The sequence below is a fragment of the Primulina tabacum genome, chromosome 9 (assembly GCF_025594145.1).
Source record: "Primulina tabacum isolate GXHZ01 chromosome 9, ASM2559414v2, whole genome shotgun sequence".
NCBI lineage: Eukaryota > Viridiplantae > Streptophyta > Magnoliopsida > Lamiales > Gesneriaceae > Primulina > Primulina tabacum.
Genome location: NC_134558.1, coordinates 38,995,688 through 39,245,660, shown reverse-complemented (window position 1 = coordinate 39,245,660; position 249,973 = coordinate 38,995,688). Strand labels below are relative to the sequence as shown.

The window sequence follows — 249,973 nt, the reverse complement described above, 5'->3', positions numbered from 1 at the left end:
ATTAATCATTTTTTTAAGTATAAATATCATTCATAATGCCCAAATACTTTTCTAGCATGTTAGATTCTAGCAATTAGGTTTACTTTATAAATTTTTTTTTTTAAAAAAAAACAAGAAAACAACCAAATATTGCTTTTAGTAAATGTAGAAATGGAGATTAATTGCTATAAGATTTGAAAATGAAGATTTTCAAGATTTGAAGTAATCATTTTGAATTTAATGAGTTCCACATTTCCAGCTAAAAAATAAAATAATGATGTGATGGGAAAGCAGGTGAGGTGGGAGAGTAGATTGTGTTCCACAATAAATATTTGTTATCATTACATTCTCCTAAATACATTAATTACAAAACCATAAATTCTCCTTGGTTTGGTCGAAGTTTCCCAATTCTCGGTAACAACCTCTTCACAATTTAAAAACCATCATATTAGAGACCGTTTTGCAAAGATTAGCCTAACAAAACTTGGATTATCGGGGTTATTATATTTTTAGTAGGTCTCTTGTTACATAGTCTTAGGATATTTATTCGTGAGACGAATCAATTCTGTTCATATTTATAATAAAAAACTAATTTTTTATCGTATTTCACTCAAATAAAATATCCGTCGTGAGACTGTTGCATGTGAATTTTATATTAAAAAATATCCCTTCCATTACATATATCTTTTCAAATGAATATAAATTTTATAACTGAGATGATTTCATTGCTCCAAATCCTTCAACTTTAATGCTCTAAATCTGGAATTCAAGTTGACGAAACCACAGGACAGCGGAGACTGCCTTGGCGAACTTCGAAGCGAGACTCCATTAGTCAATGCTGATGTCGTGCAACTATTAACTGTAATCATGCCCATCTAATATATACACAAGATAAAAGGCGTGTAAATTTATTTTTTTTTATGATAAAGAAAATTTATAGTAGTTGTTTTTCAGTAAACACTAGCTCAAATTTTGGATTAATAAAATAGTTTACAAATCAAGTTGGTTAATTAAAACACAATGAACAAATATTGTGTAACATGCTCGTCTAATAAAATATCGATAAAAAATCAAATTCGTGATTGGTCATATTATTCACAAACTTGGGCATTCTTGAAGGTCGTTTAACCATTTTTTTTTTATATAATAATTATTTCAAAATTTTATGTTCATATTAAAAAAACAAATAATTTTAATTTTATTTATTTATTTCAACTACTTTTGAAAAAAAATAAGTCTATTGTGAGACGGTCTCATGAATCTTTATCTGTAAGACGAATCAACCATACTGATATTCACAATAAATAAAAGTAATAATCTTAGCAAAAAAAGTAATAATTTTTCATTGATGACCTAAATAAGATATTTGTCTCACAAAATACGACCTGTGAAACTGGCTCGCACAAGTTTTTGTCCATTTTGAAAATAATATTATTTAAAAAATTTCATGTTAATGTTTTATTCATTTTACTATTACTTAAATTCTACAATTATAATTATATAGTTTGGAATTCCGAGTTTACTTTTCGCTGATCCGATCGTGTATTTTCTAAATATGCTTTATCATCTTGAATATTAATGTTTTTAAATATATCTTTTTAGGGTTTATATAAAGTAAAGACAATTTTCTGAACAAAAATGTACTTAAAATAGGATACACGAAATATTAAATGTTAGAAAAGCAATAATTTTTTTCTGAACAAAAATGCACTTACAGTAGGGATTGATTACATCTTACATATAAGGACACTATCCCTATGATAGAATCAATGACTCAAATTTAGCCACACATACATGAGGTCCACTTATTTTTTTAAAATCATATATACATGTGAATCTTGTCCATGTCCCACATGTAGCATCGAAGCGACCTAAAATAGGATACACGAAATAATATTAAATGTTGGAAAAACGATAATATTTTTTGTAAAAATATTTAATAGTAATTAATAGAAACGAGAAGGCGCATGCAGGAGTCTCATGATGAGGTCCTGTCCAAATGCTATTCCCTACAATCTTGATTTCCCGACGAATCTTGATTCCCTTCTCGTTCTACGTCATTCGACTCATTCCCCTCAAAATCTCACTATTTTCGTATCAAAAGTATTTTTTTCCCATAGGGGATCAAAGTTTAATAAACTATTTGTAACAGGAATATAATTGTTTCTAAATCTGAATAGTCTCGAAGGAAAAATAAGCAGGCCAGTGAAAATAGGGACCACCGGACCAGCATTACGATTCGTGGTCCGAACACAAAGCATAATATATTTTCCTTTTCCTCAATCTCTTTACCAACAGGCAGCAACTTTTCCAGATTATGTTTACATCACCCAAGGTCCATTTTCACCAGGTTTTATGCATGTAAGTATATGTGTGATGTATACACACATATTTCTTTATGTGTAGTCATATAAATGCCTGTTGAAATTTGAGAAACAATGGAAAAGAAACAAAGCATGCGAGAATGAAATCTCATTTTCTGGAAAATAGTTCTCGTAAGTAAGTTTACACAAGTGGGTTCCTATTTATATGTACCCAAGACTAACAACTAACTAATAAGCTAAAACATGCTTTTATGGTTTCAACACTCCCCCTCAAGCTTGGAATAGATGAATCATTCCAAGCTTGAATAATAAATAGTTATGCTGATTTTTTCCCAATGCCTTGGTAAAAATATCTGCTGGTTGTTCTTGTTTTCCAACATATGAAGTGCGAATGACATTATCTTTCAACTTCTCCCTAACCAGATGACAATCTATCTCAATATGCTTCGTTCGTTCATGATATAAAGGATTGACCGCTATGTGTAATGCAGCCATGTTATCACAATGCAAAGTTGCTGGTCCATCCAAGCACACCCCCATATATGCCAAGAGTCCAGTAATCCACACCACCTCACACGTAGTGTTTGTCATAGCACGATATTCCGCTTCGGCTGAAGATCTCGATACAGTTCCCTGCTTCTTAGTTTTCCATGAAATTATAGACTCCCCAAGTTTTATGCAATATCCTGTGACTGATCTTCTACTCATGGGGCAAGAAGCCCAGTCTGAATCACAAAACGCAGACAAGGTAAATGTACTCTGTGCATATAGGAGAATTCCACTTCCTGCTGTTCCTTTCAAATATTTCAAAACACGAAGAGCTGCCTCCATGTGTGAAGCTTTCGGAACTTGCATAAATTGGCTTAAAACCTGTACAGAATATCATATATCCGGGCGTGTAATTGTGAGGTATAGAAGTGTTCCAATTAATTTCTATACACACTCGGATCATCAAGAAGTGGATCATTCATTTCCTGCTTTTCAGCCGTATCATCATACTCTTTTGTTGTTAATTTCAGATTTTGTTCCATTGCAGTATCAAAAACTTTTGCTCCAGATATCCCTGCCTCTGAAATCAATTCCAGTGTATACTTTCTTTGGTTTAAACATATCCCACGTTTGGAACGAGCAACTTCAATTCCCAAAAAATATTTCAAGGATCCCAAGTCTTTGATCTTGATAACAGTGTGCAAATATTCTTTGACTTTTGATATGGAATCTTCATGATTTCCTGTTATCACAATATCATCCACATATACCAAAAAAACTGTGATAAAATCATGTTCCTTCTTTACAAAGAGAGAATGATCATGTTTAGATTGATTAAACCCTGCTTGTTTCATGATATAAGCAAATTTTAAGTTTCATTGCCTTGATGCTTGTTTTAACCCATATAAGGACTTAACCAAACGACACACCATGTTCCTAAACTCCCCCTTGCGGTTAAGGCCCTTGGGTAAACACATATATATCTCTTCATCAAGATCACCTTGTAAAAAGGCATTAGTGACATCCATTTGATGTAAATTCCAGCCATGAATTGCAGCTAGACTTAACAAACAACGGACTGTGACAATCTTAGCCACCAGAGAAAAAGTATCGAGGTAATCAACGCCGTAGAGTTGAGTGTATCCCTTGGCTACAAGGCGAGCCTTAAATCTGTTTACACTACCATCGGCATTATACTTGATTTTGTAAACCCATTTATTACCAATTGGCGACTTCCCACTTGGCAAATCCACAATATCCCAGGTATGGTTTGCCTTTAACGCAGACAACTCTAAATCCATCGCATCTCTCCAACGTGGATCAGTCACTGCCTCTTGGTAAGTAGCTGGTTCTTTGAGGAAGGAAATACCAGCGAGAAAGGCTTGATAAGGATAGGATAGTTTGGAGTAGTTAAGGAAGTTACTGATTGGATGAAGCGATTTAGAGTTGTGAGTAGTGGTGGAACAAACATAATCGTGAGTCCAAATGGGTGGTTTGTAAGAACGAGAGGATTTTCTAATGGGTTGAGAGGAAGATGAAGAAGAGGGAAAATTCAAGATATGTGGTTCAGCTGAGACTGAAACAGTAGGTACCAGGGGCTGTGATGGGTAATCATCAAAAGAACCAGAGGATTCATCCAGAGGGAACATATGCAGCTGTGAAGAAGAGTTGGTGAAAGGAAACAAGGATTCCGTAAACACTACATCTCGAGCAACAAAAAAACGTTTAGTCAAAAGATTTTGAAGCTTATAGCCCTTTTGTGTGTGAGAATAACCTAGGAAAAGACAAGGATCAGCCCTGGCAGCAAATTTATCAGCTCTAGGAAGATTGCTTGCATAGCAAAGACATCCAAACACCTTAAAATGTGTGTACGAAGGCGATTTATGGTATAGCATTTCAAATGGGGTTTTATTCAACAATAAAGGAGTTGGCAAACGGTTGATAAGATAGACGGCTGTAAGGACACAATCTCCCCAATATTTATGTGGAAGAGATGCTTGAAACTTCAAACAACGAGCAACCTCAAGAATATGTCTATGTTTTCTTTCTACAATGCCATTTTGTTGAGGAGTATATGGACAAGAACTTTGGTGAATTATCCCAAAAGAGGCAAGGAAATCAGTACATTCTTTTTGGAAAAATTCTGTACCATTGTCACTACGGATCTTTTTGATGACAGTAGAAAATTGGTTATGGATCAAGTGAATATAATTTTGGAGTGTAGAAGGGGACATCAAGCCTTGAGTGCAACAAATACACCCAAGTGGCTCTAGTATAGTCATCAACTATGGTCAAAAAATACATTTCACCATTATATGTTGGGGTATTGAAGGGTCCCCAAACATCCACATGGACCAACTGGAAAGCAAAACTGGAAGAGGAAGAACGCTTAGAAGGAAATGACAGACGTGTTTGCTTAGATTGGGGACAAACATGACAATGCTGTAAATTAGAAGCATTTTGTAAAAAAGGAATCATTTGCATTCGCACTTGAGAAATATGGCCAAGACGTTGATGCCAAAGACTACCACAATCAGTACTGTTATTCTTATGATTGAAAGCAGAAAACAAAGTCTTACAAGAATGGGAAATAACAGAACTAGAAAACTGACTCTCCTTATTGTTTCGGTGCTCGAGTTTGAAGCTGGAGAGATATAATCGATACAGCCCATTCTTTTCTCTACCAATCCCCAATATTGTCCCATCCAACAGGTCCTGAAATACACAGAAATGAGGATAAAATGTGACACAAGAGTGATGGTATTGTGCGAATTTCGAAATGGACAGCAAATTGAAATTGAAGTCCGGGACGAACAAGACATTGTGCAGAGTTATGGAATTTGTGAGTGGTACCGAACCAATGTTCGTGAATTTGGTTGTCTTACCATTTGGCAATTGAAATGATCCAGTCAAGGAAGCAATAAAATTAGACTTAAACTGCATTACAGACTTACCAACCATATGATCATTCGCTCCGGAATCAAGTATCCATTCAACTTGTGATAAATTCGAAGAAAGTGAATGAGTATCTGCCATATTAGCTACTGGTACACTTGATTCTTGATTTATGTGATCCTTTTCAAGCATCCTCAGAGTGGCAGCATACTGTTCAGGAGAAAAAAATTGTGCACCAGAGGAATGTTTCTTCTCAGTTTCATCAACCTCAGCCTCATGATGCGCTGCCACATTGTTGGCATTGCTCAATGTCCTGCCTCTATCACCACTCTTGTCATTCCAATCCCTCTGATTCCTCTGATTTTTGGTATTCGAGCCTTTGAACAAGCGATGGCTGAGGAGGATATCCAACTAATTTTATAGCAGTATGCCTTAATGTGTCCAGGCATATTGCAGTGATCACATTTAATATTTGTCTTCTTGCGATCTTGAGTAGGAAAAGAATGCAGACGAGGAAATCTCAGGTGGAGCAAAACCTGTACTTAAAACATTCTGAGTAGACTCCTCTTGAGAAATAATAGCAAAAGCCTGGCCAACACTAGGTAAAGGACTTGTCATTAAAAGCTGACTACGAATAGCAGCATAGCTATCGTTTAACCCCAATAAGAACTGAAGTAATTTTTGCAGTTGATCAATTTCAGCATATTTCTTCGCCGAATCACATGAACATATCGGTAAAATCACCAACGACGCAAACTCATCCCACAACTGTTTGAGCTTCGAGTAATACACAGAAATTGAACTACTTCCTTGAACAAGTTTTTCGATTTCACGATGCAATGCAAATATTCTAGATCCATTCACCCTATCAAATCTCTCCCTCAGATCTTCCCAATTAGTATAAGCATCAGTGGAATAAACAATACCTGCAAAGATCTCTTTGGAAACCGCATTCATGATCCACGAGAGAACAATCGCGTTGCATCTCTCCCATTGCATCAACTGACCAGATTCATTCTCAGGTCTTTTGCAACTTCCATCGACAAATACCAGCTTGTTTTTAGCTCGCAATGCTATGATAATTGCTCGACTCCATATTCCGTAGTTCTCTGTTCCAATTAGGTGCTCCGTAATCAGATGAACTCCCGTAGTATCGGAAGGGGAAATGTAGAGTGGATCAAACACATCAATTGTGGTTGTCGAAGAATTTACAGACGTCATTGCAGAGAAATCGAATCAAAATTGTGATCAATCGAGAAAAAAAACTCAATTATCAACACTTGAGCCTAGCTCTGATACCATGTTGAAATTTGAGAAACAATGGAAAAGTAACAGAGCATGCGAGAATGAAATCTCATTTTCTGAAATATAGTTCTTGTAAGTAAATTTACACAAGTGAGTTTTTATTTATATGTACCCAAGACCAACAACTAACTAATAAGCTAAAATACGCTTTTATGCTTTCAATAAATGCATGTGTCGTATTTCTTGGGGTGAACTAAAGCTTTTGATTTTTGAGAAAGTGGAAAAAGAATCTTGGGAGAAGGGAGACGGAGATGTTATCCGTGGTTGGTTCCCTTTTGTTTGGATCCTAAATGTGAGGCTCAAAGCTCCGATCTTGGATGAATTTCTTGGATGGGTGCTAAATTGTTTGTTATGACGAAGACAATTTGGTGGGATTGGAGGCATATTTAATGGAAACAAAAATGATGTAAATTTTTTGGGTGAATTTCTAGGTTGGGCGTTGAGGTTTTTCCTGTTGTTGCTGTGCCATGGTTATTGATTTGTAGTAGATTCAGCTTACTGGTTTTTCAGTTGTTCAGATATTTTTCTGTTATTTAAAGTCTATTTTATTTTCAAGAAGGCGTTTTTTTTATATATTAGCCCCTAAGTTTTGAACTTTTGGGATTAGATTTGAAGATTTGGAAGGTTAGAGGGTGTGTTGCATTGTTTGTTCTAGTTTCTCGGATTAAGTTAAAGTTGTGTCGTGAAAGATGGCTATGTCTCGTAAAGACGGTAACAAGATGTCTAGAGCAGTGTCATCGGCTTCAGCCGGGAGCATAGACAATGGAAAATATGTCCGCTACACACCTGAGCAGGTTGAAGTCCTGGAGAAGTTGTATCATGAGTGTCCAAAGCCGAGTTCAATGCGCCGGCAGCAGCTTATTAGAGAATTCCCCATTTTATCCAATATCGAGACGAAGCAAATCAAGGTCTGGTTCCAGAACAGAAGGTAGTTTTCTGATTATCAATTCTGCTAGCATAGCGTTCTTAGATTGAAATTTGTAGTTCAGAGTTTAGTCATTGGTGCTTTTGATACTGTTGGTTTTTACCTATGATTTTTTTATGTATGGTTCTGATTCAAGATCCATTCGATTGTTATACTCGAACCCATGATTTCTATCGAGGATTGATCACAATCTTAAGGAAGTTGCTCTATATTTGAAGATTTTTCGTGTTATGGCGCCTGTCCTTATGATTAAATAATGAACGACTTAATTAAAATTGTGATGAATTCTACTGGTTGGAAGTTTATATATGGTTTTCCTGAAATGCAGATGTAGAGATAAGCAAAGGAAAGAGTCCTCAAGGCTTCAATCGGTGAATAGGAAGCTCACAGCCATGAATAGGCTCTTGATGGAGGAGAATGATAGGCTGCAGAAACAAGTGTCCCAATTGGTGTATGAAAATAGTTATTTTCGCCAACATACCCCCAGCGTCAGATTCTTGTCTCTATTTGTTTCACTATTGTAATTTATGGATTACATGGCTTCATTCGGTGAAATTGTGAATGAATTTGAAGAGGTTTATGAAGATAAAAATCAGGTTTGATTGTATTCCTATAGCAGGATGTACTTATGACGAAAGGCACCAGCTGTGAATCGGTGGTATCGAGTAGTCAACAACATCAGTTGGCGCCTCAGCATCCACCAAGGGATGCAACAAGTCCTGCAGGGTGAGTATTTGCAGGAGCAGAACTAACAAGAGTGAGCGGTGTAGTTCCTGAAATGTGAAAAAAAAAAGAGAGCTGTTTATGTTTTTTGCCACCCTTTCAATACATATGGTGTCCACCACTGGGTAGAGTTATGGCTGTTAGGTCATTTTCTTGATGTAATGGGAGCATATTTGTTGTTCCACCATGTGAATCAATTTGTTTTGTGTGTATGGGGGAAGCTTATGGAATTTTGTTTGGTTATTTTCCAGGCTTTTGTCCATTGCAGAAGTGACTTTAACAGAGTTTATTTCGAAGGCCACTGGAACTGCTGTTGAGTGGGTTCAGATGCCTGGAATGAAGGTAACATGTATATTCAATTTGTTAAATTTAAGTGTTCGCACGTGTTCTGATAATTCTTGGGTAAATTACGTAATACACTGATATGCATTATTATTACAAATGACATATTCACTTACGATTATTTATCTGTACATGTCAGAAGATATATAATGTTTCTTCATGCTCTTCTAAGTATGATCAGTGAGATTAATTTCTAGTTTTGATAGAAGAATATTACAAAACAATGGCCTCAGTCAAGATTCTTGCGATAGTGGGGGCAAACATTTTTTACATGATAATAGAAATGTGTGGACTTTTTGCTTCTTTTGTTTTTTTTTTTTTTTTTGCTATTTGAACTCTATGTAACCCTTTTCCCCTATTGAATTGTCCTAAATTTTGAGTAGCCTGGTCCGGATTCCATTGGAATCATCTCTATTTCTCATGGTTGCACTGGCGTGGCAGCAAGAGCTTGTGGCCTGGTTGGTCTAGAGCCCAACAGGGTTAGTTTCCTTCATTCTTTCTCTAGCCTTGTGATTTTTCTCGGGTTTTTGTGGTTGAAATTAATCGCGAGGTCTAGTTTAGGTTGTGGAAATGCTGAAGGATCGACCTTCATGGTTTCGCGATTGCCGTACTGTGGATGTGCTCAATGTGCTGCCTACTGCGAGTGGTGGGACCATAGAAATTTTATACATGCAGGTTGGTGTATATTAATATTAGCACACAAAGTTTTTGGTTATAATTTGTAAATACACTAATGGGATCATGAAATATAGCTGTATGCGCCAACGACTCTGGCGCCAGGTCGTGATTTTTGGTTGTTGCGGTATACCTCAGTCTTGGATGATGGCAGCCTAGTGGTAAGCAACCCTTCTTCAGCCCATAATTTAGTGGTTTTTCATTTTCCAAGTTTTCTATAGGTTTTGGAGCAATTTCAGGTCTGTGAAAGATCACTTAGCGATACTCAGAATGGATCAAGCATGCCACCTGTGCGGAACTTTGTGAGAGCAGAAATGTTGCCTAGTGGTTACCTTATTAGACCTTGCGAGGGTGGAGGGTCAATTATCCACATTGTAGACCACATGAACTTGGAGGTACTTTTGTGTGTCATTTACAACTTTGTATGGCCTTGTGGTCGACTTGTTGATTTTGCATTCTTAGAAGTAGATTTCCATTTTATTTTTGAAATGAGTATAAATGAGTGTCTAATGTTGTGATGAACAAAGCTGTATATATTTTTTAATTTATTGACAATGGGACCAACTGTTCCAATTAATGAACTGATAGTTGGAGAAATTGTTTTATACTGCACATACTTTTTTTAATATATTTTTTGTTGCCTAGGCATCCGGTGTTCCTGAGGTTCTGCGCCCACTTTATGAATCTTCAACTATGCTTGCTCAAAAGACCACGATGGCTGTAAGGGACTCAAGCTATTTTCTTGAATGCTCTATAACTCTTGAATCACAAAATAGATTGCCTCTAGTATTTTCTTTCGATTTTAATGTGTTTTGCCTTTGCTCTCTTCTTATCACCCAATACAGGCTCTTTGCCAGCTTAGGCAAATATCTCAAGATATTTCACAGGCCAGCTTAACCAACTGGGGCAGACGGCCACCAGCTCTACGTGCACTTAGCCATCAGCTCAGCAGGTTGGTTACCATTTTCCGCCCTTTTAGTTTCATCGTTAGTACTATTTGTCATTCCTTATATCAAATATGTGCAATCATTTACAGGGGATTCAATGAAGCTCTTAATGGATTCAGTGATGAGGGCTGGGCATCTATAGGCAATGATGGTGTGGATGATGTTACTATTCTTGTCAACTCCAATCCTGAAAAATTGGTGGGCTCAAATGGATGTACATCCATTTGTGATGCTGTCTTATGTGCCAAAGCATCTATGCTTTTACAGGTCTTTTCGCCACATGTTTGTTTCTATTTGGTTTTTTCTTCTTCTCAATTTCTGATCTCATTCAATCCATCCTTTTCTACGTGCAGAATGTGCCTCCTGCCTTACTATTAAGATTTTTACGAGAGCACAGATCTGAATGGGCTGACAACAACATTGATGCTTATGCAGCCACTGCCGTCAAAACCGGTCCTTTTACTTATTTAGGTCAGCCTCGAGTTGGTAATTTTGGGGGTCATGTTATCCTCCCTTTGTCTCAAACCATTGAGCATGAAGAGGCAAGTGTATTGAATTTCTTGGTAGTGTAACATGGTGTTGGCCTTCCGCACACTGTGTTGCGACTTACACACATTTCGCACACTGTGTTGCGACTTACACACATTTCCCATTTTGTAATAGCTGCTGGAAGTAATTAAGCTCGAAGGTGTTGGTTATTCTTCCGATGTTGCAATGATGCCGAGAGATGTGTTCCTCTTGCAGGTAATCGTTTCCTTCCCTGTTTGTTATATTTCTCAGCAAAGTGCAGAGTATTTTTCATGTTTTCTTTTAACATTCCGAGTGTTAAGTTACCAACTATCTTCATGCAATTATTTTCTGTGATCAAGAGGTTATCAATGCATTTGATTTTGGAATATGGCAGCTCTGTAGCGGGACAGATGAGAATGCTGTTGGCACATGCTCTGAACTCATATTTGCCCCTATTGATCCATCTTTTGCTGACAATGCTCCTCTTCTGCCCTCTGGTTTCCGTATCATTCCACTTGATTCTGGAAAGGTTAATGTTCTCAGTCAATTTTTTTCCCTTTTCTCGAGCAGAAATATGTCTAAGAGGACTAAATGCCTAGTGTACGCACAATGATTCTGATTATAGTCATATCGTTTGATCATAAAAGTCGTATTGTTGTAAGTTCCCACTTGATGGATCCTTGATAAACTCTTTCCAATTCTAAGTAGGAGTTGTCCAGCCCAAATCGCACCCTGGATCTGGCATCCGTTCTTGAGACTGGTGCAGCAGGCAACAAGCCCTCAAAAGACCTTGCTCTTAGCAGTGGGGCTTCTAGATCTGTTGTCTCTATTGCATTTGAATTTGCATTCGAAAGTCACATGCAAGATAGTGTTACTTCAATGGCCCGACAGTATTTACGTAGCATTATATCATCTGTTCAAAGGGTTGCATTCGCTCTCTCACCATCACCTCTAGGTTCTCATGCTGATCTTCGACCACTGCTTGGAACTCCTGAAGCACATACTCTTGCTCTTTGGATCGCCCGAAGTTACAGGTCTTCTAGATAGTGCTTGAATGCCATATTTCTATGAATGCCATATTTCTAAAGATTTATGTATGAATTTTATGAGCAAAGCAACTTTACTTTTATATATGAATTTAACTGTTAGCAGTTCCAAATGGTGGAGTGACCTGTTAACTTAAACTCTTCCACTTGATAAACTAGTATTTTGGATTTTGGATCTACTCTCATGCTTAAGTGATAACAATGACGCATTAGATATATTCATAAGTAAGCCTTTTTGGTAATCTTAGGAGCTCCAATGTTTCAAGTGTGGCAGTAACGAAGAAATGTGAAAACTTGAACATTATGAAAATGCAATCCACACAAGGAATGCTTTTTTATAGATGGAGAATTTACTCCAATAGAAGTGTTGTTAAAAACCAATGCGCATTTTAAAACAAAAGTGAGATTTGAACGCTGAAGTCCTTGTAGAAATGAACATTTTAGAAGTGGAAAATGTGGAATTCTACCCTTCAGTTTTAGATTTTACATAAAACTTAATTTTAAAAAACCATTTTTACTATTATATTTGTAGCTATAAATTAGAACTACTAGTTTTTTTTAATGGAAAAGTACTTTAAAGCCCACCCTACTTAAAGTGTTATTTAAGTTGTGGCTTTTGTATCCAAAGCGGTTGTAATTGCTATTAACGGAGCAAATGTATGTATTCAATTATGTTATATGTTTATTATAACAGTTTTAACTTGCTCATTTCATTATCTTTGTAGAAACTATATGGGTACTGAGCTGCTCAAATTTAACGGTGAAGGCAACAACTTGGTTCTCAAAGATCTTTGGCATTACTCAGATGCCATTATGTGCTGCTCAGTGAAGGTAACTTTCTCTACATGCCCTTTTTTATATCCCGTCTTATAATATATATAAAGAGAATAATATAGCATGTGTTCTGATTGATCTTATTTAAGCATGGAACTTCAAAACTTTTGCAGGCATTGCCGGTTTTTACTTTTTCGAACCAAGCCGGTCTTGACATGCTTGAGACGACATTTCTTGCGCTTCAAGACATACCTTTGGAAAAGATATTTGATGATCATGGAAGGAAAAATCTTTGCTTTCAGTTTCCGCAGATAATGAATCAGGTTAGAGAATTTCGATACCTCGAACTAAAATTAATGTGTTAAGTAAAAGAACAAATGAGAAATTTATCCGAGGTTATGTTGAAAAGCAAACCGTTGAATTTTAGATAGACTTTCCAAGATTACACAGTACTCAATATGAAATCACGGGCACTAACATGCATGGACAAAACATGTAACGAGACACAAGATTACGTGGCTCGATCAAATTGATCTACATCAACGGGAAGAAGAGTACGTGTTTATCCCATCTCGTTGACAGTACAATTCCAGAATACAGATTTCCAACAACTCCCAATTCACGATTCCTCTTCTACCTAAACTCTGTCTCTATTGTTTTCTCTCCAAATACCCCGAGAATTCCCCCGAACAAATGACCCCGAATAAGAAACCCTTATTCTGTTCAAAAAGATCTCTGCCTCCTATTGTTTTCTCACCATATAAGTCTTCCAGAATTTCTTGATTCTCTCGTGAATTGCTTTTTAGCTGTTATAACCACTTTTCGTTAACTTGAGCTGCCCCATTAACTTGAATCGTTGTGAACTCTCGCCACTTTTGAGCCGCACCAACTCTGACTGTCTCTCTAGTCCGAGTTGTTTTCATCGTCTTGGGTTCCTTTGGGCATGAGTTTCTCAACAACTCTAGCTGCCCGTCCAAAGTCTGACCGCTTGCCAAACTCTAGCCCTCTTGTGATGTTTCAACGGCTTGACAGCGATAGTTTTGTGCTGTTCTGGTCAGTTAATTTCCAAGTCATTTTACATAATGAATAGATTCATCGTAGCTCGTGTTAGTTATCATTGTCTAATGGAATCATTTGATTGATGATCAACTCCCGAAACCTTATACTTAAAGAATGCTGCCTGAAGTGCTCTATGATAAATATTAAACTCGTAGCATGCCAGGTATTTAGTTATGTGGGTGAATTTTGTGTGTTTTGAGATATATAAAACCTGTTAAGTTGAGTAATTCTTATTTCGAATCCTGTGCACTTTGACCACGCTAGCACACAACTCATATATGCTTTCTTGCAATCCAATGTAATGATTTTTTCCAAGTGCCGATCAGATCTAAGAAAAATTTAACAGCGTTGATCGCCTGTTGCTTCCTTTTCTCTCCAGTCTAAAGATAATGACGTGAAGCTGTGATCTAAGCAGCTAGCTAGAATAATGATGCACCAATGAAATCAGACAGAATAATATGTTTTTGATCGACTGTGCTCATAAAACCCTGAATTATCAATGCATCGTGCTTTTTCCCCCTATGCAAGCTATATATTTTTGGTGATCTGACAGAATTTGGCCTTGCAAACTTTGAAGCTGATGTTCCTTTCTCTGGCAACTGTATTGAACAGGGTGTTGCATCTCTTCAAGGTGGCATCTGTGTGTCGAGCATGGGCAGGCCGATCTCTTATGAGAGAGCGGTGGCTTGGAAGGTCTTGAATGAAGATGATAATGTCCATTGCCTCTGCTTCATGTTCGTCAACTGGTCTTTTGTTTGATTTTACTGTGTCCATCACTGAAATAGTTCTAACGACTCAATTGTCCTCCGTTTGTGCTGGCACTAAAACTCCTATGTTAGATCATGCTTCTGATGACAGTTGTGGTAACTAATTAATGTTGTTTTTGGGATGTGGTTTATTATGTTTTCTACCTGTAACCAACCCCTATCCACTTCGGGTTACACTGCTTTTTATCAGTAAATAAAGATATATTACTTGATCAAAAAAGCTACAAAGTACACTTGGCATACAAGGTAAATATAGCCTTTGTAATCTAAATACATGAATCGCAAAGTATATATTATAAAAAAAATATCGTAAACGAAGTGGCTTTTCCTGCGTTTTGGCCTAACAAAAAGCTAAATGACTAATTGAGTTTTTGTTTATAAAAATAATAATCAAAGTTTGGCTTAAATTTTTTATTTAGCAATTAAAATATATAATTGTGGCCTTTATTTTTAGTACATAATTAACAGTTGTAAATGCAAGTCATGTTGGCTTTAGACTCTTTTATAGGCGAATGGAGCCAGTGAACTTTAACAGGCTTGAGTTGCCATGCTAATGTTATTAACACAAGTGGTGTACAGCTAGGCTAAGCAGCGGGTAAAAAGTCTGGTGCATTTGTTTTCATTCAGTTTTGGAAAAATCTTTCCCTCAGAACAAGATTTTCGATCACTTTTAGTTCTTTAAAATTTTATACTTATAAAATATTTAATCAATTAATATCCCATTTCAGAGCTGGAAGGTGGACGGTCTTAACATATATTAGTGTGAATATTTGTCAAATCTGTCCAAAACCTCCGCTGCTAAGTAAAGCTTTAGGCACGAAATTTCTGAGTTACTCGTGCCAACGGCTCTAAAGCCTAAAGCGAAAGCGACATTAGTTATTTCAGTACAAGATTTATAAATATTATTCGATAAAAGATTTATAAATATTATTTATAAAATGAAAGAAACTGATGAAAATTATAATATGAATTAAATTATAAAACTTAAAAGGTCATTTTAGTCAAAGTACCACCATAAGTGCTCTCACCTCTATCTAAGAGGCAGAGCCCCCTTTAAATACCCCCGCTCATAAGTCACCAAACTTCGTCAAATCAAAACAATCTTCTTTCAACGATCTCTTCCTCCCCACGAATTAACACACACATCCCCAAAAAAAAATCCCACAAAAACATTATAAAAAGATACCCAAAAAAATACGGGAAAAGATATGGAGCCGAATCTACCAATTATAGCCAAGAAATTCTGGAGCAGAGTCCGAGTCCTATATTTCATGCTACGTAAAGGCATATCAAAGGGCAAATTGTTTTCAGATCTCAACATGATGATTCAACGTGGCAAGATTGCCGGAAAAGCCGCCATACACAACCTCATGTTCCACCACCACCTTGCTGCCGCCTCCTACTCCGGCCGCCGCTCTCACGACGCCGGAGGCCAACTCGAGTACGAGTTCAGCTGCAGTAACAGCCCAGCTTACCCTATATTCCACCTCCCAAGCTTTCATATCAAAAAGCGGAAACACTCACACGCGCCGCCACCCATCGATGGAGATTTACTGGCAGCGGCTCTGGAGATGATCAACAGCGCGGCGGCGTCACCGGCTTTGCCTGGATTTGGGCCGAGCCCGATGGTAAGGAAACTGAGGATAACTGACTCTCCATTTCCACTGAGCGATGATAGGATTGATGGAGATAATCGCGTGGATGAAGCTGCAGAAGAGTTTATTATGAAGTTTTATAAAGATTTGAAGAGACAAAATGCATGAATAATAAATTAATCTTGAAATAAACATTGTTGGCTTTGAATTAATATTTTTCTAAACAAATCGTGAAGATAATTGTTTTGGAGGTGTCGCCAAAATTTCATGCACGTTTGCATGTACCAATAATTAATAAAAAAGAAGAAAGAAAGTGTATTTCTATTTGTTTCGGTCTCTTTTATTGACACCGATCATTATATTTTTATTTGTGATTATTTTTATCTTAATTTTTTTTATGGTGAATATTTCATCTGACCAGCCTTATATAATTATACTAATGTATTAAAGAATCCCCGATATTTAGAAATTCTAAGTTTTTTACTGTCTGAAATAATTTTGGTAAAATCATTTCAAAAATATTCAAGTACTTCTTCAAATGAATTTATGTTTTTTCTAAAAAAATTATACTTTCCGTCGACCATCATTATACAATAAATTTTTTTTGAGAAAGAAAAGATAACGACTTTTAAGTTTCTCTTTGTTTCTCATTTTATTTTGGCAAAATTTTGTATGAGACGTTCTCATGGATCGTATTTTATGATACTGATCTCTTTTTTGGGTCTTTCATGAAAAAATATTACTTTTTATGCTAAGGGTATTACTTTTTATTGTGAATATCGGTAGGGTTGACATGTCTCACATATAAAGATTCGTGAGATCGTCTCACAAAAGAACTACTCGTGTATTTTTGGGTGACATTTTGATATGAAATAAAATGTGTATAATATCTGTGCGTTTTCAAAGAGTTGATTAGCTCCTAATATCTTGGTGGAAATTTTTTGTCTCTGTACAATTCCTTGGAATTATTACAAAATATATATAACAGAATTAAGTACTTGGTTTGTTTACTTAATTCTATGGACAACAGACAATTATTACTTGGTTTATTTAATTAATTATATGGACATCGCCAGCCATATATGATTATTTAATTTCAGGTAAATTACGGGTACCCACATATATCATAATTAATTAATGTTAATTTTTCTTAAGTTTCAACTCGATCGTAATTTTGGGACTTTCGTCCATAATCAAACTTATTTTAATATTTTTTAGATATTTCTCGTGACTGCATAAGGATAGTATATTGGTGGATTAATTTGAATTCAGTGGAATTAATATTCAAATCCATCACGTGTGTTTAACAATAAACACAAACCTAACTTATTAATCAGATTCATGATTAAGTCATATTTTTGCATTTAAAATTACTATGTATTAAAAAAAAAGATTATTTCAAATTTACGTTGCTTTAAATTTTATTTAATCTTTCAATTTCTTGGTTCCGTTTCAGATCAATTTGAAGAATAAGCTGCATATATAATCAATCTATTTCGAGATTTCTTGTGGACATGAACTAATTCTTCGAAAAAGCTGAATCTTATTTAAGGGTTAAACTTTTTTTTGGCAGAAATTGCACCAAGAAAAAAAGAAAGAAAGGTCAAAAGTATAGGTAAATTGGCATGGTGAAAAGGTGGGAAATCAGAAATTTATTGGACGTTCGTTGCTTTTCATTCTTTATTAGACCCCATTAGGCTGTCATTTCTTTGTTATATTTCCGTTATCATTTGCAACTTTTGAGAGAGCAACATTTGCATTTCGTTTAATTAATTAATTCGATCGATTTAATTAACTTAACTGTGTTTGCATATGATCGATCTTGTGAATGGGAGCTGAATATGGGAAAAATCGATATAGCTTTTACCTAAAGTAATAATTAAAAAAAAAAAAGAATTTTACATGTATTTGTAAAGTAAATCCTTTCATTCATAACTATATGTTTGCATATATATATTTTTTTCATGATTATTATGTAATGTTTCGAAGTCATTAATATAATCTCTAATTAAATAAGGTTGTGATGAATTTAAGTATGTAATGGATTAAGAAAAGCATGCATATATTATTGTTCATTTATATATAGAGTAATTGTAGTAATAACATCATGTCATTTGAATCATTTGATATGATTAATTTGTGCCCTACACCAGAAAAGCATAGAAATAGAATTATCTGCATCGTCTCAGTGAATTTTGGTTTTTATTTTATTTATTTACATCGAATGTTGATATTTGAGTAATTTTTTTCTAATTAAATAATTTTTTGTTTTGAGTTCTTATATTATTGTGTCTTTTGATAAAATTTAATATTATTATAGTCCTAGACCTGCTTTCTCGCCCAAGCCTCATAGCATTCATATTCCAAGCACTGAGTATTTGTTGCTTCAGAAATTTGACATGGGCTGATATTCCTCGACGTCGCAAGATCGATTATCGTGTGAAACATATTTCTCATTGAAATATTTTGGGATATGCTCTGGGGTTGATTTTTGTTATCTTCTTACTCGGATCCCTGTTTATTCGTGCATATTCTTCGATTTACTTTCTCGTCTAAGTTAAGGAGTTTCAGACTCATATAAAAGGTTAGCACTATCGTTAAACCTTTTTTAAAGTGGAATTTGATCGGCATTTATATAATTATATATGTGTGTGCTTATAATGGCCAACAAATTTACAACTTTGATTATTAAATAAAAAGACATCAAACCTGGGGAAAAAGGTAATTAAAGTGGGGAAAGTGACACCCAAAAAAAGTGGGGAAAGTGTGGTGTGGGGTTTAGTGGTCAATTATTGAACTCTGAGAATTAACAAATCAAACTCTCCTCATATATATATATATATATATATATATATATGAATTGTGCACGATATATTTCTGATATTTAATTAGTATCATGCATATTCTAATTAATTTGTGGAGGCGCAATTTAAACACAATATTAAGAGTCGTGAGAGAAAAATATATATTAAAACTTGGTATAATCTTTTAAATATATTAAATTCTTGATGAATTTTATTGATGAGCTTATACATTGCCGCTCGAAATATATTGTTTCACTTGGTATTTCAAATTGTGTTATATTTTATTAAAAATTTATTTTCGATTTATCTATTTTTTTAAAAAAAATATCTCAAGCACGATTATTGTTTATTATTATTTTTTTAAAAAAGTTGAATCAAATGTTTGTGATTTATTGTAATTTGTTTATGTGCAATGTTTGATGCATTTAATTTTTAATAATTCGTGTGAACGAAACTTATTTGAATATAGTATGATTTGGAGCATCAAGTAGAGCAGAAAATTTCATTCCCTAAATGTGTGTGTATATATTATAGATTAGATTGTAATCTTGTATACATGCAACAATAAAATTAGTTGATATTCTGTACCTGAACAAACTTGGCTTATGAATCATGGAGTTTGTAGAGCTAATTGATTAAATCGATCTAAAAAAAAAAAAATTGGCACGTTAATAATAATTATTATAAAGTTGAGCCCTTTATTCCAATATTAGTTCCTCGTCAGATTCAATTTGGACACCTTTAATATGTGTTGTGGATTAAGCACCAATCAATCTTGGGCGATCTCTGGATTTAAATTTTATAATTTGGTTAGTTTCTGCTCGACTAAAAGTAGAAAAATTGGGTGATGGTTTTGTAACTTATCAGACATCAAGATATCAAATTTAGAACAAAATCTTATTTCCGATGCCCAATTAACATCGAGTACTGTATTGATACAATAATTCATGGTAATACCGATAGTTTATCTATCTTTTATTTTTTTTAAAAAAAATCATGTACTGAATAAAAAGTATATTTATTAATATTATATTATTCATCTTAAAAAAAAATCACTAAACATTCATTGATATATAAAATTTATGACATATTCCTAAGCTCTAGATAACCCATTAAGAAATTACTTATGATCGACTCAAGCTCGAGTCTTTCATATTCCTTCGTTAGAATAGATAAACTTTTCGTATTGGTTCGCCTTAAATCTGTGCTATGATTTATGAATCTATATTCAGTTGAAGATTTAATACACATCGGAATCATATAAATTCAAATCATTCTCTAATTTATATGATTCCGATATTTTTTTAAAGATTCAAATCCTCATGGTATAATGTTAAAGATTTAATACATATCGGAATCATATAAAGTTCGGCTGCTATGGCTATTGTAGTTATTATAGCTAGCAAAAGTCCGAACGTGTTGTCCAATTAGACCACAGATCGAAACAATGGGCCCAACTTAGTGTCTTGAAATTACTTCAATTTGGGCCAGGGTCCAACCCGTTTACCCACTACGGAACTCGACCTAGTAACACTGAATTAAGTGAAGTGAAATTTAAATATATTCACTTGGTAGTCCCTACTTTGAATTTGACTTTTGTATTGTAAAGAAGTCGTGAGTTTTGATAGAATGATGTCTAAATATTTTTCAAGCTATATTCGTGTAATAGATTGATTCAATCCATATATACGATGATGAAAAATAATATTTTTTCATGAATCGGGTCGTAGATTCATTTGACAATTAACATTAACATGTAAAAATATAGTAGTATTTGTGTTTTTCAAGCTTCAACTCATGTTTGTCTATGTTGTTTTTATTTCAATATTTATTTTACAAGCTTTCTTTTTATTCAAATTGTTTATACTCCATGTCAAATACTGATTAGAGGATTAAATACATTTTAATTAAAATATTAAAATCTCGCAAGTACAAAAATAGAAGAAAATAAGTGGAAACCAAGTATAGGAAAAAGATAAAGAAGAATGAAATTATTTTTTTTAGAAACAACAAAAAACTTTATACTTTACGAAATTCAGGTATATTGAGATCAACTGAATAACCCGAATATTTAAATATAAATTTATTTTTAAGAGATCTATTTAGAGATGTACTTTAAAAACTTTTTTAGTAATTAACATGTGCAAAAAATTGAAGTACGTATCTTGACAAGATTTTTGTAAAAACTTACGATTTTTTTTTTTAAATTTTATCCAAATATATTTTTTAAAGAATAATTAAGAGGTATTTTTTGAAATTCTAAAATAAAATACATTTTCTTAAGTTTTTTAATTATAAAAATATTTTTTTATGGAATAGTTTTCAAAATGTATATTTATTCCTACAACAAATTTTAAACGTTTTATAATTTTTTTTGTAAAAAAAATTTACACTTTTATATACAAGTCAAACTTTGAAAAATTATAATTGGGTCGGGTGGGTTTGAATTGACGGTGGCCTAATTCTCATTTAAGTAAACCAAAACTCGATGCAAAAAAATTTTCAAATCATATTTAGGGGTGGGAAAAAAATACCGAAAAATTATCGAAAAAATCAATATATCGAAAATTTCGGTACGGTATCATATCGTACCTAAATTTTTGATATCGGTATCAGGTACGAAATTATTTTTTTTCGGTATTTCGGTATATACCGACATTTTTTTTCGGTATATCGACAAAATTTTCGGTGTCGGTACGGTATCCGGTATGAATTTTTTTCATATCGAAAATTCGATATATCGAATGTTCGGTATACCGAATTTCCGGTATCGGTATGAAACTTTTCATACTGATATTTACGGTACGATATACGGTACCGTAGTTCGGTACGGTATACTGTACCGTACCCACCCCTAGTCATATTTCGATTCATAGACCTGAAAAACATCATAACTCCGATTTCACGAATTCTTTTCAAGTTGATGGATAAACTTTATTTTTGACATCCGATCAAAAAATCTCAAACAAATTAGGCCGAACACACATTTTCAATTTCAAACGAAACAAATTTGTCGTGCATATCATTGCCCCTTTTCTTCCTCTAAAAACATGGATGCTAAAACCCTTTTCGTCTTTCTAACTCAACCTCCTCAAGATTAGGGATGGGCAATCGGTTCGTGTTACCCGATCCGAATCCGATCAGGTGCCTTTTTTTTCGAGTAAATCGGGTAATTAGTTGTATTCGAGTAGAAAATGTCTACACGAACTACCTGATCGGATACCCAAAAACCCAAATTATTATTTTTTTATAAAAAAAAAATCTTAGACTTGGTATTGAATTATATATAAAGATAGTATGTCAAATTTTTTTTTAAATCGTAAATCACCTTGTAAGCCTATCAAACATAGATGACAAATACCTAATGCCTCCGCTACTAACTATAACCGAATTAAAATACCGATCAAATAGACAAAACCCACAAAAATAAATGTAGTTTAAGTGGGACTGAAAAAGTATATATATGTCTCTATTTAGTCTGTTTGATGCCTTGATTTAAATAATTTTTTCTAAAAACAATTTGTTAATTATTACTAACTATTTTAAATAGTTTCAAATATAGATTTTTCTTTTTTAATTTGATTTGAAAATTAGATAATATTATTTTGATAATTATATTTTTTCTTAATAAATTTTTTTAATCATAAAACGAGAAAACCTAAGTTCTAAAAAAGTGGATAGCTACCCGAATTCGACCTAAACCCGACACTATCGGGTAATTACTAGATACGGAATCGGATAATAAAAATACTATGCGAAAATAATAAGATATCCAACCCAAACTACCCAAAACTCCAAAAACCCGACCTGTGACCAACTTTTTTTTTTATTGCAACTCACGCGAAGAGAGGAGATCGAACCCGAAAAACCGACTAATCCAGCAAAAGAGCGAGACCATTGGGCTAGAACTGCTGGTCTCGACCATCCTTTCTCATAACCATGGAAGTTCTAAAAATCTCCATCTCCCATCCACAACGTTCGTTACACGGCAATCGACGGTGGAAAACACCGTTACATATTTATTTTTTATCGAGAAAATATACGTACACATATACATACAGAATCCGGGCCCCTTCTCCGAGAGCAAAATCGTGTGTTTTTTTTCCTCTCTCTAAAATCGACGAAATTCGATCGCTTCTTCTTTCTACAGATCCCTAATTATTTTCATCACTATCGGGAAAATCAAGGCGATCGGTGAGTTTTTTCAGCTCAATCACTCTGCAAAGATTGTTCGATCATCACTTGTTACTGCTATCGAATCACTATTCTTGGTTAGTGTTTTTACCTATTTTTATGCATTTTTTGATTGATTGCATCACTCTTATTGGTTTTCAACACCGATTTTAGTTTGCAAACACAGTGATTCTGAATTTCTGATGTGTCTGGATAACGTGTCAATGCGTATGTATTTATGTATTCCTTTATCTTGATAAATTTATGGGAATTTTTAGGGAAAAAGGTATGAGAATTGGAGGATGAACGATGCCGGTGCTGCGTAGTGGAGTGCGCAGAGGCCGGAGAGGGAAGCAGCAACAGCAGCAGCCACCACACAACGACATTAATCAGAATCCAAACAAAGATATCGTCCCGGTTGTTGAGGAAAACGCGGCTATTGCGACAAGAACAAGGAGAAGAAGAGCAGAAGCAGCTGCAGCCGTAGCGGTTGCTGAGCCCGTAGATGACAAGGTAGTTGCAGCTGTAGCAGCTGTTGAGGTTAGGGAGGTTGAGGAGCAGGGAGAAAGGGTTTTGGAACAAGCAGAAAGGATAGAGGAGGTTGGGGAAAAGCCGATGGATGATTACGGAAGTGGCGGGAAGAGCCCTGACAAAGGGAATGCCGGCGATGACGAGTTAGCCGCAACACCTATCCCAGAAAGGGTGAGACTTTATATACATATATATTAAAAATTATGTTTTTATGATTTTTTTTCTGTATCAATTGGTATTAAGTTTTGTTGCATGGCTGGGAATGAAAGATTAAAATGTTTTCTGATTTCATGATATATTGGTAAGCTTGTATCTGAAGGTTGAAGCTTTTGCATCTTGATTGTGGAAAGTGGGATCTCAGATTGTGTTTGTGAACGTATTTGAGTTTAGATTTTGTGTTTGGACGTATAAGCATGTTCTCTTGGAAGCAATAATTTTAAAGAAAACCTTGTAGTTTATGACAGGCATTAAATCTCTTGTTCTGTCAGCTCAGATTATTGTATCATATTGCTCGTGTGAGATGTCCTGTTGAAGAATAACTTTGTCCTCGTTTACCTCTCAGGGATGGGATTTTTTTTGGAACAGTTGTCTGATGCAGTTAGATTTACACGACTTTTGAGTGTCTTCTTGGCATCTTTTCCTTTTAAGGATTACTCCCTTTCCACTTGTCCATTGTCCTTATAAGTAAACCATGATCACCCAAGCGATGAATTTTCCTCATTTAATTAATTTTTTTTACTCAAACCAATCTGGTATACTTGGATTTCGTGTGAATTGTAAAGCGAAGAAAAATATCCACTTGTCCTAATTGAGGAATTTGGTTCTTAGTGTTATTGTTTTGTTATTTTTTTTCTGGCTGTTAAATGCATGCTTATGATTGTGCTTTATGTTTAGTTTGTAAGTGAGTTATGCTGTTATCTTGAAGTTGTGAATGTCCTAGCCATTTTATCGCATACAGTCCTTAGGAGTTATATTTTTCTGGTCTTGTAGGGCCATCAAGATTTTAAAAAAATATATACTCAAGAGTTTTTAGTTAGACTATTTATCGAAGAATTGAGTGTGTAAAAGGTGTTTTATTGTATGCAGTTGAAGTTTACAAGCGAAATAGCAGCGGAGTCTAATCAACCTTGATTTGCATTCTCGAGCGCTTATTGTGATATAAGATACCCGATTTTGTAAATTAATATAACTCTAACGTTGTGTGCTACAGGTTCAGGTTGGTGGTTCACCAATGTACAGAACTGAGAGGAAGCTTGGCAAGGGAGGTTTTGGACAAGTATATGTCGGGCGCCGTGTCTCTGGCGGTTCCATCAGTGAAAGAATGGGCCCTGGGGCTACAGAAGTATGTATTCTGTTTTGACCAAAGTCAAACATTTTTATGATCTTCCTTTTTATATTTACATATTTGTGCTTGAATTTACCAGGTGGCTCTGAAATTTGAACATCGTAATAGTAAAGGGTGTAATTACGGCCCTCCTTACGAATGGCAAGTGTACAAGTAAGTAATCTGCTGTGATGCTTTGAGTGCTAGTTATTGATGCTCTGTATGTTTTACTTTTAAAATATCTTGTGCTCAGTACTCTGGGTGGAAGTCACGGTGTTCCAAGAGTGCACTTCAAGGGCCGACAAGCTGACTATTATGTGATGGTATGTTGGTCATTGATTTTATCCAGTCTGCTTTGTTATTATAATTTTCTGCTCTCCCTTTTTGATTTCTGAATTTCAGTTGATCACTTGGAGATTTCATTTGCAGGTCATGGATATGCTTGGACCAAGTTTGTGGGATGTGTGGAATAATAACTCCCACACGTTCGTAGATCATCTCTAAGATACTAAGTTTCTGTCAATGATTGGTACTTTCCCATGCTTGATTAACCTTTCATATTGTCAAATTCAGGATGTCTGTTGAAATGGTCGCATGCATTGCTATAGAAGCACTATCTATATTGGAGAAAATGCACTCGAGAGGGTGAGATTTCTTCCAAGCTTTGTGGAAGTGTTTTTACCAAATGTTTCTATGTTTCCCTGGACTCTACTCATGCGGGTGAATCTCTGCGTGTGATTTGTTCAAAGCTTTATGGAAGTGTTTTTACTACTTTGTTTCTATGTCTCCCTTGACTCTATTCATTCGTGCGAATCTCCATGTGAACCAATTTCTTTTCCTGATTTCATAATGAAAGCAGGAGCAGAAACTCATTGGGCAAGTCTGATATTTCAAGTTTAAATTAATAAGAACAACACAAAAAATTCCTTTTGCTTTACAGTGTTATTGGCCTTTATCGGATATCAGTTGGAGATATTTAGTCTCTATTTAATTTTTTATATGTAGATGCTAGTGCAATTGATGTCTTTTAATGGAGATTTGATTGTAGCTGTTAGTTTGATGCTTAATACTTTTTGGGATTCAAAGGAAAAGAAAAAAGAATGACAAACATAACTGGGTGAAGCTTTTCATGTGTGAATAAGTTAAGGGTTTTGACCTATATGTTATTCCCGGTGAATTTCTTACATCTGTGAACCACTAGATGAGATGAAGTTGCTTTGTTGGTGCTATAAGAATACTTTATTTGACGGTTCTTTCTTTTGATCGTATAGAATTGAGGAATACATTTGATGACTTGCCTAATATTTAAACAATTACAGGTATGTCCATGGTGATGTGAAGCCTGAGAACTTTTTGCTTGGTCCTCCAGGGACCACTGATGAGAAAAAATTGTACCTGGTTGATCTTGGTTTAGGTACTGTATATTTATGTCTTGGTTCATCAATTCATATACTTTAGCAACATATTTTTGAGAAATCATTCTATTTCTTTTTGCACAATCAGCTACTAGGTGGAGAGATGGAAATACCGGTGTGCACGTTGATTATGACCAACGGCCCGATGTTTTTAGGTATGTCTGAGGTTTATTTAGAAAAATTACATGTTTTCATTTTATGTTTTCTGTTTATTACCATTCACACCCATGTCACAATGAAGGCTTGGCTGATGTTAATGATATTATTAATATTATTATTATTATTTGTTGTAGCAGTAATTTTTTTTTTCATTTCTATCATAATGTGCTGTTGCTGAAGTTTGTGTTTTTCTGGTCATCAGGGGAACCGTTCGATATGCAAGTGTTCATGCTCATTTAGGTAGAACTGGCAGCAGGAGAGATGATTTAGAATCTCTTGCATATACGCTTATTTTCCTTTTGCGTGGGCGTTTACCTTGGCAGGGATTTCAGGTATGTCTGTGAAATAACTATGCTAATGTTCTCCATGTGCATTTTTTTTAACATGTCAATATATGTTTATTTTGTTTGTGCTTCCTATCCTTCTCCCTTTCACTTCTTTTCTCTTTCTGAAATGATTCTGCTTTTCCATAGGGTGAGAACAAAGGGTTTCTAGTCTGCAAGAAAAAGATGGCGACTTCACCCGAGGCGCTTTGCTGCTTCTGTCCACAGCCATTTAAGTTGTTTGTGGATCATGTAGTAAATTTAAAGTTTGACGAGGAACCCAATTATGCTAAATATATCTCCCTTTTTGATGGGATTGTGGGACCAAATCCAGAAATTAGGCCAATCAACACTGAGGGTGCACAGAAGGTGATCATTATTTATTTTCCCCCACAAATTCTACTTGTGAAACTTTTTCCTGTCCCACAATTTGGCTGCACGGCTAATTTATATTTTGCACTCGTAGCTTATCTGTCAGGTTGGTCACAAGAGAGGACGTCTGACTTTTGAAGATGAGGAAGATGAACAACCTAAAAAGAAAGTTCGCATGGGGATGCCTGCTACGCAGTGGATTAGCATTTACAACGCTCGTAGGCCCATGAAGCAGAGGTAGTTACCACTGATTTCATTGCATTTGGTTTCCTATTAAATTATTTGACGAGCTTTGGAATAATTGTCTATTAAATGGCCATGTTCCATGGGAACTCCGTACCATATTACTTTACCTGCTGTTTGCAACCCCCACCCCACCCCTCAGTGTGCGAATTGGATTTTTTGGATTTTGCTTTCACCTCAATAATTCCAATCCACAATTTCTTTGGTTTATATTACAGATATCATTATAATGTCATGGACTCGAGGCTTGCCCAGCACATCGAAAAGGGTACCGAAGATGGCCTATTCATCAGTTGCGTGGCATCTTGTCTTAATCTGTGGGCTCTAATAATGGATGCAGGCACTGGCTTCAGTGCTCAAGTTTATGAGCTCTCACCATTTTTCCTCCACAAGGTACCTTATTGATGATGAGAATCGAGTAGTTACCTTTTGTCTTTTCTTTAGACTTGGAGCACATACGAGAGTTACTGATTTCAAGCAAATTTTTGACTGCTTGCAGGAATGGATATTGGAACAGTGGGAGAAAAATTTTTACATCACTGCAGTTGCTGGAGCTACAAACGGTAGTTCATTGGTAGTAATGTCTAAAGGTACGCTTATTATTGTATGTTAATTTGTTGTGGACGTCGTTGATTTGTTTGACTGATATTACTATGTCCAAGTCAGGAACTCAGTACTTACAACAGTCTTACAAAGTTAGCGATTCATTTCCGTTTAAATGGATAAACAAAAAGTGGAAGGAAGGTTTTTATGTCACATCCATGGCCACATCTGGAAATAGATGGGCAGTTGTCATGTCTCGGGGTGCTGGATTTTCAGATCAGGTGTTTGTTATTCACCATATTACCTATTTTAATTTATTAAATCATCAATTACGTACATTCTAGGCTTACTGTAATTATTTATGCAGGTGGTGGAGCTAGATTTTCTTTATCCAAGTGAGGGCATCCATCGCCGATGGGACAATGGTTACCGCATAACTGCTACAGCAGCAACTTCTGATCAGACTGCACTTGTTTTGAGCATGCCAAGAAGAAAACCAGTGGATGAAACACAAGAGACGCTTCGTACATCTGCTTTTCCCAGCACACATGTCAAGGTTTATTTCATCTGTTTCATACAAGTGCATCTTTCTACTGGGGTCTTTTACTGCACGACTCCTTGACACTTAACAGATCATTTTTGTTTCTTTATTACAGGAGAAATGGGCCAAAAACTTGTACATTGCATCCGTTTGCTATGGCCGTACAGTTTCGTAGTCAATCTCTATGTTATAAAAGATGTTGCTGCATTGGTTCAAAACTGCTATTTATACTGGAAAGAACCTGGATACCTGCTCAAGCGTCTAGGTTCTATTATAAACTTAACGTTGCTGCGACCTCTATCAGTTGTAGTGGTAGCCTAGTAGCTAGTAGTTCGTGCAAGGTAATTTACCGATGGCTCATTTGCGTGCGAAACCGAAGATTGATTGTCTTCACTCGTTGCCATAAAATGTGTATAGTTCCATTTAGGATAAATTTTCTTTTAGTTGTACGAGTTAACACGGTGTTATCTGACCTAATGCATACACAAGATTGAACCTCTAATATTTATTTCATGTCTTAATACTTGTTTCTGTACCTTTATGCGAAATTTATTTATTAACGTGTCTCCAAACACGACTCCTTTTGAATTATTAGGCAGAGGGAACCCAACAATTCTTGTTGGAAAACATGGGAATCTTTTTTTCTTTTGGGTGAAAATACCGTATGATCAATTTTCCGAATGTTTTAGGCTCTATTTTAAGGGAATGGCGGCTGCATTGTACCAAAAGAACATGAAATTTCATTAATATTCGTATGTCATCAAGTTACTATTTTCCCATTTTCAACATGAATTTAATGCACTAATTAAACAACTTATTGGTAATTATTACTGCTTAAAATATTATATTATTGTATCATAATTTTAGAATAACTCGTACACAATTAAAAATCAAATATATATGGAGTGGCCTTATTTTATATGTAGTACATTCACATTTATGGCACGGCGCAAAATATAATTTTTAAATCTCTGTTTTTTTTAAGGAATTTTTAAATCAATGTTGCTGAGGAGGAATATTTGTCTATGTTGGATTGTTTAATGTGAGAAAATCCACATTCTACCTACGTTGGAAATTCAAAATTGAAAGCTGCTATTTATTCGATTATTCTATTATTTGGAGTTGGTTTTCTGGTGATTGCTCAATGCTAACTTGAACTAATAATCGATAAATCCCATTTTCAAAAAATAATCGATAAATCACTACGATAAGACTGAAGAATCTAATCACGCATCTTGTCTGATTCCCATGATCCATCTGTAATTTTCTTGTTGGTATATTATCTGTGAATACATGAGAAGTTTTGATGAATTATGTTATGGTGGGTTGTCTGCTAAAATAACTAACATATCCTCGATTATACCGTGTTACAAATGAAACTTGAACCTAACTCAACTCTAAAAGCTAGCTCAAGAGGAGATGACTGTCCAAGTCCATATATACAAGTCCCAGAGATTTTATCTAACCGATGTGGGACATCTAACACACCTCACTCACGCCTAGAAATGATATCTAGAGCGTGAAGTTTACAAATGACCTAATTATGAAGCAGAACGAATGTCTCAAATATGGGCAATTTAACACATAACGGTAAAACCTGAGCTTTGATACCATGTTAAGATTGAAAATTGGATCTAACTTAATCCCAATAGCTAGTTCAAGAGGAGATGATTGTCCAAGTCTATATATGCAACTCACAGTAGATTTTATCTAATTGACTGTTGAAAAACTAACCTTCCAAATTCCAAAGAACAATCTTTAAAATATTCCACCATGAGTTTATTACAGCGCAATCCAACCATACGGATACCAACACAAATAAAACAAGAAAAAAATAATGAATTTCAAATTTCTAACTATTATTATTTATAATTTAAAATTTGCCTGGATTTTTTTTGGTATTAAAACTTGATGTTTATTTCCTCAATCTAGATGCATATAATATAAAATCACATGCAAATTCTAGTTTCTTGAATATTGATGATGAATCTGATATAAATGCGAACTCCAAAGGACAAGTAGGAGAGAGGAAGAAAGGAAACCGGTGCCGCACATACCATAAGAAGGAATCCATTGTCGCCAATTTTTTCCTTCCTTTTCCCCTCTCTTCTCTCGCCGGCTTTCTCGTTACGTTGTCTCAAGAACACAGCACGTCGGAAGAAAAGACTCCACCTTTTATGCTATCTGCCACCATGTTTTCATTAAATGGAAGCAGTTTTCTGGTAATCAAAACCATTTTCTAGGAAAATATCTGTAACTGTCTCGAATCAATCATATGGATTTGTAATTATTTGTTTAATGTAGTTCCCGTTTCATTATCCTGAAATTTTTGGTCCTTCTGTTACAGTTGTTTGAAGTTTTCTTTGTCTTTATATGTTTTTTTTATCTGATCCCGGATTCGAAAAAAGCAGAACAACCCATTGCATGGATTTTGATCGAGGAAGTACCCATAAAGAAAAAAACAATCTTTTTTTCCCCCAGGAAATCCGTGTGCAGCTAACTGATATATTTTTATTTGATTGAAGGCCCTTTTTATAAGTATTTTTTATTTCTCGAATCTAGTTATTATTGGTGTATCTTGTGCAGAATAATTCGATTTCCGGGTTGTACCTGAGCTCGACAAAGTCTACACATCGAAGGGCTGCGGCAACTCCGGTACTGGTAGCTGCCGTTAGCTCAAATGGCAGACCAGGTGATCGAAACGTCACCATTTTGATGGAAAATACGCTGAAGGAAATGAGGGAAACTGCTCCCTCGTCGCCAACACCATCACCAGTGAGTGAAGAAGAATTTAATTCCACCGTCGGTGGCGGTGTTGAGGACGTGTACGGTGTGGATAGCCTTTAATGTTAGACGTTATACTCCAACTTTCATCATCAAGATCGTCATTATAGACAAGTCTATAACCATCCAGTGAGTTTTCATTGATCACCAAAAATTTCTGAGTGATGCATGATATCTGTCACAAGTTAAATTTTGGACTTTTTTCCTCTGTTTAATTCCTACCATTTGTGTCTTCCCCTGTTTTCATCGTCAACATCTCAAAAATGAACAAGCCGGCATCTTCTATAAATCTCGCACCTACACATTGGGTGCAACAACTGTAAGGGCAGTGGCCGAGGCAGAGGATAGCCGATAGGTGCGACCATCCCACCTTCTCTTTAATTTTGGAAATGAATTGATATAGAATAAGTAGAGTAAAATACAGTCCAGTAGAGTAAAATACAGTCCTGCTAAACTTTTATCATTTCAGTTTCACCCTTTCTAAGTCAATTTTTGGATTCCATACTGTGTGAGGGGTCGTTTTAATTTGGTAAAAGGGTACACAGGTTTCTATATTGAGGCCAAACTCCAAGGGCTGCCGTCTTTGCATTTTAATCTGTAAAGCATGCTCTGTACCCGACTGGATGCCTAAAGTTTTCTTGTTTTCTTTTGCTTGAAGGTTTGGCCACCCGCCTACCGCAGCCAGAAAACCTCGTTGCATATGCAGAAAGCTGTATGTACAGCCCCAACTACCGTAAATACCGCTAAATCATCACAAGATAATAATGATAATATATGGCTTTACTTGTCATTTTCGTGTCATTCATCATTTTTCCAATGTTTTCCAATTGTTGTCTTGGATGCCGACATACTCGGGGTAAATGCATCTGCAAGTTACATGTAACCGTAGAATGTGTTGTAGCAGCGGATTGGAACGAAATAAAACGTGAAAGTTGTCGTTTTAAAATAGTGTTAAATTTCGTTTGGTTTTTGTATGTATCTGATGTTGTAGAGGTCATACCGCTATTCAATTAAGGCCAAAAACATCAAAAGGAAGATGAAATCGATTGTTTAAGAGAGTAAGCTTGAAACTTGCGAATTTTGTAAATACAAAATTGATTCATGTTGACACCAGATTCTGACCCAACAATTGTTCAAGTTAACGATTTGAATTTTAATTTCCTGCATTTTTTTTATAAACCCGTCTGTTAAAAGATTTATTTATTTATGAATAAATGACGAGGAGAGTGGTGAAGTGTACACACGATAATGCGCAGAAATCATACTTAGAATTGCTTCCACCACTGCCATTGTTTCCATCCTACGAATTTTTTTATGCAGTAGATACACAGATCCAAACAGTTCTTTGAAAATTAAAATACGTAATCGATGCTTACATAAAACTAAAACAAACAAAACTAACATGGAAAACTAATGTGAGGATGGATAAATTTTTTATTTTGGGGCGGATATCTACTTTTGGGCGTAAAAATAAATAAATAAAAAGAAGCCAATAATTTCGAATATTTTTTCATCTAAGTTGGGTGACTAGTTCACTTTCCCCGATATGAGCCACCCCGATGTTAGAACGAGAAATGTATGCCTGAACCTTTCTCACGGCTGCTGTGTTTTAAAGAAATGAAGAGTTCTTCATTCATTATACTGAGGCCCTGTAAATCAGAAGACGGATGTCGACAAATGGTGGATCTCGTTGAAAAGATGGGAAAAACTAAGAAATAACATACCAAGCGCTTCGACATCTGACAGCTTCTTGACGAATTATTCGCTTGGGATCGTCCAGTGCTTTTGATATCGATTGCAAAACCTAAACATTGATGGTTCCATCAAGAACTGTTATTATCGATATAAAATTCAGAGGCATCACGGTAAGAAACGAACTTGTGATGATAAAGTTGCTGCTGATGCTATTACCATAATAATATTTTCGATATCATTGATAGGATTAGGGTGTTTCAGACAAGAACTTGAAACTACGAAAACAAAGTCTGGGAAAGGGGGTTCCATCATTGACGATTTTGTTCAAAAGAAATCTAGAAGTACCTACCATAAAAGGAAATGCAGATGGTCTCGACGAAAGTGGGGACAATACGACTTTTTGCATGGAACTAACCAGAGACAACAATTATATGTAACGAATATTGTACCTGAGTTTTCAATGGATAAATTCTCGTGTGGGGAAGTTCAGACATAGCAACAAGGCACTGTATGGCTGTCTCTCGAATGGCCTGAAAATCTCAAGAAATGTTTACATACGGTTGATACAACAAACCTCTGGAGAGTAAACAAATACTTTTTACATTTCGCCATGTACAAAATAAACAAACCGTCGGGAAAAAAAGCCAAATAATGAGATATAATAATAACAAAAAAGTTTTCAAATTCAATGAAATTATAAGTACTTATGTCGTTATAATGATGCATAATGTCAAATGCCATATTCGTTAATAAGATTTTTTAAGAGAGATTCATCATACCATGGATTGTGAATACGCTGTAAGATCAATAAGTTGATTGATTATTCTTGGTGCATTTCCAATGACAGCTTCTTCTCCTGCAGCACAAAGTTGAGAAATTGACGAGCCACTGTGGTTAAAAATTAACTCTCATCCAGTTCAAATTAATTTGATAAACCAAATAGTCAATCAACAACCTCCACCACCTTTAAACCGTGGTCAAACCTCAGAAGAAAAACCATGTCCCGACTAGTGCGCCATTTTTTAAATGGGAACAACATTTTCTGAAGTCTATCTAGAAAGCTTTATCCATATATGCATAAAAAGATTTTTCAATATCAGTTTTTGGGATGGAACCATGCACAGATAAAATATCGGAAAAGGAACCTCACAAGTCTAACAACTCGGGTTTGCTCTTGGATTGATGAATTTGATTCAGTGAAGGATTTGAGAGATTGAATTTTAAATGACTCACATTTTGAGTGTATTTGAAATTCAACTTTATTATTATCGAAATTGCATAACTTGATACGCAGAGGGTTTGAAATTCACTTCAATTTTGTTCGCCTAGAGTTAAGGAATTTGAAATTCATCAATCCAAGCACCACCTCATATAAAATTATAAGAACAATAATATTGTTCTAGAAAAACGTGAATACCAGATCTAATAAACCTTCAATTTTATCTCACCATTTCTGTCTGTCAATAATCCAGATACAACTAGTAACACGTTGTAGATAATATCCTTATCCAGAACATCCATGCTCAAGATGGCCAAGCAATCCAATAATATAGGAATCAGCTGCATGAGAAACCGAAAAGGGTTACATAACAAAGAATAAATGTAAGTAGAATACATGAATATTTGACAAGATGCACACAGATATTGTGCTGACCTTTTTGGCTTCACTGAGAATAGCCGTCAGGGGAGCATCTGACACAACATGTGCAAAGGCTCGATATAGCATTGATCTGGAGAGGAAAAATTGATTTAGGACAAGATCAATGCAAAAATATATACAAGGAAAGCATCTATTTGACCAATATATAGGCTTTGAAGATCATATTAAGCATCTTATAAGATGCTCTAGCATAGAAAAAGTTTCGTGATGAAAGATGTGGAACAGCGGTAGTCCATAAAAGACAGCGATACACTAATATCTAATTGACCATGCAATTTTCAAAACTATGAATAACATTTAGGAACTGTGTGTACAAACCTAACAGATGATGACTCAGATTTTACAACCAAGGACGATAATATGGGTATCACGGAACTGAAAAACCGCTGCTTGTAGAGAGGTCGTATGACTGCATGATATCTTCGATTCAAACATTCTTCGGAATCACTCATGATAATATGAAATGAATCTGCTGCACACTTCATCAGCTGAGGAACATATTCCTCATCACAAACTTCAGTCCATTCCTGCAACTGGTTTGAATCCCCAATGTTGCCATCCAACATCAATAAACCTAACAAAGTCATTGTTATATCTTTTACCTTCACATGGCCCCTCATAAGTAACGCTTTACCAATCCATGCTAACCCAATCACAACATTACTTTTAGCTGACTGAATCCTTAAAGTATCTAGTTTCAAACCACTTAAATCAATTTCATGTCCATCATTTCCAGACATACTACCATTGCTGGAAGTCCTGAAGAAACTACCAAATATCATGTCCAAGACCTCTTCCAGGCTGATGCTTCTAAACGAATTTATTCCTGTAATTTTTGAAGGTAGTTTATTAACTAAAGCACTCAAAGCATGAGCTGATGAAACATGGCCATTGAGGATGGCTGAGATAAATAGCTGCACCATCATTTTTCCATTTGGTATGCATGCCTGAGGACGGAGGGCTATAACAACTGAAGCAAATAAGGAAATGAGCCATTCATATCTATAGGTGGAAGAGCCAAAATTGTGATTTTGCTGGAGTCCTTTCAATTTTGAGGAACAATTGTCAGATTGGAATCCCATTGACTCAAAACAGTTGCTTTCAAGGAGTAGTTCATAAGATTTGTTTATAATCATCTCCTGGCCTTCCACTGTACAGCTCCCAACAGCCTTCTTCATTGCAGTCATGGTTGCACCAAGAAGATTCTGATACCAGATCTCACGATTAGCAATAGTCAAAAAGAAACAAACAAGGTATGCGAAAAAGTTGGTCATTTAATTATTCAAATCAAATGTCTCACACTTGCATTGTCTGGAGGTCTGGGGTTGATACACCTACTATTTTCGATGTTGGCCCAGATACCGAGCGCAAACTTAATTGGAATTTCCTCAGAATCCCCGGTTTCAAGAAACCTGTAGTCATGTCAAGAACTAAGTTCATGAATACTGGAAAATCATAAGAATACTCTATCAATCCAAAAAAATCAGCACATCTAAGAAAATAAATCAAATGGAATCTGCGGAATAATACAAATTGCGTAGATCTAATTGCCTACCACATAGAATCGACATCATTCAAAATTCATCGGGGAATAATTTCAAGATAGCGAAGGTTGTACAGTACAGCTAAAACATTGATTTAGATTTTAGAAAAGTTTTCACTGCCATCATATGGGAATGTCTCTTCACACGGCTCAACGAATTTGACATTCTGAGAAGCATTTATTTATCTTGGTTTGCTTGTTGGTAGGCAGGACTAACATTGGCAATGAATATGCCACTTTCCGGCAACAAACTAGATTATGAAGGTTAGGAAGCTCGTTGTCTGGGCTGGGAGGAAAGGGGTAAGAGAAAAGTGTTAGGGTAAGAGAAAAGTGTTAGGACTGATAGATAGCAAACCGAGTTCCTGCCTCTAGACCACATTAAAATTGTCAAGCCTAAGGTAGTTATTATTCATCTTTCGATGTTTTATATTTTTTAAATACTCCGTAACATAACTTGAAATCGAGTATCATTTTGATTACCAAAGAAACAACAATTCTGATCTTAAACCGGGCTCCCTTTTTAAAAGTTTTTACCATGACAAACATTACTGAATTCACCACCAGTTTCCCCTACCTATTCTTACCTACATGGTGACTTCTCCTAGAAGATTCATAAGCAATAGCATACAAGTGTGAGTGTGAAGGAACATGTCCTCCATTTTCCTACCCCTCCTCACAAAAAGTCATTTCAACCATGTCCTATCACTTCAGAGACCTAGGCAGGTAAACAGATGACATGTTGCACATTTAGATAAATGGACAGGAAGTCCAAATTCAGTCCCAGGATTTCTAAACTGAAACGATACGAATCAATCAACTTTTAACATAGAGCGAAAAAACACTCATCAAAAGTAGACGAACTAATGGGTCCAACACCCATCTCTGACCGAACTCCAAAATGACTTCTATCTATTGCATAAGATTGCCAACATCAATCACGAACTCACACTGTAATTGTAATAGGTATAACTAAAGACAGTTTCGATACTTGGTAAGACTAGGATGGCATTTAGCCAGTTGAAAGATAATTGCTTGATCTAGAAAAGATTGTAAAATAAAGGACCGAAAATATTTACAGAACCATGACCGAATAAATGATTGTAGATATTGCAATAAACTCTGCATACCATGGAAGCACCTTATTAGAATAAGTATCAAGAAGCTCGGTCGCCAACTTATCGGACTCAAGATTTCCAAGTTCCTGTACAGTTACATGTACTAACTTGAATCAGTAGATACCAAGCTAGAAAAAATAAAATGGAGACAAAAAAATTATAAAACAGTATAAGGGGAAAAAAAAAAGCAGAAAATAGAAAGAAAGAACAATTACAAAATTGACTACAATAATACAAGGATCTATGTGATCTCTAAAAAAGTGAGTGGCAAAACACAATGCATTGCGACTAGTAAGATGAAGTTACATCATATAAAAACTTCTGTTTTGTGTTGAATAGGATATACAAATAGCATACATACATAAGCTGCAGAAAAATGGACAGCTATGGCCTCATCCAACCCTTGAACAATTCTGACCATAAATTCTTTCCTTGTTGCTCCTATGTCATAGGCTGCTTGCAATTTAAGTGATGAAGAAGAAGTTATATCACCAGAAGATATCAGGAAAACAATCTTCTCGACAACAGTACTCTTATAGGATGAAGCTCTCCCAGAGTCTGGACAATTATCAATAAACAAGCCAATCTCCACCAGTGCCTTCAAAGCTGAAGTCCACGAGAATGTCTTATTGATCTCAGAAGTGACAATTGATACCAACATCAACAAACTACAGTCATACAAGTGCTTGGATACTGGAACAAAGCTTTCCGGAAAAGTGGACAGAGTTTGCAAACCCTTCACTGCAGTCATGGGAGTTAAACATGCAATGAAAAACTAGTTTAGCATAAATAATATTTACTTTTTAACCCAACGACACACTTTAAGCACTTCTAGACTAAAATGATCAGCTAATGGATAGTAACATAATTATCCACCATTATAATTCATAAGGCAGTTCGGAACAAGGATTTTCCTTCAAGATAAGTGCACCAAAGAAAATAAAGTAATGGAGGAATTTACTGGAGGAATTCCACAGATAGTTAAAATGCTCAATCAATATATATTTTATGTTATTTGTTTATTGAGATGCTCTTTTTAACAATTTAATGCTTCTTTTCATCATACACATCTATGCATACATATGTCTTAGCGAACCTTACATACAAAATCAAAGTATGCTTACACTTCAACAAACTTCATGCAAGAAGATACATATTTAACAACATTCTCCAAATTTGACATGCCAAGTAAAAGGGCAAACAAATCCAGTAAATATGACACAGTTAGCTTCAGCATCACCACTCGTGTTTGTCATTTGGAAAAATAGATGACAGAACTCACAGAACAGGACTAACCGCAAAGATATACAAAGGCATTATGTCCACTGTCAACAATATTTGATCCTAAGAAAGAAATGAATCCCTTCATTAGTGGCCCAGAGAATCTGTGAAGCATTGCACACCATGTCTGATTGGCAAAATCAGAAACCAAGGTGAAATTATCGAAGAATGCTGTCAGACATCTGCATGCACCTAGAAAATCAATACAGAGATAGAGAGCTCCAAAATTAAGTTTGAAAACAGAACAATCATCGTCTAAGTAGCTCTTTTGAGATGGTTTAGCCGGGGAAATCCCTAAAGCATTCATGAGGAGAGGAAAATAACTCTCGAAGACCTTATTGCACGATGCAGCCGAGGATTTAGCACAAACTGACAGAATATGACCAGCTGCATGTAATTTCTGCCTGAGAAGTAAAGAAATGTCACCGAAATCCGTAGACTCAATCAGGGAATTCACAAATATGTTGATGTCTTTATCACTCAGAACCAAGTTAGTAAATATAATGTCTTGCTGCATAACCTCTTGCAGTAGTACAAAAGCCTGCGTCATCATATCATTGTCCAGAAATCCCATTCCACCCGTCAATTCAGACTCCGCGGAAACAGTAGATTGAGGTGAAATAAATGTAGCTTCTTTTACAGAAGACCAAAGAGCTTGAGCATATTTGACCATTCTGTCTGATCCATATTGTGTTGTGCAATAGCTTATATACCTAAATGACTCCACCTGCAGGTGAAGATATAATTCTTCCAATGTCCGGAATAAAGTGAATCCCTTCATTGTTGGACAGATGAGAAAAAGGACTTGGGTTAAAAAAACACCAACCTTAGCTGATGGCAGAGATGAAGACAATTTCTCTAACAGCAAGGGCATAGAGAATGGTTCAAAAAGGGGTGTAGAAGCAAATGCCAGCTGAAAGACATTATAAAGATATCAACTCTTAAGTTGACAAAAAGGTTCAAGCTTTATGACTGTCCGAGGACAGAGAAAAAAGCACACACGTAATTTCTTTATTTTTCTGCGGATGTCTATATGATATTTGACAAAGCATCAGTTTCAAAATACTCTGATCAAATAAGAGAGATAAAAACACTGCTCAGGTTGATTAGGTTGAGATGATTCATCAATATACACAAAGATATGAAAATGCTTGCCTTTTTCATGCAAGCTGAAAGGATGAGCACAAGTATTCCGCAAGAGCTTTCCTCCCTCTCATACTCCAAAGAAAGGAGGGAGAGCCATAAAATTAATTAGTATTTATCTACACAAAATCTCTTCCCAAATTTCTCCTAGAGAAATAAAGTCAGGCTTAATTTCTAATATGTGGCCTATAAAAAACAATTGAGATTCAATTATTCAGCGGAATCTGAGCACCGGTATAGTGCTAATATCCATTCTTATCTTAAATTAGATAAAGGAAAATGAAAATATAATTGGCTGGGTTGTTCAAACATATTCCTCGGAAAATGGAATTGTCATCGACTATAACATTTCCTATTTATCAGCAAATGCATAAAAGTAAGTCTATTCTGATATCAAAATGTCAGAGAGTCGTCGTCATTCATCAACACATCAGAAGCTACTAGAAAGAGTTCCTTAAAAAGTTTTCTGATGTAATATTACAGAATCAAGCCCAAAGACAACTTTTTTCGGATATCAGCTCATATGTTTTTTGCACTGGTAACATGATGCAAGATGCAAATTACATACCAATAATGCCCTTGAAAGCTCCTCTCTCTTATTATCATCATCCTCACCTTTCCGCTGCAGTATAAAATTGTGGACCAAATTAGTGGAATTCAGAAATAGTAAGTATTTAAAGGAAAAACACATGTTTCCTAGTTGTGCAAATACCAACCCAGAGTGGTGCATAATGAAAACAGGTTGAATCAACCAAGATTGAACAGTCCTAGACCAGTCATAAACAATTTCACACACATATTATGGTACTTGTCTTCTAAGTTCAAGAAAGTATCTTGACTATACCTGTCTCAAATCACCTAATACCCTGAACTACTGAAATTAATGTCACTCACACATTCCTTAGGTTGCCACTCACTCATCTCAGAAGTTATCTTAACTGGAGCATCCGGCTACCAGCGCTCATTTATTGAACCAAAGCAATCTTTTCAATTAGAAATATGGATAGTCCTCCACAGTTTAACTTTCATTTAGGTAGTGAAGTGAGTAGAGTTGCTTATTATGATTTAACATCGGACACACTTTCATCAGAAAAGAAAGGTAAGAAAGAACTAAAGTGGAGTAAAGAAATCTCACATGTGTAAAATGGATGGGAAAGTAACTTCCCAAAATTTCGAACAAATCCTGTGCAAATTTTGATAGAGGGCCAGATGGATCGGGATATAGTTTGGCGAGACTTTCAATTATATGAAACACGAGCACTAAGCAATCAGGATCTTTTTCCTCATCAATAGCTTCACAGATTCCGTAAAGAAGCACATCTCCCTAAAATACATAGGGGATTAATGCAGACATTAAAAGCTTTTTCAATATCACTTCAAATTTCAGACAACACATTTTGATAATATCTTTTGTTGAATTTTTCTAAAGCTTTTTCAATATCAGGAAAAAAATAACCAGGGATGTTTTTAAAAAAATTCAACAAAAGATATTATCAACATGTGTTGTCTGAAATTTGAAGTTTAGCAGAAGCAGATACCACAAATATGATGGAAAAATTAATCATAAAAATAATACATTACAAGGAACGTAACAAACACGTCCAAGCATGTCAATCAGGGCTTGCAGGTTGAAAACATCGTACTGACGTCTGATTGCACATGAATACATAATTGTCACATCCTCCAACATAGCAGGTCAGTTATGGAGATGAGTCCAAGAATAGTGCAATGAAAGTCAATTGGAAGCTATTAACAATCTTGCAAGTTTTTAGGAGCATGTACGTAGGTTTTTAAATTAATGAAAACAGAAAACCATGAAGGGGGCAATTCCAAGTTACCAAAAACTTTAACACTACTTTTGTCCCATCTTTGAATCCTCATAAAAACTCTCGTTAACGCACTGAAAACATTGTGAGGTCAATCAATTGCAATTTTGCAAAAAAAAAAAAAAGCAATGTCCAATTATTTCACTTTTTTATTACGGTCATTCAGACAAAAGGCCACAAATATATATCTCGGTTAGTCTGCCATGTTTCTTGAGTAAATACTATTATCGATTATAAACACTAAATGATTCCAAATTGGAAAACTATGTGAACGAAAGACAACCTTCATATGAGATGGAGAAAAGTAAGATCGGTCCTTACCAAATCCCTAATTGCACAAGCATAATGATCTAATATACATTCCATAAGTCGGAAGCTTAGCTGCAAAATTTTCATACATTAGAGAATAATTATCACCATATGATTAACACTAGATACAAAGTTTGTCAATCGATCAATCCATGATTTACCTTCCTGTCATGCTGTCCCAATGCCTGCACCTGCAGATTCTGGAGATAAGAGAGAGCCACAGCCTTTGCTTCACTATCAGTTACCATACCAACTTCCTTTTTTCTCCCCAACAATGCCAAGCAACCAACAATTGCTCCACGCGATGCTTTCCAATCTGCCTGATATGAATGAAATATCATCTGTCTTTAAATTGACACAATTGAAGCTCCAGTGCTCCAATTATAAACACATAACAAGTCAACCAAAAAATATATATAATCCATTTCTGTAACGTGAGAAGACAAATATATTGCCTGCAATGGTCTCACTTAAAGCACTTTCACAAAGCCTAACATTAAAGGATGAATGCATTTCGTTAGAAAATTTGGAACTTACGATAATGCTGTTTTATTGCTTAAATCTTGTTTACAGATTCATCTCAAACTGAGGCCTGATTCTAGCAGCTAACATCATGTTAAGCTGGTTAAATCACCATCATGACGCACAAGTCCTTAAATTAACTAAAGTAAAGGATACTCTATACATATATGCACAACTTCAAGAATTTAACATAAGCCAGTCAAGAAGAGCATTGATCATGAAAAAAAAGTACTAATTTTATAATGACTGTGATTCAAGTTATCCAAATTGCTTTCAGCTCGTGTAACATTCAGCTAAATCAGAAATCCTTCCAGCAGTAATGCATATATCATGCCCCTCACATGCCTCATTCTTACACTGTACCTAGTTTTCACTCTGGAAGACACATAATCCACATGTTGCAGTGCCGTAGTTTGCCTAATAGCTTAACATTCACACAAAACACTTTCACGAGCAACAGATCATCACCCAACATCTATTGCGAGATTGATGAATGACTAACACCCCCAAGCACACACAGTTTCTGAGGTAGACGATTGAGGTGATTAAAAAATTGATGCCAGTATGAAATGAAACAACGGATCAACTAGATGATGAAATTAGAGCAAACTATCCAGAAAAGTTAAACAATATGGAACACAAATTAAACACGTTCAAACTGTAAAATAGAGCAGAAAGACCAGTTTCTTCTATACCATTGTGTACTCACCAATCTTTCAGAGAAGAATCCTATTAGACTATGTATTGAAGTATCAGTCAGGGGCTTCGATGTTAGTTTTGCCAAAACTTCAGCCAGGAGGAGAATTCCTGAATCATAGCATGATAAGCATCAGTCTTCAGATACAATATAATCCGAGGGAACCACGCAATGACATTTACAAAATATTGTGTGCCACATGCAAAGTAAAGGATGAAGGCAGCTGTAGTCCAGGCCTTGAATGTTTTACATCATTTCACCGCACCTAGAATGCTGGCAACTTTATTTTTCTTAATCGGAAGATTATCACTCAGACTCTTCTCTACTGTAAGCATAAAAGACATATTTTCATAGGCCAGGTAAAACTACTTGGATACCTTCGCAGCACTAAAAAATTACTGAAATGTACAAGCAGTAGAAATTTATGAAGCAAACGATGTAGGGTACAAAGCCAGAAAATTATCGCAAACATAAACCCTCATCATGATGAATTAACATTGACTTTATCGAAAATAAAATCTTGATTTTACCATAAACACGTCACATTGATGATAGTATGAAAATATAATTACCACGAGAACGGATAATATGGTCTGTAGTAGTCAAATACATCTCCATCTCCCTGACCTGAACATGTGTAACGACAATGTATACTCACCAAAAATTTTAAACAAAATCTATTACAAAAGGAAAAAAAATTATACTTCAAAATTAACTATATTAAAAAAATCAAGGAAAGTCTTACAAGTGTTTCTATGTTCAACGTATCATTTTTCAGCAGCGTAGCAATTGCATTGACACTTGCTTCCTGTAATTCAAATTAGCATCGTAAACACACAAATTCTCAGCTTACGATTTGAATATAGAAGCAATCTAAAAATATTAGCATAAACTAAACATTTGAATGATATACAAAAAATTCCTCTTTAATTGTAATTAATTCTAAATCGCTAAACCCCGATGGATTACTGTGTCTACTAAACACTGGTGATATTGAGCAAAAATAACAGAATAAGGGCATTCAATATGGTATAGAAATAAACGAGAAGTCAAATGCTTGCAATGGATTTAGAAAGAATGGTTCTTTCTAAGAACTACTGTTAGTAGAGTGCTGAGTTCACTAGAAATTGGAAAAATATGTAAACATTTAACTAAGAAAACAGAGTTCGGGCATTCCTTTATTCAGACTAATTGTATCAGATTACCGAGTTTGCTAAAAATTGGAAAATTCACAGACATTGAACAAAATAACACCATGGTAAGGACCTTTGATATTTTATTTTCATAAACCAAAGATTAAATGTTTACAGTGACATGAGGGGAAAAATTAATCTTTTTTAGAATTATTGAAACTGGTAAACTTCATAAATACTGAGAAAAAGCAACAACGTAATAGCTTTCAAGTTAGTGCAAACAGACATACAAAAAGGTGATTGCTTTACAACATATTCAGCAAAAGAAATTCTTTATGACGATCCCTGTAATTAGATTACTGTGTTCACCAAAAATTGGTAGAATTTTCTAAACACTGCGCAAAGAACAGAGTAGTTGCTCAAACAACAGAACATAGATACAAAAAAACACACACATACACACAAAAACTTGTCCCATACATTCAGGAAAAAAAGAGAGGAACAGATTCTTTTTTATGATTACTGGCGATACTCAAATAATTGAAGGAGAAGCAGTGTACCTGTTGAAGCGAAGTCGCGGAGGAGTTGACGTACAACTCGATATGCTTAACACACTCGGTTGAACCACCCATTGCGCGCGACTGTGCTGTGGCACGAAAGCAAACCTCGGCGTTTTAAGGGGTTTAGGAGTTTGCAGCGAATTTCATGGATTAACTAATAACAATGTTACTTGCCGGATTTTTTTATTATTATTTCTTAACAAAAATTCCGGTTTATTTATCCTAAAATATCGTCTTCCAATCTTAATATTTAATTAAAATTGAGGCTTTTGTGATAATTAGTTTTTAAATGATTTGATGAAGTTTAATTAAAATTAATAAAAGATGCACATGTAATAATACTAAACAATTAACACGAAATTATTTTCAATTTAGATGAGTTGTTCGATTTAAAAGTGAAGTTTTGTTTAGATTTTTTTACTACGTAAAATGTGAAGTAACTTGAGGAAATTTTTAGTATGATAAAAAGAATAATTATAGAATTAAATATTTTGGTGTAGGTAGTTAGTCTAAGGATCTCACATTTAATAATATAGTACAGATAGAATAGATTATAATTATATCATCATTATATAATTTTATTGTATATTTTTTTCCCTAAAATAGTCGTTTTAAAAGTATTGAACTCTATCTTTATTTAATTGATTCAATCATCTTTTATCAAATATTTTTAAATATTCTATTATTTTTAATAAAAAATTTAAAAATCATTAATTTAAAAATAACAAAAATTATCATATATACCGGTGCGTGCTAGTGTATTTTTATTTTTAAAAAAAATTTGAAGGCTTTATAAATATTTTTTTTATTACATAAGATTAGTTTTTTTGTTATCACCTAACATTAAACTCAAATCTCTCTTCCAATATGTTGTTGTATCACAAATAGATGACCACTTTATTTGAAATTTTTTTAAATACATATTTCATTTGAATTTTAATAATCTTCGTAAACAAAACAATATATGTTGATTTCGAGTTTATTTTCACACACAAATAAATTATTATCTTTTTTACTTTTTTATACAAATATTAAATTTTTTTATTATTGAAAACACTTAGAAGTAAGGTCAAGTTCATTTTTATCAAATAAAAACTATTTAAATCAGGAAAAGCCTATCTTAAATTGCTGTGATCTCTTCTACCATCCAGAAAACCAACGTGATTTTATGTAGTATTTGCGAAAACTTTAAAAAAAATGATTATATACCTTTTTTTTTACAAATTTCTCCAAGAAACAGATGGATGAACGTGTACACCAGTTCCCTGCACAGACCATTATCATATTTCATTAATTTTCATTTACGTAACATTTTTTACATCCCTCGTCCGTATATAAACTTATAAATAAATGCAAAAACATTTGGAACATATAACATTTCAAACCATGTTAATCAATGAATCAACTGGAAAAAAAGAGTTTGCCGAACAATAAGCGTATTTGGTTGATCTCATATTAGCAGGCACCGTGGGGCTATAAACACAAACTATACATAACAAAAAAAAATTCAACAAAAACAAAAAGCTCGGAATCAGCCATCTTGATCGTTGGACTTGAAAACCAGCAGTAGTTTATCTTCCAAGAACGAGGCCGCTAAATATTTGGCTATTTCCTGCGAGAGTTGCTTCCCATTCGACAGAGGTCAGCAGGATCTGTGAAAGTGATATCACCAGTTGCTTCATGTCCGGTCTTAAAATGGGGTCCTCGTCCACACATTGCTTCGCTAGCATAGCCATCTGTAACGTAAATATACACAAGAACAAGAAGTGATCAGCTCGATTATGTTTCTTGGTTCGTCAGGACGGTTAGAAAACGAGCTTTGGTTTTTGTTTTTTGGTTTGTTGTATACTTTACAATGTGCGTTTGCTATATGTGGGTCGATCTTGGATTTCAATAAAGAAAATAACGCTGGGTAATAGGTTTTGCTTTGTCTTTTCACTATTCTCGACAAAATCTTCAACAAACGCTCATCTTCAAATCAGGGGGAAAAATTACTTCAACTATAGAGGGTGGGACTAACATTTATATAAGCTCTAGTTTGGCTTCTGAAATCACATTACCTTGAAAAGACAATCATGCGGATACAAATCCATCAAATGAGGATCAATGTGATCTTTGAAGCTTGACATACTCATGGAGTCAGGTGAATTCCTCAGAGCGGCCACTACCTGAAACTTCACAGCATTAGAGGGTTGTGGCAAGAATCAACCTTCCATAGAAGGCCAGTTCGTTCTAATAATTTGAAAATTGGAGAAATAGAGAAAACAATACGTTGTGATTATCCAAAGATTGCAGCAAAATATAAACTGATTCATCATAAAGAATTTCTCGTGTGTATCATCCAAGGAGGCGATGCCAGAACTTACAATCGATACCAATGACCGTCTTTCGGAACTTCTTGTCATAGCCTCCTTTCCGGATATCAATTCAAAAAGCACCACACCAAAGGCATATACGTCACTTTTGCTTGTAGCATGGCCATCCCTCAAGTATCTGAAGAATCCATAATTTTTAATCAAATAGAAAATTATTCAGGGGAAACAGAACAAGTATTTTTGGACTAAAACATATATTTTTACTAGAAAGTACAGTTAACACCTACTCTGGAGCAAGATAACCGTAAGTTCCTACAACCCTCGTAACCGACTCTTCATCGTCGTGAGTTTTCATCACAAGTTTCGCCAAACCAAAATCTGAAATCTACACAAATTTATATTGATTACATGAGATAAATCTATCACGTTAGTTGAACAAATAAATAAGTTAGATTAGCAAACCTTTGCTCTGAAGCTGCCGTCGAGTAGAATGTTGCTTGTTTTGATATCTCGATGCACATAATGTGGTTTTGTGTGCTCGTGTATGTACTCTAGGCCCCTAGCAGCATCAAGTGCTATTTGAACCCTTGTGACCCAAGATATCGATGTATGACCTATTTAGATCATGGAGACAGAATCCAATGCAAGTTATTAGAGCTAATGCTATGATGACTAAAACAAATGAATTATTTTTGAATTAATCGTGCTTAAATATTTATGGCAATTAATGCAAATTGAGATTCAGTGGCGAAGATCTCAAGGTAAATATAGGTGGGTGAAACTCAAAATGCAGATTTTCAAAATAGAACGGTTCCCTCTGATACTGAGGGCTAGAGTGAGCTAACCTTTAGTCTGAGGATCATGCAAGTGATTTCTGAGAGAACCCTTTTGAGCATACTCATATACAAGAAAGAGTTCATCAACACTAGCTGCATAACCGATCAATTCTACCTTTGAAAAAATCAAAACAAAAAATAATCAGTATTATATAATCTCACAACCAAGAGCATGAGCTACAGGACATGAAATGCAAAATAAAAACATTACCAAATTTGAATGATGGACTTTGCACAGAACTTTCATCTCTGCCACAAATTCCTTAGTTTTTGTAGCAGTCATTCTTTTGATAGCAACTTCCTAGATTTTACTCCACAAAATCACATTATTATAACTTAATTGACACATGATAGCAAGCAGCAAATTCAAAACTTTTAAACCTGGTTTCGAAGAAGGACATAATACACCGAGCCATATGTTCCATGTCCCAAAAGATTAGACTCGGAAAACCCGTCTGTCGAAGACAGAATTTCCTCATAAGTGAAAACTATAGGCTTATCAACGTCAAATACACCGGTCCCTATCACTGCAGCAAGTACAATTAAGAATATGATATTATGAATTTCCCTAAGCAATATTTTGAATGTTAAGGACCTTGTAACGAGAGGGAAAACCAGAAGCAGGTTTTAGCAAATTTTGAGAAATGTGGTCCAAACGTATTGCACTCCTTTTTCAGGAAATATTTCGAATTTATTAGAACTCGAGAGGTCACTCGAGAAAATAATATTAGCAGCAGACAGTTGAAAAAAAATTAGCAAAAAAATCATCTAAAATCCTTGGTTCATTGTAGAAAAGTGGGTAACAAAGTGTATCGCTTCGGTTTTGTAGCCAACTGTATCATTCCAACAAAAAATTCCGACAAACCATAGGAACTCAGAAATAAACAAAAATCATACTCATCACATGATACTTTAAAAGAAATTAATATCTTTCTAGATTCATAATACTAGAGAGGTCAATAACATTTGATATTTAAACCTGTAGGAATATTTATTTGTTGGTTGCTAGATTCCCCAATATGATGTTTCGAATTCCCAGAGTTGCCACAGATGGACCTGCCTGAAGCACAGCAGAAACTCGAGTTTTGGAGAACGTGAAATTTGTGAGAATTCTTCCCTTCAGAATCTTTTGGATGGCTTCCTCGGGATCCACCAGAATAGACAGATGATTTCAAGCAAACAAAAAGAAGTACCACAACAACGACCAGAACCAATCCAACAGCCAGACTTCCAATGATCCACCAATAAGGTATGTGAGACTTGTGATCCATCTGATCTCCAACTGGTAAAACATGTACACAGAGTAAAAAGTTTTCGTTATCAAATTTGGAATGAATATGATTTGTCAGGTAATAATAACATAACCAGAACATTATTTTTCAGTTAATTATAATGGGAGCGGAAGTAAAACATATACATTCAGTGCTTTTCGAAGAAAGCAACAACTGGAATTTTTTTGAGTATACGCATAAAAGAGAATGCTGAAACACATAATACCTGCAAAGTTATCAACAGATGGAGCTGGACCAGGAACTGGTACATCATCATTTACGAGATAAAGCTCTCCTGGAGCTGAAAGTCAGGGGCAAAGGGAAAAATAAAGTAAAAGGGAATGATGGAGAATATGAGACATGTAGTAAATGTTATGACCAAAAAAAATGCCTGAAACATCTATATCTGTTGGGGAACTGGATTGTAACATCACATTAAAAATCTATCAAGCAAAAACCTGCTTTAGCCACATTAATTATCACAATAATTATTGCAACAGAAGTTATTAAGTCTCATCACTCAAAAATAATGTTATTCTATTTTGAGATATCATCTGATCCACGAATGCTGACCAGAAACTCAATGCTTCATTGGTTCCCTACGTCATGTCTTGCCCCGACTTTAACATGTGCCATGAAGAACCATTAAGTAAGATAACTTTTTAGTAGGCTGAAATAGCAAGCCTGTATTACAATTCATACCTGAAATTCTATCTCAGAGACAGGACTCTGATTGCTGTATATTCCATTCAATTAGTCAAATTACTCATTTCATATAACCATTGTTCTTTGCTTCATTTTATACATTCCATTGTGTTCAGTGAGATAAGGAAACATTCCAGGTGCTTTATCTTAATTAATACATTTTGATGGCACACTACAAGCAGAACGCTCCCTAATAACAAATTTTCAACAATCCAAATGCGTTTTTCTTCCATCTGCACAGCATAATCCCGACTTTTCACTGAGTTTCTTTGACAGAATCAAATCTACTTAGTTAGCATATTAGACTATGTACGTAATGAAAATTCTATAATATTCCAAACATTTCATGTTCAATCTATCCCAAATCTTTGTACTATCCTTATACTGAAAGATCATCAATATCCTAACCAACAATAAAGCCAAAAAATTGGATCTAAAGTGACCTCAAAGGGTCAATCCTAATATTCCATTAAAAGATAAGTCAAGGAAAAAACATAACTGAACACTAATCAAGAACCCAAAGTCCAACGGAAAATCTTAACATTCCGTCACAACAAAATTTAACAAGAAAATACATCAAATTCAAATTCAAACCCCCCAAAAGGGGAAGGAAAAAAAAAACCGTACCTGAATTCAGTGGTATATAATAAAGTTCCCCAATGGTCACATTATCAGGATTAGCAATCCCATTTACAGCCTCTATACCATCCATACTAACCCCAAATCTGCTAGACAAGGACTCCACACTATCCCCATCTTCCATCACATAACTCATCAAATAATTCCACAGCCCACTGGAGCAACCACACAAGAGCTTAAGTGACACCACTGCACCTTTTCTAGCTGCTCTAGTGAAATTTGAAGGAAAATAAGCCAACCCGTTGTAAGCCTCCACAACCAATTTATAGACAGATCCATTATTCTCCCTCACGGTAAAAGTAGTATTTGTCAAGTAAGTCTTCACTCCTGAGGCGCAAGAACAGTTCTTTTTTATGAAAATGTAATTCCTGCCATTCCCTTCAAACGTAATGTCCTCTCGTAAAACATCGAACATGCTTTGAATCACAGGAAGTGTTTGCTCTGGCGTGGGCTTGAAGGCTAGAAAAGAGGTGCATAGGCGTTTAGTGTCTGTACAGTTGAGTGGAGTTGCTGCCGCTGATGTAATGAGTTTTTGAAACAAAAGTTTAAGCAGAAAAAATACCAGGATTTGAGCTCTTTCTTGAGCCATAGCTGCAATAATTCAATGTCGATAACCAACAAGCTCAGAAAAATGAATCTTTGATGGGAATTTATAACTATATACCCGAAATTCAGACTTCCGTGATTTTTCTGCCAATAATTCAAATGAAAATATGTAGCTAAAACAAAGAGATTGTGTAGAAAACTCTCAAGTGAGATTTAGCAAGAGATAGTGGGCTGCGAATCTGGAGATTCTTGATTTGGTTTTTATACTTACTTTTCCTCAGGGAAAAAAGGAGATAGAGTTACTGACTGGCAAGTGAACAGAACAGTGCAAAAGGGGAAGAAAGTCATTGCCACTTGATAGAGACCGGTACAAGTCACACAGCATCTTCTTTATCGTTAATCTTTTTTCAACATTTTGTAATCCACAAGTAACCTTGATATTGCTAATAAAGGGAGGTTGATGTAATAAATTTAGTGTTTGACTTGAGAAGTCACGATTCCACTCAACTGGAATTCTGCGGCCAATTTGATAGAATTTGACCCTGGTCGGGCTGCGTGGATAGCAGAGCCGGGCAGGTGAGAACTGAGAACTTGCATTTTCTTCCATTTACCTGAGGTAATATTTATTTGATTCTACTTTACTCTACATTTCAATTTCTAAATGAATATTCTCCAAATTATCGAGGATATATTTTTGTGTTACTCGATAAATATATAAACTTTAAAATATAGTAAGTACTCCACATGTTACAATCTCTTTTAATCCATATACATTACTTGATTTAAAATTATATATTTGTATTCGATGATTTATAGTTTATTTGTTATCAAGTTCAGTTTGATACGATATTCGAGCTCAATACTCGATTTTTTATCTGAGATAATTAGTGAGCATTCTTTAAAGGCATTGGTTTTCTATGCAAGACCCATGTGGATCACAGGGGCGCTCGCTTTGCCTCTTTTGCTTAAATCATTGGATTACAATTTCCAGCCGTTGGCAACGCACATTTTTTGGATATTATGTGTACACTATGTCTATGTGGTGACAACTAGCGTGAAATTAATTAGATAAATACGGTAAAAATGGCATTGAGTGGAATTGTGAGATTCGCTACTTGAAAATAATTTACGTGGAAATAATGAGTTTTAAATGAAATAATCGATCATTCGATAAATTACATTCGGTCGTTTTCGGTTCGGTCCAATGGAAATGAAAAAAAAAATAAAATCAGAACTATATTAAAAGCAGGAAAGCCATTGTATTATCATTTAATATTTTTTTATTTTATTTTTTTGTGATTTATGGATTGTTTAATTAATTTATGGGGTGCGAATCGTTAGATGAGATGCTTGGATATATACTATTTATTTTTCGCCAAGAAAACGAAAGCACGATTTGCGAAAGAAGAAATAAAAGGGAACATGACATGACAGTTGGAATTCGGCCCCACATTTTGGATATTTTTTACATTATTAAATTTTGTGATATTGATTGTCCGTTCTACTCAATTCATTAAAAAAAAATTATATCAAAAATACTATATTTTATTATAAATATTGTAAATATCGATCGGATTAACATGTTTCACGGATAAAAATATGTGAGATCGACGTTTAAGTTTGCCCCTGAAAAAGATACATTTTATTTTTACAAAATAAAGATATGGTTTTATTAGATTATAATAATATTTTTATTTATATGTTATTTTATCTTCCATTATTTTAATTTTAAAAATATATACATTTTATAATGTAATTTTGAAAATTAGGGAAAAATTAAATACTGAAGGTTGTTATTTTTATAGAGGTATTTTAGGATGAATACATAAAAATTGAAAACACGATAACAAACAAAGGTCGTGATTATTATGTGGTGTTCAAATATAGTACTCTTTTAACATTTTTAATGCGATCAGAGATAAAAATTATTTGTTCTATATTTTTATTAGTCCAAATATATAGAACAAGGATGGAGAAATATTTTGATATTTTAAAACTTGACAAAAACTTGTGTGATACAGTCTCACGAGTCGTATTTTGTAAGACAATATTTTATTTGGGTCATCCATGAAAAAATATTACTTTTTATGCTAAGAGTGTTATTTTTTATCGTGAATATCGGTAGGATTGAACCGTCTCACAGATAAAGATTCGTGAGACCGTCTCACAAGAGACCTACTCTTAAAACTTTGAAAAAGTTCTACAATTTGACATGGCAATTGTAAATGGATTACAGATTTACTAAAATAAATTTGTATGACCATTTTTATTTAATGAAATGAGAAACACTTTCTTTATTCTATTCATTTTAATTATTTAATCAAGTTTATATTTATTAAATTTTGGCTATTTTTAAACTCTCTTTTTTTTTTTTAGGAGAAAAAAATTTGGTGGAATCTTAAGAGGCTAAATGCCAAATTTCCTTGTAATATAATAAAGATAAATATTATTTATTAACAGTGGTCGATTACACATGTGATTAATAAAGTAATATAATGTTTATGTAGTAAAAATTAAAAGCTTAATACACAACACAACTTAAAAAAAAAAAAAAAAAGATAATCCATAGAAATTAATATACTGTTAAAAAGGAGAAATATGATAGATAACTTTCGTCAAACTTCATTTTTTTAAAAATAAATATTCCAGATGTATTTGAGTATATTGATCGACAGGGTATGCCAAAATCCATATGGTTGGATTAGATAAGGATACGATCAATCAAAATCCCTCAAATGGTAATACAAAAATCTACGTATAATATATTTCATTCTAAAATATTAAGGACAGCTGTTTCTTTTTGAAAAATTAATTAATTAATTCAATTTAAATGAGCAAAAATGAAGGAGAATACTAAAAAGTTGTATACGTCTAAATGACATTTTTGGCGTCTAGATATTAAAATTATAAAAAATTTTAATGCCATTACACATTTAATGGTGTTGAACTTTCAGACAACCTTTCATGTACGGTCATATGGTTTAGGGTAAATCTATTCTAATACACGAGTAAACACTGCATATTCAATTGATTTTCTGAATTTCAAAATAAAAATATTAAAAAGTTACCATATGATCAATAAAACATATCAGGGATGAAAATATTTCAGTGTTACATTAATATCATGATCAATTAATTCTATTTGAATTAACGGGCAGACGAATAACATCGAATGTTTATTCATATTTTAACATTGGAGTTCGAACTGGTAAACACATAATTTATTACCAACTCCTGCTGCAAAGGAAGGCCAGAGTAAAAACTCTCCCTCAAAATGGATATGTATAAAATAAAAACTAAAATTCTTCTTTTAAGTTTATTATCCTTATGTTAGTTTGGGGGTAATAATGATTCCACATCCCCAATGGAAGATTGAAGGCTATACTTCCAAATACATGAAGTTCAGCATGCATCTCATCACACTTTACTGGATTCTTGAACAGAACGAATGGAGAAATAATCAGAAATGGTAGCATTTTAAGAAGATGCTTCTTCAAGATAAAGCGAGTGGGACGCGGCAAGAAGAGCAGCACCGATACCCGAACCATCATTCGAGTGCTCTACCACGATGCTTGATGCAGTCTCCTCTCCAAGCAATTCATGTAGAGTGTTTTCTAAGCACTTTCGATATTCGGTGTAGTGCTCATATAGTCCACCATCCATGGCTATGACTGTTTTTTCGCCTCCTTCTCGTGGAGTATCCCGCCCCATTTTCTTCAAGACGCCTAATATCCCAGCAGCAGCGAGACGTGCCCCACGTGTGGCAATGATGTTGCAGAGTTCCACCACGACCTTTCTGGTTTTCAAGGAAGTATTGGATATCTGAGGTGGGATGATAAATTCCGACATTAAAATGTGCAAATGATTTGACGACCATCAAAGTTTAGTTTAGCGTCTAAACTGATATAAATCTTTGAACATGGTGAAAAAACGATACAGAAAGAACATAATTATCAATTAGATATAAACCTAAAGAATCATGCATCATATTCATAAATGTAGCAGCAAATAATGGGATATAAATAAAACGAATCCTATCTATTTCATGTTCTCCCACATCTACCAAGCCAGTAGCACTATATTAATCATACTCAGTTTTATTTTCCATAAATCCAGATCCCACAACATTATGTTGTCAAATTAATTAAGTTGACAGGGCAAGAATGGAAAGAACGGTGAATTTGTATTCAGCGGGATAAATACAGCACAAGTGCTAAATTAGCTTGGACATCATGGTTTTAATAATTGATATCTTGGTTTCTTAAAAATTTGTATTCAGCGGGGTAAATTCAGCACAACTGCTAAATTATCTTGGGCATCATGGTTTTGAGAATTAAACTCTTAACATAAATGAACTGATCTCTGGGGTTCAGATAGAAAAACGTACTTTTAAGAGTTGTTTGCTATTTTTTATTTAGCGTAAAAGATAATGGGCCGACCAGTTAAGTTTCAGCACAAAAAAAATATACACCTCTAACATATCCTTCAGTTTGTTGCCAACCACTTTCAGATCAGAGGACGTGTCCTGATGCATTGCTGACATTTCAGGCGTCCTGTAAAATATTAAGCACTAAGATCAACTATTTAAAAAGAAAGAAGACAAGGGCAATTGCTCTAGTGGTTTAAACAAGCCAGCGAGTTCATCAGTGTTCCTTCCATTTGGCTAACTATTCAATTTGAGCTTCCAAATTTAAATAAATACAAAAAAAAGTGATGATATTCTACTTTTCAGCTTACTCGCACAATTTTAGAAATGTTTACTGAAGATCTGCACAAAAATGATCTTGACTACATGTGTGCCTCATTTGTATTCTTTCTAATTGCCTATAAGTTTTCATTTAAACAAAGACATAATCCAAAGCCTGATATGAGTACAGTTAAGTTATCCAACATTTACCATACAAAACAAAAGGTTAGAAAATGGACGGACCAAGAAATGGACACGTGGGGCACTCAAAGGAGGCACGGGTAGGGTGACGATATCATGTAGTTGGGAGTAAACTAGTACTTTTAGAAAGAAAAAAAACATTTTCATTTTCCTAGCTTTTGATGGAGCGGACGGCCACCTTGCCCTCCAATAAGTCAAATCCATGGTTAGGAACAATGATGTTCACTCCATGAAATGAAGTCCATTTGATATTTGTTATACTTTCGAATTTATCAACTCAATACCATGAATTTACACGCGAAGAAAATGTCGGAATACCTTAGAATGAAAGGGATTTTAAGTTTGGGAGGAACTTCGTCACCAAAGAAGGCCGCCTCCTCACTCATCCTGAGTAGGACTCTACGTAAAATTTCTCCCAGGTACATGCCAGATATCAGCTTCTCAAATATCTGTAACAATAGTAAAAATATAATCTGATGGAGATAGAACATATTTTCATACTGGGAAACAACGTCACAGATAATGAGCCAATACATAGAGTCTTGGGTTTTTTCAAATGTGATGTTTGGTAGGAATTTTACTTTAAAAACATTAAATAAGCCGAGAAAATATGCTTCATTTCTCTTTTAAAAAATCAAAGATATGTTTGTCTATGTATCCAAATATAAAAGTAATCATGCTTCTTGTCCCGATTAAAAACTGTGTTTTAATCGCCATGATTTTGTATCCAAACTCGCCCATGATAGATCCTATACTCATATAAGAGTCAAATAGATAAACAGACATAAGGAACAAATTTGAATTACAGATAATGTGGTATATGTCAATGTGCATATGTTTATCACCTGCTCGCTAGGATTCAAACTTTCTGCGTCCAATGCAATGTCAAACTCGCTCAGTGGAAGATGTGACGATCTGAAGTTACCCCACTCCATATTTATAACCTAATTTGCAAAAGATTCAGCACTCCGATAATCCGTTCGACGTCTGGCAACAAAATTTATAGCATAAATTAAAACTTTAGAATGTGCGAACCATTTCTCCAGATTTAGGCAGTGGACCGTGCCACTTTGGTATTGCTTGAGCACGTTCCACATAAGCTGCATTAGTTCCTGTACCCAATATCACAGCAACGGCAACATCCTTGTTGGTGTACCTTCCACCAGCTAATGTTCCGATGGTATCGTTAACCTAAGATAGAATAGTCATCAAGACATGCATTTTAAACATGATTTTTGTTTCTTAATAGAGATTGAACTAAAAAAACGATGAAAATTTTTTACCAGTGCTGCAACTCGCATTTCAACACCCTTTCTTTGTAAGGCTTTTGTCAGTTCAGCTACCACATCTTGGCCAACCTGTAAGTAACATTAATAGAGTTACAAGAAACAAAACGACACACTTTGATAAGTCCAATGTCAGCCATTCTAATGTATCGCACACAAGAACCATGAAAACACATTAGGCTGAAAATTCAGATGAGAAATTTTCATTAGAAAAAGCCAAATTTTCATGATTTACGCACTAAGGAACTCGAGTATTTTCCACTCTAAAGAAATGTGAGTAAGTTAGAGTTTGGCAATAAAAGTAAGTGCTTTGAAAAAGAACATGACAAATGATTACATGCAAATTTACATTATTACATCTAAAAGCCTCTCGATCTCAACAATAACAAAGCAGCACATTTTAAATGTATTGCTGAGCATACTGCCTTTCTTTATATTCAAACTTGTATCGCTCCACATCTTTCCAAAAAAAATGCAACAACAAGACAAAAAATGAACACCAAATTAAGGATCTCTATTTTTTATAAAAATTCCTAAAGGACATCAAATAGTGTGAAATCTTACCCTCGTATAGAAAAACATAATAGAGACTGACATGTGATTACAGATAAATATACTATATCAAGTATCATGTAATACTAAAGATATGCAAGTTAATGAAAAAACTTGGAGGTAAAAATACTTTATCTGCTGCAATTAATGAACTATTGTATATGAGACAAGAACATGAGAAAAAGGAATTACGGCGTCATCGATAGAGAAGCCCTTTGTCCACCTAATAAGGCTTCCAGAATTTATTGAATTTTGCATCACGGGGAATGAGAAAGTGAAACCTAGTTCCCTTTGCCTACCGGGAGGTTGTTGAAACATTTGTTCTTCTTCAGCAACAAAACTCGCAAGTTTTTCAGCAATATAATCAAAAAGTGCCTGAAACCATATGTATTTAGTACTCAGTGTTTGTACGTCAACCTCATAAAGTAAGGCAATATTTTTTCCAATAAGAAATGAAATAATAAGGCAATATTATTGCCATAAAAATAGCTTACATCTGAGCTCCCACACATCAAAGCTGGGGGAATTGATGCCTCTGCAAATTCTTGATGAACAATACCTTCGTCTTTGCCTCCCAATTGGACTCGCAAGACACGGAAGTTCGTTCCACCAAGGTCAAGCGCATAAAAGACTCCATCCTCATCACTGAGACAGTAAATAGTGAGATAGGCGGATTTTTAGCCAATTGTTCAAGAACAAAGATAAATAACAAGAAAAAGAACAAAACTGAAAGTACTTTTGGATGCTTATTAAACATCCATATATTTTCCACAACAGGAGCATATGTAAATATCATTGCAAGATGGAATTCCATGATAGCTCGTGGAAATAAATTCACACAAAATATTCATTTTTCTTTTTCCTTCCGCACAATTAAACAAACTGATTCGAGACACTTCCCTAACTACAATGGACACATAAATTGACTCAAATTCAAGAGAAAACCAATAATTCATCTGAAAGAGCGTCCAAATTAATTTTGAGGTGTGAAAGTTATCATTTTTAGACAAACTCCACGACTTTCATGAAAGTTTCAATTCCGAGCAATGCAATTAAACCCAATCCAATACGGATGTAGAGATTTATGGATTTTGACGGAGAACATGTGTTTTCGGAAAAGTTCTCTAAAAATAGTTTATTATTTGTTTTCATTTGAGGCAATTGCACAACTCGCCCCCCACTGATCCAACAAATAAACATGATTGATCATAAACGAAGTTCCACTAAGAAATACAAAAAGAGAATAGATTGGATCAGAGTCATACCCAGTGGGAAGGTTATCAACATAGCTAATAAGCATCTTAAGCTTGCTCCCTCCTTCAGATGCCAATCCGGCGTGCATCTCCACCGTCATAGCATCCGCCACCTGTTTCAGCTTCACCTCCGGCGTCCCACACTTCTCCTCGAATTCCTTAACAATATCTATCGCCCGACCCCACCTCCCAGAACTTTTCATCCTCTGCCGCACCACCAAAGCCGCCACCGCGACAACCGCAGCAGCACCGATCACCGCCGCACCAACCGCCACTTTACCCATTCCTTCCTTCATCTTTCACCTCACAGAAGCTAAAAATTGGATCTTTATTCGTTTTTCCACGTTTTTCTGTCGGAAAAAATGTATATCACGAATGAGGCGTTGAATGGTCGAAAAAAGGGGAGAGAATCGAAGACGAGAAAAAAAAAAAATTTCGTTCAAATCAGTGCAGGAACAAATTTTAACTGATAAAACGGAGCGAGAGAGAATTTTTCGAGATCTCCTCTGTAAATTCGAGAGTAGAACAAATTCTGGTGACAAGATTTCAGTCGCCATTTTTATAATCTTTGCTCCGTTCCACGTGTTATGATCCAAATGACTTTATAATAACATCAATGATATGTGTTAACCATTGACCAACTATTTTGATCCATTGATTTTAATTATGTCCGTATTTTATTTAAATAAATTGTTAAATTCCAATTTCCAAATTTTGATAATAATAAAATAAAATATTTTTATATCATCAGTATCGTCTCGAAATTCCAAATAGTTAATTTCACCCACTTTTGATAATAATAAAATAAAAGGGCATTTTATCACCCCAAATATTAATTATTGTTTTATTCTAAAAAAAATAAATCAGATATTAAAAAAATTTATAGCATTGTTTATATTGAATTTGAGATGTAAATTAATGTTACAAATAAATTACTCAAATACGTTTAAAAAAATATGAATATCAATTTGGAGTAGACTTTATTTTCCACAAGATATTATTGACTTTCACTAAATTGGGAGACAAAGTTGAAAGTACGTGTGGTCCTGCTCATATTATATTCATAAGAAAATTGACAATCGAGGAACAAAAGAATATTAAAACAAGAAGATTGTTGTAATAATCATAAAGATATCATAATCACAATAACAAGATACATGATATAATCTGCAAAGTCTTTTTTATATTATGTCATCTTTACAAATTAAAGATATCTGATATCAAGACGATAAATTAACATACGTGGATAACTAAATAATGTATTATTTTTTAAAAAAAATCGAATTTTGGATGAAACTGAGATATATATCAAACTGTGGATTTGTTTATTTAGATAAGATGAAGGAAATTTATCAGGTTAATAAACATTGATTATTCAGGAGACGAATTTTTGATGATACAATTATTTATAATAAGAGTGAGTCTCATGTGAGACCGTTTACGGATCCTAATATGTGAGACGTGTCAACCTTATCGATATTCACAATAAAAAGTAATACTCTTAGCATAAAAAGTAATACTTCTTCATGGATGATCCAAATAAGAGATCCGTCTCACAAATACGATCCTTGAGACCGTTTCACACAAGTTTTTGTCTTATAATAATAATTAAAAGTCTTATGATTCAAATCAAATCGGTTGATAAGATTTATTTAGATAAGATGAAGGATAATTAATAGCAAACATTAATTATTACTAATAAAATAAAGTGGGTATCTTGTGAAACGATCTCACGAATCTTTATCTGTGAGACGGGTCAACCCTGCCGATATTCACAATAAAAAGTAATATTTTTCATAGATGACACAAATAAGATATCCGTCTCACAAAATACGACCCGTGAGACCGTCTCATATAAGTTTTTGCCAATAAAATACTCACACATGTTGTATATGTTATTATTATTTTTAATATGATCAAATAATATTAAATAATTAACACGAAATTATTAGGTTAATAAACATTAAGTATTGGGCAAAAATTGTATGATCTCACGGGTCGTATTTTGTGATAAGAATCTCTTATTTGGGTCATCTACGAAAAATATTATTTTTTATGCTAAGAGTATTACTTTTTATTATAAATATCGATAGGATAGACCCATCTCACATATAAAGATTCGTGAGATCGTCTCACAAGAGACCTTCGAGGAGACGAACTTTTGATGATACAATGATTTATAATAATTAAAAGTCTTATGATTCAAATCAAATCGGTTGATAAGATTAATTTAGATAAGATGAAGGCTAATTAATAGATTAACAAACATTAACTATTATTAACAAAATATGCACACGCATTGTATATGTTGTTATTATTATCTTTAATTTGATCAAATAATATTAAACAATTAACAATAAATTATTTTCAATATAGGAGAGTTGTTCGATTTAAAATGAAAGTTTTGTTTAGATTTTTTTGTAGGTAAAATATGGAATAACTTGAAGAAGGTTTTCAGTAAAGTAATAAAGTTAATTATAGAATTAAATATTTTGATATCTTTCACGATAGTTATCCTATGAATCTCACGATTGATAATATAATATAGATGTTTATATAGTTTAGTTCAACCTAACTATCATGTGCATTTTTTTTCTCAAAATAGGTTTATTTAACCAAGTTATTTAAAAAACATGGATCACATACGTTTGAACCAATCATGACAATGCCTCACTATAGTACCTAATCAACATTCAAACATGTGGTTGTGTCGTCGTGTGCATTTGTCGCCACAACTAAAATCCATTAATATAACGAGTAAAAGTTTTAATTTATTTCTTAAATACAATTTATATAAATAAATAAATATCCACAAATATATCACAAACATATCTTATGATGTTCAAAAGATCATGATGAGACAGTTGGTTTTGTATATATTGTTTTTTTTTTTTTATGTTATAAATTGACGTAATCTTATGTTAAAACCGCATCGATGCCACATTATTTGTCATGTCGAAAAATACAAAATTTGCAATAGAAACAACAAACAGGAAAACAAAGATGATTATGGCTAAAATTTTACTATATAAAAAACCAAAATCGCAAAAAGGAAAAGATATAAATTTAAAATGCAATTTTCCTTCTTCGAAGTATATGACTTTTGCAATTAATATAACAATTGGTGTTGACAACAAAAATTTACTTACATGTAACATTCAGATTTGTACCATATTTTATTAGTGTATTAAATTTAATTTGAAAGTTCGGTAAGAATGAAATCTGAGTGTTGTACAGAAGACACTTTATTCCATAATCTTGTGTGAATCTGAAAGTGATCGAAAGACTTTCATTAGCGAAGAAAACTATGACAATTTGCAGACAACCTATCATAGAAAATTTGTACATAAATATATAATATAACGTACATGTAAATATACCACTTTCAATTGTGAATTTCCTTATATGTCCTTGTCCATTTAAGTTGGTCAATTAAATTATTAGATTATCTTAAAGGATTTTTTTTGTAATTCATTGTCCATCTTAAATAAATATGTACATTGATACACATTTCTCTTTATTTCTTAAATTTTATGCCAAAAAAATTATTTTTTTACATTTCCTTGTTCATTTAAGTTAGCAAATTAAATTAATATATCTTTTTAAGGGTTTTTTTTTTGATTTATTGTCCATCTTAGATAGATTTGGACATTAATTCACATTTTTCTTTATTTTCTAAATTTTATGAAAAAAAATTATTTATTTACATTTCTTAGTCAATTTTTGTGATTCATTGTCCATTGTCTATGTGTACTCAATTTAAGTTACACTTCAATTGTGAATTTCCTTATATGTCCTTGTTAATTTAAATTGGCCAATTAAATTATTATGTTATCTTAAGGTTTTTTTTATAATTCATTGTCCATCTTAAATGAATTTGGACATTAATACACATTCCTCTTTATTTCTTAAATTTTATGCCAAAAAATTTATTTTTTTACATTTCCTTATTCATTTAAGTTAGCAAATTAAATTAATATATCTTTTTAAGGGCTTTTTGTGATTCATTGTCCATCTTACATAGATTTGGACATTAGTTCACATTCTTCTTTATTTTCTAAACTTTATGTAAAAAAATTATTTATTTACATTTCTTAGTTAATTTTTGTGATTCATTGTCCATTGTCTATGTGTACTCTATTTAAGTAAATTTTACGTTTGATTTTGGTAAAATTCACTATTCTGTTAATTTTATTTTTATTGTTTTCTCCATTTTGAATGATATTTGAATGAAAAATATTTTTGTTGATTTATCATTTAAGAGAGCTGTATTATGTCGTGGATTGAAAAATGTCATATAAATAAATAAATATATATGATTTATTGTCATGATGTATTTTTATGTATTGTGTTTTGATATATTTAGATTGATAAATACTTATAAACATGATGTTATTCAAACGACTTTAAACATTATCTAATTCTCGTGATTATATTTTTCATTATTAGTCACCTACGTGCATCGCACGTGTACATTCCTAGTATATATATATATAATACCCCATGGATGGCCCCGCTACCCCTGGCCCATCCCAAGCCCAAATGAAAGACAAGCCCATCAAGGGCCCTAGTATTCTCCTATAAATACCAGGTTTGATTGTTCATTTGGATGGATTCAGTATATTGTTTTCAGCAGCACCCTTAGCTGCTCCCCCCATATATCCTCAGTCACTGACTTGAGCTTCGGAGGGGCTACGCCACGACACCCTCCTGGCCCCCTTCTAACGGTCTTCTTCGTGATTTCAGGCCCAGGACACTTTCAAAACCCTGCGTCTGTACTAGTGACGTTTGCAGGAATCGGACCCTAAATTTCCGTGAGTATCACTCAGCGCCGTCTGTGGGAACATTTGAGTTGAGACGTAGAGATGGTAGGAAAGAGAGGGAGTAGAAGAGCTACCTCAGCATCATCGCGTCCTCAAAGAGGACCCGAACAGTCTCATGCTGAGGCAAGGCAGGGTAGAGTGGAAGGGCTGTGACAGTAGGGGCGAGGGGCGATACTCTGTATGTGGAGCAGAGGAAAAACGCTCAACTCACACCTTGCAAACCAAGGACAACACAATTAATCGAACTTCGAACCTGCGATTCAGTTCGACTCGGGAGGGGAAGACTGGTGATATCCCATGGATGGGCCCGCTACCCCTGGCCCATCCCAAGCCCAAATGAAAGACAAGCCCATTAAGGGCCCATGTATTCTTCTATAAATACCAGGTTTGATTGTCCATTTGGATGGATTCAGTATATTGTTTTCAGCAGCACCCTTAGCTGCTCCCCCCATATATCCTCAGTCACTGACTTGAGCGTCGGAGGGGCTACGTCAGGACACCCTCCTGGCCCCCTTCTAACGGTCTTCTTCGTGATTTCAGGCCCATGACACTTTCAAAACCCTGCGTCTGTACTAGTGACGCTTGTAGGAATCGGACCCTAAATTTCCCGTGAGTATCAATATATATATATAGATCTATACATCTATACAATATTATTAATGCTCAGCACCTTATAAAAACTGTCAACATGGACACCAACTTATTTATTCCCTTTTTTGCCCCTCATTGTCTTTGTACAACCAACTCAAATATGATCCGATCCCTTTCAGCCCATAACCCCTAATCCGGCCCACTTCATTTGTACATGTGTTGGATTTTAGATTGGTTTCGAACAGATTATACTAGCAACCAAAACCTATGACTTTTGCTCCCAACTCCTTTATCGAGATAACATAATTAACTTGGTTTGAAAATATATTAATAAAGTACATATATGCTTTGAATATATATATTTTATTATTTTTTCGGCACGTTACATGGCACAACTGGACATGTGTAATGCATATAATTATATATATTTTATTAGCGGACATTATAATACGGTTTCAAAAAAAATATTATTTTTATGAAAAAAACATATATATTTTAAAATAAAGAATTGAGTTTGACATATTTATTTAAGTTTTGGAATTCACTGCCTCTCATGATTCAAATACAAAATATTTTGGTTTGATGATGACTAAGTCCCATGAATGTTTAATATATTATTAGCTCTATATATTCATGACACACGCAACGCGTGTGCCTCGGTGGCTAGTATTAAATATGTGTAGTATCATATTGACATTAATTAAGCGCAGCAATATTTTTAAATACAACCATGCATATATAAATAAATAAATTAATTAATAGATAAACAAGTATGCGTGTATATATATATTGATACAGTGCACATATAATGTTACCTGAATTAGGTGGACAATCGGAAAAGTAAATTTCAAGGGTTCTCACCTTCGTCAGAAACAAAAATAGAGGCTGAGATGTGTTTCAAATGAAACAATACAACTCAATTGAATTGACGAAAATAATGTAAATTTGAAAATATTATTAACGCTGAAAGTACAATTTTGAATTCACGTGCGATGCTTAAATAGACCACCAATCCAATCCCAATCCCAATCCCAATCCCAATCCAAATAGGATACCAAGGGTCCTGATAGGATAGTAACAGAATCTTTTTATGACTCAAATATTTATGCTAATGCCAAGTAGGACACCCAGAGTGTGTTTGGAATCAAAGAAAACAAACGAGATTTGGGGATATTTGGAATTATAAATATCGTTTTAAGTGTTTGGAATCACGTGATTTATCTGTGACACATGTCAATCCTACCGATATTCACAATAAAAAGTAATACTCTTAGCAGAAAAAGTAATATTTTTTTATGGATTACCCAAAGATACGACCCGTGAGACCGTCTCACACAAATTTTTGCCAAAAAAATTGGCATTTGTCAGGATTTGATAAGATTTTGTTTAATTAAGTGAATTCTCAGACAATTGACCAGATTTTATTAGATTCGAGATACAGATAAAATAAAATTTATTTTTAAGATTAATTTTTGTTTGTGTACCTCATACATTTTTTTTCAAATTTAATCAAAAAGTATATTCATGAAATCATGTACAATAAATTTACTCACTTTATTGTATATTTTGAGAAATTTGTGTGATAATCAAATAAAATATTTTATAAACAAAAAATTCCATAATTTATTAAAAATCTTATTTTTGATATTAAAAATTTAATCCATCAAAATTTGGTCAAAAAATCATCGTGGGCTCTATTTTTTTATTCTTAAACAAATTATTTAATAACAACATGATTTTTTCTTGTTATTTTTTAAAAAATAATTTTTTTTTTGTGTCATGATGAAAAATATATGAATATTTATATAAATATTAAAAAAATAAGTGATATCAATTTTTGTATCTCAAATAATATTATTTTTAAATATCAAATTCAATTTTCAAATAACATTTTAATTTTTACGTCAAACATCAAAATGAAATTATAATTTCACATGTTTAAAATACAATTTAAAATCCCATTTTTGTTCATACAAATATAGTGAAAGCTCTCATAAATAAATAGTAAGTCTAAGACAGTTTTACATGTCTTTATCCGCGAGACCTGTCAATATTATCTATACAAACAACGAAAAATAATATTTTGACATAAAAATAATAATTTTTTCATAGGTCAGATCAGGTTGATAATTCTTATATCAAAATTAACCCGTGAAACCATGAGAGTTTTTGTGCTAAATAGAATTAAAAAAATAATAATCCTAATAAATTATTAATCTTGTCCTGCATCATAGGTGTGGCTCTCTTGTCTCATATTAATTAAAAATGATTTATAAAGACTTACAATATACTCATATATCAACTTGAATTGATCATTTTTGTAAAACAATAACTGATTTGAAGTAATTTTTTTTAGTGACCTATTGTACAGTTATGCAAACGCGAGTCTGAACATGTGGAATGATAATATGCATAAGAGATACTTGACAGAAACTTCCGACACTTAAGTTAGCGATCACTACAATAAATATATTTTAGAGTAAAAATATAATATACATTGAAAATGAAGATAAATAATTTACTCATAAAAGTTTCATGATGGACGCAGGGCATTAATATATGTGAGCCCATTATTCAATGACTTATTGGGTTCACTCATTTTCTTAATTATATATATTAATTATAATTTTATTTGATTAATCTTTCTAAAAAAGGAGTATTATCCATCATGTATATATTGTAATATTTTTTAAACACGATATATATAAAACCGTAGAGATACCATGTTCTAGTGGCAGTAATATTTAAATTTGGTTCCCATCAAATGCCGATGCATTCACTATGATCTTCCCCACATATTTTTGAAACTATCAGTGGTTCGATTTTTATAATAATATTGCAGATTTTAAGATAAATCACAAAATAAAGTTGGCTTATATTCTTGTACTATATGTGAAAATTTAATTGTCATCGAATAAAATAGACAAAAACTTGTGTGAGACGATCTCACTGTTGTATTTAGTGAGACTGATATCTTATTTGGGTCATCCATGAACAAATATTACTTTTATTAGTTTTTATTGTGAATATCTGTAGGATTGATCTGTCTCACAGATAAAGATTTGTGAGACCGTCTCACAAGAGATTTACTCAATAAAATATATATAAGCTCTTGAATGGTGTTTTGAAAATGAATATGGAAGAAGCCGATAAAATTTGTATCCACGTGTGAACATTAACGCTTAATCTGACATTACGTAGACATTAAAATAACGGTAAATTTCCAAAAAATACCTCTGCCAATGTTTCAATTAAAATTCAGTACCTAACCATAATTTTTTAGAAATCAGTACCTGACAGATCTATATATTTAGTTTTAACTACCCATAAAGCAAACTTTACATTTTTACCCTTTATTATTTAAATAAATATATTATTTTATCCACAAAAATTATATTATTTTTCTCCATTTAAAATATAATTTTAACAAAATATTGTTTCTCAATTATCATGGAATAAAAGTAAATACTTATTTTGACATACAAAGTACCTATTATGGGGTTTCAGATACTTGATTTCGCTCTTTGAATACTTCAAATATATAAGTAAATACTTTCGAACATTCACCATAAATTCAGTCATTGTTGGTCTTTTCATGAAAAATGCATTAGGATGACTTATTCATGTCATTTTATTTTATTTTTAAAAAAAACATAGGTCATCACTCATCATGAAATAAGATTAAGTAGATTTGACCAACAAAATGCTTATTTTGGAGTTCCAAATGCTTGATTTTATTCTTTGAATACTCCAAATGTGTAAGAAAATACTGGATCTTTCGAGCTATCACAATAAATTCAATAATTGTTGGTATTTTCATTAAAAATACATTAAGATGACTTATTCATGTCATTTAATTTTTGAAAAAACACAGTTTCTCAATCATTGTTGAATTAGGAAAATTACTTATTTTGATCGATAAAATACCTATTTTCGGGTTCCAAATATTTGTTTTGGCTATTTGAATACTTCAAATTTGTAAGAAAATACTTAAGTTTCAAGTAATATTAAGTGACTTTTGATTGTGTCATTTGTGAAGTTAAAATATGATACTTAAATTGGTACAAAGAGTATCTAATTAGAGTATATAAATACATGATTTTACCTCGTAAATACTCATATCCAATTATTTGAGGATGCCAAAATATAATTTGAAGTTAATATTAAGTGACACCGATGCTGATATTCGTGAAGCAAAAATGTGATACATAAATTAATACAAATAATACATAATTCGAGTTAAAAAACACTTGATTTTACCTTTTAAATATTCAAATTCGATTTAGTATGTCAAAATATATAATTTGAAGATAATATTGAATATTTTTTGATGATGAGATTTTTGAATAAAAAACATGCTACCTAAATTAGTACAAATAGTACCTAATTTGATTTCATATATACTTGATTTTACCCTTTTAAGACTCAATTTTGATTATTTTGGGATATAAAAAAATATAGTTTCAAGTAATAATAAAATGTGATACCTAAATTAGCACAAAAATTATCTAATTCGAGTCTACCAATATTTTATTTTACTCCTTAAATGAGAAATATTTTAATTTGAATTTGCAAATACTTGATTTCGTAAATGAGATACTCACAATATGTATTAAAATACTGGATATTCAAATAAGCAATGAAAGTTCATCAAGTGGTGGTATTTTTATGGAAGATACATTTAGATGACATATTCCTATCATTTAATAATTAAAATAAATAAATTCTCAACTAACATGAAAATTTTAAAGTACTTAGTTTTACTTGAGAAGTACCTAATTTGAGTTTGCAAATACTTGATTTTGTAAATGAGATATCCACAATATGTATTAAAATACTGGATATTCGAATAAGCAACGTAAGTTCATCAAGTGTTGATATTTTTATGGAAGAAACATTTAGATTAAATATTCATCTCATTTAATAACTAAAAAAAAAAAAACAAATTCTCAACTAAGCATGAAAATTTTAAAGTACTTATTTTTACTTGAGCATTACCTAATTTGAGTTTGCAAATACTTGATTTTGTAAATGAGATACCCACAATATGTATTAAAATACTAGATATTCGAATAAGCAACGTAACTTCACCAAGTATTGACATTTCCATGGAATAAGCATTTGGATGACATATTCATATCATTTAATATTTTTTCTGTAAAAGAAAAAACAAATTTCCAACTAAGCATAAAAATTTTAAAGTATTTGTTTTTATTTGTGAAGTACCTAATTTGATATTGCAAATATTTAATTTGTTACATGAGATACTCATAATATGTAATAGAATACCGGATATTCGAATATGCATCGTAAGCTCACCAAGTATTTATCTTTCCTTGGAAGATGCATTTGGCTGACATATTCATCTCATTTAATATTTTTTTGTAAAAAAAAAAAAAACAAACTAACTAACAAATTCTCAACTAAGTTTTGAAATTTTAAAATACTTATTTTTACTTGAGAAGTATCTAATATGATACCTAAATCAATACAAATAATGCCTAATACAAGTCCACAAATACTTGATTTTACCATTTAAATACTCAAATTCGATTATTTGATGGTGTCAATATTGAGCTTTGAAGATGATAAGTAAGTCTGAGTGCTCAAATCGACGTTCGTATATAGGAGAATGTAAACGTTGTTTCGGTAACCTATAAACATCGTTGATCTTGTGTATTTATAAAAGTCTTGAATCCAACGTCTGTAAATAAAACGGCTTCTTTGACTTCTGATAGGATCGGCTTTATTACCTAAAAAGATTCATGCAAAAAGCTTCAGAGCAATCAGTCTTGTTTCATACCACATTTGTAAAACGTATTAAATGACTTTGTTTAGCATTAATGATGCGTTTAATACTCGTACTTGGTAAAATAACGACAACATTTAATATATGACCGATAGGTTCTGATTTAGCAAAAGTCAAGTTCTGCTTCTGTTTTTCTAAGCTGATAAGTACACGAAGAGTACTGTTTTGTTAAGGCGATACGAGAACTTTTGTTTTCATACTATCTTCTGGTTTACTAACGAGATATACTGGTTTTGACTATCATCATCATAATTAAATTAAGTCTATCAAAGAATTTGTTTTTTCCTTTTATAAAAAAATATTAAATGAGATGAATATGTCATCCAAATGCATCCTCCATAGAAAGACCAACACTTGGTGAACTTACGTTGCATATTCGAATATCCAGTATTCTATTACATATTGTGAGTATCTCATGTACCAAATCAAGTATTTGCAATATGAAATTATATACTTCTCAAGTAAAACTAAGTACTTTAAAATTTTCATGCTTATTTGGGAATTTGTTTGTTTGGTTTTTTTTTTACAAAAAATATATTAAATGGGATAAATATGTCATCCAAACGAATCTTTCATAGAAAGCCAACACTTGATGAACTTACGTTGCATATTCGAATATCCAGTATTTTATTACATATTATAAGTATCACATGTATCAAATCGAGTATTTGCAAACTCAAATTAAGTACTTCTCATTCAAATGCATATTCCATGGAAATACCAACACCCAGAGAATTTATGTTGCCTATTCGAATATCCAATATTTAATACATATTGTGATGATCTCATTTACGAAATCAAGTATTTCCAATTCAAATTAGGTATTTCTCAAGTAAAATTAAGTGCTTTAAATTTTCATGCTTATTGGGAATTTTTTTTTTTTTACAAAAAATATATTAAATGAGATGAATATGTCATTTAAATGCATCTTCCATGAAAAGCCAACACTTGGTGAACTTACGTTGCATATTTGAATATTCAGTATTCTATTACATATTATGAGTATCTTCTATATCAAATCAAGTATTTACATACTCAAATTAGGTATTTATCATCCAAATGCATATTCCATAGAAATACCAACACTTGGACTTTTGGAGAACTTACGTTGCCTATTCGAATATCCAATATTTTAATACATATTGTGAGTATCTCATTTACGACATCAAATATTTGCCAACTCAAATTAGGTACTTCTCAAGTAAAACTAAGTACTTTAAAATTTTCATGTTTATTTGAGAAATTTTTTTTTACAAAAAAATATTAATTGAGATGAATATGTCATCCAAATGCATTTTCCATTGAAATACCAATACTTGGTGAATTTATGTTGTTTATTCGAATATCCAGTATTTTAATACATATTGTAAGTATATCATTCACGAAATCAAGTATTTGCAAACTCAAAATAGGTATTTCTCAAGTAAAACTAAGTACTTTAAAATTTACATGCTTAGTTTGGAATTTGATATTTTTTACAAAAAAATATTAAATGAGATGAATATGTCATCCAAATACACCTTTCATTAAAAGACAAACAATGACTGAATTTATGGTGATCGTTCGAAGATCCAGTATTTTCTTACACATTTGGAGTATTTAAAAAGCCAAATCAAGTATCTGAAACTTCAAAATAGATACTTTATATGTCAAAATAAGTACTTAATCTTATTTCATGATGAGTGAAGAACTATATTTTTTTAAAAATAAAATGACATGAATAATTCATCATAATGAATTTTTAATGAAAAACCAATAATAATTGAATTTAAGGTGATTTTTCAAAAATATAGCATTTTTTTACACATTTGGAATATTCAAATAACACAATCAAGTATCTGAAACTCCATAATAGGTACTAATACTTTGGTAGATGTAAAACACACAATTAATTTTGTGGGTAAAATTATATCTTTATTTAAATAATAAAAGGGCAAAAATATAAATTTATTTTTCAGAGAGTTAAAACTAATTTATAGTGTGTGTCAGATACTGATTTGTAAAAAAAATCATCTAGGTACTGAATCTTAAGTAAATATAGACAGATATATTTTTTTCAAATTTACCCTTGAAATAAGGCTGTTCATTTATTTTAAATTTTTTTTAAAAAAGAGGCTGTTCATGCACAACGGCTAAGAAATTTTTAGATGCAAAAAATGGAAAAAAGAATGAAAAAAGAAAATCAGCACCACCAACCCAGCAAGTTGATTCCCCCTCTCTCTCTTCCCCTTTGCTGCAAATCTGTCTCGTTATACGAGGAAGCAAATTCTTGTTTCATCTATATCTCAAAGCTCCAAAATTTCCATTGAAGAAATAAATTGTCAGAAAATAGACGACGTTGTTGTTTTTTTTTTAAATAGACATTATTTTCCTCAAATGGGATTTTTTTTATTGTTGTTTTTTCATTTTTCGATTGCCAAATGATGACACAGGATATTTCATTGTGATCCTATTCGTATTTTCGGCTTCTTGTACAATCTGGAATGATTCGAGCTGGTGAATTAGCATCTTGTGTAATTTGGAATGATTCGAGCTGACGAATTAGCATCTTGTGGAAAAGATTGAGCATCGAGGCATTGTTGTTAATTTGAAAATGGTGGCGAGAGGGAAAAGGGAGATCCCCTTACGACCTGTGGCTTTGAACTTTGGGGTGGCTTTGGCTATTTCTCTTGGTGTGATTCTTTATACTTATTTCAAAACAAAAAGAATGAAACCCCCTAAACCAAAACCTTCACAAATATCTCCAGGTTAGATTCCCCCGCCCCCTTTTATTGTTTTGCTTATGATCACGTTTTTCTGTTGTTTTTATTTGATTTTTAATGATGCATAATTTCCTTGTATAGATTGTGGTACCAGAAATGATTCAAGAAGAGAATACGTCGTGCTCAGAGACGATATTCATGCTATGCAGGTAATACCATACTCGTGCACGTTTGCAGATCCAAGAATTTGTGTATTTGAGCAGAGCTGACATAGTTATTGAGCATTGGTGAAATTATTTATTTTATTTAATAGGACGACTTCCCTACTCGTCTTCGTGCCAGCTAGTCTGACTTCATTGTATCAGTATTAGGAACTCGTTTAAACATGTAGTGGACAGTGTCGAAATTTACAATACTTTTTTTTTTGTTCAGGATTTGTCTCCTTCAAAAGTTTCTTCTCCAAATTCATTCAGTAATGCCTCTCCTAGTAGCCGAAATAGTGGAGAAAGAGATGGTTATCTATTACCGGAGTTTAATGAGCTCGTCAAAGAATGCAACATGACTGTCACAAGGGATAATACTTCTCCTAGAAAGAGTGGGGAATCACTAGTATCGAATGTAGAGTCGCCTAGGGAATGCAGGAGTGCCGAACATGAAGATCAGATAAGAGAGATTAGGGGCCTTCGGAGTAAAGTTAAAATTCTCGAGGAACGGGAGAGGATTCTCGAGATTCAACTACTCGAATATTATGGCCTCAAAGAGCAAGAAACTGCTGTTATGGAGCTTCAGAATCAGATAAGATTAAATGATATGGAGGCGAAAATTTATGATCTTAAGATTGAGTCGTTGCGTTCAGATAAGAGAAGATTAGAGGCTCAAGTGGCAGATTATGCAAGAGTCGTGACAGAACTTGAAGCTGCAAAAGCCAAGGTAAAGATCCTTCGGAGGAAACTTAGGTCCGATGCTGAACAGAACAGGGAACAGATCTTGATTCTTCAAGAAAGGGTCATGAAGCTGCAGGACCATGAAAAGAAGGCTGTTGAAACCGATCGTGATGTTGAATTACAGATACATAAACATAAGGAGTTGGAGACAGCATTGGAAGAAACGAAGAAGGCGTATCAAGATTTGAAGATAGAAAATTCCGAATTGGCTGAGAAGTTGGAATATGTGCAAATGCTTGCAACATCTGCATTAGACAATGAAGAGGTAATCATTTGTTGTTGAAACCAATAGTTATCCTGTGGCTGTTTGTGTGGCACACCAATCAAAACATAGTATTTGAGCAGCTGAATAGTAAAATACTAAAATGATTTGTAGCAAAGCAAAAGAACATGCTTTCTCAAAAAACAAAAAAGGCATGCCCATATGACAGCTGTACAGTGTAACATATACCCTCAGCTTCAGCATTTGGTACAATGCCAATACGTTCGATCATTGATTTTGTTATTTTATTTTTTAATCTAGAGTAATGGTTGCATAAGTATGGGTTTTATTATACATCAGGTGCAAGTTATTAAAGAAGAGAGCGGGCGTTTAAGACAGCAAAACGAAGATTTAACAAAGGAAATAGGCCAACTACAAGCTGATCGATGCACAGATGTTGAAGAGCTCGTCTATCTCAGATGGATAAACGCTTGCTTACGCCACGAACTGAGAAATTTTCAACCTGGCCATGGTAAAACGCTTGCCCGGGATCTCAGCAAGACGTTAAGCCCCAAATCAGAAGAGAAAGCTAAGCAGCTCATACTTGAATATGCAAATAAAGAAAGCTCCATGGACAAAGGACCGAATACTATGGATTTTGATTCTGACCAGTGGTCATCTTCACAGGCATCATATCTTACGGATTCGGGAGAGCCGGACGATTCATCCATTGATACTTTGTCGACTAAAAAAACAAACCCACCAAGCAAAACGAGGATTTTTGCCAAATTAATGAGGCTATTGCGAGGAAAGGACAGTAGTCGTCATCAGGCTCCACTCAAAAGAACCGTATCTGTGGATGACACTTCAGGTAGATATTCTAGCGATACTCAACCAGAAATTCAAGCCGATTCGGCTACTGATGGCATTATGACAAACTTTATAACTTCGTCTGGTGAATCATCTAGACGTTCTTTCTATCTCCAAAGATCCTATTCACGAGGACAAAAGAGCATAACTCGGGAAAGCAGCAGCTGTTCTCGAAGAAACAGCGATGCTAGTTCCTTAAGTATTTTCAGAAGAATTGATTCAGTATCGGAAGATGTGAATGATTCATCTTCAAGTAACCACCAGCCTACACAAGATGCTCAAACTGCTGAGAAATCTGAACTGATCAAATATGCTGAAGCCCTGAAGAACTCTAGGACAAAATCTTCCTTTCGCAGGAGATCCTCCTCATTCAGTTCTTTGATTTCTTATACATAATTTTCTTTTTCTTGTTTTTACAACAATCTTCTAGAAATTGATACGGGGCTCATAGCATTGTTGAAAAGGCTCGTTATACACATCAGAGGTTCTTTATATGGTTATTGTATCTAGTTAAGTACGTTGAGATTTATAATGTACATATTTTACCCGGAAATTAAATGAAAGAAAAGGTTGGCTATTATCCCATATCGTCTCAATGTTTACTCATTTTTATGCCTTAAACACTAAAAGTCAAGATGAAACAACCAAGCTGGAGCAGAAAGAATCGGCCTCCTCGGCTCCTCCACTAAAATATCAAAATATATACTGTCAGATGTATTATGTATTTATGCATGAATTCATTTTTCTTCGAGATGCAACGTTCTTTGGGCAAAAGTGAGATCTTGACATATTTACTGCCAGAAGGAAAGTGCTTTGAGTTTAATTGATCCAAATTTTAAGCTGGTTAACTTCTTGAGTTATTATTTTATTGTGACTTGATCACTAATCAAGGGGTGTGACCTTAATTAGAACTGCCGAGATAAAAAATACAGATAGAGTGATAGACCATAGAAAGTATTGTGACCATCCGTTTCTCAATATGTAACCCTTCCTTTCAGGTAAACCTCTTCTTGATGAAAATGTTCCCTCCACCGATGAAATCTGATGTTCTATTTTTCATGTTTATTTTTCCAAATGTTTGTCTAAAATTTTCACCAAAAATTTCATCATTTATATTCTTGACGTAAATTCAATCTTTTTCACGAACAATTTTTGATCTCTTCATGCCCGCTTCTATGTTTTTCATGTACAGTACTATTCATTCATCCAGCCATTGATGAGGATTTTGATTGGTCGATTCTTGATGAGATTCCGAAAAGCTATCTTTCCATGTGGAATTCAAAGAAAAATCAAATTCCCCTTTCTCCAAATCATGGAATTTATTATTTTCTGTTGATAATTTATCACATATACGTCCCATTTTGGCTACAAGAGAATAAAAAAAACCAAGAATGGCGTACGTCGTGAGGCCAAATTCTTTGTCCTCGTCGCAAGCACCCTATGCTCAAAGATTAACAAACGATCCTGTAACGTATAAAACTGCACAAAGTACTGTAACGTGCACGTATCAGGCACACATAGCCGGTTTCTGGCGAAACGTGGCCGTTCTATGGAGCAAGAATCTGATGAATCACTCGATAACCATATCTATCGATAGCGTGGAGCGTGATCACAACTACGAGTGCAAGATCGATCTAAAACCTTGGCATTTTTGGGCCAAGAAAGGGTACAAAACATTTGAAGTCGATGGCAATGAGATTGAAGCATATTGGGATTTAAGATCAGCAAAATTTTCAGGCGGTCCAGAGCCCTGCAGTGATTTCTACGTGGCCTTAGTTTCCGAGGAAGAAGTTGTGTTACTACTAGGAGATTACAAGAAAAAGGCTTACAAAAGGACAAAGTCCAGACCAGCCCTTGTTGATGCCATGTTGTTTTTCAAGAAAGAACATGTCTTTGGCAAGAAATCCTTCTCCACCAGAGCAAGATTCGACCACAAGAAACGTGAGCACGACATAGTCGTGGAGAGCTCGACTTCTTCCGGGCTCAGAGACCCCGAAATGTGGATTAGTATTGATGGGATTGTGCTTGTACACATCAAGAATCTTCAGTGGAAGTTTCGGGGGAATCAGACTGTGGTGGTGAATAAGCAGCCGGTTCAAGTGTTTTGGGACGTCCATTCGTGGTTGTTTTGTGCACCGGGGTCAAGTTACGGGTTGATCATATTCAAGCCCGGTGCACCGGAGGCAGAGAGTGATGCAGAGGAGAACAGTTGGTGTGATGATGCTAGTGATTGTAGTGCAAATAGCAGGTATTATTCAACACAGAGTTACTCAAAGGCATCGCACTTCTGCCTTTTTCTTTATGCTTGGAAGATCGAGTGAGTAATTAAATTATCAATATCACATAGCATGATGTAGACAGGAGAAAAGGTAGCTCAATATTGCAGTTGATGTTCTTGGAAGAGGATCTATACTTCTATGTATGTCGACAAAAATGATGCATGTACATACCACGTTGTTTATTTTAAAGAATTTTTTGGATATTTCCTCTCTTTTGACAATCAAGATAACAAATGATTCGTGGGATAAAATTTTACAGACTAAAACTTTAACTTTACATTATCTAGTTTAATTACAATATATGTTTTTTTCCCCATCGAAAATTCAAGATTATCGAGTAAAAGAGTGTTGTGAACGGAGCAAAGTATATTCGTACAGAAGAGTGAATAATATCAAGTAATGCAGTCTATATGATTTGAAACTTGTTTTCGAATTTGTGCATTATCTTGTTCAAGCGAAACATATAGATTTTGTTGGAAGATTATATTTCAATGCTCTTTCCACACAAGCACAACCTAACATCTTGTTGGCATTGAAAATCATTGAGCAAAATAGGAAGCCAAACCATTTGAAAAAGGTTATTTTAGACACTCGTCACCTATTATTATACACTTTCTTAATTTCAAGTTTCAATCTAATTTTTTTTTTAAAAAAACATTGTTTTGAATGTTAAAATCACCACAAAACAATGTAAATCGAGAAAAATCAATTAGAAAATAAATATGTTTTAAAACATAAAGATTTCACATATTTTAAATTAATGAGATGTTATAGATGTTTTACAATCGTTGTATCAATGATTATCACTAATCCAAACATATAGACTATATTATTATTATTTTGAAATGATATAGACTATATTATTGACCATACATAAAAGATATTTGGATCAATGACAGACTTGATGAGAAGAACCTCGAACTAGATTGTACTCAACCTAAATTTTGGTCCTCAGTAAATGGAAACTGTTAATTTGCTTGCCCTTTTCACAGACTTGGCTTATAGCTACTGTACGAGTTCTCTTGTTACTAACCATGCAAGCTCACTAAGCACACACACGAAAGTAAATTGCACGAGAAAATGATTTACGTGGTTCGGCCTTGGCTGACCTACATTCACGGGAAGAAAGAAGACAATCTCTTTTATTGAATCACATGAGAGTAATTACAAATACAACGACTATGAATATCACTCAAGAATCTTTCTATCAAGCCTCAGCTCCTTGATCTCTTCTTTTTGACGTGTTTTTGCTCTCATGAATTCTTCTGTGTATTTCTTGTGTATTTTTCTTTCAGCCGAGAGTTCTTTAATAGGCCACGAGCTGACATGATGTGTTTTTTTTCCTTCTCCACAGCTTATTCAACTCCCTTAAGTAACGGCTCCTAATTCCCTTGACTAACTGAACATATCCGGTTGGCCAAGTCTACTGTTTTAAACTCCCATTTGACTTATCTTGCACCATTCCTTTGAGAGACACCCCAACCATCTCTCAACAGAAACAATTCAATTCATCCATGTGGGAAAACGCAGAATTCTTTCATTTCACAGTCTTAGAAACGGTAATTAGTGGAGTTAAATTGGTATGTGTTTAAAAATTATTTTCCCAAAAATACAACTCTAAAAATATATATTCATACACATAATATTTATATTTAACACTGACAATTATTTCACGACTATACACAAAGGTGCATATAAATCAGTAATTTATTGCATAATACTAATTTCAAGAAAATCTCACTTCCTTAACAGGCCTCTCACTCTCAGTTTGAAGGCAGAGGGTTTCTTTCTTTGTTGCCGAAGGCACGTCACTATTGCACACACACACGAGCGTGTACATGTGCATACACTTGATTTTTCTACCATTTCTTGTGCTCTTTTTGCTCCAAAATCCAGTGGTTAGCTTGTAAAATAGCCACCGCTTAAAGAAACGTGGAGAACGCACTGTGGAAGTCCTTTGTAATGGTACGGTTGTTGAGTTTTACTTCAAGCGGAAATGAGGAAAAGAAACTGAAAATGGAATATCTTTTGCAGAATTTTTTGTAGCTGATCTCATTCTGATTCTCTTGTTGATACATCATGCGTTAGAGGTATGTTTTATTTATTTTTATTTGGTTGTGTGATCTGACTCTTTTTGGTTTGGTTTTTAGGTTCTTGCATCTTTGGGCGTTGTGTTTTCATTTTAATTTTGTTGTATCCTATTCTCTTTGTCGGTGCTTTTTTATTAGTGTGGATGAAAATTTGCATTCTGGCGCAGGAGGGTTGATGAATCTTCCTGGAAGATTTCTGTGGGTGACCAAAATGCTAACTTGAAATAAATTATGTGAAAACTATTTCTGTTTTCTTTCTTTTGGATTGCTGGGTTTTGAATCAAAAATCCCTTTTGGTTGTGGTGTGGAAATGGGTGGTCCTGGCATTGGCCCCAGCGAGGGCATTGACCCATCAGTTGGTGGGTTGGTTTGGGTTAGACGGAGGAATGGGTCGTGGTGGCCTGGCCGAATTCTAGGTCCGGATGAGGTACCTGAGAATTCTTTGTCGATGCCAAGACTGGGGACCCCTGTAAAACTTCTTGGGAGGGAGGATGCAAGTGTGTAAGTATTATTTTGGTTATTTCTTTAATTTGCATGATTACGTTTCTAACTCTAGCAGGTTACAGAACTGAAATGTTGCGACATATTAATCTATATCACAGATAATCATGATGTTTAGACAGTTTGTGGGCTTGAGCCATTTTATCTGTTTACGACGATTGTTCATGTGGAAAAGTGGGGCAACGGTCCTTATATAAATTTTGAACTTTCAGTTTGTCATTTTGGAACGTTGTGACTTTAGTGTTTTCCTGGTCTTCTCAATCACCGGTGCTGAGAATCTCAATGTGTCGCTATTCAGTTTTTTTTTCTCAATCTTTTCATTGTGGAGGTGAGAATCTGCATCTACTTATAATAGATCATGCCAACTGTTGCAAGATGTTGCTCTGAAATCATAAAAACAAGCTAAGTGTTGTGAATAAACTTAAAACTCAACAGCTGTTTTCGATTTCTGATTTATTTTCCGAATCAGGTTTGATTTTATATTTGGTGTGTAGATGTTGTCTTTGTGCGTCAAAATTGTTTTTTATTCCCACAGAATTGATGCTGCTGCATCTTCTGTCGTTCTTTATTTACCACCCATTAAAATTTCATAATTATTCCAGTTTTGATGATAAAAAAGTGAGCTAGATTATAAAGGGTATAGTTTTTTTTTGCCCTGGCCCTTGTTTGAGTACTATTTATTTGTCACTTGAATGCTCATAATTGGTTCTTCAACACCTTAAGTTGGTGATATTCTCTGTTGCATATCCTATTATAGTTCAGCTGAATTGAATAATGACTGTAGTAAGCACATTTGGTTTTACAGTATTGTTCTATGAGTTTAAGTATTTAAGAAAATATAAATTTCTTGTCTATGGTTGACCATGAAAACTATGCTGCCTTGAGTAAATCTTCATCAATTGTTGGAACTCTTGAAAAATCGGATCCATGAAGTGGAAAAAAGGCCTGGATAAAATAGTGTTATAAGAAGCAACTACGAGTACTTTATAGCTATTTGAGAAAATACTCGAATTTGAAATGGATGATTGAAACATCCTTAACTTACCTCAATCTTACTCTTTTTTTCTCTCATCTGGGTGACCTGGTTGTCAGTATAAGTTGTTCCAATGCAAAGGTTCTTTCAGTAATGATTGGATACCTAATATTGTGTTTCGCTTATTCTTCACTTTTAAGCTGAATTTCTAATTTCTCCTCCCCAAAAAATTTGGCGTTATTTTTCTTGTGATATGATTTATTTGATCAAATTATTGTGGATGCTCTTTCAGGGACTGGTATAATCTTGAGAGATCAAAAAGAGTTAAAGCTTTTCGCTGTGGGGAGTATGATGATTGCATCGAGAAAGCTAAGGCTGTTGCATCTCATCCGTCTAAGAAAGAAGCCAAATATGCTCGAAGAGAAGATGCCATCATTCACGCTCTTGAGCTTGAAAGTGCTCGTTTTGGAAAAGAGCATCCACACTTCTCTGACAGACCAGATACATGTGGGGAGCATCCTTGTGTTGATGAATCACCTTCTTCATTTCATTCTAATCGGGAAAGCAATGATTCTATTGATGGAAATTTGAGTAGTTGTGATGTGTTAGATTCGAGTTGTTCGACTGAAGAAAGTGAAGATTCCATCCAAGAGGAATCCCAGACTGGTTTATCAGTTGTGAAATCAGATCTTGTTGATGTAGCTAAGGAAGGAGCTAGGTGGTGGAGAACTCCAAATGATTCGGATGATGATGGAACAGAAGGTGCAAGACGTATGAAAGGACTTGAGGACCTAGGATTAGGCGTAGCGTCATCTTTGAAAAGGAAAAGATCTCTGGTAGATCATGTTCATGAATTCTTGAAGAAAAAAAATCGCCGTCGTGCTTTGACAAAAGTTTTAGACAGTACTCCAAGGTTGCCTGTCCGTGTTTATGCATCATGCTCTCCAAATGAATCATGCTTTCTGGGAGCATTGGACTGTAGGGTTTCAGGATTAGAATCTTATGAATTGAAGAAAAACCACTCATTAGTTATTAATAAATCAGGCAGTATGACAGTTTCATGTGAGAATGGAATATCATTAAACACGTCTAAGCATGTTAACAATACTTCAGTTAGATGCAAACTGAAGGAGAACGAAGCTGGCGGTGTAACCCTGGAGAATGATTCTCTGGAAGGATTGTTTCATGTGCCCCTTGTCACTCAAGGTTAGCTTGATGCATATATGACTGGATAAAGGTTGTTGCAAGTGTTACCTATTATTTTCATTATGTTTATACATCTTAATTTCGGTGTTCCACTGTTTGAAATTACAGTAGAAATTGCTTAGTGCTTTGGCAAATGTTATTGTCAAATTTGGATATTACAATGTTATGTTCTTTGCTGCTCGTATTCTTTTTCGAGAATGTTTGTATCATTAATATGTTTTGTTTAATATACTTGTGTAAATTTTACTATCTCAGGCGTCTCCAAAATTGTTTCTGCGGACTCACAGAAGGCAAGGATTGGTGCGGCAGCAGAATCTAGCCAAAGTCGTCATGTAGAAACACCATCTTTGGGGGACGAAGAGCACAATGAATCTGTTTCTACCAGCACAGGTGCTGCTTATATTCATTATATCAGCCAGAGCATAGATAAAGGTGCCTCTGAATGGCAGTTGAAAGGGAAGAGAAACTCTAGGTCAAGGAAAATGGATGCAGATATTGAGGCTGTTGCGGGTGTTGACGGTGACTGCTTTTTAGTTGGTTCTAATACAAAAGCAGATTTTAACCGTCTCTGTGGCACTTTCATGTCAGAAAGCTACAGTTGTAATTCAAATAACATGCCTCCAGCAGAAACACAAGTCGAAATCTCTCATAGGTGGAGTTGGAGCACTCGGAAAGATTCTCGTGCCTGGGGATCAACTCCTAAGCTGATGGTTCCTCAAAGGTCACTTCCCTATCGTCAGTCGCGTTTCATGCTTAACCCAAAGTACGACACCCCAGAGTTTTCTCTTAGACACCATATTTCCAGTTCTGGCTTGTACGACGTGCCTGTAGAGGCAAAAGGTAGCTACCGGCCTCAGTGTGTTCCTTATATTTCTCTCATGAGCAGGCTAAATGGCCGGCCTGTTATAGGCCATCCGCTTGCAATCGAGAAGCTAAGTGGTGGTATGTATGATGATCTAATTAGGATGGTCAAATGTCGCAGCAGCAGCTGGGAGTTCGACACATCTGATTATCGTGATGTAGATATGGTTTATGGGAAGAGGCCACGTGGAATAGCCATGAGTAAACGTAACCATTTACAGGCTCGCAGCTCACCAACGAAATCTCCAAGATCGAGGCAAAATGCGCTCTTGTCAAAGAAGATTAGAAAGTTGTCTTCCCTGACCAGTTCTCGGAGAGGCAAAGAGAAGAGACAACCAGTAGTTGAAAAAATGAAGGGCCCTTGTATAGCTTGTATCCCTTTGAACGTAGTTTTCAGTAGAATCATGACGGGCATGAATAGCTCGACTTGATCAGTGGCTTGGCCGATTGCAACGGAGGATATATGAATTATGATGGTTGTGTTGGCAGATTTGTGCCCATCTTTTGGCTATGACATTTTCAGCATTCTTGATGCACAGAATGCTAATTTTATACATACTGACCTGCCTTTGCATGAAATTGAAACTGGGGGAACTGACATTTTATTTGTCGGTGAGAACCAGATTGAGATGAGTGCGGGGACAGACTTGAATCTTAACATTACATATGTATATATAGTAAAATTTAGTTGCCAAGTCAAGGATTTTTAGAAATATTCACTGTTGAATCCAGTATGTAGTTTTTTCACTCTCTTTGAAAGATTTTTAAATCTCGAATGTGTGCTGATCAGATTAATGTTCCAGAATAAACTTGAACCTTGAACCAGCTATGTTCGATGATTCGAAATGTTTGGCTACTACATGACTAAATATCCGTGAGACGGTGATATCATAGATGTATATATAAAGATGGATGTGTTCGAAAACATGCAAAGAAAGAATTAAGAATGAAAAAATTCAAGAGTTATTTAGATGTAGTTTCGATAGAGGATAAGATTAGAGAATGACAGTCTAATATGATTTGGTTATGTGAAGAGGAGATAAACACTGTTCTAATCCGACATATTTTAGATTGACAGATTATTGAAATAAATAAGAAGAGTAGATCATTAAAACTTGGATAGAGGTTGTTAAAGATGATATATTAGATATTGGTTTAAGATATGTGTTAAAATTGTTTGGTTTTAAGATTAATATTCATGTAATCGATCTCGGAACTAGCGAGAATATTGATTTGAACCTTGGATTTCAATTTTCATTAATTTCAAACATTTTAAAATGGGATATAAATTGAATTTAAATTTAATATTTTCAAAATTCTTGATTTCTAATATTTTAGTCCAAACATGCTTCTGTTGATTAAAATAAAATAAAATTCTAATTTGTGATTGGACAAAAAGAAGACTCAATATATAGCAAAGATATAAATTGAGGAAGAACTATCACGAAAGAAGCCTTAACCACTTTTTCTCCAAGTCCTTAAAAAAAATCCGATTGATCATTCAAACCAACTCCTCTCTCTAGAATTTTCCCAGTCTGAATCCGAAAATCGCCATGGGTAACACGGAGAAGCTGATGCAGCAGATCATGGATCTGAAATTCACCTCGAAAAGTCTCCAACGCCAGGCCCGAAAGTGTGAAAAGGAGGAAAAAACCGAGAAATTGAAGGTCAAAAAGGCGATCGAGAAAGGCAACATTGATGGCGCTCGTATCTACGCCGAGAATTCGATACGCAAGCGTAACGAGCAGATGAATTATCTCCGCCTTGCCTCGCGCCTAGACGCTGTCGTCTCACGCCTGGACACACAAGCTAAGATGCAAACCATAAGTAAATCCATGGGCAGTATCGTGAAATCGCTGGAATCGTCCCTTTCGACAGGGAATTTACAGAAAATGTCTGAGACCATGGATCAATTCGAGCGACAGTTTGTGAACATGGAAGTGCAGGCGGAGTTTATGGAGAGCTCTATGTCGGGGAGCACGTCTCTCTCTACACCTGAAACCGAGGTCAATAGCTTGATGCAACAAGTGGCTGATGATTATGGCCTTGAAGTGTCTGTTGGCCTGCCTCAGCCTGCAGCCCACGCCGTGGCTGTGAAGAATAGTGAAAAGGCGGATGAAGATGATCTCTCCAGGCGTTTGGCTGATCTCAAGGCACGCGGGTGAAATTCTGGTATATTCAGGCATGCTTTATGCTGAAGCTTGATATTTTCAAATACTATCATTGTGTGGTGTAGTACTAAGTTCTGAACTTCTGCAAAAACTTGGAATTTTTGTATAAATTCGACTCCATTAATGGGGATTGTGTTTACTATGTGCCTTAGGGTTTATTATGTTGCTTATCTAATTATATTCCTTATGAATCTATATATTTTGATTGTCTATTGCTAGTATAGAGTTGGGCATGTCCATTGAGGAATGTCTAGAATGAAAAGATTTCACCTTTCATCCCAACTGACCCATAGCCTACGATGTATGGAGCTGTTCTTTTGTTCGTTTTCCACCTTGACTTCTAGTATTGAATTGTTGAGTGTGGATTACAGTTAAATTATGATCATGGATCTATGTCGATTTTGATGTCCACTTCTAGAAGGTTTCTTTGAGTTCTCTTGTTTCATTGAAGACTGAAGTATTTTTATGTTTTATTGAGATGTGATTTAGAATCAACAGGACAGCTACAGTGATTTGGTAATGGGATGCTTTTTTTCGTCGGTTACTAATTTAGCTTCTGTGAATGAAATTTTACCTCTTACTCTGATTCCACCTATCATATTGGGTTTTACCCGAGATGACCTCAAACACCCGATGTCCATTGTAGAGATTTCTTTTGTGTAGAGTAAATTTTGATTGTTGGACACCTCTAAAGTGAATGAATTTGACCAAGGCACTTCACTTTTATCAGCATTCCAAGTCATTTTTGGATGTTTTCATGCTCATTCAAGAACATTTAATAGTTTAGTTAATTCGACTTAACATTTTCCGTTTTTTAATAGCTCTATGCATACTCTTTTCACTATCGATCAAATGTCGTGCTCTCATCACTTTGTGAGATTCTGTTTTTTTATGAGAAGAAATTGAAGCATAATTTCCCACAATGTCTCCTTTCTGAATAAAAATGTTCTTTTACTAATGTTTAGAACAGTTTATACATTAAAATCTCACCTTTTTTTAATAATAAATGTATATTACTTGGATGAGGGGATTTTTACCTCACCGGGCTAATCCAGACATCCTCTAAATTTTCCTTATTTCATCAAAACAAGAACTGGATTTCTCCGATTGTCGTTGCTAATATCTGCGTAATTTTTTTTGAAAACAATAAAAGGTACTTTTTATATAAATAAAGTCTCAACGGTTCCCAGAATTGTTCTTTTGCACGCAAATCTCGTGCGAGTGATTTTTATGTTGTTTCAAGTGCTTCACAGATGAAAGAAATTTAAGAATTACCCTTGGATCCTTGTATAATACGCCAACTCGTTCCCTGCTTCAGTTCCGAGTATCCTTTAATACGTCTGGTATTATTTATTATTAAGATACGAGTGGGGCTTGGATTTAAGGGTGAATAAAGATCTGAATTTGGTCAGCACAATCAAAATTTGCAAGTATGATGTCATGTTTATGACAATTTTGAAACAGCGATTGTTCCCTTGCTATTATTGTTCAAGAAATAGAGACGACTCAAAATTTTACAGATTCGAGTTAAGCTAAATCATAAAAATTCATTGTAAATGAACGGTCAAAACTTGAACATTCACAAATCACATATAAACTTTGAAAATGTACACATTTGAAATCTCCTATTGCGAGACTGTACAACCGAAAAAGAAAAATCAAAATTGTGGCAATGCACGCTGCTAAGCAACAATGGACACTCAGGAAAATAAATTTAAAATTCAAAGGTAATTCCGCCTGACGAGAACCACAAGAATGTCTTTTTTACGCAAAAAGGATACTGTACAGTTATATATTACATATGTGATGGATCTAAACTTCGTCCAGATACGTGTATTTGGCAAGCAACTGGTATAGTAGATGAATAGTGAAGTACAACTCTTCAGTGGATTGGTTCTATGAGATCCATAATGAAGCCCACATGGGACCAGCAGATCTTACCATGTAACAATATTGTCACACTGATGTAAATGCAGCGATGCATGAGTTGTGAAGAAATCAGTTTCTAGTATACGAGGCAGCAAAGTCTTTAATTCTCTGCTTCAAATGCTGCTCAAAAATGTGTTCATGGACTCGCATTAGTGAGAAATAAGAGAGTGGCAGATAAAAGTTACGTTGACATTAGGAAAGACCAAGAGGAATAGTCACCCTCAATTCTTCATGAAGCACGATGAAAATTTTCTTGAATTGTTTATGTTTCTGCAATATCACATGTTAAACCGATCATATAAAAAATGAATGAAATGGTAAAACATCAATAAAACAGCAAGCTTTATTCGGCAAAAGCACGCCTATGAATAAGTGACAACTAAACGAAAATAACACTAAAGTACCTCTCCACACTGATGAAATGATGACCGTATCTGTTCCAAGATGTCTTGGTATCTCTTATTATCCCTTCCTCGGTAAGTTTCAAGCTCATTTCCAAGGTTACTGAACTCATCTCTAATTACATCAGCAACGCAAATTAGATTACTGATTTGACGGGCTTATAATGCCACAATTTTATCTAAACGACAATCAAACTGCACAAATATTAGAAAGTGAATTAACCAAGGTCGACATTACCTGTATGACTCCAAGATATTGTTTAAGGAGCAGTAGCTCTCGTACTTATCTTGAAATTCCTTCACGTATTTTTTATACCTAAAGATGGAATGGCTTATAATTAATTGAGAACCACAAAATCAAGTTGTTTTGAAACATGAAAATAGAGCTTATCAAAGCATTTGTTAATCAAATACATTGTGTTAATAAACTTACTGAGAGAGATCCTTTATTGGACTCTTCAATTCGGGTTCCTCCTTCTCGTACTTTGCATATGAACAACTTTTCTCATCTGAGAAAGATTCTGTCCTCTTCTGAATGCCATTGTTGCTCCCCCCTAAAAATGTGTCTTTTTGTCTATAATTTGAACTACCTATCATATTGGGCTCCTGTTTTTTAAACTCATTCTTCGTCTGGGAAACAACTGTTCGTTTGAGGCCATGCTGCTGATCTGTCGCATTAACAGGAACTTTTTTGTAACCATTAGCTTCCGAGTTTATCCTCTGAGTTTCAGGTTCTGCATTTCTACTTCTACTTATTTCAGGAATTTTACTATGATTAGGGACAAACTCAGTAGGACCTGCTGGTGACTGATGCTGCTGTGGCAGACGTCTAGTTTCTCTGAGTTGATGTTTTGAAGGATCATTGACATTATTTTCTGGAGGCTTTGGCTTTGATGATCCATCTGGAATTCCAGATATCACAGTTTCAGAATTCTGCGGGGAAAGTTTTCTTGAGCCTGGAGTGATCTTTTTAGAGGGGCCCCTATTTGAATCTGAGTTCCAGTAATCTGAATCAGCTGATTTTTTTTCTAATTGTCTATGTTTACCCTTCTTTTCAAATTGCTTCTTTGGCCCTGGTATTTCGTCAGGTAAGGGCTCACGAAACTCACCAACCTCCAATTCTGAAAGCTCTCTTCGAAGTTTATTGTCCCGACCATTCATTACCAGAGACCTGTCCACAGTATTGGTGTTGTTATCTTTGGGAGAGTAACTCGTTTGTGTTTTACAATGTAGTCCAGCATCCGTTGCCTTCACCATAATCTTTGGTTTTCTGGAAATTGATTCTGCTGGGATCGTCTCTTTGTCACCGGTATCACCATCTTCATGTAGTGTCTCCATATTTATTGGATTCTGCATCCAAAGTCTTCCGCTGGTTTGAAGGCCTCTTTCGGACTCCTCAACACCACAACCAGGTCTCTTTCCATTAGAATGGACCTCAGCCCCTCCAACAACATCAGAGGATCTTTGACCTGGCACCCGAGATTCAGAAAAAGACCCAGATTGTATTCCTTGGTTAAAGCCTACTTGAAGGTTAGGGTCCCAATTACCATGACTTGCATCTCTGACAGACATTTGATTGATAGGTGCCTCGAGGGAGCTTTTTAGAAGTTCATCAGGAGATGAATTTTGAGGACTCTCGCCGAAAAGAGAGGTCATGGTCCCAGAAAATGGTTGACTCAAATTCGTGTCTTTCAACCTCTTACTACTGTAAGCCCTATCAACAAAATGACATTCATTAGACTGCCTTTTAGATTTGCCTTTAGACGATCTTGCGTAACTATCAGGCTCCCCATGCTTGAAGCCATCTTTAACCACACTGTCATTGCCTTGGTTCTCATAGTACTTATAATGATATGGCGATGATGGTTTCTTATCTTCACCTTCTTCATTAGAAAACAAATAACTACATGTAGCCCTTTCAGTTTCGAGGTCATCTTCAGGATTGTCATTCTCAATCTCAGCTACATCAGAAACCCAATCATCTTGCTTTTCATAATGTCCTATATCAAGAAGTTCAATGTCTAGAGGCCTCGACCGAGCAGGAGATTTTGAGAGAGGCTCGGACTCGGGTTCTTTGGCATCATCACTTGTCATGATATCTACATCTTCATCAGGTGCCTGTTTGCTGCTGGAAGATACGTCACTTTCACTATCACTGCTACTCCCACTGTGACTTCCCACAGGACTTCTTTTTTCTCTGCTATTACTTTCACTATCACTTCCACTATCACTGCTATTACTTTCACCATCACTGTCACTTCCACAGTCGCTAGAGCTAACAGCCCGCCCTTCATTATCATCTGAAACTTTCTTGCCATTAGAATGATCAGGTGAATTGAGAGGGATGTCAATTTTATCTTCTGTGTCTGGTGCATTTCCACACATAGAGTTCAATTGAGCCTGTTCCTCCAATTCATTAATGGGAGTTCGCAAGGAAAATTTAGGATCTAAATCAGGAAGTCGGCCAAAGTTATTAGTTGCAGGTGAATGATTTCCAACGATTTCTGGGGAACTGAGGAAAAACACATTAGATTCTGATAGAAAGCACGGTCCACCGATACAGACTACAGAACAAGATGTAGTCATTTAGATGGAGTAAACAAGGCAAAAAATAAAGCCTTCACACAAAGTTAATGTGAATAACATTAATGCAAGTGCATGCTAAAAGCGCAGACTTCCCAAAAAGTCAATTTGTGTCTTTCTTCCTGGCTCTTATTCCTTATTTCACGTTTTTCCATCTCGTTGCCTGAATACTCTTTTGATTTGTACTTGTGTTGAGGATCAAATAAAAAAAACTTAGATCAACTTTCCATAGGAAACTATTATCACAATGACAAGGCAGAAAAAGTTAAAATTTATACTCGATCTTGATGCTAGTGATGCTCGTGTAATCTAGATCAGCTGTCATTCCAGTTTCTCACTGAAGTACGTACAGCAACAAACTCTAGGATTTTCATTTTTTCCTCTTTCCAGCATATGGATCTTTTAACTACTGTCTAACTCGTTACAAATCCCAAGAAGTGATTAAGTATCAAAATAAAGAGAAGAAGGCAGGGAAGAGTAGGTGGAGGAAAAACCTCACCGCACAAGGACTACATCGTATGAGGAAGGTTATTTAATCACATCCCAAGCACCTCAAGCCTACAATTCTAATTCCACAATGAAAATGTACCAAACTGAATAAGTTCTCACATGCATACCTAAGCTATTATCCTGCATATATCAATATGTTTCACGAGTTACAAGAATAAAAAAGAACCCTAAATAAATAAGCACAAGAATTCAGTTCAGAGAGAAGCCTGATAGAACCAGGTATACCTTCCACTTTCAGAAGAAGTCTTCTTGAAGTTTTCTGTGACTCCAGGTTTCAAGTAATATCTTCCAGGAGCTTTAAAATTTGCAATCTGCCAGTAAACACTGAATAAGCATAATCTGCTCAAGACTCACGCAAACAATTTTTAAAAAAAATCGATGCGTACTTGCTTCAGAATTGGCTGGATTTTCCGTGCAGAGTTGGGCATAGCTTCTCCAATAGCTTTCTCCAATGCCTGATGAAGAAAATATTCAACAGCATTATTCTACCAACAAAAGTTTCACAAAAAGTAAATTTAGTACAGTTTGAAAATGAAAAACATTCCCAGTGCCCCTACAATTAGCACCCCCCTCCCCGTTTTTCATGCCATATGCCCTAACCTTTAGACTCATTCCGTCTGCATTATGCTCCATTAGAAGAGAAACAATGAAACTTCTCAAATCAAAATGTTTAGCATCCACATTCTGATTTTGAACTGGTTTATTGAGGACAGTATTATTTGCCATCCTACTAGACATTTCTTTGTCTAAACTGGTAGCTTTACTTGATGCTTGAGAGGGTGTAGCATCAGACACAATGGCATTTCCCTTCGTGGGATTGCTGCTTCCAGATGTGTGAGCTGGAGCACCATATTGCTCTATATGAGAAGATAATGATGAACCAGTGGAGGGTTTATTCTTTGATGGATTTGGTGCCGACAAACTGGATTTATAGACAGATTTAGGAGGTCCGCCTGCTATTGTGATGGTCAAGTCAAGCAAAAAAACCAACGGAGAAAATTAGTATTTAGCAAAAAGTCAAGCCCCAAGTCGTTTCAGGAATCTAAAATCATTTCGTCTAATATGAAAATGGAAACAAACTAATTCTGGCAAAAAAAGAATGCGTCAAAGTCATTATTCCACTCACCAGGATAGGCTTCAAGTTTTGACTTTTTGAACGGAGGCTCTTTCCTTTTAAAAGGCATTCTCCATGAATTAGCTGAAAATAAAATTAGGGCGGATTTGGTTTAAAGGTGCATTTGGATATGAAAAACTTATGGAGCGAAACTGCTTTTGCCAAAAAAGTTGTGTTTAGAAAGAGTTATAATGATCATGATAATAGCATGCCCCGCACACATAATGTTACTAGTAAAACGAGGAAATTTCTTAGAACTGAGTTTCTTTACAACTCTTAACTGTATGTATCATGAAAATGCATGAAAATGAGGTTGCAAAACAGGGTGAAGATGCAGAAGTTGCAAAAGCGAGGACATAGAGGTGGGGCTAAAGTGTAAACTGCTGGAAGGGTCTGGTTTTTAGGTAACTTTAGTCCACCTGGTTTATTTTCGGGAAGCATTGATATAAAGATAACTCGCCCGATTAATAATCGATTTCAACAGGTTGGGTTCAGTTTAGCTGGGTTTTTTTTGGGTTATTTTTAAATAAAAAACTATATAAAATAATAGGAAGTTTTTTAATAAAAATAGTAACAGATAAGTAATTTCTTTAACATATATACAAAAAATATTAAAAATGTAAAGAGAACATATTTTAAAAAATAAAATATATACATTTTTAAAATTTACTATGGAGTAACAGGGATGGATCGGTTATCCGAAGAGAAACTCGCGCAACTACAAATATTGTTTTATCGGACCACAGTCCACTGCTTCGGACCGGATTTTCAGGTTTGAGTTCATCAGTTGACAGCTCCCTACTTCCTGGGTATCAAAATTCCTTTGTCATCAATGATTGCCGCTCATAAAGCATCACATATGTCAAATTCCATTGAAATAAAGACGCTAGAGACAGATATGTGTTGGGTTGATAGGTGTATGATATGTAAATGCAGTGCCCCTTCTACAAAGCATCACATATGTAATCATCTTGTTTGAATTGAAAAACTGGAGATACATTTTTTTTTAACAAATGGGGCAAAGAAATTCTTATTTGAGTGAAGGGCTTGAACTTTGGAAATTGACATATCCAAATAAGCAAATACAGCATGCATAAAGGCTCCACCAATCGATATAAATTAGCTTATGAGACTTATGTGAATGCAACTTAACCACCTTCAAAGTTGGTAGGCACAAAATTTCTGACAAAATTATAACTATGGCTGATTCAATATGCCATTTCTTATTTGAATTAAATAAAAATCTAATTCGGTTTTAGCACTTGCACATATAACAAATTATCTGCCAAGAAATTGAAGGGCAGCTAAAAAGAGAAGACATAAAAATTACGATGCTTACATTCAGCTGCAGCTAGTGCCTTCATTTGATTCTTCATACTTGAATTCTGATGGTCTAAGACTATGGATCTGTTATCAAGAAATAGAAAGGACTTGATGAAAAACTTAAAAGATATTAACTGAACTTAATATCATTATTGTCTCCTGAACTCTGTTAGATTCTTCTAATATCATCATGAATGCTTGACGTTATCATCTGATCCAAACTAGTTACTCCGCTTATTCAATTTCTTCAGTAAAACAATATGCAGAAAAAATGTCTCCCATATAAAAGAAGAACCAATATGGTGAAGAACTGGGAAAATATTAAGGATTAGTTTATGTATAGGGAGTCATACCCCCATAATACTTAATGTGTAACATGGGTAACACAGTCTTAATAAAAATATTCATCTCTCAAATCAAACAAAACATCACCATGAATACAAGTGAATTGATTATACAATGTCAATGAGAGATGAAATCAAAAGTTTAGATGCGTACAAGCAAGGTTCTAAAATGCGTGAAGTATGATGGAGCGCCACGATCAGGCTTTAGGCTTTATAAGCTTAAGCAGGCTTAGAACGAGATTAAACCTTACAAAACGTTTTTAAATTTTAAATATAATTTTAATTATATAAAGTAATTAATAGATTAAATAATAAATAAAATACAAATTTTAAGAATAAAAACATAAATTTTCAAGTTATCAAACACAAGTCTCAAAATCATAAATTGCATAGAGTGTTGATCGCCATTGAGTCAAGTATTATCCCTTTGTCGCATAGAAAGGAAGGCTTCGAGACAAAATTTATTTTGGTGTATTTAAGGGTTTTTTAGTTTACATTTTTTTTATTATTACTTTTTAGAACGCTTAATACAAGTACGCTACGCTAGAATGAGAGACTATCATAATTTGAGGGAATTAACAAATGTGAACATGCTAACATACATTTAAAAAATCTACCTCATACACCTTGCAGTAAAAGAGAAAGAAGAACCACATAAGAATGATAAAAGGAAATATATATTGTTTTCGGCTTTCACGTTGATTATTCACGTATAAGAATTATATCTATCCGGGAAATTATGCCATATTTTTCTTACACCATTATTAATTTATTGCTAAATAACACATACTGTATTCTGGACGTCAGTTCAATGCATCTGGTGATATGGATGATACCAGAATCCAGACAGGCTTCTCAAAATTTACAACTTAAAAATACAAACATGCAATATATGCATAGCACAATAGTTCAAGAAAAGGAGTCATACTTTCGCTGTTTATTCTTACGCTCAGCTTCTTCAGATCGCATTTTGACATGCTTTTTAGTTGATTCATCCAATACACGCTGCACATTCAGCTTACGCCAAGCGCCTCCTGATTCTATTAGCAAGCCATTTCCATCTTCGCCATTTTTACGTTCTTCGTATATGTCGCAAAGTTCCCCCATTTCCTTCGACCATGTAAAATTGAAGTTCTTATCACCGACAGTGATAACCTGGTTACAGAATAAGGATGAGTTTAAATGTCTACTCTCATTTGAAAATGCTACAAGAAAAATAAAAACATAAAACAAACCTCCAATTCATACAAGAAATCTTTAAGTAGAACAGGGCATCTCGATTTGAGAAAGCAAAGGGGTTGTCGAGTATAATAATGAAGTTGATGTTCCACAATACAAGAAGCAAAGTGAGAGAAGGTGGATGAAAGGCAGCCAAGGATATGATTCTTGAGAAACTAGCAGATAGGAAATACTTAGAAATTACTAAGATGCAAATTAGTGATTTTACTCTGGCATGTCATTCGAGGGAAGTATTGAAACTGAAAGGTGCAGACCAAATTTATTGTGCTAATAACAGCAAGACAAGGTAAAGGACCAAAGGCTATTATGTCATCATATCACCAGCAATGATACATTACAAAAATAAACATGGCATTGCTGAAAGTAGAGTCTTCTCAGTTATCAGCATAACACTTAATATATATGAAAATAAAGAAAATTATTTAGACACTTCATAACATAAGACAATAGACAAAAAAATCCCGAAAATCATCAGCAGATTAAAAAATGACCGTAAGAGTCATCTAGAAGCATAGTTTCCTACACCATGAGAAAAAATTATCGGTTTATCTTTATGGAAAAAAAACTATCATCAACTCCATGGACTGAGCAAAACAAATCTGACAATTTTATTGGAATACTAACGAGTTTGATACCCTGGCTCCAATTGAACTTTATGAGGAACTAGACAAGTAAAGAAAAAAAGAAGGTGAGTGATTGAAGGAAAAAGACCAGCATTCGCAAGACAATAATTCAGGGTGCCAGCATATGCTTGTCTTGACCTAGGGCTTTAGGCAGCCTTGAATTGTCTTGATTTCTGAACTCAAGACTAACAAATAATGACCTGGGGCTTGAGCTTTAGACAACCTTGAATTGTCTCGAAGTTCATAACTCACACGAAAATTATGAAATCATTTCAGTGTCATATAATGTTGCAAGACTGGGATATATATCCATCATAAAAGCCACAAATTCTAGAAGGCATGTTCAACTACTTTTTCTTATCCGAATCGGTTCAGTTTAGTGCCCGTTTTCCCACAAATTCACACTTGACTTTTCCTGTTCTCCCTACTCTTCCCACCAGGAGCATTCAAATTTTCTGAATTCATAGCCACTCAAGTGTATCACCAACGCTTTGACATTAATAATAAAATAATAAAAAAGATGTCTCTGTATCCAAACCAAATCAAACGCGGTCTATGTACACTGGGACTTATAATTTCTATCCGCAACATTAAAACCCAATCTAGACACAAAGATGTAACTATACCAAATTTTGAGTCGAACACCTAATCGAGGATAAAGAACCCTGAATGTGATAAGAGTATTAATCTGACCATAACAAAGAGTCGATACACAGCTCAAGACTCAAGTTCCCCTGATAAAATAAACAAGAAGCAGTAAAACTCAAAGCTTCTATAGAATTGAACATCCATACTCACATTTCCATCGGAATTGTTCGCATTGTAATCAAACTTGATACGCGCTGTTCCCCCCGTCGCCTCCACGCGATTGATCTCCTCGACAAGGTCAGGCACAAGCCTCAATGCCATCGCGAAGTTCAGATGATTCCTCGTGAGGAGGCTGAATGTCTCCTCCGCTTGCCGAGAAGATGTAGGGCCAGAGGCGGACTCCCCTCCGCCATCGCGGCCTCTGGTGACGGCGGCTGCGCCGACTCCCGAAGAAAGGCGTCCGCACGATGTGGCGGCGGAGTCACGGTTGATTGGAGGGGCGTGAATGTTCCGCTTACCGCCGCCGCGGGCAAGCTTTCCAGAACCGCCGTACATTGAATTCCGGAATCCCGGAGGGATTTTTAACAATGACTGGGAACAGAAGTCGAAGAAATCACTATATGCGTTTAATTTTTTTCTCCCAGCAACTATGATTTTTAATTTTTTTTTTTTTTTTGGGTTAATTTTTTAAATTAGTTTGATTTTTATTATAAAACAAAAAAAATAGGTTCTTTGTGAGACAGTCCCACGAATCTTAATATTTGAGACGGGTCAATCCTATCGATATTCATAATAAAAGTAACACTCTTAGCATAAAAAATAATATTTTTTCATGGATGACCCAAATAAGATATTCGTCTCACAAGATTCGATCCGTGAGACCGTCTCACACAAATTTTTGCAAACAAAAAAATATTATAATTGTGAGATTTTACTTTGATGAATACAAATAAAAGATTCTGGCTTGATATATTTGGAAAATTATTCCGAAAACAGGAGATTAAACGTTTCTTGAAGTACCATTTTATCGAATTTTCCTTTTTTCTGTTTTAATCTATTATTATTATTATTATCATTATCGACAAAGGAATAGGATTTATTTATAAAAATTAAAATATGGCATCAGATTGGATTGGATATTTCAGGTCATTATAGGATAGCCCACGCGGACCCAACAACAGTAATATTCGGCCCATTCAGTATATGGGGCCCCAAAAGGGCACACACAAATGGTCTAGTGAAACCCTCGTTAAACTATGGACTATTAGAGGTCCGTTTGATGGAGGGTATTTTTGGTATATACATGAAAGAAAAGTGCTTATTCATTCACTCACTTTCTTAGTTTTTAAATATATGATGCAATTGAAATTTTCGGGTAGAAAAGCATGCAGGGTATTTTGTGATAATGCATCTTATATATATAACAATTAAAATCCATTTAGATTTTTCCCACGAATCCGTAGCCCAAGTCTTTTATTTTGCGCATGCGTGTGCGTGTTTTTTTTAAAAAAATATATGATTAATCTATGAGTATTTTTGATCTATGAATATTGTTAAAACAAATTATTTTATTTTTTTGAACTCGTTTGATAAAACAAATTACAATATTAGTTATTTATACAAAACTAAACATTGTAAATATATTATATATTTTACTGAATTATATAAATCAATGTGCTCTAGGGTCAATTTTCCCACCTCGACAATGACCACTGTCGAAACTTTGGATTCCAAAGTCAATAGGCTTGTAATTTTGGTCAGCGGATTAGGTGGGAAATGTAAAGAAGTCAACCCACCATAAATTCATCCAAAAACTGGTTGGCGAGGTAAGAATGCTGACATTGTTTGGAGTGAGTAATAACAGTAGAGTAAGTATTTTCATGAGACGATATCATGAATTTTTATCTGTGAATCAGGTTAACCCTACCGATATTCACAATAAAAAATAATACTTTTAACATAAAAAGTAATACTTTTTCATGGATGAACTAAATGAAATATCTATCTCACAAAATACGATCAATGAGACTGTCTCACGCAAATTTTTGTCTAATAATCTAGATTCTTGTTTTAATATGGTTTTTTACTTGAATTCTTTAATAATTAAATTTAAATGTTATATTTATAACATAATATTGAATTATATTCGATCTATGTATATACAAGCATACACATAATATGCAGAAAATTTAAAGTATGAACAAATTCTAACATAGAGCTATTGATATTGAATTTGAGACGAGATATCATGAACACTGAAAATATGAATCATTTAAATATTATGCAATGGTGTGTCTGGATAACCCCACATTTTTAAAGACCATGTATGCATTTATTTATAGATGTTTTTAATCAGATTTGAAAAATCTTAATAATATATATCTGAAAAATAGAAAAAAAAATATCAATATATTTATCATTTTAATCTAAATAATATTCTTGATTTATTTCTTTTAAAAATGAGACGTAACGTTAGATATTTTAAAATTTTCAACCCAATTTATATATTATCTAAATGTAAACTGGATTTATTTTAATTGATTAGAAATGGCATGCCCACAAGTGGTTACTTAAGTGGTCCATTAACCGTGGGCTGAGAGCTATTTTGCGGGTTTTTTCTGGACCATGTGTGAAGAGAGGGATCGATTGAATATAATCATACATTAAAAAATAATAATTAAATAGTCTATCTGTCAAAATATATAATATTGTTTTTATTTCATACGAATTAAGAAAAAAAATTCGAAAAATAAAAGTTACAAATAAATTTCATATTTTACCCTTAATTAATTGATTCAAAAAATTGTCAATAAGTTTCCAACTAAAACACATTAGCAAAATAAAGAAGAGTAGTTTTTGTGAGATAATTTTACGGATCTTTGTCGATATTTTACAACTATAAAGTAATACTTTTGACATAAAAGTAACATTTTTTCATTGATAACCTAAATAGAATATTAATATCATAAAATTAACTCTTGAGACCGTCTCAGAAAATAATAAAAGTAAAAAGTGAACTATATGGTGATCGAGGACAATCGATAGAATAATACTACAAAAAACACATCCATTTAGAGCACGCGATTCTCGCATTGAAGTCAACTGTTTAAACCATAATGTCAAATGGAGGATTTGGACCACCTGAACACCCCTACATCAAAGTTACCCAATCTCATTAATATAATAATCATGAAATTTGACCATTTAATTTTAAAAAATTTGAACGTTACCGACCAATACCAGGCCAAGGGGGAATCATACACAAAGGTAAAGATTACACGTTGTATAAAATATTTTAGACAGTGGAGAAAAGTTGGAGTCTGTCTCGTCCTTTCAGGAACAAAAATGAGTTTAGTTATACTTAAATCCACATACTATGATTTTCCATATCTCCCGAGTTCCAAACTTCCAACCCATTCCACACAAATCACTAATAGATATATATCTCACAATCCTCAAGCCAGCCTAACAAACATGAGATTTTCATCACTGGCTCGATCCGTATCTCGATGTTCGTCAAGAGGCAACTCCAATCAATGTTCAAATCCCCTGGCGTACTAATGGATCAAATCCGGAACAAGAAATTATATATGCTGTCTTTTAACTTACATGTTATTTTTTTTTTAGATTATGTTATAAATCAATTTGCAGTTTGAAGTCAACTAATTTTTAATTTTTGTATCTAGAGTAATTCGTGACGTAGAAAAATAATGCTGTCAAATCAAAAAATGACGATATGTGATATATGTGGAACGTCAGTATCGAAGAATAATAAAATTCAAGAAAAAATGCAAATTAACTTACTATGCTGAAATATATGTCCCACCAATTAATTAGGTAAAAACCACTAGTTTCCCTACGTGGAGCCTCTGTTATTTTGCGTTGACATTAATAGATGAAACTTTACTGCTTGATGGAGTATATTCATCCAATGTAGTGTTCAGCAAGCGATACATTCATTCCCTGTGTTGCAACTCGATTTCATCACGTCATGGAAATTAAATTAACTTCTCAGATATATTGGTCAACTTTGGCATGCCAAACACTTCTGTTAAATATAGTAAATATTTTGTAAAGTCAATGTATATTGTTAGCCGTCTAATTAGCCTCCTATACTCTAGCCTAAAATCAGTCGATGTATATTGTTAGTTTCCTCTTTTTTATCAAGCCAGGTCCATGCTCACTCTTGGGGAATCGGGCTTAGCTAAGGAGGCGGCAATGGCGTCCGATTCTGCCATGGTCGTTGCTCCACATGAGGACGATGGCTCCTCCTTTGTTCCTTCTCATTCGGGACAGGGGAGGGTGCAGCAACATTCTGGCCGCAAACAACAACAGAATGGCCGGAAAAATTCAGGCGTCCGCGGCAATGGTGATCGTTTCGGCAAGGCTGGCCCGCCAGGACGGCCACCACAACAGCGTCCATTCTGGGGGTGGGGTCCGTTTCCTAACTTGGGTTGGTCTCAGTGGGCTCCTCCCCCTGCCCTATGCCTACCCAAGGATGGGCTCGCCCACCTACTGCCACCTTTGGGCCTGGGGTGTTGGGCACACGCCCCCAGCAGCAAGCATATCAGGCTTTCACTGCTCCTGTGGCTCATTCTTTCAATGGTTAGACTGGTTCATATGTGCCTACAGACATTGCATCGGCTATGCACTCCATGACTCTAAATCCACCAGATCCTACTTGGTATATGGACACCGGCGCTACATCACATATGACCTCGTCAAATGGTTATCTCTCGTCTTATTTTCATTTGAGCAATCATAATTCTGGTATTATTGTCGGAAATGGTCATTCAATTCCTATTAGTGGCTATGGTCATACCTGTTTGTCCTCTCCTAATCCTCCATTGTCCTTACAAAATGTTCTTCATGCTCCCAAAATAATCAAAAATCTAATTTCTGTTAGAAATTCACCACTGATAATTCTGTTTCGGTTGAATTTGATCCATTCGGTTTTTCTGTGAAGGATTTTCAGACGGGGATGCCTCTACTGAGGTGTGATAGTCAGGGTGACATATATCCTCTCAAATCTATCCACAATCAAACTACTCCATCAACCTTTGCAGCCATCTCTTCCTCACTTTGGCATGATCCGACTGGGTCATCCGGGAGCTCCTGTGTTAGATGCTCTTAGGATCAATAAAAGCATTGATTGTATTCGAAACACTAATTCTAGTATTTGTCGTTGTTGTGTGTTCGGAAAACATATTAAGTTACCTTTTGCTTCTTCTACTTCGATTACTTCTTTACCTTTTGATATTATTCATAGTGATATTTACCTATTCTGAGTTCTGCAGGGCATAGATATTACGTGTTATTTTTGGATGATTTTTCTAATTTTTTGTGGACTTTTCCGTTGGGTCAAAAATCAAAGGTTTATGAGAAGTTTTTGATTTTTAGGGCTCATATTGTTAGACAATTTGAACGTAATATTAAAACTATGCAATGTGATAATGGGAGGGAATTTGACAATGGACTTTTTTGGGATTTCTGTAAGAAAAATGGTATGTCATTCCGTCTTTCTTGTCCTCACACCTCTCCTCAAAATGGGAAGGCCGAACGGAAAATTCGGTCTATCAATAATATCAATCGTACTCTTCTCTCTCATGCCTCCCTTCCCCCTTCCTTTTGGCATCATGCATTACAAATGGCAACATATCTTCTTAATATTCTTCCGAGCAAACTTTTGGGTAATAAGTCCCCTCTTCAAATCTTATATCAAAGGGTTCCCTTATATTCTCATCTTCGGGTTTTTGGGTGTCTATGTTATCCTCTTATTCCTTCCACTAAAATCCATAAATTGCAGCCTCGATCTACTCCTTGTGTCTTTTTGGGTTTTCCACCTAATCATCGTGGTTATAAATGCTATGATTTGTCATCTCGTCTAATTATCATTAGTCGCCATGTCATTTTTGATGAGAATGTCTTTCCCTATGCATCACTGCATTCCCCTTCGTCACATACATATGATTTTTTGGATAGTGGTCTCTTTTCTTATGTCTTAGATCACCTTCAACAATCTGCGGCTCCTCTTCCAGCAGCTCCCCCCTCCCGAACCACTCCTCCTTCCGCATCTCCCATCTCTCCTACTACAATCCCTACTCCCCCTTCTGCCTCACGCACGGCCCGACCCTCACCAGGCCCAGTCATTGCTCCTCCTCCCAATACTCCTCTTCCTAAGCCCACTGGTCACTTGAAGTAAGCATGGTATTCACAAACCCAACCCAAAATACCAAGCATTACACAACACGGTTTCGCAGTCCCTTTTGCCTCGAAATCCAATAGCGGCACTTCGTGACCCAAATTGGAAAATGGCCATGGATGATGAATATCATGCTCTTATGAAAAATAAGACGTGGGATTTGGTGCCCCGACCTCCTGGTGTTAATGTTATTCGGTCTATGTGGATTTGTACTCATAAATTTAAATCTAACGGTGATTTTGAGAGGCATAAAGCCCGTCTTGTAGGTGATGGGAAAACTCAACAAGTTGGCATTGATTGTGGGGAAACTTTTAGTCCGATTGTCAAACCGGCAACTATTCGCACTGTTCTCAGTCTTTCTCTTTCTAAGGCATGGCCAATCCATCAATTGGATGTCAAGAATGCCTTCCTTCATGGTGAGCTTCAAGAAACAGTATATATGCATCAACCAGTGGGATATAGGGATCGTACCCATCCAGACTATGTTTGCCTCCTGCGTAAGTCTTTGTATGGGCTTAAGCAAGCTCCCAGAGCTTGGTATAAGCGCTTTGCTGATTTTGTTATGTCTATCGGTTTCACTAATAGTCGATGTGACAGCTCATTATTCATTTACAGCAAAGGGTCAGAAATGGCTTATATTTTATTATGTGTTGATGACATTATTCTTACTGCTTCGTCTCATGCTCTCCAGGTTCTTTATTATGGATCTTCTTAGTTCTGAATTTGCTATGAAGGATCTTGGTCCATTGAATTACTTTTTGGGTATTGCGGTGACTCGACATAAAGGTGGTATGTTCCTTTCTCAACGCACATATGCCGAAGATATAATTGAACGTGCCGGAATGATCTCTTGTAAATCATCGGCTACTCCAGTTGACACCAAATCAAAGGTTAGTGCTACATCTAGTGCTCCCTTTGATGATCCTTCTCTGTATCGGAGTCTTGCAGGGGCTCTACAATACCTTACCTTCACGAGGCCGGATATCTCATATGTCGTCCAACAGATTTGTCTACATATGCATGATCCAAGGATGGACCATATGTCTGCTCTCAAACGGATTATTAGATATGTTCAGGGTACATTAAATCATGGCCTACATTTGTATCCATCATCTTTTTCCTCTCTAGTATCCTACACGGATGCGGATTGGGGTGGCTGCCCTGATACGAGGAGATCTACATCTTGTTATTGTGTAATTTTAGGGGACAACTTGGTCTCTTGGTCGTCAAAGCGTCAACCCACATTATCTCGTTCTAGTGCCGAGGCCGAGTATCGTGGGGAAGCGAATGTGGTTTCTGAGTCATGCTGGCTTCGAAACCTTCTCTTAGAGTTGCATTGTCCGGTTAAGAAAGCTACTTTGGTGTATTGTGACAATGTCAGTGCTATTTATTTGTCGGGTAATCCAGTTCAACATCAACGTACAAAGCATATAGAAATGGATATCCATTTTGTCCGAGAGAAGGTTGCACGAGGAGAAGTCTGCGTTCTCCATGTCCCCTCCCGTTATCAAATAGCAGATATTTTCACTAAGGGTTTGCCACATGTGTTATTTGAAGATTTTCGGGATAGTCTCAGCGTTCGTAAACCTCCCGTTTCAAATGCGGGGGAGTGTTAAATATAGTAAATATTTTGTAAAGTCAATGTATATTGTTAGCCGTCTAATTAGCCTCCTATACTCTAGCCTAAAATCAGTCAATGTATATTGTTAGTTTCCTGTTTTGTAGCCTAGGATAATGCTACAATCTTGAGGATATATTCTGATGATTGAGAATGAGAAAGCAACGAAGAAAACATTCTTTCAACTTCATCAACATATTTTCAAAACAAAATCATTTATATTTTAATATTGCTAAATTTACATTCCTCATATGTATTTTGCATCAACAACTTCGAAAATACGGGGAAAATAAGTTTCTTGAAAAGAAAATTGGAAGAAAAAACGAAGGTTAAATATAGAACTTAACAAAAGATCATGCAAGCCATAATCCGTTGCGACCATTAACCAAGAAACTACCATTACCATTCTTACTATCATTCCCACTTTCCATCCCAAATCGATGTTTCATATTATGACCCGGACCCGGATCTCCAAAATGGTCCTTGAACTGCAAGCTTGACTCATTGGTTCCATCAAGAAAATTACCAAATTGCCTACCCATTGGCATTGGGAACAGGGAGCTGAAACCCCCACTCAACTCCATCGAGTTAGCAAACTGCCCCACGCAGTTATCCCCCTCGAGACGCAATAGCTCTTTAATTTCTGATGCATCGTGTATTTTGCTGTTATTAGATGCTGATGTTGCAGCATGGGCGTTTGCTCTGATGGTTGTGTGAGGCGGCAGCGGAGGAGGAGCTACGCTTGGTGTTCTTCCTGGAGCCGCCGCCGACAGGGATGTTCCTTAACGCGCCGCCTTTAGTCCAGTACCTTTTACAGCTCTTGCAAAAGTGGCGTGGCTGAGAGAGATTATAGTTATTGTAGTAGCAAAACTTCGTGTTTGCGGAATCACACCTTGGACACTTCAAGTGTTCTTGATCTGGGAATTGTGGCTGCGGCTGTATCATTGATCTGATCTGAGAATACAGTGATGGGTCTTGCATTCTCTGGATAAAAAAAGGTCGGTTTTTGGATGATTTCTTGATGGGGGTCAGTTTTAATTCGATATTAAGTTCGGGAAATGATTAAAAGATTGAGTCTTGGGATTGAATTCGAAGTGGGTTTGCTTAAAGAGGGAGAAAAATGGTGTGAAAATAGGATTCTCGGAAGAAGGATGGTAGAAGGAACGTACAGAACACTGAACAGAGAACAATGAAAGAATAAAAGTCGGATTCAAATTCTTGTATATATCAGTGAAACCAGGAGATTGGTTTAGTTTTCATCAAACTATTTCTATAAATGAAGAATTTTTTTTTTTAAATGGCAAAGGCACTTCCATTCGTTGATTTTAATGTGAATTATTATTTCTGCAACTTCCACGTCACATAGTCTGTCAGAGTTTATGGATTATCGTTGACAGTGCCAAGTCATTCTCGAAGCTGGCGGACAGCTTATTTATGACTCGGAGTATTAACCATGCAGATGCCCTCACACATGCACGGTCAAATGTTTCGACTAATAAATAAGCTATCCTTCAGTTGGTGTCATTGAAACAACTCCAAATTCTGTGGCGCAGAACTGTAGATGTGTCACATGTTTATTTTTAAATTTCTTAAATGATTTAGTTTAATTTAATTATTTTATATTTAAAATAAATATTAGATTAAATTTCTTTAAAATTTTGAAAGCTTAATTATAAAAATTTTAGTACTTTGATTCGAAATTAATTAAGTATAAAAATATATATTTTAAAAACAACCAAAATAAATTACTAATGCTTTAAAAATAATATAAATTACTAATGACAAATAATAAATATTACGAAAGAAGAAGCTAACAAACAAGCAAATTACGAAACATAAAAATAAAAATTAAGAAAATTTTGTCTATAGATAAAATAATTATTTTTTTATACGAAATAATTAATTCATATTTTAATATATAAATTAAAATATTTAATTAATTATAAAACTATAAATAGTTATTAGGAAATAGAAATATTAATATTGAAATAAAAAGAATATTACGATAATATTATGTTATGGTACAAAACATAGTGCAATTGGTTGGAGATTATTTTGTACACTTTTCAAATTGAGTTTGATTTCGGCAAATATTTTAGAGATGTATTTAAAATGATATTTGTTTTAGGGCAAATATTTGTGTGAGGCGTTATCACGAGTCGTATTTTGTGAGACGGTTATCTTATTTGGTATGCTAAGGATATTACTTTTTATAATATATTTGAAATTCATTTTAATTTTATACGTCCAAACAAAATCAAAAATATATTTGAAATTTATTCTCCTACGCAACCTAAATTTAAACGTGTTTATAAGGTTACATCAGGAGCAATAATCGCGAGCCGATTTTCATATTAAAAACGGGTCCATGTAAGCGAGGACGGCTTATATTTTTCATATTTGATGATTACTTGTATAATGAGTTGATTGAAATATGATTAATAAATAATAAACTAATATTGGCTACAGATATTTTTTACATTCGTTTATAGATTACATAAATAATTGCTCAACATTTTGTTCTTTGGTTACTTTCCCTAAGCTTCTCTCGATTAACGTTATAGATTTAGATATTATGCAGAGGAAACTCTTGAAGCAATGAAAGATTGATGAATTTTGACGAGAATTTTTTATGATGAATAAATATAACTCACTTATTTTATGTAATTTAAATTTGCATAATAATTATCCAATTATTTAGCGAGCCAAGCCAAAGGGCTGAAATAGTATGCCTTTTGTTCATCACCAAATATACCTTATTATATTTAATATTAGATATTGCAGAAAAAAACGTATATAATTAACTATCTCGATCTTATCCACGGATTAATTATTGTAATATCACGCCTCGTTAAAAAATTATGTAAAAACAAAAAAATTAACCTTACTTAACCTTCACAAAGTGGCCTCAAAAATTAACAGCAAAGGTTGCCGAGAAATTTTTTTGTACAAATTACGGAACCCAATGTCAGATATTTCAAGAAAGGAAATTTGATGAGAATTTTAAAAAAGAAAAAAACAATAAGTAAAATCATACTCTATAAATAAAAAAATAGTAGCAAAAGCATTAGGCTACTATTTAAAGGTCATGAACTTGAACCTCTCAAAAGTTAGAAATACCTCTGTTCCATAAGTTAAAAATGCTACATCTTTACCTAAAAAATAAATGAAGAAGAGAAATACTAGGGACAATACAAGACAGCCTTTAGTTTTAGTTTTGTTCATAGATGAATTAAATCCGTTGTTTCCCAACTTCTACCCCGACATAGAAAGAACTGAACAGTGTCTTTCCTCTCCAGGAAAGACAAAAATTGAAGGAAACATAGAGGGTGAAGCAGAAAGGGTGTAAACTGACGGAGGGTCGTTTCCGTACAAAGACAATTGTTCCTTCGCAAAGCTATTTGAGGCACATATGCTACAGCAACGGATGGAACATATACAGGTATGAGAGGGCAAAGCTTGATTTGCTGAATGAATCGTTCTTGAACGGGGACCCAAAATGGTGCACGGTTTTCTGAAAATGGAGTTTTTATGCATAGTACATGTACAGGCTATTCGCAGCAGCACAGGCTATTGAGTTTTCTGATGGGTGCCATGCAAGGTGAAGCAGCTTTGTAGTGAAATCAAACGAATTTCCATTGGAGTCAACTCCAGGACTTTCTGAGCCTGTAATTTAGAACTCGAAAAAGTGCGTTAAATTTCACAAAGAAAATTAAGATAATAAGATGGTAAGGGAAATAAAAATACCTCGTCTAACAACTCGAGTAATGCTGCTGCTCAGTGATCTGGCAGGTCTTGAAGGGGTTTGAATCTGCCTTCTGAAAATGCGATCGAGTGGTTTGTGTTAAACAAATAAGAAGCAAGATTGTACGGATATGGCGTAACTTAAGTTTTACCAACTTGACAAATCTAGACTTGATAGAAGTACCTCATTGGGTTTTTGCTAGCTTCTAAAGTGGTTGCTTCAGTGCTGTCCGCACTACAACCAAACAGGCGGAACAGATTGCTGAAATCAAGACAAGAATATTGTCAGATGGACAAAGAAGAAAGCAACATTAATATTACCAACCATACATAATATACCTGTAAGAACCAGTTGCCACCCGAAGACCGTCGCCGCTGAGGCAACATTCAAATTTATCGAAAATAGAATCATTTTCATACAAGTCGCACAGCTGGAAATTATCAAAATAATATTTTAATCAGCTCAGTGACACGTGTTTTAAGAAATAAAATAGCACCACCAGGTCAAATTGGCTGTCTTTCGGTTTACCTTGGGTCTTAAATATTCATGAACCTGGAAAGTTGCTACTGGGCCAGAATCCATATTGATATCCCACAGCTGAAACCGAATAACATGAATACTCAGCAATTATCAAAACTGACACTGACAAAGACGTCTGAATACCTTTTACGATCCTGATCCAATGAAGCTGAAAGTACGGATCTTCTTCCCAGGATAGAAATTTTCAACAGCAAAATAGTGGAACAAATTAATAGGGCCTCGTTTGAAACTTTAAAACGTTTTTAATGTTTTATAAGTGGAAAAAACTTGAAAATGTCTTTGAATTTTTAAAAAAGTGTTATCCAAATATAAGTACTTGTTCAAACAGTGTCTAGAATATTATGACATAGATCGTTTCCCACCTTCATGGTCATGATGGAGTTGGGGAACAATCTTTGAAAGTTTTGGTAAACCAAAATGAGAACAGTCAATTTCAAACACTCACTGTAATTTCATGCTATTAAATCATAACTACTCGTTTCTCTAACACCTGGATACTAAAGTCAGAGAAATTGTTCATTGCCTCAGACCGCATGTTTCACTGACCACATGATGCCTAGGTACCTCACTACATCCAATGTGATTCAGTTGAACCAACCCAGACAAAATATACAACTCAGAATAAGAAACATTGAACTTTTTGACCAAATGGAGAACTAACAATATGCTTGTCAAGTTGTAGACAGTATAGTATCACAGGATAGAACCTTTAGGGTCATGTAATCACGACTAAGTATATGTCTTCCATCCTTGGCAAACTTAATATCTGATATTGAAGCAATGATCTCAGTGAAAAATGACCTCGATCCAGGCGCCTCCTGCTCCTCAAATCTGTTTACGAACGTATCTTTAATAGTTCATTAATTATGGAGCATTTGCAAGAAAAGTATATCAAAATTCAAAATTATGAACAATTGTTGAGGCAAACGAAAGAAAAGAGAGACGGAAAAACAACTGAGAATTTAATTTATCAGGAAAAAAGCACTTACGAGTATAAAACTAATTAACTTACAGTTTAGAATGTGAATCACACAAAGCTGATTGCCGCAGATCAATAAGACGAATGGATCCTTTTGAACTACTATATGCTAACATATTACAATGAGTAGGATGGAATTCTGCTGATGTTATCACCTCTGCAATAAGGCAGACATCAGTCAATACAACTAGTTCTGCATTGACATCATGTTGATTTGATCTGTTTATTTGCCACATTATTCTTTTTTGTTCATTCATGAATTTAGAAGGTAAAGGTAAGATATTTTCAAATCATTAATAAAGTTTAATGCCTTCACAAGCGATGACATATCACATTCAGAATTTGAAAGAATAAAAAACATGTGCTTTATTCAACTGATCGAGATTTGGAACAATCCTGATGAAAAGTAGAAAATAATGGTAACAGACAAAATCTATTGAAAACCATAAAACAAACAGTTCACCAGTTAGGTCCTCCATATTTGCTGGCTTCACATCAACAATATTGAAGCTTTGACTGCTTATTTCCAAGTTCCAGAGATTGATTCTAAGATCATCAGCTGATATAAATGTTTCACAATCACTGAAAAGCATTGCAACAAAATTAATCAGAATGTTTGAACTCAAGTCACTGAAACAAAGAGAAAGGGTGCCGTGGAAGATGTGAAATTTTAGAAGGTGGAGTTTCGGAAGCATATATAGTTCACGTGGTAGTTTTGGGGCATACTATGCATTCGAACATAAAAAGACAATGATTCATACAGTATAGCTACGTGAAGAGAAGTTTTCTAACAACTCATTTTAATCAAAAGGTATACCTGATTTATGAGCTTCTGTGATATTCATTAATAGATAAATGCTAGAATAGCCGATTTGTCAAGCAGTGTGAGCCACAATTTTAAGTACTAATGGGAAATCATCCTCAGAATAGATCCTCCAATTAAAGAGGTCACTTGAATTATATTTTTAGGGGAAAATAAGGCAATAACAGAGTTTCTTGTTGTTTAATATTCTGCAAGGGTCAGTCCGCAGTGTTCTTGATAATGCTTCCAAAATTAAAGAGGCCACTTGAATTATATATTTAGGGGGAAATAAGGCAATAACAAAGTTTATCATTGTTTAATATTCTGCAAGGGCCAGTCCGCAGGGTCCTCGATAATGCTTCCCCATTTCGCAGCCATAAATGAGGAATTTGAATCACCAAAAATAAATCTCCAGGTATGGCTTCAATTTGCGAGTTCTCCCAACTCTTGACAAGGATGAAAGAAAAGCAGGAACAAGAATTCACAGAAATACATCCACACAGCAAGATAATTTTTTTTTATTTTTCACCTGTTATTTGAGATCGAATTGATATGGTAGTCATGGGCATGAGCATAAACTCTCCTACATCTTGCAACGAGACTGCTCTCAGCACTTGTAATCTAAAATTAACACGACATAATTACCAGGGAATGAGTAACACAATAAATTCAAATGGATGGCCATCACGTGAAAAGTGTGTTCCCAATTCCTCAAGTAAAACTTCAGCTCAGTCAAGAACAACTACCATAGGTAATCTCAGTGAATGGATGCTGTCAGAAGGCAAGGACAGTCCGTCATTTCTTGGAAAGTTGTAATATCGATCTGAATAGCTCCCATTAGAAAGATGCTGCTTATGACTAGAAGAATCACTAGAACTTGCAGCACAGCAAACTTTAGAAGGATCAACATTCAATTCAGAAATTTTCTTAACTTTCTTTTCTCGAACCTGCCCAAATCAAACAGAAACATTTGAATCCTTAAAAGTAATATAGTCAGAAATGTAGGGAGGGAATAAAGTGAGTAATACAAAACTGAAGAATCAAAGGATCGTTGTTTTTAAGGAATAATATGCATAACTAGCTTACTTTAGATTCGAGAAGGAAAGAAAAAAATCAGTCCAGGGATGCTAGGAAAAAATCAAGGACACTGTTTTGGCAGGTACATTAAAGACACACACACACACATTAAGAAATAAGCAAATTATATGTTCAGAACAAATACTATACTCAGTTGAGATACACATATGGCGGGAGTCTCAATTAAAGTTGTACATAAAGATAACTAAGAATGATTAAATTGGAATATTTCTCTTTGTTTCCAAACAAAATTACCAAAAAAGGGGATTCATTCCAGATCTCACCTTCCAAAACTTAATGGTTTTGTCATTAGTGGACAAAAGAAAGACGGCTCCATTAGCTGTTTGGCACCAGCGTATCTTATTGATCTTCTCCTCGATTTCCAAACTCTTCAGATAATCAAACTGCAGAAACGGGTATGTGTATGCATCACAATTCAATCGTAGTTACAACTAAAGGACGTGCTTAAAATGCAATTTAACTGGGAATCTCACAGGTATGGTATATGAGAAACAGGGGAAAAATAAAGCTTTTATACAGACCTCTGGTTCATGGCTCTGAAATTCAGTTTTGTAACGAAACTCTGGATGTCGACTTATTGGGTAGTCCATCTTCTCTAAATCTTTTCGATTTCTTCCATGCTGCAAATGTAGAAGAAAATATTTTAAAAACGAATGTAAAAGACACCAAATCACCGACAAAATAAAATCCTTTTTGACATGTGGATTGTAACCTCCTTGGTATCGGTCCTTTCAAATAAAACCACCCTTCCACCGCGGTCACCAGTAGCAAGGTGGTTGCCAGTTTTGTCAAACTCAATTGCAGATATTATATCGACTGTATATTAGAAGGAAGAACCAACGATAAACATTTAGTTCGAGAAACAGCTTAAAATGTGTGCCAAATATGATATTAAAAAAAATCAAGAGGATGAAGAGTTAAATATAATGACACAATAAGTTAAGCAATCTATCATTTCTGAATACACTATTTCATGCATGGACAATTAGCATCAAGTTCAAACTAGAACGATAGCATTTCCGAAGCCACTTAATGCATGTCAGAACCAAGAAGCTGCTAGACTTTGAAGAAGGATAACATCTGCAGAATCATCATCATAATGACTGTCATTCCCCACAAGTATACTGTCCATGGGACAGAAACGAATCGGATGATCTGTTCCACCTCTCAATAACCAAGCCAAATCAAGTATATTGTTAAGGATTTACCATTTCTCCTGATTCATATAGAATGGATTTAGTATATAGCCTTAACCCACTCCAAGATTAATTAAATTATCAACAATCGTATGAGTCGGTATTTTAGGATAACCAGCAGAGTATATTATGCTTATGGAGATTTGATACATACGTAATAAAAAGTACGATAGTTTATTATAATAACTAGAATGTACCTATCACATTGACAGTGTAAATAAGAAACCATGGAAATAGTTACTCAAAACACATTTAATAAATGCAATAATAGGCAAAAATGTGGCAATTTTCAATTTTAATGTGGAATGGGAAAATTTTGACTTTCGTTAAGCCTATTTTTACCCACTTAGATGATACCGAACATGACAAGTTTGAATAGAGCCACATACACAAACCAACATTCGTAAAGTCCTACATCATTAAACCAATGGATTGTCGCATTTTGGAGGCCTAGTATCATCTCATGACACGTCTCGCCACACTCGATTTCCTATGACCCAAAAAGGGGAAAAGGAATGAGCAGACAGCTCTTTTCCAATTTTGTTGCATGAATCTCCTGATAGTTCGCCATCAGTTAAAAAGTTTTGGATAAACGACATTAATGCCCACTACCAAGACAACAACTGGCAGCACAGAATTCATGCTTGCAGAAACGTTCAATGAAAACTTTATCACTGCGTGCAGAGGGTAAAAATGCCAACCCTCGGTTTGCCTCAATATAAAGTTGATGACTGCAGTTCAAACCATGAAAGGAGGTGGATTTGTCTTCAAACTCGGATTAAAGAAAACAAGATCAACACGAAGTAGAATAGCAACTCTAAGAGATTCAACGCCCGACTGATTAACATTCTTCAGACACATGATTAAGTTCATGCAGTAATATACTCCAGAATCAAACTAAGCACTAAACTAATTAAGTTCGCCACCGAACCATCTTCCCTGAAACAACTGATTAAAAACAGTCACATGCAGATCACTCGCTGAAACTCCCCACCGAAACTCATACAATTACAATTAATAATTTGCGCAAAACCAATTAATTCCCACTCGACCCACAATCCAAAAACAGATCAAATTACTGGAACCCAAAAATCTACGACAAGATCCGAACCGTAGCATGAATTAATCATACTCATTGATCAATTTTACCTTCTTGCACTTCTTCGCCAGCCGTCCTCTCCCCAAATACCTGAGAAAATTTCCATTCCAGCGGCGCTGGTGGACCCGCCGTAGCTGCCGCTGCCTCTCCACCATCACCACCGTTCATTCTCCTCACAAATCGATTAATCGAATTACCAAAAGCAATAAAAAAATTGGACCATATACAAAATCAACTAGATTCCCACCGCCTTATTTCACTACATAAAAAATTCAGAAACAAGAACACAATGGCAAAACTCGATCGGGTGGGGCTTAGGTTTCGGGGTTGGAGGTTCCGTCAGAATAAGATCGGTGCATCGGCTTCTTCACTGAAGGGTGCTGAATTCAGATTTAACAATTGAGGGCGTGCAATATTAACAACATCGATTAGTACAAATTATTTAGGATTCAGATTTTCTCTCTCCGTATATAGATATAATGATGATGTGTGTATGTATGGTATAGCCAGGGAGTTTGGGGAAGAATCGGGAATTTTGTATGAAACTCTCATTTTTTGGAAAAGATTATTTTGTGTTTTTTTAGTAAATAATTTCGCTCTTAATAATCGTAGTACATAATTGTACTTTATTATTATAGTAAAATTTTTAAATAAATATATATTTTTAAAAAAAATTAATCATTAATATACTGAAAACAAAAACGCTTAGGCTCCGTTTGGTACGTGTGATGGGATAAGTAAATGATTAGTAATTAGAGTTATTAAAAAATGAGATATATGGATTAATAGTATGGTGGGATAAATAACATGCTGTTTGGTGTGATTTTAAAATGATGAATTAATTTTGTAAATTTTATCGCAATGACCAAAATGCCTCGAGTGTTAATTAAATATATATTCTTAAAATAATTGGATAGATAATTAAATATTTATAATTATACTTTTATATTTTTTAAAATTAATTTAAATATATTTATTAGAAATATATTTGAAAATATTACGGTAATCATTAAACAAAATAAATTAGAATTTAATAAATATTTATTTTCATAATTAACAAAATTAGAAATTTATAAAAATTTAATTTAAGATAGATTTGCATTAAAATTTATTTTCTTTAAGATGATTGAAAATAATAAAAATATATGAAATTAATTTATGGGTAATTTGTAGAAAACTACACCTGTCCAATGATTTTTTTAAGATTCAGTACACATAAGTTTTTTTTTGTATTTTAATATCTGACAAAAGACAAACTTAGTTTTTACCACATGTTTCATGTATTTTTACCTTTTTACCCTTTTTACTTAATAAAAAATTATATAAATCCCTTTTTTTGTTAGCCATCTTCTCTTTCCACTCACCATTCCCGATGCATTTGGACCACATATACATTGAATTAAAATATTTTTTTATTTTAAAAAAACAATTCACAACTAAGCATTGAACTTTTTGAAATATTTAATTTTACTTGCGAAATACTTAATTTCAATTTTAAAATACTTGATTTAGTAAATGACATACTCATAATGTGTATTAAAATATTTGATATTCGAATATGCAACGCAAGTTCACCAAGTGCTCGTATTTCCTTCCAAGATCCATTTGGATGACATGTTCATTTCATTTAATTATTTTTTTATTTTAAAAAACAAAACAAATTCGCAACTAAGCATCGAACTTTTTCAAGTACTTAGTTTTACTTGCGAAATACCTAATTGCAGTTTTAAAATACTTGATTTGGTAAATGAGATACTCAGAATGAGTATTAAAATATTGGATATTCGAATATGCAACGCAAGTTCACCAAGTGCTCGTATTTCCATCCAAAATCTATTTAGATAACTTGTTCATTTCATTTAATTATTTTTTTATTTTAAAAAAAAACAAATTCGCAACTAAGCATTGAAATTTTTTCAGTACCTAGTTTTACTTGCGAAATACCTAATTTCAGTTTTAAAATACTTGATTTGGTAAATGAGATACTCATAAAAGTTAATAAAATACTGGATATTCGAGTAGGCAACGTAAGTTCACCAAATGCTCGCATTTTCATCCAAGATGCATTTGGATGACATGTTCATTTCATTTAATTATTTTTTTATTGTTAAAAAACAAATTCGTAACTAAACATTGAACTTTTTCAAGCACTTACTTTTATTTGCAAAATACCTAATTTAAATTTTAAAATACTTGATTTAGTAAATGAAATACTCAGAATGAGTATTAAAATACTGGATATTCGAATATGCAACATAAGTTCACCAAGTGCTCGCATTTACATCCAAGATGCATTTGGATGACATGTTCATTTCATTTAATTATTTTCTTTATTTAAAAAAAAACAAATTCGCAACTAAGTATAGAACATTTTGAAGTACTTACTTTTACTTGCGAAATATCTAATTTCAATTTTAAAATACTTGATTTGATAAATGAGATACTTAGAATGAGTATTAAAATACTGGATATTAGAATATGTAACGTAAGTTCACCAAGTGCTCGCATTTCTATCTAAGATACATTTGGATGACATGTTAATTTCATTTAATTGTTTTTTTATTGTTAAAAAAACAAATTCTCAACTAAACATTGAACTTTTTCAAGTACTTAGTTTTACTTGCGAAAGACCTAATTTCAGTTTTAAAATCTTTGATTTGATAAATGAGATACTCATAATAAGTATTAAAATATTGGATATTTGAATATGCAACGTAAGTTTACCAAGTGCTCGTGTTTCCATCCAAGATGCATTTGGATGACATGTTCAAGGACTTTTTAGCAGCCACAAAGCATTGAAAGAGAAAAAAGGCTTGGAGCGAAGATTTGAAGATTTTCGGACAATGTTTTTCGAGCGAATAACCCGTGATAGGAACGAGTAGCATAATACGTGGATTTACAATTTACATAGAAATATGAAGTCGGATACACGTCGATAGTCATAGTTCAGTAGGTCGAAAGCTAGGGGATTTAATAAAACGACATGCAATTCACCCTTGACAAATAATTAAAGAGATTTAATTACTTCACTGAGTTGAATTAGTTTGGCATAGCTTGAGAGGGCATGTTCAATTGGATATGAAATCTCGTCGAAAGCATAGATCATTGTCGAACGAATTAAGTAGATTAATGAGGGGTAGGTGAACCGAGATTCTCAACAAATTCATTTCTCATTGAACTTTAATCAATCATTCTATCTTATTTATTTCATCATTCAATCCTTGAACCATTTCATTGAGTTTTTATTTAACAAATAAAGGGGTAGTCTTTTCTTTCATAGTTGACCAGACTTTCAAATTTTCGAAAACAAGAACCATTCAACAGAAGAATATTTATCCTCTATTTTGTTTTATTAATTAATTCATCCAACTCATAGGTTTGAATTAGTTCATGGGATTATTTCGTTTCCGACACATAAAAGTTTGTTACTAGATCAATTTTGATATCTTATGTCAGATCAAGCGCTTACACCAAGTGAAAAACTATAATTGTTAGATATAACATAATTTTATTTACTTATACTTGTGGCAGCGCATAATGCACATACTTGGATGTTGTCGGATCGGTCCGTTAGGTTCATGAGTCCGAGAAAGTACATATCTATATATTAGTGTTGTTTCATATCTCATAAAGATCAATCTTAGTCTTTCTCTGCCGCATGATCTGTCCCCAACATAGAATGCATTATCCGTTAAAATTTGACGTCACTCTTTTACCGCCACCTAGTCAAAAAGTTCGATGCTTAATTGTAAATTTAAAAATAAAAAATATTTAAATGAAATGTACATGTCATCCAAATGCATCTTGGATGAAAATGCGAGCATTTGGTGAACTTACGTTGCCTACTCGAATATCCAGTATTTTATTAACTTTTATGAGTATCTCATTTACCAAATCAAGTATTTTAAAACTGAAATTAGGTATTTCGCAAGTAAAACTAGGTACTGAAAAAATTTCAATGCTTAGTTGCGAATTTGTTTTTTTTTAAAATAAAAAAATAATTAAATGAAATGAACAAGTTATCTAAATAGATTTTGGATGGAAATACGAGCACTTGGTGAACTTGCGTTGCATATTCGAATATCCAGTATTTTAATACTCATTCTGAGTATGTCATTTACTAAATCAAGTATTTTAAAATTGAAATTAAGTATTTCGCAAGTAAAATTAAATATTTCAAAAAGTTCAATGCTTAGTTGTGAATTGTTTTTTTTAAATAAAAAAATATTTTAATTCAATGTATATGTGGTCCAAATGCATCGGGAATGGTGAGTGGAAAGAGAAGATGGCTAACAAAAAAAGGGATTTATATAATTTTTTATTAAGTAAAAAGGGTAAAAAGGTAAAAATACATGAAACATGTGGTAAAAACTAAGTTTGTCTTTTGTCAGATATTAAAATACAAAAAAAAACTTATATGTACTGAATCTTAAAAAAATCATTGGCAGGTGTAGTTTTCTACAAATTACCGTTAATTTATAAAAAAATATAATAAAATTTTAAATATTATATTAATTTATTATTATCATTATTCAAAAATTATACATTATCACACCTTTGAGGAGGGATATTTAATAACACAAATAACATAAATAGTGAGGGCTTTCAATCATAATCAAGAGCCTCCGTGCTAAATTAAAAATAAACAAACATGAGATAAATGATGATTATTTAATAATCATTCCCTTATCATGACTACCAAATATAACTTATAGGACAAATATAACATTTGTTTGGGAGGTTTTTTTTTTTCTTTTTTTAAATAGAGAAGGATAAGAAATGATTACCATAGACATTACATTGCTAAAATATGAACTTTAAGGTTGCAAAAATTTGGAGATATCAGTACATTTTTCCTTACCTCATCGAGAGTAAATTTTTTCCTAGCCTCGTATCATACAGACACACAAACAAACAAATAAGCATTGATCTGGAAAACCAAAGACCTTATTTTACGAGATTGTTACATGTTTTGTTGATCCCAGCTTTTTTTTTCCTTTTGTTATAATTCGTTCGAAAATATATTTTAAAAAAAACTTATATGTGGTATAAATAATTGATGTAATCAAAATAATACTTCACCTTAAGTGGGGGAAGTCAAGAGGATGTGAGAGTGCCGGATCCACCTGTGCAGATATTACTTATATAAACATTTAGAAAAACAATAAATCGTCACATGTGTCACGAACAAAATGTTGGAGACATCGAATGAGATGTATTATCTTGGCTACGTCAATAATAATTTCCATTATTTGGTGAGAATGAAGGTTGGTTGTAGCAAATGATTTAAATATTTGTAATTTTCAAGAGATATGTATGTGATTGTCAATTGTAAGATTGACATATATTTCAGGAGATGTGTATGTAATTTTCAATGTAAGTCGAGTTTTTTTTTTTATATATAATTATGATAACCTCATGAGAGAAGTAAATGTAATCAATCCTATAATTTCTTAAAATTTGAATTTTTTCTGTTTCTGTATATATATATATATAAAATAAATTTATGTACATTTTCATATCAACCTATGTCATTGACAAAATCTCTGGTATGACATGGACTTGACTCGCTTCTGAACTAACAAAGCTCAATTGTCATCGGCCCGACAAATGAGTGGTTAGCGAAAGGATACGCCCAACTAAACAACATTTGGACCAGTGAGATAGATAGCCCGGCCTGGCTCAGATTCAGACAAAAAATTTGCTTTCAATTTCAGCACACGTCTTTGAAATTTTGAACAAATTTGAGCATGCGATAGGACATTTGGATAAAGTGTGGAGGTCCTGAGGATGATGAGCATGATCAATTTTTACGGGAATAATGTACAAGGAATGTAGGGCAGCTCATGTGTACAAAATAAATGTTGATAGATAGGAACTATATGAGCTCTCCCTTCCAATTTCAAAAACTCTAATAAGATACCGAAGTTAAAATGTACCGTGAAAAAATCCGAAAATCGAAATTTTCACTAAAATATGCATATAACCAACTTTTTAAAATTTCACTTAAACTCGTGTGAGACCGTCTTATGATTCAATTTTATGATGCACATGTTTGACATAACCCATAAAATGTATTATTTTATTTCTAAAGTATTATTTTCATTGCAAAAATATCATGTTTTTAGTTGTGTTATGAAATATATTGTGCAATATATAGTTGATTTGATTGAAAATGATTATTTATATGTAAAATATATTACTTTTCATCGCATGTGTAGATCGAGACGACTCGTCTCACGGATATAGATTCGTAAGATCGTTGTGTGCGAGACCTGTTATTTAAGTTATATAATTGACGAGATATTTCATAGGTAGAGTTGTCAAAATGGATCAGACTCTCAGAGCTTGCAATTTTCTAGTCTGCCCAAACGGCATGTTACCATGTCAAATGGTGGGTTGTCGTGGTATCGCTCATAACCCACCAAATATAACTAAAAATTGGTGGGTTGCGGATAAGTTTGTTTTGACGATCCTACTCATGGACTGTGATAGAATAAAAACTGAAAATAATCAACTTTAACCTTAAAATTTTGTCCTCATTACATATTCAACAATCGACATACCCAATTATATAACATTTAATTTGACAAAAAAAGATAAAATATAAACAAATTAAATCGACAAAACCAGTATACGTCGTCGCGTCTATGGCATCGAATAAATTTATCCTGACACTTCAAAGTCCACTCTTCTCACCTATAAATCTTAGTAATCCCGCCTAGAACATAAATTTCCAAAAAAACACAAAAAAAAAAAAAAAAATTTCCAAGCATATTAATAAAAGTTGACCAATTCCCGTTGCTTCGTGGACCCCCACTTGTGCGCAATTATGCTAGAGTCCTAGTTTCCAACGCATAGGGACCCCTCGCTCGAAGTCAAACAATAAAATCTTTCAAAAATCTAGTTTAATGTTAAAAAAAATTTAATTTTCGACATCTTCCAATTTTTCGAAATTGGAACACATTTCTGTGAATTTAAATAGCAATACTCTAAATTTTTTTTTATAAAAAAAATTAGATATAAAAATGGAATGTTTTCTTCATCGGCTGGTTGGTAGATGATCTACTGTTGGACCACTGAAAATATGGGCCCGAGCTTTCTAGGGATCAACCAAGGCCCAGCTGCATTCAATAATGATATCCGGCCAATTTAGAGCAGGTATTTTTGTTATCAAGTGATTTACATCAATAATGAGTTCAAAACTCAATTTTGTTATTTTATAATATTTTTAATACAGTTGCCAACAAAAACAGGGTAACAAAGTAATTCAATTATGTGTTGATTGGGAAAATCGAATTTATGATTAGTGATCAAAAGTTCACGTGCTTCGTTAGCTCGAAAAAGTTATAAAGACCATTTTAATTATTTCATTATTATTATTTGAAACTGTTAAAAGTGATATAATTTTATTTTCCTATATCCATAAAACTTAAAGATTTAATTATTTTTGCCCACGTTTGTTTTAATCAAAATTTAGATATTATCCAACATATTATTTAATAGCATTGATTGAATATTAGTTTATTTATCAGCGTTTAAGTAATAAAGAATATTTATCCAACACATTCTTTGGTATGGTACTTAGGGAGATAGGATCCGGTGCAAGTGTCGGGAAGACTGACGGCGTTAGATCCACCGTTCAGTCGCCGTCGGATCGGAGGGCAAAATTGATTGCGGTAACGTGGAAGCTAAGTTAGGGGAAGGTGGCTGACAGACGGAAGCGTTAACTCGCTTCGGTAATCGGTAAGTGGAACCAACGTAGACTTTGAGACTCAAATAGCTTAAATACCCGACTTAAAATTAGTACAGTACGGAAAAAAACAGTCTTAAATACAATAATCCACCAACAGCATAATATTGGAGGTATTTTATTTTCTAATTTCCGTCAATTATTTAATTAAAAAATTGATTTTCTCATATATATGTATATATATATATATCAAATACACGTGAAGATATTATTTTCTTAATTAAATAGTTGATGGGTATTTAATAACTATTTTTTTATTATATTAATTTATTTAGCTCCGAGTGTATTTTAGTAACGTGTAGTTGTAGGGGTGGGTTGGTGCGTAGTACGCACCAACACCGAGCAGTCATCCTCGCGCTCATTAAATGTCTGTTTTCAAATTTAAATTCATCCTTCGGTTCTCATCTTAATTTAGATTTTTTAAAATATTATAAATAATTATTTTTATTTTAAAATTTCTGCTAAAATTTTCATATTTAGGTATAAACTTTGTAATTTCTCAAAAAAAAATATATATTTATTCTAAGAAAACTGAACTGAATTCTCCACAAGAGCAAGCATCACTTCACTTCACTTCCATTGAGAAACAATTAAGTATGGGATTGCACTAAAATGTCGTAAAATTAAAAGTTATACGGTGATCAAGAATTATATGTACAACATTTCTAAGTTGGGAAAATAGATTTGACCAAGGCAATGATAAAAGGATACGTTGCGCTATTGTCTTTATTAGGGAATCATAATTTTTTTCAAAAAAACTTAAATTTCACAAAACTTTCCAAACACACTGAAAAGCCATGATTTCAATTCATTTCCAAAACAGTGAAGATTTAGTGTCTTTCTACAACAACGTGGACATGAATATATAATTATCTCATCTCATTTATTTGAGCTGGTAGATTTCTTGTGAGACGATCTCATAAATCTTTATTTGTCAGACGAGTCAGTCATACTGATATTCACAATAAAAAGTAATACTCTTAGCATAAAAAGTAACATTTTTCATGGATGACCCAAATAAGAGATCCGGCTCGCAAAATACGACCCGTGAGACCGTCTCATACAAGTTTTTGCCCATGTTATTTAGGTACAAATTAAAGAAATTATTGGAAAAAGCTAGTTTTAATAATCAAATTTTCATTTTACTCTTATTGTAAAAACTTGTGAGAAGTAACTAATGTTTTTAACAAATAGAAGTAGATAAGAAAATAATACTAAATATAAATATCTGATAATATATTCGAGACGAATAAAAAAGAAACATAACATTTATATTTGAGACGAATTTTACATGTTTATGCTCGTACGGACATTTCCAAAAGATACTAAATTCTACTCACGTTCTTGGTGCAGCTCTGTTTAATAATAGGATGGATATTTGATTTGTAACATCAACGATTCAATGAATGTTATTGCTTAACGTAGGATTCGAGCTGCCCACAATTAATTCGGTGAACATAAATGGCTACCTCGCCTTGGCCGACAGGGTTTTTATGAATCGTCCTAAACGAATGTATTGAAAAATCTACTTAGTACAAGTTTTAAGACAAAAATTTATGTGAAATAATATTTGGGTTATCAATGAAAAAATATTATTTTTTATTGTGAATATCGGTAGTGTTGACCCGTCTCACAGATAAAAATTCGTGATACCATCTCACAAAAAACTTATTCAAGTTTGAATGAGCATACATTGCATTTATTTTTATTTATATCTATGTACTTGAAATTATATAGTCAAGAATACAAACAATATCAGACAAATAAATTATTTTGGACAAATCTTGTATGAACTTACGTCGAAAGATATTGATCTACCATATCCTACCATTCATTCAAGCTATAAAGGTAGAGGTGTAGTTAGGTGACATATCTCGGGGGCGACCTCTGGTGTCAGTAAAACAATAGAGGTGAAGGGAGACAAGAATTGAATGATATTCAGAAATCAGCCCACATTTTCATTGGCGGAGATTTTGTGAAATATATATATTTTTTTGTGGTTGTATGTTTCCATATAAACGTTATACATAATTAATTAACGGTACAGAAGTCAGTGCATCAGTTGTATTGTTCTTACACAAATCTCTGTATTTTCTTCTTTCAAGAATGATCATATATGTGGTGTATGTAAAAAGCTAGTACTGAAAGATCTTTTAATTTTTTTTTTCATTTTTTATGGTACGTGATCTGGGTTGATGTTTTTGTATTTCAATTTCACGAATTTGGATTGTTCACTGTTCAGCTCAGGACATGAACGGTGGTGTGTTTGCAGAATGCTGTATCTCTCACTGTTCACACACGCGCGCGCGCCCTCATACCAAATTTATATTTTACTTCAAAAATTTACTTGTAGTATTTGTGCAGTACAAGAGAATGTTTTCGATTTCTTGGGTTTTTGAGCTACTCTGGACGTTTATGTTCAATTTCATCAATCTTTAAATTGTCAATGTCCGATCCGATTTGAAAGCTCATATCAGAACATGTATGAAAAATCGTATTCACGCACTCTCTCTTTCACAAAAGCATTCCACAAACAAAATGAGACTCTTTATAAAATTATTATTATTATCATAATCGGCCCTTCTCTTTAGTTTGTAGACTGTAGTTGTCGTTTTGGTTTAGCTGTTATGGTCAATTACTCGAAAGCTACAGAATCCCATCGGCCTGGGCCAAAATTCATTTGAATCTTGTTATGTGAATATAGAGTTTTTATGTGATTGGCTGATTGATTTGGTTAGTTTTTTTTTGGTTTTGTTTCTGCAGGAGTGGTCATTTTGGGTTTGTAAAAGAAGATTTAATAGCCGGGGAGTCGTATATCTGACTGCACGAAGCTCAATTCCTCATGTCAATTTATTCAGCTTTATGATGATTTCTGGTTTTGTGAGCATCTTGATGTGAAAGCCAAAAGCAAAAGTACTGGTTTAGAAAGCTGAGGTTTTGAGGAGTTTGAGTTTCATTTTTCCTGGTATTGCCGAATTTGTAATAGTAGAAGAAAAGGAAAACGAAAGTGGCTGACCTTGAATCCAAAGAACAACTAATTTTTCCCTGCGATGCCTTCGCCTTTTTCACTACCTGCCCCATTTTCACTTATCTGGTTTTAGAGCAGGTTGCTAAAAAGAAAGTCCACGCGAATAGCTGACATGGTGCCGTCCCTACTATCTGCATATAAGCAGAGTGTTACTTAATTTCTGTTCTTCGACTGGCAAAGAAGAAAAAGGAGAGCAAACCTCATTGAGGAAACAATGATTCTTGGTTTACAGATTGGCACTTGGCAGCAGAGGTGTCTCGTTGAAACTTACTGATAACTTTTTAAACCTTCAGAAAAAGAAAAGGAGAGCAGAACTGGGATAATTTTCTTTTGGGACAATGAGTAGAGATTTGAACAAAAGGGTTAAGCAACAAGACAAGGGTTGTGATGTTGCTGAAAAGGTTGTGGTTGCTGTTAAGGCATCCAAGGAGTTCCCTAAGAGTGCTCTGGTTTGGGCTCTGACCCACGTTGTTAAACCTGGAGACTGCGTTGTACTTCTTGTTGTCGCTAATTCACAGAACTCTGGTGAGAATATTCAAATATTTGATTTCATTTGTTATTTTCTTGTTGGATTTCGGTGTTGGTTCAATTTGTGATCCTGCTTTTGTTGAGAGATGAAATCAATTCGAGAATCAAATTGACGGGCCGGAGACTCCGCTAGTTTATGTCGATATTAATGATTATTCTCTAACCTAAATCAGGGAGAAAACTATGGGGCTTCCCTAGACTGACCGGAGACTGTGCTAGTGTCCACCGGAGGTCACAGTCTGCTACAAGTGTGGACCGCAAATCTGATATGACTATATCAGATTCTTGCTCTCAGATGATTCTTCAGCTGCAAGATGTATACGACCCAAATGAAGTGAGCGAGTATTCTTATTTGTTAAATTTTGAATTTTGCCATTTACCATTGCGATGATATATGTTTCTGTTAATAATAATTCAGATCAGTGTGAAGATAAATATTGTCCCGGGGACGCCATGTGGAGCCGTTGCTGCTGATGCAAAAAGAAATCATGCGAAGTGGGTGGTCTTGGACAAGTAAGAACGCTCCTTTGTGCCTATTGATGCGTCTAAATCATTATCCTGCGACGTATTGTGACTTTATATTCTGAATATCGTGCAGAGATCTCAAACATGAAGAAAAACGCTGCATGGAAGAGTTACAATGCAACATTGTGGTTATGAAACGGTCCCAACCGAAGATTCTTAGATTGAATTTAGTCGGATCACCAGAAAAGAAAACAGAGTTGAGTACTAATCCTGACAAGGACCAGTCATCCAAGAAAAAAGAAAATACCAATGATCCTCTGGTTTTGACTCGTGGTTCTCTTGTTACCCCCTCGAGTAGTCCTGAGACATTCACCGCAACAGAAGTAGGGACTTCTTCAGTTTCAAGCTCTGATCCCGGAACTTCGCCATTCTTCATTACCGCAGTAAAGGGTGGCCTCAAGAAAGAGGGCATATTAGATTCAAAACAAGATCGTGATAGTGGTGATTCGGGTTCAGAAACCGAGACAGAATATTTGTCGTCCTCCTCGAGTTTGAAGTTTCAACCATCTTTGGAACATCTTGGTGAAAACTCGAGACGAACTCATAATCGTTCTTTAAGTTCTGGAACCAGTATCCTTCTAGAAAAGTTTACTAAACTAGATGACCAAGTCAGGTTTGGATCACCAAGGTATCTGTCAAATCAAGATCTCAGTAGCAGTTTGAGGGAAGTAATTTCCACATTGAAGACCACTCCCCCTGGACCCCCTCCTTTCTTGTGTTCTATTTGTCAGCACAAGGCTCCTGTATTTGGTAAACCTCCGAGGTGGTTCACATATGCTGAGCTGGAGCTTGCCACCGGAGGTTTTTCACGAGCTAACTTTTTGGCAGAAGGCGGGTTCGGATCTGTCTACCTAGGAGTCCTTCCCGATGGCCAGGCTATTGCAGTTAAGCAACACAAAATGGCAAGTTCTCAAGGGGATCAAGAATTTTGCTCAGAAGTTGAAGTGCTCAGCTGTGCTCAGCACCGCAATGTTGTTATGTTAATTGGTTTCTGCATGGAAGGCAGCAGAAGATTGCTGGTATATGAGTACATCTGCAATGGATCACTGGATTCGTATCTTTACGGTATGCTTTCAAGAACACTCTTTCTTAACTGACTCTCGACGCCCTTCCATATTCATGTGGCCTGATTACACTTTATGTAATTGCTCTGGGGCACTTTCAGGACGTCATCCAGATACATTAACGTGGTCTGCACGTCAGAAAATTGCAGTCGGAGCTGCCCGAGGTTTACGATATCTCCATGAAGAATGCAGAGTTGGTTGCATTGTGCATCGTGACATGCGACCCAATAATATTCTTATTACTCATGATTTCGAACCCTTGGTACTAGTCTTCTTAGATCAAAACTCAAACTCTTTACTTTGCTTCGGACTTCCCCAAATTTTCAAAATGTTTCAGTAGTTATTATTACAGTCATAAATATCTAAATCTTTATTTTTCTGGAAGGTGGGAGATTTTGGTCTAGCAAGGTGGCAGCCTGATGGAGAAACAGGAGTTGAAACTAGGGTAATAGGAACATTTGGGTAAATATTCTTGCGCACTTGTTTTTTGGAATAAGGCGACGCTTTGCAATTCAAAATTCATGAGTGCATTGTGTTTATAGGTACTTGGCACCCGAGTATGCTCAAAGTGGTCAAATCACTGAGAAAGCAGATGTCTACTCATTTGGTGTGGTATTAATGGAGCTAGCGACTGGACGTAAAGCAATCGATATAAACAGGCCCAAGGGTCAGCAATGTCTTACAGAATGGGTATGTCTCTTCTCGTAGAGGCATTATATTTACAGCGGTGAGGAAAGTAGAATAACTGATGTGATTTTTTTATGGCAACTGATATATTAAAGGCACGCCCACTATTGGAAGCATATGCTATCGATGAACTCATAGATCCACGCTTAGGCAGCCAGTATTTGGAGAACGAGGTTTACTGTATGCTGCATGCTGCATCTTTGTGCTTAAGTCGGGATCCTCTGGAAAGACCTCGCATGTCGCAGGTACTAGAATCTGGTTGAACCACCAAATATTAAAGCACACACTAAACCCATGAAAATGACAATGAGATATCAAGTTATATAGTTGCTGATGATAATTAATATTTTTGGTTTTCAATCGTTTAAACTTGGTTTCAAAAACTTACAAAACCATCTACCCTTCTTCTCCAAATAGGTGCTCAGGATACTTGAGGGCGAAGTCATGGGTTCGACCCAAAGGTCCGTTAGTGGGAAGATGTGGTCTGATCACCGGATACAAAACGAACAGCATATCGACCTTACTGTGAACAAGACTACCCAGCATTTGGATTCGAAGCTTTCTATCAACTCAAGATCGAAATTTCACTGACCCGAGCGGCTAAGAATGACAGAAATTCATGTCTGTGTCAAGCACTCGAGCACTAGGAAACTTTGTTTTGGGTATTAGGTGAATGGGTGTGACTACATTATTAATGTTAATATATAATGATGATATATATCTATACTTTATTTATTACCTAAGTTATAAAGAATATATATCCGTTCAAACAATAAAAATGGAGTAATACAATTTACAAATATAAAATAAAAATTAAATAATATTTATTGAAACAATTAGAGCTAAAAAAGTAATTGACGAAATTAAATAAAATATATTAAGTCTTGCATAAAAATTCTAGTAGAATGGAGAATGAAGTGTATGAAAAGTTAATCAAGATTAGATAACCAAATGCTTCAATTTGGGGATAATTTTGAAAACAAAATATGCAGTGGCTCCTTACCACAATCTCATCGAAAAAATCGTAATTCTATATATCGTTGGTAGATCATCATACAATTTTGATTTTTTAAATTTCATTAATCAAATTGATTAGAACATTATTCTCATAAAACTAACATACGAGAAGATATGATATGAGTTTTTGTGTTTATTTATTTATACAATAAAATATGGATATGAGCTAGTATGCTGGTGCATAGAGAGCAACTATCAGATATATATTCGGTGTGATTACTTATTTTTCCTATAAAACGTAGTTTTATAAATTTATTTGAGCCAAACATTAATTTTTATGATCAGAACTATTTACCTATAAAAATATTTATCATTATCAATTTTTTTAAAAAATTAATTACAATGCTGGTTCAATTTTTTTTATGTGGGCCATTTTGTATCCTATCCACTTGACTAAGAAATACAAATCCGAGGGTAATAATTCACAAAATTAAAATTATTATTATTTTTTATTTCTTTTCTAATATCTTTAATAAATGACAAAAACACTGTGTGAAACGAACTTTTTTATTTGAATTATTCATGAAAAAATATTATTATTTATTACTGAAGTCATGTGTACGACAAACGAGGACCTTTAGCAGGTGTAAAGTATAATTTATATCATAAATTTTGTATTTCATAGTTAGAGTGTAGAATGTAATCAGGCAGTCGTATCTTCTCCCCTTCTCACTCTATACGTATAGGCCGCCCATATATATCTTCATGCATTAAATAAATCCCTAATTCAATGAACCAAAGAAAACCGGGCTAGCCCAAGTAAATACAACTCAGATGGCGGAGGGAGTTTATCCATCTGCAAAACCAGCAGCAAACGGCGCCGCCGCTACCGCCAGCACAATCAACAGCACTGCAGCCCCTGCATTCCCGGCGAGTAAAGCTCAGCTCTATAATGTCACACGCCCAGCCTACCGTCCTCAGCCTCCTCCACGCCGGAGCAAACGTAGCATATGCTGCGCTTGCTGCCTCTGGACCACAGTCTGCATCCTAATCTTGATACTCCTTGCCGGAATCGCTGGCGTCGTATTCTACGTGATGTACCGTCCCCCACCGACCCTCTTTCTCCGTCACATCTCTCCAGCTCTCCAAATTTAATCTCACCGACACAACCGTGACGTCCGCCTTCAACTTCACCCTCGTCGCTCGTAACACTAACAAGAAGATCATCTTCTTCTACGATCCGATCGCGGTGGAAATACTCTCCGACGATATTTCCATCGGTTCTGGATCTTTCCCGGCTTTCATTCACGGAACCCAAAACACGACGACTCTAAGAGCAGTCGTTGCGAGTTCGGCAGCTCCGATCCCCGACGGCATTGACATCTTGACTTTGAAATCCAGCTTGAAGAACAAGAACCTTGCCCTGAAAATTCAACTAGATTCAAAAGTGAAGGTAAAAGTCGGGAAATCGAAAACGAAAAAGCTGAAAATCAGGGTCGTTTGCGACGGAATCAAGGTTGCTCCTCCTACAGGCAATTCTACCGCCGCCGCGACGACTTCGAAAGTGAAATGCAAAGTGGATCCGAGAGTCAAGATCATCAAGTGGACGGTCTGATTGAAATTCAATGCGAAAGGTGTTATGATTTTCTTTCCTTTTTTTGAAAATTTTCTTGCTATGGATTTTATTTTATTCATTTTTAATTTGGTATATGATATGATTGCCATTAGGAGAAATTAGGATTTTATTTTTAATATGCAATGCATATATTCTGATTAGTGATTTTAGTAAGATTAATTTGAAATTGATCTTTCCATATTGTAATATATATTTGAAATTTGTGCCATTTGATAATATAGTTTACCGTAGAGAGAATAAAGTCTGTATTACTCTGATTAAAATTTATTTATTATTGTAAAAAACACAAAAAAAAAAAAAAACAATATGAACTCTTATAATCAATATTATATTATCAATAAATTTAAATAATAATATTGAAGTTTATAATTTAATTGTATAATATGAATTAAATTATATATAATATGAATTAATATAAGAAAATTATTTAAATTGTAAAATACGAATACAAATTTAAATATAATAAGAATACAACTTCAAACATTTGAATTACAGTATACATACCACAAATGACAAATTAAAGCATTTCGTGGTACGAAATGAGCATATTTGTATTAAATTATATTATTTATAAATCAGTAAATCAAATTATTTCTTAATTATTAATAATTAACATAAATCAATAAATAAATATTTAAAAAATAAATTATTATTTTTTTTAGTTTTTATGTTTAGATATCTCATTATTAAAATAATAAAATAAATATTTTATTAGTATATAAATAATAATTATATTTAAAAATGAATAATAAAATTAATACATATAATAATAATAATAACAATTTTCTTTAAAAAAAAAATGCTTCTGCACCAAGTTGGCTGAGGCTACCTCTTACGCCAAATTTGGCGCAGAGATGGAGACTGCGCTATTTTGGTCTCATTAGAGTAAATCTTTGCTTCTTTTGGTGCAAAAATTGGAGATGCTCTAATTGATAACAAATTCAATCAACTCTTGGATGAAATAGGTGAGTGATATTTTATTTATACTCATTAGTCTTATATATGTTATTAAATATAAATATGCAAATAAATAATATATATGAGATCGGTTGTGTGTATTTGGGACCCGCCAATATTTAAATAATCAAAAATTTAATTGCAAAATTCAGCGTGACGTTGGAAAAAAATAAAATTTTAAAATGGCGGGACATGTGAACCTCCTCCCAATTGTCAGAGATTATTAGAATTTTTTTTTTTTTTTTAAAATGGTTGAATCATAGATTGGATGGGGACAAGTGATGCGACAAGAATAATGGACGAAAACTTAATTATATAAATATTCCCTAAATAATTGATCGGTCACCTCAATTCATTCATACAACAATAGTTTTAAAATACAATAAATTATAATTTTTTAGATAAAAAATCTTACAAATTTCCAACTTGTCCAGGTCCAAGCAACATGTGAAATTGCAAAGACTTTCGAGAAACATGGGAAACGGAACAACACTTAAAAAATGACAATAATAATTTAATCAACTATGGTAGCCATAAAGCCACCAGAACTAAGTCATGGACCTGATGCTTAACACATAGCGCAGGGATAGGTATTTTGTTTCAAGAGCATAAGCTTCCTTGCAAGTAAATAGGAAGCTGGATTTATTTCAATAGCCGATAATTCACATACAAAAAAGGCATCACAAATGAAATGTCAAAAGCAACAGAGATCAGATCGAGAATATGAAGAAACAGGTCATTGTAACGCCGAACCTAAGCTTTTCACCTCATTCTAATTTCTCACTAAAGGGAATTTTGCTCATAGCAGCTGGTGCGATGTTGGACTTGGAGCATCTCCCTTGTACAAAATAGCACCCTGATTAGTGTAGGATTGGAAATGATATTTAGTGATATGATATTTCAATATAAACATTTGAAGGGATCTGATATTATTTTTTATTATATAGTTGAAATACTTTATAAATTTTGTTATTTTCAAATTAACGATTTTTTCGTTTTGATTTATTTAGTACTTGTATAATCGTTATACAATTTGGTAGAGGTATTTTTAGGAATTTAAAATTGTGAAGTATAGCACTGATAATATAGATTCATAAATTATACATAAAGGTGTCTTATTTAGTGGATTTTTTTTAAAAAAAAAATTATTAATTTTAAACTATCGAGGATCTTCTTGTTTCGTAGAGATGAAAAGGAGGTTTAGGTATTGCATTTATCAAAATTAACTAAAATGAATTACTAATTGGATCTTGTAATTTTTTTTAGTCATTTAATTTGTTAAAATTTTATTTTTATTCAATACTTTAGATTTTTTTATTTGTTCTTTAAAAGCCACTAAATCCACTGAATATGACTTATTAACCTCTGTGTTATCGTGTTTGACTCATGTAACCAGAATAAAATCAATATTACGTACGTAAAATTCATCTAAAAAAAGAAAAAAGAAATCAAGATAAATACTCTTAGTTTTCGTTATTAGAGTTAATTAAGATAACAGTGATGTTGAATAATACGATAAATTTAATAGTTTCAATTAAAAAAATTAAAATCCAAAAGAGATCTTCCCGATAACCTAATGTCGCACGAAAATTTAAATTTTGGAGTCCATAAATTTACAACGCGACTTTAGTTCGTGTTGACAATTTTGGACTATTGGGGAGAAGAGAGGGGGGGATCGAATTTTAGGATAGCAAGAATTTGCGTAGCACACGCTTCATTCCAACCGTGTACTTCCTCAAAATCTCACTAGCTCCCTTGTATTTTATCTCAGCCATTTTCAACCTCAATGCTGGTTTTGTTTTAATCCCGTGGAAAATGGATTCTGGTGGCGGTATTGTGCTGGAAAATTCAAATTCAGACCCTCGGGTTGATATGGAATTTGATACTCACGAGGGAGCTTATGAATACTATAAAGAATATGCAAAATCAGTTGGCTTTGGTGCTGCCAGGTTGAGTAGTCATCGCTCAAGAGCGTCTAAAGAATTTATCGATTCTTGCATTAGATATGGGAATAAACAACAATCTGATGAAGCTATTAATCCAAGGCCCTCACCGAAGATAGGCTGTGAAGCTAGTATGCACGTGAAGCGGAAGCCGAGTGGGAAGTGGTATATTCATAGTTTTGTTAAAGAGCATAACCACGAGCTTTTACCTGATCAAGCACATTTCTTTAAAAGCCATAGGAATACAGATTCTGTTATTGTAGATTCTAAAGCTAGGAAGAAAAAAGTGGTGGCTTCCACGTCGAAACAGTTTGGCGCTTACCAGTTTTCCGGGACTTCTTTAGAGAATTTGATTCGGAATCAGCATGATAGGGGCAGATGTTTGAGTTTAGAAGAAGCTAGGTGTCTCTCAGGCTGTACTTGAGTTTTGTGCGCAAATGCACAAGGAGAACCCAAAATTTCTTTATTCATTTGACTTCAACGAAGAGCATCGGCTGAGAAATGTGTTTTGGGTTGATGCCAAAGGAGTGGAAGATTTCACAAATTTTGGGGATGTTGTATCATTTGACACAACATGTTATGCGAGCAACTACAAGATTCCATTGGCTATTTTTGTAGGGGTGAACAATCATAATTGAGCCCACGTTTCTAGGATGTGCATTGATGGCCGATGGGACAGTGTGTGTACACATAAGTTTGGTTGATGAAAATGTGGTGTTTGGCGATGGGGGGACGAGGTCCTGAGATTATACTCACTGACCAAAGCGAGACAATCAAAGCTGAGCAGTACCTATGGTATTTCCTGAGACTCGGTTTTTTTTCCATGTGTGGAATGTACTAGAAAAGATTCCTAGACAGCTAGATTATCTCAGCCTCTGGCATGATACTTTCTTGCTAAAGCTCGAGAAATGCATATACAGATCTTGGAGTGAAGAACAATCTGAGAAGAGATGGTGGAAGCTACTTGACAGATTCAATCTTCTCCAGTCATTGTATGTTGACCGAAAACTCTGTGTGCCTATCTTTATAAAGGACGTTTCTTTTGCTGGGTTATCTGTAGCTTCAAGATCTGAAAGCTTGAATGCTTTCTTTGATAGATATATTCAAGGGGAAACTTATTTGAGGGATCTAATAGGAAGATATATATCTATTCTTGAAGACAGGTACGAAGAGGAGGCCGAGACGAACTTTGATGTATGGCACGAATCACCATTTGAGAAACAAATGTTACTTGTTTATAATCAATCATGAAATATTCAAGAAGTTCCAAATTGAGGTTCTTGGAGCAGCAGCAGTATGCCATCTTAAGAAAGAAAGGGAAGATGGTTCTACCGCTGCATATGGTGTGAAAGACTTTGGAAATAATCGAGAATTTTTTGTGGTGCGGAACGAACTAAATTCAGACATATACTGTCTTGTCATTCATTTGAATACAAAGGTTACTTTGTAGACATGCTAATGTAGATTGGTTGGAGAATTATATTTTGTGTTTGATGCATATAATACACTATTTTATTACCATTCTTTGAACCAAAATTGAATTTTGGGTTGGAGATGAACAATTAGTTACATCATATTTGTGATGAATATGTGATCATATATAATACAATACAATAGTCAATAAGGGTGCAAACGAATTGACTTGAGTGGAATATTAGAGAAAAACGAAGTTTGAATTAAGTTCAAATCAAGTATATTGAGTTCGAGTTAATTTTATTTTATTTATCTCGAGTTCGATTAGAAATGAAGATCGAATCCAACTCGAAATGTTCCGAACATATTTGTGAACTATTTTAATTATTGCTTTGATGAATTTTAAAAAATTGGTGAGTACGCGACAGATCATATCTTTTACATATAATTTAATTTGAGTAAGTATAAGAAAATTAAAATTGAGGGTGATCGATGGCCTCAAACAACCATCTAATAAACTAGCCTGTCACATACAATTTGAATGACGTCCTCCGAACACGCACAAAGACGAGTCATTTGCCAAAGTTGCAAGACTAATTTGTATCAAAACATCACCATTTTTTTTTTAATTCAACTTCTGAAAATCACATCGTCTCTAAAAAAAGATTAAAATGTGTGGAAAATAATAACGTGGACTTACATATTCAATTAAACGTGTTTATGAATTGCTATATTAAAAGATATTATCCAACTAATTTATATAGTTAAGTTATATATTTTATCAGGTTTGAAGTATCAAATTTAAATCTTTATATTATTTCACATAAATACATGTTTTCTTTGTAGAATAAATATTTTATCAGATAGTCTCAAATATCTATTTTTATAAGATAATCAACCTATACTTGAAATGAAAGTAATAGCTTTTAACATGAAATATAATATTTTTAATAATTGGGTCAGGCTCGAGTCTGTCGATGAAATTAACTCATGAGACGAACTCATATGAGTACTTTTGTTATTATTATCTACATTAGAAATAAATGAGATTTATAATTCTCCGATTCATGTGTAACTTTTGAATTTTATTGACATCGCATCATCATAAATTTTTTAAAAGATGCGAATCGATATCGAAAATTTCAAAGTTCATGAATCATAATATTAACAAACATATATTTTATCAAATTATATTAATCAAGATGAATTTCAATCAATAAAAAATAATATTTTTTATATAATTTTTTTTAGTCCCACTGGCATAATAATGGCACGTGGTCATGGCTCCAGTAAAGCAAAAGGCTAGTATTCGTAACTCCTTTTTAACCGTTCCCTATCCATTTTCAGACCCTCGTTTTCCGCACCCCCTCCCCCTCTCTCTTTTCAGTTTTCATTTGAATTTCAATTACATATCGTAACCTACCCCATTCTTCTCCATAAAATAATCATACTTCCCATCAATTCTCCATTTATTCACAATAGAGTTGAAATGAGCAAACAGCTGCCACTTGATTTAGTGTCCAATCTTCAGGACGTGCTCTCCAACCGGAAAAAAATCGGTGGGAACGATGATGAGAATGAATCGTCGGAGCCCAGTAACCGTGACGATGATTCGGCTCATCCTTCTTCTTCTGGTAATGGATACGATGGTGATGTTGATGATGAGTCGAAGCCTGTCATATTGGTCACCAACAGCGATGGTGTCGAATCCCCGGGTCTTCGCTCTTTGGTGGATTCCCTTGTCCGCGTGGGATTGTACAGTGTTTATGTTTGCGCTCCGCAGTCGTAATTAACCTTTCTTCTTTTGAGATTTTGACATGTTTCTATTTATTTTAGTTGTTGGGCCAACTGCTGATTTTCTGGTGGTGATGGGTTTCCAGGGACAAATCTACGTCAGGGCATGCCTTGTCATCGAAGGAGACAGTCGAGGTGGTGTCGGTTGAAGTTAACGGTGCCGTTGCTTATGAGATTTCTGGTACAACCGTGTCTTTCTGTTTGATATTTGCAGTTAATATATAGGTTTGATTTTAGGTGGATGGACCCAGCAGAGGTAGCGTCGTAGTGGTCCATCTACAATGGAAAAAAATTCAAACATATCCTGAAATGGTTAATGTGTTCGATGTAAAGGTCCTACTTGAGCTCTATATAAAATATAAACAGATTAATGTGGAGTAAATTCTGTGCTCTGTGCAACTTTCAGGGACTCCTGCGGATTGTGTATCATTAGCGCTATCTGGTGCACTATTTTCATGGTCTAAGCCTCTGTTGGTATGTGTTACATGCTTTGTGTATTGAAATCTTGTTATTTTTAGTGCTGTTCTGATGTTCTTTACATTGATTCATATTTAGCTGATAAGTGGCATTAACAAAGGTTCCAGCTGTGGTCACCACGTGTACGTTGTTGTAATTTATGCTGCCTATGGTTTTTTTAGTTGATGAGTTTAATCTTGGACTTTGAATTGATTTTTGGAAGCACTAATCTGTAAGGATGATTCGACTACATTTAGGTTTCATTCTGGTGTTGTTGCTGGAGCTACAGAGGCGATAATAAATGATGTGCCGTCCATTTCAATATCCCTGAACTGGTATGTTGATAGACCTTTCCTCTACTTCTCTACTATGTTATATGAGTATGATGTATCTGATAAGTTGGCTATGAGATTTATGGCAGGAAAAAGGATGTGAGTAAAGAAAATGACTTCATGGATGCAGTCACTGTGTGCTTACCGATAATAAATGCAGCAATACGAGACATAGAGAAGGGGGTTTTTGTTAAAGGTTTCTCATTGAGCTTGGAAATTCCAACATCGCCCCTGGAAAACAAGGTCCATTTCTATGATATCATTCAGTGCAGTGTTCTCTATTGGTGGAGCCTTTTTTTTTGTGTGATGCATTTATTATGTTTTTGAAGATAGAAGTGAAAGCTAACTAGATAACTATCGATGCAAATATTGTGTAGTCCAAATTTTTTTTTTAAGTTCGAAATATTCCGAAATAGACCGGCTCGAGTTTAAATCCACTCATGTTTTCTTATTTGAGTTCAAGATCACAATTTTTAACTGACTCAAAGCTTGCAAAATGAATAGTTTTAGGTTTGAGTTTGTTTTTCATTAAGGTTTAATTTGAGCTTAGTCGTTTAGTTAGATCATCTGATGAGGACAATTCTTTTCACAGGGATTCAAGGTTACAAAGAGAAGTCTTTGGAGGTCTACTTTTAGCTGGAAAGCCATTTCAGCCACCAAGAGTCAGGCTGCTTCACGCTTCATAGGCGGTGCACCAGGTCTTGGCATGCAGTTTGCACAGCTCGGTCGTGATGCTTCTGCTGCCGTAAGTATCTTTTTCAGGGGAGTTTTTCACCATATATACACACCTCACATTAAGTGTCTTTGTTTTCAAGGGTGCTGCTCGCCGTCTGACCACCCAAAAAAAGGATATTGAGGTTGTTGAATCAGTTGGTGCTGCAGGGAAATCTGATTTTAAAAGGACAGTGAAACATTTCCGGCTAGAGGTATTTCTTACATTTTTCTTTTGGTTTCCAGTGTAACATGAAGCTTCTTGCTCTTTGGTGGTTCAGTGGGGGTTGCTTATGTAATTCTGACCTTATCAGAATAAAGAGGATTGTGAATCCGTATGTAAGGCATGATTTCCATAATAAATCATCGAATTTGACAACAAGAAACCCGAGGGCAAACTTGAATCAAAGGCCCAACTATTTTAAGACTGTTTCATTATCGTGTTGTTTTTTTCCCGGTCTCATCAGGTGTGTGCTCATGAATCTAAGTGTGACAAGAATTTCAGAATTAAAAAACAATTGGTTCTTGATCTAATTTTATGAGATTGGTATTATTCTTCATTACGTCTCGAATGTCTGCTAACGAGAACATTTGTTCAGTGCTTACTATTATAACTCTCTGGTTATAGTTCACCAATTATTTTCATTGTATATTTGGTAATATCTTCAGATGCATGACGAGCAGCTGCAAGAAGAAAGCGAGGATATGGATTTTAAAGCACTTGAAAATGGTTTTGTAAGTATAGCATAGTACATCCTTGGTATTACGCACATATTTCTTACATGCATGGACTTGTTTTGGATTCTGTGATGACATTTGAGTTGTACGGCTCCTAATGGTGTGTGATCAATCCTTGCATCTTGGAATAGGTTGTGATGACTCCATTTACTGTTTCGACGCATTTAGATTCAGAGACTCTAACGAGTGCTTCAGACTGGATATCTTCATCTCTTCAAGCTGCACAATAAGAAAAACCTTTGAATTTAAGTCATACACGTGATTCTGTACATCTGAAAATTTGGCGTCTCAGTGAGCCCGATTGGTGAGTTCTTGTTTATTTATATTTCCAATTCTGCAGCTACTTCAGATTCTCGATCTTTCATTGTTTGACTGAAGCAAATGCTGCTACCCGTGTTACTTTGTGTTCGTGAGATATAGCAAAATTTTAGATATCTTGTATGGAGTTATATGCTAGAGACGCGTCTTTATTTCCTTGAAAAGTTGGATGCTTTCTGAGATTTTTTTTTTTGTGTGAAATTTTTTAGGCTTCTGGCTTGCTTTCACTGATTGTAGAATGCTTGTACTGGAACAATGCCATCGATAAGTAGCCTATAAAAAATTGTTAAAAGTGCAAGTTTTGGATTCGAGTTGACCAAGCTCCATTTCTTTATATTTTTTCCCTACGAGAATTTTTGAATCACGGTCGGAATAAAACAATACAAATATGTCATTGATGAAATGATTAAGAGATGCATAATAAGTGCGATAAAATAGAGATAAATCTATCTATCTATACATATTATAAAAGTGTGAATCAAGGTCAAAGTTTTTCTATTGTGTATTGTCAACTTTGTCCTTAGTTTGTACACACAGTAAAAATTTAGTGAGGATGTTTTTGTCAAATCAGTTATTATGATAAGGACAAAATTGTCAAAATACATTTTTGTTAGATAATGATCAAGTTGTCAAAAAAGTTGAAACTTTAAAATTCTTTGATTTTTATTTTCTTATAGATGAATTGAACAAACTTTTTTCACAAAAAATATTAATTTGAAAAGATTGAAATACCAAAATATATTGGTTTTATTTGTTTATAGATGAAGTGAAAAAGAATTTTTTCACAAAAAACTTAATTTGTAGATTTTTTCACAAAAAAGTTAAATTGTAGAAGATTAAAATAACAAAATTCTTTTGTTTTATTTTCTTGTAAATAAAGTGAAAATATTTTTTCCACAAAAACTTAGTTTATATAACGGTATGATGTTAAATATATTTTATTTTACGTTCATTAAGATTAATTATTTTAAAATGAAGAATTAAACTAATGAAGCCAAATAATTAAACTAATTTTGTTTTTGTTTTAACAAGATTGGTGTCATGAGGAAGGTTCGATATTTAATTACATTTACAAAATGATACAATAATTATCAGATATAAATATAGATAACCTTAATAAATATTTCATTGATATTTATTTTATCTATATTTCTTTGTCAAAAAGAAAGTCAACTAATATTGTTCAAAGCCTTGGTTTATTATGAAATTTTAACGATATAAGATTGAATAATATATTTGTATTAATTTTAACTATATTTTCCTCTTTTTAAAGGCTAGAAACTATAACAATTATTTTATGAGAGATTCTTGCAATTAACGAATGATTGTTTTTATAAGAGATATATATTGACAAATCAGTTATAGTTTTTGTAACATTAAAAGATATATCTTTGAATGTAAATTTTTAAAATTATGATAAATAAATTTTTATAAAATTTATTCATTAGCAATACTCACTACTTCTCCATAGACAAAGTCAAAGTTATTTGGTTTTTATTTATTTGTAGATGAAGTTAACAAATGTTTTTCACAAAAATATTTGTTTGAATGTGATTTATTTTATTTTGTAGATTTATAATCTTTTGAATGATTTTTTATATGCAAGAAGTTTATCTTCAATTTGGTTTATTTCATCCTAGCCATTGCCCCCATGATAGGATGGATGACCAAGATTTGCCCATGCATATATAGGACCCACTTTTTTTTTTGAAATTGTATGTGTGGCAAGATCTTACCCGTTGAAATGAAGTGAGGGTAGTGCCCACATAGGTAGGATCTCATTATGACTTTAATTTGGTGAGGAAATTTTTGTAAATCAATTATTATGATGATGTCAATCTACGTAGCAAGGATCAAATTGCCAAGAAGATTGAAACTCCAAAATTCTTTGATTTTTATTTTCTTGTAGATGAATTGAACATATTTTTTTCCGCAAAATATTAATTTGAGAATATTGCAATACAAAAAATCATGGGTTTTATTTGTTTATAGATGAAGCGAAAATAATTTTTTCCCAAAAAAATTAGTTTGTACAATATTGAAATACCAAAATTCTTTTATTTTATTTGATTGTAAATATAGTGAATTTTTTTCCACAAAAAAACATAATTTGTGTAAGGACGTGATATTAAATATCCTCTATTTTGCATTAATCGAGAATAATAAATTTAAAACGACGAATTAAAATAATGAAGCCAAATAATTAAATCATGTGGGTTGGTGTTATGAAGAAGGTTCGACGGTTAATTACATTTTACAAAAATGATACAAAACATTATTGGATATAGAAGAAAGATTATCTTATAAATATTTCGTGAGTATTTATTCTATCTATTTTTCTTTATGAAAAAATCCAACTAATATTTTTCAAAGCCTTAGTTTATTATTAAAATTTAACAATATATGATTGAATACATACAGTTTTATTAATTTTGACTATTTTTCGTTTTTGTAAAGATCAGAAACTATAATAATTACTTATTCGATGATCTTGCAATTGACGAAGATGTATTTTTATAAAGGATGGATATAAACCAATTATAGATTTATGTAATCTGAAATGACATATCTTTGAAGGTAAATTTTTAAAATTATTATGAATAAATCTTTACAAAAATTAGTCATTATTGCTCAATATTTCTCCTTGTGAGTTATGATTGATAATAAGAAATGTCAAATTTATTTGTTTTTATTTGCTTGTAGATGAAGTGAACATATATTTTTCACAAAATATTAAATTGAATATGATTTGTTTTATTTTGTAAACCTATAATCTTTTGAATGAGTTATATATGCAAGAAGTTTCTCAGAAAAAAAATTAATATATACAAATTTAATACTTCCAATAATATAATATGAAATATAAAAAAATATATGTTATCGTAATTTTGAATTTTTGTATTTAAATAACATATTGCATAAATATGTTATATCATTAAGAGTTGAACACTTTTTGATAAATATAATAAAATATTAATTAAATCATATTTTGTCAGTTGTCTAGAAGATAGAGTAACCAAAATTCATTGATTTTATTTGCTTGTAGATTAAGTTAAAATATTTACAAAAAATAAATATAATTTGTAGAATACCGAAATAACAAAATTCTTTGGTTTTATTTGCTTGATGAAACAAACTTTTTTTTTTCTACAAAACACTTAATTTGTGTGGGGATTTGTAGAGGCATCAAATAGAGAAGAATATACATTTCTTCTCATAAGATTTGCTAATGAAAATGGCAAGAATATTGATTTTTCACAGAGAAGAAAAAACTGATTACAAAAAAAATCGTGAAAGTTGAAAATATAAAAGAAGAAAACATTTGACGCAATAATTTAATTTAAGGTTTAGAATATATTATCTATATTATATTTTTATTTTTCATAAATCAATAACACGTTGTAAAATAAGTGGTCAACGTTATATATTATACTTTATTCTTCTATCAAATTTAATTTTAATAACTATTGTGATATCAATTTTATATTATGTTTTCTCCAATGTCTAATTTATACAAAATTATAATATTTATTACTACTATGTTTTTCAACAATTATTAATTTATTTAGATTGCGCTTGGATAAATTGATTTCAAATTTATGGATTAGAATTATAATTTTATTGTTAACAATGAAATAATATATCAAATATTGAATATACATATTATTATTTATATAAAGTAGAATAAATTTCAAATAACATTATTATTGGGTGAACTTGAAAAATATCATAATTAACATGAAATACTACTATATAAACATGAAATGAGTGGATTTGAAGTTTATGATGTTACTTCTCTAAATGACAAAAATACATTTGAATGTATTGAAATCCATGGATTTGAAATCCTTCCATTCAAGAATAACCTTAGATTTATAACACATAAAATTTTTAAACAAATATCTTTTGAACTCATTTTATAATAAATGTAGTACAAATTATATTACATTGAATTTCCTACGGATAATGCTAACGATAAAACCAATATATCGTACTGCGATATTTACAACAATTATATAGTGAGATTTTGTTATTATCTAATGAGATTTTATATTTAATTTATCATGAGATTTTGATAAATGAAATTTATGTATTGATTTTTTTGAATTATAATAATTATTGTACAAATTTGGTTGCACATGTAGCATTACTCATTTTCTATCGACTAATATAGCATAATCATTAATATATAATTTTTTGTAAATTAATCTCTTTTGATCTCACTTCTTTAACAACAATTATTGATAATAGAAATGTATTTTCACGTGTGTCGCACGTGTCTTTACCTAGTACATATAAAAGTGTGTATAATTGACATTGTTTTCCGATTGTGCATCGACAAAAATACCCTTCATGCAAATTTGAACAAAATAAAACTTATTATTATTGTAATATAAAGATAAAAATAATAGGACATAAATGCCTCATCATTACTAATAATTAATTGACTTTTGCAAACTTGAACAAAATAAAACTTATTATTATTGTAATATAAAGATAAAAATAATAGGACGTAAATGCCTCATCATTACTAATAATTAATTGACTTTAGATTCTAATTGTAATGTATCTATATACCTACAAAATCTATATCTATCTACATCTATATACCTATAAAAGTATAAATGATGAGCAAAGTTTTTACATTGTGATTTTACTACATTGCTAAAAAATTATACATTGTTTGTATTAATTGCATGGGCATTGGTGGAAAATCTATATAAAATTTAGGGATAAATTTGGGATATTGAATTTGTAATGTATTGATTATTTATTTAATTGATGCATTTATTTTTTTGAACTCATTAAACACATGAGGATCATAGTGTTTTATTTTTTAATAGAAAATTGTAAAATAAGAAATTTTGAAAATAATATTACATAAAAATTGAATAGATATTTGATAATAAAAAATACATTAAAAAAATAATATTTTCTTCGTACATATCTCTTACAAAAAATATTAAAAGAATAGATTTTTTAATAAAAAAATATATTTTTCATTAGAAATATTAAAAGAATATATATTTAACTATTATATTTATAAAAGCGTAAAAAAAATAACAAAGTTTTTTATTGTAAATTTTATATTATTTCTATGAATTGTGTGTTGGTAGATTAATTGCATGAAAATTTTCTACACAATCATTAAATACATGAGTATCATAATAGTGTTTATATTTTTTAATAGAAAATTGTAACATAAGAAACTTTGAAAATAATGTTACATAAAATTTGAATAGATATTTGATAATAAAAATATATTAGAGAAATAACATTTTCTTGCTACATAATTATCAGAAAAAATATTAAAATAATATATTTTTAACTTTAAAAAATCTTTAAAAATATCAAAATAATATATATTTAACTATTATATTTATAAAAGTGTAAAACTAATAACAAAGTTTTTCATTGTAAATTTTCTACTATCCCCTTAAATTGTGTGTTGTTAGATTAATTGTATGAAAATTTTCTACACAATTTATGATAAATCTATTCATTAAAAATGAATATATGTTTGATAATAAAAATATATTTTTTATCTATATACCTACAAAAGTGTAGATAATTAGCCATGTTTTTCAATTGTCAAAAGATAAAAATGACCTCCTATATCAATACAAATCCAAAGATTCAATAAAGATATATTTGTAAATTTCTAATTGTTGTAAGTGTAAAAATGAAATATCAAAATTTTTTATTTATTCTACTTAATATATAATTAGTTAGTAGCCTAATTATTCCACATAATATATAATTAAATAATTAATAGTCTAACAAATGATAATGAATTATCACTACAATATACATTGATTGTAATAATTTATATCACTTTAAGAATAAAATGTAATTCCTATATTAATTTTCTCAAATAATCCATCTTTACACTAACTTTAAATATTTATCATTTTAATTTTCTTTCTACATGTTATTTTATGATTTTAATGCAATTTTGTAATTATATTTTAGTGTAGTTTCTAATTAAGTAATAAATTATAGCATCACAAGAAGATATAAGAAAAAAATAATTATATATGCAATAGTACAAAAGGTAAAAAAGTTATGTGGGAGGTTAAATAATATTTAAATTGAATATTATATGTTATATTTTATTATCGGTATTATTATTTCATTTCATAATATTTTGATGAGTTAATCACAAATATTTTAAATTGATAATTATTTTTTCTTAGTGTGCTTCACTTATACTCTTAGCATAAAAGTTAATAATTTTTCATGTATGACTCAAATAAGAAATTTGACCCACGAAATTGATCTATGACACCGTCTCACAAGAGTTTTTGTGGTTGATGTAATGAGAATCACCAGTTGTGCAAATAATATATACAAATTAGATTTTAAATGAGAGGAAGAAAATGATCTATCATTAATTTTCTATATTTTATGTTAAAATTCTAAATTTCTTTCTTTGTGATGCCTTTAAATTTCTATAGAGGAATAGATAATTTTATCTATTTACAATTGTAAAACAATTAAGTTATGACAATTATATCACTTAAATTAATATGATATAATAAATTTTAAAATATGAAAAAAAAGTTAGACCATTATAAATATGACATCATAATCATTCATCTGACATCTCTAAAATATTTCTTATTATCATGAGTCGCAATTTGACCATCCCAATTAGTAATTAATAAGAATTGATTATCCATTGTTATTACTATCTCATTATTATTTATTATCTCATGCCTCACCATTTTGTGATGTTAATTTTTACTGTTTTAATTTAACAAAAAAAGAGGAAAAAGTTGAAGAAGTTAGGCACGATATAAATCTAATTTATTGATAATCTTCTAATAATAATCAATTGAATTGGAAAATATTATTATACTTAGGTAATTATAATTTATTCTAATTCAAATTTATTAACTTTTTAATGTCCAATATATATATAATTCATTAGTAGTGTACATGATTTTACTTTTCAAACGATAATAAGAAACATATTAAAATATAAATATATAGTGAAAACGAATTCAAATTTTCTGTTAACAGCTTCGAACCTTAGCAAATGTAATTCTAAAAAATGAGAGGATAATGAATATGATGATACATGATACTGAAGATTAATTTAGAGTTGTGATATTTTTTTCTCTTTTCTGAGATAGAATATTGATATTTCAATTATTAATTTAAGTAAATGAATCTCCATTTAATAAAATTGTTGGAAATGAAGTTTTCTTAGTTCACTGCTTTAAGCAAATATATATAGGGTAGGTATAGAAGGGGTTAGTGATGACAACTTTCCCTACGGGTTTGGGACCCTGCGAAAAAAACCCAAAACGGGGATGAGATCCCCGATTTTTTGGGTTGAGGTTCGGGATCAGGTATTTTTTAAAATCTCCGAAGTAGTTCGGGACGGATATGAGCTTACTATCCCATCTCTGAACTCGCACTGCCCTGCCCTATTGTCATTTTTAGAAGGGGTGAATGGAGTATTTATTTATTTTATTTTTAATTCTTGTGTTTAAATATATTAATTTTTTTTCTCAAAATACAATTTGTGTCCATAGATTTTCTGTAGCTAATGTAATGTTTTATTATTTTTTTATATAATTTATTGATTAACAAAATGTAGGTTTGCGAAAGATTTCGAATTTACGATATTGGTTATAGTTTAGAATATAACTTAAAATGAAAAATTGTTGTCACATGTTCTTAATTATTTCAAAATTATAACTTAATATTTTAACTCCTGCTGTCCTATGCCGGCAGAGAACATGCTTTGCCGACTTATTATCTACTCTCTTTTCCATGTGGAGTGCCAGTTTGGTAATGAAGTCGTTGACATCGAAATTTTATATTATTTATTTGATTGCGATATTTATTATTTGTTAGTATGTAATATTGTTAATATTTTGTTTCAAATATCAAGTATTAGTGTTAAAAAAAATTGACAGGTTGGACTGCAAATCACTTCAAGATGGAGCTGGTTGAAGTTTTCTCGACCAGTCGAATTTGCGGTCAGTCCTGTCTAGTCCCGTTTGATGGCGGGCCGCAATGGAATGAGCCACCCCGTTTGATAGCTCTGGCTGACGAGATACTATAATCCTTAGCGTCACATTGAAAAAAAATTTAAAAAATTATCTAAAAACAAAAATAATTTATTAAAATTGAAATTTGACAAAAACAAAGTATATACAAATTAGAAAACGACAAACATATTTAAAAAAAATAAAATAAAATTGACTTGACCTCAACAAATATAATTGTTTTTTCACAACCATGTCTCATTCTTCGTATTATTATTGGATTGGATAGTGAAACATATGAATCCGCTGCCGGCCCACCTCATGGTTGACTAGACCAAGTCCAACTTTGTTGACAGTAAAGACGGCAATTACAATATTATCTTCATCAACAAAAATTATTTTCGCTTCATCTATAAACAAATAAAACCCATGATTTTTTGTATTGCAATATTCTCAAATTAATATTTTGCGGAAAAAAATATGTTCAATTCATCTACAAGAAAATAAAAATCAAAGAATTTTGGAGTTTCAATCTTCTTGGCAATTTGATCCTTGCTACGTAGATTGATAATCTTGACATCATCATAATAATTGATTTACAAAAATTTCCTCACCAAATTAAAGTCATAATGAGATCCTACCTATGTGGGCACTACCCTCACTTCATTTCAACGGGTAAGATCTTGCCACACATACAATTTCAAAAAAAAAAGTGGGTCCTATATATGCATGGGCAAATCTTGGCCATCCATCCTATCATGGGGGCAATGGCTAGGATGAAATAAACCAAATTGAATATAAACTTCTTGCATATAAAAAATCATTCAAAAGATTATAAATCTACAAAATAAAATAAATCACATTTAAACAAATATTTTTGTGAAAAACATTTGTTAACTTCATCTACAAATAAATAAAAACCAAATAACTTTGACTTTGTCTATGGAGAAGTAGTGAGTATTGCTAATGAATAAATTTTATAAAAATTTATTTATCATAATTTTAAAAATTTACATTCAAAGATATATCTTTTAATGTTACAAAAACTATAACTGATTTGTCAATATATATCTCTTATAAAAATAATCATTCGTTAATTGCAAGAATCTCTGATAAAATAATTGTTATAGTTTCTAGCCTTTAAAAAGAGGAAAATATAGTTAACATTAATACAAATATATTATTCAATCTTATATCGTTAAAATTTCATAATAAACCAAGGCTTTGAACAATATTAGTTGACTTTCTTTTTGACAAAGAAATATAGATAAAATAAATATCAATGAAATATTTATTAGGGTTATCTATATTTATATCTGATAATTATTGTATCATTTTGTAAATGTAATTAAATATCGAACCTTGCTCATGACACCAATCTTGTTAAAACAAAAACAAAATTAGTTTAATTATTTGGCTTCATTAGTTTAATTCTTCATTTTAAAATAATTAATCTTAATGAACGTAAAATAAAATATATTTAACATCATACCGTTATATAAACTAAGTTTTTGTGAAAAAAATATTTTCACTTTATTTACAAAAAAATAAAACAAAAGAATTTTGTTATTTTAATCTTCTACAAATTAACTTTTTTGTGAAAAAATCTACAAATTAAGTTTTTGGTGAAAATTTTTTTTCACTTCATCTATAAGCAAATAAAACCAATATATTTTGGTATTTCAATCTTTTCAAATTAATATTTTTTGTGAAAAAAGTTTGTTCAATTCATCTACAAGAAAATAAAAATCAAAGAATTTTAACTTGATCATTATCTAACAAAAATGTAGTTTGACAATTTTGTCCTTATCATAATAACTGATTTGACAAAAACATCCTCACTAAATTTTTACTGTGTGTACAAACTAAGGACAAAGTTGACAATACACAATAGAAAAACTTTGACCTTGATTCACACTTTTATAATATGTATAGATAGATAGATTTATCTCTATTTTATCGCACTTATTATGCATCTCTTAATCATTTCATCAATGACATATTGTATTGTTTTATTCCGACCGTGATTCAAAAATTCTCGTAGGGAAAAAATATAAAGAAATGGAGCTTGGTCAACTCGAATCCAAAACTTGCACTTTTAACAATTTTTTATAGGCTACTTATCGATGGCATTGTTCCAGTACAAGCATTCTACAATCAGTGAAAGCAAGCCAGAAGCCTAAAAAATTTCACACAAAAAAAAAATCTCAGAAAGCATCCAACTTTTCAAGGAAATAAAGACGCGTCTCTAGCATATAACTCCATACAAGATATCTAAAATTTTGCTATATCTCACGAACACAAAGTAACACGGGTAGCAGCATTTGCTTCAGTCAAACAATGAAAGATCGAGAATCTGAAGTAGCTGCAGAATTGGAAATATAAATAAACAAGAACTCACCAATCGGGCTCACTGAGACGCCAAATTTTCAGATGTACAGAATCACGTGTATGACTTAAATTCAAAGGTTTTTCTTATTGTGCAGCTTGAAGAGATGAAGATATCCAGTCTGAAGACGCCAAATTTTCAGATGTACAGAATCACGTGTATGACTTAAATTCAAAGGTTTTTCTTATTGTGCAGCTTGTAATTGCCGTCTTTACTGTCAACAAAGTTGGACTTGGTCTAGTCAACCATGAGGTGGGCCGGCAGCGGATTCATATGTTTCACTATCCAATCCAATAATAATACGAAGAATGAGACATGGTTGTGAAAAAACAATTATATTTGTTGAGGTCAAGTCAATTTTATTTTATTTTTTTTAAATATGTTTGTCGTTTTCTAATTTGTATATACTTTGTTTTTGTCAAATTTCAATTTTAATAAATTATTTTTGTTTTTAGATAATTTTTTAAATTTTTTTTCAATGTGACGCTAAGGATTATAGTATCTCGTCAGCCAGAGCTATCAAACGGGGTGGCTCATTCCATTGCGGCCCGCCATCAAACGGGACTAGACAGGACTGACCGCAAATTCGACTGGTCGAGAAAACTTCAACCAGCTCCATCTTGAAGTGATTTGCAGTCCAACCTGTCAATTTTTTTTAACACTAATACTTGATATTTGAAACAAAATATTAACAATATTACATACTAACAAATAATAAATATCGCAATCAAATAATAATATAAAATTTCGATGTCAACGACTTCATTACCAAACTGGCACTCCACATGGAAAAGAGAGTAGATAATAAGTCGGCAAAGGCAAAGCATGTTCTCTGCCGGCATAGGACAGCAGGAGTTAAAATATTAAGTTATAATTTTGGAATTAAGAACATGTGACAACAATTTTTCATTTTAAGTTATATTCTAAACTATAACCAATATCGTAAATTCGAAATCTTTCGCAAACCTACATTTTGTTAATCAATAAATTATATAAAAAAATAATAAAACATTACATTAGCTACAGAAAATCTATGGACACAAATTGTATTTTGAGAAAAAAAATTAATATATTTAAACACAAGAATTAAAAATAAAATAAATAAATACTCCATTCACCCCTTCTAAAAATGACAATAGGGCAGGGCAGTGCGAGTTCAGAGATGGGATAGTAAGCTCATATCCGTCCCGAATTACTTCGGATATTTTAAAAAATACCTGATCCCGAACCTCAACCAAAAAATCGGGGATCTCATCCCCGTTTTGGGTTTTTTTCGCAGGGTCCCAAACCCGTAGGGAAAGTTGTCATCACTAACCCCTTCTATACCTACCCTATATATATTTGCTTAAAGCAGTGAACTAAGAAAACTTCATTTCCAACAATTTTATTAAATGGAGATTCATTTACTTAAATTAATAATTGAAATATCAATATTCTATCTCAGAAAAGAGAAAAAAATATCACAACTCTAAATTAATCTTCAGTATCATGTATCATCATATTCATTATCCTCTCATTTTTTTAGAATTACATTTGCTAAGGTTCGAAGCTGTTAACAGAAAATTTGAATTCGTTTTCACTATATATTTATATTTTAATATGTTTCTTATTATCGTTTGAAAAGTAAAATCATGTACACTACTAATGAATTATATATATATTGGACATTAAAAAGTTAATAAATTTGAATTAGAATAAATTATAATTACCTAAGTATAATAATATTTTCCAATTCAATTGATTATTATTAGAAGATTATCAATAAATTAGATTTATATCGTGCCTAACTTCTTCAACTTTTTCCTCTTTTTTTGTTAAATTAAAACAGTAAAAATTAACATCACAAAATGGTGAGGCATGAGATAATAAATAATAATGAGATAGTAATAACAATGGATAATCAATTCTTATTAATTACTAATTGGGATGGTCAAATTGCGACTCATGATAATAAGAAATATTTTAGAGATGTCAGATGAATGATTATAATGTCATATTTATAATGGTCTAACTTTTTTTTCATATTTTAAAATTTATTATATCATATTAATTTAAGTGATATAATTGTCATAACTTAATTGTTTTACAATTGTAAATAGATAAAATTATATATTCCTCTATACAAATTTAAAGGCATCACAAAGAAAGAAATTTAGAATTTTAACATAAAATATAGAAAATTAATGATAGATTATTTTCTTCCTCTCATTTAAAATCTAATTTGTATATATTATTTGCACAACTGGTGATTCTCATTACATCAACCACAAAAACTCTTGTGAGACGGTGTCATAGATCAATTTCGTGGGTCAAATTTCTTATTTGAGTCATCCATGAAAAATTATTAATTTTTATGCTAAGAGTATAAGTGAAGCACACTAAGAAAAAATAATTATCAATTTAAAATATTTGTGATTAACTCATCAAAATATTATGAAATGAAATAATAATACCGATAATAAAATATAACATATAATATTCAATTTAAATATTATTTAACCTCCCACGTAACTTTTTTACCTTTTGTACTATTGCATATATAATTATTTTTTTCTTATATCTTCTTGTGATGCTATAATTTATTACTTAATTAGAAACTACACTAAAATATAATTACAAAATTGCATTAAAATCATAAAATAACATGTAGAAAGAAAATTAAAATGATAAATATTTAAAGTTAGTGTAAAGATGGATTATTTGAGAAAATTAATATAGGAATTACATTTTATTCTTAAAGTGATATAAATTATTACAATCAATGTATATTGTAGTGATAATTCATTATCATTTGTTAGACTATTAATTATTTAATTATATATTATGTGGAATAATTAGGCTACTAACTAATTATATATTAAGTAGAATAAATAAAAATTTTGATATTTCATTTTTACACTTACAACAATTAGAAATTTACAAATATATCTTTATTGAATCTTTGGATTTGTATTGATAAGGAGGTCATTTTTATCTTTTGACAATTGAAAAACATGGCTAATTATCTACACTTTGTAGGTATATAGATAAATATATTTTATTATCAAACATATATTCATTTTTAATGAATAGATTTATCATAAATTGTGTAGAAAATTTTCATACAATTAATCTAACAACACACAATTTAAGGGGATAGTAGAAAATTTACAATGAAAAACTTTGTTATTAGTTTTACACTTTTATAAATATAATAGTTAAATATATATTATTTGATATTTTTAAAGATTTTTTTAAAATTAAAAATATATTATTTTAATATTTTTTTTGATAATTATGTAGCAAGAAAATGTTATTTCTCTAATATATTTTTATTATCAAATATCTATTCAATTTTTATGTAACATTATTTTCAAAGTTTCTTATGTTACAATTTTCTATTAAAAAATAAAAACACTATTATGATCCTCATGTATTTAATGATTGTGTAGAAAATTTTCATGCAATTAATCTAACAACACACAATTCATAGAAATACTAGAAAATTTACAATAAAAAACTTTGTTATTTTTTTTACGCTTTTATAAATATAATAGTTAAATATATATTCTTTTAATATTTCTAATGAAAAATATATTTTTTTATTAAAAAATCTATTCTTTTAATATTTTTTGTAAGAGATATGTACGAAGAAAATATTATTTTTTTAATGTATTTTTTATTATCAAATATCTATTCAATTTTTATGTAATATTATTTTCAAAATTTCTTATTTTACAATTTTCTATTAAAAAATAAAACACTATGATCCTCATGTGTTTAATGAGTTCAAAAAAATAAATGCATCAATTAAATAAATAATTAATACATTACAAATTCAATATCCCAAATTTATCCCTAAATTTTATATAGATTTTCCATCAATGCCCATGCAATTAATACAAACAATGTATAATTTTTTAGCAATGTAGTAAAATCACAATGTAAAAACTTTGCTCATTATTTATACTTTTATAGGTATATAGATTTATAGGTATATAGATGTAGATAGATATAGATTTTGTAGGTATATAGATACATTACAATTAGGCTCTAAAGTCAATTAATTATTAGTAATGATGAGGCATTTACGTACTATTATTTTTATCTTTATATTATAATAATAATAAGTTTTATTTTGTTCAAGTTTGCAAAAGTCAATTAATTATTAGTAATGATGAGGCATTTATGTCCTATTATTTTTATCTTTATATTACAATAATAATAAGTTTTATTTTGTTCAAGTTTGCATGAAGGGTATTTTTGTCAATGCACAATCGGAAAACAATGTCAATTATACACACTTTTATATGTACTAGGTAAAGACACGTGCGACGCACGTGAAAATACATTTCTATTATCAATAATTGTTGTTAAAGAAATGAGATCAAAAGAGATTAATTTACAAAAAATTATATATTAATGATTATGCTATATTAGTCGATAGAAAATGAGTAATGCTACATGTGCAACCAAATTTGTACAATAATTATTATAATTCAAAAAAATCAATATATAAATTTCATTTATCAAAATCTCATGATAAATTAAATATAAAATCTCATTAGATAATAACAAAATCTCACTATATAATTGTTGTAAATATCGCAGTACGATATATTGGTTGTATCTTTAGCATTATCCGTAGGAAATTCAATGTAATATAATTTGTACTACATGTATTATAAAATGAGTGCAAAAGATATTTGTTTAAAAATTTTATGTGTTATAAATCTAAGGTTATTCTTGAATGGAAGGATTTCAAATCCATGGATTTCAATACATTCAAATGTATTTTTGTCATTTAGAGAAGTAACATCATAAACTTCAAATCCACTCATTTCATGTTTATATAGTAGTATTTCATGTTAATTATGATATTTTTCAAGTCCACCCAATAATAATGTTATTTGAAATTTATTCTACTTTATATAAATAATAATATGTAAATAAGTAATGTGTATATTCAATATTTGATATATTATTTCATTGTTAACAATAAAATTATAATTCTAATCCATAAATTTGAAATCAATTTATCCAAGCGCAATCTAAATAAATTAATAATTGTTGAAAAACATAGTAGTAATAAATATTATAATTTTGTATAAATTAGACATTGGAGAAAACATAATATAAAATTGATATCACAATAGTTATTAAAATTAAATTTGAGTGAAGAATAAAGTATAATACATAACGTTGACCACTTATTTTACAACGTGTTATTGATTTATGAAAAATAAAAATATAATATAGATAATATATTCTAAACCTTAAATTAAATTATTGCGTCAAATGTTTCTTCTTTTATATTTTCAACTTTCACGATTTTTTTTGTCATCAGTTTTTTCTTCTCTGTGAAAAATCAATATTCTTGCCATTTTCATTAGCAAATCTTATGAGAAGAAATGTATATTCTTCTCTATTTGATGCCTCTACAAATCCCCACACAAATTAAGTGTTTTGTAGAAAAAAAAAAGTTTGTTTCATCAAGCAAATAAAACAAAGAATTTTGTTATTTCGTTATTCTACAAATTATATTTATTTTTATTAAATATTTTAACTTAATCTACAAGCAAATAAAATCAATGAATTTTGGTTACTCTATCTTCTAGACAACTGACAAAATATGATTTAATTAATATTTTATTATATTTATCAAAAAGTGTTCTCTTAATGATATAACATATTTATGCAATATGTTATTTAAATACAAAAATTCAAAATTACGATAACATATATTTTTTTATATTTCATACTATATTATTGGAAGTATTAAATTTGTATATATTAATTTTTTTTTCTGAGAAACTTCTTGCATATATAACTCATTCAAAAGATTATAGGTTTACAAAATAAAACAAATCATATTCAATTTAATATTTTGTGAAAAATATATGTTCACTTCATCTACAAGCAAATAAAAACAAATAAATTTGACCTTTCTTATTATCAATCATAACCCACAAGGAGAAATATTGAGCAATAATGACTAATTTTTGTAAAGATTTATTCATAATAATTTTAAAAATTTACCTTCAAAGATATGTCATTTCAGATTACATAAATCTATAATTGGTTTATATCCATCCTTTATAAAAATACATCTTCGTCAATTGCAAGATCATCGAATAAGTAATTATTATAGTTTCTGATCTTTACAAAAACGAAAAATAGTCAAAATTAATAAAACTGTATGTATTCAATCATATATTGTTAAATTTTAATAATAAACTAAGGCTTTGAAAAATATTAGTTGGATTTTTTCATAAAGAAAAATAGATAGAATAAATACTCACGAAATATTTATAAGATAATCTTTCTTCTATATCCAATAATGTTTTGTATCATTTTTGTAAAATGTAATTAACCGTCGAACCTTCTTCATAACACCAACCCACATGATTTAATTATTTGGCTTCATTATTTTAATTCGTCGTTTTAAATTTATTATTCTCGATTAATGCAAAATAGAGGATATTTAATATCATGTCCTTACACAAATTATGTTTTTTGTGGAAAAAAATTCATTATATTTACAATCAAATAAAACAAAAGAATTTTGGTATTTCAATATTGTACAAACTAATTTTTTTGGGAAAAAATTATTTTCGCTTCATCTATAAACAAATAAAACCCATGATTTTTTGCATTTCAATATTCTCAAATTAATATTTTGCGGAAAAAAATATGTTCAATTCATCTACAAGAAATAAAAATCAAAGAATTTTGGAGTTTCAATCTTCTTGGCAATTTGATCCTTGCTACGTAGATTGATAATCTTGACATCATCATAATAATTGATTTACAAAAATTTCCTCACCAAATTAAAGTCATAATGAGATCCTACCTATGTGGGCACTACCCTCACTTCATTTCAACGGGTAAGATCTTGCCACACATACAATTTCAAAAAAAAAAGTGGGTCCTATATATGCATGGGCAAATCTTGGCCATCCATCCTATCATGGGGGCAATGGCTAGGATGAAATAAACCAAATTGAAGATAAACTTCTTGCATATAAAAAATCATTCAAAAGATTATAAATCTACAAATAAAATAAACCACATTCAAACAAATATTTTGTGAAAAACATTTGTTAACTTCATCTACAAATAAATAAAAACCAAATAACTTTGACTTTGTCTATGGAGAAGTAGTGAATATTGCTAATGAATAAATTTTATAAAAATTTATTTATCATAATTTTAAAAATTTACATTCAAAGATATATCTTTTAATGTTACAAAAACTATAACTGATTTGTCAATATATATCTCTTATAAAAATAATCATTCGTTAATTGCAAGAATCTCTCATAAAATAATTGTTATAGTTTCTAGCCTTTAAAAAGAGGAAAATATAGTTAAAATTAATACAAATATATTATTCAATCTTATATCGTTAAAATTTCATAATAAACCAAGGCTTTGAACAATATTAGTTGACTTTCTTTTTGACAAAGAAATATAGATAAAATAAATATCAATGAAATATTTATTAGGATTATCTATATTTATATCTGATAATTATTGTATCATTTTGTAAATGTAATTAAATATCGAACCTTGCTCATGACACCAACCTTGTTAAAACAAAAACAAAATTAGTTTAATTATTTGGCTTCATTAGTTTAATTCTTCATTTTAAAATAATTAATCTTAATGAACGTAAAACAAAATATATTTAACATCATATCGTTATATAAACTAAGTTTTTGTGGAAAAATATTTTCACTTTATTTACAAGAAAATAAAACAAAAGAATTTTGTTATTTAATCTTCTACAAATTAACTTTTTTGTGAAAAAATCTACAAATTAAGTTTTTTGTGAAAATTTTTTTTCACTTCATCTATAAGCAAATAAAACCAATATATTTTGGTATTTCAATCTTTTCAAATTAATATTTTTTGTGAAAAAAGTTTGTTCAATTCATCTACAAGAAAATAAAAATCAAAGAATTTTAAAGTTTCAGCTTTTTTGGCAACTTGATCATTATCTAACAAAAATGTAGTTTGACAATTTTGTCCTTATCATAATAACTGATTTGACAAAAACATCCTCACTAAATTTTTACTGTGTGTACAAACTAAGGACAAAGTTGACAATACACAATAGAAAAACTTTGACCTTGATTCACACTTTTATAATATGTATAGATAAAAGTATCCTTAAATTCTCAATTTTTTATTAACAGAATCGATTATACTCATGATACATGCATAGAGACATTAATAATAGAGTAGATTTTTTATGAGACGGTCTCACGAATCTTTATCTGTGAGACGGATCAATCCTACCGATATTCACAATAAAAAGTAATATTTTTTCATTGATAACTCAAATAAGAGATCCGTCACACAAAATACAACCTGCAAAACCGTCTAACATAACTTTTTGCCTTGATAATATATTCAAAGAAGGTTAATTGAAATTGAAATTGGATACACTAGTTAATCATTTAATTGAATGTAGTAAAATTGTAGTGTCATTAATGGGAAATGACTCAATTCATAAATTTTTCCTTGCAAAACACTCCATGCAAGTAATTAGATTTCATAATATATTAATTTTAGAATTAAAGAAACAATTAACAATATATTCATGATTTTTTTTAAGGATTCATAATAGTATCAACGATTTTGTTGTCACTAAATTAATAAAATAATAATTTTTTTTGAAGAAATGTGATTTTATTTATTCGTGGAAATAGATTTCTAACATTTTCATGAGTACGGACTTCGTACTGAATTCGGAGAATTGACCCGCGAAACACTGCATTGTTCGGGACTACCACTGGAATAAAACAATAATAAATACCCGATATTGCCCAAATTCAATCTCTCCCCTCTGATCCATCAACTTTCCAACATTCTTCTTCATCTCCCATCCATTGCGATCTCCGCAACTTTTTCCAGCTTGATTGATTTCCATTTTGTCGACATACATGTCTTCTATTTGAAGTTATTAATAGAAGTAAATAGTGTGAATGTTCTGTACCTGTGTTTACATGGATGTTGTGTCCTTTTCAGCACGGGCACGTGAATTGTTGAGAAAGAATGTGGAGTTTTGTTTTATTCGTCTTATGGTGTTGTTTCTCGAATGTTCTTGTGATGCACCGGAACAATTTTAGCTTGCATTGTGGCTATGTAATTGCTGGCTTTCTTTATTCTTTTTAACGATGTTATCGAGATTGTGATGCATTTATGTTTCACTGGCTTGATCGTCTTCAATGTTTGAGAAAGCACTGAGTTTCTTCTTCTTGCCAGAATATGCTTCTACTCCTTTTTGTGGATACTTCTTTTATCTTGAATTTATGGTTTCTTGAGATGGTTTATGCTTTATTGGTGCATCAAATTTGATTTTGTATCTGGGGTTGGTGGGATGAAGATTTTTTCGGTTTATCTTGGTCAAAATTGATATGAATATGTTAAATGTTCCGAAATCATACCCTCTTGTCGGTTATTGTAGTGGAAGAATCTTTGGGTTTTGAGCATAAAGATTCCACCACTGACCTGTAATTGATAGTTGTGACATTAGAGTGAATGTTATTATTGTTGCAGCCCATTCTTATTGGTCTTCTGGTCTGCGTTTACAGGCGGTACATGTCTTTCTTTGTTTTTGAGAATAAAGGTGATACATTTCTACCATATCTCAAGTATGGGTTTTAAGGGAAAGGAAATCTGCATTTGGGGATGTCAATTTATTACTGAAGTATAATGGTCACATGAGAAAGCCTTCACTTGTACCGTGAAGGCGAGTTTCAGGGTTTCCTTTTTTTTAACTCTCAGTTTGTGGTGAATTTTGTGTTGAAAGCAGAGTTGTTTGAAAAATGGCTCGGGGCAGGATAAGGGCAAAGATCCGTAGGAGCAGTCTATACACTTTTGCTTGCTACCACTCACATCCTTCCGAGGCAGAAGGACCACATGACATTGAAGGACCTGGTTACTCTCGAATGGTTTATTGTAACCAGCCTCATATGCACGTGGACAAACCTCTTAGATACTGCTCAAATTATATTTCTACCACCAAGTATAACGTCCTTACTTTTCTCCCGAAGGCCATATTCGAACAGTTCAGACGTGTTGCCAACTTGTACTTCCTCTTGGCAGCAGTTTTGTCAATTACTCCTATATCACCTTTCTCTGCCGTGAGTATGATCGCACCGTTGGGCTTTGTGGTTGGATTGAGTATGGCTAAAGAAGCTCTTGAAGACTGGCGAAGGTTCATACAGGACATGAAGGTCAATTTGCGTAGAGCCAGTGTCCATAAAAAAGACGGCACATTTGGTCAAAAACCATGGATGAAAATTCAGGTCGGAAATGTAGTGAAAGTGGAAAAGGATCAGTTCTTCCCTGCGGATTTACTTCTCTTATCTTCCAGTTATGAAGATGGTATTTGCTATGTCGAAACTATGAACTTAGACGGGGAGACAAATTTGAAGGTAAAACGATCCTTGGAGGCGACTTTATCTCTTGATGATGATTCAACCTTTAAAGATTTCAGTGCGACCATAAAATGTGAGGATCCCAATCCAAATCTTTACGCTTTTGTTGGTAATTTTGAGTATAATCGCGATGTGTATCCTCTTGATCCGAGCCAGATTCTCCTGAGAGATTCGAAGCTTAGGAACACGGCCTATGTTTATGGGGTTGTGATATTCACCGGACATGATAGCAAAGTTATGCAAAATGCTACTAAATCACCTTCCAAAAGGAGCAGGGTTGAAAAACAAATGGACAAAATAATTTATATCCTTTTCACCCTCCTGGTGTTCATCTCATTCATAAGCTCTTTGGGTTTTATCGTGAAAACTGAATATGATTTGCCAACGTGGTGGTATTTACAGGTCCCTGATGATAGTGGTTATTTTGATCCGCATAAGCCATTGGTGTCGGGGTTTTATCATCTGGTCACTGCTCTTATTTTATATGGATACTTAATACCAATTTCCCTCTATGTGTCAATTGAGGTTGTAAAAGTACTTCAAGCATTGTTCATAAACAAGGATCTTCATATGTATGATGAAGAGACTGGAACTCCTGCTCAAGCACGGACATCAAACTTAAATGAGGAGTTAGGACAGGTTGATACTATCCTCTCCGATAAAACAGGCACCTTGACATGCAATCAAATGAACTTTCTAAAATGCTCCATCGCGGGTATTGCATATGGCACATGTTCCAGCGACGTAGAGCTTGCTGCTGCAAAACAGATGGCCCTGGATGAAGATCGGCAGAGTAAAGCTGGTACACCTCCGTCATGGGGGAAAAGTCGGCAAGGATCTGGGGAATCAGAAATTGAGCTGGAGACCGTCATTACGTCAAAAGATAAAGATAACCATAATAAACCTGCATTTAAGGGGTTTAACTTCGAGGATAGCCGCCTCATGAATGGGAATTGGTTCAAAGAACCTAGTGCAGATGCCATACTATTATTTTTCAGGATACTATCACTTTGTCACACTGCAATTCCAGAACAGGATGAAGAGACCGGTGTCTTCACCTATGAAGCAGAATCGCCAGACGAAGGCTCATTTCTTGTTGCTGCCAGAGAATTTGGTTTTGAGTTTTGTAGAAGAACACAGTCAAGCATATTTGTCAGCGAGAGATATCCTTCCTTTCACGAGCCTGTTGAAAGGTGAGACCATGAATAAATACTTGCCATTTCTGCTGTTAATTTTTATTTTTTTTTACCTCGGAGCTAAAATCTTACACATGTTTTCTTTCTTATTCAGGGAATTCAAAGTTCTTAATTTGTTGGATTTCACTAGCAAAAGGAAAAGAATGTCTGTCATCGTTCGTGATGAGAATGGTCAAATCCTTCTTCTGTGCAAAGGAGCTGACAGGTATGTTCAATTTAAGATGCCAACTCCAACTCCTTCCATCCAACAAAAAAAGTAAAAAGGTTCTTTAGCAAAAGGAAAGAAAATAAACTGGCCTCCAGCTATTGTGATCAAGTTTAATCTTTAAATTAATATTTCTGCCAAGACCCCAAATAGTCTAGTGGCGCACTTCGGCTTTCATTAAGAGAAGAGGTCTTACGTTCAAAACTCCCAAATTGTAATAATAAAAAAAGAATAATTTTATAACCAAATAATATTTTTTTAGATTCTCTCTTGTTAATTTTTCCCCGTTACGAATGCTATCTACGCCAATGTGCTCTTGAATTTAATTCATGGTTTACTTTGCAGCATCATATTTGATAGGTTATCCAGGTATGGGAGAACATATGAGGTACCCACCTCAAAACATTTGACCGATTATGGGGAGGTTGGATTACGTACTCTAGCTCTTGCTTATAAGAAACTTGATGAGGCCGAGTATTCTGCCTGGAATGAAGATTTTATGAAAGCAAAGACCTCAATTGGTGGTGATAGGGACTTAATCCTCGAGCGCCTTTCTGACATGATAGAAAGGGATTTGATACTCGTTGGTGCAACTGCTGTGGAGGACAAATTACAGAAAGGGGTTGTGTGACGTGTCTTTTGTTGCTCTGAAGCTATTAATGTTTTCTCTTGTATTCTCCCATTTTAAGCATTTAAAATTATGTGTTTGGTAGGTGCCGCAATGCATAGACAAATTGGCTCAGGCTGGTCTAAAGATCTGGGTTCTGACAGGTGATAAAATGGAAACTGCAATTAACATAGGGTCCGTTTCTTACCATAAGAATGTGGCTTTTAACGATTGCAGATGTAGTAGCTTGATAATCAAAGCATCTGAACTGCTAAATTGAAATATTGTCATCATGATGCAGATTTGCTTGTAGTTTGCTTCGACAAGGCATGAAGCAAATATGTATAACAACTAATGTAGGTGCGTCGGCCCAAAATTCTAAACAGGTATTTTTATTAGAGAAATGTCCGTTGTTTTTTTGTGAAAAAAAAGTAACTTATTGTTTTCTTTGTTTCTATTGTTCGGCAGACTGTGAAGGAGAACATATTGATGCAAATTAGTGATGGGTCTGAAATGATCAAGTTAGAAAAGGATCCCCATGCAGCATTTGCTTTGATAATTGATGGGAAAACTTTAACATATGCTCTCGAGGATGACATGAAGCATAAATTTTTAAATTTAGCTGTTAGTTGTGCTTCAGTTATATGCTGTCGTGTGTCTCCAAAGCAGAAAGCTCTGGTAAAATATTTTTATTTTCTACTTGAAGAGTTCCATACTCTCTTCTTATGCTATCTGTTTCTTGAGGCTTTTAACCAATTTGTTATTTTGCTGCTAATCTAGAATTACCATTCCCTGCATCCCATGCTCGTGTTATTTGGCAATTAGGTAACAAGATTAGTAAAACAAGGGACGGGAAAAACCACATTAGCAATTGGTGATGGTGCAAATGATGTTGGTATGATTCAAGAAGCGGATATTGGTGTTGGCATCAGTGGATGTGAAGGAATGCAGGTTTGTAACACATCTGTCCCGTTTCTATTGCTACTTAAATCAAGGAAGTCATCAATTGCTCAGAAAATTACCGTGTTTCTCTTTTGGCTAGAAGTCCTTGCTTGCTGTCATTGTTGCGGGCATTACAGAAGAATTAACTCAATCCAATTATTTATAAACTATAGTGTTATTGGTTGATCACAGAGCTAAACATGTTTCATTTTGTATCATAGAGTTCATAGTTATCTGGTATCAGATATTTATGGTAAGGTAACTCATTGTCATAACAATTAGAAGATTGAAGGTTCCATGAATCTGTTTTGTGGGAACATAAAGTTTCCAGGCGTATGTTCTCAAATAAATAACCATGAAAAATGTAGCTTACTGAGTTCAAGCCACATCGAATATGGAAAATATCTATTTCTTTCGTGTTATCCCAAACAGTTGGACATAATATTAGCAGTTTTGCAGTCTGTCATGGCGAGTGACTTTGCAATTGCTCAGTTTCGGTTTTTGGAGAGGCTTCTTGTCGTACATGGACACTGGTGTTACAAAAGAATTGCTCAGATGGTAATTACTTCACCACGAAATGATATCCCTTCATGCTATCATTTCTAATTCTAATTTAGAACACAATTCTTTGGTTATAGATTTGCTATTTCTTTTACAAGAACATAGCTTTCGGCTTGACAATATTCTACTTTGAGGCATTTGCTGGATTTTCTGGGCAGTCAGTGTATGTTGACTGGTACATGCTTCTTTTCAATGTTGTTCTAACTTCCTTGCCTGTCATTTCGCTTGGAGTGTTTGAACAGGATGTAGATTCAGAAGTGTGCTTGCAGGTTAGTCTTTCCACCACACTTTTCTAACCGTTTCATATGATGTTGGGTTGTAACATTTGTTGGTATTGTTCTGTGTGGCTGTTTATATAAGCCAAAGCTTTTGCTACAATGATGTACATCCTTATGGCCTAACACATGGTACTGAATCAAACTGCTACTCATAATGCAGTTTCCAGCTTTATATCAGCAAGGGCCGAAAAATTTATTTTTCGACTGGTACAGAATATTTGGGTGGATGGCAAATGGTCTATACACATCTCTCATCATTTTTTTCCTGAACATCATCATCTTCCATGACCAAGCTTTTCGGCCTGGAGGCCAGACAGCAGATATGATTGCCGTAGGTACAGTCATGTTTACATGCGTCATTTGGGCTGTTAACTGTCAAATCGCTCTGACAATGAGCCATTTCACTTGGATACAACACTTTCTTGTTTGGGGCAGCATTGCTTCTTGGTACCTTTTCCTTTTAATATACGGTGAACTACAGCTATCGCTCAACGTAAATGCCTTTAGAATCCTCTTTGAAGTCTTGGCTCCCGCCCCTATATATTGGTGTGCCACCCTCTTGGTAACAGTGGCTTGTAATCTTCCATACCTTGCTCACATTTCATTCCAAAGATCATTCAATCCATTGGATCATCACGTGATCCAAGAGATCAAGTACTACAAGAGAGACATCAAGGATCGACATATGTGGAGGAGAGAACGGTCCAAAGCACGACAGACGACCAAGATTGGATTCACTGCAAGAGTTGATGCAAAAATAATGCAGCTGAGAGGGAGATTGAATAATAAGTATTCATCTCAAAGTAAATATGTTGTAATGTCCCAACAGACTTGACCATTTTAACATGGTTTTCTAATTCTTGATAGGGCGGTTTGTATGTGGCTCCTTTTTTGGCATTTTATTGATTCATTTTTTTTTATTATCAAATTGCGGGGAATGTGTTCGGGGAGAATCGAGGTGGTTGTATTGTATGTACAATATTCAATTTAAATTAATTTGTTCTTTTTTAAAAAATTCTAGTTTAAATATATCCTATATTGTTTCATTTATGTAGATCGCAAGTTTAAAAATAAGACACATAATATATGAATTATTAAGTTTATTAATCATTTTTATCACCCTTACTCGACAAAATTGGAACTCTACATCTAGTTATTACTTATTTATTTAGCTTTATTATAACTTCTTTGGGTTGAAATTAATTTATATGTATTTTTAAAACCATTAAATTTAAATGAAAATTCAAAATTGCATGATTTGTGATTAGTTTATTCGATTTTTTCAAAAAATTATTGAATAAGTAGTATTTTTTTTTTACAATAATAAGTAAATTTTTACCATAAAAAATAGCATTTTCATATGTTCCCATCATTTCACAGACCTATGACGTCATTATTTTGTAATTCAATACACACATACACTAGTATTAATAAAGACACGAGACAATGTTAAATTATTGCAACCTAAAGGCGAGTTTACTTCCGCGTTGGACGATTAGATCAAAGCGCGATGACAGAGGAAGATACCGATGAATCGTATTTGATTGCGTCATATAAAATATCGCAATACCAGGCCAGTTCCACTCTCCGGGAACCTGAAATTTTCAGAATTTAATTTAATTTAATTTTTCGAATAGGGTAAATTCTTGTAATTAGGGTTTATTTCGATTTTTGAATTGCAATGGAACCGCGTGTGGGGAATAAATTTCGGCTGGGCCGGAAAATTGGGAGTGGCTCGTTTGGAGAGATCTATTTAGGTATGTCTAGATGTTATTTTTCGTCGTTTGAATTATATGGATTTTTTGCTTTTATTAATTTAATATAATTTATTTTAATCTGTTATGCTTTTCAGGAACTAACATTCAGACCAATGAAGAGGTTGCGATTAAGCTTGTGAGTGATTGGAAGCTTGCTTTATTAGATTATTTTTAATCATTGATATTATTCTTTGAATGGTTATTGTGCTTCGGTTCTTGTCATAAGTATGACATTTGTTTACATGTAATTTGGTGTGTTGGTTTCTCCGAAGTAATTGATCACCGAAGGAAGAATTATGGCTTTCTTTACATACAACGAAGAAATAAAGATATAAAAATCCATTAACCACAAGAGTTCATGTCAAGGAAAAATCGGCCAGTTGTTGAGTGATAGCTATGTTAGAGTTTTTTAAAGTAATGTTTGCTTTATAACTGACAAAACTTATTGTCGGATGAAAATGTTTCCTTACCGTAAAGAGTTAAAAGGCACTATTCCGAGTATTCTGGCTTTATGAAAGGGGATCGAGTCTTGTCTTTTGGTCCTGATGTTCTGTGATACAAGTCCAGATGCTTTGTGACATCGAGCGAAACGAGATATAAGTGCTCATGGATTTATCTTTTTTGGGTATCTTGTCAAACCTAGAGAAAATGCATTTTCAGCTGCATTTTGCAAATTTTGTTTTCTTTGGGCTTTAGTAAAACGTTATCGTTTGCTTTACCATAAAATAAAATCAAGTTTGCTGTCATTTATTTCAGGAAAATGTCAAGACTAAACATCCCCAGTTAATGTATGAGTCAAAGTTGTACAAATTACTTCAAGGAGGAAGTAATGATCCTTTTTATGTTTTAGTTGTTGGAAACTTTTTATTTTTGCATCTTAATATTTTTTATGCACTTGCTGTTGGATTTTAAATTTTGTAGCTGGAATTCCAAATGTCAGATGGTTCGGAGTAGAGGGAGACTATAATGTTCTTGTTATGGATTTATTGGGACCTAGTCTTGAAGACTTGTTTAACTTCTGTAGTAGGAAGCTTTCACTTAAGACAGTGTTGATGCTGGCGGATAAAATGGTATGACATTTTGTTTACTTGCTTTATATTAAGGTTCTTGATGATTTGTGAGTATTGCTTCATTTTCAGATTACTCGTGTTGAGTTTATTCACTCTAAGTCTTTCCTGCATCGGGATATCAAGCCCGACAACTTTTTAATGGGTTTGGGAAAGCGTGCAAATCAGGTGATCCATCACTAAGTTAAATTTTCTTATTTTTGCCGGCTTTTATTGGCTTTCCATGATCTTCCAAAATCCATCACTCCATCAATCACATGCAGGTTTACGCAATTGATTTTGGGCTTGCCAAGAAATATAGGGATTCATCAACACAGCAGCACATTCCGTATAGGTGAGATATTGTATATATGGAAACTCTGTGCTGTCTCTTTTGAAAGATTATTTGTGTAGAATTATTCTTCTTTATATATTTGGTAAGTGCTTATGGTTTCCATTTTGCTTAATCATATGGCATATACATGATGCAGGGAAAATAAAAATTTGACTGGAACAGCCAGATACGCGAGCATGAATACGCATCTTGGCATTGGTATGCACCACTAGTCAAGTTTTTGGTCCCTTTTTGCTGGAAACCTTTTATATTTGAGGGTTTGTGGATGAGCATTAAGTTTATACTTGATTTGTTCTACCGCATTTGCCAATACATAGAACAAAGTCGCAGGGATGATCTGGAATCACTTGGATATGTTTTCATGTACTTCTTAAGGGGAAGGTATACCTCGATCTGAAATGTCCAATTTCTCTTACTTTGAAACTCATCAACATGTTTGTTTGTCTGGGCAATATGCAGTCTTCCTTGGCAGGGGCTGAAGGCTGGAACCAAGAAACAGAAGTACGAGAGAATTTGCGAAAAGAAAGTTTCAACCTCCATTGAGGTAATTGACAATTTGACATTTCTTATCCTCTCTCCTGGTAATCCTCCATGACTTTAAAACACTCTTTTCAGACTTTATGCCGCAGTTATCCTGCTGAGTTTGCGTCTTACTTCCATTATTGCCGTTCTCTTAAATTCGATGATAAACCAGATTATACCTATTTAAAGAGAATTTTCCGTGACCTTTTTATCCGCGAAGGTTTGATTGTGTATCCTTGCACTCCAATATTACCTGCTATTGGAATTCAAGTGTTACCTATTTAGCTTCTTCATCCATCGATGCTTGCTTCTTCCTCCAGGTTTTCAATTTGATTATGTTTATGACTGGACAATTTTGAACTTTCAACAATCCCAGCTCACCAATTCTCCCTTTGGGGCCCTTGTAAGCAACATCGTAGTTTATTATAGTTTTAGATTATCCTCTGTTGCCTCAAATACAAGCTATTTGATTTTTTTTTTGGATAGGACCCCACTGCAGGAACAAGTTCGGGGGTGCGCCACACTAATATTGATAGGCCATCAGGTGATTCTTGTGCATTTTTTTGTTTTGCCTTGTGATAATTAGCTACTTGGTGTGGAACTAGTAATTTGTTCTGGAGAGAGTTTAGCCTTTTTTCTGTGCCATTGATAATCTAGCTATCTTTTTTACGTGAATATTTGTAATGGTACCGCTAATTTTTGCAGGTGGTGAAGAAGGGAAGACCCTTGGTTGGTCTGCAAATACTACTCGTGGCAGAAACTTTTTGGATTCTGGAAGCTTATCTAGACAGAAAGACCCAGTAACTAGTGACTCAGCCATGGGTAAAGAAGTAAGAACTCTTCTAAGCACCTCCCCCTCACCACTTTCCTCTCTCCCCCTCGTTTGTGAATGAGTTGAGCTTGTGACATATCAAAAACTCAAACTTGACTCAAAAAAAACCTGAATGCAAAGTACCGAACCTCGAAGTCGAGTTTGAGTTTGGGTTCACATGCTCAGCTGACAACGTTCCAGTATGATAATTTGTTTTTCCATGAATATGTTCACTATCTTGAGCCTGAGCTGGCTTCCCCTAAGGTGTATTGGGATTAAAGATTTGAAATGAAAGGATTTGAATTTATTATATAAATCAATCATACTCGTTTGGATGCTTTTTGATTCAATGGATTTGAAATTCCTTCCCTCCCGTTGTAAATTTGTTTATTTATCAATGAAGTGGATCTCAAATTCCCCCAAAATGGAGTAATTTGAAATCCATGCGTCAGATTGCTCCCCCAAATCCAAATTACTCGATCCAAACTCAACTGGACTTCGGAGATTTTTTTCCTGTCCTTTTACTCTCACTTTGCGACGTGACTCTAATATATATATATATATATATATATATATATATATATATATATATATATATATATAATACCATGGCAACTGGCAACTGTGTGATGATGTCCTTGATCGATGAACTTAAATGTTTAAGTATCAGAAGAGTTGATCAGTTATAGGGTGTTGGGAATTTGACTTGAGGTTCCCTTCATTGTTGGTTTGTGCAAGTTTGTGTGTTACGAGTTTTCTATTCTTGTAATGTTTCATTTTTCCTTCTCTTTTTGTAGTCATCTAGCACAAACATTTTCCGACAAAATTCATCTTCAAGACGACTTGCTGTCCCAACCGGTCACAAGCCTGAGATTTCTGGCCAAGATCCTGACCGTTCACGCTCACTCCACAAAAATTCAAGCTTCACACGATTGGATCACAAGCGCTTTTCTTCTTCAAAAGACCCGCCCAACATACAGAGTTATGAATCTGCATTGAAAGGAATGGAGAGCCTGAACTTTGGCAATAACGAAAGGGTGCATTATTAGCTAACTTTTTTTCCTCTTGTTCCCTCTGTAAATATTGAGATGCTACATCTATCAGCACTTCGGGTGCATCTGTTTTTCTTTCCAACGAAGAAAACAAGCACAAAGAAATGTAATTCAAAACACGAAGCCGAGTATTTGAACCTCTCAAAAGTTTGACATCACAAAGTTGCAGCACCTGATTGATGTGAAATCTACATTCGGATCTTGTTTATAGTAGCTGCTTTAAAATTTCTTGGCGCAATAGCGCTTCAGTTCATTTGCTATTTCCTATTTTCAACTGTTGTTGGTGTATTCGGTTTTAGTTTATGCATTTTCTTCTTGTTTTTGTTCAACGCTTGGACAGTTTTATCCACCAGTGATTTAACTCCCCACTGTCAAGTATTATCGTTAATTGACCCCCCGCTTCCCGGCAACCAAAACATCAATTGAGTTATCGATCAAAACATGATCAAGTATTACCCAAAACATGATTTTTTTAATCTTAAAAAATAGATTTAATATACATTATTAAAATATGTTTTTTGATAAAAAAAAATATAAATTTATGTAGAATGACACGTCTTAGGCACATCCATCTCACGACCACTGACTGGTATTAATCATTGGTATGAGAAAATTCTCTCTGTCATATTAATTTTTTTTATAATTAATATATTTGTAAATATTATAAATACTTTCTCTAATATTCAAAATATTTATTTTATAATATTTATTCATATTAATTTTCCTTGATTAGAGAAAATTTAATCTTAAAAGATAGATTTAATATATATTATTGAAATATTTTATAATAAAAAATATACAAATTTATAGAGAATGACACATACTAGACACAAGGATCGCACAACTGCTAGTAATAATTATTGGTTTTAGTATATATCACGCGGCTATTGATGAGACAAAATTGAAGCAGAACGTTTTTCAAAGAAAAGACGTTAAAAATTATCAAAAGCGTTGTGTCGCAAACCATTGTAAAAAAATGCTTCCATCGCAGGATTGGCTTCTGCGAACAATCAAAATCCCATCACTTGCGATTTCCGAGTCGAAGTTAACGTTGATACACACTCTCGCAACTTTATTTCAATATTGCTATGTTTTGATCTTTCTGATTCAGATCTTAAACTCCGCGGTCATTCTTCACACTTGAAATATATTTGCGGCATTTCGTGATTGACTGGATTATATGAAATTCATTCAGCTGCATTTCGCTTCTTGCCATTGATTGCTATATCAAAATAGATTCTATATTTCTGAAAAATCTAGCTTTAATGTGTAAGTGGATGTTCCCAGATTAAGAATTTGTTTTGAGTATCGGTTAACTGGATACAGTTTCATTATCTTGCAGTCACTGGTTGCTTGAACCCCGTGAAAAATAAGTGATGAAGCATTATACAGATATTCTTGTTAACTTTGTTTAATGGTTTTCTGTGTTTTGATCATTGAGTTTGGATTGCGTGCCAGTCTGTGTGATAGTGTGTTCCTGTGTTGAATTAAAAAACTTTGATGTGGCGGGGGGCAGACGTTGTGTTTTTGGGGTGCTAAAATTTGTAATATTAGAACAAATATTTTTTATTAGAGAGAAGTGAAGGTGCTCTGCTACGACCTTCCTAAAACGCGTCATTATGTCTCCATGCGGAGTGCTTCTGGAAAAGCTCTAGCTTCAGTTTGAGCCAATTAAAGTGTAACTATGGTGTGTTCAATATTTATGGCTTTGTGGATTTGTTGTGTTTTGATGAGTTATCTGTGCTCGTTCAACTCCTAGTCTGTTTCCTATCGCTGACGTGCACTTTAAAATATGATGTCTTTCTTTGAGAATTTTTTTATGTTTTTTGTACTCATGTTAGAATTTCTCTCTCATTTTTCTACTTTATTCCGTTCTCTTAAATTGATGATAGATAGTTTCTTGAGAATGGCTGATAACAACACACCGACTGAAAGCCACAATTTTTCTAGCAATAATACCTCATCTTCTGAAAAAGGGAATGTAGTATCCAATGATTCTTTAGCGTGGAAAGCCCAGAAGTCTCTTTCTCTTGCAAAGAGGCATAAATTTTGGGAAACCCAACCTGTTGGGCAGTTCAAGGATCTTGGAAACACGAGCATCTCTGAAGGTCCAATTGAGCAGCCAACACTCCTTTCAGAAGTCAAACAAGAGCCATATAATCTTCCGACTCCTTATGAGTGGATTACGTGTGATATGGACTCTGAAGAGATGTGCCCTGAGGTGTATAATCTCTTAGCCAGTAACTATGTTGAGGATGACGAGAACATGTTTAGATTTAATTACTCAAAGGAGTTTCTTCAATGGGCATTGCTCGGCGGCGCCCTCCTGGTTATTACAGGAGTTGGCACATTGGAGTAAGGGTAAAGAGTTCAAAAAAATTGGTTCCATTCATTACTGGGATCCCTGCCAAAATCCGTGTTCGCAATGATGTAGTAATGGTGGCTGAGGTTAATTTTGTGTGTGCCACAAGAAGCTTATATCAAAAAGATTGGCTCCAGTTTTGATTAAGGAGGTCACAAGGAGGATTCATTTGGAGAATATTTGGCAAGCTGTTTATACTGCTGGTTTTGTCCTTCCTACACCCATAACGACTTGTCAATATTGGCATAGATCTTTGAATCCAAAGAAGCTTATCGGTGTTGGATTTTCTAGGCTTGTTGCAAGGATGACAAGAGCCGAACGATAAAGCTTTACAAATTACTAGATCAGACCGTGACCCTTGGATTCAGAAAGATGGAACCCCATGATGTTCCTACAGTTACTCGCTTGCTTAGAAACTACCTGAAACAATTCACAGTTGCACCTGATTTTGATGAGTTAGATGTAGAACATTGGCTTCTTCCCAGGGAGAATGTTGTGAACAGTTACTTGGTCTCAAGTCCTGATAATCAAGAAATCACCGATTTCTGTAGTTTTTACACCTTACCCTCTTCGATACTCGGTAACCAAAGCCATTCTAGTCTCAAGGCTGTGTTAGTTGTCCCACGTCGGGAAGATAAAATTCCTGAGAGTTGCATATATGGACTTGGACAATATTTCCCTCTTGAGCTAGTTTTCGGGGTTGAGTTAGGTCCAAGTTCCAATCGTAACATGTTATCAGAGTCAGGTACCGTTATGTGTTAGATTGCTCATAGCTGGGACACCCGTTCGGCCCATAATTGGGTCATTTGTAACCATAATTGGATCATTTGTAAACTTCACGCTCCAGATGTTCATTCCTGGGCGTAAGGGGGTGTGTTAGTTATCCCACATCGATGAGATAAAATCCCCGAGAGTTGCATATATGTACTTGGACAATCCTCCCCCTCTTGAGCTAGCTTTTGTGGTTGAGTTAGGTTCAAGTTCCAATCTTAACAGGATGCTTAGGAATATAATTTCCTGTTCCGAATTTCATTGGTATTTTGTTTGGTTCATGCATTCTAGTTTAGATTAAAGTTCGTTGTCACCTATGAATTTTATATGGTATTTATGCCGTTGTTGAAATTTATTGATTTGAAATTTAGGTAGTAAATTGGTAGTATTGAATGGTCGAATTCATACTTGAAGCTCTTTTTTGCAAGGTTATAAAAAGCGTGAAGCGCTCCGAAGCGCGGATGTCGAGCTCCAAGCTTTTTAAGCTTAAGCGAGATTAGCACATGCTTAAGCGTGAAAAAACGTTTTTTATTTTAGTGCAATTATAATTATTTCAAACCAATAAATATATAAAATAATGCATAAATATGATAAATTTAAATCTGATGCATTAATTCTCATTTTTATAAAAGCATAAAAATCTTAAAATTGCAATCTTTATTTGTTTTTACTACTAGACCACGTTAAAATTTTTTAAATATTTGTCAAATAATTAACAGACATACTTAATCATAATTAAAATTAAAAAATAAACATCTAAATTATAAACTTAATTTATTATTTTAAAATAAAAAAAAAACATACCTTCAAAATAAAAAAAATCTAAAAATAAATAGATGTGATTAATAAGCACACTTAATTAAACGTCTTAAATATGTTTAATTCGGTCAAACTACAATTTAACCGTTTTTTTCCGTTTTTATGCGATGCGGAGCGTTTTTGTCGAGCTTCAAGCTTAAGCGCTTAAGCGAACTTTTTAGAACACTGCTTTTTCGGGATGCGTTGGGTCTCATTCGAGTGAAACTCATCATAAGTAAATATGCCTCCCATATTTGATCCTAGGTCTCTTAGCCGTTCCAGTTCAGGCAAACCGAATCTAATGCTGGGCGGTCCCTCCTCCTCAATTCACAGCACTTTAAAGCTAATTCTGCGAATGACAAAGCCTCCTCCATAGGCCAGTCTTTCACTGTTGGATCTAGTATTTTGTCAAATTGCCTAGTCTCAATTGCGTTTTCGACTTGATGAGTCAAACCCATTGGTGGCTTGGCAGTGATGATTTGCATCAATAATATACCGAGTGAGTATATGTCTGATTTTGTACCTAACATCCCAGTTTGTTGGTACTCCGGATCGATATAACAAAATGTGCCTGCTGCTGATGTCATGCGATACTGTGTTATTGTATCAGAGGTAGGCGGTGGGACCAACCTGGCTAGGCCTACATCACTAATCTTGCTCACATAATGATTGTCCAAGAGAATGTTGGCAGGTTTGAGATCACGGTGCACAAGTGGCTCAGGTCTTGTCTGATGAAGAAAGTTCAAAGCAATTGCAATCTCTCAGCAATTCTGAAACGGGCTCTCCACGACAAGGGTGGAGTACCATTTTTACGGTAAAGCCTGTCTTCTAAACTGCCATTGTCCATGTATTCATATACGAGGCAACCATTCTCTGGACAGGCACCCAACAGGATAACCATATGTGGATGCCTAATTCTGCTCAGAACCTCAACCTGCAATAATTGTACACGTGAGAGAAATTTGAAGATTATGCTGATTTTTGACATTTTAATCTTAGAAATGCCATTTTTACGTACATCTTTTGTTGTTGTGAAAGCATGAATTGGACTTTGATCTGATCATGGGTATTACTCCAGAATGGTTTATTGAACATTTTCCGATGGTTTATTGAACATTTTCCGATGGCTTTGAATCCTACTCTACCCGCCGAGGGAAAGGGACATTTGTTGTGTCTTAATTGAAAAGGGTTGAGTTTTATTATGTGGTTTAGTATATTTCTGGGAAAGATTATTTACCAACCTCTCTTTGGAACTGCTGTTGCCCTTCTGAAAAATCTGGCCTCAGAATCTTTATTGCAACAGGTGTGTGATCCAGAAAAGCCTTGTAAACCGGCCCGTACCCACCTTCACCGATTTTATCAGAATCAGAGAAATAATTTGTCGCAGCTTCAATCTCATTGATCGAGTACTGCCTATATTTTATAATATTGCATGCTAATGCATCCATTGCCTTCTGTTTCTCATCAGCCTCGTGCTTGAACTTCATTTCAGCATGCCTTCGTCTCTCTGACTCCAACTCTGCTACGCGTTGAGCCTTAGTTGCTACTAAAACTGCAGCCTTATACTTTTGCTTCTCCCTTTCAACTATGGCGAATGCAGATTCTTGTGCATGCTTTGCGTCTTCTGATTTACGCGTCTCTTCCGTCTTCCATCGGTCTATCTCTCTTACCTGAAATTAAATATCTGTTTATTCAGCTTTGTCTACAAAATGTCCTTTTTTACAGCCATGTTGGAATTGTAAATTGATTGCCTTCTCATTAGCAGTTGCAGCTTCTATACAGGCTGCGTTGTACTTTTCTCTCACGTATTTTAGCTCTAATTTCAATCTCCTCAGTTCGTCCTCCACTTCCTGCGATAGCACTGTGTTAGGAAATGATGTAACCAACATTACCATGTCTAATATTAACCGATTTCATCACCATTTTGTGGCAGAAATAGAAACGAAATGTCCAATACGGTTAAACCATGCAGTCTTGCGAGTTGAGAAACTCTACAACTTACAGCTGCTTGTGAGGAACTAGAGCTCTTAGAAGAATGTGATTCCCTGGAATTGTCCAAGAACTCAACGGAAACATCAGAATTGAAGCTGTGCGCTTCAGATTGATCACTTGAGCCAGATGTGAAATTGATCGAGTTATCATAGGTTTGAGTCCTAAGACCATTTTCAGGTCCAGAAATCTTGCCACCAGCTAACTGGTTGATCCCGAACTCGGTGCCATTACTTCCCATTGAAGCAAGAGGCGACACGTTGTTGCTTCCAAAGGGCGTGTAATTATAACTACTGTATGCTGAATTCACCAGAGGAAGATCGCTTTCGTAGTGGCTTTCCCATTGAACCATTTGCTGTAACTCGCTGCTGCTCAATGAGCTTTGAGGGGACGGAGTCTTGCTGGTTAAAAACGGCCTATTCCATGGTGCTGTTTGCTGATATTCCATGAAGTTGTTTGGTGAATTCAGAGGGTATATATTCTTTATAATATCCACTGGTCTTTGCCTATTTAATACATCTAAAGATGATTCTGCTTCTGTTCTGCAATTTCACGCAAACTACTTTTCATGAGCCAAGTTGAGCTACAGTAATGTCATTTTTTAACCGTAAAAAATAACATGATATATCATGATCTGTGAAAATAAAATATAAATATAAATTTGCATCCATGTCTCTTAAAAGTTGCACTTTATGCCGTTGATTTTTCAGTTTTCACTACACCTAAAAGCTTGAGGTCTCAGGTGGTGAGCCGCCATTAATTTGTAACTATCGACCTTAATGTCCCCTTGTGTGTAGCTAGATGTTGAGCAGCTAGCAGAGACTCGGGTTTACGTGGCCAAATTCAACTGGGTTCCAATGAGACATTGAGAGAGAGATGCGGGTAAAACCGAGGGTTCAGACGTGGACAGGAAGAATGAAATGCTCATGCACCAGCACTGATGCCAACTTAATATATAACTATGCCAAAAAACTTGACGTACATGTAAGTTGGTCACTAATAGATTTTTACGCTTTCAACGTGCTCAATTATTGTAGAATAGTGTGCATGCCATGTTTGCAAAATCCATGATAAATGCAATTCACGGGAATGTTTTTATTTACCCAAGAAATTCAGGAAATAATGGAGTGCCTGGTTCAATAGCAGACTTGATTTCCAGAGCTTTTCCACCCTTTGGTACTGCGTAAACTGAGCAAGAATCAGGTGCGTACTTCGCTACACAACTTGGAACATCTGCATTTCTAAATGCCCTGCTATTACACAACACCAAAGGCTATGATAAACAGCAAAAAATATATAAGACTAAAAAAAGATAGAAAAGGCTTACATAGAAGACAATCATGCGAGCGTTTCAATATATGGGAGATGAAACTTCCCCTTAACGTTTAAGATAGCTAAAAACATCAGAGAATACCATTACCCCTAGTTGCTGCCACATGTTTATCTATTTCTTTTCCCAAAATGGATGACTATATTCGTAGTGGAAGAGGGAACTCTGCATTTTCTAGGCAGTAAATAGTCCAAGTTCAATACCATTAATTGTAAGACAAGTTAAAAAAGCCATATTGGCTATTGCTATGTCGAGGTCGATCCAATGATTTAGACAACAGGTAATTTATTATATCATGAGGTATAAAAGTATTGTTTTAAGAAACTGTGATGCAAATTGAGTATGTGGATATCATTTATGCACGCATACCTTGAAATCGCGTTTCGTGTTGAGGCACCAAGAATAATGGTGGTGATGGAGTTAGCATCTACGTACTCGCATAGCGTTTTTGCTATGTCATGGCCGTGGAGAATCACTTCTTTTACACGAATCTGAAATCCATAAATGTACAATCAAAAGCCAAAAAACATAGATATCAGTATAGTATTTCATGACCTCGATAGTATAAGCTACCAATTAATTCTCATACCAAAATCCAACTAAATCCGAGTAAGAAATTATTAGACTACTAGAAAGCCCCCCCGAAACGTGTTTAAATTATGTGTTGATTACCGCTTTTCGAGCACAAAAGCCGCGGTAAGGAAGGAACAATTGCTGCATTTCAGGTTGAGTTGGTCCACGCCCTTCTTTAGGGGTCAATTCCATTGCACAACACATTTAATATGTATTAAGGATTAAAAATTATGCTGAAGATGATAAAGAACCCAGTCGGGTGAAATCCAAATTCCATATTATGCAATTCTCTCCTATTAAGAATCCAAAATCAAAACTCTTGAATGCCATAAGAGGACTAGCTAGATGGTCGAGGGGAGGTTGCCCCATGATAGGCAAAAGGTTGATTTTTTTAATGAATAGATCTTATAAAAAGAATTAAATCCATACCATCCTCGAAACATATAATATAATTTGATCCACTCTTACTGGTGCCACCCTATATATTATAATTCATTAGAATATGCTAAGAGAAGAAGAACACCCACGTGGGAATAAATATGGTTGAGTACCTAGAACATGTAGGAGGATGATTCGGTTATCTTTCAAATTTAAATTATCGACGGCCCATTTCACAGCATGTTGGCTGTTCTTGTTTCTGTCGATGGCCACGGCTGTGGATATATTCCCTTCATATGCAATATTAATGTTATCATTCGTTGTTGGCTCATGGTCTGCCATGTTGTAGGGCTGCATGGGGGAGGAATGGTGGCGCTGTGCAGCTACTGGTGCCACCAGAGAGGCTGCCGTTGCTGCGTGGCGCTACCAAGCTGCTCAGCCATGAAGCAGGCGATGTTGTGTTGGGAAAAAATTGATGGAAATGTGAAGAATTGAATCGACACCAAGATTATATACTATTTTGTTTTGTAAGCGTAAATTTGGCCTATACTTGGGGGGTCTATTCTTGCGTTGCGTTGTGTGCATGTATTTACGCTTAATCCACAAGTAAGAGAGACAATTTCCTCGACCTCTCTTACCTTTTCTTTCTCCTTCTTACATTTGTTCTTTTTTTATTTTAAAGTTTGTAAGTTTGAATCCCTGGTAATAGGGTTCTAGAATACACACAAGATTCGACAAGGAAAAAAAACATAAAATTTGAGTTTTTTATTTTTAGCAAGAAACCTATATTAATTTAATTGCAAAAACTTCAATGAAATCATCAGGTGTCAATTTTGTAATACAAGTCTTCAATCTGACTTGATTCGACACATATAAAGTATTATTTTTATGTCAAAAATATTATATTTCATTGTAGTTATGAAATGAGTCGATCCATCTCACGGATATAAACTGCGATATCATCTTAGACATACTCTTATTTAATTTATTCATAGAAGTACAAGTAGTTTCATTTTTGTTCATATAAATATAAGTAGTTTCATTTTTCTTCATTTTAGGTCGAATAATACACCTGATTGTATAAAACTGACAACTTTTATTCAAGAAATTGTATAATTACTTGTATAAAAAAATAAAATTTTATTTTAATTCAGCTACAATTACTTGGCTCTGTTCAGGTGCGATTCTTCGATTTAAATCAAATAATATATATGATTTGCTCCGGTTTGAAATGGTGAAATATTGAAATATTCCAACCTACAAATTGAACCAAAATAATTTAGTTTTTAAACTAGAGATATTTACCTTTAAATTGTGTGACATTAATGTAAATTTCAGTATTACCTGCGAAGTATAGTGGATTTATGTGAAAAAGTTATATTTTCATTCTTTTTATCTAACTACCATTGTTTTGTGAATTTGATCTTCTATATAATCATATTTTAGTTTTAATTCTATATATTTGTATCTTTTGTAATTTTTGGTCATTTTCTTGATTTGGTGTTGACATCGACATGATACTGATTTGATATTGATGTGATGTTCACGTGTACAATATCATATAAACACATTTAAATACAAATAATAAAGTTGTCAAAAATTGAAAAATACATGTTTAAAATGATCAAAATTGTAAAAAAAAAACTCATATATATAATAAAAATTATAATATTTCCTTTTATTTATTTATTTATTTATTTAATGAAAGGAATATAAATATAATATAATATGTCATTGTATAGTTTTTCCCTTTTTTTCTTTTCTTGGTTATTTTGCAAGAATGACGAAAGGCGCAAGTGAAGATGCAAATTGGTAATAGTCCAAAAAGATGACAAATAATTTGAAAATTATTTAAATTGTGACTTATTAACACTAAATTACCTCGAAATAGAAATGATGGCTGAACGGAAATTTTCGAGCACTATAAACTCCTTTTTAAAATAAATTATTTTTCCTTGTTCCCTTTTATTTTTTGTCCTTTATCTAACATTTAGTCACAATCAGATGTTTTTTCTTGCTTACAAGGACGACTTGACCATACATATTTTTTTTCCAAAGGTAGAACATCCAATAACTTTTTTAGATTAATATATCAATCTGCAAATCACATCAATCAATAAATCATATTAAACAAATTTTTTTATTATTGATCAATTGTTCAACTATTTTATCAATTCAAATAGCCCGTGGGAGCCAAATTTTGTTTATTTTAGTTAGTCGTCTGTTGCAATTATCGATCAATGATTTATCAGTAAAACGGATTATGTGATAAAAAATTCAATGTTGAAATTTCGAAAAAAGTTCAGGAAATTTGGACATGATTGAAGTTTAATCCCACCATGCATATCATTTTAAATCCAACAAAATCACAAACCGGAAATTGATGCAAAATATCAAGATTGTAGCCCGAAGACAATATAAAAACTTGTGAAAAATGCAAATATGTCTTATATTTATATTAACAGGATGCATGAATAAAGGAATGGCAACATTCATTTAAAGGTGACATTCCGGCTTCTTTATTTAATTCCGAGGAGAAGACGATTACCCCGGGTTTTTTTTAAAAATAATATATTTTTAAAACTTATTTATTAAAATATAACAGATTCTAAAACATTATGAAAATATGACAATCCGGAGTTTGAAGTTCCGGATTCACTGTCCCGGTCAGAATCCGGGACAGACTGACACGGATTCTAAGAATCCGATTTTAATTTTTTTTTTTAAAAAAGGAAATCGGCGACGGTTTAACCAAAACCGTAGCTATCCGCGGCGATTTATCAAACCGTCGCAGTTTGCGACGATTTCACTAAAACCGTCGCTAATTTCAAAAATTTAAAAAAATTTTAAGAAATATTCTTTCCTAAACAATACTAAAATAACTTTATTTCCCAAACAATATTTCATACTATTGAATCAAAAAATTTATTATTGTTTGAGAATCTTAATTGTTTTGGGATTTAGAAGTTGCGGTAACTTTTTTCAACCGTTGCTATTTGCGACGGTTTAACCAAAAACCGTCGTTAATTCCCAAAATTTAATAAAAATTAAGAAATGTTCTTTCCTAAACAATAATAAAATAATGTTATTTCCCAAACAATATTTCATACTATTGAATCAAAGAATTTATTATTGTTTGGGAATCCTAATTATTTTGGGATTTAGAAGTTGCAGTAACTTTTTTTAACATTGTTGTAATTAAACAAATTAAGATTTTCATGTTCCTCTTAAAATATGAAAACAATTATTTATAGCTAGAAAAGAATTTACAATTTTTTTAACATTTTTTAAACATTTCATTGTTAAGTTACGGTAAATTTAAACAATTACATTATTTATACTAATGACAATAATTTAAATATATTTATTTATAGTAATTAAATTTAGATAATAATAGTATTAATTGTGTACTAATTTTTGCATCTATGTTTAAACAAATTTTTAATTCAACATAGAATATAAATATATTATGATATTAATTATTTAACTAATCGTTTATATTGAGATTAATATTTGGAGTATTAGTATAATAAAAATATTTGTAGTTATTCATATTACAAACATTATCAGAAATAATATACAAAAAATAATTCAATATAGAAAGAAAAAACAGGGATTCGAATTAGACTCGGCGCAATTCTCCCAAATTTTGATACTCAACACAATTTTCAAAAATCAAATTTCGAATTACTGAGACTCGGCGCAATTCCCTCAAATTCTGTTATGCAACAGAAAACTATCAAATAAAATTAAGAATTCCGTTAAGCACACGATCGACGCAATTTATAATGAAAGAGAATCACTGAATTTTTATAACAAAAAAAAAAGACACGGACCGAAGAAAAAAAAACTGCTCAAGAAGAATGCCGAAACCGAAAAGTTGAGCTAAAGGATGGGATGAATTCGCTAAATATTCGGTGCAATTTATAGGCATGAAATTGTGTTACGCATTCAAATGAATATGTGACGAGAAAATCCGTGTCGTAGCGACGGTTTTTGGTTAAACTGTCGCAAATAGCGACGGTTTTAAAAACCGTCGCCGATTCCTTTTTTAAAAAAAAATTAAAATCGGATTCTTAAAATCCGTGTCAGTCTGTCCCGGATTCTAACCGAGACAATGAATCCGAAATTTCAAGCTCCGGATAGTCATATTTTCATAATGTTTTAGAATATGTTATATTTTAATAAATAAGTTTTAAAAATATATTTTTTTTATAAAAAACCCCGATTACTCCTGCTACTACCAAACTTGGACACGTGCTCTTCTTGAAGTTTGCCTCATGAAAATTGTTTTTTTTTCCCTGCACAAAAGCATTGATTGGAGTTAGATAATTGAATCAACACGTGTCCTATGAAGGAGCAAAGCTTTTCCTCACACTTCTCTTTCTCTATTCCATCAAAGCAAGAAAGGAAATGTGGGAAAATCTACGGAGGGGGGATAATCACCGAGCCTGGTGAAATCCCTTTCACCCCTTTTTTTTGGTGTCTCAATTTAGTCCTTGGTAAGAACCCTCCTTTCTGTCTTTATCTTTCAATATTCGATTTAAATCTCAGTTCTTTGATGCGATTTTGTATTTCCTTTTGCAATGTGGATGTGGCCGTTTTAAACAAATTTTTCGAGGAATGAATCTCGACTGTTCTAGATAGACTCGTTGGAGAAAGAGTTTGTTTGTTGGATAAGAATGAAATTAGCCCTGATTTTCAAGAGGCTGATAAGGGTTCACTCAGATCCATGAAACCCATGTTCCATGTGGCAACAAGTTTGAGTCTTTGAGGGTTTCCTTGTGTATTGGGGGGGTTTGGTTTTGCTTTCTTGAAGGTTCTTTCCTATGGGTTTCTTTTCTTGTACTTTTGTTGAGGGTTTGATCTGTGGTCTTTTTCTCCTTTTCATAACCATTTGAGGGTTGGTGGCGGAGGTGAGATATGGTAATCTTTGGGAATTTAAGGTGTTGAAACTGTTTTCAGCTTTAGGTAGTATATTTTACGACCAGATCTGATTTCCCGAAGCCCGTTATCGCAAATTTGCTTGTTTTCATTCTGGTACTGAATTATAATACGAGATAAAAAGCTGAACACGTGTCCCTGCATCTGCGTGACTAAATTTTCCTAACCTTTCGTTTTTATTGCTGTTGAGAAGACAGATGATGGAAGATATGGCTCCTTCAGTTGCGGTGACACTTAGCTTAGGTGATCATGTTTGCGAAAGTTCAGGGATTTCAAACCAAATGGAAATCAAAAGACTAGAACTAGTGACCGAAACAGCAAGTTTGCTATCAGATCCAGCTATGTATGATGCCACTAGTTCTAGGTGGGTTTCCAGTTACAGTTGTGTTAAACCTGAAACTGATGAGACTTCCTCGCCGTTGCTTGGGCGAAATGGAGCAAAACCTGATATGCCAAAGATGACACCTTTGACTGAAAATGGTTGTTTAATCCACGACGTTCAGGAAAGTGAAGAAGATGAGATTCTCTCAATCGAGGAAGACCCTCGTGTTATCAGTGCGGTTGGGTTGCTGCCTATTGATTGTACTGCCGACATAAGCTTGCCTCTAATCGTTTCAGAGACTAGCTTGCCTATTGCCCTCGAGATAGAGGGCATTGACAATGGTCAAATACTTGCAAAGGTTATTACTTTGGAGGAAAGAAGCATTCGACGGAAAATATCGGGTGAATTTCTTAAACTGAATCCCAAGCCAAATGAAGAATGTTCAGATGGACCTACCATAAAGGCATCCATTGTAGCTCTTCCTTTATCCAGTGAGAATGATCCTGGGAAAGGTGGTGTTAAGAGTGTCTTTGAAGTGGACTGCATTCCGCTTTGGGGTTTTGTGTCTATCCGGGGAAATAGACCGGAGATGGAAGATGCTGTTGTTGCTGTACCTCATTTTATGAAAATTCCTATCAAGATGTTTATTGGTGACCAGATGATAGATGGGGTTAGTCAGAGTTTGAGTTACCTGACGTCACATTTTTTTGGGGTGTACGATGGTCATGGTGGATCTCAGGTATGCATTCAATTTTTCATTAAGCACTTATTTGAGTTAGTTTTCGATTGTTGGAGCATGTTTTGGTGTTTTGTAATCAATTGGGTGATTGGATGCTATCTAACCCAATTTATAAGCTGTTTGTGTTTGTATGTGCCGCATGTAAAGCTAGATTTGCGCAATGACTTTGACATTTGTATGGTCATTAATATCCTCTATTTCACTTACCATTGATGGATTTGAGCTTCAAGGATTTGGATCCAGCTATTGAAATCCATCATTTATGTTTGACCACAGGGAAGTTGGAAACACCTTTCTCAATACATTTTCAGACTATTTTGGGACATTTGATTACATTGAGAGGTTCATTTGGGAAAATTTTCAAATAATCTCAAATGCGTTTCCTCGTCGCTTATCACTTGTCTGATCAGATCCATCCACCCAAATGCAACCTAAGGATTTTGGCTTTTTGAAATTGTTTGTTTGGGTAAAGTTTGACTGGGTTTGTAACTATTATACTCGCTGCCAACCACATTACATTCATCTTGTAGGTTGCGAACTATTGCCGTGATAGGATCCATTTGGCTTTACAAGAGGAGTTAAACAATGTTAAAGATGATTTGGTAAGTGGGAGTGTTAGAGACACTAGGGAGGTGCAGTGGAACAAGGTTTTTACAAGCTGCTTTCTAAAGGTTGATGATGAGGTTGGAGGAAGGACTAGCAAAGACTGTCACAGTGGGGATGTTGATGCAACTAATTGCACCTCTGAACCTGTTGCCCCAGAAACTGTGGGGTCAACCGCTGTTGTAGCAGTGGTTTGCTCATCCCACATTATAATTGCCAACAGTGGAGATTCGAGGGCTGTCCTTTATCGTGGTAAAGAAGCAGTCGCATTATCTGTTGATCATAAAGTGAGCAAATTTTGTCTTGATTAGCTTTCCTTCTTCAAAGATTACAATAAAGGTTGGTTTTACTGAACTAATATTTATTACATTTATTTTCCAATTTTATGTTAGCCAAATAGAGAAGATGAATATGCTAGAATTGAAGCATCTGGAGGCAAGGTGATACAGTGGAACGGACACCGAGTGTTCGGTGTTCTTGCAATGTCAAGATCCATTGGTATGCCTTTTATATGTGACGATTGTATCATCTTGTAATGATAAACATGTCTATTTACGAATGAAATCATTATGACTATGAGTTTTCTTGATACGAGTTCATCATTACTTTTACATACGCAATAGACTGAAAATTCAACTCAAATCTTTTTTGAGGGATAGAACTAGTAGTTTTTGTTAAATGGCCGAAACGTTTTAGTGTCCTTTCGTCCCGAGTCTCCTAATATGGCTCCACTGCAGCGTGTGTCAAGTTTTTTTACTTCATCTTTGCAGGTGACAGATACTTGAAGCCATGGATTATACCCGATCCAGAAGTTTTGTTTATGCCTCGTGCTAGAGACGATGAGTGCCTTATTTTAGCCAGCGACGGGTTGTGGGATGTTTTGACAAACGAGGAAGTATGTGAAGTGGCTAGAAGACGGATCCTAATTTGGCACAAAAAGAATGGAACTCAACCATTAGTTCAGCGGGGGGAGGGAGTCGATCCTGCAGCACAATCTGCCGCAGAATATCTCTCAAATTTGGCCCTTCAGAAAGGTAGCAAGGATGATATTTCTGTAATTGTGGTGGATTTGAAATCCCGAAGGAAATTCAAGAGCAAATCTTGATCTGACTCGCCTTCGACTCGGATATAGCATAACTCTATAAATACAGCTTAAAGTATCTCATTATTACATAACTTGTCCATTCATTTTTCACTTGGGCTTTAAATGTTGATGAGATTAGTGAACAGCGTGTAACGTAGAAAAACAAATTGACTATTAATAATAATTCTCACTGTTAACTTAAGACTGATATTTGTTATAAAGTTTTATATAAAATTCATTTATTATTTTCATAAATTAGGTAGATTCAATGATAAAACCATACAGGGTTAAACATGCTTGACATAGCATTCCTGGTATGCGATCGTGCTTTTGGATGTCACTTAGGTTGGTTGCATGTAATATCAATTAAATTATAAAAATTTTAAAAAATTGATTTTCTAAAAAACAATTTGAATAATTTTGTTATTTATTTGGGTTTAATTATATTAAACAATTTATAAGAACTTATATAACTTATTCTCAAAATTGTTTTCCAAATTAAAATTCAAGCAGTTGATTTTATGTTATATAATAAATTGTAACGAATATAATATATAGAACAAAATAAATTGAAACAATTTTTTTAAAAAAATTATATATTCAAACACAATGTATAAAACATAATAACTTAAAAATCAACTAAATTAAAGATTTTATCAATGTATAAATCATAGTCTACAAAAATGAAACATACTTAAAACAAATAATTATTAATTTAAAATCACTGTGACTAATTCATAAAACAATATTAAAACAAATGAAATAGTAAAATATAACTCATAATATTTAATTTAACATCCAAAAGAATTTTTTTTACTTTTTATTTTTACAATTCTAAATCATGGATAATAAATTCTATATATCGATCTTTCGTAGACTAACATTGATGACTATTAATTTCTTGTTAAATAAGTTGTAAAATAATAAATAAATCAACATATGTAAAGAAATACACATTCAAATAAGATTATATAGTAAATATCAAATAAACTCATATAATAATTAATAAATATAAATTTTAAACTATTGGTATGATTTTCACCATTAAAATTTGAAATATAATAAAGAAATAAACTTTCATATATATTTTTGTGATATTATAATTTATTACTTAATTAGAAATTACACTAAAAATATAATTACAAAATTACAATAAAATCATTGGGAAAAAATGTAGATAGAAAATTAAAAGGATAAAACATTTAAACGCAGTACAAAGATGAGTTATTTGATAAAATTAATATAAGAGTAACATTCTATTTTTGAAGTGTGTATAGACGGTTAATTTTGTCATTGCACAATTGAAAAACAGCCCTTTATTCATACTTTTATAGATATATAGATAAAAAAATTGGAAAAAAAAGGTAAAGAGAAAATTAAAATGATAAAACATTTAAATGTAATATAATGAGTTATTTGATAAAATTAATATAGGAGTTATATAATATTCTTGAAGTGAACTGAGATGTAGGTACCATCCATGGGCAAAAAATGAAGCATATTGAAGGCAATACGGCAGTTCCTGTCCCGACTCGATGGTGTATGCCAAATCAACGATAAACATCTCCCAGCATACCATAAAAGGGATTTTATGGCAAAAAATACTTGAGGCAAGGCAAAAAGATCAAGAAAAACAGAAAACTTAATGAGAGAAGCGTTGCTGTCCAACAAAATCAGAAGATGACTTAGCCACTATGACAATAAAACGACACTACAACCAAGAATTGAGTCTCCTCCCGTCAAGTACTAATTCGCAATTTGGCACAAAAATTAACAGATGAACAGGAAAGGATCCAACAAACCAAGTAGGCTGAGAGAGTTCTTCACGAGGGTCGAGCTCTCTTGTTGCTGCAAGCGGGGCATTTGTACTGCTTTATGTGCTCGGCTCTAGCAGGGGTAATCTTGACACACTTTCCATGGAACCACCTCTCACATAGGTCGCAGCATATCCAGAATTCATCAGATGCGTAGTTCTCTCCACAAGCACCGCACAGGGCATCCCCGTGCTCATCTTCTTCCTCTTCAAACCCTTCTTCTTCATCTTTTGCCTGAGATATGGGAATTTTCTCTGGAGCTTCAGTTGTTAGCTGCACAAAAATGGGGTTATATTACAACCAAGAAGGAGATTCTTAATTATACTCATGTCAGCTTTGGAAAACATAGCATAGACTGATCTACATAGAAACGATCAAATCTCGTAAAAGTGGCTCTTGATAATATTATAGATTGCAGTTAAATGAAGGAAATATACAGGCAAGTAGTACGATAGTGAATAAAATCTTTTGGTTACAGGTAAAAAAATTCCACTCCCAATGTCTTACTGGTTTAGGTTTTGACTTGGATTTGTTGCTGCTATGATTTGAGACCGCTGATTTCTCTTTCTGTTGCTTCTTTGCAGCACCAGACACCACTTCAAATATGGTCGGAAGTTCATTGATCATGTTAAAAAGTCGCTTCCTGAACCAAGAAGCAGCAATAAGATTATCACATGATTAACTTCACAACTCAAATAAGCAATAAAGCATCCCAAAGATGTAACATGGAATACGATAAATTAATTGAGACTGCGGAGTTGTTTTCTTCAATAAATTGGTCAAATAGCAACCAAGAAACAGTAATCTAACACCATAATTTGTTAATCCACATACAGCCTCAGTTCCCAAGGACTGAATCTACGTTGATTTTTTTATTGCATTATTTTTTAACCATAAAGGATATGCATAAATTCATCCATGTGCATGCTCAAATCAATCAGCTTCTCCAGTGATAAAAGTCGTAGACAAACAAAAACCTTAATCGCACACGACCTTCAAGACAAGTGTAAACAAATAGAAATATAGGAGACGTCGGCTAGGGAAGTATTTGTTACACAATGTTGTATTGATTAGCTAGGTCATCTTACTTAGCTGTCAACTTAGTAAGAGATAGTTGATTAGATACCAACTTTACTCTTTAGTTAAAGTGAGCGGTTATACAAATATACATATACTTGTACAGAAACATTTTGTTACAGTATTTCAATGGAATGAATTTTCCCCTCTCTCTCGAAGCACAGCATCTTTGATTCGTTAATGAATCTTTGTTTATTTGATTGGTGTACAGTTTAACAGTATTTGTTTAGCTGAAAATTTGGCATCATTATTATTGATTTGCTGCCTTAAAAAATATTCGACAGTTATTTTATAACTATATGATAACGATGACTGCATAAATGAGACCTCGTAAAAGACAAAAATGGGATTGAGGATCCACCTGTCAGCTTTATCGAACCCAAATCTTGCTCCAAAATAGAAGGCAACAGAAAGCAACCAAGAGTCACTGTGGACGGCAACAAGAGATAACCAATCTTTGTCCTGCATTCCATCTCTAGCAAAGTTGATGCCCAGAGCAGGCTCTGGGAGTTCAGGAGGTACTTCTTCAGCAGGTAAATTGACCTCCCACTGTTCACTAGGAAATCCATACAAGCACAAATTCTCCTTCTCTGTAAATAAAAATAATAACTGATTACAAACTGAATTAGAAATATTGCGGAAAAGAAAACCCAACGAACAATTACAAATCATCGTTATATGATTCAAAAATCTAGGAACCAAACCAGAAGAAGATGATGTTAAGAAAATGAAAAACCTAACAATCAGCAGAATACGAAAATAACCTAACAAGAAACCGTAGACTTGAAAGTGCTCAAAATGGATAATGAGGATTGCAGAACCTAAAATATGTATTAACACTTGATGCATGTGCAGCCAAATTATAAATCATCATCGTTTAAAAAATCAAGTTTAATTTAGTTATTAAATTTCACATCCCAAATCCTATCCTATTTCATAATATTCGAAGCCCAATTTGCTCTACTCGGAGCTGTCTATATATTTTTCTTTTAACATTCCAAATATTTATGATTCACTGCAAACACGGCGAACTTTTCAGTTGAATGCAAAAGATAACAAGGATCAATAAAGACTGAAATACACGTTGATTAGCCAGAATTCATCACTTACTTTTGCTCAACAAAAAACAAGAAACAAGAGCATTTTTAAAGAGATAACTAGATAATACGTGAAACAAAAGTACTCAAACTCAATAAAATAAATAAATAAAACAAATAATATAAAAACTGAAAAGGAAACCCATTTGGTGTTAAAACCGCTGACCAGGATCACACTGCTGGTAGAATTCTTCAACATCTGAAACACAAAAACGACACAAAACAACCAAACTTTAAAAAAAAAATTATTCAAGCGGCATATACCTAGAAAAAAAAATGCACATAAAAATACAGTTCAAAAGACCACCTGTGGTAAGGGCTTTAATAAGGCCACCTCGACGGCCCTTAAAGTCTCGAAAAACTTCTTCGACAGTACGCGGATTGTATCCTGCGTCCATTTTTCCTTTTCTGTCTTCTTTGTTCAGCTGAAATTCTATAAAATTGGATTAAGAAAAACTATAACATGAAAAAATTCACCAGCGGAAACAACATAGGGAAGGAAAATCGTGAGTTTGCAGCGAAGATGATAAAATAAATAATAGGAAGAGAATGGACAAGGACGAATTAAGTTTGAGAGCTGGGCGGATCTGGATGTGACGAAGGGGTTCAATTCAATTCTATTTGGAGTATTGGGCCCGGTCCATTTTATGTTTGGGCTTTGTGGAGAGAATTCATACCAAAGTACAACTTATGTGAGGCAACTTGATATTTCAAATCGTATTATAATTTGCACAAAAAAATTCAGTTTATATGAATTATTACAAATTAAACATACCAAAAATTATAGTAAACAAAATGTAATTAATAAAAAAATATTGGATTCATCTATTTAAAAAAAACAATCAACAATAAAATGTTTTAATCTTTTATCGTGTTTGAGATTTTTTTTCCGAAAAACAAAAATGAATATTATATTTTGTCAGTGATTTATTATATTTTGTTTATATATAATGTTTGGTGCATTTAATTTGCAATGATTCGTGCAAACAAAACTCGTTTGAGCAAAGTATAACATGGTTTAGAATATTAAGTGTAACAGATTATTTCGTCACAGTGACTATGTTGCATACAAAATTTAGTTCATATATAAAAATTAATAAATATTTTTATTTTCAAATTTTTAGTAGTGTAATTAACTAGTGGTAAATTGTTGGCATAATTTTTGGGTTTGACTAACAAAAACATTGTAAAATCAAATTTTAGAGAGTTTATAATTAGGGATTCGTAATATTTTTAAATAATAAATATTATTTTAATAATTTATTTACTACATATCGCGTGTCAAAAATAATTAGTTTAAGATATTTTTATCAAAGGGTGACGAAATAAGATAAAGGGAAACTTCACATGTTGACTCTCCTTTATTAGCTACCGTCTGAAAAGATGTTATAGGTAGCATATTCAACAACATTTATTGAAAGAATAAACCTATTGATTTGCTAATTTTATATTTTTGCAGTTGATTTTACATGTGATGATTTGTTGCTTTTTTCTTCTTTTTTGTTTTTAATCTTTTACAAGGGTATTGATGCAATTAGTCTTAATTTTTTTCTAATTTTTTGAACAATCTAACGTCATCTTTAATGTACATTAACGGATTCTAACAATCTATTTATGCTACTAAAAAATTCATTAAATACAAAGTAAAATGAAAAAAAAAATTATAAAATTAATTTTTTAAATATTTTCCTTAAACCTTGTGAAAACACATGTAAATCTTATATATGGGAGTACGTACAACTAAAGTTGTAAATCTAAATTGGACACGAATAGGTTTCGGATCACAATTATTTTTCAAAGTCAAATGGAATCTAAATCCACTTTGATATTATTATCAAAAGTAAATATATTATGAAATCATCTTGCATATTTATATTCATAACACATATCAAATGGTTATATATTTACAATAAAAAACAATAATTTCAACATAAAAAATAATATATCTTTTTAAAAATTTATTTCACAATATTCACATGAAAAGGATATGATAAAAGTTTTTTTTTATTACCAATTTTCATGTTTTCATGATCAAGTTGCATACACAGTTACACCCATCCTGTATTTCCACATTATGTTTTAAAAAATACCGTATATCAGATACGATAATAAATAATAATGGTGTCCCGTTTTTCTGAATCAGTAACATTGTATGTATTGTATTCACTAACCAATAGTCCAATAGGGATGCATCAAACCCAACAACAGAAATAATCCCGAAAAAGGAGTACAACCCAAGAAAAGTTATATGAAAGACGAAAAGTTCGAAAACACTAAAAAAAAAAAAAAAAAACTATTACCACCACGGTGATACATCTAACTTCGACTTCAATTTTAAATCAACAATTTCAACAGCAGGATGAAAAAGTGCAGGGCAGACTAGGCTCCTCAGCCAGAGCCGTCTCGAATATTCACTTTCCACGATATCCACCATATTCTGTTCAACACAAACACCATCTTCCCTTGAAAACCAAGATCTATCGAACTCAGATTTCAGACACACAAGCAGCACGAGTAACTCCAGCGTTGGAGTAAGGAGGTGAGACAAAAAATGGTGTCCGGTAGCACTTAAATTACAAACCAAATCTAAACTGTTTTACCACCATAATTCCATTCCTCCGAGGACTAATCCTTGTTGGAACATATTGAAGAGACGTTTAAGAATGGAAAATGCATTGGCTTGCACAATTTTCCAGAAGAACCAAATCTCATATTGGCAAACGATGTCTACACATCCACGAAATTTTTGTCAGCCGCTTGGCTCTTGCAAAAAATGTTTACAAGCAGTCTGTAATCAGAAATTGTTAATCCACCCCCTTTTATCGTCATAAGTCAGCAAACACTGACGTGGGCTAAAATTCCCTTCCTCTGTATTGAAAATCCTGGGGTGGCAACACCAATGTGGGCTAAAATTCCCTTCCTCTATAAGGAAAATCCTGTTTTGGGTTTTGGGGTGGGGTGAAGATGAATCAAACGAACATGCAAGAAAGTAAGTCACCTTGACAGAGGAGGTTCAAAACTCAAAAGTGAATGACTAAATAAATGAGTCAATAAGAACAATACGAACAGTTCCACATAAATGGTTTTCCAATCTCAGTTTCATTAACTGTTTTAATCTGAATGGCACAAGAAACAATCAACTTTTGTTTTCTTCCTCCACTATAAAGAGCCAATAATACCAAGTACAACAAAAACCATTAAAACACACCAATAAGCTCCAATCGCTGCTTTTGATCATTAGAACAGTAATGATCAAAAGTAGAAGCACATACTGAAACATAGAATAACAGAACAGGAAACGAGAGAAACAATTATCTTACTGTCGGATATAATGGCCTGTACATTACGGGTCGGGGCTGTCCAATTATCATCTGCTGTCCATACTGCACACGAAGAATTTACTTTAACTTGCATGTAGATGGAAAAAAGTGAAAATATCCAAGAGCAGAGCCATCCGGAATGGGGAAAAAAACCTGGGGTACACTTGGATGGTAATAGGGTTGTGGCATAGGTGCAGCCTGTGGATTAAAAATTACGGGTTGTGGCATAGGTGCAGCCTGTGGATTAAAAATTACAGGTTGTGGCAGTGCAAAAGAAGGTCCAATCTGCAAAAGAAAATAATTAGCCACCCAAAAAGAAAAAGAAGAATAAGAAGCAAGTGTAGTTGCATCCTTGGTATTTCTTCTTTCTTATATTTTAATAGTACATCAATAACTGGTTCTTAGTGGATGAACACTTGCAATATACTAAAAAGGGCTGACGTCTTGTTAGATAAATAAATGCAGTATTCCAAATGCTACTAGCATCAATTAAGTGGGTCGTCTATGATTAAGCTTTCAGATGACTTAGTCATATAAGAGAAGCCCAGAGCTTGGTATAACTGGAACTAAAACCTATAAGCAACAGTTATATTCATACCCCAACACCTACAGGCATCCCAGGCATGTGTGGAACTGCAGTCATGTTAGCTGGATAGTAGAAGGAACTATCAACAACTGGAGAAGGTGATCTTAGAGTTGTTAGAGATGGAATGAAACTCTTTGCATTTGGATTTAATTTAAATTCCTGTAAAACAATTGAAGAGCAAGACAATTAGCAGAAGGATATATTAGGTGCAGCAGAAAAATGATATGATATGGTAATTATTAAGCATACTTGTCCTTCTTTGCATGTCATCCATTATTGGAGCCGTTTTAATTTATAACAAGGATAAGTGGCTAAATTAGAACTGCCATATAAAAAAAAAACTTTATCAAGCCACCATTCCCACCTTAGCGTGTGGATTCAATGTTGACTTCTCTGAAGAGAATGAACAGACAGATGAACTTGGTGACAATCCTCGGCCAACAGAAGTTGAAGTGGCACCTCCGCCACGATCAGAAGTGGATGATGCGGAACTACTAGGCCTGGCAAGATAAGTTGTGGCCCCTTGTGTTTTGGAAGGTAGAGTACCTTCCAGCGGCACACTAAAAGAGCTGGCCTTTTCCTGAACCTTAGTTGCTGCATGTGATGGATCATATGCAGTAGCATTTGGTGACAATCCAACCTTGTCAGAGTTTTCTATCTTTGTTCTCAAAAGCAAATGTGAATCTGTGAACGTGATACGGTTGATGTCAAATAAATGCAACAATAAACAAAATAGATAAGTTCTACAAAGTATGAACTGACAAATTACTCAAGTAAAAGAGCTGACGAGGCCCAATGAAATGAGAAAAATAGCAATCTATGAATGTACTTCGAAAAATTCCACAAAACCATCAGCTCATAAAATAATCCCAGAGGACTCTATCGAGATCTCGACATTTTGCAACAAAACTAATAAGATAGCAAAAGATTATGGAGTTGTTTCAAAGCTCTCAGCAATAAAATTAAAAAAGTAAAGACAACAGCCAAACATTCATTCTGCAAAGAATTCACCAAAGGTCAAACAAAGTTGAGCAGCCCCACCCCTTCTAACCCCTTCCCTCACCAGCAAAAAGTAATTAAAAAAAGAAGAAGCAAGTCATCCTGCATCATTATGGTACAGTGTCAAATGCTATCAGCAAAGAAAATGCTCACTTACCCTCGACTTTTGATACTTGACTTTGGTCGACTACCTGCAGGAAAAAAAGATTGTCATGCAGTAAAATTTTTAAGACAAGCCAACTTAACAGCAGTCAGAATGCACTCACCTTTAGCTTTTCTTTACTTTCCCCACCCCATCCAATATCCTGGTTATCATTAAGTCTACACGAAAAAATTCCAATTAGATTCTCACATAATTTTTAAAAATGAGAGCTAATATTTGACTTCAAAGACAAATAGCATCATCCCAGAATTCTTTTAGTTATTGACAGAGTAGTGTTTGTGATACTCTTTCCATCAGCATCGTAGTAACTGAAAGAAAGAGAAAACACTAGATATCAGACAATTTTAACCAACCTGCCGGCGTCAGTGATGGAGGAATCTTTGGGAAGCTGTTCAGAATGATCATCAGAATTTGAATGATAAGCATCCCTACTGCTAGATCTCAGAGAAGATTGGTCTTCTCCCTACACCAGGAAAAACAGAATGTAACAGAAATAAATAGATTTATCAACAAGGCCCAGAAATAAAACAAACAAGGTTAACAGACACTGGCATAGAGGAGAATACAAAAGATTGAGATAACGCCATTAAATTTTATTCAAGTCAAAATTTTAAACTGGATTTCCCTTCATTTTTCAGTGATGAATTGGTAACCAAAACTATGCTCCATCAACCATTTGAAGGCATAGGTACCGAAAGAAGAAAAAGGAAACTGAAACTAATATAATCAGTAAACCAGCTGAAGCAGGAAAACAATCCAGAACTTTTATTAAATAAAGTAAAATACTAGAATGAAGATAAAGAAATATTATAGGAGAGACAAGAAATATCATTGATGATGATCTTGACAACACTTGAGGTCCACAACTGGTTCTCCCAGTACTCACATTCATGAGAGGGATTTCAGCGGCAGAATCAGAGACATGCCCAAAGGTTTCATCAATTTTCGAATCCGATAATATGTCCTCAATCTCATCATATCCGCAGTCGACAACTCCCCTATAGACTGATGAGAATCTGGTTTCTTCATCAATTTCAATATTTCCATCAGGTTGAACACCCCTTTCCTACAAAAATAACATTATGGTATTGAATTATATAGCAGCAGACAAAGTGTGAAACAGTCCAAAGACAAAAACCAGCCTATTTTTAGTCTAACCTCTGCCACATGAAGATCAAGTGTTTCCTCGCCCTCGATTTCTCTAGCTATTCGTATAGCTTCTCTTTCCCGTTCTCTCATTTGAGGACCTTTCTCAAGCTTTGTTGTGTAAATTTCCTCATTGAAGGTGCTCTTTACTCCAAACAGACTTTCATTTGCTTCAAACTGATCCCAGCCCCTGATACTCAGATAATAATACTCAGTCAAAACAACGATAAGCAATAAGTTATATGATGACTCCCATTGAAGCTTTGGCCTGACATAACTATCGATTCTTCTACAAATTAAATGACAATCATAAACTTATAATAGGTTTATTGATTCAATTAATATATGGTCACATCTTAAACAATCACTAACGCATTCATATCAAACAATATTTACAGTCAGAGAGATATATTTCAAGTACTTTAATAACGAACAATACATGTAAAGAAAGAACCATTATGTTCTTCCTTCAACATAGATAAAATGAGATTCCCAACCTATTCCAATGGTCATCAAATGTGTTTTCAAGTTCAGGAAAACTGGGATCGCTATCATCCGGGACCCATGGCTGCAATTCTTTTCCCATGTCAACATTCCGGGATTGTGATATGGAGGAATCTGTCAAAATTTCTCGCTTCTTTTCATGTTGCATCTCTTTAGTTAAACCATCCCCGGTAACAGGAACACCCTGTTTCAGTTCAATAACAAAGTTAGTCTATCAGCTAAACTTTCAAACTACAAAATGGTCATTTAAGCATAAACTGTTAGCTTCGTAATCTCAAGCATCATCATAGGGAATATTGCTACAAAAACACCTCCTGGAAAATTGAAACTATAAAGTCTTTTCAATTAATTGCATGTGCACATGTCAACAGCTATTCTAATCTGGCATCACAAAATATTTTACAAGTGTATATGAGAAACATGGCATAGCAAAACCTTTGCTGTTAGTTGCACAAAATCCTTAGCATGTATGATCAAAGTCCTAGAAGGGGGCCTGCTTGGAGAATCTGAAATATTTTTCTGCCCAGAAGAACCATCATTGATTAAGTGAGCCATTTTGAGAACAATTCCTGCACAACAAACATGGCCACTCTTCAAAGAAACACTAAATTCTATTTGCAAAAGCATGGTCTTGAGTAAAGCGTTAGCACCCAAAGATAATATAGTTGTAAACTTCGTGAATTTACTTTTTTATATACCTAGATCCTCGGCATTTGTTGCATGAAATATTCCCGAAAATACAGATCCATCCTGCACCTGGACTTCCACTCGATGTCCAATGAGGCATGTCGTTAAATATACTAGTCGATCACGTGACGGCATTTCAAGCCCACCTCCTTTACCTGACATTACTAGCATTAGGAAAAAGTAATATTGCATTCCCAAAAACCGACAATCCATAGACGCTTACCGAAATCTATCCTGCCATAATTTGTTGTTCCAGTATTGAATTTACTATCGAACCTTGTGCCAGTGCCCTTGTCAGTTCTACGACGGCTGTATCCATTAGAGGAAGACCCGGTCTGCATAACTTGTTGCATATTCATCTTTCACAGATAAACTCAAGTATATCCAGAAAATAAGCCCAGGTTCAGATAACAAACTGCAAAAGGCGACAAATAAATAAAACGTTTTTTTGCACAAGGTATCAATACAGCTTAATCACAAAGATAGTGCAACAAATTAAAGGGATGATGTAATCCAAAGATCTGTAGAACTCTATGTTACAATTTATCAAATTAACTCTTAGCAACCACACCTGAACCCATGGATAGTTGTAGACAAATTGCAAATATTTGAAAATTCCTTCCTATACATGTGACTTCTGGAGTTTTTATTACACTGTATAAATCAAATCATACTAATTTGAAAACATCGAATTCCTATGAATTTTAGGAAGCTTCAACCTTCAATAGGACGACCAAAAAAGCGGGAAAACCCCCATGAGAAGAAGCCACCAGCATGCATAATAAAAAAAAATTCATCGCTGATAAGTACAATAAACACCCACATCATATCAATTTACTCCTGCAATTGTTATAACCCTTAGTAGAACTCACCCTCAAAAGCTAGCTATTGATTGGAAGGTGCCCAAGAGGTTATAAATCGACAAGGCAATATTTTTAAAAGTGATGTGGACGAACCATAACACGTTACAATTCATCCCCTTTCAGAACCGACGTTCACGGCAGTGGTGACTTCGCGGACCCCACATGCATGCGGGTAGCAGCACTCCCCGGTGACTCCACGGACCCCACAGGTATGCGAGTAATATCACTCCCCTACCCACCAGAATGAGGGTCATCCCCAGGAAACGAAAGCTCTGATATCAATGTTACAATGTAGAATTCACCCTCATAAGCTAGCTATCAGGGGAGGGTGACCAAGAGGTTATGATCCCACGAGACACAGGTTACAGAAATTCAATGGTTCAACATCACAACCACCAAATCTATTTTTTTAGAAAAAAACCAGAATAATACAGTCTCCCAGCACCTGTAGTTTCAAGCAACGAGTAATCAAAGCAAAGCAAACAAACAATGACATACACAACACAAACAACTCAATTTCACGATAGATTTCCATTTTACAAGGGAGTAAAATTGCGACAAAACCCTACAATTTTTCTTCATTCACAGACGTCACCGGTTTCGCTTAAAAAAACGTAACTATAAATGAATTAAAACTATCCTTAACTAAAACCTCGAAAAACCCTCTCCCGTCAATCGAAAACCCTATGATCCAACACAAAAATCAAGCGCACAACACCTCATAGAGGTTGAAACATCTGCTTACGACGAGTGTGGAGAGAGGAAACCGCCCGATCTGCAGCAAATAAAGAAATAGAAATCGGAATTGAGCGTGATGAATCGGAATCTGCAATAATTTTGAGGAGATTTGTAAGGCTCGGTTCCCCCGACGTAAACGATGCAAGACACGGAGTGATGTATTTAGGAATTGGGTTTGAAATCTTTGTTTTAAATTACGTACTCTTTTTTCTCTTCTTTTCTTTTTAAAAAAAAAAAAAAAACTTTTTCAGTAACAATCTACGGCTGTTGTAACTTGTAAACTACGAATCATAATGGGAAGATGGAGAATTTGTAAAACTAATAAACTTCATTTTAAAAAATATTTATTCACATCGATCTGTAACAATATATTTTAATACAATTAAAAAATAAATTTTAAGGTTACAAAATTTTAAAATGATAAATTTAATTTAAAATTTCAAATTAAATCAAAACAAATAATAATTTCAAAATATATATTAATTTCATGTAATTTTTACCATGCCAAAAAATTTATATTTTACAAACAACACATGCTCTATATGCTAGTTAATATAAAGGTATACATCAAGAGTAGGTCTTTTGTGAGACGGTCTCACGAATCTTTATATGTGAGACAGGTCAACCCTACCGATATTCACGATAAAAAGTAATACTTTTTACATAAAAATTAATATTTTTTTAATGAATTACCCAAATAAGAGATCCGTCTCACAAAATACGATCCATATTACCGTCTCATACAAGTTTTGTCTTACACCAATTAATTTGTTGGCTCGTCTTACGAATAAAGATTCATGAGATCGTCTCATATGAGACCTACTCTAGAGTAGGTCTCTTGTGAGATGGTCTCACGAATCTTTATCTGTGAGACGGGTCAATCCTACCGATATTCAGAATAAAAAGTAATACTTTTAGCATAAAATGTAATATTTTTCATGGATGACCCAAATAAGAGATTCGTCTCACAAAATACAACTCGTGAGACCGTATCACATAAGTTTTTGTTCATACTCTATTGGTTTGTAGAGATGCTGATATTTTATAAATTCTTTATGAATTGGAAGCGTGTGTCGCGATGCGAAAGATGACGCATTAGTTGATTATATATTTTTTAATACAATTAAAAAATAAATTTTAAGGTTACAAAATTTTAAAATGATAAATTTAATTTAAAATTTCAAATTAAATCAAAACAAATAATAATTTCAAAATATATATTAATTTCATGTAATTTTTACCATGCCAAAAAATTTATATTTTACAAACAACACATGCTCTATATGCTAGTTAATATAAAGGTATACATCAAGAGTAGGTCTTTTGTGAGACGGTCTCACGAATCTTTATATGTGAGACAGGTCAACCCTACCGATATTCACGATAAAAAGTAATACTTTTTACATAAAAATTAATATTTTTTTAATGAATTACCCAAATAAGAGATCCGTCTCACAAAATACGATCCATATTACCGTCTCATACAAGTTTTGTCTTACACCAATTAATTTGTTGGCTCGTCTTACGAATAAAGATTCATGAGATCGTCTCATATGAGACCTACTCTAGAGTAGGTCTCTTGTGAGATGGTCTCACGAATCTTTATCTGTGAGACGGGTCAATCCTACCGATATTCAGAATAAAAAGTAATACTTTTAGCATAAAATGTAATATTTTTCATGGATGACCCAAATAAGAGATTCGTCTCACAAAATACAACTCGTGAGACCGTATCACATAAGTTTTTGTTCATACTCTATTGGTTTGTAGAGATGCTGATATTTTATAAATTCTTTATGAATTGGAAGCGTGTGTCGCGATGCGAAAGATGACGCATTAGTTGATTATATATTTTTTAATACAATTAAAAAATAAATTTTAAGGTTACAAAATTTTAAAATGATAAATTTAATTTAAAATTTCAAATTAAATCAAAACAAATAATAATTTCAAAATATATATTAATTTCATGTAATTTTTACCATGCCAAAAAATTTATATTTTACAAACAACACATGCTCTATATGCTAGTTAATATAAAGGTATACATCAAGAGTAGGTCTTTTGTGAGACGGTCTCACGAATCTTTATATGTGATACAGGTCAACCCTACCGATATTCACAATAAAAAGTAATACTTTTTACATAAAAATTAATATTTTTTTAATGAATTACCCAAATAAGAGATCCGTCTCACAAAATACGATCCGTATTACCGTCTCATACAAGTTTTGTCTTACACCAATTAATTTGTTGGCTCGTCTTACGAATAAAGATTCATGAGATCGTCTCATATGAGACCTACTCTAGAGTAGGTCTCTTGTGAGATGGTCTCACGAATCTTTATCTGTGAGACGGGTCAATCCTACCGATATTCAGAATAAAAAGTAATACTTTTAGCATAAAATGTAATATTTTTCATGGATGACCCAAATAAGAGATTCGTCTCACAAAATACAACTCGTGAGACCGTATCACATAAGTTTTTGTTCATACTCTATTGGTTTGTAGAGATGCTGATATTTTATAAATTCTTTATGAATTGGAAGCGTGTGTCGCGATGCGAAAGATGACGCATTAGTTGATTATATATTTTTGTTGTATCCGATGATTGACTAAAGTTCTACAAATTATTCGATATATATCCATATATATCTGTCATATATCATACATCATTCACGAATTCATCTTACGAGCCAAATGGTCTCTAGAGTTGTAATGCCTGAAGTAAATATCACAAGTTGTTGATTTAGTAATATGATATTACTAAATAATTAACGATTTAAAAAAAATGAAATATGATATATGTTGGTCATATGAAGTCCAAATGATATGAAATTTGGATATAACGTAGAAAACTCAAAGATATAGAAGTTTCATGTTTTGAGTTTTGAAAATTTTGAGTGTTTGACTGGTCCAAAAGGATATACCAGTATTAAAATGTTAAATATTATATATTATATTATATTAGTTTATTTTATTAATATAATATAATATAATATTAAAAAAATTAAAATTGGATAAATTTGAAACTCACGAACGTGAGTTTCAACGTTTGGGCAGAAGACATTTTTCACTGTGAGAAAATCGAGAGAAGACGAGGAAATAACATTTTGAGTTTCTTTTCGATCGTGCGACTTATCGATTTATTCAATCGACGAACCGACTTCATTTCTGGGATCTTTGACACAAGGTCTTCGATTTGAGGTATAAATTTTGTAGTTTTGGTGATGTTTGAAATTCGTCGATTTCTGGAATAAATCCGATATATTGTTAAATCATACTGAAATTGAATATTGTTGAATAGTGTATGATTTTAACGAAGTAAAGAAGATTATAGTGGTGTTATTTTGAATTATTCCTAATTTGTTTTAATTAGGGATTTTTAATCGTTGGACTGAGATTGGAAAGTTGTTTGTCAGTTGTTATTAATTCTGATTATATATTCGGAGTCTACGAAATATAGGCTACACGTTGATATAAAGTTTTCGTAAATTGACGGATGTTGTAAAATAGCCTATTATTTGATGTTAATTAATTAGGGTGTATTTGATTGTAGTATTGTGAATTAAAAACACCAGAATATTAAATTGTTGAACAATACGAATTTATAATCGAGTTTTATATTTTGTTGAATTAATTGTTGTTGGGCTATTTGATGTTATATATTGAGGCTGTTATAACTGTGTTGATACGGTGACAATGATCTGATATTGTCGTTGAATTATTTAGATACATCACAAGCATCGGGATAAAAGAAATAGCCAGATTTTATATATACTCGATTATCAGGTACATGTTGACGTACGAGCATATGTTGTTATTGTTTAGTATTGATGAATACTATTGCGTTGAACGATGATAAATCACCGGATTTAGGTGATTTGATATTATATTTATTGTTGTTTATTATTGTTGATATTGTTGACTATCGTTGTTGGGAGACGTTTCGTTGATGTTGTCACGTTGATGTTGTTCGTTCAACGATATTGTTGACTATCGTTGTTGGGAGACGTTTCGTTGATGTTGTCACGTTGATGTTGTTCGTTCAACGATATTGCTGTCGCCGGAGTTGGGGTGCGACTTATCGTTGATGTTATTCGTTCGACGATATTGCTGTCGCCGGTGTTGGGGTGCTACGTATCGTCGATGTTGTTGTTCGTTCGACGATATTGCTGTCGCCGGAGTTGGGGTGCGACGTATCATCGATGTTATTGTTGCATTGTGATGTTGTTGAGGTTGTTGATGGCTTGATTGTCCAGAGACAGTAAAAGGGGTATTTATGTTATCATTCCAGTTATATTTTATATTGTTGATAATATAACTGTTATGTATTTTGATGATGATTGTTGTGTATACTCACCATTTGAGGGCTGTTTCTGTTGGGCAGGTTACAGGACTATGCGTGAAACAGGATAGTGGTGAAGGACTAGGTGTGTCTAGTCAAACAGTCATGTAGTTAATAGTAAATAGAGACAATATGGTTCATTGTCTTATTTGAGTTGTATGCGTGTATTTATTAAACTGTTTCTGCTACACTGACGTAGATAGTGTGGTGATGGCATTATTTTGTCGTATATGCATTATATTATTACGTCGTCGAAAAAATTTTTTTTATGCATATGACGTCACATGTTGTATGATTACGTGGCGAGGTTTGGGGCGCCACAAGAGTGATAGTGTGAGGATTAAGAAAACATATTTATTTGGACAACATAATCCACTTATACATATTTGTTCACAAAATTTTTATGAAATTATCCCACATGTCAACTTTGTGAGACAGATATCCGAATATTATTTTTATGTCAAAATTAATTTGTCAAGGCAAAAAAATCATTTTTTGGTTATGTTTTGAATAAATATTATGTAATTTATGCTGATCTGAATTTAAATTATTATTTTTTATGCTAAAAATATATTGTGTAATATATACTCATTTGAGTTAAAAATTATTTTTTATGTCAAAACTATAAATTTCACCGTATACATTGATTTTATCGACTCGTCTTACGAATATAGATATATATATAAGACTGTTATAAATTTATCTACTCATCGTGTACTCACGTTATACAAATAATGTATATAAAATATATGTAGAATCTATGGGTACGTTAAATACAAAAAAAAAAATTGTATTATCAATAAATATCTAAATCATATTTATATTATATTAAAAATTAAATGGTTATTGGTTAGATGTTAGAACTGTTTACTCCTGACTTAAGAGGTGGCGGGAAACTATGAAAACTAAACTCCATTGCAGTGTGGGTGGTGTTAGTTTTCACGTATGTTTGTGGCTTTCAGCTCAAAGGACTGGGCCCAGGCCGTGTTAACTATCACTCGATTCGCCTCATTAAGGCCCAAGATAAACTTTGGGCTAATTTTGATCCAATAAATTTTTGTAAATATATCACGTACTAATCATGCAAAGTCAGTCCAAATAACAATTACCGCCCATGCCAGTTGTCACATAGAAAAAGCACTGGCCTTCATATTTTGTCAATATTTTAAATTAAATAGTTTTCATTCATGGAACCTCGAATAAGTTGAAGAATGATAAACCTATCATTCTCTAATTTATATATATATATATATATATATATATATATATATATAATCCTACAAGCCCAACAAAAAAATGGAAGAGAAATAGGAATAAATCTAGCAAAAATGTCAAGAACATTGTGTACTAAATAAAACAAGCCTTAATTCTCGAGATTGTCATTTGGCCAAAAACCAAATGGTAGTGCCAATTATTAAAAGCAATTCCCCCTAGGCATGGTTCCTAATTTATGGGACTCCATACAAAAATTAATTTTATAAATGCTCGTCTGCCACACTTTATTATGTTTTCTTGTCCATTGGCATTACTATCCACTATTAACTATTCGATACGATAGTTCACGCGTTCTATGAATCTATAACATAATTTATATCGTGTGAGATGAGAGAGGTACCAAAAGGCTTTTTATTTTCTATTCTAAATCCTCTTTTTAAAAAAATAAATATTTTTTAGTCATTATATATTCAAAATCGAGTTAAAAAAATTTTTCAAACAAGTGAAAAATATTACCTGTTAAAAAATTATATGCATAGTTATTTTAGTTTGAAATGAGTAGAACATAGCTAATTAAATTGCCAAATCCAAACAAAACATATAGTTGCGGAATTGCTGGCTGGCCATGTGGTTTCAACAATAAAACAAAATATTTAAATGGAACTAATTATTTCACCACCATTGTAGCATATGCTAATGTGATACGAGTTCATGGTGAAGTTCTTTTCTATTATATATATAATGACTATGAGTTATTCTGATATTGAATTATATTTGGGATTTTCTCCCATAAACGACTGCTTCTAGGGCATATTCCTTTACGAACTTTCTCATACGCTGTTATTCATAGAATATCTCATCGTTGGAAGTTGATTTTTTTTCGTCTCCCTCAACATTTGAACACGTGATATCAAGACTTTAAGCACCTAATTATAAGAGTGTTGGTATCGATTTAGATACAGAGGTTCTGGGTTTGACAGTTGATGGAAGCAAAAGAAATTACTTTACATGAGTGATATTCTATGAGTGATGACGCATGAGAAAACCCGCCAGGGAAAACGTCCCAGAGAGAGCCAAAGATCGAGATAACACATGATCGTTTAAAAAGATGCTATTTTTTTTTAACGATCATGATCAATTCGGCAATTCCTATCTTGGGATTTATGGGGTCTTCTCTCGTAAACGAACTCCCTGTGAAATTCTCTCTTATGACTTTCTCATACGCTGTCACTCATAGAATATTTCACCATTGAGAAATGGTTTCTTTTGTTTCCCAAACACTCGAATTCATGATTTCTAGACTTAAAATACCTAGATTCATAGAATGTATGTATAGAAAGATTTTAGAGGGAGCCCAAAATCGAAATAATCCATCATAGTTACAACATACATAAAAGTAATCAAATCTTGATAATATTAAAATATTGCAGAGATTTTGCTTTGAAACTATAAAAATTATATTATAAATCATAATTTAAGTCAATAGCTCGAAATTTTTTTCCTACAGAATTGTGTATTTTTCTTTTAACAGTTGAATCTTCAATTCGAAACTTACACAAAATTTCAGGGTAGAATAACTATTTATAATTGATCAATGATCACTTCAAACATGTCACTTAAACGGTGAGAACCTAATTAATCTACTATTTTTATAATTTAATGTCAGGTCTCGAAAATTTCAAAGTTGTACAACTAAGTACTTATTACTGCTACATCAATGCCAATAATAAATAGGATCCTTCAAAATCTAGCTTTTTATTGTTGTTTTTAACGGATATCATTTACAAGAGAATTCGATGTAAATTATAATATGAAATATGTACAAAAATTTGGATACCAAGTTTTACATTTTTTGAAAGTACTCGAAAATTAAATGTTTTTTTTTTGGAAAAAAAAGTATCTACAATGTCTAGTTTGTTTGCATTTTGATTGATATAATTATATCTAATAGCAGCAAAATATGTGCTCACATTATAATGAAATATATTCTATTTTTAATTTACAAAAAGAATATTTAAAAATATATATATTTTTTAAATAAGTCTGAATTTACTCGTTAACCAACATGCTCCTGGTGCGGGAGGAAAAGTCAAATCTAAAACACAATTGATAGTATGCAACAAGAATTAATCAATTCGAGTTATTATTTTGTTATATATTAATTTGTGTCAGAATACAGTATGCATACAGTTGGCCATTAAATAATTTATTCCTCCCACATCACACTGCTTTTTTTCTTTCTTTATTTTTTTTATAAAAAAAATAGAGATCATATTTTTGCTGGTGAATTGAATTCAATTCCATTCAATTAAAATGGAATGAATTGTCACGTGAATATAATATGATAGAATGAACCTAAAACATGCATCATTCATGTGGCATTGAATTTGTAGATAAAGCATGCATTATTAGAAGAAACCACCTTTTTTTTTTACCTCTCATTCCTTAATGGCAACAACATGCTTTGCCTTGTGTTGGCTTAGAGACCATATTGGGTGGCTCAAACACACCCTATAACCTAAACCAATACAATTCCCCAATCTTCCTTCCTCCACAACTTTTTTTTTAAAAAAGTTTGGAGGTAATACTACAAAATCTCAATTAATTTTAAATAAATATATGTATATATATGTATGGAATATGTAACGAGATTCATATCGCTGCCAACTCTTTTTCCGTATTGATATCTCATGGCCCCGCTACTCCTGGTTCATCTTTAGCCCAAATGGAAGATGGGCTCATGTATTCTCCTGTAATTACCAGGTTTGAGTGTTTAGTTGATTCATTCAATATATTATTTTTCAGCAACACCCTTAGCTGCTCCCCTTTATATCACCAGTCTCTGACTTGAGCGTCGGAGGGGTTATGCCGGGACACCCTCGTGGCCCCCTTCTAACGGTCTTTTTCGTGATTTCATGTTCAGGACAAATTCGAAACATGCGTTTGAACTAGTTACACTTGCTGGAATCGGACCCTAAATTTTCCGTATATTAAAAAAAAAAAAACCAAGTATGTGAGACCCTATAAATTGAATTTCGGTTGATACCAAATTGTTAAGAAAAATAAATGGACATTAATCAAATATTAAATAATTGGCGATTTGACTTTATATATTGTAGATAATATGTCCATAAATAATAACTTTAGGAAGGATTATTGTCAATTGGTGGAGTAATTTAAGCCAAAGGCAGCTCTCTCTGGCCTGCCTGCCTGCCTCGACACCCTGTTCTGCCACCTCTTCCTCTGCTTCGGAAACCCCACAAATCTTAACAGCTTCTCTTCGATCCACCATTTTTTTTTATCTTTCCCTACATCGAAAAACCACTTGTTGTTGTTGTGTGTCTTGTGAGTTGTGCGTGAGAGAGGGGAGGAGAGGGGAGGAGAGGGGAGCAGAGGCGAGAATCTGCGAGAAAGATTGTTCTTGTTTCTCACTCTTTCCACCCTGTGATCTGTAGTTCGTGAAGAGGAAATATAATAATTTATTACTCTTTATTGTGAAGGAAGGGCCATGTTATTGATTTGATTGAAATTTGAAGCCACCTCTCTCTGAATCAGCGAGAAACACTGTCGAGAATACCATATGTACTTCCACCGTCAACGTCACCTCGGTGAATGTTGATTCCATCGTTGTTCATATGAAATATCATTTCATAAACGAACAGTTTCGTGTTTACCTTTCTTTGGCCCTCAGTTTCTGCGATTTTCTCGGCAATGGAGATGCGTGGATCACTCCCTTTTAATATTATATCTCCTCAGAATGTCATCCCTCTTTCTCTGTTGATATGGACTTTTTTTCGTTTATTGCACGTGGCTTGTATATTTCTTCTCACAACTTTCAATAGAATTCGATTTTACGCGTGACACTTTCGGTGTAATCATTTCGCATCTTCCAGATTTTCAGTGACATATTGATTGTAGATTGAGGTCTGTGGAACGAACATGTTGACTTGTATAGCTTGCTCGAAGCAGTTAAATACTGGATCTCTACGCGAGCTCCCGGAGGATGCAGAAACCGCTGCTACTCCCTCCACTAAACAGGCCATCAAAGTCCTTACAGCCCAAGTAAACACCATTTTCTCTTCTGAATTCATCATTCGTTCATTGCAATTACGAAGTAATAGTTGCCCAAAAGGGGCATATTCATTAATTTAAGATATTGGAGTTTCGTTATCTTCAATTCTTGTGTTCTAGATCAAGGACATGGCCGTGAAGGCGTCAGGTGCGTACAAGAGCTGCAAGCCATGTTCCGGCTCTTTTAAGAACGATCAGAGCAAGAGCCGAGCCTATGTAGACTCGGAGGCTGGCTCCATGTCCGAGAGATATTACGGTTCTTACAGAAGAGCTTGCAGCTCAAACTCCACGCCTAGGTCCTGGGGAAAAGAAATGGAAGCAAAATTGAAGGCCCTTTCAAGCGGCTCGTGCACCCCTGCTTCTGTGAGTGGGAGAACCGAGACAGTAGTGTTCATGGAGGAAGATGAACCGAAAGAGTGGGTTGCACAGGTGGAGCCGGGGGTGTTAATTACATTTGTTTCACTGCCTCAGGGTGGAAATGATCTCAAAAGGATTCGATTCAGGTACAGTTACTGTTACAAGCCGTACATGCCTCTAACAAAAAAAAATTAAATTCGACGAATAATTTTTCTAAAAATTTAAGTTTTTTATTTACAAGATTCACTCTGTCGTCTCTCTTGCCTAATTAAATCTGAAGTTTTCGGTTCATATCTTCATAATTTTTTGGTCCTTCCTTGAGTTTGATGGGTTTTTAAATAAAATTTAACATATTTGATTTGACCAACCAATGTGCTTTAGAGACCAATAATGTACTACCAAACATTGCCAGAGGTAAATACCCATTTGAGCTGAAAGTTTTAAATTGTCTGCGAGGTGACATTCATGATGCTCTTATTTTTTTTTGTTTATTTTGGGGGTTTGTGCTTTGAATCATACAATGGCGTGGTCGTATTGAATGGGGCATGTGGAATCCAATTATTTAAACCTCCAAATCAAGTGGTGACAAAGGGTGGTCTTCACTGGCTCATAAAATTTGCTTCATCTTAGTCACTCACTCTCCACACGAAACAAAAATCTTTAAAGAGCTAGCTACTCTATTGCACTATCGTAGATTTTAAATATATACATATTTGATTTGTCAACCGTGAATTTTGGGGATCCTAGATGACCCCATTCTTGTCCTTTTAACAATTTGTGTATGTATTTACCGAGTTTAGCTGCAACAAGTTTTCATGAAGGAATATTGATCATTTTTCACAGCTTGGGTGAAGTGACATAAACTCTTTCACTTTGAGAGGTGTGAGCTCGAACCTACATAAGAGCCAAAACAAGTCCCCCACCTCACCCCACCCCAAGTCGTAATCAGACTTTTTTTTAATAAAAAAATACCTTAAGATTTAGGAAAGAAAATTAGAGTTTTCAGTTGAAGTGGTTAGAAATTGATTGGGTTTATTTCATCCTACCCATGTGGTCATTATCCCATGATAAGATGGGTGACCAAGATTTGCCCATGCATATATATGACTTACTTTTTTTTTTGAAATTGTATGTGTGGTAAGATTTTACCCGTTGAAATGAAGTGAAGGTAGTGCTCACATAGGTAGGACTTCATTAATCAATTGATTGTCAGAAAAATTGATAGCATATAAATAAAACATTGAAAATGTTAGAACACTGTAGATAGGAAAGAAGATGGTAATATGTCGGTAGTCAATGGGCTCAATACCTTTTAAATTTATCATGAGATGAAAGGAGAACGGGTGGTCACTGAAGTTGTGATGGACCTTGTTCCTACATTTCTTTGGGGTACATCTGTTGCTGAATTACATGCAATTTATTGAATTACCAAGTGACACATCATGTTAAAAATTCAAGCGTCCATATTGATAGTATCGGTGAACGGTTGTTGCATTGCCTGAATGAAATATGAGTAGAATCTAACAAAAAAGTATCCTATTAGGTTGGAGAATCTGTTGAAGTTATGTATCAATCCAAAATTACTTGTGAAAACGTGCGAGTTTGGAATACACTCTTATACTTGGCATGTTAAAATTTTAGACCAAGCACATATTTGACACGAAATTGGCATCCAGTAGTTGTGTGATTTAGGACCTATTATCCTGAAAGGAACAACATATGAGCTCCCTTTTTTGAAATCCCATGTACAATTTTGCTCAAATACTTCATCATATTACTTCTTCTTTATTGTTTTTATAGTCGAGAGGTTTTTAATAAATGGCAAGCTCAACAATGGTGGGCGGAGAACTACGACAAAGTTATGGAATTATATAATGTCCGGATGTTCAATCGTCAAGGGATACCCGTGCCAACTCTACCACAATCTGAAGACGAGGTGAGTGAGTGTGACTGTGGTCGTATAGGAAATTTTTGTTCTTGTAGAATGCAGTGTGGAAATAGTCTCTTTCTATGGGCTTCGACAAAATAATTGAACTAAGATTCTTATTTTTCTAATCAGAACTCGAAAATTGAATCTGCTGAGAATAGCCCAGTTACACCTCCATTGAGCAAAGAGCGACTACCCCGCAACTTGCATCGCCCGACGGGGGTGGGCTACTCGTCATCAGACTCACTTGAATGCCATCTGATGCATTGTGAACAAGGCCATGATTCCAACATGCTTAATTCGACACCTAAACTCTCGAGCATCAGTGCTGTAAAAACCGAGACATCGTCAGTAGATGCTTCCGCAAGGTCAAGTTATAATTCGAGGGAGGTGGACCACTCTGGAGAGCTTTCATTGAGCAATGCCAGTGATTTAGAGACCGAGTGGGTCGAGCAGGACGAGCCTGGAGTATATATTACCATCCGGGCTTCGCCAGATGGTACTCGCGAGCTTAAAAGAGTGCGGTTTTGGTGAGCCGTTCTACCTTTGTACACGTTCTTGCTTTTATCTTGTGTTCTAGACAGATTATTAAGATCTTACAAATTGAATGCAGCCGAGAAAGGTTTGGAGAAATGCAAGCAAGGTTGTGGTGGGAAGAGAACAGAGCGAGGATTCAACAGCAGTACCTGTGAATGAGCTAGCGAGGTTATCAGTAATAGCCAATAATTTTCTTGAATGTAGTTTTCTTCAACCCCTGTCAGTTCATGTAGCTTGTCTCTGCTTGGAAAATATGTAGTTTTCTTCACCGTTTCTTTGTATTTTCCTCTTTTCTCTATTCATTTTTGTGATGTTTTCTTGATCTGGCTGTGGTAAGAGGGGGCAGTAGGGGAATCAGAGATGTTTGATCCGATGAGAATGTGGATTTGTAGCTAAATGCTGTTTCTGGCAAATTTGCATCTTTTTTTTCACTCTCCTTACATTATCCATCTAATACACCAAATTGTAGTACATTTTTAGACAACCCTTTCGTATTGTATTTGCCAACATGGACTGCCACGAACTTATATTGATGCGATCCGGGTGAAATGGGTGAGCCGGGTCGGATGCTCCACCGGATCAAATCAATAATTTATAGTGTTGTTTAGGAAAATGAGCAAAGTAGATGACTTCGATCGTGACCTGCACACAATGAAAGGAACTCGTGAATGGACGCCGGAGGGGTGTCCGGCGTGGCCACTCCGATGCTTAAGTCAGCAGGTTGAAGATGAGAGAAAATGGCGATATATGTGCGAATATATGTGAGTGCCAATGCTCAGGATTTTTCCCTCCTCTTTAAATGAGAAACATACCTGCTATTTATAGGAGGAAATATCATGATTACTTCGACTTGCGTGTACACCTACAACTCATAGCCTTTGATGTTGACTTCCTGTCAAGCCACCCTACCTCTGATAGCTTCTCTGACACGCCAAACCCCTGTAGTTCTGACAGATAAGACTGCCCATACCGATACAATCGAGTGTGGTGCGCTTCTCGAGGTAGCCCGAGTAGAAAGTTCCCGGGAGCTTGCATGAGAGCCCGAGCATCTGGTTGCCCGGGGTGAGTAGAGCCCAGGTATCTCCCTGTCCGACTGCTGAAGAAGATGACCTCGATTATAGTGCATAGACACTGTTCGGGTCTTGTCATAGGCACTGATTATTATGCTAATGATGCATGGTGACTCATACTGGTCGGATAACCTGAACGCGGGCGAAAGTTCCCCGGTCGGGCTGGAGTACCCTGGTCGGGCTGGAGAACCCTGGTCAAATTTTACCCATGCTCTACTCTTCCCAGCAATTTGGAATTTGACTCGTGTAATTTCTCTTTCCGCCCGAGTCCAAGAATGACCCGAGCCCTTTCCAGGGTATCATATATTACGTAAGCTTCGATTGTGGGATTTCAGAGATAAACGTTTACAGGAAATTGTTCAATTCAATATCATTTGCTATATCCAGGCACCTACACATGCTTCCCCCAAATTGTAGACAGTCAATGTAGGCACACAAGTCTGATCCATGTATTATTAATTTAATTAATAAAAATAGAATAAAATAAATTTATTTTGACTAATGTGTCACAAAAACCAAAACCGCAAAATCAATCGAATTTAAATTTTTTTGTGGTTCTACATGCACGTTATCAGAAATTTAAGGCCGTGTTTCGATCGAAAAAATACCAATTTTTTTCTATCATCTATCTAAATCCAATTTAAAATTGATGGGATTGATTGATTTGACTTCAAAAAATCAGGGATTCATAAATTTTATTAATGTATATATCACAATTTGGATTTGAGACGGTGTTTGAGGTGATGATTTCATATTGAGATGTATTTATCAATAATTTACCAAATGAACCCGCTTGATTTCTCTCTTGAAACAAAAAACTTAGTAATATTTTGAAACAGTAACTTGAGAAATCAGCAAGCGACTGGGGCTTCCTGTTTCGTTCTGATGTTAGCACTGTTTTATGAATGTTTTGCTCTCCCTTTTATATATTTCTTGATTGATTAAGGAGCAGCATTATTTCGCGTCGTGTTTGCTTTGTGATTCCTGCCAATTGTTTGAGGTGATTTTAAACTCAGCCTCGGGATTAACAAAAGTTGTCTCCTTTATATGTTGTTCTTTACTCTTTTGTACACTCTGTTCTCTACAAATGGCGAGGCAATCGGGAAATAGAAGATAAGATGCCTTGTGATTCTCCGGAGTGGCTTATCCCGTTCTGTCACTATCTTCTTAGTCAGTCATAAGGTCGAGATGGTTGAGTTTATGCCTACACCTGAATTAGCATCTCTTAAATAACTATGTTCAGTTGATCATTTTGTGATCTCGTATATTTTTCTTTTGAATAACCTTGGATCTTGGTCTTTCAGATTTGGACTCATCCATCGTGCTTTTTACAGTGACCATTCCTTTATACATGCATAAAGAGATTGATGGTGCTGATGTGCCTGAGAATTAAAGGTAAGGAACCTGGTTGCAGTTGTATTGTGCGCACTTTAAGATGCATACACACAGCAGTTGTGGCTGATTCAACCTAGGGATTGGCAAAAGCTGCCACTTTCCTGTGAATGTTTCTTGATTCTTATGTCCCCAGGCTGAAGTATTCTTTCTCTGTCTTTTCTTCGTGTTTGTGTGTGTACTACAGTCCCGCTTGGATGATTCGAGTGTAGAAGTTGGTTTGGTTGCATTAATTCATATCCATTTAGAAATTCTACTCTAATTTTAAAAAAAAAATCAATTTTTTCCCCAAAACATGAAATTCCTTTTGTTTTCAAGGGAAAAAGAGTACTTGGAAAATACCAACGTTATAAAGTATATTCTAAAACTAATTATTATTTCTTTATCCAAATAGTCCCTTAGTCAAAGAAATACAGCTTAATGCATTTTGAAGGGCAAAACCCACTTTGCTAGGGAAAAGAAACTACGCATCAACTTTTTTCCTTCTATAAATTTAAATCCGACCCGATCTTGCTTGTTACAGTAGATTTGGTCCACCAGAGTAATACATTGAGTATTAAAGTTTTAATGTAATGTCAATTTTGATGTGCTTTAACCCTTTTGCTCACTTTGCCTTTTTTCAACAGTAAAAAAATTCGGAAGATGAAAAGCATGTAAATCAGCATAGTGGTGTACCATGTTAACACAAAATCTTAATCAATTCATCAGTCCAAATCTTCTGCGACTGTAACATTCATATAGATTATATCAAATTTAATGAGTTGTAACTTGTTTTAACTTCTCGTCAATAAATATACGTGATAAATCTTTATCAGTGATATACATATTGTTATTGAAAACATTACATAAGATTTTTCTCAATAGTTTTGTCGTGATTTTTCCACGTCGAATGAACATTGGAGGTTCACGTCTTCATCATTCGTTCATATCGGTTTCTCATTTGAGGGATATCTGTACCTACCCCCATATATACGTACACACGTTGATATATATATGGCCATATGAATGAATGTATCGGATGTAGTTGGGCAAATTGGCCTTTTAGAGACCCTCATGGTTTCAATCATTTTGAAAGGAATGTATACCTATCTATACTTCTCAATTTTGATCTTCTCTCGATTAGCTATCGTATAAGGGATGCAATCCATCTAGCCGATGAACATACTCAATTCTCTCATCTTTCCTATAGAAAAAAAGTTAAATGAATGAGTTTTTATTTTTCTAAATAACAGTAGTTTATATTTACTCAACAAAGACATATATTAGGATTGTAAATTCTTTTCTCGGAAAATTGTAGATTTAATATGTATGTTTGTCGTTTCTTTATGATTTCGATCCTCTATATTAACAAATTTTCGTCGTAGTCCGTTATTAATATTAGTTTTTTAAATTTTTTCTTTTTTTTTTACGTGATTCTGACATGTGTAGTATCACATCAGCACTTTCGATAAAAATGACTAAAATTGCCGAAAATCCGAAGACGATGACTAAAACTGAAATATAATAACACAGATGATTAAAATCGGAAAAAACAAACATGCAAGACTAAAAAACACAATTTCCCCTATTTTTTTTAAAAAAATAAAAATAAAAATAAAAGTATGGCCTTACATTCATCATATCGATCGCATTATTTTCTTAGTGTAAACGGTCCTTCATTAAAGTGAAGTCAATAAGTTAGTTAATAATATCAGATCACAAAACATGAACCGAATCAAATCTTCGCTAAATTCTTTCCATTGAATACATTCACACACAAAATAGACCCCACGAGTACTGCAATCACACTCCACTTAGCTTAACACAATCCAGACCTCTAATTATAAATTACTATTCATTTTAAATTTTTTTCTTTATATATATATATATATAGCTAACATATATTTTGAGATAGTGAATATTCAATTTATTTTATTGTTTTTATTATTGGAAATAAAATTTTGTTGTGCATCAAATATGGACAAAAGACATAAAATAATAATCAGTTTTTATTATTTCTTTAGTAAGCCAGGATTTTTTTTTTAATCAGATAAAGTTAAAAAAGGAGATAAATTTTAATATTTTTGTATTATCTAGTAAGCTTGAATGTTGATCAAATTCTTTATTGAATAAATATATATCATACACTGCCAACCATTCGAGAAAAAGGTTTAGACCCACGAGTGCAAACCACACCTTCATCTCGGTTTGCTTTGATAAAATAAAAAATGAAAGGAATTGTTATTTGCACTTCGTTGCTTACATTTCACTCTCTGTCTGAAACTTATAACAATTCTTTAAAAAAAATAAAAAAGTAGTTTTTCCGTGATTCAAGTTAAATTTATATTTTTCCGAGTCGAGTTAATCTATTCCTTTCTTAGAATTAAAAGTAATAATTTTGAGATCAACATGAATAATTTTTCATGGGTCAATTTTTAACCTGGTCCTTACACACAGACACACAGTAGCCATGGACGAAAAAGCCGAGAATAAACCCATTTTTTCAGTGAATATTAGAATGTGGTTAATTAGCAGATAGGATTATCTAAATAAATATATAGATTATGATCTTTACACTGTTATAGAGCTCGTCTTTTTTGTTTTTTTGAGTTATGTAATAGTGAAAGATTGGATGATAATTGGGTAATCTCGTAACAAATTGGACTAAAATGCTATAATTGTTGCACGTATATATGCAGCACACTGCCCACACCTAATAAATGAGAGAGCATTGATTTGGACGTATACAATTTGGACACGATCAAGTCTAAGTCTATTTACTTTCCAAAAAATTTATGTGCCGACAGAGGCATTCCACAATTTTTGACGTGCTAATACACAGTACGTTTTCCTTCGTTCGGACATTTAAAATTTCAAGATCAATGGTAATTTCACTTGAACGAAGGTGTTAGATTAATATTTTTATGTATATAAATCCAACGTCACAGTTATCAAAACGTGTAGCTGGTGGTAATTATATACGCAATTATATATAGATAATCATAAAATTATATGTATGTATAATGTATATATAATTTACTTATAAACAGTAGCATCATCGATAGTCCTTTAAAAAGGGGTGGTGTTGGGAAGTAGTGGAGCTGGAGTGGTGTTCTTGGTTCGTCATTACAATTGTCTCAATCTTTGTTTCTTTGCTCCCTTTCCGTTCAATTTTCCTTCTTCTTTACTTCTTTTCCTGCAACTTTTGACTCTTGAAAACCAGACAATAAAGCAACGATACTCTTGCTGTCACCATATATATCATCATGTATGTTTCGAACTGTTCTTCTAATTACCCTTCGTTTTCCTCTACACTTCTTGATTCCATTTACCGCTCCTTTGATATTGGAGAAGAGGGAATGGGGATTTACAGGGAACCCATCAACAAGAGCACCGCTGCTGATGTGTTTCCTAGTGATCAGGAAGAAATGGCAAACTTTCAGCGGGTTTGCATGATCGAGAAATTGATGGAGAAGAGGGTTGGTGATAAAGGTGTTTCGCGGAGGAAGTTGTCGGAGGCCAGAAAGTGGAGGAAAGATGGGGATAGTTTCAGTTTCAGCAGCTCTTCCGATTCGAGCTCCGGCGGAGGCGAAGCTGATGAAATATCTTTTCCCGGAGCTACTTCACGGCGGCCGAAACCGATTAGAACCGGAAGTTCTGGTCATCATCAGAAGGAGAAAAGTCGGGAAAATCGCCAGGATTTTGAAATGAACCGTCGTGAGAGACGAGGTTTAGCTGATCAATCAGAGCCGAATCCGAAGCATGAAAGCGGGTTCCTGAAGACCAAATCAAAAGCACTGAAAATATATGCCGATTTGAAGAAGGTGAAACAGCCGATTTCTCCCGGCCGCAAACTCGCCACGTTCTTAAACTCACTATTCACCACCGCCGCCGGAAGTTCAAAAAAACACAAAGCCAACGCAAATCCTCACCACTCTCTGGCGTCAAAATCCGCCAACACATCCACTTGTTCGTCCGCTTCGTCCTTTTCCAGATCATGTCTCGGAAAACCACCGTCGTCTACTGGAAAATTTTCCAGCGTCGCCAAAAGGTCGGTTAATTTTTTCCCCGGAAGCGTAATTGATGACGAAGATTGTCAACCGTGTGGGCGGAAAGCATTACCTCGAGAAAACAAACCAATCAATGCAGCTCTATATTCCGAGCTCGTAAAGAACAACTTTAATGGCTTCAACAGTATCAAATCCTCCATCGATGAAGAGCTTAAGGTGTATGTGATGGAGTACAATCGCAGAGTGGAGGATGCGGCAATGGATTTCCTGAGAAAAACCCATTTCACGAACCGAGTTTTCGATCAAGAATCTGAGGAAGAAGATGAAGATGACGACATGGAAAGCTGTGCAAGTTCTGATCTGTTTGAATTGGATAATCTTTCCACCATTGGAGTGGAGAGGTATAGGAAAGAATTGCCAGTGTATGAAACCACCAGTGCTGACGCCAAACGAGTCGTTATAAATTAGGGTTGTTCTGTAATTTTTTTGAAATAAAAAAATTGTGGGTTTTGAAATGATCTCTTAGCATTTTTATTAATATTTTTTTACAAAGAAGATTACATATTGCTTATTAATTATCTTTAAAAATTTTAAAAATGTTAGTTGATGAGTGAAAACGAAGATTGTGATGAAGCCAACTCGACGAGGTTCAAAAGGGAAGCAATAACATATTCCAATATTTTAAAGATCGTGTTACAGATAAAAATTCCTGAGATCGTCTCACAAAAAACCTATTCAATTAAAAAATAAGCAGGGGAGATGTTTAAACATTTTTTATTGTTATTGAACTCATAAATTTTCATCGTGTAATATTTATTTTGTGAAGTACTATTTGAATTTTCTAAACAACTGTTTCTTTAATAGAGTAAGACCAACTCCAATCCTAAGACTACAATAGTGTCAATCCTATTGCAGCGTTAAAATAATTGGTCCAACGCAACTCTCCAATTTGTGCCGAAATAGAGTTGCGCTATTTTCAACTCCACATGTGACGCAGCTGTGCGCCACATGCATTTTAAATTTTTTTATTTTTTAAAGTTTTTTAGATTATTTTAATTGCTTAATTTTTCAATTAAATAATAAAATTTATAAATTATTATTTTAATAAATATTAAATTAAGTTTATTTAAAATTTTGAAATATTAATTATGAAAATTTTAATATTTTGATTTAAAAATAATTAAGTATAAAACTATAAATTTTAAAAACAACCAAATTAAATTATTAGTGCGTTAAAAATGGTACAAATTACAAACAACGGACAACAAACATTACGAAACAACAAATAACAACGACAACAACTAAGAAACAACAAAATTACGAAACATGAAAAAAATTACGTAAAAAATAGATTTTTAGTAATAAGGTAAATCAAACCCCGATCCTCCAATATCTCCAAAATAAGATCCAAAGTTGTCATTATCTTGACGTTCAGCTTCAAGTCTTTTTTGCAAAATTTTTTGTTGTTGAATTCTAGTGTACTCACGCAGAGACTTGAAGCTGAACGTCAAGTGTACTCACGGTGATCAGTGAGTGGTCTCGATTGTATGTATTGGAAATGGAAAAATTGTTCCACTGCTTGGGCTGGACAATATACAGGTCGTAGTGGGTCACCAACAATTATTTCAGAAGCAGTGACCGATTATAAAAGAGAGAGCCTAATTTCTAAGGTTCAGTTCCAATGCAATAGATTGACGCATGCAAACCTATTTGGCACTGAACAAAGCTTCTGTTCATTATTAATTAATACTTGAAACTTAATCATTGGATAAGAAAGTGGACGCATGCACATTAAGTATGAATATAGAAAGTTTAATCGTGATATGCTAGACACGAGACTGGCGAGAGTAGCCATCCTTTTGAAATTAAAGGGAAAATAATTTTTTTTATCGACTTATTTTAGTATTTGGTCTACTCCGTATTCAAATTTTGGTTAATATAAAATAATAAAATGTTGACGCGACACCACAAATTTTTAGTGCTGTGTCCGAAATTGTTGACGTGATCAGCGTTATGTTAGTAATCAGATCAAAATAGTGGAATATTAAAAATTGGTTAACCAACATTTGAATATTTCGGTTAAAATCCAAAATATAATAACTTAGTAGATAAAAAAAATTAATCCTCGTCACAACTCATACGGATAAAAACAATAGAAAAAGTGACAACATTTTACTCGAAAATACTCCATTTCAAATTTTTTGGAGTGGTAATTAATATTAAAAACATTGTACTTTGTGAAAAAGCAGTAGTCATTATGAAAATTATGGCAGTCCTCTTTTTGTCATTTTGTTTTAATGCTTGACGCATGGTAATTTATAGATTAGTTAATAAACTCATTCCCTATGTCAAGTGTACTTAATTGCAATAATTAGAGTCCTGCAATTTTCAAATTAAATACTTAAATTGAGACCACCCCTCTGAATTTCAAGTATTTTTTGATTTTATATATATTATAACTATTTTATCATCTATAACATTACAATTAGACAAGATATATAGGAATTGCAATGCCAAAGGTGTTAGGAGGAGATTATATCTTTTATAAAATTCTCTCTCAAAATTAGAAAAGAAAAAAACGAATTTTTAAGTTAAAACACATTGTCTATTGAATTTTTTGTAGTTTACTATCCATTTATTTATTTATTTATTTATTTGTGACTTGACGTCCAACCTCGATTGTGTGAAACCATAGCTAGCACGTCTATCAAAGATTTGAATCAACAATTCTTCATCAGCCACTAATCAACTACAAAAACTATCTTGAGATATAAATTAATTTTGTGAGAGATATCTTCAATACGATCTAATTTATGAAATTTATTATTTTTTATATCAAAAATATTATTTTTTATTGCATATGTGGACCGGATCGATCAATATAGATCCGTGAGACAATCTCACAAAAAGTTGTTACATGAATGTTTATTGTGGGCAAATCTTGTTAAAAACCAACCATGCAGGATTGAGTGGCAAATCTCTATACAAATCCATTTATGTGGCTAAATTGCTTGGTAGGGCCCGATTTCAAAGAATCAGTTGTCCATGCTTGGGGTGCAAAAGGGGTTCAATCCCATATATATTAATCCATTAATCAAACTATTGTTTTTGGTTGCCTTTTTCTGCTAGGCCACCACTACAGTGTGCTGGATAGACTTAACTGTAATCACTTCTTTTCGTTAAAACGGCATGGTGGGTGGGAGTCGTTCCATTTTAAAACTCGATGATATCTTTTTATCGGCAAAACCTTAGCTTGATTGGGGTCTACTTTAGGAGTAGATATTAAAAATAAACTATCTTGGAATTATATGATGGTGTGTATTCAAGTAGAGTTTAGATCGAGTACCACTTCAGTTACATTAGTTCTCTAACCTCTATTTAAGGCTTGATTGGTGTTGAGTTTTTGCTGCTGTTGATCAAATTTCTACATCGAAATATAATGTATAACACACCCTTTCGGCCTTTATGTATAAATGCGTGTATTTATTGATGGATTTGAAATCTAGATGAATTTGATTTATACGAGTTTTAAATAATTCCCTTACTATTTTAACTCTTTGTTTCCAAGATTATCAGGGCGCCTTCTCTAAATCCAAACCCAAATTGTTTCAAAGGAAGCCCAACAAATTTGGTCCGAGTTGCTCAACGGATGGCACAACGGATTAGATCATAATTTTGGGAAAGTCGAAAGTTTTTTGGCAAATGATTGAATTCACTTCACTACGCAGGGTTTATACAATGAAAAACTTCATACATGGAATATGTTATTTGAACATACACTATCCTGTCCTCATCAATCATCGCCAATTCCTATAACGTCCTCCACACTCCACAGTACATACAACACAAGTAAAACAGAAGAAATCTTACATATACACATGCTACAACTGCAACTGTCTCCAAAATCAACCAAACAGAAAATTAATCCAACCGTGATATCCCCATGGTACCACATATTACACCTGCATTAAGAGAAGTGATTTAACGATTAAAAAACTTGAGCTCCAACACACGGCAACAGATACCAAACTCAATAGGATTGTTGCTCTCACCACAGCCACGGACTAAGAGAGCATGCTGCAGCAGCAAATGCATGATCGGCGTGGAGAAGATCATAAGATCTTGGGTAAGTGCTAAATGATTCACACCAGTCGTGGTAAATTCCAAATAGACCTCTCTCATAAATAATTGGCAGTTTATAAATCTGCAAATAAAGCCATTGATAAGAACAAGCTAGATAGCACGAGACTGGAAAAATGAATAGATCCCAATAATGCTACCATGGGGTAGCGGGTAGCCTATGCTACCAATAATGCTATCCATTTTCTCAGAATCCACTTCAAGGTCAGGGGGCAGACCCAGTTTTCCTGCATCAATTTCTAGGTTCTCATGTTGTAGCAAGCCTCAAAAATAAACAAGGTTCAGCAACTCAAAAAAGGCAGCTGTCAGATAAGATATGATGGGGGAAAACGAAGCATGTGAGCCCTGGTTTCTTTCACAGAAACCAGCAGAGAACGGGAGAAAAAAAGTGCCGATAGTTTATGATCGTCTTGGCATGGGCTGCATGGGTGATAAGAGCTTCACTAATTGACATGAGGTTGCTGAGAAACTAGATAGTTCTAGCCGCTAAAACTTTTAAAGCAATATTGACATAGACCAAACTATACTGCTCGAGTAGTTCTCAAAGCAAATGCCGTATAAGCAAAGCTCGCGAGCCTGGGGGTTTTATAGATGGTGCAAAGGTAAAAGCCATGAAACCTTGTGGCAATCTAAGAGTTGTTAGTAATGCCACAGTGTAACACCTAGTGAGTGTGTGGAAGGCTCTTTTTCAACCAATAAGGTCAAATATCATACTCTCCAACCGATGTCCTTTCTCCTTTCCCATCAGGCCAGCCCAGGGGAAGATGCAATAATGAAAACAGATATGACACTTGTCTGTAAACGCCAATTTGTACATAACTCACAAGTCTCGAACCCTAAAAGCTTAAGCCTTTTGGTCAGCGGACTAAAACAAATTGTGTTGTCCATGAGAGTTCAAGGCACCTATATTGAAGTAATCTCCATCAACAGAGCACAACAAAATGGAATAAACCCATCTTATTACGAGCAAGTAAAATTTTATGCAAATAAGGAGAAATATATTGCGTGTTTGAGCATAAACGCGGTAAAATGGAAAAAAACTATAAAAATAAACTGGGATACAGAATATTCACACATGAAGATCAATATATTTGGTCTTTGAACTGAATTCACTCCATGAGATATGCACCTCCTGTGCAACAGTAATTATGGTTACAGAGGCCACATAGAAAGCAGGAAGCACAAAAATGAAGAAATGAATCAAAATTTATATTGTTGAACCTTCTGTATTTTAAACTGTTTGTTCAAATCAGATCCAGTGTGTGCACGTTTCAGAATTTGCGCAGTGTTTGAAATTATTCTTCCTTCAATTTTTTCATCATCAAGCAAGTCCTTTACTGTCATAACTTGATAATCTGTAGCAGGAACTAATGTCCCATCTCCAACAACCTAAATAACAGATATTGAGATTATAAATCAATCTTTTTTTTTCCCAACGAAACAGTTCTCCATCAAAATTCTGACTTGAGAGAACAACAAAAGGGAGATAGCACGGAAAATAAGTGGATCAAGTGGCATTTCTAAAATGTGGACTTCTAACCCAAAAAAATGCATTAATGACACTCCCAAGTACCAATCAACTCAAACAGCAACAAAGCCTTGCTATACACACATCACACTAATCAAGAATTGGACTGAACTTGGCAGGTATATTCACCGGGAACACACGCATTAAGTGCAAATCAAGACATCATTGACAAAGAGCTCAAAAAATATCCCAAAATAGGAATTCCCTAACTGTACAATCATCCTTGCAGGACTAATTTCACCGCCAAGATGTAACACAATGTTGATACTCGAATAGGTTAGTTAAAGATCAATTACAACAGTCTTTTCACGCATTGATATATCCCAACAAGGTGGTAAAGGACAGGAACTTCAGTCTTTGGAGGCGGCGATATAGTGGTTCCATTTATCTCGGTGAAGTTATCTTTAACTTTAGCTTCCTCATCGACCACTGTCTCCATTGAAAATAACTCACATGCCGCTTCTGCCAGCAAATTGAGGAAGAAAACACAAAATCTCCTCAATCAAACTCGATTTGAATCTTCAAAACTATATGACGCAGAATCATACAGCTCATGCATGATATAATTCACGAACTGTGCAGAAAACATCATAATACTAGAAGGAATAACAGTAACTGAACTCACCACTCTATCCACAGAATTCAGATAACTACACCGACAATCATCGAAGAATAATATGCAAGGGAATAATCCAGTGCCTGGCGTCAGGAAAGTGAACCGAAATCCAAAGGGGGGATTACGGTTTCCAATTTTGGTTTGAGCAACCTGAGCCGAAGCCAAGAGGCGTGAATTAACTCGATTTGACCGTACATTAACTCGTTAGTGTGGTATCTTAACAAAAACAAGAAAAAATGTTACTAAATATAGAAATCGAAAAATGAAAGGAAACTTATATAGTTGAGACAAAAAGAGTATGTCGTATTTGAATTAATAGATTTGAAGTTAATGATTTTAAAATCATAATAAGCAATCCACTTATTTTTTTGGATACATCTTTACATCGAATTTCGAATTCACAACTATTTATTTTTGTGTTATTACGACGCATTTCAAATCCATTTATATATGAAGTTATAATTTCATATTTTTTCTTGAAATATTCTCTAGAATCCAAATCTCTCGTTCACACGACCTCATAAATATCGTCTTTTCGGAGAATTTACTGTTGAATAATGATTTCACATCTTGAGAGAAATGTCATGGATTTTGGAACAATTAGCCTAATCATACAACAATAATTCAAAAATCAGATTATTATGTAAATGCATTCAAGGACTTCCTATGTTTCGCCATCTTTCCTTTTTATTCCTTTTTATTTTTAAAGTAATCAAATAATATAAATCCTATTTTTACGTTATCATTATAGCATTTTGTTCTATATTATTACAATATTTGTCCTATATTCTCTAACACTTTGAGTTAATATTTCTCACATATCGCATGCATAAAAATCGAATGTGTGAAGCATTTTTTATAATAAAATATTCGACAAAATATTAATTAATCCAGAATATAATAAAACATCGATCCTAAAAGAAATTTTGCATTAGTCAAAGAATAATTATTTTCAAACTAATTTACACTAATTTTTAGAATGCTAAAAATGGTTTAGACTTGAATTTCGAGCATTTAAAATAAAGAGTACGATTTCACGAATTACTTTGTATTGGTCAATCAAAATACAATGTGACGTCATAGAAATCACTTCCCTAGTATAAATACAACATTTCAGTGGCCTTCGTTTTACAAACCACTATATCCACCGTGAGTTCTTTCAGAGTTCTCGCTCAAATCTATTGCGTTATTCTGGAGTTTATCGATCAGCGCATACCGAAAATAGTAGTTGTCTGTTCAAATCCGAATATATTCAGTGCTTTGTCATTTCTTTTTCGTCGTATAATTTTTTTCTTATTTTTTTTTGGTTGCGGCCATTAATTAATAACATGTGACTAAGAGTTCAATGTTACATTTAATTTTTTGCATGTAGAACTAATCAACCGACTAGTGGAAATGGAGATGGCAAATGAAGCTGGGAACATCCCGTCGAGTTCCTGCCATGGCTGGATGGTGCGAGAGATTCATGTGTTGCTTGTGGATCATGATACGGAGTCCTTAATGAACACAACAAAAATGCTAGAAATTTGTTCATACAGAGGTAAATAAAAAATTAATTAATTTAACTCGATTTATATAAATTTATAAATCAGAGATGTTGTGTACTAAAAATTTTAAAGTATACATGTTTTTTCTTTAGATTTGCGCAAAACAAATGTTCGAGTTTTATATTTATTATTATATAAGTTTGTTTATTTTTCATATAGGTTATTGGAAAAACAAATTTAATTACAAACTTTCTATTATATCTCTATTTAATTCGTATTGTGTGAAAAAATGAAACATTTATCAGAGGTTTCATTAAAAAATTATTTCGAATAATTATATACCATTTTATTCTAGAAAATTGTGTTACCTATTTGTCATCATCTATTTCAAGTATAATATATATAGAGAGAGATTGCACCATCATCCATTCCAAAAAATTAAAATTTTAAAAAAAAATCTTATCATTTGAGAATTTTTATAAAAAACATGACATTTTTTAAATTTGTCATAGACTTGTTATCTGTGTTAAAGATGTATTTGTACCATTTCATCTGCTCATGTTACCAGACCGGATAGGACTAAATCGGTTCTCAATTATGGAATGATGGAATCAGTCCGATCTTGTATGGTAGCCGATTAGATTATTTCATATTTATCGGATTGAGAGTGTAACCCGTTTTGAAACCGGAACCGAATTTAACTGGATTGGATGAATTATTCAACCAGACCGAATTAAAATATTTTTAGGTTCGATGGGTTTCTGGATCGAACCGGATTAAATCTCCCCGGATGTGGGTCGATGAGCATCCCTCATTATACTTAGCTTTTTTTTTTTTTTTTTTTTTGCTTTCAGTAACAGTAGCGGGATTGGCATCTGGTGCTATATCGACGCTGTCGAGTGGGAAGGCCAAGTTTGATATTGTGATGGCGGATGTGAACTCACCCGACCTCCGAGCATTTGAGCTTCTGTATCATGCTGTTAACATTGATTTACCTGTCATATGTGAGTTCTTATTATAAATTCAATATTATATCTCCATTTTTAAAAATAGGGATCCATATTATATCATTTCTCTGATTTTACTTTGCCATTGTTTCCAATTTTAAATTATTTTTACGTGTTAATTCACACCATTCAGTATTCTGGTGTCTTTTCTCCATTTTTTTTTTTGGAAACAATTTTTGATCGCTTTAATTTTCTTCAAGTAGAAATTTAATAAATGACAAGAATTAATGTTAGTAAAACAAATAATATATTATTCCTTTTTAATGTTGTCATTTAAAGCAGATAGATAGGACATGAATGTTGTATTCGGCGTAAAAATTCTACTATTTTAGTGCTAAAATGTTTGTAAATGACACTAAAATAGCATTATGGGTTTTGATGTCCTTACAAGCTATTTACCCCAATCTTTTCCATTATTCTTGCTATTCTTTTGAAACATATATCAATGTGCGTATAACAAAGTCTCAATAAAAAAATTGAAATTTATGTAATTGCTCCTTAGTTTAATGTTATTTAAATGCGTATCTATAGAAAAAAAGATTAAATATTCAAAGTTAAGACTTTTGTCATATATACCATTTTTGAACGTTATCTTACGTTCATGCATGATGAAGTCATGTCGGCTGATGATGATACATACCTGGCTATGAGGGCACTCGAGAATGGGGCATTCCTGTTCATCAAGAAACCTGCGACGATGGATATCATACATTGTCTGTGGCAACATGTTTACAGAGAAAAAGAGCGAAACGAGGAAAACGTAGAGAGATTTCAAGAAATAACGGCGAGCAGAAGATCCGGGATGGATGATCAGAACCCGAATTATAACCTCGGAGGCAAAGGGCGAGACAAAGAAAAATTTAAGGGCGATGAAGATCAAAGGGACCATAGGGATAATTATAATTTGGTTATAGATGATAATAGCAGCAAGGGGGTCAAGAGGAAAGTTTGCACGGACTGGACGGAAGAGCTTCATGCGAAGTTTGTGGATGCAGTGACACATCTTGGTGAAGGGAGTGAGTTCTTTTCTTTTTCTATCATCATTGTTCGTACATCGTTGTCGTTGATGTTGATGTTGATGTTGATGTTATTTAAAAAGTTTATGTTATTGGGTTACGAAATATATTTGAAATTATAAACTATCGTAATCATATTTTTAAAAGAGTTTTTTCAAATAACATGCATGGATAATTTTATAATTTAAAATGCACTTTGTAACTCTTGTAACATTTTTCATTTAAAAAATCATAGTAAGATTTGAGGTTTTCATGTATTTTTAAATGGAGAGCTATTCTTGAATTTTGAGTAACTTGATGTTGCATCTGAATGGATGACTTTGAAATCTAAGAATTTCAGTTATAATTTTATTATTAACAATTAAATAATAGATATAATCTTAAATTCATATCTTACATATATACACACAAAATAGAATATATTTCAAATGTTGGTTGTATTCGAAATTCATCTAAATTAAGACGAAGCATTATATAAACATATCAGCGGTGAATTTAGAGTTTATGATTCTAGTTATCCGAAATTCCATAAATACATTTGAAATCAATCAATCCAAAAACTACCTTAACGTAATACTAAACTAATTTTGTTTTAATTTCTTCATGTGTATATACTTGAAAAATAAGTTTTATATAATTCTGTGTAGGATGTTTCCCAAAGGAGATTCTTGAGCTTATGGATATACCCGGTCTGACAAGAATGCAAGTGGCAAGTCATCTCCAGGTGTGTTCTTTATACTTGCTTATACGATCACATGATAATTGTTTGTTTTTGGTAGTTGTAGGGACTCGATCGTGTTGTGCTTTATATTCAATGAGTAAGTTTTTTGTGAGATGATCTCACGAATCTTTATTTATAAGACGGGTCAACCCTATCGATATTCACAATAAAAAGTAATACTCTTAGCATAAAAATTAATATTTTTTCATAGATTACTCAAATAAAATATATGTATCACAAAATACGACATGTGAGACCGTTTCATTACAAGTTTTTGTCATACTCTATTGTAATTAGATCAAATCGATGTTTGTTATATATATTATATTAAAAGTATACATAATATGTGATTCTTTTGTGTGATAATTTACCGATTATATAAAATATATTTGTACTTTATTTTGTTGAATAGATGTAGTATGATAATTTGAAAATTATTTTGTTTTAGGGTATGTGAGTAGTATTATCATTTAAAAATATCATACACTAGATATTCGGGGTAATTAATTCTGTATATAATATAGTAAGTATAGATGTCTATATTACTTTGATGCATGTAACACTAATACGCACATAATTTGCACGCAATACATCTATACGCGCACGAACTGCACATGCAAATTGGTTTGATATTAGTATTTGTCAATACTTATTAGATAAAAAGATATTTGTAATAGACGTATCTTTTATCTGAAATATATATCAGATCAAGTCGTGTCACAGAAGACCAATAATAGGTTGATATCTTCTTCTAAATTTTTGATTTTGAATAGAAATGTCGAAACAATAATTGGCAAACTCCAGAGGAACGAAGATCGGCTCATACGTTTCGCGACATGATTAGTTCACAGTACAAGCCAAGGAAATTCGGGTCAATGCCTCAATTAGATCGAGCTCACGCATATCCTCAATCGGCTCAAATATCCAGAATGCAACCTGGAAACGAGATCCAAAATAGTTTTGGAAACGTAGGATATGTACCATCAACCATGACTAACGATTTCTTCCTTTTTCAAGATCCGGTCTGCCCGATACGCAACTTCTCCATTACTGTGCCACAAGGATCCAGGGCACCTAAGCAAACCTCTATCCCGGTCCCAAGCCCGTGTCTGCGTGATCAAGCTTATCCTGGGCAGGTAAATTATATGTCATTTACAAGAATTTTGAAAATTATATATTAAAAAGGAGAAAATTAATTTTCAACTAGTTGTGTACAGAATTCAGCAGTGGCGAGCGTGGATAGCAGCAGCATGGGCCAGTGGAGTGCTTCAGAGACTTCAAACGTGGAGAGCGATGTCCCCGAGACCAAAGCCAATATAAAGAGTGAATGAATGAACTTAGTGCCGACCCAAACATTTTATTTGCGAGGAAAAAAACAATTGATTCGATATTTTTATTTGAAATTCTGGGAGCTGCTAGCTCGAGTTGTCTTTGATTTTGATCTTTATTACTTTGTTGAGTGCAAATACTTTGAAGTGTTGGATGATTTTATGCAGCTAGAATTCTACATGATTACTGCCTATGTTGGACTTTGCTTCTCAGTTCTTTCCATGTTTTTTCAATGATGGTGGAACTCGAATGCACTAGGTAAATCTTCAGTTAATACGGTAATTTGCAAATTATGTCAGTCGAGTAAATTGGAATGACAAGCTCTATGCGACAGGTTAGCTTAAAAAGATATTGGTTGAAAAATCGAACACATGACTATTAAACAAATATTTCACCTGCTTCACCAACTCACGTATATCATGTATTCTCAATGGCAGTGCCATGATCTTTATCCTTGCACTTTGAAACAGAGATGCCATGTTTGGACTTTCTAGTTGAAAATCAAATTTTGATGTATATTGCCTAAGGTGTGAGCTTCTTAATTTGATATTTTCGGAATAATAAACAAGACAGCCAGTGGCAAACTAGTGAGTAAAATTAAAACGGTACGCTTAAAGACATTTCCCTTCATATACGAAGACGGGCTATTCTTTACAAATGCGTTTTTAATTCATCAATCACTATACACAGGAAACTAGCTAATTTTTCTAGTCGTTGAATGATGTGCTACCAACCCAAAAATAAAAGAATTAGCCTAAGGTTCATCTTCTCACGTTAGCAAGGTACGTGCAGCAGGCACTGCGCTTGGTTTCATGAAACCTCCATCATACATCCGCTGGATTTCTTCCCGATACACTGTCAATGACTTGTCAGGTATTGTTGGGGTTAGCTCCAACACATCCCCCATTTTCAGCTTCGACATGGTATCACTAACAGGCACACGGTTTAGCCGTGGCCTCAGCTCTTCATTCATCGGGAATCCATATGGCGTCCATCTAGAATTACCTCGACCAGCTCGTTCCAATATATCTCCCACTGATGAGTTTGCTGGGAATTCTTGGACAGACATCTGCAGATTCAACACATCAATGCAAACATTTATATCAGCATTACAAGCTCGGAAAATGGTAAAGAGGGGAATAAATATCGAGTTAAAAATATATAAGTTGGGATATCTCTTCAGAAATCCAGAATGGCATGCAAGCACGACATAATTCAGGCAACTAAAGCGGTCACGAACAAACCTTATCATTTTCAATCAATATGACAAAGATGGGTCCTTCGGAGCCGTAACAAGGTTTGCAAGAAAATGTGCAATTCTCGGAGAGGGAAAGGAATGCGCGAGGTGGCTTCATGGAGTCAATAAATCCCGCAGACGTCATATCTTTGCTCATGGCCTCACACTGCAAAGTAACAACCCATCGCGCCCACTCAACCATCTGAACGATGTAAGAAGAGTGCTTTGAATCACCTTCTTTGTATCTCCAGTGAGCAGCGATTCCACATTCAGCTTGCAGATGCATCTCTTTGGTTCGAATCTGAACTTCTAGGGGAACCATATCGTCACCCATCACCACTGTGTGAAGAGATTGGTACCTAAAAATTATAGAGCTCAAGTCAAGCTTAAATTATGATCGCTGCAGAAATATATACCATTGCATCGTATCGAATCTAGCATACCCATTCAACTTTGGAGAAACAATATAGTCCTTGAATCTACCAGGAACTTCGTGCCATAGATGGTGGACAACTCCAAGGGCTCTATAGCAATCTTCTTCAGTTTCAACAATCAATCTAAACCCATGAATGTCATGGATCTCATTTATGTTGAGCTTCTTCCTACAAAAGATAAAATCGAAAGAGACTCATGAAATAAATAGGACATATATTAAACCATATGAAATTTAGTCTACACAAGTAAACTGCTAAAGTGAACAAGGTCATCATTGAATCATCCGCAAGTTTTATCATTCTATACAAATGACCCAGTGAAACATACACTGGTTTAAGCTAAGGGAGAGGATTCACATACTTTAACATTTTGGAATATGTGCTGTACAAACTCTTATGCCTGCCTGATACCCAAAGATAGGGAACAGCTCCAGCTGTCAGAGCTTGCTCTAATTTCTCCACGGAATAAGTAACCATTGCCTCATCAAAGGCCTTCACAAGCTCGGATGACAATTCTTGGTACTTATCAGGATTGAGGTGCTCGAAGCAAAGATCTTCCAGCTGCTCTTTCCAAGTCGAGATCCCTAATCTATTGGCCAGGGGAACAAATATTTTCAATGTTTCCTTTGCAAATCTTTGTTGTTTGAGCAAAGGTAATGCATCCAAAGTAATCATGTTATGCAATCGATCAGCCAATTTTATAAGAACAGCTCTTGCATCTGCCATCCCAAGAAACATGGTATGCAATCGATCTGCCTCAGCGGTTTTACATGCCGTGTTGTTCTCCCGTGCAAGTTTGCTCAAGTGGCTGAGCTTAGACACCTGGAAGAACAATAATAATTGAATAAAATTCATAAGGCAATTTCTTCAGTCAAAATCTAGAAGGGGAAATGCAGGAGAAAGCAGTGATGTAGCAAAACTAAAGCTCAAAAAATTTAACGGGGAGGAAATTCTGCTTTCATTAATACATATACACAAAAAATTGAATAAACAGAAAAAAATTAAAAATCAAGGGGGCGACCATCCCTAGCTCCCTCTGACTTCACCATTGCTCAAGTTAACTCTTGTGCTATGTAAATAATACATCGCTCGACCATGAAAAAATTTTACAAGCTTACAATAAAGTAGTATTCAAAGTACGAAAAAAATCTCATGTTAGCGCTGCAGCATTATCCATAGAATCACATGCTGGTAATAAAAAACTTATTATTGCCGAAAAGGAAGGGAACGCAACATCTTACACTTCGACGAATAAACAAAGAATTAACCAGGAACAACTGAATAAATTAAAGAATAACTAGAAAAAAGGGACAAAACAAAACCAAAAAAAAAAGGATTTAACTAACATGTCAACATAAATTGATCCTTCGCCAAATAGCACATTAACAAAATCAGATTCCTCATACGCTTAAAAACAGTGTAACAAATAAGAATTATAGCGTATGTAGTCTCTATGACTCACCCCATCGACCAAATCTGCAACCTCAGTTCCACAAGTCCTGGAAATATGGTCATAAGTAACACAAGAATCGTCAACCGTATCATGCAAAAGTCCAGCGGTAACAACTGTGGGTGTAGCTCCGATTCTTGCCAACAGGACCGCCGTCTCCAAGCAATGCTGCAAATAAGGATGCCCACTAACACGCATCTAAAAACATCACCACAATAAAAAAGAATTTAGTTCAATGTCATCACAAATCTTATGAAGTGAGAAAGAAAAAGAATCCGTTCGAGGAATTTCAGATACCTGGCCTCTATGAGCCTTTTCAGCTTCGCAAAACGCCTTAACAACGTTTTCATCACGAAAGATAAATTGCTTCGATTGGGCTTCAAAAAGCAGGTCTTTAGCATATGGGGGTAAATCCAACTCCGTGAAATTGTTATCATCCATGGTGAAAGTTAGCTCCTCCGTTGAGATATTCGACGAAGATGGGTCGATGTCTTTCATATTTAAAGTCAAAGGCGAGGAACCATATTCCACACACGAACCCAGAGCATGCCTCATGAACCCATTAAACAGTCCCCCATTCAGCGACTTCAAATCGGCGCTAACTCTTAAAGACGGGCTTCGGGAACCGGATAAGATTGAACTATGGGGAACCTGGAGTACAGATATCGGGCTCTGACGGCCTTGATCTCTCTTCACGGACGAGCTTAAAGAATATCGGGAAGAGGAACCCAACTCCTCAGTTATGTCGTGCCACAGAGATCCCAATTCCTCGGCTCCACTCGAATACGCCGGCTTCACAGACGGCGATGAAAACAAGCACGAGAGCCCGCCAATCATATGTTTCTGCGAAGGCGAAGCTGATGCCGACGACGTTGACCTTCCATTGATGTCTACATCATACGAGGCGTGGGAGTTTATTTGGCACACACTGCTCGATGGACTGGCGTAAAGTGCTATTGTCGGAATCGGCATAATCTTCTGATCCCTGATTTGAGCACTTCAAAAAAGTGAAATCTCAAACACCTGAAGTCGTGCTCGATCTTGTAGTATACCACGACAATCTGGAATGTAAATGCAAACAAGAGCAAAATCTTATGGTGGATTGTAGCAATAAGAAGAGCGAATCAAGAGGAATAAACACAAAAAGATTTGGGTGTTCGTCAAGAAAGTGAATGGGGAAGCGTGATTGCCATGGTGAAATTTAACAATTTGAAGAAAGATGGTCAGAGGGATTTAGGTAGTGTCTTCTTCTTCTTCTTCCACGCTACAAATTTCTCCGGCGTATTATTTTATAACTTTCTTGCAATCCTTCTAGACATGTATTTAAGGACAACGAACCTGGGCAGGATTAAATTAGTACAATTTTATCCGGAGTAAATCAAAATAATTATTGTTTTTGTCTTTTAGATCATTTGACTCAAATATACTTAAATTTGAGACAAGATTTCATATTTCTAATAATAGAATCACAATAATTATTTATTATTCCCTCTTCAAGTCTGGATAAGATTTGTTTCGAATGAGAGATCATATTTTAGTTTTGATTCTATCATCTATACTATATTTATATATTTTTTGGTATCATCGTCTATTTTAATCATTATATATATATATATTAATAAAATATTAAAACTTTATTCTAAATCACACGTAGTTCAATAGATAAAGTCTTTGTTTTAATATCTACTTGGAAAAGCGTATTGGTATATAATATTAGGGCAAAAATTTGGATCATCCATTAAAAAAGTATTGCTTTTTATACTAAGAATATTACTTTTTATTGTGAATATCAGTAGGGTTGACCTGACTCACAGATAAATATTCGTGAGGCCGTCTCATAAGAGATCTACTCGTAATAGATAATATAACAGTGGTGTTTGGTGTTTACGATTACTATCAGACTATATTTCGTTATAATTTTTAAAAAAATTAAAGTTGATGCCGATTATTAGTAATAAACGCATTTATTGACATTTTCCGTTTGTCTAACTACCAAGGTTGTCGTATACTGCAGTCGTAGATGACCCAATGAAATTTTGTCGTATGTCGTTGTATACTATTTATATAAGCGTTTCTTTGAATTGTGTGGCAAAATCAAAACAATCTTCCATAAAACTTATAATTAATGATAATTATATTACTCAATTTTTTTTTTTTACATTTTTTCATATTTTTACCGAACAAAAATAACTATTAAATTTTTTAATAATATATATTATAAAATTTTAATTTTATGATTTTAAAAAAAAGGAATACGTCTTGAGATGGAGGGAGTTGACTGCAAGGTGGTCAACAACGACGGTGTACACTTGTTTCTTCTATATGAACCACACCGTATGTTTTCCTTCTATAGGAAAATGGAGTTGTACGAAAGTTCTACTTTTTTACATAAATAATAATGATAAAAACTCGTGTGAGACGATCTCATGGGTCGTATTTTGTGATACGGATTTTTTATTTGGGTCATGCATAAAAAAATATTACTTTTTATGCTAAGAGTATACTTTTTATTGTGAATATCGGTAGCGTTGATCCATCTCACATATAAAGATTCGTGAGACCGTCTCACAAGAGACATACTCAATAATAATTAATGACGAAAACTTGTTGCATTGTTTTCTTTATTTATGTGTCTATATATTGGGAAGCAGAGGGAGTCACGTTGTTTAGGCTTTTTTTATTATATTTAAATGTCAAATAATTAACACTTGAAAATTTTTGAAAAATTGACAAATTTTTATCAATAACAATAATATTATTGCTGGTGTGATGTCATTATTATTTATTACTAAATATATGTCATTTATGAAGATATTTGTGTCCTTTGTTTAGACTTTAGAGTGTAATGCGTGCAAGTCATCGTATCGTTCAAAGTGTACCCCATCACCGTTGGATCAAATCATTTATTGGTTCAGATCACTTCAATCTCAGTCCCTGGCTGCCGTCCAACGTAGATTCTTCCTAAAAAAATCGGGCCTTAGGAAGTTTCCTGTTTTCAACTTTTCACATAAAATTATAATTCATAATATGTATCTTTTTTCTTTTCATATATTTAGGTATGTACTGTTTTCATATAAATTTTTTACAAATTATTTACAAAATACATTTAACAAAACAAAATCTTATTTTAATGAATTAAATGAACAAACAAGTAAATTGAAAACAAATCGAATAGGGATAGATTAGTGAATTTTTTTTAAAAAAATATTAAATATAAAAATTATATTATATATTTAAGACGATTGAAATACATATAAGAGCACTTAGCGAATATAGATGAAATATTAACATTGGTGATATCCCATAGGAACCAGGGTCATGGATCTTGGAGGAACTTGGTTCATGAATCCGGTCATGGATAATTTTATAACTCGGAGCACGGAAAATTTTCACTAGTATCATATAAGGGCCAAGACAGATGGATGCCCGGTGCATCGTTTCCCTGGGCTCTCAGACAGATTTCCGGATGATATCTCCCTGTCCGGTGGCTCAATAAAAGCAACGGACTTGAGTGCATAGGTATGAGACACCTCGACTCAGTAATCATCGTTGTCAAATCAAGGGACATAATGGATGGTAAGGAGCAGTTAGTGTCACAAAACAGGATATGAACAATCATATTGCCATAATTAGTAAGCAAGTACTGAAAACAAAATAATCATTAACTTTCTATAGATACCAAGTTTGTTTAACATTAAAGCATGAGTTCATTTTCATACGCCCTGCATCATTTATTACCAGATTATCTCTAAAAACTCTTCACTGACTTGAGCGTCCGAGTGGTCACGCCGGATAATCTTCCGGAGCTCATTAACGTTCTTTCTCCCTTGAAAGTGGAGGTTTAGGTGCTCGGGCAATCATCTCCAGCTTATCAACTCGACCTGGTGCAGTCGTCCACCAAGTTTTTACCCGATTCACCCGGTCTTCATCAAACATGTTTTGTCATGTATATCACAACCCATATAACATCCCTTTAAAGTTAAAATACATATAAGAGCACTTAGCGAATATAGTTTAAATTTGAAAAATACTTAGTTTACATTATATTATATTCTTTTCGGACTTAGCACCGAGCGTCCCTAAAATATGTCGTTAATAAAATGTAGCATCAATTGTTTTGGGTATTGAGTGGTCACTCATCCTCCCGATTTTTTCAAACTTGATTTTTTTGGGCGGTTTCACTTCAATAGACTGCATAAATTAATTTGCTTAGGCGATCCACATCTAATCTCTTTTTATTTAATAGAATTCACTTAAAATAATGTGTATAAGATGTAAAGAATGAAGATATCATGGATTTTGAATTTGATCTTTTTAAAGATAAAATGTTGAAGAAATATAGATATTAACAAAAATAATTAGACATTTAGACTTAAACGAAAAACCACCAAATGTTAGGACCCTGCCTACCACCTACTGTTTTCAAAACATCTTATAAGATCATTGTTTTATAAAATATTATAACTAATGTTAATGATATAATTTCAATCGTTTAAATTATATAACAATATAATTATCATACATCGATCGATTCCCTAACATCTATACTATATTATTAAGTTTGAGACATTTAGAATAACTAACTTTTGGTGTCATATTAATAATTATATATATTACTAAAATGTTAAAACTCTAATGTAAGTCACATGTAGCTTAGCGGATTGAGTATTTGTTTATTAAGCATCAAGTTGTAGATTCAATTCTTACTTTGATTTTTTTCCCTTTCTTTTTTCTATTTATTTTTTAATTCATATATCAAAATTATAATGTAACATCTCGTTATTTCTTATAATTACATTTTAATCATCATTTAAATATAAACCAAATAAATTATAAAAAATATTGTACAAACATACCACGCATGTGTCGATACACTAATATATAATTATTGCACCATGCCGTAAAAAAAAAAAGAAGGAAAAGTGTACATGAACATGTGAGGCCAAGCTGGGACCGTTGGTCGTTAAAAATGTAGTATTATTATTATTATCGGATACGTGCATGTAGGAAGTGGGCAAGCACGTGTTCGCATGTGGAGATCAAACAGGATAGCGTCGGCTCTAACTTTTGAAACGAGCATTCTACCGATTAAGCACAAGCTAACATTACGATCTACCTTCGCTTCGCGTCTATACGTTTATCCATGGAAAATTGTTTTTTTATTTTTATATATTATTGAATTCAACTTTAATATGTTTTTTTTTTTCAAATGTTATGTCAATGTCGGCACAAATATCGAGCCGACATGTGACGTCCATGGAGAAAAATGAGTCGAATTAAAAATAAAAAAATCGAAAAACACATACAATACCCAAATTACAATTTTCCTATATTTGTGTGTATATGAGATACCAATGGAATTAAATTTTAATGAGTTAGTGATACTATTGAACTGATACTCATGAGATAAATTATTTTCACAGGTGATCAAAAGCTTTAACAAAATTTGGGAAAAATTTGTGTGAGACGTCTCACGAGTCGTATTTTGTGAAAGAGATATTTTATTTGGATCATCCATGAAAAATATTACTTTGTATGCTAAGAATATTACTTTTTATGTTAAGAGTATCGGTATGGTTGACCTATCTCTCAGATAAAGATTCGTGAGACCGTATCACAATAGACCTACTCACAAAATTTTGACCTATATTTAGGTGTCCTGTAAAAAAAAAACCTCTCTGAGGATGACCTCCTCGAGTTATTATCTATCAAGTGTTGGACCGAGCTCCCATAGACCGGCCGACCTTCCTCAGGATGACATCTTCGGGTTATTATTTTATGAAGTGTTGGGCCGAACTCCCAGCCGACCTCCCTCGGGATGACCTCCTCGGGGTATTATTTTATGAAGTATTGGGCCGAGCTCCTATAGCCCAGCCGACTTCCCTGAGGATGACCTCCTCGAGTTATTATCTATCAAGTGTTGGGCTGAGCTCCCATAGCCCGGCCGATCTCTCTCATGATTACCTCCTCGGGTTATTATCTATCAAGTATTGGGCTGAGCTCCCATAGCCCGGCCGACCTCTCTCAATATGATCTCATCATGTTATTATTTAGTGTTTGCCGAGCTCCAAGTGCATGGCCGACCTATCTCAGGACAGCCCATGGGCCACCGAGAGCTCAAACTACAACAAGCTTTTGGTCTACAACGTCAGCTCGACTTGAGGGGGGGGGGGGGGGGGGGACTCGTGATACCCCAGGATTGAGGATGGGCTCGGCCCACTTTTGGTAGCCCATCTAGTTGAGGACCCGGCATTCAGAGAAGCACGGGAGGTCATCTGGGAGGTTATCCAAGCCGACCTCCCATATCAGAAGTTTCGTCGATTAGAGAGGTCAGCCGACCTCCCACGTCGAGCTCCCATGCCGACCTCCCAACATGAAGCCGAGCCGACCTCCAAGATTATGGTATCAGTGTGATTGAAAACGTCTCGACCGACCTCCCACGCCGAGCTCCCATAGGGTCCAGACTTCAGGCATGCTCATACTTACGAGAGCTCTTACTCTGGCATTAGCGCGTAGCCCACAGAAATCAAAGCCCAGAATGGTAAAGCCCATTAAAGATCTAACCAAATCTGGCACAAGATCTAACCAAATCTTTCAAGATTATGGGGATCTAAATCTACCAAATCAGGACTCTATCATCCTCCTATAAATACCAGGTTTCGTTCATTGTTTAGGGATTCATATATTCACATTCTCTTAGCACACACATTATTATCTCAGTTTTCTATTCTCTGATTTGAGCGTCGGAGGGGCTACGCCGGAACAACCTTCCGGCCCCCTTCTAACACTCCTGTTTGGATCTCGGTTTTCGCGTGCCCAAAACGCAACGGAAGTTTTAAAAATTTTAGATCTTGACATTCAAGATATTTTGGACACTTGTATGGTTTAATAAATAAAACATTTATAGGATGTTAGAATTTATACATTTGGTGAAAATTCACAAGGCACCAACTACTCCGGTGTTAGCGGACGTAGCTCTTGTTGTAAATCCCTACGAACGTTCTTCGATCTCTGAATCAGGTCCACGACTGAAATATTTATTCCTCTTCTAATTTGCACTAAAAAAATTAGAAGAAGTTTTTTGTACGGATAAAACACAATTTTTGGTTCAAAACCTTTTGAGAGCATAAAAAATGGAAGAGCCGAAAATCAATGAATTTTTTTTCAATCTTTCGGATACTTCTTTTCGTAAAACAAGAATCCAAATCTTTTATTATATTTTCTAATATTTTATTTTCTTAATTAATTACATAATTAAGTTAATAAAAGATTCCAAAATATATTGCATCCCAAATCATGGCAAATCTCGATCAATGCATACATTTTTTAGAATTTCACGCATCAAAATTATTTTTGCTTTATGTGCGAGTTTTAAAATCATGGTATCATGAATATTTCTATATTACATAAATCAATATCATATTTTATAAAACTTAATGGGCTATATTTTAACTCAATTAAAAAATAATTATTAAAGCCCATTTGAACTTTAATAAATTACATGATGGGTTTATACTCTTACAAGCCCATGATCAATGCTCTCATTATATTAATATCATCATAATCCCGATCGACGATCCAACATCATCGATGTGACAATTTCAACCTAATTGTTATTATGATGCACACTTTAATTTCGAGATCACCAATGTTTAAATAAAGCAGATGCACTCCTTTTGACTGTATTAGCAGTAATGCTCTAAAAAATTTCTATAAGCTTTCATAAATTTTATTTATAAGCTTATCGATTGATCATATCAAACGTATTTCTTATAAATTCAACTCATTGAATTTATTATCTCAACGGGAACAAGTAAATCAGTGCTTATGTGACCCTCAATGGTTCAGGGATACAGCTAGCCGTGGGTTCACAACTCTTTGTGATTCAGGACATAATCCTTTATTCGGGCTTACCCTAATTTGCCTCATTGCATGCACCAACATTTGATCATGAGAATGTCAGAAACTATTTTCTGATTAAACACATTGAATCATGGTAAGAGCATCTAGTAGCATCGCCCCATGACTCCCTAGGTATCACTGATAGTGCCTGCAAGAACCAGTCGATTACGATTAACGTACAGTACGGCCCCTTCATCTCATATATCCCGATCGAATCTGCAACCATTGGTTCATCGAGGGTTGCATATTAATTCGATAACCATGTGATACATATAAATAGTGGCATCGCATGTACCTTTGGAGAACTCCTTCTCCAATGTACATCTCATACTCTGGCCAGAGATTCCACGCACTATTATTTCATCAGATCACACAGGATATCCACACCCGCAGGTGAGCGGTGAATCCCCGACTACAATGCACTGACTCCTATATGTGTCACAACTGTACCCAACCTCGCCACCTGATGACTCTCCTGGAGTCGGTAAACGAGTCAAAGCACAGCCCTAGCATATAGAGCCTCAGTGTTGTCCCGGGTTGTAAGGACTAATGGTGTACAATCATAACCACGGACTTATCTTCTCGATGAATGGTAACCACCTGGAAAGTCCGAGGGAGGGTTGTTCGGTATAATCATCATATGACTACTCATCTGCATGTTTGGACATCTCTATGCCTTTATCAAGAAATGCGGTACACAACATTACAGATGCTAGTCTCGAGCTCAAGCGATCTTTATCCATGTTTTAGGCGGCTGAATCGACTAGGAACGAATTTAGATTATACAGTGTTTACAAATGAGTTTCAACATCGAATTACGATTCATTTGTATTAAAGTATAATCAAGGACTTTATCTATGCTGATTGCATGGGTATACATATAAAGTAAAACAAGACCATAAAAAGTTAAATTATATTAAAATAAAGATTGTTTATTACACTTGAGTCAATAAATTCCCTAGCCAACCGTTGGCTTGCAGGGCATCTACTCTAACAACTTAAGCTTAGGATAATCTATTAAACATTTTGAAATTTTAAAATAAATATTAATTAATTTTGTTATTTTATATTATAATTATGATGAATTTTATAAAATAAGATACATTTTGTTGTTAAAAGCTAAAACACAACAATTATTGCCATTAAAGGAAGTTTCGTAAGACGCTTGAACAATTGCCTAACAAGTAGTTAAATAATCATATGTCCTATCAATCAAAATTTTAGGTTATTCCTTAGACTCATGGAAAGAATTAGGCGGACAAAAATAAAATATTTCTATACCTCCCTAAGTATCATATAAAAAAAAATTATTTTCTTTAACTTTATTTTCAAAGGGTTTATATATTTTTGTATTTTTTTTAAAAAAATTATTTTCTTTAACTTTATTTTCAAAGGGTTTATATATATAAAATTGTCTTAGCTCCAAATTATCATCTACGGGGCCGAGTCTTTACGCAAAATGGCTTCTAGTTAACTTCTAGAAATTAATATTCCATTCAAATATTAAAAATGATTTTCATAATTTCTATTTGTTTGACCAATGTGTTTTACATGAGACTTCCTAGCTAATTGTGGTTTTCCATGCCAAATTTTACAAGAGAACTAACAAATTCTAAATTTGTGGGTTAGCATTAAGGCAAAAACTTGTGTGAGACGGTCTCACGAATCGTATTTTGTGAGACGGATCTCTTATTTGAGTCATCCATGAAAAAATATTACTTTTTATGCTAAGAGTATTACTTTTTATTGTGAATATCGGTAGGATTGACCCGTCTCATAGAAAAAGATTCGTGAGATCGTCTCACAAGAGACCTACTCTAACATTAATTAGATATGATCGACAAGGTTTGAATTTTCCAAGAAAGTTGTGAAATTAGATTGAGGCTTGTTGTCTGTAGAATATTTATTATACAGCGGTAAATTTAAGTTGATCCCCACGTACAAAAAAAAAAAAGAGATTTGAATCTTCTATTGGCTGAAAACACAGAACTGGTGATGTGCATTTTTAAACCCGATCATCTTATTTTATCTGTCAACTTTTTTCAAATTTATTTAATATTATGTGAGGTCCACGAAATGATCAGCTCATAAATTTATGTAAAAACTGCACAACACCGGTGCTGCGTTTGTGATTCAAATTAAAAAAAAAAAAAAAAGGTTAGACTTGGGCCGAAGCTGTTATCATAACAAAGACCCAGGCCAGCATTCCAACACAAAAACATGGGTCATACTGCTCCTGGGCCTTGACCGGGCTGTACTCAGCCCACTTGACATGTAGATCCATAGCATTAAAAAAAGCTACCTTCTTCGATAACAAACGTTAAAATCTTTACATTTAATTATTACATAAAAAGTTATTATTATACATTAAAATATACTTGACAGTATCAAAACAAAGCAGATCAAAAGGATGGACTGAAGAATGAACTCTAGATGCATCATTGGCAAAACATGTTGCTCCCATTCTCTCCTCTTCCCTCAGGAGATTCTGACTGTGAGAATGTGTGAAATTGTGCTCCGTTTCTCTCCAGTTTTCTTGAATTGTTCCTGTAGTAGAGCACATTTATTTATACTCAATTTCGATAGCGGTGTGGTGTTGAGAAGCAGATGCTGAGGAAATGTCTTTAGTTTGCCGCAATGAGCCAGTTTCAAACACTTGAGACTAGGCATAACCTTAACATTTTCATCAAAGCTTCCTCTGTTCAAAAAGTCCCATTCTTCCCAATTTTCCATGTTAGAAATCTTCAGTTTCTTTAGCTTCGGAAATGAGGTTCCCTCAAGCTTGGCTTCACCATTCAGTGTGCTGTTAGCATCGACACAAAGTCCCAGAAATTCAGCTCCTACAAACTTAAGGTTATTCATGCCCTCGATGTAGAGTATTACCAGTGATGGAAGTTTCCCCAAAGGAGGTAAATTTGTGCAGTTTTGGCAGTCTTGCAAGGAAAGTTCTCTCATATTGGATAAGTTCATAATCCAAGTAGGAAATTTAGTGCCTCCATATGAACTTATCTGCAAAACCTGAAGATTTTTGTGCCCTCGAAGAGCTTCTATTACCTCATCTTTTCTGCTACAAGATTGAGTTATAGGGCTAAAATCCAAGTGCAAACCAGAAAGGTGTTCCTTCTTTTGCATCTCAGCTTTCTTGGCTTCTTCTCCATCAGATGCATAGCCTAGCCCTTCGACTTTGAGGTGCCCTCGAAGATTGTTGAGGCTGTTCAAGTCTGCTATTCTGCATGCTACCTCTTCACCTTTGTTCTCTCGACTGATAATTACAAATTTACTTAATGTTTGGAGAGAGTGTAGGTCACTGATTCCTTTAGGCAATGCCTTGAGGCTATTGGTGTGATCGATTTTAAGATGCCTCAGGTTTACTAATTTCCGGATTCTTTGAGGTAGTTTCTTGAGATGGTCACAGGAGCTAAGATTTAATGTTTGCAAATTATACAATTCACCAAGGGTTTCGGGCAGTTCCGATAATGGATTGTGGGATAAGTTGAGGTACTTCAAGGCCATCATCTTGCCTACATCTTTAGGTAGGTCTCCGAGCATATTTCGGCTCAAATCCAACGCCCTGAGTCTTGACAAACGTCGAAACAAATCAGGCTCAAGACTGTCAAGTTTAATTAAGATAGGCGGAGAATCAAAGAAACACTGAACCCAAAAGGAGTGCAGTTTTTCTATATTTGGGACAGAGGTCGGAAAATGAGCATCTTCTGAACGCATCAACGTCAGATGACGAACACTTACCTGAGACGACTCCATTTTTCGTACTAAATCACTGTTGACTTCAATCAAAGAGCATTCGTTCTTGGTAAGATATTGTGCAAAATCATGCACCATATCATGAATCTTGAACTTCAAAATCGTTTTACCATCCTTATCTTTCTCTAACTCTTGGAAAAATGACCTCATCGCCAAATTTTGCAAGTATTTTTGACCTGTTGTCTCCATTTCCTCATGCTCATTTGATTCAATATATCCTTGTGCCATCCAAAGCTTGATTAGATTATCGGCATCGATCTTGTGATCTTTTGGAAAGAAAGCACAAAACGAGAAGCATCGTTTCAAAGGTGAAGGCAAGTCATAATAGCTCAACATAAGAGGTTGAAGAAGCTCTTCCTCTGCTTCCTCCAATGTCCAAAACTCACTGGACAAAACTTCTTGCCAATCTTTCAGTGATGTTTTAAATCTCATTAAACTACCAATAGTCTTAAGAACTAGAGGCAAGCCTTTACATTTACGAGCTAATTTCCTACCAACATCTTCCAATTCTTCACGTTGCTCCTTGCGTTTTTCGAAAAATGCAATTTCACTAAATAGAAACCACGAGTCCTCCTCCGACAACTCTCCCAACAGAAGCTCGTAGCTGCTTCTCATTGTTTTCGCAACCTTTTCGTGTCTAGTCGTGACTAAAATCGTACTACAAGCTGCACCTGTCCGGAGAGAATTAAAAATTTGCTCCCATTTTCGATACTCCCCGGTCCACACATCATCCAACACAAGCAAATACCTCTTCCCTGTTATGTTATTCCTAAGTTGGCGAAGCACGGTTTCAAGTTCAAATGCATAGGGTGCCTTCCCTTCAATATCTTCCACGATGGCTTTCGCAACCCGCACCTCATCAAACGGCTCGGAAACACACACCCACATTCTTATATCAAAATGCTCAAACACAGCACTAGAATTGTAAACTAGTTGAGCAAGTGCTGTCTTTCCCATCCCTCCTAAGCCCAAAATTGAAATCACGTTTAAAGCATTTTTTTTATTTTTAACGGACAACATTTTCCTAACAAGAGTATCCTTATTCACATCTCTACCTAGAATATCTGATACATCAATGTAAGACGTAATTTTAAGCCTCTCGAGGCCGCCGCTACCCTCGAGAGTATTCAACTTATATCTATATTTATCGGCAGCTATAAGGTCAAGTCTCTGGTTGATTTCCTTAATCTTAAGAGCTATATCTCTACGTAAGGCAACTCTTCTCACACCAAAACAAGGCAAAGTGACGAAAGAACACACCTTTTGATAAATAGGAGACGAAGATTCTTCGGTTTCCCGATCATTCTTTGACTTGTTGATTGCGGTTATCCATTCAAACAGAACATCCTCGGCATCACAGGACACATCTCTGAGGTTAGCAAGCCAAACTTTAACCGCTTCCTCTTTCACTTGTCGTTTTTCTGCATCAAGCTGCACTGCTTGAAGGGATTTGAATGTTCGGGTTAGGTTCATGACATCTTTTTCAACCCGGGATACTAATCTTATCTCTTCGCGAGCCATTTCTTCCACGATTGCTCCTACTTGGGTAAGGATCTCAGTGATGATGAGATCGGCCATTGTTGAAAATGGAGAAACTGAAACTGGTTCAAGATTATGCAAATACTCGTAGAAAGAAGTTTGGGAAATGGGAAACAAAAGTTAGATCATTGGCTGGATAATATCAAATGGAGGAAGACTCCCAATTACGCGTAACAACAAGAAGGTAGACTTGGGACAGGAGACTTACATTATTTTGATCACCCTGGTCCACAATACTTTTAAAACATTTTTAATATCCAACATATCTATTATATATCTAAATATGTGACTCGTGGATTTTCATTTATGTCTTTATTAATTACTTGTTTTACATTAATTTCTTAATTTAAATGTGTCTTTTTTAAATTAAATGTGTCTTTTTTTATCTCCTTGTTAATTACTTGTTTTACATTAATTTAAATGTGTCTTTTTTTAATTAAATGTGTCTTTTTTTATCTCCTTATTAATTACTTGTTTTACATTAATTTAAATGTGTCTTTTTCTATCTCCTTATTAATTACTTGTTTTACATTAATTAATTTCTTTTTTTAAAATGTGTCTTTTTTACCTCTTTATTCATATTTTAAATATGTGTGATTATTAGTATTTAATTTTTTTATGTCTACACACATTATAATATATTATTTTTTTTCCAATGATATCTTTTCATTATGTAAATTAGTATTTGGTTTTTTTGTGTCTACCCACATTATAATATGTTATTTTTAATCCAATGATTTAGATTTTTTATTTATCTTTTCGTTATGTAAATTAAATTAATTAAAGTTTAGAAATAATCCATTATCGAATCGTGAATTTTCTTTGGTGTATTATTAATTTTTTTTTGCATGTCCTCGTTAATTTGTCTTTGTGACGTGGACTATAACTCATGTGTTTAAAAAAATATTTTTTGCAAAGGTTTATATTAAAAAATACTTTAATAAAATATGATCAAAAAATTTATTGTGATATAATTTTTTTACAAAAATATTTTTAAATTTTTAAATCTATTTACTTGTGACCGTTTGCTAGAATTTATGTGTTTAAATTAAAGTTTTTTGCAACCGAAATTTTTTTGCGGTTTATATTTATAAATTATTTAAATAAAATACGGTAAAAGATCGTTGTGATTTGAGCCGTCGATTTGGGTTGGGTCTATCGATTTGGCCTGTATCGCCAAACATTTTAAGTGAGTTGGGTTGAAATTTTGTCAACTCATTTAAAGGTGAGCCTAAATAAGCTCGCACGAGTTTATGTTAAATATCTATATATCTAATATTATCTATTTTCGATCATGAATTCTTGATATAAAATGGAAAAATTGTTTTGATTTTAAAATTGTGATGTTACTGTCTTGTCCAAAAATTGTGGGTTGTTAAGACATTTTGGCAGTCACTCAAAATTGAGTGCCAAAGTTGACATTTGAGTTGTATTTTTGGATTCCTTAAAATATGTTCGTCAACATATTATTTTTAAGTTAGTTTTATCAGTATCGTTAGGGGTAAATTTGTTTATTAAGATATATAAATATTATCATCTCTTTAAATTAATATTCACTTTCATGTTTGACATGTTATGAGTCTTGGTAAAATGAGGAACAATAAATTCAAGCAAACGAATACACAAAAATCTGGGGCGAACCCAGAATTATATGGTAGCGGGAACTAATATATAAATTTTTTGTGAATTTCTCGATGTTAAGATGCATAACAAATCTTATATCATAATATATAAAATTTCAACCTTATAAATGAAATAAATCAAACATATATGAAATATACAAAATTTCATCACATATACAATCAAATAATTTATTATAATTGTATTTTATTATACAATAATTCTTGTCAAACTCAGTGATTGTGGATCTAACATCTATTAAATCAGCAAACTAAAGAGCGTGTCAATTAAACTAATTGAGTAACTATATATTCTTGAATTTCCTAATTAATTTTTTATCTTGATAATTTGTTTCATTTAATATTTTAAATTATAAGACAACGTTACTATAACTAAAAACATATTTTTTAAAATATTCATAAGGACTCAACCACTAACTCATATGGAAAAACATTTATCTACATACTATATTTAAAATATTCTAATTAATTCAGCGCATGTGCCGAAAATTTTATAATTAATTAAGAAAAATTCATTTACAATAATCATATTCAATCATTTTGGACTAACATAATTTATTTCATAAGATATTCATCGTAATTATTTATTTGTATGTTAATATTTAAATCTGAATTATGGTGTATATAGTTTTTCTAAAAGTTCTTAAATAATGATTTAATACATTTATTCGACACTTCAATAGTAACATTTTAAAATATATTAATTTTATTGTATGTGTGCAACACTTCTAATCATGATTATAAAAATTTCAATAAAAATTCTAAAAATGAATTAGGTAGAAGATAAAAAATTACACAATTAATCAAAAGACAAAAATTAAAAACTAATATAAACTACTAATATCGACTTCTAAAGATTGAAGTCGGTGAGAGTGGAGGCCACTATGCACTAAAAAAATAAAAAGATAATGCTTGAATGAGTCATACTGCAAAGTTAGTGAAGTAAAAACGAAGGACGAAATGTGTTAATAAAAATATTATAACGGGCTAAGTTGAATGAGGCCCATATATATAAGTATCTCACTTGGTCTCACCTTATGTTTTGTCACTGTACAAAGCGAAATTTAATGCACTGTAGTGTTCTACATTTTCTTAATTTTTCTCTTGATTTCAAATTTAATTTCATCATCTATTGATCTTTAAAGATATATTAGAATTTTTTCTAAACATATAATCTTAAATGTGATCAATTAAACAAATAATTATTATACTTTGTATACAATAATAAATAGATTAATATATTTTAAGATAGAAAAAGTAATGTATTGAGAAGAATAAAAAAAGAATGTTAGAATTAATACTATAATTATCTAATGTCAATATTAAATTTAACATCCGACATTCGAAAATGTGTTTATTGAGGTAAAGACTATGATGATAAAATAAAAATAATAATTTATTTATCATTGTAACGTAATCATAATGTGATCGTTATTCGGAATCAAAAATTGATGTACTTTGACTTTTTAATTAAATTGTATAAACAATTATTTCGTTATTTTAGTGGATAAACATGTTAAATTTATTAAAATTAAATAGTAGAATTTAATGATGAATATGAATGAATTAATTCAACTTTCAATTTGGGTTTCAGGATTTTGTCAACATGCTATATATTTTTTTATGATTTTTCTTTTATTTTAAAATATAAATTTTCAAATAGATGAAAAATGATTTTTTTCTCTACTACTTATGTAGAATATCAAGTATATATTATACTCAAATGTCTTATAAATTCATATGATTTAGTAAAAGGTTATTTGCATAAACTTATTTGTTGGGTACAATAATTGATCATGTTGGGTAGAGTAATTGAAATGTTGCGCTTGAGTTGTTGTACTATTTAAATGATTTGATTTGCACCGTTACCATAATCTATAGGTTTTGATAAAACAGTAAACACTTGAGCCTACAATTGATATGAGAGCGAAGATCGCGACTTTGATTTTCATTGATTGCAATTGGTGCAATTATTAGGAGATAGATTGTTGGGTACGATAATTGTCCACGATGGATAGGCGCTTGAGCTGTTGTACGATTTAAAGATTTGACTTGCATCGATAGTATCAGTTATAACTTTTGGTAAAGCGACAAACGCTCGATCCTACATTATTCGATTGTAAAGCTAGAAGAAACATGTTGCATCAACTTTTCGTTTTGAATTGGTCCCTTACATGTTACTCGATTTTTAAATTTAGAAGCATTCTATAGTTTTCAAATATTATTATAGATTGAATTATAATTGATCCATTTCAAATTGGATAAATATAGAATAAAAGTCATGTAAAATATTAACAAAAACATTTAAATGAAATATTGGATTTGTCGATAATCAAAATAAGAAAATAAACAAATTTTGATCCTTGAGTGAGAAATAAAATATTTAAAGAAAATTATAATTGACACAATGAAATAGTGCACCTACATGCATTTATCACTGTATTTTGCAACAAAAAATAAAAAAAAGTTTCCACATATTATTTTTATATCATATTTAAAATAATAATGAATCCTAATTTTTATTATTTTGAGTTGGCCTTTGTTATGAAAAATCATTGTGAATAAATTGAATTTGAAAATTCTTATATCTATGTATATCACATATTAATATATCAACCTAAGTCCATATAATAAAAAACTACAAAATGAACTTATTCATCTTGAATGTACACAAATTATATAGTAAATATATATGACAATTAAGTCAATGAAGTAGAATATATGTTCACATATAACAAGATATATAGAAAAGAAAAACAATAATTAAAAAATTTTTTCTAGATATAAATATTTTTTTAATAACTTTTTACAGTGAGTTGGAGAAGATAAAAGAGAAATTTTTTTTAACTCTTTTGGATTACACAAAAAGTAGAAATGAAAGAAGTGTTTGTCATACAATGAATTCATTTTCCACATTAAATGTATACTATAAAGTTATATTTAATATTCAAACTTTATAAATACAATGAATTTTTCTCAAGATAAGGGTACAGAAATGATCTCGTGAAGATATTTAAACAATTAGAAAAATTAAATATATTATTTTTCTGGAGGTAATACCAATATGACATTAGTAATTTAATTGTGCTAATTATAATTATGAGTTAAAATGAAATATTAAAATAAGTATAATAAGAGTTAGTAAAAAGATGATTTATTGTCAAAAATATTATTACTATAAATTACAAATAAATGACAACATTTAATCAATATTTTTTTAAATCAGTCTATCAGTACTTTTTATGTGATGATAGATTGTTATAATAATGTGTAGTTTGTATGTTATCAAGTATAATTGTCTAATAAATTAAAGGTAACTAGGAAAGTAAAAGCATCCGGTAGAAATTGTTGTCAATTTACATGAAAGAAAATAATAATCAAATAACATTGTAAATAAAAATTGCAAATCATTGATTGTCAAAAAAGATTGTAATAATTGAATATTGTAATAAAATATATGTATTATTGAGAGAATATGGCAAATAATAGAAGAAAACAATATGATAAAAAATATATGAGAAAAATTTTAGTAGTCCAAATCTTTTTTTAAATTAAAAATATATGTTTTTTTCCTAAATAATTACATATGCTAATTAACACGAATTGTCAAAATTTACAATACTATTATCATTATCTTTTGTTGAGTAAACTAATTTTATTTCAAATTTTAATTACTTTAACATATGTTTCCCACGTGCAACGCACGTACATTATTTCTAGTATATATAATAAAGGATATTTTATTGAATCATTTTCGTGGATTTCAATTTCTTCGTAATATAGAATTATTTATTCGAATATTTTTCGAATCTAAATCTTTTTATTTAAACACAACATAAATTAATTTCAGAGTGGAGCGTCATATTTGGGCACCCGAAATATCAAATTTCAAGTTTTCTATTAATTTGCCATTGATTTATTGATTAGATTTAGGATAATAATATCTTTATAATTAAATTGATAATTTTAGTATTTTATCATCGCACGTTTCCAGATTTTTTTCCCTTACTTTCTTCCCTCTGTATAATCTCATTCAACTTTCTCACAAATTTGAGCAGTACCACTTTTGTGGTAAATGTCG

At 33.5% G+C, this 249,973-nt stretch overlaps 26 protein-coding genes, 2 long non-coding RNA genes and 5 pseudogenes across 52 annotated transcripts; 21 read left to right on the top strand and 12 right to left on the bottom strand.

The window, feature by feature from the left end:
- Positions 1 to 7,158: 7,158 nt before the first annotated feature.
- Positions 7,159 to 14,961, top strand: LOC142556058 (homeobox-leucine zipper protein ATHB-15-like). 2 transcript variants are annotated; one of them, XM_075667277.1, is made up of 18 exons: positions 7,159 to 7,920; positions 8,246 to 8,405; positions 8,537 to 8,643; positions 8,892 to 8,982; positions 9,366 to 9,461; positions 9,544 to 9,657; positions 9,735 to 9,818; positions 9,897 to 10,052; positions 10,303 to 10,377; positions 10,503 to 10,609; positions 10,694 to 10,871; positions 10,958 to 11,146; positions 11,268 to 11,348; positions 11,509 to 11,643; positions 11,823 to 12,148; positions 12,886 to 12,991; positions 13,108 to 13,257; positions 14,606 to 14,961. In XM_075667277.1, exons 1-18 carry the CDS (start codon positions 7,682 to 7,684, stop codon positions 14,750 to 14,752), a joined length of 2,541 nt encoding a protein of 846 aa, XP_075523392.1. In that variant the 5' UTR covers positions 7,159 to 7,681; the 3' UTR covers positions 14,753 to 14,961. The 2 variants fall into 2 exon arrangements, with proteins under 2 accessions (XP_075523392.1, XP_075523391.1); XM_075667276.1 differs by having other exon boundaries at positions 8,534 to 8,643.
- A 1,007-nt stretch (positions 14,962 to 15,968) lies between these two features.
- Positions 15,969 to 16,523, top strand: LOC142504502 (uncharacterized). Its single transcript, XM_075617355.1, has one exon. The coding sequence runs from the start codon at positions 15,969 to 15,971 to the stop codon at positions 16,521 to 16,523; it is 555 nt and encodes a 184-aa protein (XP_075473470.1).
- A 6,639-nt stretch (positions 16,524 to 23,162) lies between these two features.
- LOC142556057 (casein kinase 1-like protein HD16) lies at positions 23,163 to 29,314 on the top strand. Of its 2 annotated transcripts, none has more exons than XM_075667274.1 (17): positions 23,163 to 23,353; positions 23,611 to 24,034; positions 25,074 to 25,205; positions 25,288 to 25,361; positions 25,441 to 25,510; positions 25,617 to 25,672; positions 25,761 to 25,832; positions 26,507 to 26,601; positions 26,691 to 26,757; positions 26,964 to 27,093; positions 27,235 to 27,453; positions 27,551 to 27,693; positions 27,918 to 28,092; positions 28,199 to 28,289; positions 28,366 to 28,523; positions 28,610 to 28,798; positions 28,899 to 29,314. In XM_075667274.1, exons 2-17 carry the CDS (start codon positions 23,642 to 23,644, stop codon positions 28,956 to 28,958), a joined length of 2,124 nt encoding a protein of 707 aa, XP_075523389.1. In that variant the 5' UTR covers positions 23,163 to 23,353; positions 23,611 to 23,641; the 3' UTR covers positions 28,959 to 29,314. The 2 variants fall into 2 exon arrangements, with proteins under 2 accessions (XP_075523389.1, XP_075523388.1); XM_075667273.1 differs by having other exon boundaries at positions 23,168 to 23,430.
- A 1,037-nt stretch (positions 29,315 to 30,351) lies between these two features.
- Positions 30,352 to 32,718, top strand: LOC142504501 (uncharacterized). The gene is made up of 4 exons (XM_075617354.1): positions 30,352 to 30,373; positions 30,716 to 31,005; positions 31,370 to 31,922; positions 32,226 to 32,718. The coding sequence occupies exons 1-3, from the start codon at positions 30,352 to 30,354 to the stop codon at positions 31,628 to 31,630; spliced, it is 573 nt and encodes a 190-aa protein (XP_075473469.1). The 3' UTR covers positions 31,631 to 31,922; positions 32,226 to 32,718.
- Positions 32,719 to 32,815: 97 nt separating this feature from the next.
- Positions 32,816 to 45,210, bottom strand: LOC142556055 (MMS19 nucleotide excision repair protein homolog). 6 transcript variants are annotated; one of them, XM_075667269.1, is made up of 20 exons: positions 45,052 to 45,210; positions 44,104 to 44,166; positions 43,931 to 43,985; positions 43,371 to 43,468; positions 42,301 to 42,459; positions 42,152 to 42,211; positions 41,140 to 41,328; positions 40,573 to 40,626; positions 39,688 to 39,774; positions 38,877 to 39,588; positions 37,942 to 38,321; positions 37,593 to 37,666; positions 36,223 to 36,334; positions 35,241 to 36,127; positions 34,917 to 34,992; positions 34,711 to 34,822; positions 34,042 to 34,115; positions 33,712 to 33,792; positions 33,292 to 33,371; positions 32,816 to 33,216 (listed from the first exon to the last, which is right to left on the bottom strand). In XM_075667269.1, exons 1-20 carry the CDS (start codon positions 45,121 to 45,123, stop codon positions 33,204 to 33,206), a joined length of 3,438 nt encoding a protein of 1,145 aa, XP_075523384.1. In that variant the 5' UTR covers positions 45,124 to 45,210; the 3' UTR covers positions 32,816 to 33,203. The 6 variants fall into 6 exon arrangements, with proteins under 6 accessions (XP_075523384.1, XP_075523385.1, XP_075523383.1 ...); XM_075667270.1 differs by having other exon boundaries at positions 34,042 to 34,118; positions 36,229 to 36,334; XM_075667268.1 differs by having other exon boundaries at positions 32,817 to 33,216; positions 34,042 to 34,118.
- A 1,165-nt stretch (positions 45,211 to 46,375) lies between these two features.
- On the bottom strand, positions 46,376 to 51,787 carry LOC142556054 (lysM domain receptor-like kinase 3). 4 transcript variants are annotated; one of them, XM_075667266.1, is made up of 13 exons: positions 51,635 to 51,787; positions 51,380 to 51,408; positions 50,806 to 51,276; positions 49,700 to 49,774; positions 49,182 to 49,484; positions 48,584 to 48,729; positions 48,414 to 48,503; positions 48,212 to 48,317; positions 47,829 to 47,980; positions 47,654 to 47,751; positions 47,418 to 47,544; positions 47,112 to 47,219; positions 46,376 to 46,787 (listed from the first exon to the last, which is right to left on the bottom strand). In XM_075667266.1, the coding sequence occupies exons 1-13, from the start codon at positions 51,709 to 51,711 to the stop codon at positions 46,623 to 46,625; spliced, it is 1,947 nt and encodes a 648-aa protein (XP_075523381.1). In that variant the 5' UTR covers positions 51,712 to 51,787; the 3' UTR covers positions 46,376 to 46,622. The 4 variants fall into 4 exon arrangements, with proteins under 4 accessions (XP_075523381.1, XP_075523379.1, XP_075523380.1 ...); XM_075667264.1 differs by having other exon boundaries at positions 46,377 to 46,787; positions 50,806 to 51,408; positions 51,482 to 51,765; XM_075667265.1 differs by having other exon boundaries at positions 46,377 to 46,787; positions 50,806 to 51,408; positions 51,635 to 51,757.
- A 2,733-nt stretch (positions 51,788 to 54,520) lies between these two features.
- On the bottom strand, positions 54,521 to 59,931 carry LOC142556053 (hexokinase-1-like). The gene is made up of 9 exons (XM_075667262.1): positions 59,355 to 59,931; positions 58,584 to 58,734; positions 58,282 to 58,464; positions 57,535 to 57,609; positions 57,287 to 57,442; positions 57,097 to 57,195; positions 56,570 to 56,700; positions 55,835 to 55,916; positions 54,521 to 55,185 (listed from the first exon to the last, which is right to left on the bottom strand). The coding sequence occupies exons 1-9, from the start codon at positions 59,636 to 59,638 to the stop codon at positions 54,841 to 54,843; spliced, it is 1,506 nt and encodes a 501-aa protein (XP_075523377.1). The 5' UTR covers positions 59,639 to 59,931; the 3' UTR covers positions 54,521 to 54,840.
- Positions 59,932 to 72,760: 12,829 nt separating this feature from the next.
- On the top strand, positions 72,761 to 75,858 carry LOC142556736 (protein CHUP1, chloroplastic-like). The gene is made up of 4 exons (XM_075668216.1): positions 72,761 to 73,312; positions 73,409 to 73,476; positions 73,700 to 74,476; positions 74,774 to 75,858. Exons 1-4 carry the CDS (start codon positions 73,159 to 73,161, stop codon positions 75,677 to 75,679), a joined length of 1,905 nt encoding a protein of 634 aa, XP_075524331.1. The 5' UTR covers positions 72,761 to 73,158; the 3' UTR covers positions 75,680 to 75,858.
- Positions 75,859 to 76,181: 323 nt separating this feature from the next.
- Positions 76,182 to 77,772, top strand: LOC142556735 (uncharacterized). The gene is made up of 2 exons (XM_075668215.1): positions 76,182 to 76,281; positions 76,476 to 77,772. The coding sequence occupies exon 2, from the start codon at positions 76,675 to 76,677 to the stop codon at positions 77,602 to 77,604; it is 930 nt and encodes a 309-aa protein (XP_075524330.1). The 5' UTR covers positions 76,182 to 76,281; positions 76,476 to 76,674; the 3' UTR covers positions 77,605 to 77,772.
- Positions 77,773 to 79,297: 1,525 nt separating this feature from the next.
- Positions 79,298 to 83,954, top strand: LOC142556052 (uncharacterized protein At1g51745-like). Its single transcript, XM_075667260.1, has 5 exons — positions 79,298 to 79,527; positions 79,597 to 79,652; positions 79,820 to 80,153; positions 81,419 to 82,332; positions 82,588 to 83,954. Exons 3-5 carry the CDS (start codon positions 79,963 to 79,965, stop codon positions 83,622 to 83,624), a joined length of 2,142 nt encoding a protein of 713 aa, XP_075523375.1. The 5' UTR covers positions 79,298 to 79,527; positions 79,597 to 79,652; positions 79,820 to 79,962; the 3' UTR covers positions 83,625 to 83,954.
- Positions 83,955 to 84,624: 670 nt separating this feature from the next.
- On the top strand, positions 84,625 to 85,507 carry LOC142556051 (ESCRT-related protein CHMP1B-like). Its single transcript, XM_075667259.1, has one exon. The coding sequence runs from the start codon at positions 84,747 to 84,749 to the stop codon at positions 85,356 to 85,358; it is 612 nt and encodes a 203-aa protein (XP_075523374.1). The 5' UTR covers positions 84,625 to 84,746; the 3' UTR covers positions 85,359 to 85,507.
- Positions 85,508 to 86,891: 1,384 nt separating this feature from the next.
- Positions 86,892 to 96,630, bottom strand: LOC142556050 (uncharacterized). Of its 4 annotated transcripts, none has more exons than XM_075667254.1 (12): positions 96,229 to 96,630; positions 94,497 to 94,723; positions 93,241 to 93,308; positions 91,914 to 91,985; positions 91,388 to 91,743; positions 91,174 to 91,242; positions 91,013 to 91,098; positions 88,128 to 90,206; positions 87,933 to 88,010; positions 87,698 to 87,809; positions 87,513 to 87,563; positions 86,892 to 87,413 (listed from the first exon to the last, which is right to left on the bottom strand). In XM_075667254.1, the coding sequence occupies exons 1-12, from the start codon at positions 96,571 to 96,573 to the stop codon at positions 87,363 to 87,365; spliced, it is 3,594 nt and encodes a 1,197-aa protein (XP_075523369.1). In that variant the 5' UTR covers positions 96,574 to 96,630; the 3' UTR covers positions 86,892 to 87,362. The 4 variants fall into 4 exon arrangements, with proteins under 4 accessions (XP_075523369.1, XP_075523370.1, XP_075523371.1 ...); XM_075667255.1 differs by having other exon boundaries at positions 91,388 to 91,740; XM_075667256.1 differs by lacking the exons at positions 93,241 to 93,308; positions 94,497 to 94,723; positions 96,229 to 96,630 and adding an exon at positions 92,557 to 92,704.
- A 7,487-nt stretch (positions 96,631 to 104,117) lies between these two features.
- LOC142556734 (uncharacterized) lies at positions 104,118 to 105,147 on the bottom strand (annotated as a pseudogene).
- A 1,714-nt stretch (positions 105,148 to 106,861) lies between these two features.
- LOC142556048 (serine/threonine protein phosphatase 2A 55 kDa regulatory subunit B beta isoform-like) lies at positions 106,862 to 113,824 on the bottom strand. Its single transcript, XM_075667253.1, has 14 exons — positions 113,348 to 113,824; positions 111,715 to 111,818; positions 111,524 to 111,622; positions 111,266 to 111,385; positions 110,651 to 110,851; positions 110,434 to 110,525; positions 109,566 to 109,684; positions 109,136 to 109,259; positions 108,831 to 108,954; positions 108,112 to 108,180; positions 107,922 to 108,013; positions 107,767 to 107,844; positions 107,586 to 107,656; positions 106,862 to 107,504 (listed from the first exon to the last, which is right to left on the bottom strand). The coding sequence occupies exons 1-14, from the start codon at positions 113,463 to 113,465 to the stop codon at positions 107,368 to 107,370; spliced, it is 1,548 nt and encodes a 515-aa protein (XP_075523368.1). The 5' UTR covers positions 113,466 to 113,824; the 3' UTR covers positions 106,862 to 107,367.
- Positions 113,825 to 123,630: 9,806 nt separating this feature from the next.
- On the top strand, positions 123,631 to 127,617 carry LOC142556047 (inactive protein kinase SELMODRAFT_444075-like). Its single transcript, XM_075667251.1, has 10 exons — positions 123,631 to 124,193; positions 124,311 to 124,603; positions 124,780 to 124,940; positions 125,025 to 125,119; positions 125,205 to 126,196; positions 126,297 to 126,457; positions 126,581 to 126,657; positions 126,738 to 126,885; positions 126,978 to 127,127; positions 127,300 to 127,617. Exons 2-10 carry the CDS (start codon positions 124,417 to 124,419, stop codon positions 127,471 to 127,473), a joined length of 2,145 nt encoding a protein of 714 aa, XP_075523366.1. The 5' UTR covers positions 123,631 to 124,193; positions 124,311 to 124,416; the 3' UTR covers positions 127,474 to 127,617.
- Positions 127,618 to 128,590: 973 nt separating this feature from the next.
- On the top strand, positions 128,591 to 129,618 carry LOC142556046 (uncharacterized; annotated as a pseudogene).
- A 2,629-nt stretch (positions 129,619 to 132,247) lies between these two features.
- On the top strand, positions 132,248 to 133,839 carry LOC142504500 (protein FAR1-RELATED SEQUENCE 4-like; annotated as a pseudogene).
- A 1,287-nt stretch (positions 133,840 to 135,126) lies between these two features.
- LOC142556045 (uncharacterized) lies at positions 135,127 to 138,319 on the top strand. The gene is made up of 10 exons (XM_075667250.1): positions 135,127 to 135,573; positions 135,669 to 135,763; positions 135,989 to 136,056; positions 136,138 to 136,181; positions 136,296 to 136,373; positions 136,460 to 136,613; positions 136,963 to 137,115; positions 137,186 to 137,296; positions 137,751 to 137,816; positions 137,951 to 138,319. Exons 1-10 carry the CDS (start codon positions 135,278 to 135,280, stop codon positions 138,047 to 138,049), a joined length of 1,164 nt encoding a protein of 387 aa, XP_075523365.1. The 5' UTR covers positions 135,127 to 135,277; the 3' UTR covers positions 138,050 to 138,319.
- Positions 138,320 to 157,966: 19,647 nt separating this feature from the next.
- LOC142556043 (putative phospholipid-transporting ATPase 4) lies at positions 157,967 to 163,700 on the top strand. Of its 2 annotated transcripts, none has more exons than XM_075667248.1 (10): positions 157,967 to 160,152; positions 160,250 to 160,360; positions 160,706 to 160,982; positions 161,074 to 161,162; positions 161,269 to 161,353; positions 161,436 to 161,645; positions 161,793 to 161,918; positions 162,342 to 162,467; positions 162,548 to 162,739; positions 162,909 to 163,700. In XM_075667248.1, the coding sequence occupies exons 1-10, from the start codon at positions 158,345 to 158,347 to the stop codon at positions 163,581 to 163,583; spliced, it is 3,699 nt and encodes a 1,232-aa protein (XP_075523363.1). In that variant the 5' UTR covers positions 157,967 to 158,344; the 3' UTR covers positions 163,584 to 163,700. The 2 variants fall into 2 exon arrangements, with proteins under 2 accessions (XP_075523363.1, XP_075523364.1); XM_075667249.1 differs by having other exon boundaries at positions 157,968 to 160,152; positions 162,369 to 162,467.
- Positions 163,701 to 164,204: 504 nt separating this feature from the next.
- Positions 164,205 to 168,565, top strand: LOC142556040 (casein kinase 1-like protein 2). The gene is made up of 14 exons (XM_075667247.1): positions 164,205 to 164,505; positions 164,601 to 164,641; positions 165,262 to 165,331; positions 165,427 to 165,575; positions 165,645 to 165,740; positions 165,836 to 165,906; positions 166,043 to 166,104; positions 166,224 to 166,287; positions 166,366 to 166,450; positions 166,522 to 166,648; positions 166,749 to 166,831; positions 166,915 to 166,972; positions 167,134 to 167,258; positions 168,037 to 168,565. The coding sequence occupies exons 1-14, from the start codon at positions 164,430 to 164,432 to the stop codon at positions 168,286 to 168,288; spliced, it is 1,359 nt and encodes a 452-aa protein (XP_075523362.1). The 5' UTR covers positions 164,205 to 164,429; the 3' UTR covers positions 168,289 to 168,565.
- Positions 168,566 to 169,312: 747 nt separating this feature from the next.
- LOC142556041 (glycylpeptide N-tetradecanoyltransferase 1-like) lies at positions 169,313 to 172,181 on the top strand (annotated as a pseudogene).
- Positions 172,182 to 172,226: 45 nt separating this feature from the next.
- Positions 172,227 to 176,844, bottom strand: LOC142556039 (U-box domain-containing protein 35-like; annotated as a pseudogene).
- Positions 174,540 to 176,980, top strand: LOC142556042 (uncharacterized). 3 transcript variants are annotated; one of them, XR_012822509.1, is made up of 4 exons: positions 174,540 to 174,683; positions 175,013 to 175,195; positions 175,320 to 175,414; positions 176,842 to 176,980. It is a non-coding gene; the product is annotated as an uncharacterized LOC142556042 (long non-coding RNA). The 3 variants fall into 3 exon arrangements; XR_012822510.1 differs by having other exon boundaries at positions 174,544 to 174,683; positions 175,009 to 175,195; XR_012822511.1 differs by having other exon boundaries at positions 174,555 to 174,683; positions 174,922 to 175,195.
- A 4,027-nt stretch (positions 176,981 to 181,007) lies between these two features.
- LOC142556038 (protein phosphatase 2C 16-like) lies at positions 181,008 to 184,288 on the top strand. Its single transcript, XM_075667246.1, has 4 exons — positions 181,008 to 182,497; positions 183,028 to 183,387; positions 183,493 to 183,598; positions 183,871 to 184,288. The coding sequence occupies exons 1-4, from the start codon at positions 181,634 to 181,636 to the stop codon at positions 184,203 to 184,205; spliced, it is 1,665 nt and encodes a 554-aa protein (XP_075523361.1). The 5' UTR covers positions 181,008 to 181,633; the 3' UTR covers positions 184,206 to 184,288.
- Positions 184,289 to 185,808: 1,520 nt separating this feature from the next.
- Positions 185,809 to 188,768, bottom strand: LOC142556037 (PHD finger protein ALFIN-LIKE 5-like). Its single transcript, XM_075667244.1, has 5 exons — positions 188,480 to 188,768; positions 188,339 to 188,371; positions 187,437 to 187,665; positions 186,506 to 186,641; positions 185,809 to 186,271 (listed from the first exon to the last, which is right to left on the bottom strand). Exons 1-5 carry the CDS (start codon positions 188,568 to 188,570, stop codon positions 186,008 to 186,010), a joined length of 753 nt encoding a protein of 250 aa, XP_075523359.1. The 5' UTR covers positions 188,571 to 188,768; the 3' UTR covers positions 185,809 to 186,007.
- Positions 188,769 to 190,280: 1,512 nt separating this feature from the next.
- LOC142556036 (polyadenylate-binding protein-interacting protein 4-like) lies at positions 190,281 to 197,360 on the bottom strand. 5 transcript variants are annotated; one of them, XM_075667241.1, is made up of 16 exons: positions 197,186 to 197,360; positions 196,450 to 196,885; positions 195,801 to 195,992; positions 195,589 to 195,732; positions 195,326 to 195,459; positions 194,884 to 195,074; positions 194,399 to 194,576; positions 194,127 to 194,306; positions 193,594 to 193,703; positions 193,344 to 193,398; positions 193,235 to 193,268; positions 192,443 to 192,762; positions 192,091 to 192,237; positions 191,646 to 191,777; positions 191,493 to 191,555; positions 190,281 to 191,108 (listed from the first exon to the last, which is right to left on the bottom strand). In XM_075667241.1, exons 3-16 carry the CDS (start codon positions 195,934 to 195,936, stop codon positions 191,079 to 191,081), a joined length of 1,854 nt encoding a protein of 617 aa, XP_075523356.1. In that variant the 5' UTR covers positions 195,937 to 195,992; positions 196,450 to 196,885; positions 197,186 to 197,360; the 3' UTR covers positions 190,281 to 191,078. The 5 variants fall into 5 exon arrangements, with proteins under 5 accessions (XP_075523356.1, XP_075523357.1, XP_075523355.1 ...); XM_075667242.1 differs by having other exon boundaries at positions 196,534 to 196,885; positions 197,159 to 197,359; XM_075667240.1 differs by having other exon boundaries at positions 196,534 to 196,885; positions 197,186 to 197,359.
- Positions 197,361 to 205,890: 8,530 nt separating this feature from the next.
- On the top strand, positions 205,891 to 212,335 carry LOC142556035 (protein Brevis radix-like 2). Of its 3 annotated transcripts, none has more exons than XM_075667238.1 (6): positions 205,891 to 206,803; positions 206,933 to 207,315; positions 208,970 to 209,105; positions 209,229 to 209,626; positions 209,710 to 209,808; positions 212,038 to 212,335. In XM_075667238.1, the coding sequence occupies exons 1-5, from the start codon at positions 206,681 to 206,683 to the stop codon at positions 209,786 to 209,788; spliced, it is 1,119 nt and encodes a 372-aa protein (XP_075523353.1). In that variant the 5' UTR covers positions 205,891 to 206,680; the 3' UTR covers positions 209,789 to 209,808; positions 212,038 to 212,335. The 3 variants fall into 3 exon arrangements, with proteins under 3 accessions (XP_075523353.1, XP_075523352.1, XP_075523350.1); XM_075667237.1 differs by having other exon boundaries at positions 212,008 to 212,335; XM_075667235.1 differs by lacking the exon at positions 212,038 to 212,335 and having other exon boundaries at positions 209,710 to 210,079.
- A 2,805-nt stretch (positions 212,336 to 215,140) lies between these two features.
- Positions 215,141 to 216,590, top strand: LOC142556732 (protein BIG GRAIN 1-like A). The gene has a single exon (XM_075668212.1). The coding sequence runs from the start codon at positions 215,341 to 215,343 to the stop codon at positions 216,550 to 216,552; it is 1,212 nt and encodes a 403-aa protein (XP_075524327.1). The 5' UTR covers positions 215,141 to 215,340; the 3' UTR covers positions 216,553 to 216,590.
- Positions 216,591 to 219,786: 3,196 nt separating this feature from the next.
- On the bottom strand, positions 219,787 to 222,557 carry LOC142556034 (uncharacterized). 3 transcript variants are annotated; one of them, XR_012822507.1, is made up of 5 exons: positions 222,378 to 222,557; positions 221,963 to 222,214; positions 220,365 to 220,487; positions 220,137 to 220,288; positions 219,787 to 220,046 (listed from the first exon to the last, which is right to left on the bottom strand). It is a non-coding gene; the product is annotated as an uncharacterized LOC142556034 (long non-coding RNA). The 3 variants fall into 3 exon arrangements; XR_012822506.1 differs by having other exon boundaries at positions 219,787 to 220,288; positions 222,378 to 222,555; XR_012822508.1 differs by lacking the exons at positions 220,137 to 220,288; positions 220,365 to 220,487 and having other exon boundaries at positions 222,378 to 222,553.
- A 1,206-nt stretch (positions 222,558 to 223,763) lies between these two features.
- Positions 223,764 to 226,000, top strand: LOC142504499 (two-component response regulator ORR26-like). The gene is made up of 3 exons (XM_075617353.1): positions 223,764 to 223,908; positions 224,710 to 224,859; positions 225,477 to 226,000. The coding sequence occupies exons 1-3, from the start codon at positions 223,764 to 223,766 to the stop codon at positions 225,998 to 226,000; spliced, it is 819 nt and encodes a 272-aa protein (XP_075473468.1).
- A 530-nt stretch (positions 226,001 to 226,530) lies between these two features.
- Positions 226,531 to 228,127, top strand: LOC142504620 (uncharacterized). Its single transcript, XM_075617487.1, has 3 exons — positions 226,531 to 226,602; positions 227,373 to 227,735; positions 227,817 to 228,127. Exons 1-3 carry the CDS (start codon positions 226,555 to 226,557, stop codon positions 227,928 to 227,930), a joined length of 525 nt encoding a protein of 174 aa, XP_075473602.1. The 5' UTR covers positions 226,531 to 226,554; the 3' UTR covers positions 227,931 to 228,127.
- A 378-nt stretch (positions 228,128 to 228,505) lies between these two features.
- LOC142556033 (putative GTP diphosphokinase RSH2, chloroplastic) lies at positions 228,506 to 232,403 on the bottom strand. The gene is made up of 6 exons (XM_075667234.1): positions 231,347 to 232,403; positions 231,062 to 231,247; positions 229,961 to 230,421; positions 229,609 to 229,767; positions 229,173 to 229,524; positions 228,506 to 228,997 (listed from the first exon to the last, which is right to left on the bottom strand). The coding sequence occupies exons 1-6, from the start codon at positions 232,019 to 232,021 to the stop codon at positions 228,698 to 228,700; spliced, it is 2,133 nt and encodes a 710-aa protein (XP_075523349.1). The 5' UTR covers positions 232,022 to 232,403; the 3' UTR covers positions 228,506 to 228,697.
- An 8,695-nt stretch (positions 232,404 to 241,098) lies between these two features.
- On the bottom strand, positions 241,099 to 244,455 carry LOC142556031 (putative disease resistance protein RGA3). The gene has a single exon (XM_075667233.1). The coding sequence runs from the start codon at positions 244,289 to 244,291 to the stop codon at positions 241,430 to 241,432; it is 2,862 nt and encodes a 953-aa protein (XP_075523348.1). The 5' UTR covers positions 244,292 to 244,455; the 3' UTR covers positions 241,099 to 241,429.
- Positions 244,456 to 249,973: the final 5,518 nt, after the last annotated feature.

Excerpts from the sequence above, each read along its gene's own strand:
- LOC142556058 (XM_075667276.1), top strand. The coding sequence starts at position 7,682 with ATGGCTATGTCTCGTAAAGACGGTAACAAGATGTCTAGAGCAGTGTCA. Across the intron at positions 8,983-9,365 it reads TTCAGATGCCTGGAATGAAG|CCTGGTCCGGATTCCATTGG; the intron begins GTAACATGTATA and ends AATTTTGAGTAG. Across the intron at positions 10,053-10,302 it reads TAGACCACATGAACTTGGAG|GCATCCGGTGTTCCTGAGGT; the intron begins GTACTTTTGTGT and ends TTTGTTGCCTAG.
- LOC142504502 (XM_075617355.1), top strand. The coding sequence starts at position 15,969 with ATGGAGCCGAATCTACCAATTATAGCCAAGAAATTCTGGAGCAGAGTC.
- LOC142556057 (XM_075667274.1), top strand. The coding sequence starts at position 23,642 with ATGCCGGTGCTGCGTAGTGGAGTGCGCAGAGGCCGGAGAGGGAAGCAG. Across the intron at positions 25,206-25,287 it reads TGGGCCCTGGGGCTACAGAA|GTGGCTCTGAAATTTGAACA; the intron begins GTATGTATTCTG and ends TGAATTTACCAG. Across the intron at positions 28,524-28,609 it reads GTGCTGGATTTTCAGATCAG|GTGGTGGAGCTAGATTTTCT; the intron begins GTGTTTGTTATT and ends TTATTTATGCAG.
- LOC142504501 (XM_075617354.1), top strand. The coding sequence starts at position 30,352 with ATGGGCAATTTAACACATAACG. Across the intron at positions 30,374-30,715 it reads GGGCAATTTAACACATAACG|ATGCATATAATATAAAATCA; the intron begins GTAAAACCTGAG and ends TCCTCAATCTAG. Across the intron at positions 31,006-31,369 it reads TAAATGGAAGCAGTTTTCTG|AATAATTCGATTTCCGGGTT; the intron begins GTAATCAAAACC and ends TATCTTGTGCAG.
- LOC142556055 (XM_075667267.1), bottom strand. The coding sequence starts at position 45,123 with ATGGGTGGTTCAACCGAGTGTGTTAAGCATATCGAGTTGTACGTCAAC. Across the intron at positions 43,986-44,103 it reads CGTTGAACATAGAAACACTT|GTCAGGGAGATGGAGATGTA; the intron begins GTAAGACTTTCC and ends ACACATGTTCAG. Across the intron at positions 39,589-39,687 it reads CATCTCTGCCATCAGCTAAG|GTGGAGTCATTTAGGTATAT; the intron begins GTTGGTGTTTTT and ends CTTCACCTGCAG.
- LOC142556054 (XM_075667264.1), bottom strand. The coding sequence starts at position 51,406 with ATGGCTCAAGAAAGAGCTCAAATCCTGGTATTTTTTCTGCTTAAACTT. Across the intron at positions 49,775-50,805 it reads TTATATACCACTGAATTCAG|CTCCAGGAGAGCTTTATCTC; the intron begins GTACGGTTTTTT and ends CCTGACTTTCAG. Across the intron at positions 48,730-49,181 it reads ACAAATAAATATTCCTACAG|TGATAGGGACCGGTGTATTT; the intron begins GTTTAAATATCA and ends TACTTGCTGCAG.
- LOC142556053 (XM_075667262.1), bottom strand. The coding sequence starts at position 59,638 with ATGAAGGAAGGAATGGGTAAAGTGGCGGTTGGTGCGGCGGTGATCGGT. Across the intron at positions 57,443-57,534 it reads AAATGCGAGTTGCAGCACTG|GTTAACGATACCATCGGAAC; the intron begins GTAAAAAATTTT and ends ATTCTATCTTAG. Across the intron at positions 57,196-57,286 it reads TGCCTAAATCTGGAGAAATG|GTTATAAATATGGAGTGGGG; the intron begins GTTCGCACATTC and ends TTTGCAAATTAG.
- LOC142556736 (XM_075668216.1), top strand. The coding sequence starts at position 73,159 with ATGGTGGCGAGAGGGAAAAGGGAGATCCCCTTACGACCTGTGGCTTTG. Across the intron at positions 73,313-73,408 it reads ACCTTCACAAATATCTCCAG|ATTGTGGTACCAGAAATGAT; the intron begins GTTAGATTCCCC and ends TTCCTTGTATAG. Across the intron at positions 74,477-74,773 it reads CTGCATTAGACAATGAAGAG|GTGCAAGTTATTAAAGAAGA; the intron begins GTAATCATTTGT and ends ATTATACATCAG.
- LOC142556735 (XM_075668215.1), top strand. The coding sequence starts at position 76,675 with ATGGCGTACGTCGTGAGGCCAAATTCTTTGTCCTCGTCGCAAGCACCC.
- LOC142556052 (XM_075667260.1), top strand. The coding sequence starts at position 79,963 with ATGGGTGGTCCTGGCATTGGCCCCAGCGAGGGCATTGACCCATCAGTT. Across the intron at positions 80,154-81,418 it reads GGGAGGGAGGATGCAAGTGT|GGACTGGTATAATCTTGAGA; the intron begins GTAAGTATTATT and ends ATGCTCTTTCAG. Across the intron at positions 82,333-82,587 it reads TGTGCCCCTTGTCACTCAAG|GCGTCTCCAAAATTGTTTCT; the intron begins GTTAGCTTGATG and ends TTACTATCTCAG.
- LOC142556051 (XM_075667259.1), top strand. The coding sequence starts at position 84,747 with ATGGGTAACACGGAGAAGCTGATGCAGCAGATCATGGATCTGAAATTC.
- LOC142556050 (XM_075667254.1), bottom strand. The coding sequence starts at position 96,573 with ATGTACGGCGGTTCTGGAAAGCTTGCCCGCGGCGGCGGTAAGCGGAAC. Across the intron at positions 87,564-87,697 it reads CATTTCATCAGTGTGGAGAG|AAACATAAACAATTCAAGAA; the intron begins GTACTTTAGTGT and ends GTGATATTGCAG. Across the intron at positions 87,414-87,512 it reads TGCTTCATGAAGAATTGAGG|CATTTGAAGCAGAGAATTAA; the intron begins GTGACTATTCCT and ends ATTTTTGAGCAG.
- LOC142556048 (XM_075667253.1), bottom strand. The coding sequence starts at position 113,465 with ATGAACGGTGGTGATGGTGGAGAGGCAGCGGCAGCTACGGCGGGTCCA. Across the intron at positions 110,526-110,650 it reads ATTCACTGAGATTACCTATG|ATTACAAGTGCTGAGAGCAG; the intron begins GTAGTTGTTCTT and ends TGTTAATTTTAG. Across the intron at positions 108,955-109,135 it reads TGTGATTCACATTCTAAACT|ATTTGAGGAGCAGGAGGCGC; the intron begins GTAAGTTAATTA and ends GTTCGTAAACAG.
- LOC142556047 (XM_075667251.1), top strand. The coding sequence starts at position 124,417 with ATGAGTAGAGATTTGAACAAAAGGGTTAAGCAACAAGACAAGGGTTGT. Across the intron at positions 124,604-124,779 it reads CGCTAATTCACAGAACTCTG|GGAGAAAACTATGGGGCTTC; the intron begins GTGAGAATATTC and ends AACCTAAATCAG. Across the intron at positions 126,197-126,296 it reads ACTGGATTCGTATCTTTACG|GACGTCATCCAGATACATTA; the intron begins GTATGCTTTCAA and ends GGGCACTTTCAG.
- LOC142556045 (XM_075667250.1), top strand. The coding sequence starts at position 135,278 with ATGAGCAAACAGCTGCCACTTGATTTAGTGTCCAATCTTCAGGACGTG. Across the intron at positions 136,057-136,137 it reads CATGGTCTAAGCCTCTGTTG|CTGATAAGTGGCATTAACAA; the intron begins GTATGTGTTACA and ends ATTCATATTTAG. Across the intron at positions 137,817-137,950 it reads AAGCACTTGAAAATGGTTTT|GTTGTGATGACTCCATTTAC; the intron begins GTAAGTATAGCA and ends ATCTTGGAATAG.
- LOC142556043 (XM_075667248.1), top strand. The coding sequence starts at position 158,345 with ATGGCTCGGGGCAGGATAAGGGCAAAGATCCGTAGGAGCAGTCTATAC. Across the intron at positions 160,361-160,705 it reads CTGTGCAAAGGAGCTGACAG|CATCATATTTGATAGGTTAT; the intron begins GTATGTTCAATT and ends TTTACTTTGCAG. Across the intron at positions 161,919-162,341 it reads GTGGATGTGAAGGAATGCAG|TTGGACATAATATTAGCAGT; the intron begins GTTTGTAACACA and ends TATCCCAAACAG.
- LOC142556040 (XM_075667247.1), top strand. The coding sequence starts at position 164,430 with ATGGAACCGCGTGTGGGGAATAAATTTCGGCTGGGCCGGAAAATTGGG. Across the intron at positions 166,973-167,133 it reads TAATATTGATAGGCCATCAG|GTGGTGAAGAAGGGAAGACC; the intron begins GTGATTCTTGTG and ends TAATTTTTGCAG. Across the intron at positions 167,259-168,036 it reads ACTCAGCCATGGGTAAAGAA|TCATCTAGCACAAACATTTT; the intron begins GTAAGAACTCTT and ends CTCTTTTTGTAG.
- LOC142556038 (XM_075667246.1), top strand. The coding sequence starts at position 181,634 with ATGATGGAAGATATGGCTCCTTCAGTTGCGGTGACACTTAGCTTAGGT. Across the intron at positions 182,498-183,027 it reads ATGGTCATGGTGGATCTCAG|GTTGCGAACTATTGCCGTGA; the intron begins GTATGCATTCAA and ends TTCATCTTGTAG. Across the intron at positions 183,388-183,492 it reads CATTATCTGTTGATCATAAA|CCAAATAGAGAAGATGAATA; the intron begins GTGAGCAAATTT and ends ATTTTATGTTAG.
- LOC142556037 (XM_075667244.1), bottom strand. The coding sequence starts at position 188,570 with ATGGACGCAGGATACAATCCGCGTACTGTCGAAGAAGTTTTTCGAGAC. Across the intron at positions 187,666-188,338 it reads CTACCAGCAGTGTGATCCTG|AGAAGGAGAATTTGTGCTTG; the intron begins GTCAGCGGTTTT and ends TTTTATTTACAG. Across the intron at positions 186,272-186,505 it reads CCAAGTCAAAACCTAAACCA|CTAACAACTGAAGCTCCAGA; the intron begins GTAAGACATTGG and ends ATTTTTGTGCAG.
- LOC142556036 (XM_075667243.1), bottom strand. The coding sequence starts at position 195,936 with ATGAATATGCAACAAGTTATGCAGACCGGGTCTTCCTCTAATGGATAC. Across the intron at positions 195,460-195,588 it reads AACAAATGCCGAGGATCTAG|GAATTGTTCTCAAAATGGCT; the intron begins GTATATAAAAAA and ends TTTGTTGTGCAG. Across the intron at positions 191,556-191,645 it reads ACCATCCAAGTGTACCCCAG|TATGGACAGCAGATGATAAT; the intron begins GTTTTTTTCCCC and ends CTTCGTGTGCAG.
- LOC142556035 (XM_075667238.1), top strand. The coding sequence starts at position 206,681 with ATGTTGACTTGTATAGCTTGCTCGAAGCAGTTAAATACTGGATCTCTA. Across the intron at positions 209,106-209,228 it reads TACCACAATCTGAAGACGAG|AACTCGAAAATTGAATCTGC; the intron begins GTGAGTGAGTGT and ends TTTTCTAATCAG. Across the intron at positions 209,627-209,709 it reads CTTAAAAGAGTGCGGTTTTG|CCGAGAAAGGTTTGGAGAAA; the intron begins GTGAGCCGTTCT and ends AATTGAATGCAG.
- LOC142556732 (XM_075668212.1), top strand. The coding sequence starts at position 215,341 with ATGTATGTTTCGAACTGTTCTTCTAATTACCCTTCGTTTTCCTCTACA.
- LOC142504499 (XM_075617353.1), top strand. The coding sequence starts at position 223,764 with ATGGAGATGGCAAATGAAGCTGGGAACATCCCGTCGAGTTCCTGCCAT. Across the intron at positions 223,909-224,709 it reads AGAAATTTGTTCATACAGAG|TAACAGTAGCGGGATTGGCA; the intron begins GTAAATAAAAAA and ends TTTTGCTTTCAG. Across the intron at positions 224,860-225,476 it reads CATTGATTTACCTGTCATAT|TCATGTCGGCTGATGATGAT; the intron begins GTGAGTTCTTAT and ends TGCATGATGAAG.
- LOC142504620 (XM_075617487.1), top strand. The coding sequence starts at position 226,555 with ATGGATATACCCGGTCTGACAAGAATGCAAGTGGCAAGTCATCTCCAG. Across the intron at positions 226,603-227,372 it reads AAGTGGCAAGTCATCTCCAG|AAATGTCGAAACAATAATTG; the intron begins GTGTGTTCTTTA and ends GATTTTGAATAG. Across the intron at positions 227,736-227,816 it reads ATCAAGCTTATCCTGGGCAG|AATTCAGCAGTGGCGAGCGT; the intron begins GTAAATTATATG and ends AGTTGTGTACAG.
- LOC142556033 (XM_075667234.1), bottom strand. The coding sequence starts at position 232,021 with ATGCCGATTCCGACAATAGCACTTTACGCCAGTCCATCGAGCAGTGTG. Across the intron at positions 231,248-231,346 it reads AAAAGGCTCATAGAGGCCAG|ATGCGTGTTAGTGGGCATCC; the intron begins GTATCTGAAATT and ends TGATGTTTTTAG. Across the intron at positions 229,525-229,608 it reads GTTTCTCCAAAGTTGAATGG|GTACCAATCTCTTCACACAG; the intron begins GTATGCTAGATT and ends TATAATTTTTAG.
- LOC142556031 (XM_075667233.1), bottom strand. The coding sequence starts at position 244,291 with ATGGCCGATCTCATCATCACTGAGATCCTTACCCAAGTAGGAGCAATC.